The sequence below is a fragment of the Artemia franciscana genome, chromosome 8 (genome assembly GCF_032884065.1).
Source record: "Artemia franciscana chromosome 8, ASM3288406v1, whole genome shotgun sequence".
Lineage (NCBI taxonomy): Eukaryota > Metazoa > Arthropoda > Branchiopoda > Anostraca > Artemiidae > Artemia > Artemia franciscana.
The window spans coordinates 40,418,785-40,707,142 of record NC_088870.1 but is presented as its reverse complement, the minus strand read 5'-3'; the positions used below and the strand labels follow the sequence as shown (position 1 = coordinate 40,707,142).

General features: G+C 35.7%; 6 protein-coding genes across 18 annotated transcripts in view; 5 read left to right on the top strand and 1 right to left on the bottom strand.

The window, feature by feature from the left end:
• LOC136030431 (protein Aster-B-like) overlaps nt 1-27,458 on the top strand; it is a 169,362-nt gene extending 141,904 nt beyond the window's left edge. For all 5 annotated transcript variants that reach the window (XM_065709410.1, XM_065709408.1, XM_065709411.1 and 2 more), the window contains 9 exons: nt 2,362-2,518; nt 4,459-4,617; nt 8,093-8,208; nt 10,725-10,917; nt 12,023-12,145; nt 14,119-14,289; nt 18,582-18,792; nt 24,270-24,396; nt 27,269-27,458. In XM_065709410.1, the coding sequence (XP_065565482.1) occupies nt 2,362-2,518; nt 4,459-4,617; nt 8,093-8,208; nt 10,725-10,917; nt 12,023-12,145; nt 14,119-14,289; nt 18,582-18,792; nt 24,270-24,396; nt 27,269-27,370 (1,359 nt within the window). In that variant the 3' untranslated portion in view covers nt 27,371-27,458. The remainder of the gene's footprint in view (nt 1-2,361; nt 2,519-4,458; nt 4,618-8,092; nt 8,209-10,724; nt 10,918-12,022; nt 12,146-14,118; nt 14,290-18,581; nt 18,793-24,269; nt 24,397-27,268) is intronic.
• A 47,282-nt stretch (nt 27,459-74,740) lies between these two features.
• Nucleotides 74,741-130,038, top strand: LOC136030426 (uncharacterized). Of its 2 annotated transcripts, none has more exons than XM_065709395.1 (5): nt 74,741-74,852; nt 94,012-94,824; nt 107,985-109,248; nt 110,664-112,856; nt 126,316-130,038. In XM_065709395.1, exons 2-5 carry the CDS (start codon nt 94,031-94,033, stop codon nt 129,769-129,771), a joined length of 7,707 nt encoding a protein of 2,568 aa, XP_065565467.1. In that variant the 5' UTR covers nt 74,741-74,852; nt 94,012-94,030; the 3' UTR covers nt 129,772-130,038. The 2 variants fall into 2 exon arrangements, with proteins under 2 accessions (XP_065565467.1, XP_065565468.1); XM_065709396.1 differs by having other exon boundaries at nt 74,801-74,821.
• Nucleotides 130,039-141,967: 11,929 nt separating this feature from the next.
• Nucleotides 141,968-165,490, top strand: LOC136030427 (uncharacterized). Its single transcript, XM_065709397.1, has 2 exons — nt 141,968-142,059; nt 163,296-165,490. Exon 2 carries the CDS (start codon nt 163,374-163,376, stop codon nt 164,778-164,780), a length of 1,407 nt encoding a protein of 468 aa, XP_065565469.1. The 5' UTR covers nt 141,968-142,059; nt 163,296-163,373; the 3' UTR covers nt 164,781-165,490.
• A 222-nt stretch (nt 165,491-165,712) lies between these two features.
• Nucleotides 165,713-171,315, top strand: LOC136030425 (uncharacterized). Its single transcript, XM_065709394.1, has 2 exons — nt 165,713-166,369; nt 167,802-171,315. Exon 2 carries the CDS (start codon nt 168,316-168,318, stop codon nt 170,194-170,196), a length of 1,881 nt encoding a protein of 626 aa, XP_065565466.1. The 5' UTR covers nt 165,713-166,369; nt 167,802-168,315; the 3' UTR covers nt 170,197-171,315.
• A 7,970-nt stretch (nt 171,316-179,285) lies between these two features.
• LOC136030428 (differentially expressed in FDCP 8 homolog A-like) lies at nt 179,286-272,265 on the bottom strand. Of its 7 annotated transcripts, none has more exons than XM_065709405.1 (7): nt 272,158-272,265; nt 265,586-265,916; nt 253,657-253,954; nt 248,326-248,490; nt 246,941-247,182; nt 241,363-241,584; nt 179,286-179,321 (listed from the first exon to the last, which is right to left on the bottom strand). In XM_065709405.1, exons 2-7 carry the CDS (start codon nt 265,910-265,912, stop codon nt 179,301-179,303), a joined length of 1,275 nt encoding a protein of 424 aa, XP_065565477.1. In that variant the 5' UTR covers nt 265,913-265,916; nt 272,158-272,265; the 3' UTR covers nt 179,286-179,300. The 7 variants fall into 7 exon arrangements, with proteins under 7 accessions (XP_065565477.1, XP_065565475.1, XP_065565471.1 ...); XM_065709403.1 differs by lacking the exon at nt 179,286-179,321 and adding an exon at nt 234,919-235,124; XM_065709399.1 differs by lacking the exon at nt 179,286-179,321 and adding an exon at nt 234,919-235,167 and having other exon boundaries at nt 272,158-272,263.
• Nucleotides 189,252-233,837, top strand: LOC136030429 (peroxisomal biogenesis factor 19-like). 2 transcript variants are annotated; one of them, XM_065709406.1, is made up of 7 exons: nt 189,252-189,337; nt 206,004-206,121; nt 213,660-213,806; nt 220,615-220,700; nt 225,302-225,406; nt 228,191-228,382; nt 233,435-233,837. In XM_065709406.1, exons 2-7 carry the CDS (start codon nt 206,043-206,045, stop codon nt 233,735-233,737), a joined length of 912 nt encoding a protein of 303 aa, XP_065565478.1. In that variant the 5' UTR covers nt 189,252-189,337; nt 206,004-206,042; the 3' UTR covers nt 233,738-233,837. The 2 variants fall into 2 exon arrangements, with proteins under 2 accessions (XP_065565478.1, XP_065565479.1); XM_065709407.1 differs by having other exon boundaries at nt 189,309-189,413.
• Nucleotides 272,266-288,358: the final 16,093 nt, after the last annotated feature.

The following is a 288,358-nucleotide window of genomic DNA, read 5'->3' as shown; positions in this document are numbered from 1 at the left end:
TTTAAGCAATCAGACTCGTGTTCCAGGTGTTTATACTTCTCACCCGAAGCTAACTTTGGTGGTACCAGTTCAGCTTGGGATATTAGTGAGATAAAACAAAAGCTTGGGACAGATGTCAGCCATTTAATGTTTCTCTGTCACGCCATGCTAGGTTGTGATACAACCTCTCGCCTCTATGGAATTGGAAAGGGCAGGTCCGTTCAACTGCTACTTATCGACAAGAGTTTCAGGGACAGTGCTGCTATATTTGGTAACAAGTTGGCATCCCTTGACGATATTAAATAAAAAAAATAAGTTTTTTGAAATGAAAGTAAGGAGCGACATTAAAACTGAAAACGAACAGAAATTACTTCGTATATGAAAGGGGCTTTTCCTCCTCGACACCCCGCTCCTTACGCTAAAGTTTTTTATTGTTTTAAAAAGTAGAGTTCCGAGAAAGATTCAAACTTTAGCGCAAGGAGCGGGGTGTAGAGGAGGGAAAGCCCCTTTCATACACGGAGTAATTTCTGTTCGTTTTCAGTTTTAATGTCGCCCCTTACTTTCATTTCAAAAAACTTGTTTTTTTTTATTTAATTTCTGAAAGTTTTTGATTTTGGGCCTAGGTGCCCTCCAATTTTTTTGGTCATTTAAAAAGGGCACTAGAACTTTTCATTTCCGTTAGAATAAGCCCTCTTGCAACACTCTAGGACCACTTGGTCGATACGATGACCCCTGGAAAAAAACAACAAAAACAAACAAACAAATAAACACGTACCCGTGATTTGTCTTCTGGCAAAAAATACGAAATTCCACATTTTTGTAGATTGGACCTTGAAATTGTTTCTGTAGGGTTCTTTGATATGCTGAATGCGATGGTGTAGTTTTCGTTAAGATCCTATGACTTTTAGGGGGTGTTACCCCCTATTTTCCAAAATGAGGCAAATTTTCTAAGGCTCGTAACTTTTGATGACAAAGACTAAATTTGATGAAACTTATATATTTAAAATCAGCATAAAAATCCGATTCTTTTGATATATCTCTTAGTATCGAAATTCCGTTTTTTAGAGTTTCGTTTACTATTGAGCCGGGTCGCTTCACCATCAAACAGTTCGTTACCACGAACTGTTTGATTGTGGCAGCAGGGGATCGGGTGTTGTTGTTACTGTACGGTTGCCCTGATATTTCAAATCTTGACACTGCCAGAAAGCCAATCATTCACTGGAAAGTGAGCACTGCCACCGCTTTCTTGCATCCACATGAGCTGCCGCTGACTCAGGCAAAACAGTTAACAGACTTTATTAACTTCTTTGTCAGTTAACAGACGGCCCCGTCCTCCCGGAGCCTTTTTTCATTGTTTCTATTGTCAAACCATTGGTAGTAAAAAAAATATCAGAGAATTTGTCATTTTCTGCTGCAATGACAACTTTCGGCGAAATTTTCATGAGTACTATAATAATTATAAATGCTTTCGTTTAAGGTAACGAATGACTTTAAACTACAGATAAAATGCTACTACACCGAAGAACATATGTGAGCCCATTGAATCCCTCTTGGCTCAAGACCTAAAATAAGTGAACCGGACAGGAATTTTTTTGCTGAACTGAAAAACCTAGTAAGAAAATATTTTCACAGGTCAAGTTTCTTAGGAATCACTTTGTACATGCAAAGGGTATAATAAAATTTGATTGCCAATTTGACTTTAGTTTGCCAAACTTGCATGAGGAGTGTTTTAATCAGTAAAGATAGATTGGTTTTATTATAGACCACTAGAATTTTGCAAATATGCAGACTGAAATGAAAACATTTTGTAAAAAACATTTCAAATTACATTGGGACTACAGACAAACTTTTAAACCAACAACTTGTGTCTTTCCATTGTTACCAATTAGTTTAAGGTTTTAGCTCTAATTCTATTTAAATTCCACAAGTGGGAAAGTGTTACAGTTTCTTCTTTTCATTGTTAAGATGAACGTAAATTCTAGACGAAGTTCGACTCAAGAAACTGTTTCTGCAGAATCTGATTCTTAGGTATCCACACAGTTTATAAAATAAAATGCTAACCAATTAAATTTTGAAAAAAAAATTACTCAAAACAATATAATATGTTTGAATTTATTTCTAATGGCAACACACGGTCTGTACTCCCACCCCGCCTCCTCTAATGGGGGCTCATATGCACCACACTTTTTCTTATTAAACCTAAGAACTCAAAATAAACTGGTTACCCGAAATAAAACTTTGCTCTCAGTCTAGGTTGCTGTCTTTTTTTTCTTTTTTTTTTTGAAAAAAGTATTTTTATTTTGGGTGGATAAAGTGACTAACAAATTACATCTTCCTTTAAATCAATTAATTCAAATTAATAAGTCTTCTTCCTCGTTCTAGAGCACTGCCACTCTTCAAGTAAATAAAGAAAGCACAAGCAGTCCAACTAGTCGCTTGTCCCTTGGTCTAAAAGAGAGCCTAGACAGTGATGAATCAGAATTAGGCGATTCTAGTGATAACGAACTACGCCTCCACGCCATCCCTCTTGAGTCAAAAAGTGAGTATAATCATTTCAGTTAATCGTGGCTGTACCAGGAGAGGGATTGGGGTTTCGTTTATAAAAGTGTTATTTTCGTTTACATAAGTGCTTTTGAACATATGAAGATACCTTTTCTATACTTGACGTAATTGAATGAGTTTTAGCAGACGTAATTGAATGAGTTTTTGGCTGAAGATTCCAGGCAGTCATTAATAGCCAAATTAAATTTTCTACTCGCAAAGCCGTATCCGGGGGGCGTAGGGGCTTTGAAATGACAGAAGTTGATTGCTAATAATTCGTCGACTTTGATGCAATTTTCTTCAGTGAATAAGGAGGGAGAAATAAGCCTTTTTCTATTGTGGCTTATCTGAGCAAAAATGACATTCGTGTTTTATTGTTGGCTGTGCGAGATTTTGGCTTTTTTAAACATAAAAGCCAAATTTCACTAAAAAGCCAGAAAATCAACTAATTTCATTTTATACCTTATCTTACCTGTTGAATTCCACAAAAATTTAGGCCCGGTAGACCTTATAATCTTAAATTCATGTAGCCAAAACTTCTTAGGCAGCCAAAAAATGAGCCAAAGTCCAATAACAATGTTTCTTTTGAAATACGATCTTTTTTAATATTTCCATATTTTTTGCTACAAGTAACAGTGATTTATCGTCAGGCTGATAACCTTGAGTTCCAAATAATATTTTAAACGAAATGTGTACTTCAAATATAGTTGGTAAAATTAAGAAATTGCACGAAAAGTAAGAAAGACATTTGACTAAAACTGATTGGTATCACATCATTAATTAGAATCATGGAGTTGATTACTTCGTTTTCACTTTGTGTTAATAGTCTATTTCAGCTTGACGCTCGTGTTGGTTTTGCCGTCCTCAACTATGGTCGTTCAGTTCCTGCCTAGCCTAAGCATTCTGAATAGGCAGGAAGTTATCACAGCCATATCTTTGGCGTGAGCATCTTGGTGTTTTGCAACCTGACATGCACTTGTTGACGCAAAGCAACCACTGTGGTACAGGTTTTGCAACCCTACTCCAAGTGGTAGGGTCCAAACAAGAACTAATTTCATTCCAATCAGCTATCGAAAGTAGACTTGATAGAAGTAGTATTGAGCAGCTGAGGATGTGAATGGAAGTCTTTCAGGGCTGGACGTTGACATGTATGGTGAAGAAAAGCTGGTGTCGCCGGGAAAGGATCATTTCATACTTTTTAGCTTAGCGATGCCTGTTCTCCAGCTTTAATCAGTTCGTGTTTCGGCACTGTGTCTTGGTGAACACTGAAGCAGCTTGAAGGCTTGGTGTGTTTCGCAAGCGTGCAGTCTTGATATAATGTTACAACTAAGTTAGGTATACAAGAATAGAATGTCAGTTATGGCGTCGCTGAGACTACTTTATTTTTATGATACTGAAATACTTCACACTAGGCTTGCTTTAAACTTCTTAGAAAAGACGGTTGGTGCTTTTTTCTAGTGCTGGACCAGAAGAACAAACAAATTTTTATAATTACTGACGCTTCTTTCGTAATCACAATACAAACTTCTGTCTTAACAATAAGAAAGTCAGGATCGCCTGTGGCATGAGGAACCTTAATTCCGTTCTCCTATCGTGAACTCGAGCTTATTTGCCAACTAAAATTTTGCATATCTTCTACAGTGGAGTTCTTTTTATATATTATTAGAAAAACACAATAACATGAAATTGATTTTAACTTCTGAAGTCTAAAGTCTAAGCGTTTTCTCCAGACAAAGGTTAATGAATCTACGACGCTTATTTGTAAGAGAAGAATAATATAGATTATTTTGTTTATACGAAACTTATTTGTCATTTTCTGTTTTGTTTGTCCAGTGTCAAAAATGAGTTAAACTTGTCAGATTTGTGTAACCGTCATTCTTCCTTTATGGAATATTTTTACATATATACACTAACGTTTATATGCTTACATTTTTTCAGTCAATGTTCCTGAAATAGAGCCACCTCCGTGTCCTGTATCACACACTGGTCGTATGATGATTGAAATTACGCTTCCTTTCAATGTTGATGAACTGTTTAATATGATGTTTACTGCTTCCAATTTTTACCTCAGCTTCCAAGCTGAACGTAAAACAACCGGTAATTCATTCGTATTATTATTATTGTCTGTTACAGTAAAATATAGAAGCAAGGACATTTCCAGGATTTTTGTAATTTCCTGGTGAGTAAAAAAGTATCAAAATGTTGTTTATAGGCATTTTTGTTATATTTTACGAGTTGTACAAAAATTCTAGGGCGGGGTTTCAAACTCGCTAACCTTCCCGCCATCCCCCCACGCACAGCTCTTGATATGGCTTTGCATAGTTGCGCCGGTTTTTCCTCCCTTTTCTTAAATTTTACTCATTATCCTATTGCAAGTCTATCAACGACTATTATTGCCAATTAGCAACATACACAGGTAAATCCTGGGATTGTTTATTGGAAAATAGGAAATTGGAGATAGCTAATAGTAAATAAAAAGTTTAAAATAGTAAATAGTAGAATCAGTAATTTTTTTTGTGATAAGCCATTAAGACAAACACCAATTAAATATTAGCTTAACTTGCTACTCATTTTTGACAATCTCTAAGATCCTCTTGTCGTAAAATCGTGATTAAATAGTAAGTATATTGTAAAAATAGTAATTTTTTTTTTTGGGGGGGGGGGGGGGGTTGGGGATAATCCAAAAGGGCCAAACCCAGCTAACTAGCGAAACTTTTTTCTTCATTTACGATATTTTCAACAACTCCCCACTTTACAAATAACAAATAAATAGCTTGAAAAATTTAATAGTACAGATAGCAAATTGTTTTGGCGACAAGCCAAAATGTAAAAACAGCTAACTAGTAGCTAAACTTTCCTCCTTATTTTTTGCAACTTCTAAGCACTCCCCCCCCCCATCTTATTTCAAAATAGTGAATAAACCAAAAGGTCTTCTAAAAGTCCTCTGATAAATCCAGTTCAGCCCCATAGAAGATCAGCCCCAAGTTGTATTTGACTAAAGGCTAAAGCTCATCAAGAATTTTCTAATCTTTGTTCCCTCTGGAATAAGGACTTTGCGACAAGCTTGCAGCTGTACCTTGCATCGAAAGAACAAGAAACTTATATCGTCAAATTTAGAGACGGATTAAAACTTGCTTAAACACGAAAATGGTAAAACAGAAAAAGGTTTTTTTAATCAGAAAAACCCTCTGTATCGAACTTCAAAAAATATAGTTCGATAGATGGACAGAATTGAATCACAGCTATGGAATGATAGATCATTCTTGGTCTTTCTTTAATATTTTAAAGACGTAAGAGAGCAATAAAACAACATACCTAAACTTGCAGAGGGAATACAAAACCCTAAGATTTGCTACTCAATTGTTACTGAGGTTGGAATATAAATTTCCTTATATCGTACCTATCACATCTAGATGCTAAACAAGAATAAATTTCATTGGTTGGCTTGTGGTCGCCCTATATTTTACTTTTGACCAATAAACTATGCTGAGTGAAATCTATAGAAGTTGATAAAAGTTTTTTTTTTTAAAATGATTCTATGGTGGAATAAATTGGATACACCGATCTAGAAATAAACGTTAGGGTTTGTTACATGTAATTTTGACAAATTATGAATTCAGTTTCGGCTTATCGCTTTTTTTTTCTTTTTTTTCCTTTTTTACGCAATACCATAAATTGGTATTTCTTTCCAAGACCAAACTGCCTTTCTATGACGAATAAATAAACGTTCAAATTGGGATAAGTCCATTTATTAGAGAGGGAAAACAGATGCAAAAGTATGGATATTTTAAAACACCTAATGTATGGTATTACGTCGAAAATACGTCGTATATATGGCGAGATGTAACCAATGAAGTGTATAACTATAAATTCAACAACATTTCTTTTGCAACTAGAAGACGAAGAAGATTTTGCTACCTTCATTAGAAATTCGCCTTATATTTAGGCAATATTAAAGAAGAAAAACTTACAACTTAAAACTTTGAATGAGCCCAGCTACTGAACTCTCTCAGACAATTCTAGTGAATGAACCGAAAGTAATTATTTTCTTCTGTATAATATATTAGTTTTAATTTGTATAATATGTTGTAATTTGTTGTAATTTGTATAATATGTTAGTTTTAATTTTAATGCTTCAGTATATCTGCTGATGAAGATCGCTGTATATGTCGTCAAAATGTCAAGACTTTTGTATCTGTTTTCACTGTATAGTAAATGGACTTGTCCCAAAACTTTTATTTATTCGTTTTACTCTATTTTTGTCTGGAGTCATAAAAAAAAGTGAATAGTTCATCAAAAATCAAGCTTCGCCTAAACGACCAATAGCAGTACCACATCCTGTTACACATTGTCATTGAACAAAATTAGTTCAGGCCGTTTCTTTTGAATTGCCGGATTTACTTTGTTTGTGAGTAGAACTGTCATATTGGCTGTTGATTGTTCGCTGATCTTCAAGATAGTCACAGTAGATGGATCCCTGTGAATCCCAGATTACTGTAAGCATGACTTACGACTTGTCATTCGAACAAAACGTCTTATTCTACGTTGCTTCATGAGAATATGCGGCAATGCTAACTCAAGAAGCGGTTCAAAAAATGAGGCCCTTCCATATTCCATATTCACACCTGAAATCGTCCAGTCAGTCCTATATAGTTTTGAAATCGTCCCGTCAAACCTTCACTTGTTTAGATCCCTTAATGAGACTACGCGGGAATATTTTCAATCCAAGGAAGAAGTTAAAATCAGTTGCAAAAGTGGCTTCCAGGCCAACTCAACGAATGATATGTCAGAGGCATACACAAATTGGAACAACGTTTATAAGAGCATAAATTTTGTTGTGTAAAATGTTGAAAAGAAGTGAAATTTTTGTATTGATTAAATACGTCCTTTCTGAGGTATACCGATTTTTCTCGTTCGTTACTTATTGAATGGCCCTTATAGCATCTCGATGTCATATCATGCCCTAAACAGTTACGAAAGGCATTTCTTTGAAATGGGGTGGAAGATCTAGTTGCTAGATTCGCAGAAGTTTGGACCAAGAAACGATTGGGAAACGCAACTTTAAATGAATTATTTTGCTAAGAATATCCACTGAATCGTCTCATGAATTTCGAATCTAGTAACAATGCTTTTAATTTTTATTTACTTTCTGCAATGTCTTTTCTATTAGGCTCATTGTAAAAATGTTTGCTGATTTAAGTGCTACTAAGTTTAGATTACTATTTAAGTTACTAAATAGTAAGTGTTGCTAAATTTAGGTTAGTTCTTCTCGCCTAATTTAAAGATGTTTGGACTAAGAAATGATTGGCACACCCAACCTTAAATGAATAATGTCGCAAAGAATATTCAGTGAATCATCTCTTGAATTTCTATTTTAGTACCAGTGCTTCATTTTTTCTTTTACTTTCTGCAGTGTCGTTTCAGTTAGTTGTAAAATTTTGTTTCTAGTTTTGACTGTGGTTTCCTTTCTTTTCTTGGTATAATTTATTTGTTTGGCGTATCTATGAATTACGTATTTTTAGAGCTTAGTATATGAGCTAATATATTTAATAATCTACAACTTTTTTTGTAGATCTTCAAGCTGGGTCATGGGTGCCGCAAGAGAATACAACAAAAGTTAGAAAAATAAGCTACACAATCCAGTTGGCTAGTTTTGGAATAAAATCTTGTCGGACAAGTGAAAGTCAGGTAGGTTCGACGTTCTTTCATTTATTAACTATTGTTCTTGGCGAAAAATTTAAGCACACAAGAAATCTTAATTTGAAATGAAAAGAAGGAAATTGAAGTTGGGACATTTTAAAAATTAAAAAAAAAGATTGCTTACCTAATAGAGAGAATTTCAAAACCTAAAAATTTTGTCTGATTCGTAGCGAATAGAATTGGCGACAAAGAAAAAGTCAATGGATCGCAAGATTAAACAGTACTTTGCTTTGTTTTTTCTTCTCTATACTTAAATGAATACTTAAGTTCTTTGAATACTTAAATTCTCTATACTTAAGGTACCTTAAATGAATGGTAGGTCAGACTCAAAACGAACAAAACTCACAGCAAATAAGAGCTTAGCTGCTCTTATCAAATATCGGCAAGTTGATGGTAAATAGGAGTTTTCCAAACGTTTTGGCAAGCGTCTTAGCAAGTTTGGCACTTATATCCCGAGATAGTCAGTGTGGTTGATTTAGTTCAAAACCTCCCTCAGATCACTTGTGCCCCGCGGGTCGCTAATTTGTCAGATTTTCAACTTTGTTCTACAGATTAATAATATTTACATAAATGTAATTCCGGCCAAATTCCAAAATGGAAAAAAGACAATTTTTTAGACTAGATAAATTTGTGACAATTAATTTATTCTATCATGTTCTAAAGCACACTTATTTTCGTTGCTGTTACTTGCTTTTGAGTCCATTTCGCTCAAAAACAGAGAAAACTGATAAATAAATAATTTTTTCCGAACAGAATGGACAATTTTTGAATGAATATGTTTTATCTTCAATGAAACGTAAGCGATAGCCTTTAGGATGGTTGGAATCTTTAGGAGTCTAACTCTTCATTATGGCATTCACTTTCTTTATCAGTCGTTTCATTCTAGTTCATTTAAACGATCTAAGTTTTATTTTTTCGTTTATAACATTTACTGTTTGATTTAAGCTTGACTTATTATATGACTTGATTTCTACTCGTTTTGTGTGTTAATATTCTTTTTTCTTTTATTGTATACATATATATATATATATATATATATATATATATATATATATCATGTCTGGTGTCCCTCAAGAATTCGTGATTGTAATGAATTATGTATTGAGACAGAACGCCGGATGTGGCGCAAAAGTAAGTAGTGAGCAGCTTTCTGACTTAAACTTCGTAGATGACTAGTTTTACTAGGAGAATCTCAACAGACGTCGCATCAGCTGCTCGTTGAAATCGTAGAAAATCTGGAGAACACCGGACTGGCCATTAACGTAGATAAGTCAAAGAGCATTTCCATCAAAAATTCAATGCTTGGTCTCCATTGCAAGAACAAGAACTTAAAGCAGGCCAAGGAGCACTTGTTCCTAGGTAGTTGGATTCATTATGGTGGTGAAACAAGGACCGAAATAAAACACAGAATCGGCTAGTCAACTGGAGCCTTCGATAGATTACAGCTCGTTGAGTAAAATATGTTCTTTATGGTTGACGTTATGTCTTTCTAGGAGTAATGTACTTTCCATAATACTTTACGCTAGTGAAGGCTGAAAAATCAACCAGCAGCTCGAAAAAAGAACTTTTTCATTCGAAAATATGTGCCTAGGAAGAATACTAAGCATAAGTTGGCAACAAAGAGTAAGCAATTCTGAAATTCGTGACAGAATGGGTCAGTCTGTTATTGCTCCTGTTCTTCCTATGCAATATATGTCCTTCCTATGCAATAAAACCGACACCGAAACCCGATTAGACACCAGATGGCCAAAGAAGACGATGTTGTCCAAAAATAACCTTATGGCAAATTCGAGAAAAAATTCGAGGATGGCTGAGACGCATCTAGTACCGGAAGACGTCACCGCTATGTCACATCTTGAAGGTCAGTGGAGACGCTTTGTCGTCGCCATACACGCCATCTGTGGCCCTGTAGGATTTAATGTCTAATGTAAGAATATGTATACATACATATATACGGACACACTTGTAATTGCTATTTACAAGGTGCTTACAAGTGTGTAATCACACACCTGTAAGGATCAGTCGGGGGGCTGGCACGCTGGACTCGCAATCCTATCTCTTTGAATTAGGGTTCGGTACCCAATATCGTCAATCCTTTGTCTTGTGGTGGGGGTCGATGGTGTGACTCTGCAAGCTCAATCGCTGTGGGACCTTATGGATAAACAATTTTCCACGAAACATCTGAATTTCAGATGCCCTGTCAGGTGGAAAAGCCTCATCCATCTGCAATTAAAAGTAAGTACACAGGGGGATTGCTCATAAAAAGGGCTATGTGCCCTTGTATAATGCCCGCAATTTTCTTTTACTTTGCCTGTTCTTTTATTTCTCAAGTATTTTCTATTTTAAGCAAGCCCAGCTACTTTTGAAATTAAATTTTGATTTTACGTATGAAAAAGCTAAGGCCTGTGTATTCAAGTGTCTCAAAATACGCCAAGGTTGAAATTATACCCATTGAGTGTCAAGACAGGAAAAGTACAAATATTTTTTTTTTTTTTTTTTTTTAGGTGCTGCTCTGTCATACCCAGCCTGGGCTAATGTATTCAATTGACTGTGAGATTCAAAATTCTGGAATTCCTTATTCAGACACGTTCTATGTCTTATCACATTTTTGTCTCACTCGTGTATCTTTATACGAAACCAAGTTGAGTGTTACTTCCTCTATCACGTACAATAAGTCTGTTTGGGGAGTTATTAAGAGTAAGTAGCTAATTTTTTTCTCTTTTTAATAATGCGCTACTTCAAAATATATCAATCCTTTTAAACGTTATCGGTGTTCTTTATTTAACGTTCATTTGATATTTAATAGTCACTGTTGGATATTTTCCTGTTTTAAACTTGTCAATGTTTTTAAACTTTTCAACTACTCAAATTTGATACTTAATAACTTCACTTTTTTTACTTTCATTATTTATGTTCTTTCAACATTTCAAACTGTTATCTCTCTCTATCTCTCTCTCTCTCCTCTCTCTCTCTCTCTCTCTCTCTCTCTCTCTCTCTCTCTCTCTCTCTCTTCATCTCTCTCTTCCTCTCTCTCTCTCTTCCTCTCTCTCATCCTCTCCCTGTCTCTCTCACTCACTCACTTGCGCCCCCATTGTCCGTACAAATTACGTAATACTTGAAAATGGACTTTATCCCTCATTGGTGGATCAAGAATTTTTGGATGGAGAAAAGGGGTGGATGGCTAGAATTTTGTTAACTTCTTTTGTTGGGACAGTTTTATGTAAATACAAGTAAAACTGAGCGAAATGAAAAGCAAAGTGAAAATTGAAAATCAAACTCATAATTGTTTCAAAAACTTCAAAAAATATGACAATGCTGGTCATTTTAGCCGGAAAAATAAAGGAGATAAATTGAGAGGAGAGAATGTTGAAAGAGGGCATTCATTGCTAACAATTGTGTCTCTGCTAGCTGAAGGAAGTTGTTATTAAGAACTGTTTGAACGATTCGATCTACATTTTGAACGATTCGAAGTGTATTTTGGGGGTATAATTATTAAAAGGTTTTGAACGCAAAAAAAACAAAAAATTGAGATAAATGAAAAAATTGAAAAATATCTTTGTTTAAGGAATAATTGTGCACGACTGTTGCATTTACTTTTTTGTTTTTTTTGCATTCTTATACTTGTTTTGAAACCTGACAGATAAGTCAATGACTAATGTAAACAAAAAATCGGAAGGTAAAACTATGCCCCGAGATAGAAAAAATCGCTATGTAGGCGCATACAAATAAATAGCTTGATGTGACCACGCAGGTCTATATAAAAAGATATTTTATCTTATTCTATTTTATTTTTCCTTTCTAGATTTCATTGAAAAAAATACCTGGGCTGGTATGGAAGAATACTATAATCATCTAGAGCGATATCTCAGAGCGCTTCCCCCACCGGAGCACCCAATACAAGAACATCGCAATAGCAAAAAAGAAGGTAAGACATTTTTCTGGATAATATTTAATGACAGGTGATATGTTCCACTGTTTTCATAATTAAATAACCACATAGAGTAATTGCCTACTGCTCTTTACATTGCAGAAATTGCTGGTGTAATTTTATTGATATTAATGAGTCTTCCGCGATCGGAGTAGGAAGATTTTACCCAGAAAGATTTAAGGGGAATGGGAATTTCCTGGGAGGGTGTAAATAGGGAGGCTTTGAATAGATAATGGTGGAGGAGGAGTTTGCGTAGCTATATTGGCCTCAGGTGGCTTGGTGTTTCGGTGAGTTGTTATTACTAGTAATTGTAGTGTAGGGCCAGAAAAAGCATATCGTTTTAAACAAAGCGAATGATCATATCTCAAGTCTTCTTATTTTACGAACGAATTAATTAAAGTTTTTCGTGGGAATGATATTTGTATTTAAGGTTTAAGGGATAGATCGTCGTCATTATACTAAGTGTACATGTGCGAATAAGTTGGCTTTCTTTTACAGAAGAGGTGCCGTATTCTTGGCTACGTATTTAAAATTTTCAAATATGGTCTCTCTACGTTTACAGTGTGCTTGGCAACGCCATTAATTAGCATTTTAAGTGAGCTAATATATAACTACCTAAATCTTATATTGAAAATATTCCAAAATATTGAGAATATGTCTTAAACTTAGATGTCAGCCTAAAAACCTTCAAAATGAGCGTTATCTTAGAAAGAAATCTGAGTTCGAACATCGGGGTAAAATATAACCCTATTGAAAAAATACGATCGTTTTTAGCTTGAATAACGCTAAGTTTGTCGAGTGTTTCAGTTAAAGTAAGCCATAAAACTCACAAAGTTTAGCTGAAATTACTGATTCAAAAATAGGTCTGAAATACAATAAGTTGTATTAGGCGGTCTTTGACTAGACTAAATCATTGCTTTGCGGTTTTATTTTATGTCCAATAGCCTATCACGTCTGCTGACTTTTCTCAAAGTAATCTCCCATCTCTTCGTGATTTATTCGTCATAGAATAGTTTCAATGACTGTCCTTGTTACATTGAACCCATTTTAGTTTTCACATTTATAACATATTTTTTTTATATGTCTTTCACTTTTGTTTCTGGAACAGCATTGTTAATTTTTCGCATAATGTGGCTTTAAATATTCATGAAGAATTACCCCCCCCCCCAAAAAAAAAATCTTCTTTTTTTAAACCTGGTATTCAGCTCTCATTGACTTCAGCTTGTCTGTTTATGTGAGTGATAGTAAAGTAGCCGAAATATAGATTTTGAACGGTTCTCTAAAGTCTTTACTAACTACCCACCTCATTAATTGTATTCTTTTCTTACTGGTTTATATTCTGAATACAAAACCCATCATAACTAACCCAAAGAAATTATCATTGAAAATTGGTTTAGAGACAAAAACTTGGCCTACTTTGCTGAAAGTTTGGGATTCAGAGGGGAAGTGGAAGAGTGAAAATCCAAGCAAATTGCACCTTCAATTAAAATCCTGGCTTAAATGTATTAAAATCAAACTGGTTGAAAACTAAAGAGCACTTTGATTTAAAGACTATGGACTAGGACTAAAAAGAATACGGATTGGGACTAAAAATACTATGGACTGGGACTAAAAAGAATACGGACTGGGACTTAAAATACTATGGACTGGGACTTAAAATACTATGGACTGGGACTAAAAAGAATACGGACCGGGACTAATAAGACTACGGACTGGAACCCAAACTTATGGAGTAATGGACATTGTTTTCTACTTTTTTAAAGCATCCGAATCTTTCGCTTGAACAGGTGATCTTTGGTTTTGTCAATATTTTGAATTCACACAATTCAGACCATCCATCCCCCCGAGGGGGATCCTTTAGTCAAGGGGTTTCTTTTAAAAGGAAACCCCTTGACATCTTTTTTAACGTATGGTGAATCCTTATTTTAGTAAAGTATGGTGCAGTATTTTAATATGGCTGTTAATTTTAGGTAAAGCAAGACGTAATGCTGTCCAAAGGCAGAGACGAGTAAGGACTCATTCTAGAGGAGACATGGAATCTTTCACCGCTCCTCCTCCCTCTATTATTTTAGCAGGAGGGAACCCAACGTCAAGTAATGATGGTGATAGCAATAAACCTACTCCTGCCCACAAAAGAAAAGGTAAGGTTTTAAAATCAAAAATAAATTGCGTTTAAAAATTAACAATCTAGGGAGGATAGGTAAAATCATGTGATTTTTCTGGTATGAAAGGACTGCTACTGTGTAAAATGTGTATTTTCAGTCATAAGTGTACGGATTTTTTTTATGTCTCATAGGTTTCTTTCAAAATTTTCTTAGGGGGATCCTTACAAAGATCCACCCCTCTCCTGCCATTCCTATATTCGGAGCTTCGTTCTTTCTATCTTAATATGGTACCGAAAACGCAATTATAAAAAAGAACTATTGATGCTAGATAAATGTGACCTCATTTATGTATTTGTAAATAGATAATGCGTCATCCATTACAAAGGATGGTTTTGCATACGAGAAAGGAATTACCTCCGAGGAAGTGCCAATTTTTTTTTCTTGTACGTTTTCAGATTGACGAATGCTTCCAAGTGCATTTCAAACTGAGATATGAAATTGACTTCTACTACTACTAAAACTCGCCGTAGCGTGACGCATGCTCTGTCCCGCCATCTGAAGGAGCACGAAAAATATGCATTAATTGCAACACTCTGCATTCTTTGGAAGATTTTCTTTCAAACTACGGGGCGTCTGAGATTGGTCGGAAGTGTACCTTCCTCCCTGGAACATGGTGTTAAAAATTTACTTTCGGCTCTGTGACGACCCTTAATAAAATCTTTTTACCATTTTAGACTTACGGTCTTGGTCCAGAAGCAAAAATGTTTAAAACTAGCCAAGATCGTCACAAGAATTTGAACTATCTTGACGTTATTTCCGTCTAGTATTTTTAAATTGAATCTCCTCGTAGTTTAAATCAGTCGTGATGAACTGAAGATTATCAAATCATTTATTGTAGACAAGATACACTTTCATATTCGTGGTCCAAACATATTATCTTTTAGTCAATTAGTTATTAAAAAAAATACAAAGGTAGGCGGGAGGAATTTTTAATTTAATTTTTAATTTTAATCTAAGAGGGACAAAGGGAGGCGGGAGAGTTGAGCCAAATTGCAGGCACAGTTTCTACAATGGACAATAAAGGGGTTAAGCTCAAATGCTCTAAATACAAACTAAGGCAACGGGGAACATGCGTAGATGATTTGTAGCGATATCTTCTGAATCCATTTAATTTTCTCCCTTTCTTCTTTTGTTAGAGTGAAATTCCCAACAGAACATGCATATAGTGCTGGGTAAACAATGGGTAATTGCAAATGTAGTGCAATGGTTATGACGTGACGTTGCTCCAAGTCAAATGATCGGTTTCTTATATTTTCAGTTAAATTTTTGCACAGTTTTAGATAGTTTATTTCCATCCTGATTCTCTAGTGGTTGTTTATGCGAAACTTCAGGTATCTAGTATAGAATGTTTACCTGTTGGCTTAAGCAACAAAAAATCAAATCCGCGTGACTGTAAACTCTTAATAATGGTTAAAAGCTAAGGGTTGGTCAATTGGTATCACTGAAATATTAAGTTGAAGTTCCGTCTATTGACCAGTTTACCAAGAAAAAAATTTGCTTCAAATTTTATGCTTAATCCAAGAGATGAAAAGAATCGTTACTCTTACTGCTACTACTGGCAACTCATCACAGCACCAGGCCGCATGAGACCATCACAGCTACGTATGTTCCTCCTCCGTCCTAGTCTATTCCAAATCTCCCTCCTTACACCCTCTTAGGAAGTTCTAATTTCCCTTAAATATTTCTTTACGACATTCTCTCACTGCAATCACGGACGACCTGCTTTCCGTTCAGCCTTAGACGATTGACCAAAAAGGACAATGTTTGGAAATATGTCATCCGCAGAACGTGCCTTAGCCATTTCAATCTTTCTCTCATTATAGCCCTAGAAAGCGGGATTGGGCCACACTGTTTGAAATACGGTCAATCAGCCGGGTACTCAACAATCCGTCGGCGATTTCTCTCTAAAATATCTAGCAAATCTTTCTCCGTCTTTCAGAGCGCCCATGCTTCTGAATTGCACATTGCAAAATATTTTCTAATCATCCAACTTTTGCAGAAATATCTATGAAATGATGTTTTATCTGATTAAGTTGTTACAGTCTGGGATGGCTTTGTTTGCAAGTTTATTCTTAGAATTTTGTATTTTTTATGTTTAACGTTTTTATATTTACTTTATTGGCATATAATATGCGAAACTATAGTTGACTTTTTGGCAATATTCTAATAAAACATATCTAATTTTTACAATATGTCGCTTCTCAACTTCTGATCTGTTCTAAAGAAGTCATTAAAACAATAAATGATCAGAGTCATTTACTTGTTGAGCATGAATGTTTTTTATTGCGAATATACTCAGTTTTAAATTTAGTTAGTTTTAACGCGATTCTGACATGTTCTCTTGAGTTTGACAATGTAGTTAATGGAAACTAGAAATTCTTTTCTCATGGTTGCCTAATACGTTTCTAAGACCTCATTTTCTTTCCATGATAAATGCAAAAAAAAGTAAAAAAAGATGGTTTGATTACAAAGGGCTCATTATTAAAAATCTTTATATTTTGGAACAGTTTCCTAAATACTCCACCAAACAAATTAACAAAAGAGTGAATCGATAGAATACGTCTCGTTTATATCGTATACCATGTTATATAATTGGATTAATTATGCATCATACGTCAGCAAGTTGATGGATGCATACATTAATTGATGTGTGTAGCAAATTGATGACTGCATACTATTACTTGACCCTTGAGTATTGGATCAAAAGGAAGAAACTCACTTGTGAAGAAGGATCCTAAAAACTAAAAAAAATATCTAAATAGCCCTTAGACAAAGGGAAACCTAGGGACATTCATTTTCTCGTGTTTTGACTGGAATAAAATTTCAGAGCGAGATAGACACCAGAATGACAAATAACTTGATGCTTGGTTTGATCTTCAAGTGACCTTAGGGCTATTTAAATACCAGTATTAGTGGGAATGGGACGCAGGGTTGCCAACTTGCACACTTTTGTGCAAAATGCACTCTTTTTTACCTCAGAGGGGAAGTGGAAGAGTGAAAATCACTTCTTTTTTTTTGCGTGTTAGTTTTCATTTGCTTTGAACGTCAGTAGTTGGTAACTTCGTCAGAAGTGTAATTAACTCAAGGAATAGGGTATCCAACTTGCAAACTTTTCATTTGAAATGCACTCTTTTATGCCCAAGAGAGGATGCGCAAGCTTTGGCAGCCGTGGGCATGTATATTTTTTTACTTGCACTCTTTTTTAGAAAAACCGTTCTTTTCTTACTTTCATTTGCACTTTTTTTGAACACGAGTCATCAGGATGGGACATAGTTATCAATAATAGTGGAATTTGGAATCCTGTAAACAGATCAAGCTAGATATTATGTATGATTTTGAGTAGAGTGAACAATTGGAATAAAGACTTTTTTTTATTGATTAATACACTATGAATTATATACACTTAAATAAAGACATTAATAATACTAATACACGAGAAACAAAGTCGCTCAATAGTTTAAGACTAAACATTGAAATCATATAAATTAAATAACACAAGAAAAGATAAAGATAAAAAATAATAAAAAAACGGGTAGAACAATAAAAATCTCAAATAATAAGGGTAACCCTAATAACCCTAAAAAATAGCCTAAAGTCAAATAACCCTGAAAAATAGGGGTTATTTTGTAACCCTAGAAATAATAAGAAATAATATTGAGCTTTGAAATGCTTCAGATATAAGAAGTAATATCCCCTAAGAGATAGGGGGCTCAACCCACTCCCCAAGAAATATCTTAAAATTGTTACGGTAAGCTGTTCATGACATACTCTAGAATTTATGCCCCAACAGGAAAGATTCTAAGTGACTAGATTAATTAGTTTTTTCATCGTCCTGATTTTCCATACGGTGATGTAATCTTTTATCTTAGATCTCTAAAAGATAAGTCTATGTTCAACGCGAAAGGATACTGCAGGATTTCTTAGGGAGTTTTTTATTTTCTAATTGTGTAAGGAAAGGCTATTCAGTATTTTTCTGGAAAGTTGCTTGAAATTGTGAAAAGTTTAGAGATGCTGGTCATTTCAGTTTCAAGTCCTCGGCAAGAAAAGTAATTTTGAATTTCTATCTCTTACTGTTACCACGCTACTGACTACTGATGTTGAGAAAAAAGGAAGCAGTGGTGTTGCTCCGCAACACAACAGTTGGAGCTATACAATTTACTATTGAAGCATTGCTTGTTTTTTTTTGTTTTTTTTTTTTTTGGCTTCTTAGTTTCTGTTTTTTCCCTTCTTCGTCCTACTCCTACCTTTTACTCCCCTCCCTTTTTTAGTAACGGCTGATGGTCCCATAACAACTTGTTTGGAGAATGTCAAATCACCCAAATCAAAGTCTTCTTGGGAAGAGGTGGCGTATAAGATATTGGCTGTGGTTTTGATCATTTTAGTTTTAATGAATGTCCTCCTTTTCCGAAGGATCGGAAATTTGGAAGTGACCGTCTCTAAGATTGCAGAACAACAGGAGAAGGTCTCATTTAGTTCAAGGTAAGTATATATATATATATATATATATATATATATATATATATATATATATATATATATATATATATATATATATATATATATATATATATATATATATATATATATATATATATATATATATATATATATATATATATATATATATATATCTGAAGTTGCTCTTGTCTACAACATTTTAGTTAAAATAGGCTAGAGTTCCTTCTTTATTATAACTATGACTTTGATCAATCAAAGATCAATCTTGTACTTGAAAAATGCAGTTTTTCGTAAAAAATAGATTACTTTTTCAAAATAATTTTTTTTTAATTACAACAGCTTTTTAACCACATCAATTTCCTTTAAAATGAGCCATTAAACAGCTCTACGATGTTCCAGTGCCAAGCTATCTTAGGAGAAAAAGGCTTGTCACGCGGGTGACGGGGTTCGATTCCCCGTTGAAGGGTATTTTAATATATTGAATTTAATTTTTTTGTATATATTTTATAATAGTGTTTTATTCTTGTTCTCTGTGGTCCATTACAAGCAAAGTTTCTTGGGCCTAGTAACCACTTTACTTTTGTAACAGTTTTTTCTTTTAGTATCAATAAATTGATTGATTGATTGATTGATTGATTGAAATATAATTCTACAAGCCTATACTATAGTTAAGTTGCCTCGTGTTAGTATAGGCAAGAGTCTGTTCTAAATTATAATTTTCTGGTTCGTATTAAAAAAATAAGATTATTGATTAGACACCATTAATATTTTTGCAGTTTGCTGCTAAATAAAATTATTTTATTAGAGTGTTCAGGGATTAATCTAGTTTCAGTAGACAAATCAGATTTTTTGTTAAAACCTCATAAGAATCTCCGTATTTTACGTAAATATATCTACGTGCTTTTTATAATGTTAAAATACTATTTTCATTTTCGTATGCACTAAGATGTTAATAACATTAGCTAACACAGTGATATAGAAAAATGGAGTTTTTGGTAAAAAAAAAAAAAGGGGATTATATTTTAAAGGGGACGGTAAGTCTCATATATGGGGGATTAGGACAAAACTGGTGATTGGTTCAAACCCCTGAGCTGATATCTGAGGTCCATAATCAAGACAAAATGTATCAATTTCTCTAACCTATGGAATTTTTTTTAGTAGTTATGTACCCCAGACTTCAATATTTTTAATTTAAAATTAAGGTGTATTTTCCTACAAAAATCTCTTGTAAGCCATATTGTAATTTGTTTTTGCCATCCTGAAAAACTATGAGATGGAAGATATACCCTTTGGGTCTAAGCACATAGTGTATAACTACCTGAAAATGCTTTCAATGTTGACCCTAGTATTTTTTTTATTTTTTATTCTATTTTCTTAGCACAGAGTTTACTCAAACCTGTTGCCTAATATCATAATGAGAAATATATATGACTTAATGCTGGTCGATAAAATTGACCAGCAAATACTAGAGACTAAGAACTCTTTTGGTTTTATTTATGTACTTATTTGTTTCGACAATCCTCTATATAAGCAAAATTGTGTGTTTTAATTACTACTCAATCGAAGTTTAAGTTATCGGGCTTATCCAATGCGTACTGACATATACACATGTACGAGTACACGTGTACAGACATGTACGCAGTAGTTGGGCATAAGGGTCTATTTCTCCTTAATCTTAGTATTCTAACTAAATGTACAGACAAGTACGCAGTAGTTGGGCATAAGGATCTATCCCCCCTTAACCTTTTTATTCTAACTAAGCTCGTACTATTCATCTGTTTCGAAAAATATTTTCCATTCCCCATACTTCCTAAATAAGTTTATCCACTAACTTGCATGAGTCTATCCTACCTCCAAGCCTAGTGCTTAATATATGCACTTGATTGACTTTAAGACTCATCATAATAAGGAATTCAGGGGCTTACTCTTGACGCCCTTGGGATATTTCTTATAAACAAATGTTTTATTGTTGATCTCGGAGAGAGACTGCGTAACGATACACGGCTAAACTCCAAATTACTTTCTACCAATGTGAATATTTATTCAGAGAAAATACATTCATTTATTTTCATGAGAAAAGATTTGCTTATAGAAAGGAAGACAGCAGATAAATAAATAAATTGCACAGATCCTGCCAAGGGGCCAATGACCTTTACAGGAGGGGGAATATGCTCCTATGGTTTAAATTCTAACACCAAAGAGAGATGAATTTTCATTAAAACTCATCAAATGATCTAAGCCATAAATAATGCAGCTATCAATTCAATCAAACGTGATAATTATTTTAAACTGATCACACAGCCAATATATAAAGCTCCTGTCAAGCCCAAAAAAATTCAGTAGTAGGGGGCGTTTCTAAGTGCAATATGAATAATCTTAAATATAGTAACTTTCGACCTTTCAAATGATTACAAAAAGGGGTAACTAATTACGCTTGAAATATTAATTTTCATTCGCTATAAAAATTCGGGTTTAAAATACACACGAACGTAGTTAAGACCCAAAATTTAATTTATTTTTAAGGGATTTTGCTTAGATTTAGACAAAATATGTCAAGCAAAAAAGACAAACAATGTACTTGAATATTCATTTACAATTACGAAATTTCAACACATGAATTTGTATTTTTGAACACCTATGAACAGTTAAAGATCTTCATACTCTCATTTCTCTCTGAATCACTCAGATTTTTATTTAGGTTTATTTATTTATTTTTTGATACCAAAGATGGTAGGGTTCACAAAGTTTAGACTATCCAGAAAAAAGTTCCAATTGACACTTTTTATACTGTGCTAAATGGTATCCCTGGTCAGTTTTAGTATTCCAGGAACTCAGTCCTTTTTTAAGTGTAAAAAACAAAATGTAACAGCAAATTCAAATAGAAATCGTAAAATTTTTAAGTTTTGAGTTTTTAACTTTATTTTAACTTAATTAAAATTTAACTGAATACTCTGTTATAAAATACACACAAGCTTGATTCGGGTCCAAAATTCTGTTTCTTTTGAAGGGGAGCGCACTTAGATTAAGAATAGTAAGTTGACCCCTTCCCCCTCCAAAAAAAATTATAGTATACAAGAATTACTCAAAAATGCATCTTAGACTATGAAATTTCAAAACGTGATTTCGCAATTTAAGATATCTGTGAAAATCAAGGAGGCACACTCGTGCCTCTATAAAGAGGCGACACACGACAATGTTAAGCGATCTTCGGTTCCAGTGGTCGCAGACGGATGGGGAGGGATGCATTTCGTAGCCCGAGCTCCAACTAAGAAACCTGCAAAATTTCATCCCCCTCCAACTTTTTCTTCATGGGGAAAATCTGGCCGAAAGTTTCGACCTGTCAACCCAAGCCCCCCTTTAACGTTGTCCGATCGGGCTGAAATTCACAAGTTAAGGTCCCCTAGGGCCCAGGAGCTTATCCGCGAAATTTCAGCTTGATCCGATAACTCCTTCCCTGTTTTCCAGAAACCACGCATAGCCACTTAAAATTCATTTACTTTTTTTTTCGCCACGCCTACAGGTCACATCCGACATCGGATCTGGGTGTACGAAGACTCATTCGATGCGGAATTCTCCGAGTAAGTGCCCATGAAAGTTTCGTAGGAAAATCTTAACCCCCCGAAAGTTTCGACCCTCCAAACGCCCCCACCCCTTTTAACGTTGTCCGATCGGGCTGAAATTCACAAGTTAAGGTCCCCTACGGCCCAGGAGCTTATCCGCGAAATTTCAGCTTGATCCGATAACTCCTTCCCTGTTTTCTAGAAACCACCCATTAGCTATTTAAATTAACGGATTTCTCTCCATAAGAGCCCATGTTAATTTGAAATTTTTAAAAGCTATTGAGAAGTTATATTTACACACATGCAAGTTATTAGCTCAGTTGGTAGAGCGTGAGACTTTTAATCTTCGGGTCAAGGGTTCAAGTCCCTTACGGGCGGTTTTTTTTCACAACATCAAAAAAATTTTGATAACACCTGGACAGCTTATCATTTGAGAGATAACAGAATATTAGCTTCTTATGAGCAAAAGAAACATTTCGGTCATTCTATCTATTTTTTTTTTCTATTTTATACAATGATTTAAAAGCGGGGGGGGGGGGGTCCTCTCCTAATTCCTGTACGAGGAGTACATGAATTATTAAATTACATCCACCATGGATTGTAGAAAAACGTACAGAATTAATATGAAAAAAAATTAAACCTGTACAAAAGAGTCTTTAAAAGCGGGGGGTTTGCCTCTCCTAATAGTCTTCTTATAGTCCTAATAGTCTAATAGTCCCATGTTAATTTTTGAAATTCTTAAAAGTTACGAATATCAACATTCAAGTACATCAAAATAATCAGCTCGGCACGGCGAGAATGACTGCAAGCATCATAAAAATCCAGCTCCATTCCAGAAAAATTTTTGATAACACCTGGACAGCTTATCATTTGAGAGATAACAGAATATTAGCTTCTTATGAGCAAAAGAAACATTTCGGTCATTCTATCTATTTTTTTTCTATTTTATACAATGACTTAAAAGCGGGGGGGGGGGGCAGCCACCCAAGTTCCTCTCCTAATTCCTGTACGAGGAGTACAGGAATTATTAAATTACATCCACCATGGATTGTAGAAAAACGTACAGAAATAATATGAAAAAAACTTCGTTTTCTTAAAGAGTTAAAGAGGCTGCGTCCCAAAGTCGAACCTTAAAACGTACAGGAATTAGAAGAGGCAGTTGGGGGGCTGCCGCCCCCCAAACCCCCAGCTTTTAAAGACTCTTTTGTACAGGATTTTTGTTTTTTTGCTAACCCCCAGCTCTTGGCTTCGGAAAGGCCCTCTTTTAATTAACAAAAAATTGAAATGAATGAATAATGGAATAACTTCGAAAAATGTTAAACACAAGAGGACAGGAGAACCATTGCGCCGAAACTAGTAATTAGTAACAATGAAGTCCCCCCCCCCAAAAAAAAACCTGTACAAAAGAGTCTTTAAAAGCTGGGGGTTTGGGGGGCGGCAGCCCCCCAACTGCCTCTTCTAATTCCTGTACGTTTTAAGGTTCGACTTTGGGACGCAGCCTCTTTAACTCTTTAAGAAAACGAAGTTTTTTTCATATTATTTAAAAAAAAATCTATTTCATTTCTAACTGAAACACAAATTTGGTTATTTATTTTTATTTATTTACTTATTAACACCAAACGCGAAAACTTCTCAAAGTCCTGATTGTCAAGAAACTGTTTCAAGATTTTATTTTTCATACCAGAATTACTGAAAATAGTCACAAGTTGTGTTAGATGGCAACCCTGCTCAATTTTATGATCCCAGAAAGCGGCGTAATCTTATTCATATTTCGTGTTTTGAGCCAAAGAAATTTAAAATTTTTGTTATAAAATGCACACGAACCTGCTTTAGAGGCTAAGTTGACTTCTTTTACTATCGTAGTTGCTTATATTATTGTTCATTATTTTTTTATTAATTTTCGAAAGAAAAATTTTTCCAACATTTTTTTTTTTTCAGTTCTGACGAGTTACCAGCTAGTTACGAGGGATGGGTATCGTTGCTTCGTCAGCAGGAAGAGAATCACAGAAAAGAAGTTGATCGGTGGAAACTTGTCATAGAATCTTCTGTTAATACGTTAAAGCAGGTTAGTTTATTGTTTTCTCCTTTCGAAATTTTCCGCTCTCAGGGTTCGTAATTATTATTCAACATTATAATTTCTGTGCCGAGAAATAATCAATAACTGATGCAGTTTGAGTGATTTTTTCTGATAAAAAGATTTCTGAGGGAAATATTGTTTTAATTTTTACTTTGGGGGGGGGGGGGTTCTTGCGTTTCTTCAATAACATGAGAGATGAACTTACTATTTTTTGTCGATTCCATCAGGATTTTCTCTTTTTTACAGGGGGATGGGTAAATTCTAGAATTTTAATGCTTTGTTTTTTTAATGGTTATAAAAAATATTTAGATTTTCAATATTCTTTTTTTGGATGAGTCTTGGAAATTGCTAGAGACTTGAATATTCGCCAACTTGTAGTAATGAAAAGAAAAAATAACTTGAAAAAACAACTCAGAAAGCTTGGTTGTCGCTTTATTTTTTTTTATTTTTATTTTTTTTTTTTTTTTTTATTGTTATTGTTATTATGTCATGCTTGATAGCTGCAGTTTTTTTTTAGCTAATAAGGATCAGGTAGTCACCGCACACTTCCACTGACAAACCACTTCCAAGCAGGACCGTGGCTAGGATTCATTTAATCCATTTTACAAATAGAATTCCAAAATTTGTAATTCACCTTAAAGAATCGAGAAGAACGGAATCAAAAACAAAGACTAGACTAATAACCAAAGGTGCTGAATAGACAGTACTGTCAATGAGTGGTTCACCAATTGACTTTATAAGGGGATGCTTGATATAAGTAGAACTGTAAAGCCATTTGTTTTTTGTTTTTAACAGATATCCCAATAATATTGCTCCTTAGCGAACTTGAACTTGTGTGGAAAAATCGAATAAATCTGGGGTAGGGTTTAATTGCACTAGTGATTGATAGCTATGTACAAATATCTGATACGAGGCCTTTTGTACTGACAAGCTAGTCTCTTGAAGCAAGATTCAGAATTATCAGTGGGAAGTTTATAAAACTAGATCGAATGACGAACTATGGAAGAGGAAGATTCGCAAAACCCGCAATCCAACACCCACGAGCTGGTGGGGCAAATAATCCAAATAATTCATTAATCTAATGGATTTGGATTATTGCTATCTTGAAAAACTGTGAGATAGAAGATATACCCTTTGGATGTAATCACATGGTGTATAACTACCTAAAAATGCTTATAATGTTGACCCTAGTAATTTTTTTATTTTTTTATTCTATTTTCTTATCACTGAGTTTACTCGAACTTATTTCCTAATATCATAATGAGAAGTGTATGTCACTTAATGCTGGTCGATAAAATTGACCAGCGAATGCTAGAGCTCAGCAAGATGCAAGATCAGCGAATGCAAGAACTCTTTTGGTTCTATTTATTTATTTATTTGTTTCGATAATCCTCTATATAAGTAAAATCGTGTATTTTAATCACTACTCAATCGGAATTTTAGTTATCGGGCTTAAGAAGGTGTACTGACACGTTCACATGCACGAGTACACGTGTATTTGTCACTTAATGCTAGTCGATAAAATCGACCAGCGAATGCTAGAGACTGAGAACTCTTTTGGTTTTATTTATATATTTATTTGTTCTGATAATCCTCTATATAAGCAAAATTGTGTGTTTTAATTACTACTCAGTTGAAATTTTAGTTATTGGGCTTATCGAACGTGTACTGACGTGTACACAGTAGTTGGGCATAAGGACCTGTCCCTCCTTAATCTTATTATTCTAACTAAGCTCGCACTGTTCATCTGTTTGCTATGTAAAGGCAATATAATATTTTTTTTTTGAATTGAATTGAATTCACAATCTAGATATTGAGCTCCCGACCCCGGAGTCTCTAGTTATGGTAAGTCTTCAAAACGTCAAAATTTGAAACAAAAAAATATGGGTAACTCGTAAAAGCTTGGACATTTCCGAGGGCTCTGACTAAAGGAATTATATCATAATATTTTATTAGGCGAATTCTAATAAATTGTTGGAAGAAGTAGGTAATATTTTAATTAATATTCCAAATTACTTGTGTGATAACTTATTGCTATAAAACACAAATATGTTTAATTATTGAGCTTCAGAACAAAGTGCTCAGTTCCTAAGAACTACCGAAGATGGAATTCTTTTTTTAATTTTTTGCTTGTTTGACCTGGCAAACCTATCCTTGAATCATCCGAAAATGCGTTTAATGAGAAATATATCGTTGAATCTTAAGAAATGCGTTTAAGCAGTTTAGATCAATTTTTACTTATTTTCCTTTTGTCTTCTTTTGCTCTTTTTTCTGCAAATGTTCCATAATAAAAAGCAAGGAAAGAACAGGAGCAAAATACAGGCCAGACTGATTAAGGATATAGGGAAAAGTCAGAAAAATAAGCGTTACGGTTTAGTTTATTAAAGGCTAAATTATAGAAGATGCAAGACTGAAGTTGGCTCTTTGGCGCGTACCCTGGCTCTTATTGGGTTAAAAAATTACCAACGTCAGACAGAATACCAACAGTAGTAGAAAGAACGCCATCAAATAATAAAGTTGAACAATAGAACTAGCATAAGGTTTTTGGTAAGATAATGATATTTTATTGACGGATATCAAAAATTGCTCATGAATTCCGAAAATTCTCTCTCTCTCTCTCTCTCTCTCCTCTCTCTCTCTCTCTCTCTCTCTCTCTCTCTCTCTCTCTCTCTCTCTCTCTCTCTCTCTCTCTCTCTTTCTCTCTCTCTTTCTCTCTCTCTCCTCTCTCTCTCTCTCCTCATCTCTCTCTCTCTCTCTCTCTCTCTCTCTCTCTCTCTCTCCTCTCTTTCACTCTCTCCTCTCTCTTTCACTCTCTCTCTCTACTAACGTAAATTTCATTTCAGTTTTTCCTTTTTTTTAGACTCAGAGTTCTTTGTCAGCAGTTCTAAAAAGTATGAGTGAAGACAAATTTACAGGATATTTACATAAAGAGTGTGGAGAATCTCAGGATTGTGACCTTTAATTAGTGTCCGTGGACCAACTTACATTCCTAATTTTGCTGTTTATTGCAATTTTTACTATCTCTCAGAATAGAGCTGCCAGACAATGTGTCCTAACTACTTGTGTTACGGATTTTACAATTTAATGAGCGGCCATATTGTTTAGCCTAAGATTTGTCATCGTGCTCTAACATCTGTCTTTATATTTATTTGACATATCTCTAACGAAAGTTTGCAGGAGTTTCTAGTTCCAGGAGGTTTTTTTTTAATTCAAACTAAATCTACATTTATAAGCCATTTCTTCTTTTTACTTATGGTCTTTGACTATCATAATTGTGTGTCCAAAATTGTCAAATTATATAGAAAGTTTAGGAAATGCTTTCGAAATCATATAAACTGCAAGATTGCTGGGGGGGGGGGGGGGGGGTCTGGGCGCCTTGGTTATATTTTTATTCTTTTGAATCGTATTTGTTCAAGTGAATAATTATAATAACGGCAAGATTCTGTTTTGCAATCTGACTGGAGCATGAAAGCGAACAATTTTTCTATTCTGTTGACATCTGACAAAAAACTTTTACGTCCAAGATACCAAATTTGGGTATTTTATACTATGGGCTTTGAAAGCCATCAGAGGGAATAAGGATTCCTCTTTCTATAGCTATTCGAAATTTAAAAAGAAATTAAAAAATCTCTGGTCTGAGAATCCACTGTTTACGTTTCCAACCCAATACAAGCATACCGTTGGTCGTAAAAATTCTCCTAAAAACTAAAAAAGTGCTTCTCTAACTCGTAAAAACGCAGGTGAAAACCTCTCTCCTCATCCAGGACAAAAAATTATTTTGTCAAACCCGCCTCTCCGGACAGAATCATTCGGCAATCTCCTCTTCCTGAACAAAATCATCAATGTAGCCTTGCCCTCTAATTGTTATCGTAGTCCTGTCAGAAAATTCGTACTAATCTGTATTTTATTTTGCTGATGATGTTTATATGACAATGATGTAGAAAAGGGCTTGATCATTGTTACTCGACAGCCCATAACCCTTAATGGTAGAGAGGAAATTTGGATATTGATATTCCAGACAACCTCTAATGTTTGTTCGAGATAATAAACCTTTTGGAGGGTGAGGAGCATTCGGGAATCTTTTGTTCAAAGAATAAAGGTTAAACACTTCAAAAAGAGTATATTTAAGCCGAATTATAAGATTTTTCAATAGTTTGTCTGTTTTAAGACGAGTTTTTGAAGAACATAGGCAGTTCTATGTCATGTATATTTTATTTTGCTGAAGATGCTTTATATACCAGTGGTACTGCGTGGTAATTCGGACATTGCCTTCCAGATACGTTTCAAATATTTTTGTAGGTGGAGGGGTCATTTTATGGGGGGGTGTAAGACTAAAGTTCAATGTTTTGGGTATTTTCATTCTTTTCAGACATATATCCTTATTTACTTTTTTTTTCCATTTTGCTTTAATAAGCCTTCGAATTTTCGCATGTGTTAGCCATCGTTTTGCAAAACTGATTAGCTACTTTGTAGTTTTATTGCTAAAACGCATGATTTATGTTTTGTTTTTCTTTATACTTTGCTGCTAATTTTATAGTGGAGTTTATTTATTAGCAACTGGTAAAGCTTATTTATTATCACAAATACCTTTTTAAGCTGCTCCAAAGAGACCTTTGTATTAAGGAGGATTAAGCATAGAATTCAATGTTGTCTAATGCCTCGTGTAAAATAGTTTAGCCATGAAAGTAAAAATATACCGAAAGTATCATTGTTGATAATTATTTTAAAAATCAATTGATTTGAAAAATGCGCCAAAGTTGATTCGAATGCCACCTACATTTTTTAGAAGTGCTTTTAGATTGAAATTTCCCTATGTCATAGCTCTCGAGTTAAGATTTCAACTTCTTCGTTCTTCCTTTTAAGTTGTTCATCATGAAAGCATTTTGTAAGCCCCCCCCCCCCCCCCCGAAACAAAAAGAGGTGCCCAAATAGCACAAATGCAAACTGATGTAAATTACCATATTCTAGTTAAGTTTCCCATGCAAATTGATATGTATCAGTTTTCTCGCCATCATCAATTTTGAATTAACTTTCTTTACTAAGATGACCAGTTTAATTGTTTGTATATGTGTCTGCAAAATTTTCCTTTCATTGTCTCATTTTAAGGGGATTCAGTACCTTAAATTTTACTTCTTTCTTTTTTGGTCAAACTATTTAGGATAGATTTTGCGGTCTTTTATAACTTGTAGAGCTCCGAATAAAAATAAAGATAGCTATGAGAGATCCGAATAAACAACGAAAACTAAAAGAGGACCTTCTTTTCTGGAAATATTAGAAAAACCGACCTTCTTTTCCGGAAATATTAGAAAAATCGACTTTCTTTTCTGGAAACATTAGAAAAGCCAACCTTCTTTTCCAGAAATATTAGGAAAGCAGACCTTCTTTTCCGGAAATATTAGAAAAGGCGATCTTTTCCGGAAATATTAGAATAATCAACCTTCTTTTCTGGAAATATTAGAAAAGTCAACCTTCTTTTCCAGAAATATTAGGAAAGCAGACCCATTTTTCCGGAAATATTAGAAAAGACGATCTTCTTTTCCGGAAATGTTAGAAAAGGCGATCTTCTTTTCCGGAAATATTAGAAAATGCGATCTCCTTTTCCGGAAATATTAGAAACCCTTTAACTCCTCCGTTCTGTGCTATAGATAGATATTCGGATTTAATGAAGCTTCTTTTATTGTGAATATATATATATATATATATATATATATATATATATATAATATATATATATATATATATATATATATATATATATATATATATATATATATATATATATATATATATATATATATATATATATATATATATATATATATATATATATATATATATATATATATATATATATTAATTTTGTTTTTTGATTGAATGGAGGAACATTTTCTTTTTAAAGTTAAGGAAAGGGTCATCCCTAAAAATATTCTAGCATACCTACTGGAAAATATTAAAAATCAGTGGGAATGTCAATTGAGTAATTTAACAGCTTTAAGGTATTGAATACCCTTAAAAAAAATAAACTGTTGTCACTTTCTGCCCAAAAGTGTAAAAATTTCTTCTCAAAAACTCGTGATAAAGAATTGATGTGAATGAATCCGCAATTGGTAGTGATCATTTCTGGTCAGTGTTTTATTGCCCACACTACTGTTTGTTCCCATGGAAAAATATTAGAAAAACTTCGGACATTCTTGTTGCAGATAATATCTTTCAGGTGATTTAGATCCTGAAAATCCGAGGTATTTTCTCAATTCCCGTTTTTTTTTTTTTTTTGCATAATTGTTTGGTTTCAAAAAGGACAAAATCAAGGCCCATGGGACTTATCCAATTTGCTCTATGTATATTTACTGTTCCTTTTCTCCACCGAGCTAATTTACAAATTGCTTCAAAGAATGAACACATTAAAATCTTAATTAGAGTACCCTCAGGATGAGGCAGTTCTGTGAGAACTCGTAATTTAACTTATTATGTAGCCTGACCATTTTCTTAGTTGATTTACATTGGCTAGACATGCTAGGGTCTCTTGTTAAGAGTGTGGGAATAGGAATAGGAGAACATGGGAAAGGGATAGGATAACATTGTGTTACGTATTGATCTATATGCATTTCCAGGTTAATATTTATACTTGGCACTTATTAGACGATCCATAAAACTGATTAAAGACGTGATTACTTGTGAAAGTTTCCTTGCTTGGCAAGTATAGCTTCGGTAATTCGAAAGGCGTTACATTTTTTTTTTTTTTTTTTTTTTTTTTTTTTTTTTTTTTTTTTTTTTTTTTTTTTTTTGGCAAAAGGGTATTTGGGACAGCGTTGCCAAGTGGTGTGAAGATAAAATTTCACCATATACAGAATATTCAGAACTTGCAGATGAAACATATCTTGGTGTATAGAACTTATGGCACTTTCTGTGATATTGCACCTTCGCCTCTGCTAATTGTTATGTTGTACCTGAACCATGGCTATTACAATGTAATTATAAGCGACAATGGCCTTGGTGCTATTTGGGTATTTATAACCCACCCTTTTGATTAAAGGATTGATTGGAGAATTTCATGTTTCTATATATTATTTGGGTTTTCAGATCATTAAAAGTGTCTATTGTAGGTCAAATGCGTTATACCCCTTTTCTAAATTTATAAGTAGTTGGAATTCTCAGCTCAACCAATTTTTTTCTTCTCTTGAAAAACCCAAAACGCATTCTCCAGTATTTATTCTTTCTTGTAAAATCTGTAATTTTTAATACAGTGCTGCAACTATCAACAACTTGCTGGAGTACCAAGCTTCCTGAGCCAACACAGCTGCGCATTCCATCGCCCCAATCTGTTTAGAGCTTCACTCCTTACTCATTCACGTGAAGTCTTTTACTCCCGTTCGGCAACCGTGTGTGTTTCGCTTGGCCCCTGATAGATAGCCAGGAAGTAAAGTCTAAGGAATCTATTATCCATCGTCTTTCGAATTGCCACAATCTTTACTAAAAAATATAAACAAATATCATAACTGAAACCAAATATCATAGTCTCTTTAGATAAATACTATCAATGTATAACTCGTATAATTCTTATTTAAAGTTTAATTTTAAAATTCGAATGTTTTATGGGTCGGTTAGAATGAGTGTAATGCTTTAAAAGACTGAAGAAAACCAGCATTGTTTTCTTAATCTATGTTTTCTGAAAAAATGGTTGCAGTTTTGTTCTGTGGTAGTGCCATGGATTGATCTCTACTAGGAATGCAGGGCCTTGGGTTCGATTTTAGCTAATGCAAGACTGGGTGACAGGGTCGCTACCTGTCCTTGTAAAAAGACATGGGGACTGTAGTGTTGACCATTGTTGACGCTCTATGCACCACCAATGGCCTTGATGGATTTCTTTTTTCGTGTTGGAAGGTTTGACAGCGCTGTTATGTCTAAAAGTATGTATATGTCATTTCATTGCGGCTAAAGTAATTAGTAAAACTATTTTCTAAGCTATTCTCAAATGGAGGATAAGCAGGATAATGTAGATCAGAAGGATTGGAGCAAATCATGTGGGTAACTTATAAGAGTGGAAACTGGCGCTAGTGTCGACAGAAAAAATCATCAAAGCTATTTATCATTTGGCTTTTTTTTAAGCTTTCTTCGTCGTTTTCCCTTCAGGCTCTGAGATCAGAGACGGATTATTTCACTGAAAAAAAAGCCAAACGCTAGATGGCGTTGAGGATTTTTCTGCCGACAGTAGCACCAGTCTCCACTTTTGTAAGCTACCCATACTCTTTGGATTGGAATGGGACCGAATATACTGATTCTCCTTTTGAATTCAGCATAGAAAACGGTTTTGAGCAATTGTTTCAGAAGTTGACAGGTTCAGATACGGCCTTTTTTAACAACAGTGACGATATATCTTGTCTTTTCTATACTTTGGGCATTTTTAATTATTTCTCGTTTATATTATAACTTGAATAAGAAATTCGTCAAGTAGTAAAAATTCGATTTCATAATAGCTTTTTCTTCTTTTCCTGAAAAGAATGCATAGAATAAGAAAATAATGTTAGCTGTCTGTTGTTTTTCAAGGCTGGAATGTAAAATAATAGTCATTTCCATTTTTGTTTTATGCTTGCGGAATTGCGTGAATGACGGATTCTTAATGCAGGTTGGTGATACGGAGAAGTCTAGTATTAAAGGCCTTCCATTATTTGTTGTTTTGATAAGAGAATAACTTTGTAGTTTTTGTTTTGTTGAATTTCGTGTTATTTTATTTATTTTGCATTTCTTTTGTGTAGATATGGGAGGTATGGAGACAGGATAAGTTGATCTGTGATTTATTTTGAGTTTATTTAGTAGTGATAATAAAGCTGTATAAGTATATATCTGTTGATGTAGCCAAAATTCGGAAACAGATTGGAGAGGAAATTTTTACATAGAGGTTTTTAACGTATTTTTTTAATTTGACGTTTTGGTATTGCGATGTGGGTTTAAGAGAAATTGAAAACTATTGAAGGATATTTTCTTTATTTGGGAAAATTCTGATTTCAGTAAACAGTCCAGGCTTATTTTGACATAACCCGGTATTTTTTATAAAATATGGCAAGATTTTTGGTTAAGCATCATACTCTTACACTGCAGGGAGGGGTAGCAGAATCCTGGGCTTCCCTTATTTTGTTCTTCGTAAAGAAGCTAAATTTGTCTTGCCCTGGAAGAAGAAAAGACAAAATTCAACGTCGTTGAGGGGAAAATGTGAGGACGACTAAGTTATTGCACAACTAAATTCCAAGCCATGAGAGTCTCGAATGATGTGAGTCTAAGTACTATTTATCGATTGATTGATTTATTGAAACTATTTTTGTTGATTATAAAATATTGAAAACTTGTTTAATATGCAGAACGTGCGCTGGGTTTAACAAAATTATGCGCATAAAAATGCCTGTTGGGTTCTTTTGGCAAAAAGGGTTCTTTTCTTTTCAGCTCAATGTAAACCAAAAGTAAAAATATAAAGTAAAAAACGAACACAACTCATTTTCACATAGGTATTTTGTAATTAACTTTGATTTAACTGACAACTTGATTCAGCATGATACTGGCTTTCTTACTTCCCAGATAAACATGAGTTATATTTCTTGTCACTTTCTTATATTCATGGCAGGGTTGCAAAGTCTAGTGATTCATTGCTATTTCTGGTCATTTTTTATTGTGCCTAAACAAAAAAATCATTAAATCAGCACATAAATCACTAGATTACCGAAAAAATCACTAAATCATTCAAAAAATCACTAAAATCTTTTTTTTTTTTCACCGGGTGGCAACCCTGATTATTGTTTTCACTTTAAGCAATGATACTGCTCTATGCCGAATTAAAACAATAATTATAGTTCAAATGAAATTATTTAAGCGGTAATGTACGTCTATTAATATGAAAATCAGTAACTAGATGATGCCAACAACATATAAAACACTAAAATTTACTATATACTTTTTTTTTTTACCCTGAGCAGTTTGATGACGAATTATAACTTCTGCTATCCCTGGGGATACTGAGGGAATTGCTTAATACCAAACAGACCATATGAAATAAGAAATAGTTCTGAGAAATCAAATTTAAATATTTTTGAAAATAGGGAACTGACCTGCGCTGAAATCCAGGAGATATTGTGTATAAATTACAAACTTTGAGTATAGAATGGTCGATGAAGTTTCACGCGAAAAATAGATTTTGATTAGGCAGAAGTCAGGTAAATAGTTGGTATAGTAATGAAAAGGTGCACTCGTAAGAGGAGGAAAAAATAGTCGGAATTAATCTGAATCCTGGCGCAGAATATGGCTGGCTCCTTTATAGTTTCCCCCCTCGTCTTGTAGTGGCGCAGAGGGATTAATAATATGAGACGCGGAGTTTGATCTCAGCTACAGCAACCTACCGTAGGGCCCGTAAAGTGATGAGACTATATGAAACTATCTCCATTACAATCCAAATAAGAAGCTTCTTCTCACTACCATCACCTATGTGTCTTGGGCACGTCCTATGAAATTAGAGTATCCCAATTAAAAATATTTTAGCAAATAGAGAAATAATCCCTGAATTTCATGTAATATATAAATTATAATCTAAAAGTCAGGCTTGATTGGCAATGTTTTACATTTAAGACATATTTTGTTGTATGCTCTGATAGAGAAAGCCGTGTAACTGGTGGTCATGGCGACTAAAAGGGAAACTAGTAAAAGGAAAACAATAATAATAGCAAGAAATAATCAGCATGGTAATGCTGAGCCGTAGAGGGGTCTGCTGGCTTAATAGCCCTCTCCTTTCCAATGTTTTTTTTTTATATCCTCCCTCCCCCCGGCATACTTGCCATGAAGAATCTTACGCCCCACGTAAAAAAAAAACATCCCTGTGCTAGGATGCCAATATGTCTTCAATCTTAGTTTCCTGTTTGCAAAAATAATTTACTTTTAAAATAGCAGGTTATTTTAAAATATTTTTATTCATTAATATTCTTTATTTTATATATTTTATTCACTAATAGCTCTCTCCCCTCCAATGCTTTTTGATATCCTCCCTCCCCCCGGTATATTTTTCCGCCCCGTGGAAAAAAAACAAAAAAACATTCCTCTGCTAGGGTGCCAGTATGTCTTCAAACTTGAGTTTCCTGTTTTCAAAAATAATTTACTTTTAAAATAGCAGGTTATTTTCAAATATTTTTATTCTATCTTTTTTTACTGGTCGTGAGTTAGCTCATTTTCTGTGCTGTCTCGCTTGGTTACACATAGATAGATAGATAACTGTATTTCAAAAGCCTAAGGGCCATATACACACAAAAATATAAATAAATAACACACAAGCAAGAAAATTAAACAACAGTACAAATTACAAGCACGCACAGAAACAGAATACAGCGCGAAAATACCTAATCTAACGACAAAATAAGTTAATCATAAAAACTTTTCTTCTTACTAAAGATTAACGGACTTTTCCCCTTTATTAATAAAATTTTCACTCTTAACAACCTATTCTAAAAATATTGCCAAGGACCCCCACGCTTAATTGGTCGTCCCATAAATCTTCCGCTTTCCCGATTGAAAGAGAGAAAAAAGGAAGAGAAAAAGAAATTCTTGTGTTTTGTATCCTATAACGGGAAAGAGAGAGCACTTCCAATCTTGCTGGGAAAAAGTTGACTCTCAACTAGGATTCAACGGAGGAAATTTAGTGTAATTCTATTCCGGGAACGTGGCGAGAAGAAAGAATTTGCTTAGGAAATTCTCCAGATCTAGGCCTCAAATTGTTTAGACTCGCTGTCTTTGTGACTTATAATAATAATTCATATTGTGTCTTATAATAATAATTAATAATAAATTATTCCAGAAAAAAAAGCCCGTGGGCCATAGGAAAATTACATAATACACAAACAACAAATTAACTACATTAAATTAAAACTATTTAAAGAAAACGCTCCCGATGCACCGCTGCAATCCTGCAGTAGATTCATTAGATTCTTAGTAGATTCATATTCCCATAGAATATTTATTAGTCTCAGAAAAATTTTAATTAGTGATGATTGAGCTTGCAGTTGCTTAAGTATCAAAATTCTTGGTTGAGTCTGTCAAGTCCAGTTTCATGTCATCTTGAACATCCTGTCGTGATCGGCAGAGTGGTTGAAATCCATTTTCGCCAAATTAAGCTGAAGCAAACGACAAGACAACGATTCTTTTTGGAATACATTTTCACACTGTAGACCAATCGTGTAGTTTCTTTAAAATCCTGGGAGTAAGGGTAGGGGTAAAGTTAGAACCGATTATCCCAAGTCAAGTAAAAACGACAATGAAAAATGAGACGTATTATATCATAAAGGCCAACGCACACTAAACAAACTAATTTGTTTCTCTGGCCGCTTGAATTATGTAAGCCTATTTTAATTTTGACAAGATTTTGAAATTTCAGCTGGGGGGATTAGGGTCTTAGGCGGGGCAGTTGTCCAACACCGCCCCTGCTGTAGGCTACGTCGTCAGGAATAACGGCAATATGGAAGGATCAACAAGAACAATGTTTTATTTTCAACCTATTGTATAATACATGTAGATAGTAGATTAAAGCACACAAAAAAGAAAGAACTAAAAAAAGCAATCTGAAAACAAGAACAACTACTAAAAAAAATCCAGTAAGGAAATCGCGCTCTAGCAAAAGCAGTTTTTTATTCTGAGTATTTGGGGAAGTAACGTTGAATTTCAAATTTCAAGGGCTGCGATGTGTTTATTAGTGTTCTCTCTTGATATTCTATAATTTCTGTTTCTAATTCTTCAGTTTTAGTGGAAAGATTGAGCTCAAACATAGGAAAGCTCCCAAGATTTACTCTACGCCTTCATTTTGTAACAGTAATATAAAAGCATAAAGCATTGATATTTGAGGAAATAATGGGAGTTTTTTCCCCTTGCTGTTTTAGATTTAGCTAATCCATGATATCGCATCCATAAGCTACTCTTGACTAATTATCTAGTTAACTCAATTTTTCCTTTCAATTTTAAGAACTGTTTGGTTTCTGTTTCTTAATTCAAAGATTTGGTCAGCAACATTTTCCTTTGATAACCAGCGAACGGAAGAGCTTTGTGATGAGAGTTCATGCTACTAGATAATTCTTTGAACAAACGAGTATTGAAAGCAAGATCTTATGTAATCTATTATTTTCACCAAAGATTTGAGTACTTCTTGCAAAGGTTTCGTGAAACTCATGGTAGCAAGAGTAATTAGAATATAGTAAGGGGCATTCCATTGCTTGCAGTACAAGGTCTTAAAGTTTCTTTTGAAAGAACGACCTCAATCCAACAGTAGTTGCTGCTCCATCAAAACACATTCTGCACAAATTGTTGCATTCTAAGCCATTACTTTCATATATTGGGCATAGCCGTGAGCGTATCCTTGCCGTATCTTTGACGGCTCAACCTTGCGTGTAGTTTTTAGTTCTCTAGAAAGCTGAAACTCTTTTTTGATTTCCTATGTCACGGAAATAAGTAACTATAAATAAGAGCTCACATTGGTGGACTCATCAAGTTAAAAGGAAAAGATGGAAGATTCCTTAATTTCCGGTAAAACTTGTTCCATCACATCATGGGTGTGTATAAAATAAGTCCTTGAAATGTGTTGTTAGCCGAAGATATGTTGTGGATTGTCGCTTTACTCGCTTCTCCAAGAACTAGTTTAGCCTACTATAATAAACAAGGTATGGTAAGTATTTATGCCAATGTATTGGACTTTTTGGGAACTCCTACAATAATTTCAAAGAGAACTGAATTACAGCTAGGTTTTGTTTTGAGACGTCCAGGTTAAATCTAACTTTTATTTTGTCAATTCAGCCACACAATGCTTGAAAAATTCCGGGTTTCTTCCAATATATTCGTATTGCTTTGTTTGTATTTTGTAAATAATGACGCTCGAGCTTTGAAGGTCTTGACAGATTAAAAACTAAGCTAACAGCATTGCATAAAATACATAGGGACCTCTGTATCCTGTTTTTTAACAGTGAAAAACCAGAATTTGAAGTAATCCTTCGAACTTTTCTTCTCGTGACGTTAATATAGAGAAAATGAAATGTTTAATAGCATAGTGCTTAAAAATTTTGAATGAACTACTACCATTGCTAACAACTCATTGCACCACCATGCCACCTGAAGCCACCAGAGCTATGCATGTTCATCCTCCGTTACCATCTACTCAAAGTCTCCCTCTTTACACCCTCTTAGGAACCAACTATTTCCCTTAAATCTTTCCATATGAAATCCATCGAATTTGGAAACGACCTACTTTTCGCTTGGCCCTAGAAGGTTGGCCAACAACGACAATCTTTGGCTATCTGTCATTCTTGATGCGCAGAACCTGTCCCGGTAACCTCAAACTTTCTCTCATTATAGCCCTAGAAAGTGGGATTGAACCATATTTTTCGTACAGCTGACTATGAGATACCATCAGTAAGTCGGATATCCAAATTAACCTGTGGTCAGATTCTCTTGAAAACATCTGGCAAAGTCTCCTCTGTTTTTTTGGAGCGCTCACGCTACAACACCATATTTGACTGCTGTCATTACGGTAACTCATTATTCTAAATTTGGTTTGTTGACGTTTGTTGACTTATCTTACTATTCCTTTAAGCTTTTTTGAATTGTGAAAAAATATCCTGAGGCTTGGCTATTCTGCTTTTAACATTTTCACTGCACCCATCGTCTTTATTGATAATAATACCTAGGTAAATGAAACTGTACATTGAATCGACTTTCTCGTTACCCATCATCACCATTTTACCTGCACTCATTCCTAGTCTTAGCGACTTAGTCATATTAATACTAATTTTCAAACCTATTCTTGCACCCCAAACTGTCAAAGCCTCTAAAACGTTTTGGATGAACATTATTATAAATTGTTTATTTATCAAACACAAGATTTACAGAAAATCCTATGTTTGTGGGTGTCACACCCGTCAAAGAAGAATGGTGGCAGGCTGTCAATAGCTTAGCAAAGATTTTAGGATTAGAATAGACATTAGTTAGCAAGGACCTACTCAGACACAGATGTAAAAAAAGAACACTCCAATGACTTAACTGTAAGAAGTGGTTATTTTCTTAAGAAACTGCAATAATAAATCCCTTTTACTGGCAGGGATTAGAAAGAGAATCGAATTTTGCAAAATCTAAATAAGAACTAATTCTTATGAGCATAGTTGTAACATATGAGATTTCTAAAAACCTTTTCATGAACAATGATAATCAGCACAGTAACGCCAGAAAGTAGAGAGTAAAGCGGCTTCCATGTGGGTTTTTTTTTCTACCAGGCTGTTTCGAATGGAAGGGGTGTTTGTAAAAACTTTGGAGGAGATTCTTTCGATTGGAGGTTGAAAGTTCTAGGGCCCTTTTTGGGAGTTGAAAGGGGCTGGAGAGCAATCATTCCCCTTCTGTGTCCTTTTTTGCTTTCCGCTCGTCCGGCCCCTACGAATAATTCTTATCGAAGTTTTAAAATGGTTATTCTGTTTAAAATAGTCAAAAGTTTCAGAAAATATGCTTCCAGGGATGACATTACCCTCTGTGGCAAAGAAGTGTAAACTAAGCAAGCTGCTAATTTATTTCACATATAATTTTTGTAATGGAAAAGGCGGCTTTGATTGATCCAAAGTATCCTCTAGCTCAAAAATTGTTTCCCTGGCCAAAATAATTCAATCTTGTTTGGGAATGAGAAGGGGGGGCGTTCCTTAGCCTTGAAATAGGTCGTAAGAAAATTTGACCCTGATTAGTTATAGACCCGATTAGTTAAAAGGCTAAACGGGCGTTAGGTCTTCTCTTGTTTATAATAGTTTCTGTTTGTATTTAATCATTCTCACAAGCAGGTTGGAAGTAAAATGAGAAAATTGCAACACCAGAGATGGATTGTCACGAAATACGAAAGCTTCGACTATCATTACAGTTAAATAGAACTTTTCCTGTTGAACCTTTCTCGGTCAAGCCTAATTCCCTAATGGCTGCCAAAAAAGCCGAAGCAATTCCCTTCCACTAGTTGGCAACCACTATATAACATGCTCCAGACATAGAAGCAAAAAGGGATGAGATCTGCATTAGCTAGTGTATATTTATTCCTTTCTTTTTTACAATTCTTTGCCATATAGCGGACTATGTTATTTGTGAAATTTTGGAGAATATAGCCTATATTATCCTTCCACATATGAAAAACACTATAAAAATGACCCAAGTGCTAGTGGTGAAAGATTCCAGTCAGAGATGTGAAATGGATAGCTATTAAAAGCTATCATGAATACACACTGAAAAAGCAGGCTATTTAAAAATTGGCTATGATTCCATTGTCTTAACCTATTATTGTAAATAAAATAGCATTAGCAATTGGGTCTTAGCATGGAATTTGCGAGATAATCAAGATACCGTTCATTTTTTGATGTTATTGAATTCACTAAGAATCAGAGTTAAAGCTATTTTTTCATTCATGGGCATGATATTTTGAATTTAACTGTAAAAACTACTAGCTAGAAACAGCTTCCAATAGTGGCCTAGATTTGGCTTCCAAGTATTGGCATTTATTATCTTCTCATAGAGATCGGCCTGACAGCTTGTCGTGAATATCAGAAGGAAAGGAAAGCCAGCTTGACGAGCCAGTTCGCGAATGACGTCTTTATAATAACGACTCTGGAAGATTTGAACAAATATAAACTAATTCATTAATTTTTTATAGCATAGCAACACTGTCTTAAAAGTCCATTGTTTCCACTTCTACCGATTTATCGGTAGATCTACCGATTTTCGGACTTTTCTACCGAATAAATTTCAAGCCTACCGAAATACCGATTATCTACCGATTTTTTTTCCTTTTTAATTGGACATAATAGGTGTGACTGCGAACAGCGCTATTTAGCGAATTCCCGGAGCCATAACTTAGCGCTTAGGGATTCCAGAATTTGAATATTGCAGGTAATGTTAAAGCAATTCCTTTAATAGGTATGAAATCGTGCTTATCTCAAACGTGCACCATTATTGGAATATCTTTCAATCATCTAAAATTAAAGTGGAGCAAATATCCTGATTATATCAGTTAACAACTACAAGCAACATTTAGTAGTTTATAGCACTTAAAGACCCAAAACTTTTCTCTGGATATCCACTCATGGAAAATACTATTCATGATCATCCACCAAGTATCACTGAAGGTAAACATCACATTGAAACCCTGTACATGCAAGTTCACTCATTTTAAAATAACGGCCTGTTTTATCTGAGACCTGATTAGTTTGGCACTGTTTCTCTTTTTTTCTCATACGTTTCTCTGTTTTGCTTATTGCCATTTTATTTGACCTGGTTCCTTCATTCCCTTTTGCTCTTCAAATAAAATATCATGAATGGGAATTAGAAGAACCAACACTGAATTTCCTCATTTCACTTAAAAATGGTGGAGTTTATCGAATTTTTTCGATAAAAGGTCCCTGACTTGCCACATAATTGCCTTTCTGGATAAGGATCACTTCATTTTAGAAACTGCACCAAGTGATAAAACAAAATCATATAAAACACCATTAGTGCAGTTTCGTTTCGGTTCTCCTGTTTTCAAAAAAGCTGCAAATAAGATAGACCTATTGCACGTCGGACAAGCTATTTTTCAGGTAGAATGATGTCATCATCAGAAGATGGTGGTGATTTTCTGATCAATTTTCTGATCAAGGAAAATCAATAAAGAAAAGAAAATGTGGCAAATCAACTAAAATGAAAGTAAGCAAGAGACTAATCAAATATTCTCAGAAATACTTGAAAGAGTGGGAAACAGAAGAATCTTTCAAAGACTGGCTTATTAAGAGAGAAAGTGATGAATTTGCATTTTGTTCTGTTTGTGAGGTAAAGCTTTCTTATAAAGAAGGTAAGGTTGCGCTAAAAAAACATGCTCAGACGGCTAAACATATAAGCAGGTTGACTGTAGCCAAGGAAGAACCAAGTTCTGTAACCGGCCTTTTTACAACTACCCCTTGAGATATCACTCTGCGCCAGACTGAAGCAAAGCTTGTAACTTTTCTTGTTGAAAATGACATTGCATTGTCAATAGTTGATGATTTGGTTTGGCTTGTGAAAAGCCTGCCCCATAAAAATATGATTGAAAAACTGAGACTTGATAAGCAGAAAGCTACGAATTTGGTGCGACAAGGTCTAGCACCCTATTTCAAGGACAAGCTAGCTGATACTTTGAAAGAAAAACCATTTTCGATCATAATCGACGAGACTACCGATATCGGGACAACGAAGCAATTGTGCTTTTTTTTTCAACAAAAAGCTTGAGATGGAATTTGACTTGCTGGACTTAATTGAGTGCCCCGATGCCACAGCATGCACAGTTTTTTCTAAACTCAAGGAATGTTTGGATGGTCTTGTAAGACATGGAGCTCCTGTTCGCAATTTTAAAGGCTTCTGCAGCGACCCAACTAATTTGATGATGGGGCCCCACAAATCTATTGCAAGGCTTATAAAAGAAGCTTATCCATGGGTCTTCATAGTCAAGCGCGAATGTCATTTGATCCACCTCGTTGTATCATATACATGTAAGAAACTTCCCAAAACTTCTGAGGACTTGATTCGAAATATTCACAGCCACTTCAGTCATAGTGCCAAACGAGTGAATTCATTGAAAGCTTTCCAAGACTTCTTAGAAATTGACAATCACAGGATATTGTCCCCTGGGCAAAGTAGATATTTATTTGTACATAGCTGCATCAGAAGGATTCTTGAGCAATGGGATGCTCTGACATTATACTTTACTGAGGCTGTGTTTGATGATCCTACCCATGGAAACGGTTTAGCTCTTGGTGGCTTGAAAAACTCCTTTCTGAGAATAATGATGATGTTCATGGACTATGTTTTGGGCATGTTGGCTGACTTCAATACTCTTTTCCAATCACAGCCCCCCCCCCTTTCCATAGTTTGAAATTAGAAACAAAAAGACTTGTTGCAACTCTCTCCAAGAACTTTCTTGAGGTAGAATATGTAAATGGTTTTAAGAATCCACCAAATGTTGATGTAAATGATGACAATTATTATGCAGCTATCCAAAATATTTATTTTGGACTGAATGCCCAGCTCGCTATTTCAGAGCTTGTAGAGCCTAACCCTAAGGTGGACCACAATGAACTGATGAAGGCAAAATTCACAGCAAGAGAATTTTAATAGGAAGCAGTTGCACAGATCAAAACCAGGTTCGTATTTGATGATGATTTGTATGAGATGTCCTATCTCATAGAGCCTTCAAATGCTGCTAAGCTCAATCTTTCTAGTCTCGCACCACTTTTACTTAATTATTTTCCTCTTACATGTCCTAGAGCTGTCATTGACTAGGAATGGCGTGAACAAAGCTCTGTTGATGTTCCAAAAGATCTGTATCAGTCACCAGTAGAATATTGGAGATTCGTTTTGTCCATTGTTACCCCAAATGGTCGACCAAGGTTCGCAAATCTCAGGCACGTTATCTACTTTTTCTTTTCATTGCCTTTCTCGAATATTGTTGTAGAACGTCTTTTCAGCACTTTAAAAGAGGTGAAGACTGATAAACGAAATAGATTGTCGACGCTGACTTTATCTGCCATCTTGCGTACCAAATGTGGGACGAAGAGGTTGAATATGCATTCTTCATCGCTGATAGTTGATCATGAACTAGAGAAACGGCTAGAGGAAGTAAGAGCATCTGCGACCGTTGAAGAGTGTATATGAGTGATCAAAGTTAGTCTATAATAGCAAAAGTTTCTGTTTTGTTTTACATTAGATATTTGAAACTGCCACTGTTCCTGAATTGATTTGGAAGACCAAATGTACTTTATTGATTTATTGTTATGAAAAGTACCTAATTCAGCAGATTAAAATTCAATCAACGTATGTATTGATATGATCATAGGCTAAGGCTTCCAAATGTTTGTGATGTATGTCTACGGTGGAGGAGCAAAAGTTTTTGTTTTGATTTGCATTAGATATTTGAAACTGCCGCTGTTCCTGAATCGTTGTTTGAAGACCAAAGTGTGCTTTATTTATTTATTGTGATGAAAAGTACCTAATTAAGTAGATTAGAATTCAATCATCCTATTCTATCGATATGATCCTACGCTTGATTCCTTCGTTTGCAGTTGCGTATCAGTTGCTTTAATCATTTGAATCCTGTATCTGATTAGTTGTTTTAAGTTCAATTTTAAGTACTTTACTATGATGAACAGTACCTGATTAAGAAGAATAGGATTCCATCAATAATAACCGAGGATATTGAAAGAGCATTTTTTTAAGCCCAGTTCTCATGCGTGTCAAGCTAAGCATCTGTGTTTACACGCGTCAGGCAATATATTCCTGTCAAAACATATCTTGTTCCCAGCTCCCACGTAGGCATCAACACCAAATGCCAATTTAATTAATACATAAAAATCGTTCTTTCCTTATGTGAGCATTCGGATTCACAGGTGCTGCATATTTGCAGCAACTACTGCAAATGCCGCGTTTGCAACATTTTAGAATCGCCGCTAGCTCAATAGTATACCATATTAGTATACTAGCGATTTGCAAGAACCACTGCAAACGCTGCATTTGCAACGACATTTGCAACAAGTACTCCAAATTTTTACTTAAGTATCAAGTATTAAGTACTCATTGTTTTTTTACTTAAATATCAAGTAATAAGTACTTTCCAAATTCTTACTTAAGTATCAAATATCAAGTACTTGTCAAAATTGTACTTAAGTATTACTTCAAGTACTACTTCAAGTATTTATTCTATATATATATATATATATATATATATACATATATATATATATATATATATATATATATATATATATATATATATATATATATATATATATATATATATATATATATATATATATATATATATATATCTGATATCGAAAATAGCGACGAAGACCACACTGCCTTTCCATAACAAACAAATACAACGTAGAAACAATAGGGAAAGTTTTTTCAAGACAATGGAAATTATTTATGTAGATATTTCGGCCCTATGTCCAAGGGCCGTCTTCAGCACAATACAATACTATATATATATATAAAAGAACTTACATCAAATTGTGAGAATTAAAACTGAAATACGTTGTATTTGTTTGATATCTGATATCAACTCTATGGTATCTTTTTTTAAAGCCATTCTGAAGGCTTCTTAGCCTCTTCCCTTGCTTATGAAATGTCCCCTGTCACTCCTCTCTTGGAAATCTTAATCAAGAACCAGAATTTCCGTTTTATCGTTTTTAACCGTTTCCCTTGTTCGGCTGTTACACACCCAATGAAGTCCAAGAAAATAATCTTAACCAATTTTCAACAAAACGGATTGAAAGGAAAAGACTATCGAAACTATTAAGTGCAGTCAAAAAAATCTTGATTGGATCAGGCATATCACATGATAGGATGAATGCAGTGCGCGTAGAGTTGAACTTCTGGCGATTAGTGTTCAATCAAATCTGGCACGTTTGAAAAAATACAGGGTTATTCTGAAACATGTGGGAATGATGGAAAAAATATTGAAAGTATTGTTTTCCATTGTTTGGCTGGTGCACACCCAATGATGTCCAAAAAATAATCTGAACCAATTTTCAACACAACGGCTTGAAAGCAAAAGACTTTCAAGCAATTAAGTGCAGTCAAAAACTTCTGATTGGAACAGACAGATCACATGACAAGATTAATACAGTGCACATAGAGTTGAACTTCTGGCGATTGGTGTTCAGTCAAATCTGGCACGTCTGAAAAAATACAGAGCTATTCTGAAACATGTTGGAATGGTGGGAAAATATTGAGAATAGAAAAATAAACTTTGTATTGGATTTAAAATAGATAAAAGGTAATAAAGTAGTTCATTCTCTGATTCAATAAGTAAAAACATTAGCAACAAAGAAAAAATCAAATTTAAAAGTAAGAAGCCAAGTTAGTTAGTTGCAGACTTTTTTAATAAGAGAAATTAAAGCTCAATAATCAAAAGTCAGCCTGTCAGCCTGTCAATGGCATCTGGGTTGTCCTTATACACTGTCCCCTTCAAATATCTCCAGTGAAAGTAGTCTAGTGGACTTAGATCAGGGGAGTAGGGTGGCCATGGTTTGTTGATCCTCCTTGAGGGTTTATCAGTCATCTGGGAAGTATTGTATTTTTTTGTGCTTGCTTATCTTATGGCCAAACGTGTAGCGTTTGGTTTGGTTTACTCAAGTTTGTACTTGTAATGCTGTCTGAAGGACTTGCAGACTAATTGTTCTGAAAAGTCCCTGACATCTAGAATACAATTGGACATCCTTACTGTGAACTTTGGGCCACAACAGCCTTTGATATAGTTAACCATGCTTCCAGTGTCCCTAAACTTTTCTACCTAATGTGTGCTTGTGGGGATTTTCTTCTCAGGATATCTGTGTTGAAACTACCTTTGAACAAGAGTAGGTGGCTTTGTTGCAAATTAAAGTTCCACAACCTTTATCCTATATTCCATCAAAATTGCTTGTAGTTCTAATCTTGGTATCAGGTAAAAAACACAAGTCTTTACTGTAACTCACCTAAAAAGAAAATGGAATTGCTTTTTCTCCAGAAAACAGGGGTCTTCACTTTTGTTGCTCTTGTTATGCCCAACCCTTGCTATCCTTTGAGCAATTATGCAGGGAAAAGGCCAAAAATGTTTGTTTTAATGAATTTTTAAAATTAGCAATAAGTAAAGAAATCAACATTCAGGAAGTATTGCCTGGAAGCATCAAACCAATTTTTTCTTAAAAAAAAATATAAAGCTATTTTTAAAATTTCCTTCAAAAAAGAGAAAATAAAATAAATTTCCGACAGATAATTTTATCAGGAGTAAATAATCAAAGTGTGGATTTTATGAAAATATTGCTTTTATTTAGTTTTCTTAGGCGGAAAACCCAAATTGATGCTATACGTGTTGAGTTGTTGTTTTGAACTATTCTACCTCCTTTCCTGTAGAAAATAGAAAAGTAGATCTGCAATTGTTTTAGGTATTATTTCTTCATTTCTTTCCTTAAATTTTTTTTTTCAGAGAAAGCAGTTATAGAAACTATTCCTTTATTTCCAGACAATGCCTAGTAAAGAAGTTGACCCTATCAGTGAAGGAAGCAGCAGCGAAAATCAGGATGACTTAAACAGTTTACTTGACAGTAAGAAATTTTAGCTACCCTATACTAGACCCATGGTTGCCTGAGTGGGGACAAAAAAAGATTTGGAACCACTGATTCGGTCCAATTTGCTACTTAAATCTCATCTAATGTTTTGATTAATTTTGTAATTTTTTTATTACCTTGGTGAATATGTTTCGGGTCTGTATGTTGCTGCTGTTATGCCTAAAGATCATATCTGACATTTTAAAACTTCTGTGATAATTGCCCGAAACTGTTTGCCAAGCTGTTCTCAAATGGAGATTCTGGAAGGCAATGCATGTTGAATCACACTTTGATGCTTCTGATCTGCATTGCCCTGTTGATCCTCCCTTTGAAAACAACCTAGCAATTAGCTTTGGCAATCATCTCAGAAGTATGGAAATGTTACAGCCTTCAGGCATGACTATGATGATATGGTGGCAAACTATAAATAATGAAAGTTTATTTTCCTGAGGTGTGGTTTCTGCTCAATGGTTCCTTAGACATTCGCCTCGAGAATATTTTCCGTGTAGTCAGTTGTGGCTCAGTGTCATGTACTATAGTATTTTACTTATGAAGCTTACTATATGCATATATTTATGTGCATTTGAATTTTAGGGAAGTAAAAGCATTTCAGGGAATGATCATAATTTAGGTTTGTTTATTGCATTTTTAGTATTGCATTTTGTCACATCAAACTGTTCATACAGTTTGGAATAACGCATATAACTTCTCAGACCACACTGCTTTTCCATTTACGAAAAATTAAGCAAGAAAAAACGGGTTTTAATTTAAATAAAGCAGCAAACAAAAAATAAAAACAAAACAACACTGTAAATAAAAAATATTCCGAAAGAAGCTGGAAAAAGTCAACGGACTGCAGCGAAACTAGCAAAAAAAAAAATCCATTTATGAGATTTAGTTAGGGGTGATGGACCTGGGGTTTGGTGACCTTTTTTGTTTGTTCAAGTAAAAATAGTCTTCACTTTTAATAGATTCCCCTTTATATATTGAATGTTGAGAAGAGAGTGGTTTCCCTATAGACATTCGCTTTGGTTTTATTCTTATGTTGTAACATCTGTGCTGGAAGTTCGTTTATAATGTGAGCTGTTCTTTTTTTTTTCTTTTCCTTCTTTTCGTTTTCTTTCCGTCTAAGAAGGCTCCTAGACGTGAGGCCGAAATATTCGGAATATTTTTTAATTAAAGTGTTGTTTTATTTTTATTTTCTGTCACTGCTTTGTTGAAATTAAAACCCGTTTTTTCTTGCATAATTTTTTTGAATAACATTTTTGGTGCTTTGATATTACAATATTAGGTTAACAAATGAGGTCATTATTAAGACAGTGCTGCCCATTGAGAAACATTTTTGCCTAAATGCTTAATAAGTTGTTTTTGATCCGTCATAAATTTAAGGTATGGGATTATGGGGCGATGCTGCCATAATCTTCTTCTTATAAGTTATCTTTCTAGTTTAGTTATATTTTCTCTTGTTATTTATGTATTATGTAGGATAAGTATTTCGTTTCTTCTTTTTTTTGTCGTTTTGTTAATTTTTTTTGCTTTTTCTTTTCTCCGTAGGATTATCTTTGTGGGCTATTAATAAATGATGAATGCGAAAGATGAGCGTCTATACTGTGTTTGTAAATATTTCTAGTTATCAATGTAGCTTTACTTCGTCTGTTCTACTGATCAATTAGTCTATTTTATTATACTGTTTTTATTTGTTATATTAGCTTTATTGTGCTTGCCATTGTTGAGTTACGTGTATTTTTGTTTTTGCTTTCTTTATTAATTTTTTCTCTGTACTCCACTGTTTATACTTTTGTATATTTGTGGGTAATAAATATTATGATTATTATAATTATTATTAATAAATGGAGCATATACTAGCATCTTATATGATAAGACTAAAAATCCCTCCACAGATTTTTTGAGACTGGAAAATACTGATGTATTCAAATTGGCTATTTCAGTCTTGTTTAATGTTTTAGATTTAGTTCAAATTACTAAATTTATTCACGGTTTATTTATTTTTGTCTTGTTTTTTGGGATCCACTAATTTTTTTTCATTATTGAGTTTGTTTAAATAGCTTTAACTTGAATACTTTGTTAATTTAAACTTTTTGTTCTTAATTCTTTGTCTGTTTCATCACAAGGCATATTTTGCGTTAAAAACGTTTTAGTAGGAATCAGCTAATGGTTGACGAATGCAGTATTGCCATGTGAACTGGTAATTTTACTGCTAACCTCTAAATTTTACAGCCTTTTTGTAGAGCTAAATTCAAAGTAGTAGAACAAATGCCAACAGCTTTGAACAAACACATTAATGACAAAATCTGTGACAACAAATTGGTTTGAATTTCTATCCAAACTTAAATTCCTGTAGTTCTGAACTAAAAATATTTTGATTGTATCAACTTAAACTGCATAGAGCTCAAAATGAATTAAGTATATATAGATATAAACAGATTTTTCTAATGCTGATTAATAATACAATCCCTGATTAAGAGATTAGATTGAGTTGAAGAACTATGTATAGAACAACTATGAGCCATTTTAATGACCAGATACTATATTGCATATTACTGTATTACTATGCACAATTCTACTGATCTATTAGATTGCTATTCTCTATCCCGACACCAAAATAGCTTAGTGTGTGATATCATGCATTCCTCTCAGTATCAACCAGAATACTTAATTCCCATTATTAATAAAATTGAACCTCTTAAGCTTGTTTCGAATTAAGCTGGGTAATGCCCCACTCCTAGCTCTACAGTAATTATGGCCAGTAGTTTTTAATTAATTATTGTACCCATGAAAGCGCCACAAATCCCGAACTTTTCTGTTCCCTATTACTTTGATCTGCTTTTTAATCGACATTCTAATTGTATTTTCCTTCGTAAAAAAAAACTCGTTATTGCTATGACGTTTGCTCGTTGCAATAACGACGACGTACGTCGTCGTTATTGCTGGTATGATTATTATTGAAAAACTCAGATTTGCCCATTTGAAAATATGCTGTGAAACAAAATCAAGTAGTTAAGACCCACATGTAGGATTTGAGTAACCAGAAGATTAGTAGTTCAACTTTAGTTTTAGTTTATTACGAAGAAAAAATAATTCTATTATTGGATAGAGAGAAAAAAATATTTTTAGCTGGACTTCTTCTAATGGAATGTCAAGATTCACTATAACTAAATATCGTGACTAACAATACAACATACAACAGTGTGGAGCACGATGTGAATCACAACTGCGGCCTCTATTGCAAATAATAGAAAGGTGGGGAATGATAAATATTTGTACGAATTAAAAAAAATATCCGGGAATTATTATATATAATCTACAGGAGATATATTGCTCTTTACGAAGTCAACACCAACAGAAGGCTATGATGAATTGAGAAGTTTGTTTCTGTTTTAATGCTTCATTTTTATACAGTTGACTCTGGCTGACTCGAAGTTCACGGAACCACGATTTTTTTCGAGTTACGTATGGTTCAATTTATGCATAGTTCAAGCTATAGAAGTCATTCTACACAAAATTCGACTCATAAAGGTAACGAATTATAGAGGGAAGCCAAATAAAAATTCGAGTTACAGGGGGTACAAAATCGCTGAATTTACCCCTACAAAGTTAAGAATAACTTTTTTAGTATATTATGGCCTCGACATATTAAGACTTGACTTTCAAATGTCGAAGACTTCACTTTCAAATATCTATTATAAATTTAGTTTGCTAGAAAATAGACACCTGAAAATCGGCCGAATCTGATACAAAATATGTTAAACAAAATTAATACATATCAAAGGCTATGCGTTGCAACCTGCATATCGGGGTTTCGATTAACAGGGGTCCGTTGGAAAAAAAAATTCGAGATGCAGAGGTAAACTTTCACTTGTGGTGGTAAAGTGAAAATTAAATGATGAATCATCTAAACGAATTTCAAGCTATAGAGGTAATTATCTGGTCACTTGGACTTCCAGAGGTAAAATATAGCTGCAAAATTATTTCTAGTTAAGCATGGTTTTTTCTTTAACTTAGACAGGTTTTTCCAAGAGGAAAAAATGGCCATCTCAAAATTTTAATTTAATGTGTCTGAGGAAATGGTGGCCGTGGGAGGGGGTCAGTCGCCCTCCAATAACTTATACTATTAAAAAGAGCACTAGCCCTTTCAATTTCCAATTGAATGAACTCTTTTCGAAGTTCTTCGAAAAGTTGTTTCCGAGTTCTTACTTTCATTCTTGATCTTAATTACATAAAAAAACTAGTTTTTTTAACTGATAGTAAGGAGCGACATTAAAACTTAAAACGAACAGAAATTACTCCGTATATGAAATGGATTGTCCCCTCCGCAATCCCTCGCTCTTTACGCTAAAGCTTTTAATTGTTTTAAAAAGCAAAATTGTGGCAAAGAGTCAAACTTTAGCGTAAAGAGCGAGGGATTGCAGAGGGGACAATCCATTTCATATACGGAGTAATTCTGTTCGTTTTAAGTTTTAATGTCGCTCCTTACTTTCAGTTAAAAAAACTAGTTTTTCTTATGTAATTTCTGAACGTTTTTGAATTAATGCATGTTTGATTTTGACTCTCCACACGTAAACTATTCAAATGAAATTTGCATATTAATTCCTTTTTTGGCTAAATGGCTTTCTCTTAGTTTTGATCATACGATTTTGAGAAATATGGGATGGGGAAGGAGGCCTAGTTGCCATGCAATTTTTCGGTTACACAAAAAGGCAACTATTAATTTTAATTTTAACGAATTTTTTTATTAGCAAAAAATATACGTAACTTTAGAATTAACTTACGTAACAAACTTTTATATTCTTTAATTTTTATTATGTATATGAGGTGGTTTGTACCCTCGTTAATACCTCCTTCTTTACACTAAATCGTAAGTTTTGTCCCAATTCTTTAAGAAAGACTCCTGAATCAGAAAGGCCGTAGAACAAATAGTTGAAATTACTAAAAATACTTTAGCATAAAGAGCAAGGTATTTATCTCCTCCTAAATACCTCGCCCTTTATGCTAAAGTATTTTTAGAACCCCTCATATGCGTAATAATCTCTGTTCGTTTTAAGTTTCAATGCTACTTCTTCCTTTCATTTGAAAAAACGTTTTCATGTTTATTTTTCATTGTTTCGCCCTTTTCATTGAATTTTTCTTCCCCCGTGACAGATTTCTCCAAGGAAATATCCTCCAACATAGCCCCCTCTCCTCAGCCCCACCCCCAAACAAAATAAAATCCCCCTGAAAACGTCTGTACACTTCCCAATAACCATTAGTATATGTAAACACTGGTCAAAGTTTGTAACTTGCAGCCCCTCCCCCAGGGATTTTGGGGGAGTAAGTCATCCCCAAAGACATAATTATTATGGTTTTCGACTATGTTGAACAAAATGGCTATCTCAAAATTTTGATCCGTTGACTTTGGGAAAAAAATGAGCGTGGGAGGGGGCCTAGATGCCCTCCAATTTTTTTGGTCACTTAAAAAGGGCACTAGAACTTTTCATTTCCGTTATAATGAGCCCTCTTGCGATATTCTAGGACCACTTGGTCGATACGATGACCCCTGGGGGAAAAAAAAAACAAACAAACAAATAAACACACACCCTTGATTTGTCTTCTGGCAAAAAAATATAAATTCCACATTTTTGTAGATAGGAGCTTGAAACTTCTATAGTAGGGTTCTCTGATACGCTGAATCTGATGGTGTTATTTTCGCTAAGATCCTATGACTTTTAGGGGGTGTTTCCCCCTGTTTTCCTAAATAAGGCAAATTTTCTCAGGCTCGTAACTTTTGATGGGTAAGACTAAACTTGATGAAACTTATATATTTAAAATCAGCATGAAAATGCGATTCTTTTGATGTAGCCATTGATATCAAAATTCAATTTTTTAGAGTTTTGGTTACTATTGAGCCGGATCGCTCCTTACTACAGTTCCTTACCACGAACTGTTTGATTTGGACGCTCATGTGTTTTGATGTACAAGACATGCACCGCTGGCCTATGTAAGAGTGGAGCTTGAGATCTGCTTAAAGACTGGTTTCCGAGTTCTTACTTTCATTCTTGATCTTAATTTGGACGCTCATGTGTTTTGATGTACAGGACATGCAACGCTGGCTTATGTAAGAGTGGAGCTTGAGCTCTGCTTAAAGACTGGTTTCAGAGTTCTTACTTTCATTCTTGTTCTTAATTTGGACACTCATGTGTTTTGATGTGCTTTCATTTTGCTAACAATTTCGCTCGTGGAGACGTAAGTGCTGAAAATCGCCCAGAAGATTGACAAAACGAAGACAATTGTGAAGAAGAAAAATGTAGATATTTCTAGCCAGTGAAAAAAAGAAGGATAAATATTTGGGAAATATGCGTATTATTAATAATAAGAATCTGGCGTGGTTTATTTGTGCGGGTATAATTCGTCGTGAGGGGTGTTATGTGATGACTTTGTTTGTTTATATTAGTGTTTTGAATGGTTTTCCTTGCTTCAATCGTTTTGATTAAAAGTTTAAATTCAAAAGTAATTTTTATAATAATTGTGTGCGTACGTTGTTCTCTTTTTTTGTCGCCATGGCTCTGCGGGTTTTTTATGTCAAATATACTACTGCCCGACTGTCCTTAGTGCACAAAGAGTACAAAATATGCAGATAAAAGGACAAAATAAAAACAAAAATCAAACCTAAAAAAACACTAAAAAAGAATTATTCACTGTTCACCTGTTCACCGTTGCCCTCTCTAAGCAGCGTTGAACAGGGTAACTAAATAAAAACCGTCAAACACTGAATGGCTATTTAAACTTGGGAAATAATTTTGTGTAAAGCTTTTTTAAACGCTAGCCGCATACCAGGTATATTATTTTCAGAAATTGTTTGCGAAATAGTAGCTTGCGAATCAAAATCATTTAAAAGAGCGGAATTTTGGGCTATAGCCAGTGTGGTCTTTTAATTTATTTACCCAAAAGCTTGGATATTTTTGATTTGCCAAAAATTTAAGAAATACATACATTAAGGTGGCATAAAATAGCATCTTACTTTTATAAAACGCAAAATGTCTTGTATGAGCATATAAAAAAAAATGTGAAGCACAGTGCAAATGCGTCTTAAATATTGTGTAGTTGCAAGTTTGCTGCTTCACTTATGTGAAGCTAGTAATTCTACTCTCTAATTATAATACAGAAGTTGTTGTGATATGTTTAAGTTGTTGTGACATGTTTGAGTTGTTGTGAGAAGTTGTTGCGATATGTTTTAGCTGTTGTGATATGTTTGAGTTGTTATGAGAAGTTGCTGTGATATGTGATTGTTTATTTTTAGGTGCTTTAGAAGCCATGTCTGCCCCATAACCAGTCGAAGAGCCAGTCCCTAGCATTCAATCTAAAGGGCCTGAATGGACAGAAGACTTTATCAAACATGCTACAACTCAGTTTGAAGAAATGCTCCGTTCGTATGCTAGTAATGCAGGTGGGAAATTACTTAATGAAGAAATAAATTTCTTATCCTTTTTTCCAATTTTCATGAGTTTTTTTTTAGTTTTTACTAGTGTTTAAGGCTGCTTGTAATACCTAAAATACTCTGAAAAAATATTTTTAAAAGCTTGCTGTTCAATGTCTTTAAAGTCTTCATATTTCTAAAAAAGATCGCTTTTATAGAATGGACAAATTTGGCATATGCATGATTTTGAGCATTAGAATGTACTAAATACCACACCTTTGTTTTAAGTTATGGACTGCCAAGGTTTATATCTAGCGGGATAATTTTACATTGAAGGGTCGTGCAATAATCTGCACAATAGAATAGGACAGAAATACTTTTTTCTCTAATTTTTATCTTATGTTTAAAGTTGAGATAATTATATTTTATGTTAGGAAGCTTTCTCAACATAAAAATTGTTTTTGAGAAGCTGAATTTGCTAAGAATTTTAATAAATGGCATTATGCATATACACAAAAAGCAGGGGCTTGTGGCCCTACATGCTCGTGCCCCTATATTTTCAAGATCCTTGAAATGTGGTTAAGCAACTTAACTTCTATTATCGAATTTATGCTTGGAAGGAATTCATCCCCCATATGCGATTTTTATGGGGGGGGGGTGTTGTTTACTTTGAATGCCGCTGCATCGAGAGGCTCAATTTTATTGTCACTCTCCGAAAAGTTTAAGTCTGAAACATCCAAGATATACGCAAAAACTGCGGCGCATCTTCCTGTATTTTAGCCTGTCAATATTTAATATAACATGGTTGTTGGCATCATATGGGCTCAACAATAGACATGCCCAAAAGGATGTTAACGCCAGTTTTGCCTGTCTGCTTCGACTGTGCGTCAATTTTGCTTGTAAGTTTATTATCAGCTAATGGTGGCTGTTGGTCTAGTAGGTGCAAGTCTTCGGTACGAGGGCAAGCCGTTAGAGTAAATAAGTAACACTAGGCTACTTACTTTCAATCTTGGACCATTAAAAATAACTGCTGGCTCCACTTTTGAAGTTGTATAGCAAATCACTAGTAGGCTTGCTACTATCCAAATGAGATTAGTCGTAGGCTATCATTATAGCTAACCTGTAGCCTGTAGTCTAAAGTCCCGAGAAAAATCTTGGAATTTTGATTCTTACCAATAGTTAATACCACGTCTAGATAAGTCCCTGGAACACACCCTATAGCGTCCCTCTCTGCTGTAGTATTCTATTTCTTTTATTTTCGATTGCTGTACAATTAAATCAGTGTTGCCGTCCTGGCATAAAAGAATTTACTAAATCTTTGAGAAAAAATTTACTAAATCAAATCTGTTTTTACTAAATGCTCCCAAAACTTTTTTGTTCATGTGGCTACCATCGCACAAGCACCATCAACTATCAACTTTTATTTTAAAAGGACAATCAATACGATTTTTGCAATCTTTTTTCCTTTTTCTTCTGATTTTCTCTGTCTGTTTCTCTTTCCTTTTGTTTTCCTTGAAATAAACTTACTGCTGTCGATTATCATTCGAATTTCATTTTTTCATTAAAACTACAGATGTCACTATATAGGCAGAGAACATTAATTTGTTTGAACTACGGGTTGTGGAATAGTTCTTTTGCCTACAAAGGGTGGAATTGATGATGATTAGTAAAGGGTAGGAACGGGTTTGCTTCTACTTGTGAAAATGGGGAAGACTATTTGAAAATATACCTGGCAAGTGATGCATTGACTTCGATATTGTGGATAAAACAAAGATAAAATCTATCAAGAATTTGGAATGGTTTTAAGGTATTATTTTTCAACTGTTCATCTGGTGATGGATTTAATTCTTAAAATTAGTAAAAAAAAAAAGGCCAAAACAGAATATTGTTTTACATCACATTCTTTTCAAATGGATGCTAACAAACAGTTTCAAGGTCATCATGTAGAGAGCACTCTACTTCGACCCATATTTGAATATACATCTTGACACTTTCGTCATTTAACGTTAACAAGCAATAACGACGGTTGAAAATTTTTTAAAACTTATTTAGATTCAGCCTTCGTTAAAATCTGCGAGAGCATGTGCAAAAGGATTTGTTGTGACGTTGTAACTGCCCCAAAAGAATGTACTTGAATCATTGCCAATCCAAACTTCAAATCTTTCACCATCACCGACTTCATTATTGTCCTTTTACAGAGAAAAGGCTTAAGTTTATTACGGGGCTACTGACTCACTTTTGCTAAACGCTAAAACGGACAATTTGTTAGATTATTTGAAAAACGTTTGCACGTTAGCTCTCAAAATAACTTTACCAATTGGGATGAGTCCCTTTTCTGGAGCTAGGGAAGGGCCAGGTCTCATGTAATTTTTTTTTAAATCCAAGACGGGGAGTGGCCTGATTTCCAATGATTTGCTTCCAGATCTGAAGGTGTATATTTTTTTCTCAAATATAGGAAGTTACTATTCATTCAGTGGATAAATTCAATCTACATAATATTTATGTAGATAAATATTTATTTTATCTTTGGGAGAGCAGTTTGTATTAATTCAAAACCCCATTAAGATCATTTTATTGTGGACCATCAATGCTTGGAAAACGGCGCTTTTAACCAAAATAATTCAAAATTGAAATAATAAGGTCTTACAAAATCCAAAAACATCTACTAATGCAATAGTGTCTGGCAACAGTCTTTTGATCAAATAAAGATTACTGCGACAAACACCTTGGAATTAACGTGTTTAACATAATTGAACCAACCTCATGGTCAATTGTTGATGATTTAGCTGAATCCATTGAAGAATGGTCTCAGGAAATGTTATAATTATTCATCGTCCGATCTCATCATGAACAGATTTAGATAAGTATAGTTCTTTACAATCTCTTTCGTCAGAGCAAATGTATGAGGACACTTGCTTTGAATTGTGCTTCATATACCACCTACAGTGTTGTTCATGATTCAAATTCCTTCTTAACTTTACACAAATAAATATATCCTGGTGAATCGAATTTTCTACAATCGGCCTACAATCGGAGTATAAATAAACCCTATGCTTATATTCAACTGAATCTGAATTAGAATACACCCAAGGATGTACATATAGTCACTGATATTTTTAACAATGGATTCCCGTGTATCTTCCAGTGAACACTAAAAAAGGTTGTTAGTTCCCATCATTACAATAAGGAAACTACACGAAAACAGACAATTAGTCTCATTCCTGGGTATATCAGAACTCTAAATAAGGTAGGCCATACTCAAACATGGTATTGACAATCAATTCAGTAAACTCATATCAGAGCTTTGCTTGAATATAAGTAAGGACAATGCTCAACTGCCTCAAGCAGTTAAACAACAGACAAAGCACCATTTTTCACTTGTGCGTGTCCTAGTAGCAACGGCCAAAAACGCAGGGAGCGATTTTAAAAGAAAACATCTTCTTCAAACGGGTGGTATCTTCCTTACACTTTTACTGCCAATAATTCCAGGACATGTAAACAGTTATCTCTAGAAAAATGGCAAAATCCTACAAATTGACACCAATAGAACTCTCCCTTTAAGCCAAGGAGTATTTCAAGGAAAATCTGAGTAAATTTATTAACAATTAGTCAATTGCCAAAGACGAAAAAGTAATTTTGGTTCAAATCTACTTTTACGAATGGACAGCTATAAACCTTGCAGCGAAAGACCGCTCAATTTGAATGTTATTGATCATAAAAAGGAAACAATTCAAAATTCTGAAAGTTCAACACCACCACCACCGAAAGACTAAGATTCATTATTGCCTAAAATGTTTAAAGTGTTGCAGACCTAGTGGCTCAATCTTACCGCAACGTAAACAACGTAAAAGACTCTTGACTTATCACACCGGAAGTTAACATGTCAAAATTGACGGTACTGGGAATCAAGATATAATCCACGGCAATACCAACATCCTTCTTGATTTGATATCAAATATGATGACAAAAAGTACAACATATGTGTCATTTGACAGTTAAACTCATCAAATTTCCCAAACAGTCTTTTTGGCAATAAGGATATTTTAAAACATTTAATAGAATATATAAAAGTCAAATATCAAAAGATGATTTTAAACATTTTTTGGGAAATACTGGCATACCAAGTGGCAATAATCATTTGACGAGAGTGATGGGACACAAGCAATAGCGTCCCCTTGATATTACTGCATCACTCTCACCATGCTAGTATCTAAAAGGGCAGTGGAAACTTTACCACGTTTTTACGTTCAAAACTGTTGAGTTCCAGTTGAGGTACGTTCAAAGTGGGAAGTTTACCAACCACACTTATTTATGTCACTAGACTTAGAAAGAAACTACCGACAGAAAGGTAACAGACTGGATCAAGATACACTATACATCGTAATCATTGAGATTTCGGTAGTGAGTGAACGAAAAACTAAAGCCTTTTCCCCATTGTATATATTACAAGCAGACATTCTAACTCTGGTTGAGATTCAACAGGGTCACAATAGAACATACAAGTACATTCTTATTGTAATCAGTGTTTTCAGTCGCTATGCATATGCCGTTCCATTGCAGTCAAAGAGAGGTGATGGAGTTGCTAAAGCTCTTGAATCAATCCTTGAATAAGATTGCTATAGGAAGATTTAAATGGATTTGGGTAGTAAATTTTTTAATCCAAATACGATAAGGGTATTATTGAAATATAGTACAATGTTTTATCTATTCACAGTCCAATAAAGACAGAATTGGCTGAACGATTCTTAAGAGCTATTCCACAATTTCAAGTTAATTTCAAGATATTATAAATTGAAAAATACCACTGCTTTAATTCATGATTTGAACAAATCATGTTGATCTATTATCAACGTTCTCATCGATCCCTTCCCCGATCCCTTCGTCGGGAAGTGCATTGACGAGATGACAACGCAGGAAAGTACAAAGTTGCTCTTATTCATTGTGTTCTCAAAAATACATATTATAGTTTGTGAAAAGACCGTAAATGCAAGACAAAAATTAGACTACATAATTCACTTGGTTTTTCCTTGGACAGTTGTATCTTTACGCTTCATTCTCTGAAACATCGAGAGTTGGTAATACCAATGTTCCCTTCAAACGTGTTCTTGAACGAAAGACCAATCAAGATCACATTTAACATTACAGCATAAAGTATCTTTGCCAGTTAAAATTAAGGACTGAATTAGGTGATCCTTTAACAATAACACAATCACGGTTTGGTCGTGATTACAAGTCATTTTCAAGCCTGTTCAGTAGCAAAATGTCTAATATAAAATGGCTGTCATTTATCCTGATATTGATTGCTATGATGCTACTCTTGGTCCTAGACAAATGGGTCATGGAGTGGCCTATTACAAAGATCGTTCATCAATGTCAGGCTATGGTCTTGGCAGTTGGTTTGCTAAGTTGTTTCGCTCTGCACTACCCTTGGCTAAGAAATATATTGTCCCGGTCGCCACAGATTTCGCGTCCTTTACACTACATGATTAGGGTACTGGCAAAGATTGAAATGTTTCTTAAAATATCAGGTCTGGTGCACGAACCCATAGCAAGCGAATGAAATCTTGACAAAATGGAAAGGGTTTAAAAAGGTCAAAAACACTGCATCGCTCATCAGTCTCTACTCAGGTCAAAAGCAAAAGACCTCATTCTTGTCAAAGAAGGAGAAGAAACCAAAGAAGAAAATTTTTAGATCAAAAAGGATATCTTTTCGTAGGCTGAAATGGAATATCTATCACACAAGGATTCCCATCCATTAATCCCTTCATCTTTAAATCAATTCAATACATAAAAAGTCGATGCGAGTGTAAAACATGGATGCTCTGAATAATTCTACCCAAAAAAACCGCTCTCTGAAAACATTCATCTTCGAATTTATTCCGTTGTTATTTTGATTATTTTGTGGATATGTCTTCCACATATATAGATTTACATTTGGTAGACAAGAAATCTTACAATGAAATGCCAAGTTTTACTGATGGAATATCCTATGAAAATTATGGATTGCATAATTTATTTCGACAAATCAGTATCTACATAAATGTAACATTGATGAGCACTAGCAACAATCTCTCAAATTGTGTGAGAGACATACAGTCTTTATTGATGACACCAAAGTCATATAAGGAAATGACAGGTTCACTGCAGATGCATTTAAATTTGAGACAACTAGAAAATTATATTTAGTTGGGAAAACAAATCACAAGATATTTAATTACCCCAATAGCTACCTCCGATTATTAAGGTGGATATAAAATTTACGTTCCCCCATCGAATTCCACTTTACGAAAGGTATATCCTACATCACCCGGTGTAACAGTCTCTCCACCTATCAAAAATACTTCGTGTACGAAAGCAACAGGTTGTGAGTTCTGTTGCTTTGGTCCTCAACTTTTCTGGCACTCAAAGACATGTGTATTGTATGAACGCAATGTGTACGATTAGAGTGCACCATTGTCGAAAAATTAGCTGAGAGTATTGTATTAACCTCATTAAATCAATTTGAATCTTACTGAGAAATCATTCCCGAGGGCAGCTTTCTGCTAGACCTCGCACCATGAACATAAATCAAATAATCAGCCTATTTAATATGGATCCGTACATGTCCAAATAAAAATCCTATTGTATACCATCAGATTTCATTCAAAAACTCAAAGTGTTATAAATACCCTTATCATTATTAATAGCAGTCCATCAAACTTAAAGACAGGTCATGGGGTATGCATCTTTCAAAACAGTGAAGGATATAGAATTTCTGAATCCTCTTGGTCTACCATACACATTCTACACTACCCACATTAACAGCTTTACTGAAAGCAGTGGGAAAACTATTATTCAAAACCAGAGGAGAGTTAAGGATTTAACGACTTAATTTGTAATTTTCATGCACTACAATATTTCGAATTCGGATGAATTTCTCAATATTATGTTCTAAAAATGTTTGTGAATTTGTTTACTAATAAAGTAAATATATATATACATGTAAATGAATTTTTTCTCCTCTTTGTATTTCTTCTTCTACGTATAGGTAAATGTCGAGAACAACTAATCGCAGCATATCATCTGAATTCACTGTATGCTGATTTTGATTTGCAAAGTCAGGATTGCATTTTCCACAGTACAATGTAAATTCACTCTTATTGTATCTCTTTCTGAAGTCAATGATGTTATTTTCATTCATATTGTAAAATTCACGTGTTTCAATCTGCTTATTGGAAGCAATATCACATAGAGTGGATTCGAATGGAGAATCACTTCTGTAACATCCAAATATAAATCAGTAGGTTTATAATCATAGTAGCTATTGTCTTCATAGCGATGATATAGATACCAAATTATCTTGTTATTCCAGCTGTTGAAGCGTAAATCTGATTCTTCCTCCCAAAACAATTTAAAACCACCACGATATCAGTCTAAGAAAGAAACTAAAATCTCATTTAGGGTTCTTTCCAATCATACCGAGATATGTATTCTCCCACTGATCACATTTATCATAGAGACAGTTGGAAAATAGGAATCCTCTTCTGTAAAAGGCACAAATCTCTTCAAGATATGAATTACAGTCTTTAATTTGTACTATATATCCTCTACGCGATTTACACGGATTGCATAATCCATACTTTTCATCATACTCGTCAACTACTGTACAATTCTCACATAATGACCAGGTGCCCAGTGTATACATACATAGTAGACATGTATAAAGCATTTTTCCAGTTTTGACTCTCTCATCGGCGAAATGAAACTGACTTGCGATCGATAAAGAGAGTGTTCTTTTCTGTATTGATGGAGAGGAACAATCGAGTGGCATCACAAAAACTGTTTGGACAGGATCTTCTAAATCGTCGATTTATTTATTATTTTCATGAAAAAAAATCATTTGGATAGAGTCTTAAATCATCATTCTTTTTAAGTTAGTGTTCAAAAGCTAATCCACAGTATCTTTTTGTTTCATTTCAAGTAATATGCCAATAATATGTGCAAATGCGTATGGACCACGACCTACAAGTTTCATACAGTAGTCCAAAGACGGAGAATCATTTATCGTTATATTTTTAAGCATTCGTTGAGAAAATATTTTCCTTTGAATAGATAACTCTAGAAAATCATCTTCTAGAATCAAATATTTTTCCGAAATCACAAAATTCTCCACAATATTTTCTTTCTCAACTCCAGCTATTTTTAAATCCTAACACTCTCACAGCTGAGTACAGACTAACTAAAATTCTTTCTTCTTCAAGAAAATTCCTAGAGGAATATTACCCTACTAAAAAATATCTACCAAGAAAAACATTTTCGACCTAGAAACATTTTTATTACATAATCAGAACAATATATTACTATGTTTTAACTCAGTTATTCTACTTATTGTCCTTAATACATTTCACTATTGCATTTAAAGCATATTAAACTCTATTTATATGCATTGTATTAAGTTTTGCTTCAAAAATAACACCTCCTCTAATTTAAATTCGCTCAATGATATCACATATATTGCACACATGTCATCCAATTCAAGGCCTAGTCAAAATCCTGTGATAGTTAATCTAGTATAAGATTGAAATTTAAATATGGATAAACATAATTTTTTGGCTAGGTTCGTTGGGTTCAGTTAGTGTGAGGCTCTCACTAATAAAACTCAACTTCAAAATGTTTTGCTGCTTGAAATAAGATGAGGAAATATGCGACGGTGTTGATAAAAATGTATTGATTCTTGAACTAGTATTGAAATAAACGAATTTGTTATTCAAAATATTTTCGAAATATTTTCTAGAAAATGTTTCGCTGCTTGAAATGGAATGAGGAAAGTATGACAGTGTTGATCAGAATGTATTCTTACTGGAAATAAGATTAGAGATAATTAAATGGAATATTCAAAATACCAAACATTTTTGTTTGCTTGAAATATTTTTGCTGCTTGAAATAAGATGAGGAAATAAGCGATGTGCGAGGATGTTGTTCAAAATGTATTTTTTGTTGAAATAAGATTGAAATTTAAATATGGAAAAACATATTTTTTTGGCTAGGTTCGTCGGGTTCAGTTAGTATGAGGCTCTCGCTAATTGAACCCAGTTTAACCAAGCTTAAAAGTGCTTCTGCTGCAAGTAGTAAAGAAAATTCGTTGGGTTCAGTTAGTATGAGGTTCTCACTAATTGAACTTAGTTTAGCCAATCTTAAAAGTGCTTCTGCTGCAAGTAGTAAGGAAAACCCAACCTAGCTTAAAATTCAATTATGCTGCCATTTTTAACCATAGTGAAATAGTTGGCATCATAAATTCTCGAGAAAAGACGTCTTTAAACGACTTATTTGTATATTTTCATAGTGTTTCCGGGGTGAAACACAAATTAAATAACATATTTCCATATTTCCATCTAATTTTCGAGAAAAAATACATATATAAGATCACATTTGTACATTTTTCATCCTCTTTCTTATAGTAACACATATTTTATCAGTGTCTTCGTTTATTCTCTCTTATTTTGAAAAGAAAAAATATTTGGACAAGAATATTTGGATATTTTCATCGTCTTTGGTTAAACTTGTATTAACAAGTTTTGAAGTTCACTTTTGTTTCTTATTAAAGTATTTTGAGCAGTAATATTTTGAACAACACATATGGATGGTATATTTGCTAATTTTCATCTTATTTCAAGAAACATTTGATTTTGAGGCGCAGCATTGCATTTTTCTCATGTTATTCTAAGTGAAAAAATAATTTAAGAAATGTGTGGAATTTTGGATAATATATTTTGCTTATTTCCCTCTTATTTCAAGGAATATACATTTTGAGATACACCAAGACATATTTCCTCATCTTGTTTTAAGCCGTTTTGCTGAAATATTAGCTATTTTGAATAGCATGTTTGCTTTTTTCAATCTTCTTTGAAGAAACAGTACATTTTGAGCCCCACTTTCGCATATTTCCCTCATTTTATTTCAAGTAACAACATATTTTGAAGAAATTATTGATATTTAGAAAAACACATATGCTTAATTCCATGTTATTTCAAGAAATGATGGAATTTGAGGAATATCATCACACATTTCCTCATCTTATCTCAAACAGCAAAACATTTTGACGAAAGTATTTGGCATTTTGAATAACGCATTTTATTATTTCTATCTTGTTTTCAGAAACAGTAGATTCTAAGCAACATCATCGAATACTTACACATCTTATTTCAAGATTAAATAAAAAAAACTAATTTTTTAGCTGAAAGTAAGGAGCGACATTAAAACTTAAAACGAACAGAAATTACTCCGTATATAAAATGGGTTGTCTCCTCCGCAATCCCTCGCTCTTTACGCTAAAGCTTTTAATTGTTTTAAAAAGTAGAATTGTGGCAAAGAGTCAAACTTTAGCGTAAAGAGCGAGGGATTGTGGAGGAGACAACCCATTTTATATACGGAGTAATTTCTGTTCGTTTTAAGTTTTAATGTTGCTCCTTACTTTCAGCTAAAAAAATTAGTTTTTTTTATTTAATTTCTGAACGTTTTTGAATTATAGTCAGGGAGCCACTCAACGAAAATGTGTCGGGTAGGTGATCAGTGAGCAGCAGAAGGTTTGACAACGGAATATGGGGTAATCGATAGCGCTGATCACGAAAATGGGCGTTATATACTCGGCCGGGGGGTGATTGACCCCGAAAATTGAAAATTTCGCGTTTTTTTACTATTAAATTACGTTTCGGAAGAATTTCCACAATGATCGCCAAATCTTTCGTAACTGATGCCAGAAGTGACGAGTACAGTAGGGACCATCGCGAATGACCTTGAAACTTGCAATTTTAATTTTTTTTTTATTCGCGCTGGAAAACACGCCTAGATTCAGCTGGTAGCGGATAGTTTTATTATCTCGGACAGGAAGATTGCCACTATACTCAACAATGACCTTGATTACAACTCTCTTTCATTCCTAATCAGAACTATTAGTAAACTTGACAAGATTATTTTTCAATAAGCTTGAATAAACAAAAAAAAGATTACTATACTAACACCTGCTACGGATTTCGTGAACGGCACTTGTTGCTACAAAAGTTAAAAAGTAGCTCAGCATATCAATTTAGCCATCAAGCATATCAAACTCGTCCATAAAACACTTCCCACCACAGCCACAAAGTAAATCGCAAGGTCTATTTCCAGCACATGAACATTTTTTTGTACAGCGCTTGCACGAGCAGTACTAGGGGACCACACCTTCTGGAAATGCCTGAAGGGTAGACACAACTGGCCTAACCCCACCGTCTTGAAACATCCAGCCAAATTGCAGGGGATCCAGAAACTGTGGCTTTGCTCGATTTGCTTGCAAAAAAGTGTCCAACTGCAGGTACACGTGCTTAGCATGACACTCAAAGGCAGCGTCAGATGGCGGCAAATACTTAAGCTCCCGCTTTCGAGGGTACAAATGCACTCTTAATTCATTAAGAGAGGTAAAGTGGTCTGGGTCTTTTCCGTATGAGGCAACAACGACCTTTTTGCAAATCACACTGAATTTTTCTAGAACCGCAGGGTCGAGCTTTGACTTCTGTATCTCTTGGACAAGCAAAGCAATCGGTTTCTCCAATCCCCATTTCTCGACAGCCTTGGCCACCCCTCGTTTTCCTTTAGAAAACATGAAGCCCACGGTATCACACCCTGAAAGCGTATGAAGAAGGCAGATGGAGTGAACAAAATCGTTCGGTAAATTGCTGCAAAGCCGATGTATAGGCACTAAATAGCTGTGGAACCTGACATAAACTTTCCGCTTTTCACAATTTGGGTGGTTCCCAAGGAATAACTTGTAGTGATATAGCAAGATGACAACTATGTCTGTGTCATTCGCATCGACCAAAACGACATCGAAACCCCTCTCCAAACAGTCCAACATGTGTAACACAACTCTTGTATCGGCCTCTTCATGGGTACAGCTCAAACGCTCTTCAAAGTTTGTATCAACATTTCCACTTCTGTTGAGCATCACCACTCTCATCCGGTCTCGAAAGCCTCCTGAGAGGTACACAGTGAACCCTGCTTGCAGCAGGTGAACTGAGTTTTCAAACTCACCGAATAGAAGCTCAATCAGTCTTGCCTTTGTCTTGGAATTTGAGAGCAACGAGTTCCAGTCATCTAGGTCTGAGTGTCTACCTAGAGCTACCGGAGACCTGTTTGAACATCCTCGCTGCTCATGGCAACCACCGCAATCCTTTAGGCAGATCACCTTGCCTTCTTCGTCGGAATATCCAAAAATCCCATCATATCTATATGCAAGGACGTGCAGCTCCTTAACGTTGCTGTTGAAAGACACAAGCGTAGAAAATGTCCGTTTTCCATAGCTCTCAACGGCTTCCGATGGATTTGGTGGATGGCTTCTGAGGTAGGGCATCAAGTCTACCACCCTTGAGTGAGTCGACTCACTGCTAATCTCGAGGTTAACGGGCCACTCGCTCAAGCTGATTTTTGTTTTCAAATACTCCAGAAGAGCTGACTTTGTTCCTGTCCGAAGCACAACCATTCCAGATATGGCACATCTCTGGAATATAGAAGATGCATATGGAAGAAGCTCATGGGAAAGCAAATTCTTTAGATGGTGAAGTCCTCTTTCGCCTGTAAAGTCAACACTCACCAATACCCTTTTGACAGTTTGAAGTTCAACATTGGTAAGGCTATTTACAGCACTAGAAGTATTGGTTGCTTTTTTCTGTTTCACCTTCTCATTATTCATGACCTTTACTTTGCTAAAGGCACCTTTTTCACCGTCCAAGTAGCGATCAACCGCTCTGATTCCAACATATCGCACACTGAGGAGACTGTCAGCTATCTCACTATCAACTGTCTCAAGCGTATAAATATTCAGCATATCTTCGTCAGTGGATCGAAAGGGATTGAGCCTGGTTTCCAGAACAGACTTCACTTTATCAACAGCCATTTGTTGCCGCAGAACGAAGGAAGGGTGATCTTCGTGGTGAGAGGAGTCAAACTCAGTCCGGGGAACAATGCGTAGCATCTCAGTGAATGTAGACGAGACTGAGGCACAGAACGGAAGAGTTAAAGTCCACTTCACCAGTGTCAACTCATTCATGGTAATACCCGTCATTCCACCTTCCGTTTTTGAATCTAAATTAATGGTAGATTCTACAGCATGGTCTGGGGATATGCAGTTGAATTTTGCCTCTTCACATTGAACAGTCCACTGTGGAATGCCTGATCTACTTCTTGAGGTAAGCCCTGCATCTCAGCCAGGTACTCAATCAAGCAAGTGCCATACTTATAGTGACCACATGCAACTAAATAAGGAAGCATTTTGCTAGCTCCTTCAAGATGGACATCCCAGCCACCAGATCTGTCACTGTACAAAAACTGCCACAGAACCAGTACCATTTCTTTGTACTGCTTCCAGAACTTGTGGGTTTTTGAGCGTGCACGAGAAGTCTCGAACCTTTCTAACCACGGGGACAATGCGGTAAGTTTTTCCTTTAGACAGTTCAAGTTCTCATCACCCTCTCTTGAGATCTTCAGGTTTTGCAGTAAATCTCCCATTTCTTCAAAGATAGTGATGCACGATGAATCGTCTGATTCTGCGCAAAAAGCTTCGAAAGCTTCCCAGTACAGAATGGATATTGCCTCGAGGACTAACGTATGAGCAGCGAGAGCTTTATAGTACGGTTTACCACTCATCACTTTCTTTGCGGTTCCTTCCAACAGAATCCCAGCCTCGTAAATCACTTCTTCTAGACCCGAGCACTTCATTATATGACCGATGGCACCCATGAAGTTCATTAAAATATGAAGACCGCCCATTCTGAGGACAACATCAGAATATGCTTCAGGATTTCTGACTCTCAGAGCATGAACGATTTCATATACGGCCTGGCCACATGTGACGACGGTGTAACTCAGTCCCAGTTCTCTGGCAGTTTTCTGGAAAGACTTAATGACTTCTTCCACGACTGCTGGGTTCGAGGGAGAGTGGGGAACCACTGGCAGGTATCCGATTCTGGTAACAGGAATATCACCCTTACAGCCATACACTGCTGAGAAACACTTGAAACCAAAATATGGTTGAGATTCTGCCGAGTCACTTGATACATTAATGAGCTGCATCGGCAAAGCTCTACAAAGAAGCCAGATCGTGAAAAAGTCTGAAACGGGAACTTTCTGGTCACCTGACAAACCAATGAGATCGCTGCGTTTATCGGTCGCCTCTATTTTTCTCTTGAGGTACATCTTCCCAAACTTTCCAGGCTGAATCAGATTTGAAGACGACAGGGAAGGGTTTCTGTTCCAACTTTTCTTCAAAGAACACGCTTTCTTTAGTGGGCCGTCCGTGTTTGGTTGCATAATGATGCTTGTCGTAAAAATTGGGTCAATCCGCTTTTCTGTCAATAGTTCAAAAACGAGAAGAGTTAGAGAATTTCTGGATCAGTCATTTTGTAGGACAATAAATTTCCTACCGAAGCCATTAAAAAAAAATACACCTCAGTCAGGCAAATTTTCAAGATGGATCAAGATTAATCCAAAAGAGAGATAAATTGTGTTAACTTTTTCGTCGAAATTTTGTGATTACAACTGAACAGCAAAAGATAAAAATATTTTTAAAAGAGAATATAATTCTTTATTTGATTACCTTCGATCTGAGGTATAGCTGAACAATTTTGGAGTAACCTGTATTTTTTTATCGATTTTAATATAATTTTTGCCAGTTAAGATGGATTTTTAGGGAATTTGAAGAAATGTGGATGTCGCACCCATTTGTCGACTATATAACGCCGATTTTCGTTTTCAGCATGGTCGATTGCATTAGATTGCACACTCAAACCTTCTGCTGCTTGCTGATCACCTCAATCCTTAAATATCAACATTTCTCTCGTGTGGCTCCCTGACTATTAATGCTTGTTTGGTTTTGGCTCTCCCCACATAAATCATTAAATGAAATTTTTATATTAATTCTTTTTTTTTGATAAATGGCTTTCTCTTAGTTTTGATCAGACGATTTTGAGAAATAAGGGGTGGAGAAGGAGGCCTAGTTGCCCTTCAATTTTTCGGTTGCTTAAAAAGGCAACTAGAACTTTTAATTTTTAACGAACGTTTTTATTAGTAAAAAATATACGTAACTTATAAATTAGCAACTTACGTAACAAACTTTCATAATCTTATATTTTTATTATGTATACAAGGGGGTTTGTATCCTCGTTAATACCTCGCTCTTTACACTAAATCTTAAGTTTTGTCCCAATTCTTTAAAAATAACCCCTGAATCAGAAAGGCCGTTGAATAAATAGTTGAAATTACTAAAAATACTTTAGCATAAAGAGCGAGGTATTTATCTCCTCCTAAATACCTCGCTCTTTATGCTAAAGTATTTTTAGAACCCCTCATATGCGTAATAATCTCTGTTCGTTTTAAGTTTCAATGTTACTCCTACCTTTCATTTGAAAAAATGTTTTCATGTTTATTTTTCATTGTTTTCTTATAGTAATGCTAGAAAATCATGCACCCTTTTCCTTGAATTTTTCTTCCCCCATGACAGATTCCTCCAAGGAAAGATCCTCCAACATAGCCCCCTCCCCTCAGCCCCACCCCCCAAACAAAATAAAATTCCCCTGAAAACGTCTGTACACTTCCCAATAAACATTACTACATGTAAACACTGGTCAAAGTTTGTAACTTGCAGCCCCTCCCCTAAGGATTGTAGGGGAGTAAATCATCCACAAATACATAGTTATTATGGTTTTCGACTATGTTGAACAAAATGGCTATCTCAAAATTTTGATCCGTTGACTTTGGGAAAAAAATGAGCGTGGGAGGGGGCCTAGATGCCCTCCAATTTTTTTGGTCGCTTAAAAAGGGCACTAGAACTTTTCATTTCCGTTATAATGAGCCCTCTTGCGACATTCTAGGATTACGTGGTCGATACGATGAACCCTGTGAAAAAGAAAAAAAAAAACAAAAAAAAAACCAAACAAACAAATAAACACGCACCCGTGATTTGTCTTGTGGCAAAAAATACAAAATTCCACATTTTTGTAGATAAGAGCTTGAAACTTCTACAGTAGGGTTCTCTGATACGCTGTATCTGATGGTGTGATTTTCGTTAAGATTCTATGACTTTTAGGAGGTGTTTCCCCCTATTTTCTTAAATAAGGCAAATTTTCTCAGGCTCGTAACTTTTGATGGGTAAGACTAAACTTGATGAAACTAATATATTTAAAATCAGCATTAAAATGCAATTCTTTTGATGTAGCTATTGATATCAAAATTCAATTTTTTAGAATTTTGGTTACTATTGAGCCGGGTCGCTCCTTACTACAGTTCGTTACCACGAACTGTTTGAAATATTTAGTATTTTGAACAATGCATTTACTTGTTTCGATCTTATTTAAGAAAATCACATTTTGAGTCACATCATCGTATATTTCCTCATCCTACTCAAAACAGCAAAATATTCTTAAGAAAATATTTGGTAGTTTTTATTAATGTATTTGCTTTATTCGATCCTATATGAAGGAATAACACATTTTGAGCAATACCTTCGTATATTCCTCTTCCTATTTCCAGAAGCAAAATATTTTGATGAAAATATTAGGCATTTTGGATTGTTATTTGCTTATTTCTATCTAATTTGAAAAACCATACATTTTCAATAGCACCCTTTCATATTTGCTCATCTTATTTCAAGAAGCAAAACATTTTGAAGAATCTATCTTGTATATTGAATAATCCATTTGCTTCTTTCCATTTTGTTTCAAGTAGTAAAATATATGAAGAAAATGTTTGGTATTTTTAATAATGTCTTTTCTTTTTTCTATCTTATTTCAAGAAACAACACATTTTGAGCAACACCATTGTATATTTTTTCCTCTTATTTCAAGCTGAAAAACATTTTGACGAAAATATTTGCCATTTTGAACATTGCATTTGCCTAGTTCTATCTTATTTTAAGAAACGATACATTTAGAGCAACATCATTGCATATTTCCTCATTTTATTTCAAGAAGCAAAATATTTTGAAGAAATTATTTAGTATTATTAATAATACATGCTTACTTTTCATCATATTTCAAGAAAAGTAGATTTTTAGCAATACCACCGCATATTCCCCCTTCATTTTCTAGCAATGAAACATTTTGAAGACAAAATTTGATATTTTGAATAACACATTTGCTTGTTTCCGTCTTATTTCAAGAAAAGATACATTTTGAGTACCACCATCGCATATTTCCTCATCTTATTTCAAGCAGCAGATCATTTGATGATTTTTTTTATATTTTGAGTAATGTATTTGCTTATTTCCATCTGATTTCAAGAACCAGTAAATTCTGAGCAACTTCATTGTATATTCCCAATTTTATTTCAATCAACAAAATGCTTTTAAGAAAATTTTTGGTATTTTGAAAAAAATAAATTTCAAAAAATAAAACTTTTAGAACAATACCATCGCAAATCTCATCATCTTGCTTCAAGCAGAAAAATATTTTGAATAAAGTAATTGAATATTTTTGATAATGCATTTGTTCATTTTTATGTTATTTTAACAATAAATACGTATTGAGCAACAGCATCGCATGTTTCCCCATTTTATTTAAGCAACATATTTAGAAGAAAACATTTGATATTTGAATAATGCATTTGCTCATTTTTATCTTATTTCAAGAAACAATATATTTTGAGAAAACACCATCGTATTTTGAATAATCCATTTGCTTATTTCGAAACTTATTTGAAGGAAGAGCACATTTTGATCAACACTATCACATGTTTTCTGATATTATTTCAAGCAGAAAAACATTTTGTGGAAAATATTCAGCATTTAGAATATCTTTCTTTTTTTCCTCTTATTTCAAGAAACAATGCATTTTCAACTACAAGATCGCATATTTACTCCTCTTATTTCAACCAGCAAAACATTTTTAAGAAAATATTTTATATTTTTAATAATGCGTTCGCTTATTTCCTTCTTATTATAAGAAACAATACAATTTTGAACAACACCATCGTATATTTCTTCATGTTATTTCAAGCAGAAAAACATTTCGATCATACTATTTGGCAGTTTTAGTACTGCATTTGCTTATTTCCATCTTATTTAAAAAAAGAATACATTTTGGGCAACACCATCACATGTTTTCTCATCTTATTTCAAGCAGAAAAACATTTTGATGAAAATACTTGATATTTTGAATAGTGCATTTGCTTATTTCTATCTTATTTCAAGAAATACCTGAGCACAAATATTCGTTCACCAGCCACTGGTGAATAGTTTCTTCTATCAATGATTGCAACAAGAGTTGCTTTGGTAGTAGTAGCAGTCATATTCGGAGAGGCAGCAATAGTGGTATTACCCAGGTTACAGCAAATAGGAATTGCTGTCATCAAATGGCTAGATGGAGTAAAATGAAATGATAATCAATTCACAACTCAAGAAGTGGAAAAATATGTCCATCATGGTGAGCGTGTAACTGAAACCCTGTAACTGAACCCCCGTATAACTGAACCCTCATGCAACAAAACCCACTTCCAACTGAACCCCTCTGCAACTAAACCCTATTTAACTGAACCTTACATTCAGATCCTTCTACATTCATTCTACATTCAGTATATTACAAAAACCATTAATTTTGTCACAAACCATTAAATTTGATAAATTTCTTTTGTTTTCAGAAGAATCAGACTTTTCCTGAACATTAAGTAATAAATATTTGTGTTGCGAATCTTTGAACTTCATTGAAATCTTTAAACTTACATAAGAAAATTTCATTGGATTTCTGACAATATTGCACCTAAAAAGAAAATTAGAAGGGAACTAGTTTTACGTAAGCCTTTTTCATCATGCCCTGAAACATGAGTGTTAAAAAAGAAAGTTAAGACGTCCCTAAACATTTACCGAACGATGGAGCGGCTGCTACCATCAGCCCTTTCTCTGGGTATTGGTACGATTTCCTTTTCATAAGAAATAAAAGAAAAAGTATTTTTTATATTGTTTTGCATTCTTCTTGCATTCGACATTTCTCTAGTGTTTCACTTTAATAATTCTCCAGGTTTTTTGGGATATCTAGGATCAAGTTTACCGTCTTTTGTTTAAAAAAAGATTCATATTCTAACAATAGGCAGCTTTTGCTACTTACATCCTTGCACGAAGGGCTGACGGTTGCGACCCTTAGGGGCATAGTTATTAAACTTTGAAATCATTTGAATAAAGTAGTTATCTCTAAATTTTGATAATTTTTTTTGATTTGGGCAAAAAAGGCGTGGGCGTAGAAGCCTTCCGATAACTTTTCACTCTTAAAAATCGCACTGGAACTTTCGGTTTCCAATCGAACGAGACCCCCCCCCATACACCAAAGTTGATACAAAAACCTTTACCATTAAAATCTTATGTGTAAGGAATAAGCAACTGGTTCAATTTGCAGTCGTTGCCCTGGTGCTGCTGGCTGGGTAGTTAAACCTGGATTCATGGTTATTTAACCTGTGGACTATTTTGAACCAAATGACCTTTTCAAAATTTTTATTGGAATACGTTTGGTGAAAATGGTGGTTGAGAGGGGGAAACCGTTTGTCTTCTGATTACCTTCAATTCTTCAAAAGGGAACTAGGAATTCCAATTTTCTATCTAATAAACTCCTTTCAAAGTTTATACGACCATAATTGGGCTTTAATTAATGTTTATGTGTTTGTTGACAGAAGCCAAATCTCACCCTCCTGCAATTTGATATGAGCTCTGCGTGTGAAATTACCTTTGGCTAGAGATTGCATTTTCTGACATAAATTGAATATATATTTGTGACTAGTAGATATCTTTTGTCTATGCCTACACCATCTGTGTTTTATAGACTTTTAAGTTAGGATAAATTTTTAAATCGTTATTTAAAGGAGAAAAGAATTATTTATTTAGTTCAAATTAAACTAAGTTAATATTTGTCTTATGAATTGATACTTTGGTATGCTTGTATTTATCTTTCAAGTTGGGAGGTGTGGGTTCTGGTTGCTGAGCCTTAAAGTGTTTATGAATTTGGGTGCTGTGGGCACTGGGCTTTAATTTATCCTTTCCAAGATGTTGAAAAGTAGGGCCTAGCTTAATTCAAATTTTAGTATGTATTTGCTGAATAGATTTTTTGGTAGATATCTTCAAGTCTATTTATTTGGTAAAATTCTAGTTTATTAACTTATGGCTATATTGGAAAGGGGTTAGGTTATGAAAATGAAACTTTCAGGGATGGGTCTAAAGGCTAAAGTATATCCCTGGAAGGTATTTTGAAGTACCTACCTCCACTCCTTCTCCCTCTAGAGGTTCCGACATTCAGGCTCTGAAGAGCCTGAAAGTGAGGCTCAGAAATCCAATCAAATAACAGAAATTGTATTTTCAGAACTAAAGGCAGAAAAGTAACTAGTAGGCCTAGGCCTAACCAAAAATTTGGGTAAAATGTAATTTTGTCAAAATTTTAATAGGTATAGACCTGTCATATAGGCAAATTTCAGTGCCCTCTACAGGGAGAAGGAGGGGAGATGGGTACTTCAAAATACCTTCCCAGGATATACTTTATGTAGATAACTTTGAAAACCACACTGCCTTTTCATGACAAAAGTAAAACACTTCAAAATAGGGATGAAACCTTTTTATTGACAGTGAAAAGATATAAAATTATTTAACTGGATATTTTGAACACATATACAGTGTTCATCATCAGCAGTAAAACAGCTGATGATGAACACTGTATATGTGTTCAAAATATCCAATTAAATAATTTTATATCTATTCACTGTCAATAAAAAAGTTTCATCCCTATTTTGAACTGTTTTACTTTTGATATATTTTAGCCTGTAGACCCATCCCCAAAAGTTTCATTTTCCTAACCTAACCCCTTTCTGAGATTGCAAGAAGTCATTAAAATAGAATTCTAGTGTTTATGTTAGGCTACTAATTAACTGAGAAGCAGATTTTTTTTGTGATTATTGTTGAACTTTTTTTATGATGACCGGATTCTTAGTTCACTAAAAAATTGACTATAAAACTGTTATTATAGAGTCTTTGTTCTTAGATATCAACAATTAATTTTTGGAAAGAAATTCAAACTTGACAGCTAATATTCTGAAACCAGATCAAATTATGCTGCAGCAATGCGCTAAAGGGCCAATGCAGCAACCTTAGTAGTCAAGAAGCATTGTTAATCTGATTACTTACTTACTTACTTACTTTATAAATGGTATTATGTAATGGTGCAGTGGGTTTGATCTCAGCATGGTAATACAAGACCTAGAGATCAAACCTGGCTATAATAACACACTTCAGGGACAACACAAGACCTTATTAGTCCAGATATGTTGTTTGTCTGATATAATACTTTCAAAGATAGAAATGTAACATTTGGCTAGTAAAACTCCATGGTAAAAGGCTTGCGTCTTGGAAAATATAATGATTCATTTATGGTTTCCCAGATTGAATAATGCAGCTGTTAATTAAAGTTGCTCACTTGGAGACAGTATCCATAACACTGGGGTTTACTTTTCTTCTTGCAAATAGAAACAAGAAGTGTAAAATTTTCACAAAATGGTTGATATCTTATTAGTCCAGATGATTTTGGCCTACTTCATTGTTTTAACTGATTTAGGCCTCACCTTCTGAACTTTCACAGTTCACAATTATGTCAAATAAATTACTAAAAGCAAAAAATAAAAAAAATTCAAGTCTTGTTAAAACAAAGTGCAACTAGTGTTGGACAACAATCTATATTGGTATTGTTATATTAGAGGAAATATCAATTATCAAAACATAAGCTTTGATAATAAAAACAATATTTGAAAGTTTTTGACTATTTTCTGCTTTTTCTTATATTTACTAGATGTATGTCCTGAAGAAAAGATCCAACAAAAAATTATTTTGTAAATGGACAAGAAGAAGAACAAAAATATATTTAATCTATTGACTCATACATCCCAATGCTCAGTACACATATGTGGATCTATAAGCTGGCATAGATTGTTCACAAATTTTAAATGTGTTCAGTGAGGGTGGACTTTCAAATATTGCTAAGGACCTCCAAAGGACTTGGCTGTATAAAGTGCCTTCTAGGCTTAAAGGCCTTGCTTGGATCACACCCATCATGATTGTAACATATCTTGATTTGCATTTTATGCAAACGTATATTTCCATCAACAATTTTTTCCTGAGTACAATAGAGAGACATAGGATTTGGCATTTCTGGCTACTAAATCTTTATCAATATATACAACTGTCATGACAGTTGCTGTGATTTCCCCACTACAGAATTAAACTAGTCAATGGGGAGTATATGGCAAAGTTTCAGTTGTCAATACAAAGCATGCTTTGCCAGCAGCCAAATCTATAAAGGCTCTGCAGATTTTCAATAGGGAGTCTTGGAGAAAACTAATCCATTCAAGTCATTGAAGTCTTGTAATTTGAGTTTCTCAGAAATTTGTATACAAGGTGATAGGAGGTGATCAGCTGAAAAAAATTTGTGAGATTTTCAAGAAAGGGAGGAACATTCCCAGAAAGACAAGGAATTTTAATGAAGAGAACACCACCAGATTCATCATATAATGGAACCCTACTGTAAAGGTTCCAACCTCCTATCTGTAAAAATTTGTAATTTTGTGTTCTTTGTCAGAAGAAAGATCATAGATACATGTTTGTTGTTACATTTTTTTTATTCATACATTTGTTGTTGTTTTTTTCACCAGGAGGATCATGTTTTCACAAGGTGGCTCATTCAAGTAAAAATTAAAAGTACTAGAGTCCCTTCAAAACAACCAAAAATACTGGAGGGCAACTAGCCTCTCTCCCATGCCCTCTACCCCCAAAGTCATCCAATAAAAATTTGAGATATATTTTTGTTCACCATGTCTGAAAGATCAAATAATTATGTTTCTAGTAATGACATGACCCCCCCACAACCTGGGGGAAAGGCTGTAAATTTTGCCTGTTATCTATGTATAGTATTTTTATTTGTAAGTAAACATAAATTTTTTCAGGGAGGGAAAATTGTCTGGGGGGATTTTCTATAGGTAGGATTTTCTATAGGAAGGGAAGTTTCCAGGGATAAACTTACAAAGAGGAATTTACATGGGAGAATTTGCCAGAACTACACAAAAATTTTCCCTCTTTCTCTTTGCTGATGCAATTTTTACATCTAGAAATGTTCCAGTTAAATTGTAATGACCCTCCACAGTACCTTTGGAAAGGGCTATTACATTATGTGATTTGCCTATTTTTTGCATATAGTATTGGTTATTTGGAAGAAAACACATTTTTGTGGAGGGATGATTTTCCAGGAGGAGAATTTTGAATGTACAGGGAAGTTTCCAGGGATGAACTTACAAGGAGAAATTTTTCCAGAATTTATGCACAAGGTTTATCATACTTTCTCTTCTTGATTCAATTTTACATTTTGATGTGTTCCAGGGAGGTTTCCGGGTGAACTTTTCTGAATAGTTAAGATTATCTGTGGTATTTTTCTGTGGAAGAGAGGGATATTCTGTAGGAGAAATTCTTGATGGGAGAATTTTTGGTGAGAAACTTTCCAATGGGAGGATGAAATTTTGAGAAAAAATTTTTCTGCTAAAGAAAGAAACAGCTTCCTCAGTTTGTTATTTTTGAGCCCCAAGAAGTTCCTGCCTGCAATAAAGAGATTGCTGCTTGTGTAGTGTCCACCATCAACAAGATGAATTGCAAATTCAATGGCCTGCTTGACTGTTTGAACCAGAAACCTTTACCATGGCCTGAAGGCAACCCTGTTGCTGCTCAAGCTAATAAGTCTACCCCTTCTCCTCCATCTTACTCAGTAGTCTTGAAAAAGCCTCTCCTACCATTGTTACCGCAGAAGAAAAGACAAACTTCCTGTTGAATATTTGTGGTGATGTTTTGAATGATGACGATTTTGATCTCTGTTGAGGGAAGTATGAATGGCGCCTTGTAACTAAGAACAAATCTAAAGCAGCAGTACTAGCAACATCTATTACCGAAAAATCGTCTTAAACATTGGCAAGCGTTAAAATTCCCACTTTCATTGGTATGATCAAGTTTGTCCCAGCACCTTATATTAATGGTGACGCACTTAAGAGAATTGTACTGAATTGTGAAAAAGCTGATCAATGTGGCAAAACCAGATCCTTTAAATTATACTTCTCATCCCGTAAGCATCTGAACCATGCCATGAAAAACCCTCCTAAAATTGACTTGGAGCAGTACCCCATTAAGGAATTTATCTTTCTTCCAAATCGCTGTTTTAACTGCCAGAATTTTGGTCATATTTCTACTACCTGTCCTAGCCAGCAAATTTGCTCTTGATGCGGAGAAGGAGGTCACGTCTCTAGCCCAACCAGTCTTGTGGAAACCCTATAGCATGCGCCCTCTGCAAACCAAAATGCCGTACTTGCCATTCCTTCAAGTGCCCTGCAATAATAAAAATCGTCAGTGAGCTGAAGCAGCCCAGTGTCTAGTAGCCCAGCCTGTGTCAAAATTATGTCATGGAACATGAAAGGAGGAGTCCCCAACAAACTTGCCATACTTCAAAAATATTGTCCAGACTGTGACATTATGTTTATGCAAGAACATATGCTCTCTCCTCACAATATTTTTCTCCTAAAGTTCTCGCACGTATTTACTTTTTACTTCAAGCTTGCAAAACTTCAATCTTTCAGACGCCCTTTGGGTGGCTTGGCGATTATTTGTCGCCTGTATATTGAAAGTGAGGTGTTATTTATGCATGATCACTTCTTGGCTATATCTTCTGGTAGTATCATATTCTTCAATGTATACCTTCCTACATACTTCCATGATGATAAATCAGAACGAAAGTTTATGAACGCAGTTCGCGAACAAGCAAAGTGCCTGAAATCTGTGACCCAGAAAGATTTGCAATGTGTAGTCATGGGGGACTTCAAATGCAACCTGCTTGACACCATGGATGCCCGTAGTGAGCTTCTAAACGGGGTCTTTGATGACACACTTATCATCCTCCCAAAAGACAGTGATTACTCCTTCATTCACAACTCTAGGTCTGTTTCAAACATTGACCACATGGCCTGCTCTAAGAATATTAACGGAAGTGTAACTGTTCTAAAAGACGTGGTCTTTGCTGATCACTTATCCCTACTAGCATCTCTAAGCATAAAACCAGCTCTGCATTAACCCAAGAACAACAATTGGAAAGTCGTAAGTGAATGGGATAAAATTAATACTACTTTGTATCATCAGGTGCTGAACTCACTTCTTGTAAAATATGAATCCCCTTCCATTTACTCCAAGTGAATTCAAATTTTGATCCCGCAGATGCGAGAGTACTCATCAATATATTCTGTGCTGAGGCTACTCACTTGCTGCTCTTAGCTGAAAAAAAAGCAGTTCCTACTAGAAAGGTTAGAATGAAAACAGAAATGCCCAAATTCTCTCAAAATCCAGCTCTAGTTAAGTGTTTTGCCAACAATGCAACGATGCTAAGTTTTGGTTTAGAATCTGGCAAGATTGTGATAGGCCCAAATCTGGCCCTGTTCACTCTGTCCGTTTATGGATGAAACGACAATTTGACAAGCAACTGAAAACTCACCATATAAAGTTTAAAGAAGAGTACTCCTCCAGAATCGTAAGTGACCCGAAACTAATCTGGAAAGCCCGGTTGAGTGAACCGGCCACTGGAAAACCCCATGATTTCATTAGCAAAAAAGATTGGGAATTGTGCTTTTCCAACGAATTCAGTGCCCCCAACTCAAATACGTCTAATCCCGTAGCAAACCGGCTAGAATTGGTATTATCCAACCAGTGTATTCCTGATTTTGTTGTTACTTATGGAAGCGTACGTAAAGCTATTTTAAAGCTGAAGAAGAAACATTGCTGTGGTATAGACGAACTGTGCCCGCTAAATCTACTACACAGTACCACTATGCTTTAGAGTATATGATGCTGCTGTTCCAGATTATTTTCACCACTGGTATAGTACCTGACTCTTTTTGTATTGGTTTGCTTTTGCCCATCCTTAAAAAAGGGAAACCAACAGATCAATGCTCTTTGTACAGGCCAATCACTGTTGCTCCAGTGCTCTGTAAAGTTCTAGAGCTCTTAGTCACAAAAGACATTCAATATTTGTGCCGAATGCCTGACCACCAGTTCAATTTTCAACTGGGTCTAGGTTGTGCTCACACTCTCTTCAGTCTTGCCACTATTCTAGCAGATTCTGGTGACCTTATAGTGATCAGTGCTTTTGATGTGAGTAGAGCGTTTGATTTGTTGATTCACGCTCAGGCCCTTTTAACTGCTTACCAACAAGGTGTAAACCTCCGTGTCACTAGTGTACTGTACAATGTGTATTGCCGTTTAAAAGTTCGTATAAAGATAAGTAACTGCATCACACCAGTGGTTGTTCCAGTAAAGAAAGGTGTCTGCCAGGGTTTATTATTATCCCCAAGTTTGACAATAACAGCATTTAAATGTCCAGGCATGTGTCAATGTTTCATGTATCTTTAAGAATATAAATGTGTTGCTACTTAGATAGATAGATAAGATTTTATTTTCACCAAAATTTTCATGGCACTCCCAAATTTCTTACATACGTGGACAATCTATTAAATCTAAGTCGATCTATTAGGAGTCTGCAATCGAATTTCTCGATCCTACTAGGTGAATACCGAAAAATCAGCCTCACTTTCTATACTTCTAAATCTGCAGTTCTTTTTTTCAACGATAGTTCTTGTCAGCCTGAACACCTGCTGCTGGATAGCGAGTCAATTACCTTTTCATCTCACGTTGTGTATCTGGGTCTGCCCATGGGCTGTATATCTTAACGAAACTCTTCTACTGCTCGTCAAACACGTCGAGAAAAAACTCCGCCCCCGCTTATGGGTCTATTGTTGCCAGCAGACTCCTTTTCTGTCGAAAGTATCTCGCGAATATGTATAACGCTGTCGCACTGCCGCATATTCTATATATCGTGCCATTTTGGAATTTATTAACTGACACCCAAAAACGCAAGATCCGGTCCCTTTATTTTAGGTTCGTGAAGTTCCTGCTGCAGTGCCCCCTGTGGACAGGAAATGCTTATATGATAGATAAACACAGGATTGCAGACCCCAGTATTGCAGTAAACTGGTTGGTTTCTAATTTTCAGACAAATTGGAACCACCCCTGGCTTAAACATTTCTACAGTTCTTGATTGCGTATTTTTCCATGTTGTGTTTTAAATTTCTCTCCGTATTTCTTCTCTTTTTTCTTTTATTTTTTTCCTTGTACTCCGTTTTGTTCCATGTGAAAAATACGGGTAATAAATATTTTACTTACTTCATAGTATTTGGAAGCTTGAATTCAATGCAGCAAAATGTAAGACCCTGGGAAGAAAAACCCACACACCCAGTACCATATGAATTGTAGTGATGGCTCTTGCAAAGCTATTTCTAGTAGCCATCCATATAGAAATCTTGGTGTCCTGTCATCCTGAGTGGGATGTTCAGTTGACCAAAAATCAAAATGTACCTTTTAATTCTGCTGCTACTACTGTTATTACTAATACTTAGACACTATTACTGCTACTACTGTTCCTATTGTTATCACACTAGCACAATTAAGGCTACACGTATGAAGGTGAAAATTTGACAGAATATTGAGGGGGAACTAGAACTAAGTGAAATTACACTATGTGCATGTAGATTGTCAAAAGAACGTATCTCAAGAATTAATTCGGGTATTAAGTTGAAACTTCTGGAGAATATTTAAAGGGGAATTATCAATTGATAAAAAGGTAATATATTCATGTCACTACTAACACTAATACCACTGCCACTTTTCTTTATGCTACTACTGCTACTAAACTACTCCCAACTACTGCATCAATTGCAACAACTAGTAAGGCTTAGAGTATTAATAAGAAAAGGGTGTAAAAAGCGAAACAAAAGACATTATGTGCATTTATATTGTCAAAATAGCGTATCTTAAGAATTAATTTGTGTATTAAGTTAGAACTCTCAGAAAATACTTAAAGGGGAAGATCAATCGACCAAATGGCAATATGTGCACACTACTATTATTACTACTGCTACTGCATTATTTACTATTTCTACTACTGCTCCAGTTACTACTTCTATCACAACTACTTGTAAGGTTAAAGGCATTAAAATGAAAATTTCAAAAAGTATGTGCATATTTAGGTTATCAAAACAGCAAATCGACAATATCATAGCAATGGCTAATTGTATGAAGCTGAGTAGTTATACTACTACTTAGACTACTGTTACAACTATGCCTAAGGGTATGAAAGTGAAATTTGCAGAGAAAATGTCTCTAAGTTTCTGTTTTACAGATGAAAGCCTGCCATCTGTATGCAGGTTGTCAAAAAGGTATATCAGCAATATCTTATGAACAGTTTCAATTGCGAAATTCAAAATTACAACGCTTGTTATGGGGGATGTTGAACCAACCAAAAGACAATATTTGCATCATAATACTACTGGTTCTACTCCTGTAGCTACTGGTGCTATTGTTATTGTTACTACTATTACTGCTACAAAAGCTAAGACTACCACAATTAAATCTTTTCCTACTTTTACTGCTGTAACTTCTGGTGCTACTAATAATACTAAGAAACCTATGGGTCTCAAGGCGAAAATCTCGGGCAATATTATAACTGTATCGAAATAAATCAAAACACACTATGCCCACATAGATTGCAGGAGGAAGTTCCAGCAAAGCTTTAGCACCGGTTGATGGTGCTAATTTAAAAATTTCATTGTGTACTGAAGGGGATGTTCAAAAAAGGATGCTATGTGCATACTGCTACTAATTTCTAGTATTGCTACTACATAAGCTAAATGTATTAAGGTGAAGCTCTCAAGGAATATTTAGACGGATGCTGAACTAAATCAAAACGAACTACGATCATGTAGATTGTCAGTAGGATGACGAAGTATAGTAAGTTAGACCTTTCAGGGTAAATTGTGACAGATTTTGAACTTGCCAAAAGACACTGTGTATACTTTTGATGTTACTTCCTCGGTTACTGTAACTAATGACACCTAATGGCATTAAGTTGAAATGTTTAGAGGGAGTTTTAATTAAACAAAAACTATACACATGCAAGTATTAAAAGGGCATATAAGCAATATCATAGGTAGCGCTGCTCTATCATATTAAGTAATATCATTGATATTTTAAAGGAGCTATTTTGATTGGAAATTCAAAGTTCTAGTACCCTTTTTAAGAGTCAAATGTGATTGGAGGGCAATCATCCCTCCTTTTAGCTCATAATTTTTTAAACACTTCCAATCAAAATTTAAGGTTGCTATTTTCTTCTGCATAGCTGAATGGGCTTGTAACTGTATCTCTAGGGCTATGGTGTAGGTCAACTCCCTAACAGTTTCGCAATTTGCCTGTGTTAATGCTCATTGCCCACAATGCATCTCAACTGTATCCTGAGAAGAACTGATGGTACTATGTTCAAACTTTTGGGGCTACTTCTATTACTACTTCTGCTGTTAGTATTTGACTAAATCAAAAGAGTGTAAGTGTATCCAGGCTGTCAATGAGCATAGATAGATTTTTTTGCGAATGATATCAAGTTTCCTATTTCAGGTCAACTAGAGGAGGTATAAAACTAAATTAAACACTCATATTTGTATCCAGATTTTTAAACGAGAGTATGTTGTTAGAAATTGTTGAAAATTTTTCTCCAGTATACTAATAGCAGGCCAAACTAAATTCTTGAAGAAAAACCGAAAAGATTTAAACTATTATTTTCTTTTTCCTGAAAAGATTATGTCAGTATAAAACTAAAAGAAATTAATTGCAAAACTTCTTACACAAAATATGTTTTTCCAAGAAAAGTAAAGAACTCCATTAAACCAAAAATGAGAAAAGATAAAATCGAATAATCTATTAAGGGAAAAACTACCACAAGTCAGCATTGATAAATAAATGAAGCCCAAAGCGAACAGAAATTACAATAAATAACCAAATCAAGTCCAAAACGAGCAGAAATTAATATGAGTAGGGCTCAAAACCCCTATGCCTTCCCAAGGCCAGAAAATAATTTGCACTTTACTGAAACCATATTTGCCCCCTTGGAGCAAATATGGCTCTTAAAAAAGGGATGCTGATATAAACTTCAGAGGGGGCTCATTTGATCGGAAACTAAAAGTTCTAGTTCATTTTTGGAGTCAAAAGAGATGTGAGGGTAACTAGCGCCCCCACCCCCTTTTTCCCCAAATGCATCGGATACAAATCTTTAGATATCCATGTTGTTAAAAAGAATTCAAAGATCAGATCACAAAACTCCTATGTCAGCTAAACCTCCAGGGCCTGGGAGTAGGCGTTATAGCTTATACCCTGGGGCATATAAGGTTCTTACGGTAAGGATGATCGTATAAACTTCAGAGAGAGCTCATTTGATTGGAAATCGAGAGTTCTAGTGGCCATTTTAAGAGTCAAAAGTAATCGAAAAGTAACTAGCCCCCTCCCACGTCTTTTTCCCAAATACATCCATAGAAATTTTGAGGTAGCAATTTTTTTTAAAATTAGTCCTTAGATCATATAACAAAAACTCCGGGGTCGACACAACCCGCCAGAGTCCGGGGACTGGTGTTGTAGATTATGCTTTGGGGGCTGTATTTGTATTATACGTTAAAAGGAAACTAATCAAGGGACAAAATATTTGAAAACAATGGGTATTTTGATGGTAAAGGAATTTTCTTCTAGCATCTTCTAGTATCTTTATGTTTTGTTTTTGTTGTTTTTTAGTATTTTTTCTCTATTTATAAGTATGACAGTTGATGCCAGCTTATGTACAGTAGATTTATAAGGAGGTCGAAGAAAGTACATGTATGTAAAAGAAGGTTCCATTGCAATTGAACTCTTGTGTAAAAAAACCCTTGTGCACCTGACCCTATGTGGAACTGAACTCTTTTAAAACTAAAACTCATTTAACTGTGCTCCCGTACAACCCAACCCACGTTTTTTTATACAATAAAACAGCTTTTTTGTATTAATGATCTTGACAGGCATTTATTTCATAACTGTAACAAACAAACAGTTACAACAAGATAGAACATGTAAATATTGCTAGTACTTTATTAAAAACACGTAGCTAATTAAAAAAACAGGATACTTCCCTTGAAAGAAACAAAGTCTATAACTAGCCTGCACTAATTTATAAGCGGCTTTTTAGTTTTTCATCAGCTATAACATTTATAACTTTTACTATACAATTTAAATTCTAAGAAAAAAAAAACTCAGGTTAAATTAATGACATAATGAGCTATTTTTTTTCAGAATTCACTAAATGTAGTGAAATATCATGAATGAGCTTATTTATGCTGGTTTTCGCATAAATTCATTGCATAAACTCTAAAACAGGCCTTCTTAAACTACGGGCCGCGACCCCAAATGCGGCCGTGTAGCAAAATTCTGGGGTCGCGAGGGATTATTATGTTTGGTATATAAATACACGATTTTATAACATCTAGATATGTATTTTTGGAATTACTCTCACGAACCTGCACACAAAAAAAAGGTTGGAATGCGCGCACGTGGGTTCAGCGAGTCAATAATTGAATAACGCTGACTGTAATTTGAACTAGTGTAGTAGTTACTCTCTTCGCAGTGTTGTCATTGCCTTATTTCTCCCCAGAATTAGCTTAGTCTGACGGCAATATGTTTTTTTTTTACTTTATCTATTGGCTTAAATCTTGGCTTATTTGATTGGGATTTAGCTTATTTTTTGGTATGTAATACGTTTTCAGAATTTTTTTTTCTTCAGACATCCATACATCATTTGAATCGAATGATTTTTATGTCACATAACGAAGCTATACTCTCAGTATGCTCAAAAAACAGAGAAGGACGAACTAAAGGCCTTTGTTCGTCAATTCTTCAAACTGGTTGGGGGCTATATTCTTGGAGATTATGTTTGACACTGTAAAAATTGTTTTTCAAGGCTCTGGCATGTTTTTTGTGCCTTCTGGCAATACTGGGTCGTCTAGTGAAGTCAATTACTATTGTTTCACCGTAACAATATTTTTTTTTTATCGTTAATCACTAATTAATCAATTACTATATGCAATATGTTATTTTCTATATTCATTTGATATTGTGATCATAATGATTTTTAGCCATGGATAAAGGGCTCAACTTACACAAGAATGGTGCTGACGCAGACAATAATGCTAAAAACTCTGCCAGTCAGGACAAAGTATTGAAAAAAAACATCTAATGTACAAAAAAGAAATATGATGAGTGATTTCTTCAATTTTGCTCTACATTTCAAAAGTGTAACGGTTATGAACCACCCCTTTGTTTGATCAGCTATAAATTATAGGCTCCGGAGACTATGAAGCCTTCAAAATAATAATAAATCTTGAATCAAAACTTGTTCTTCTATCAATATACTAAAATATTATTTTGAAAGACCATACAAATCTTTAAATAAAGCAAAAAAAACCTTTGAGAATATTATGACCATTAATGAAAAATGTTAGTAAAAAGTAAAAATATTTACTAACGTTATATGAAATTTCATACTGTATTGCTAAAAATAATGATCTTCACCATGGGAGAAGATCTTGTATTGCCTTCTGCTATTTGTAGAAAAATGATAGAAATGCTTGATGAAAGTAAATATGCCCATGATATTCAAAAAATTTCTTTGTCAAACGGCTATGTCTTGAGTAAAATTTCTGATATTATCAAGGACGAAATAGTGCAACTTGTTACAAGAATTAAAGAAAGCCCAAAATTTTCAATCCGTTTGAAGGAAACACTGAAATTTGCTCCATTGTTATTATATGTCAGGTACAATTATAAATATTCGTGGAGGAAGAATTGTTATTTTTGCGTCCTATGAAGACCATACAATAGGAAAAGACATAATTATATTGTAATGTCGAAAATTTTTTAATACTGACTGCTTGGAAGGAAAAAGTTGCTGTTGAAAATGTACAATTGGTGTAAGGGTAAGGACGCACAAAGATATTTGTTTTAAATAATTTTTTCAAGCTGCGCATTATGATCATATAAATTTTACTCATTGCTTTATTGTCCAAGAGGCCCCTGCAGCAAACAAATTAGCACCAGAATTAAACTATGTGCTTCAGAATGCGTTGAGATTAGCATTATAATTAAATTATGTGCTTCAGGATGCGTTTAGATTAGAACCAGAATTATACCTTGAGCTTCAGGATGCGTTGAGATTAGCATCAGAATTAAACTATGTGCTTCAGGATGCGTTGAGGTTAGCACCAAAATTAAACTTTGCAATTCAGGATGCGTTGAAATTAGCACGAGAATTAAACTATGTGCTTCAGGATGCGTTGAGATTAGCACCAGAATTAAACTATGTGCTTCAGGATGCGTTGAGATTAAACATTTTATTAAGAGCCATATCCTTAACAGCCGTTTATTTTCAAATTTCTCTAAGGATGCGGACTCCAACTACAGAGATCGTCAAGGTTGTGAAGTGGTCGAAGTTTAATAATATTATTGTTATTAAAAGACGGAATTGAAATGTTTTTAACCCAACGGAAATAGTCTAAAATGACTTGTGACTATCCAAGTTGTGTTATTTGTCAGATATCTGTGCAAAATTAAATAATATCAACTTCAGGATGCGTTGAGATTAGCACCAGAATTGAACCATGAGCTTCATTGATTATTATTCGCATTTTTGTGATGCGTTGAGATTAGCACCAGAATTAAACTATGTGCTTCAGGATGTGTTGAGATTTGCACCAGAATTTAACTTTGTGCTTCAGGATGCGCTGAGATTAGCATTAGATTCAAACCATGTGCTTCAGAATGTGTTGAAATTAGCATCAGAATTAAACTATGTGCTTCAGGATGCGTTGAGATTTGCACCAGAATTAAACTATTTACTTCAGGATGAGTTGAGATTAGCACCAGAATTAAACTTAGTGTTTCAGGATGCGTTGAGATTAGCACCAGAATTAAACTATGTGTTTCAGGATGTGTTGAGATGATAAGTTTTATTAAGAGCCATACCCTTAGAAGCCGTTTATTTTCAAATTTCTCTAAGGATGTGGACTCCAACTAAATAGGTCGTCAAGGTTGTGAAGTGGTCGAAGTTTAAGAATATTATTATTATTAAAAGACGGAATTCAAATGTTTTAAACCCAACGAAAATGTTCCAAAATGACTTATGACTATCCAAGTTGTGTTATTTGTCAGATATCTGTGCAAAATTAAACAATCTCAACTTCAGGATGCGTTGAGATTAGTACCAGAATTAAACCATGTGCTTCAGGATGCGTTGAGATTAGCACCAGAATTAAACTATGTGTTTCAGGATGCGTTGAGATTATAAGTTTTATTAAGAGCCATACCCTTAACAGCCGTTTATTTTCAAATTTATCTAAGGATGCGCACTCCAACTACAGAGGTCGTCAAGGTTGTGAAGTGGTTGAAATTTAAGAATACTATGTTATTAAAAGAAGGAATTGAAATGTTTTTAACCCAACGAAAGTGTTCCAAAATGATTCATGACTATCCAAGTTGTGTTATTTGTCAGATATCTGTGCAAAATTAAACAATCTCAACTTCAGGCTGCGTTGAGATTAGTACCAGAATTAAACCATGAGCTTCAGGATGCGTTGAGATTAGCACCATAATTAAACTATGTGCTTCAGGATGCGTTGAGATTTGCACCAGAATTAAACTTTGTGCTTCAGGATGCGTTGAGGTTAGCACCAGAATTAAACTTTGCAATTCAAGATGCGTTGAAATTTGCACGAGAATTAAACTATGTGCTTCAGGATCCGTTGAGATTAGCACCAGAATTAAACTATGTGCTTCAGGATGCGTTGAGATTATAAATTTTATTAAGAGCCATACCCTTAACAGCCGTTTATTTTCAAATTTCTCTAAGGATGTGGACTCCAACTAAAGAGGTCGTCAAGGTTGTGAAATGGTCGAAGTTTAAGAATATTATTGTTATTAAATGACGGAATTGAAATGCTTTTAACCCATCGAAAATGTTCCAAAATGACTTATGACTATCCAAGTTGTGTTATTTGTCAGATGTCTGTGCAAAATTAAACAATCTCAACTTCAGGATGCTTTGAGATTAGCACCAGAATTAAATTATGTGCTTCAGGATGCGTTGGGATTAGCACCAGAATTAAACTATGTGCTTCAGGATGCGTTGAGATTTGCACCAGAATTAAACTGTGTGCTTCGCGATGCGTTGAGATTATAAGTTTTATTAAGAGCCATACCCGTAACAGCCGTTTATTTTCAAATTTCTCTAAGGATATGGACTCCAACTACAGAGGTCGTCAAGGTTGTGAAGAGGTAGAAAGTTAAGAATATTATCAAACAGTTCGTGGTAACGAACTGTGGTAAGGAGCGACCCGGCTCAATAGTAACTGAAACTCTAAAAAACCGAATTTTGATACCTATAGTTACATCAAAAGAATCACATTTTAATGCTCATTTTAAATATATAAGTTTCATCAAGTTTAATTTTACCCATCAAAAGTTACGAGCCTGAGAAAATTTGCCTTATTTTAGAAAATAGGGGGAGTGCACCCCTAAAAGTCATATAATCTTAACGAAAATCACACCATCAAATTCAGTGTATCAGAGAACTCTACTCTACAAGTTTCAAGCTCCTATCTACAAAAATGTGGAATTTTGTATTTTTTGCCAGAAGTCAGATCACGGATGCGTGTTTATTTGTTTGTTTGTTTGTTTGTTGTTTTTTTCCCAGGGGTGATCGTATTAATTCAATGGTCCTAGAAGTCGCAAGGGGGCTCATTCTAGCGGAAATCAAAAGTTATAGTGCTTTTTTTAAGTGACCGACAAAATTGGAGGGCACCTTGGCCCCCTCCAACACACGCTTTTATCCCAAAGTCACCGGATCAAAATTTTGAGATAGCGATTCTGTTTAGCATAGTTGAGATTCTAATAACTATGTCTTTGGGGACGACTTAATCCCCCACACATCCCGAGGGAGGGGTTGCAAGTTACGAACTTTGACCATGGGTCAAATATACTAATGGTTATTATGAAGTGTACAGACGTTTTCAGGGGTACTTTTTCGTGTTGGGGTGGGGGAGGGAGTTACGTGGGAGGATCATTCCATGGAGGAATTTATCACGAGGGAAGAGAATTTCCATGAAGAGCACAGGATTTTCTAGCATCATTTAAAAAACACAATGAGAAAACAAATGATATTTTTTTTTCGACTGGAAGTAAAGAGCAGCATTAAAACTTAAAACGAACATAAGATATTACGTATATAAGGGGATTCGTCTCCTCCACAATACCTTGCTCTTTAAGCTAAAGTATGTTTAATAATTTCAACTATTTGTTCAACGGCCTTTGTGATTCAGGGGTCAGTCTTAAAGATTTGGGACACCATTCAAGCTTAAGTGTAAAGAACGATTTATTGACGAGGGGGCGAGCCCCCTCATATACGTAATAAAATTACACAAATATAGAAGTTTGTTACATAAGTTAATCCGTTAGGTACTCACGTTTATTACTAACAAAAACTTTCGTAAAAAAATCTAGTTGCATTTTTAAGTAACCAAAAATTGGAGGGCAGCTAAGTCTTCTCCTCAGCCGTTTTTTATCAAAATCGTCCGATCAAAACTATGATAAAACCATTTAGCGAAAAAAAATATGCAAATTTCGTATTAATTATTCATGTGCGGTGAGCCAAAATCAAAACATCCATTAATTCAAAAACGTTCAGAAATTAAATAAAAAAAGCAAGTTTTTTTTAACTGCAAGTAAGGAGCAACATTAAAACTTAAAACGAACAGAAATTGTTCCGTATATTAAAGGGGTTGTCCCCTCCTCAACACCTCACTCTTTACTATAAAGTTTTTTTTATTGTTTTAAAAAGTAGATTTGTAGCAAAGAGTCAAACTTTAGCTTTAAGAGCGAGGTGTTGAGGAGGCAACCCCTTTAAAATACGGAATAATTTCTGTGTGTTTTAAGTTTTAATGTCGCTCCTTACTTGCAGTTAATAAAAAAGCTTTTTTATTTATTTAATTGTTATTAAAATTTGGAATTGGAACGTTTTTAACCCAACGAAAATGATCCGAAATGACTTCTGACTATCCAAGTTGTGTTATTTGTCAGATATCTTTGCAAAATTAAACAATCTCAAGTTGTCTCTCCAAAAAATGTAGTATATTTAATTCAAATCATAAAATTGAAAGTCTTATAAAAGAAAACATCAATATATGGTGAAGTATGGTAGAAATATTTTTTTTGAAATGTTTTTCACTGTCGACAATTTTATTCCAAAAATTATTGTAGATCACTTAAAAGCGCTAGAAACACAGTTTTGTACATATTTTATATTAAATATGGATTTTAAAAAGGTTGCTTGAATTCAAAAGCTATTTTGGATTGGCTTAAGTGAGACTGGTCACCTGTCACTTAAAGCTGCTGAAGAATCTGCTGATCTTTCGAGTGGCTCAAACTTAAAACTAGAGTTTACAAAACAGCCCTTAACTGAATCCTGGACCAGATCTTGAACTGCCGACAATCGCTGATATGACGTTAAATGTTCTTCTTTCATGAGATACTACATATTTGTGTTACGTTACTTTTTCAGCTTTAACGAATATTAAATCCCTACATAGTTTATTGCAAAAAAATGTTCAAGAGGTCTTACATCAAGCAGCATTAAACATTCCCAAATATTTAATTTATTTTGCAATATAGCGGGTTTGCATTCAAAATGTGTTGGGTACAATTATTCTTCGTATTATGAAGAAAGAATTGTTTTCTGACTTTAAACTGTCCAAATACTTTATCCCCCCTCCTTACGTGTAAATATAAAGCCCAAATTATATACCATGGTTTCAGCGGTAGCTGCAACCTAGTACATAACGAACAACAGCCCATAGTAACCAAAAGCTAAAAAATAAATTTAGAAAAAATTGTCTGGTGAAAAAATTGTATATATTGGTTATATTAAAAGAACCTTGAACTCAAGACTGGTAATAATTATTTTGGTTTGTCCTAAAAGTAAAAGCTTATTGCGAAACGAAATTTATGGTGACTTCGAAAAAATTCCTAAGACCCCTCGAAAAAGGCGTCAGATCAAAATGCAAAGTGTACTATTGGAATCAGCATAGTCAAAGACCTCACATAGGTTTACAGCCCCCCCCTTAATAACAAGGAATTTTTTTTTGCATGGGTAGCACTGATCTGTCTCCCGTTTTTTTCCCCTTTTTTTTCAGGGCTAGCGGTTTACCAGAAAATCATAGAGATGTTTAATGGCTCATTTAAGAGCTATTTTTCATATATACTTTCTTTTTATAAATTGCATCATCTGCAAGTGCCAAATGGCACTAAAAATGGCACTTTTGTGCCATTTCTCAAGGGGTGGGCCTAGCGGGCAACCAAAATATCGTAGACAGATATTCAATAGTTCATATAAAAGCTATTTCTCATGTCTACATTTTCCTATAAGTTCCACCATTTGCAAGTGCCAAATGGCACTTTTGCTGTCATGTCTCAAGTGGAAAAGCTAGGACTAGTGGGCTACCAAAGCTTCTTAGAAAGATTTTATTTTAATACTTACCACTCAGTGCCTGCGTTCGAATATATTCGAGTTAACTTAGATGTTCTCTCCCTTTTATTTATGCTATAGAAAAAAAATTAGAGAGAGAGAGAGAGAGATCTTTTTCTATAGCATAAATAAACGGAAAGAACTCTCTCTCTCTCTCTCTCTCTCTCTCTCTCTCTCATCTCTCTCTCTGTCTCTGTCTCTCTGTCTCTCTGTCTCTCTGTCTCTCTCTCTCTCTCTCTCTCTCTCTCTCTCTCTCTCTCTTCTCTCTCTCTCTCTCTCTCTCTCTCTCTCTCTCGCTCTCTCTTTCTCTTTCTCTCTCTCTCTCTTCTCTCTCTCTCTCTCTCTCTCTCTCTTTCTCTCTCTCTCCCTCTCTCTCTCTTTCTCTCTCTCTCTCTCTCTCTCTCTCTCTCTCTCTCTCTCTCTCTCTCTCTCTCTCTCTCTCTCTCTCTCATCACTCTCACATCATGTAAAATGTCACATGGGATATGAGGCCTGTGATATCTATGGATCTATGCCTTTGTGGTCTGCTAAATAGATATATTGCTCTTTTCCTTTTCAGATTTGGTTCACATTCCAGGATGGAATGTAAAACATGTCAGAAACAGCTATTTGCTGTCACGGATGTTACTTTTTATAAGCAAGAGGAAAACCAGATCCACCTTTCATTGAAACCTGAAATTCGAAGCGCTGTTGAACATCAATCTTTGACCTATAGCAAAGGGAAAAAATTTACTGATGTGAACTGCAAGCACTGTTCTAAAACTATTGGCAAAGAACTCCCCTATGGTCCAAACAATTCACTTTTTGTTACTTTTGGCATCGAAAAAGTCCTTTTGATGCACAGACAAATACCATCAAGGTCAAAATGGCGTACAAGCATGAATTTTTTCCCCGAAATTGAAGTAAGAAATCAGAACCAATTCTTTGGAAACTCTTTTGTCCTTACTCCTGTTTCTAAACAGGAGAGTGTAGCGAAATCTATACAATTTCCAGATCCTAAGAACGTGAACAATTTCAGCTGGTATATGCCCGAGTGTGATAAAGTCCCCAGAGACTATCAAATAGAATGCTACGTTGAATCCTTGCTACGTGACCTAGTAGTTGTTATTCCAACAGGTGCTGGGAAAACTTTAATTGCAGCCATGTTAATGAAAAAAATGAGGCTACTGAATCCTGACCATTTAGTGTTATTTGTTGTCGATCGGGTACCGCTAGTGTTTCAGCAAGGAGAAGCTATTGAAATTGACTCAGGATTAAAAATGTGTCGAATGTGTGGAGAAAACAAGTCACCACGAATCATACGACGGCTCCAAGGTGGAGCTTTTGATGGACTTGTTTGCACAGCCGGAGCTTTGATAAGTCATCTTCAGAGGTAAGTATCACAGACGTTTTTGACTTTTTGATGATTTTTTTTGTATATACTATGTATTTATTTTGATTTGAGCTTGTTAATCACAATAATCCCTGACCTCAGTCACTTTGTATTATATGTGTTTTTTTGCTGCTTATCCTTGATGCTGGTCATTCAGGTAAGGGTTTATCCCCATTCAAATACATGCTTACTGTATTGTTTATAAATAAATAAGTCCTTTCGCTTTTGGTTAATGTGAACTTCTTTTCCTGCCTTTTTTTCCAGTAATGATACTTGCTTTAATTTCGTTGCTGTATAACTTAGAAACAATCAGACATCTTCCATTATACATACTCACTAAAATAGCATAATCGTCGTTTTATTCTTGAGTTTTGATTCATAAGATTGCAAAATAGTTATTTCAGTTGAAATAATTGCCCATTGGTACGAAGTCTCTATGATTATTGTGTAATTTTTTTTCTCTCTCTCTTTTTTTTTTGTTATTCTTTGTTTTAAGACTTAATGCAGCAAACTCAGCAATTTCAGTCTGATTAAGAAATTATGGTGTAAATTCAATTCCTTCTTCGTATTTATCTTTCGTTGAATCACAACTTATAGAATTTGTATTCTCCTGGGAGGTTATTGACAGTCTCTGCATTAATTTCACTTGCTTATTTTTTGAGTGATGCTAAAATGACGTGTTCCATTCCGCTGTAATTTGGTTCCTTTGGGAGAACTTCCTGTTCGATTGATGATGCTCGCTGTCGCACGTCCTCTAACCGCAGATTTTCTTTCGCACAATTTTCGTTTGCGATTTTTCTCGATTTTTTCTGCCATTTGTCTTCTAATCTGAAATTACGTTGTGCATCATTGCTGTTTGTGATTCGTTGTTGTATATATTCTAAGTGTCAATTTTGCTCATCATTGTTTTTGTTTACGATTCGTTGTGATTCTCACTGTCGCTTGTCTTCTAGCTGTAGATTTTGTTGTGTGTCATTTTCGTTTTTTTTCTGATAGAATTCTCGCTGCTGTATGTCTTCTAACCTCAGATATCATTGTGCGTCATTTTCATTTGCAGCTCATTTTTATGCTGGTCACATGTCTTCTAACCCCCGATCTTGTTGTGCTTAATTTTTGCTCATGATTATTTTAGACAGTTTTGCCATGTCATTGATTTAGTTGTTCGGGTTTATTATTTATTACCTTGCGATGGTGTACTGGACAAGGCCGCACCTTCTGAGTGAAGGTTCGCAGGTTCAATCCCACGCGTCGCAAGGAAGGGTCCATGCAAATAGAGCATAATAAATTTATCATCTTGTATAATTTTGGGTGACGTACCAGATACCAAAAACTACTTTTCCAGATTTGCCCCAGTAATCATTTTTGTTTTAATTATGTTGTTACAGAATTTGTAACTACCACTAACCGCGAATTCTGTTGTATATAATTTTTGTTTGCAATTTGTTGTGATGATTGTTGTTACATGGTTTTTAAGCGTAAGTTTAGTTTTATATAATCTCTTTCCATGCGTTATGATTCTTGCTGTTGATCGTCTTCTAACAGTAGATGTAGTTCTGTGTCATTTTTGCTTGTGATTCGGTGTGATTCTCGCTTTTGCTCGTCTTCTAACAGCAGATTTGATCCTGCACCGTTTTCATTTGTGACTTACTGCTTTGATTGTTATGCTTGTTTTGCTTCGTTTTTATTCATTATTACCTCGGACATTTTTTAGGTGCTTTTTGCAAGGGTTGTATGGATTCATTGTATTGTTCTGCTCAACGCTATTAAAGAAAAGAAAATTCCCAATCTTTTTCCAGTTGACAATCCTGTAATACTTCCTTGCATAGCCTATAGATACTCCAAATACGAGCACGTCACATAAGGAGATAGTGGCCGCCTCGTAACAACGCACAGTGTCGTATGGGAGCTTCGCAACATTGCATAGGAACAAAGCGGACTCCTCGCAACACGTAATAGGGACATAAAACGCGACTCGCAACTTATTTTCGTATTTGATTTAGTAACCACTAAGGAGGCTAAGTTATCATGGTTGCTGTGGTAGCTGCAACCTAGTAAAGAACGAACCACAACATATAGTAGGCCTAACCAAAAGTTCAAAAACGCGTCTAGAGGAACACTACCTAGTAGAAAAAAATTATCATCTGACACTGATTCACAAATAGTAAATATTATTTCAGTTTGTGTTAAACAAGAAAGTTTATCGCGAAAAGAAATTTAAGGTAATTTCATAAAAAGCCCGAAACCCCTTGAAAATCACACCATTGAAATCAGCATGGTCGAAAACATTGAATAGGGAAATTACAGTCCCCCTCCTAGAACAACAAGGAAAATAAGTTTTTTTCATGGATAGTACTGAATCTGTCCCTTTTTATGGCAATTGAGATTTACCAAATGACATATAGCGATCGCAAATTCTGTCGGTCTGTCTGTCTGTCTGTCTCGGTTTTGCTAGTTTAGGCACTTCCAGATAAGCTATGACGATGAAATTTGGTAGGCGTATGGGGGACCAGACCAGATTAAATTAGAAATAGTCGTTTCCCCGATTCTATCATCTGGGGGTGGGGGGTGGGACGGTTAATTCGGAAAAATTAGAAAAAATGAGGTATTTTTAACTTACGAGCGAGTGATCGGATCTTGATGAAATTTCATATTTAGAAGGACCTCGTAACTCAGATATCTTATTTTAATTCCCGACCGGATCCAGTGTCATTGGGGGGAGTTGAGGTGGGAGAGCCAGAAAACTTGGAAAACGCTTAGAGTGGAGAGATCAGGATGACACTTGGTGGGAAGAATAAGCACAAGTCCAAGATACGTAACTGAGATAACTGGACCGGATCCGTGCTCTTTGGGGGAGTTTGGGGGGGGGGGTAATTCGGAAAAATGAGGTATTTGTAACTTACGGACGGATGATCAGTTCTTAATGAAATTTGATACTTAGAAGGATCTTGAGCTTCAGCGCTGTTATTACTAATCCCGACCAGATCTGGTGATATTGGGAGGGATTTGGAGGGGGGAAACGAGAAATCTTGGAAAACTGAGAAAAATTGAGGTATCTTTATCTTACGAATGGGTGATCAGATCTTAATGAAACTTGATATATAGAAAGATCTTATGTCTCAGATGCCCCATTTTCAATCGGATCCGAATCGGAATTGAATCGGATCCGGGGACATGGGGGGTTGGAGGGGGGAAACAGAAATCTTGGAAACCGAAAATCTTGGAAAACGCTTTGAGTGGAGAGATCGGGATGAAACCTGATGGGAAAAATAAGGACAAGTTCTAGATATATGACTGACATAATGGGAATCGATCCGCTCTCTTTGGGGGAGTTGGGGTTTATTTCCAGTGCTTTGGCGGGTTCGGTACTTCTGGACGTGCTAGGACGATGAAAATGGGTAGGCGTGTCAGGGACCTGCACAAATTGACTTGATAAAGTCGTTTTCCCCGATTTGACATCTGTTGGGCTGAAGGGAGAGGAAATATTAGAAAAAAATCAGGTATTTTAAACTTACGAGTGGGTGATCGGATCTTAATGAATTTTGATATTTAGAAGTACCTGTAGAGCTCTTATTGTAAATCTCACCGGCATTAAGCCTCTGATTTACATTTTAAATCAATCCATTGATTTTTAGAATTTTGCTAGAGCTCATACCATATGAGCTCTTGGCTCTCGGCTCTTCCGACCTCGTCATAAGCGCCATATGAGCTCTTAGATCTTGTTTTTTGTTTAGCAGGGCTAGGGATGACCAGAACATCATAGAGAGATGTGTAATAGCTCATTCGAACAGAAATTAAATTTACTATTGGCTTTTTTATGTGACCAAAAAGATAGGAGGGCAAATAGTCTCCCTCCCCCCAAAGTCATCCAATAAAAATTTTGAAATAGTTATTTTGTTCAACATAGTTAAAAGATCCAATATCTGTGGTTTTTGTGATGATACGACCCTTCATAGTCCCTGGGGAAAGAGCTGTACGTTGTATTGGTATCGGAAGTATCGATATCACGCATATCAGTGTGGCCGTATTGTTATTGGGCCTATTGGTATTGGAAGGTATCGGATCGGGCATATCAATACTGGTTTTTTTTTCAATCATGGTTTTCCAATATTTCCAACGTTTTCTACGATTTCCGAATGTTTGAAAACAAATTTGTCCAAGACCCCTTGAGAAATGGCATCAGATCAAGTCAAAAGTGCACCATTGGAATTAGCATGTTCGGAAATCATGTATAAGAGAATCCAGGGGACCCGGGGTTCCCCCAAGATTTTCTTTTTTTCTTTTTTAAATAAACTTGTCAATTTTGTCATTTATTGGTGCCTTTGTCGCATTGCCCCCTCCCCCCTCAACACTTTGATCCTTCTTTGTAGAGAAGAATTACTGTCTTTCATCCTGAACAATGAAAATGTCTTTGGCTTTCACAGCTTAGCGGTCCAAGGGTGTTATTCCCTTGTCTATTTTTCAAATTTTATTTTTGAGATTACTCTGGGCCTACTTTCGTAGAGCAAAAGTTGGCACTTGTGTAATATACCGACCACACTGTTGCTCTTCTTCGGTTTAAAACCGGTTTCTCTGCGCGCAGTAGTTAGCCCTAGTGAAATAAACGACTATGCAGGTATATATCGATTAAATATTTAATATATATGGTTGGTTAGGTTAGGTATTTAATATAATGCGTTCTAGGAGGCCCGCTTTTCATAATTTTCAGTTGTAGTTTCCATTATTTGCTAATACAGCATTATATTTTCATAGTATTTTGCTATATTCATTATGATTAACCAAAATTCAATTCCTGAGTGTGGTTGGTATAATAAACAAAGACCTGAAACTTAAAGTACATTTTCTCTTTTCCAGCTCTGGAAGATAATTCCTAATGTTAAGTTTAGTGCCATTTCCAATATTATATCATACAAAAAAAAATCTACGAATCTCAATCTAAAAAACATCCAACCAGGCATCAGTCTGGGACCTTGTTTTATCGGTGTCTGGCGTTTACTCCTCCCCCCTGGCGATTCCCCCGGTAAATACTTCCTGCGGAATATGCCCCCTGGAAAATCCCCCCCTGGAGGCTTTCTAAATTTCAGAATTTTATTTTAGTTTTGTTTTCTTAATTTCCTTGGGGGGGAAGGAATTTTGGTACTTGTGTATTATGCGCCATTCACTCAAGTTTAATCGAGAAATTTCGGCTATAGATTTGCGCATTAGGGGGGGGGGGTGAAATATAGCGGGTTTGCATTCAAAATGTGTTAGGTACAATTAATCTGCATATTATGAAGAAAGAATTGTTTTCTGACTTTAAACTGTCCAAATACTTTATCCCCACTCCTTATGTGCAAATATATAGCCCAAGTTATATATCATGGTTTCAGCGGTAGCTGCAACCTAGTAAATAGCGAAAAGCAGCCCATTGTAACCAAAAGTTAAAAAATAAATTTAGAAGATAATTGTCTGGTGAAAAAAATTGCCATCTGACACTGACTTAAGAATGGTAACAATTATTTTAGTTTGTCTTAAAAGTAAAAGCTTATTGCGAAAAGAAATTTATGGTGACTTCGAAAAAATTCCTAAAATCCCTCGAAAAAGGCGTCAAATCAAAATGCAAAGTGTACTATTGGAATCAGCATTTGCAAAAACCTCATATAGGGCAATTAAAGCTCCCCCCTTAATAACAAGGAAATGTTTTTTGCATGGGTAGCACTGATCTGTCTCCCGTTTTTTTTTTCTTTTCTTTTTCAGGGCTAGCGGTTTACCAGAAAATCATAGAGATGTTTAATGGCTCATTTAAGAGCCATTAACATTAAATAGCACTGATCTGTCTCCTGTTTTTTGCTTTTTCTTTCAGGGCTAGCAATTTACCAGAAAATCATAGAGATGTTCAATGGCTCATTTAAGAGCTATTTCTCATATCTACGTTCTTTTTATAAATTGTATCATCAGGAAGTGCCAAATGACACTAAAAATTGAGCTTCTGTGCCAATTCTCAAGGGGTGGGGCTAGCGGGCAACCAAAATATCGTAGACAGATGTTTAATAGTTAATATTAAAGCTATTTCTCATGTCTACATTCTCCTATAAATTCCACCATTTGCAAGTGCCAAATGGCACTTTTGCTGTCATGTCTCAAGTGGAAAAGCTAGGACTGGTAAGCTACCAAAGCCTCTTAGAGAGATTTTCAATGGCTTATTTGAAAGCTATTGCTCATATCTACGTACTTTCTATCAGTTCTACCATCCGCAAGTGCCAGTAGCACTAGAAACGGTACTTTTGGTGCCATTTCTTAATTCGAAAAGCTTGGAAGTATAAAACGGTACTATTATAAAAATTATGGTCCAAAACTCTTAACTGGAGATTTACAAGAGCCCCTCCTCTATACTTCCCCTGCCACCCTCTTAGTAAGTCTCATTAGACCGTTGGGAGAATTAACTATGAACTATTTGACACGGTCAGCCAACGTTGAGGCTCGCAAAACGATTTTTAAGATTTCGAATTTTCTCAAGAGGAAAACATTCATAGAATAACAAATAATTGAATCTTGAAATTTCAAATGACTATTCCTTGACGTACCTCCTCCCCTTCTATTTGGAAAATTCAGCTTTACCAAATATAGTTTATTGCTCTCACTCTTTATAATAGAAACTTGAACTAACTCAATGCTTTATAATAACCATTTACAAATGTATTTTCTTAATATGGTCCAATAACTATGCTTTTGGTGATGACAGAACTCTCCATAGTCAATCAATCAATCAATCTATTTATTCAACTAATAAATGTACAACAATAACACTTCAACATAGACTCCCCCGCAAGGCTCTATGGTCAGGAAAAAAACAGGGAAGAAACAAAAATGAAACAAAAAAGAAGAAAAAAAAGAAGAATATTTTCAACGAAATGCTTCAACAAAAAAAAGGAGAAAAATCCTCTGGATTAGAGAAAACAAGTAGAAATATTGAACGCAAGTCAAAAACACCCATTATTGTAAACATTTGTGACCCAGGTTAGAATCACCCATACCCCCCCCCCCCAAATAAAAATAAAATATAAACACAAAATATCAGGACATTAGAAAAATTTCAAAATTTCTTTTGAAATTACCGAACGAGTGACATTTTTAAGCTGAATCAGGTAGGCTGTTGCAAACGATATGACAAGCAGTTAATGGAATAAAGTCAGACCTCACCGATGAAGTATCCTTAAATTGCGAAGCTGATGCGTAGACCTATCAGTGACGGAAGAAGGAGTAGTTTGTAGGGCTGTGGGAACATCACCATGAAATTGATGAAAAGTGAATGACGCGCAAGAAAGAATGTAGAGTGACCACAAATCAAGTAAAGGGCTAGTTAGGTTAGTTGTAGAACTAAACTAACAGTTTCGTGTATAAGCCATCTTGCTTTATCATACGACTTAGATAGTGGTTTCAGAAAAGAAGAAAAAGTTGACATCTATATAGTGGGGCAATAAGAGACGTAGGACTGAACTAAGCAATGGAACAGAATTTTTAAAACTGATCCAGGAAATATATGTTTGAGCTTCCTCAAAATTCCAAGACTCCTTGAAATCTTCACATTAATTAGTCCAATATGATATTTGAACGAAAGGTTTTCATCCAGAAGAATACCAAGGAATCGGACATATCGATCCTTAGGTCTACTGAGAGAACCCCTTGAAAGGTGAATATCAGTTAACTGAAGGCACGCCAGAGAAATGTGGGAAAAAATTTGAAAACTTGACTTAGCAACATCTAGGGCAATTAGCATCAAACCAAAGAACAACTCTCTCGAAAAGGTTCACTAATTTTGGAAGCATCTCAGACTCAGTTTCTACTGCAGTACAAATAGTGCTGTCATCAGCGAAGGCAATGAGAGCGTCCTCATCCTGCGAAAGTGAAGGATTTTTTTTCGCATTGAAAGATTCAGGATGACATAGGCGACAGCAAACTGAAGGTTTCTGCTTCTTAACCACAACTATAAGGTCATTAACATAAATCAAAAACAGAAACGGTTCAGGAACAGAAGCTTGAGGAACACCAAATTCAAGTTCAGACGAAAAGTAGGAAAAGGAATCGACGGAGATAGTTCTACCGGACAAATAGGAATCAAACTTAGTGTGAGCCTGTCCTCTTAACACCAATGTGTGATAGCTTATAGGGGAGACTTGGAGTACTTGGGACGTTTTTTTTTAAAACGTCACTGATCGCAAATGGTTTCAGCTGCAAGGGTAAATCCTGCTTGGTAATATAGGCAACGACAAGGAGAACGTCTGGCCCAAAACTCAGCGTTCTAAGCCATTTTGAAATTGACCAAAAAAGCTATTCAGCAGAAGTCCTCAAATGTCCCAAGTCTAAAACTAGTTTTATGCTCGGGACTAGGTCGTTTTGTACTTGAGACATAGTTTAATACTTGGGACGCCAGGGTTCCCATCTTTTTTAAAGTCAATTATAGTCATATAATATTGCAAAAAGATCAAAAGGTTAAATGTTAGAATGTTTACAATACATTATATACAGACATGTCAATCAGAAAAATGAATTGTCCGGCTTGGCGTTCAGTTTGGCCAGTTGGTTCTGGGTGTGGTAGCTTCGTTGCAACTTGCCACTTCTCAAACTGGTACGAAGCTTTTGTAGCTACATATTTCTGAAAAGGAGCAACCTTTGTAAAGTAACGGGCTTCAACCTCGCTCTCACCGACTTTGTTAACTTCTCCTACACTGTAAAATTTCTTTCCACGTTTTTCATCTTCCATGACAAGGACAAATTCCCCACTCTGTATCTCCATTCCTTCAATCTGATTCTCCGTGGTTTCATGAGATGTTGATGGGTGTTTGCTTTCAGCTTCACTGCCAGCTCTTACACAGTTTTTTTATTCTGAAGATGTATCAAATAAAGAAATGGCGGAATATTTCAGTTTTCTGCCAAACTTCTTTGCTGACACCATTTGGCAGGCTTTTTCACCTTTCATGCAGTTTGATTTTTCTTGTTAATCCGTCCAACTGCCTTTTCGTCAGTTTTCTTTTTCTTGGGCGTGTCTGTCAACACTTGGCAAGACCCACGAGCTCTACCTCCACCTCTAGATTTTCTTGGCCCAGCTTTGAGGAATGGTCTAATGTCACCTGGCAATACAGAACTGGAAGGATCCGTTGTTTGCCCTCCTTTGGGAGTTTGAGAGGTGATCGAAATCCGTATAGGCTTTATGATTGAGACAATGCTACCAACTTCTGCATCGGAGTCCGAGGGTGGCTCTACTGTTCCACTGCCAGACGTAGCTTCAGGTTCTGGCCTATGTATAATTAAAGATGGTTCATATTAATCATCAGTGAACATGTCGTTGTTAAATGGGGAAATCCCAGAAACAAGGAATCCTGACACAATGTTACTCGGAGTAAAACTCAGTGGGTAGGCTCTCCCAGGGAACTGAGGGATCTCATACATTGAAACTGGGATGCTCGGGTTATTCACCATCCGGTTCGAAATTGCTCTGTTGTAATGAAGCTTGAATGGGAACAACACAGTCTTGTCCAGTGGCTGCAGTTTGTGTGAGGTTTGTGGTGGAAGGGTTTGCATGACGATTTGATTGCCTTTTGCCAGCTGTATTGCATCAGTTTACAGATGGGATTCATAATTGTCAAGGATCAGAAGACAGGGATTCTCTACTTGTGGGCGTGCATAGGATATGAAGTGTTTCATCCACTCTACAAAGATTAAAGAGTTGGTCCATCCACTTTTACCTCCTCCAAAAGCCAGAGTTCCAGTGGGTGTTCCCGTGGTCATTCTGGGGGTCACTTTTTTTCTTGGGAAAACCAGGACTGGGGGAGTTGTGTTTCCAAGAGCTGACACAGTTGCAAGAATTGTAACAGTTTGGCCCCTCTCTGCGGAAGTGCTCCTTCCAACTTGTCTAACCCCTGACTTGGCAACAACCTTGTGTGGCTTCTGTACGGGGATCAGGCCACGTTCATCTATATTCTAAATATTCTTGGACTGAAATCTAAATTTTTCCATGACGCCCTTCAGTTTGTCGAAGAACGTGGAAACTGTATGTCGATTGAAACTTGTAGCCCTTGCGAGGCTGGTTTGTTCTGGTGTCCTTAAGCTAAGTGACGGATTTCTAGCCATAAAGCTGTAATACCAAGCTGTCCCTGCCTGTTGTTTGGTATCACATCCTGCAGAGTAAGATATACCATTTCTGTTGGCATATTCGTAGACTAGCGTTTAAAATTCAAAAATACCAAGCCTATGATGTAGCTTAGATGCCTCAATCAGGTAAGTTTTCAGTTCAGTTTCTTGTTCAGTAGTCAAAATCTTGTTGTGGGTCATTTTTGCTTGATATATAAAAGGGGTACTGACTGCATCTCTGCTAGAGTTCGTCATGTGGGAAGTGAGGTGCCTCTGTAGAGAAGTTTTGGACAGGCCATACATTTTAGCAGCTTCCTATACAGATGACTTTTTTGACAAAATATCTGCTATGGCTCGCCTCAAGGCTCCTTCATTGACTGGTGGGTTTTTCTTCCCCATGTCAATGAAAACTAGAAAAAAAGACTGTTCATAGAACTTAGAGGTTGAGTTTGCCTAGTCAGGGTGTGAACAGAATTAATCTTGAAAAGTACAAAGAGATCTAGTCGGGACAGAATTCAAGATTTGGTTATAGATTCTATATTCTTAGTACTCGGGATATGTCCCAAGTACTACTACTTGAGACTGTGCCAAGTATAAATTAAGGTGTGTATTGATACAAACAAATATAGCTTAGTGTTCACGGTAGATAACGCAGATACTCCTGGCTACACATCATTTCAATGTTCATTGCCAGTACATAGTTCTATTTTTCTGTAAATACCTGCAATGGCACACTCGCAACTAACGACACAGATTTCGGAAATCTTTGAAAATATACTTACAAATTCTTTGTTCACCTCTCTCTTGACAACCACATGGGTTACTGAAATAAAAATTTATGCAGACGCCACCTAGGAGTGAAGTTATTTAGAGGGCAAAATACCATTGCGAATGCTAGATGGCATCTTGTAGATGAAGGTGCTGTCCCAAGTACTCCAAGTCTCCCAAGAAGAATCCCATAAGTTGAGGAGTCAAAAGCCTTACGGACATCCAGGAATATTGCAGCACGGATAAAACCAGAGTCAAGCGCAGTGTGGAGAAAATTAAAAGAGTTACACGTGCATGTTCCCTAGAATGTTTAGCTCGGAAGCCAAACTGAAAATCATGAAAAAAACTTTTAGCCTCTAGAAAAGCTAGTAGTCGGGAAACCATGGTCTTTTCAAGAATTTTGCTAAAATCAGACAGCAAAGATATAGGTCGATAATTGGCTGGATCTTTTTGAAGTCCACCTTTATATAGAACAATTACTTTAGCTCGCTTAAGAGAAATGGGGAAAATCCCATTTTCAAAAGAAAGATTTATAAGCTTTGTCAGTCTATAAATAATTGAAGGAAGAAGAAACTTAACTACCATAGTTGGAACCCAGTCCCTATCTGTACCTATATTAGGTATATAAATTTACCCAAGTATCATTGAAATATAATGCTTTAGAAACAAATTTGGGCCATATATTGTAAATTAGGGGGATGGGGGTAAAGTATAGCGGGTCTACATGCAAAGTGTGTTAGGTAGTATTATTCTTCATATTATGAAGCAAGAATTGTTTTCTAAATTCACCCTGTCCAAATAATTTAGTCTCACCATCTCTAATGTGCAAATATATAGCCCAAATTATATGTTTCCCATCAATTCTGTCACTTGTTGCTATCTCTTCCCTCGCTAAGCTGAAAGAAACTAACGAAAGAAACCAGTTTCAAAGTGCGTCAATGGATGAAGAACTTGAGTGTTGGCGGTATAATGCATAAGTATCGTTACACAATTATGATCCTATAATAACCAACAGATTGTAATTCGATCATCGACCGTCGTGGTTCAGTTACTAGCGCGTTAAACTTTGAATCCAAATTACAAGGGATCAAATCCTTAATCGGGTATTTTTGTTGTCCTATTACGGTTTTGTTCTCTATATCCGATTATTTTCCTGCTAATTCACTATTCTTATGATTTTTTTTTGTGAATTGTGGAATGTTCCATACACTTTTTTAAACAAAATACGCCCCAGACCCCAGCCCCTTCCCCCTTAGGGGTTGGAGAACTCTAGGCATATGGTTCTGGAACCATTCAAAGTTGTATCTTCGAAGAAGAATTACTTATTATTATATGTATTTATTCATATAATTTACTTTTTATGGCACTTGGTAGATACCAAGTGCAAATTCTCTCGGTCTGTCGGTCCCGGTTTTGCTAGTTTAGGCACTCCCAGATAAGCTAGGACGATGAAATTTGGCAGTTATATCTGGGACCAGACCAGATTAATTAGAAATGCTCGTTTCCCCAATTCGACCATCTGAGGGGGGGGATTGGCGGGGGAACTGCAAATCTTGTAAAACGCTTAGAGTGGAGAGATCAGGATGAAATTTCGTGGTAAGAATAAGGACAAGCCCTAGATACCTAATTTACATAACCGGACTGAATCAGCTCTCTTTGGGGGAGTTGAGGGGGTGTTAATTCGGAAAAATTAGAAAAATTGAGGTATTTTTAACTTACAAACGGGTGATCGAACTTTAACGAATTTTGATATTTAGAAGGACCTCGTGTCTCAGAGCTCTTATTTTAGATCCCGACCGGCACTAAGCCATTGATTTTCTTTTTAAATTAATCTATTGATTCTTATAATTTTTCCGGAGCTCATGCCAAATGAGCTCTTGGCTCTTCCGACCTCGTCACAAGTGCCATATGAGCTCTTAGCTCTTGTTATGCTATTTAATAGACATAATAAAACTGTCCGTAATGTATAGAGAGAGATCAGAGCACTAAAAACCTATTTGCATTTTTTTTCTCTGACATTTTTCTATATCCCTTTTTGGATTATAATATAGTTTTCGCTCTAAAATGAACGGTTAGTTTTAATTTTCGTTTAATGTACGCCTATCATCATTACTACTGCTACAACCATTGCCTACTGATGCTACCAATTCTACTATTGATACTACTTCTCTCATAACCACTTTAAGCTGACAAAATATAAGACTGTCAGTATGTTTTATTTCTGCCTCGTTTGCTTGTCCAGAGCAACCCTGCTCTATTCCATGCTTGAAACATCTTCTTTTTTTCAGGCAAACGTTGAGTATGTCACAATTTTCGTGCATAGTCGTAGATGAGTGTCATCATGCATTTGGGAATCATGTCTATGTAGATATTTTGAAAAAGGTCAAAAGCTGTGCAGAGCAATCAAGACCAAGGATTCTCGGCCTTACTGCCTCACCTTTTCCAATAAAGTCTGATGGAAGTCACAATCTTCGTTTGTCCAAATTCTTTGAACATTTAGAACCAGCAGTGATTTTTCGTCCTTGTCTTTCATATAACCGTGAGCAAAAGGAGAGTTTTGTTACTCTTAAGATACCGAATGAAATTCGAGCATACATTCAAGATGCCCAAAACCAATTTAACGCGTTCATACAACCCATTCAAGTATATAGAAAAGAATTTCAAATACTAACTAACTCGAACACGCACATAGTGAAAGGCCAGTTACGGGCTGTGAAAGACAATATTTTTAATGACAGCTATGCTACTTATGGTTTCAAACGTGAAGAGATTGAAGGGCTTTTCGGTTTATTAGGATCAATTGAACTGTGCCGAGACATCGGGATTCAAGAAGCAGTTGCTATGTTATCAACTACTTATGTTTCTGTTGTACCTGGCGTTCAGGATCTCATTTTACGGTATAAAAATTATCAGACTATTTCTTCAAAGATGATGGAACTTTATAAACGTATCAGAAACCGCAATGGGTCTAAAGTTCTTGTTTTTGTTAGCACCAGAGAAGTATGTAGGAAGCTGTGGAGGCACTTATCAAATGAATTTCCTGAATTAAATCCTTTGGTTGTTGTTGGTCATAGCGGTCACGATGGTATGGGCTGGGAAGAACAGCAGAAAAATATATCTGAAGAATTTAGCAGAGGAGATAGTCATCTGATAATTTCGACGTCTGTGCTTGAAGAAGGGATTGACGTTGCTGATTGTGGGTTGGTGATTCGATATTCAAGTGTGTTATCAATAATACAGAACATACAAAGCAGAGGGAGAGCTAGACAAGCCAATAGCGAATATGTGGTCTTTACTTATGAAGAAGAAACATGCAGACTTGAAGAACTACAGAAGAATGAAAAGAAGTTAGATGAACTCCTGCAAGAATTATCTTCCCAGAATCGCTTACCTTCATTAACGGCTTGCCACATCATTCAGGAGTTAAAAAAGATTGATCAATCTTTATTTGAAACTACTATGACAAAAAAGCATAAAAAAGAAGAAGACCTAACGTGCCTAGTTAGACTGATCATACACTGCAATCAAGACGTAAACCTGCAAAATCTTGAGGTGAATATTGCCTTTTTTTCGATAATATTTATAATTTTCATACAAATAAAAAACGAAATTGATTCCAAGTTTTTTGGAATCCTTATGTTTTGGTTTTCTGGAAAACTTCACGTTCTTTGACGTGTGTTTAGTATTCAAATCCGTCGTTAAACATGGGTCATGTAATAGTCCGTCTAATTTAATCATTGATAATATATCAATCAATTTTAGGATAAATGAGCAAGTTCGTTGTGTTAGATGTAAATTTTGTATAATTGCTTACTAGCTCTTTTATAGTAAATCAAATTACATGTTAAATGGAGGCACTCCCCAGAAAGATTTTGTGTGTGGGAATCCATCCCCTCCTCCCTTCCCTTGGTATGTTTAGATATCACGGCTTGAAAAGTCGTTTTCTCCATTTATGCTTTCGCTTTAGTTTTTTATTCATTCTTTATATGAATACTCCTTATACAAATGCTCCTTGGCCTGTAAAGGAGGGGGAAGACACACAAGTCAATTAAATACTAACTTCAAGATAACTCAGCCAAAAAAGGTAAGTAAATAAGTAGACAAAACGCTGAATAGACTCCAATGCCTAGAGCCTAGACAATAAAAGAAGGATTTTTAAAAGAAGCTGGGAAATTTTTTTTACACATTTTTGTAAAAGCTAAATGACTGTCGCCTTTGGAAAAGATATTCTTATGGCACTAATGTTGAACTGTTTTATGATTTTTTCTCGTTGTTGCCGTTAATGTCGCTCTTTAGTGACATAGTAATGTCGCAGAAGGGAGTATTCCGTGAATTTCCTTTCTTTTGAGACCGTAGCAATGCAATGATCTGTTAGCTTTCTGATAATTTATGGATTGTTATTTTACTTTGAATTTCGAGGTTGAAAGGGAAAGGCTATTTACAGTAATACAGATTGAAAATGTGCACGATATCTGGTCTTCTATGGAGCTGAAATCACCCCTCCCCCCATTCTGTTGGCAACTTTTCAATATTGCGGTGTCTTAACCCTACACTTAATTAAATAAACTCTTTCATGCTTTGTTTTATTGTGGCTGTTAGCGTGTCTGAAACTGCGTGTCTAAAATTGTCTTTAATACTTTGTGTTGGAAATGTGTGTGTAAATTTTTTATAAAAAAATTATGTTCTGTTGTCTTTATACGAAATTATGCATTTATGGGTTTGTGACTACTGGTTTGGCTAGAAATTCCTGGCTACATACCTGAGTGGCCGCCAAGAGTGACCGCCTAGCCCCAAGAGTTGGTTCTCTTGGGGCTAGTATGCGACGTCCTTGATGTCATTACACAAACATTTACTTTTAAATATGGTCATTGATCAAAGAAACGAATGGAAAATATGTGTATGCTAAACATGAATTCTTAAATATCCTGGTCACTTTATTATTAATTTTTATATATTTTTTTTTTTAGGAGAGAGTTATCAGCACTCTGGAGTCTCATCAGCTCCTGTTAGTCGATGAAGTATCGGATGAAGAAATAGAATGTTCCTTGTTTTCGAAAACCATCCCAATTACATTTCGTGCTAGTTCTTTTACAAGGGGTAAATCAGCCGCTGATGCATATGCGGAACTTTGCCGGTTGTGGAATTTTAGTATCGAAAATAACCCAAACTTTAGGATTTGGTCATGTTTTCAAATGCCAAGTAGGACAAACAGATCAAGTTGGAAGCTTGCTGGTTTGTCGTTCGGTAGTTTTGTTAATGAGCAGACGTTTGAAGAATCGGTTGTACTTCAGTATCCTGAAGTCGAAAAGATGTTGCACTTAAATAACAATCGAACCTTGGAAATTGGGATCTATGGAAGCGGATATAACCGAAAAATCATAATCAGCTATTCAGGCATTCTTGACTTTGCATTGCTGGATTCTACTAAAAAAGGTGTTATTAAACTGTATCTACCGTATACACATATGCCAGTTTTGATGTCGTGTGATGAAGAAACTCAGTATTTGAATTTAAATTTTAGATCTGGATTGGAACCACGTGATCAAGAAATGCTCACTGCTTTTGTGGATAACGCAGTTTTAGTTCTATCGTTAGAAGAAAGCAATTCCAGACAAGATGGATGTCGTTTGCTAAGAGCCATTTTGAATAATCCTGACAACTTTCCGATTAAATTATATGATTCCTGTGTTGCAGTCGTGTCTTGTGACCAAGAAGATGCTTATGATTCTGACGATGATTTTGAAGATCAAGATTGTTTATGGGATTCATTTTTGACGGCATCTACCAAGACCAAGGAATTCTTTTCCCTTGCTTGGAGTTTATCTGTCATCAAAAGTCAAAAAACCGTTGCATTGTCCAAAATGGCTCTGAGAAAAATATTGGCAACTTTAGATAGTACAAACTATTTAGTGGAAACTCAAATGGCGTTGAATTTGTATCTCTTTGCTGAAATGCATATGAGCTATTGGTTTGACTATGACTCCATACTAAAGATCGGTTTTGATAGTGTTCTGTGTCGTAGTGCAAGAGACACTGTGAATGCCGATAATTTTCTTGTTGGCAGTGTTACTGTAACTCCAACAACAGTAGTATACTATCCAATGATGACTGTGAAGATGAATAGACTGTTTAGGAAATTTTCTAATAACAGTTTTGTTATTGTTACCTTCCGGGATGAAAATCTGGAGAAACTTCAAGGTAAAAACTCTTTTGAGTTTGTGAACTTTGTGTTAAATAATGGACTTGAACTAAACGGAAAAGTATATTATTTTTTGTGTGCCAGCGCCAGTGAGCAAAGAAGTCACAAGGCTCTATTTATAGATTGCAACGGCATAGAAGAAGCTAATAAATTGAGAAGTCAGATAATTCTAAACCAGTATGAGTTTGATTCCGTTGCTCAGTATTTATCGAGACTTAGTCTTTTTTGCACTGCAGATACTCCCACCTTTGACGTACTCCCTGAAAGATGGGCTTTTGTTGAGGATGTATTTGCAGGAAACGGTGATTGTCTTACAGATGGTGCTGGATTAATCAGATTTTCTGTTGCGAGCCGAATCGCGAATATACTGAAATGTAGTGACATTCCATCGGCGTATCAGATTCGAATAAGTGGTGTGAAAGGTGTCGTTTTAGCTGTAGATGATGAGTTTTTTAATGAAGTGGCAGGATTTGATAAGGATATTTTGATAAGAAAGTCTATGAAAAAATTTGAAAGCGATGATTATAACTTAGGTATCGTTTCCTATTCCAGATTCATTCCAGCTAAACTCAATCGTGAAATTATAACTCTTCTGGAATCGATTCATTCCGATGTGGTTGAAGAATTGCATGTCCTACAAGAGAAAGCCCTATCTGGAAATGTTGAAATGCTAATTGATCCGAGATTTGCGGCTAGAAAACTAAAAAAATTGCCAATCGATTGGAAAGTTGAACAAATTCAGCAATATTTTGACCTGCTCAATGAACCATTTTGGTTGCAGGTTCTGAAAAAGTTTTTTGAAGTTGATACAATTGACATTGCCAAAAAGGCAAAAATACCAGTAAAGGAAGCAGGTCTGTTCCTTGGCGTTGCTGATCCATTCCACATCCTTAGCCAAGAAGAAATTTTTCTACAAATCCAAAGAAATTCTGATGAAAAAGTAGCTGTTGTAGAAGGAATGGTAGTACTTATGGTTATTCTAAATCTTATTTCTACTCTTGTCTTTTCCCAAAATTGTTCTGTCCTTCGTCTTTTCACCTCCTTCTCTGGCCCCTCTCCTTGTCTCTGTCTGTATGATCTTTTACTGCTTCATCTACTATTTATTATCTATCTGTCCTTCTTACGGAAGAGTGTATTTCGCTATTTAACGAAATGAACCTTTACGATTGTGTTGATAAAAATAATGTTTAAAATCTTATAAAATAAGGTTAGTAACTTTGGTCTAGGCTATGAAAAAATGCCACCAAGGCAAGCGATTCTATTTTTTTTCCTTCCATCTCTCTCTTGTTCGATCGTTCTGCTATGCTTCTAGTACTGCAACCGTGAAGCAGGCTATTTGCCTGAAAAAGAACTAGTGCTATTGTTGGTATTGTCCTATTCATGTGTGCCACTTAAAATTTGAGAAATCTAAGTATGTAATAGGAATAATAATAATTTATTATCACCCTCTTGATTAGTTTTACACCCAAATGACTGAGAATTGACTTGAAAACACCAACTGACTTGAACTTCAAGTGCTTAAATCATTATCAAACATTTCACTATTTCACTATCACTGATTTATTCCACCATATATGTTAGATAGGTAAGGGAAAAATTTGAGATTTTCTTGCACTGGTCTTCAGATTAACCCCACATTTCTTCCATCTTCTCATGTTTGTCGAACACATGATAATTATTACTAATTGAATTTTTTTTTTAAATTGGACTAGTACAAGCAGGTACGATGCAAACACTGAGCTGTAAGCAGTGCCTAATGTTTACTCTTTAAATTACCTTTAACTTTTATTAAAATATATTGTTTTTCACATAGTTTCTCTTTTAACTCACAGTACGTATTGGTCTTATCAATCATCACTCTTTTGTTTTAGACAGAGTCAAAAGTTATTGTATGGCAAGTAGCCCCGCCTCTTATGCCCCCTATTCTGAATGACATCCGATAAAAATTTTAAAATAGACATTTTGTTCAGCATAGTTTAAAGGTTCAATAAATACACATCTGGGGATGCCCCTCCCCCCCACACCTGAAATATGTTGTATATGATCCGTCCATTGTTTACATATAGTATTTGTTATTGTGATTGGGGGATACTTTTGACCCTTGGTGTCCAAAAAGGCTAAGGGCATTAACGTGATTCTTTTAGGAAATGTTCAGGGGAGTGTAGATCAAAACACACTTTATGCATGTATGATGTCAAAAAGGTGTAACAAGGTTGCAAAAAGGTGTATGTGGTAGGGTATCAAGTTTGCACTTCCAGGAAATGGTAAAAGGTATGGTCAATTGACCAAAAGGCAGTATTTGCACAATGCTGCCTCTACTGCAACTGATACTTCCACTGTGTGCCAACCCACTATGTGCATGAATGTTGCCAAAAGGGTTTGTCAGTAATTATCTCAGTAACGGCTTAGAATATTAAGTTGAGGCTTCCAGGACGTGTTGGCGATGGATGTCTAAACAAAATAGATTATGTTCATGCTACTAGTTTCAGTGCTACTCTACTACTTCTACCAAGGGCAAGAATATTAAGAAGGAATTTTATGCATGTTGACGAAGATGTTGAAAAATCAAAATGCAATATCCATACAGGTGGTCAAAAGAAGCATCAGCAATATCTCGAAAACAGTTAAGAATATTAAATAGACACTATTAGGGTATATTGAGGGGGATTTTGAATTAACCAAATGGTACTATGTGCATACTAACACCGTTTCTTCTACTACTACCACTCCTACGATTTCCACTAGGCTACTACTGAGACTAAGAGCTGAATTATTGCTTCCATTAAGTGGAAGCATTATGTTCAGAAAATCTAGTGGGATGTTGATCAGTAATTTCTTAGGTATAGCTTAGAGTATTAGGTTGGAACTTTCACGGCATGTTGAGCTAATCAAAAGGCACTGTGTGTATGCTGCTACGACTACTAAAACTTTTGATGCTAAGGCTATTTAAAGTGAAACTTTCAAGAAATATTTAGGGAATATCGAACTAGATAAAAAGAAACTATGTACATCTAGGTTGTCAAAAAGGTGTATTAGTAATATCCTAAGAACAGCTTAAGGTATTAAGTTGAAGCTTTTGGGACATGTTAAGGGGGATGTTGAACTACCCAAAAGACACTTGCTGCATACTACTACTAGTACTACTGCTACTACTACTAGTACTACTGCTACTACTACTACTACTGCAGCTGCTAATTCTACTACTAATTAAGTTAATCATATTAAGACAAAACTTTCAAGGAATGTTCAGGAGGAAGTTAAACTAAATTAAAATGCACTATGTGGATGCAGGTTAGCAAAAAAGAGCGTAGCAGCTTTGTCCCAGGAATAGCTCAGAACATTAAGTTGAAACTTTCAGTTTGCGGGGGGATTTTGTACCAACCAAAAATTACTATATTCCTTCTACTCCTGCTACGTCTAATGCTTCTATTATTGTTGCTACTAAGGCTAAAGGTAATTATGTTGAAATTTTCTTATAGTAAAATTCAAACTTTTAGGGCACGTAATATGTTGAATAAAATCAAACTGCACTATGTGCTTTCAAGCTGTCATAAGGGCATATCAGCAATATCTCATTAACAGATGAGAGTATTAAATTGAACTATCGTCGCAACTACCACTTATTGTGGTTATGCTACTCCTACTACTCCTATTGCCATTGTTTACGACTGTGACTACTTGTTCTACGGCTCCAAACACTTATAACTGCGACTCTGACTTTTTAAAACTACGATGGCTATATAACAACTTATATGCGACGACAACTACTTGTAACCTGTTTTTGCGAATACGTGACGACAATGACTATGACTGCTTGTATCTGCAGCCATAACTACTTGCAACTGTTACTAATACTACCACTATTGAAATAAACCAAAGAACTTTAAGTACATCCAGGCTTTTAAAATGACATTGATGTAACATTTCAGTTATGAAATAGGGTATTAAATTAACTTTTAGGGAAAATTGAGGAGGATGTAAAAATAGATCAAAATAAACTGGGTGTATCCAAATTGTCGAAAAGGTGACCGTGCAGTATCCCAGGAAAAACGCAGAGTAATATTTTCGATCGTCAGGATATGTTTTTGGGTTTGTTAAACTAAATCAAAAGACACACTCGGTAGATCCAGTCCTGTCCAAACGGTGTTTCTGCGATATTTCATCAACGGCTAAAAGTGCTGAGTTAAAATTGTCGGAACATGTTGAGTGGGAAATTGAACGAAATCAAAATTCACTAACACGGTATTTCAGGAAAGATTACGGAAATTAAGTTGAAACTTTTTGGAAATGTGGAGAGGGTAACTGATTAATATTTGTCTATATTCAGGGATTTAACATAATGGAGGCTAAAATTCTGCCAGCCCTATTGAATCCCAAAGATTATGCAGATTTTCAACCCACGTATGTACTTCTCTGTACCCACCAATCCAAGTAGAACATTTGTTAGAAACTGATGCAAAATTTTGTCTAATATATATTAAGTTAAAATCGGGATTTTTATAGAGAAAAACAAAAATTGTTAAATTTTCTTTTCTTAGCCAATGAAAAACACTATATTTATCAAAAAAGAAGAGGAAACTATTAAAAAAAACAACTTTCCATAAAAGAAGGTGTCTCAAAGTTAAGCGCTACAGTAAACCAATGATGAGCGGAAATAAAGTCAAATAGTATTTCAAGTGTAAAATTATAAAAAACAACTATCAATAAACAAATGAAACCAAATAAACAGAAAATACAATAAATAACCAAGTCAAATTCAAAACACGCAATAACTACCACAAAGCGGAGTAGAGCTAACGATTCCTGTACTTTCTAAAGATCAGAACATTATTCGCACTTTTCTGAAAAAAATTTATTTAGATCGTTTTTATGGCACTTGCAATTTACCAAGTCACATATAGCGATCGCAATTTCTGTCGGTCCCGGTTTTGCTAGTTTGGGCACTCCCAGATAAGCTAGGACGATGAAATTGGGCAGGCGTATCTGGGACCAGACCAGATTAAATTAGAAATAGTCATTCCCCCATTTCAACCATCTGGGGGGGGGAATGGGGGACGGTGAATTTGGAAAAATCAGAAAAATGAGGTGTTTTTAACTTACGAACGGGACATATAGCGATTGCAATGTCTGTCGGTCCCGGTTTTGCTTGTTTGAGCACTTCCAGATAAGCTAAGACGATGGAATTTGGCAGGCATATCAAGAGACCAGACCAGATTAAATTAGAAATAGTCGTTTCCCGTTTCTACCGTCAGGGGGGAGGGGATTGGTAGGACGGTTAATTCGGAAAAACTAGACAAAATTAAGCGTCTTTAACTCTCGAACAGGTGATCCGACCTTAATGAAATTTGATATTGAGAAGGATATTCTGTCTTAGAGGTCTTATTTTAAATCTCGACAAGATCCGGTGACATTGAGGGGAGTTGCGGGGGGAAACCTGAAATCCTGGAAAACGCTTGAAGTGGAGAGATTGGGATGAAATTTGGTGGGAAAAACAAGCACAAGTCCTAGGTACATGATTGACATAACCAGAACGGACCTGCTCTCTTTGGGGGAGTGGGGGGGGACCTGATTCGGTAATTGGGAAAAAAATGAAGTGTTTTTAACTTACGAACGGGTGATTGGATCTTAATGAAATGAACAAGATAGTTGAGAAGAATTTTATTTGCCCATAAAACAAAGGATTGTTCTTCTTAAGTATGGCTTGTGGTCTAGGGGTATGATTCTCGCTTCGGGTGTGAGAGGTCTCAGGTTTGAATCTCGGACCGCCACAATTTTTACATGAAGAAGATCCGAAACTAGATACGTGATCAATATAGCGACCGCTGAGAGTTGGCTGGCGTATCAGGGACCCGACCAGATCAAATTAGAAATATTCGCTTCCCTGATCTGATCATCTGGGGGCGAGTGGAAGGACGGTTAATTCGGAAAAATTAGAAAAAAATGAGGTATTTTTATTTTACAAACGGGTTATTGGATCTTAATGAAATTTGATATTTAGAAGGACCTCATGTCTCAGAGCTCTTATTTTAAATCTCGACCGGATCTGATGACTTTGGGGGGAGTTGGAGGGACAAACCGGAAATCTTGGAAAACGCTTTAAGTGGAGAGATCGTAATGAAACTTGGTGGGAAAAAGCTCTTGGTACTTGGCTCTTCCAACCTCGTCAAAAGTGCCATATGAGCTCTTAGCTCTTGTTTCCTTTTTCATAGGAAGCCCAATGGCGCTGTCTAAGTAACAGCAATGTGGACACAATTTATTCTATCGTTATTTTTTGGTTTCTTTAGACTAGGGATTTTGTATAAAAAGAGTTGTCATAGAAACTGCAGAAGGAGTTCATTCGATTTTTAATTGAGAGGGCTAATGCTCTTTTTAATAGTTGAAAGTGATTGAAGGGTAATCAGTTCCCCACCCCCATCATCTACCGAAACACATCTAATCGAAATTTTGAGATAGCCATTTTGTTCAGCGTAGTTGAAAGTTCCAGGAATTATGTTTTTGATGATGACATCCCCTACAACCCTGAAGACAAGGGTTGTTAGTTATACCCCAGGGGCGTAACTTTCATGTGAGAATCTTTTTTCCAAGAGGCATGGGTTTGATCCTAGTTGTGACGAGTTATTTGGTTTGAGTGGAGGATCAGTGGCGTGACTGTGAGCTCAGCCAGAATCAACCCAGCTCTAAATTGGTGCCTGGGGAAATCTGGGTAAGGTAAGCAGGAAAGGTGTGTGAAAGGACAAGTTGGTCGGCCCCAGCCCCCTATTGCATTTCCTGGCTTAAGGGCCATGAAACGGAGATCAGCACCGCCGGTTTGGACCTTAAGGGTCTAGTGCCATCTTACTTACTTACTTATGTCTTGGGGGCATATAAGATTTTCGTAGAAGGGGTGTTCATATAAGTCAAAAGTGATTGGAGGGAACCTACGCCCATCATTTCCCCAAATACATACAATGAAAATCACACAGTTCGGGGCAACAAACTGTAGTAAGGAGCGACACGGCTCAATAGTAACCGAAACTCTAAAAAACAGAATTGTGATACCAATATATACATCAAAAGGATCGCATTTTATTCTGATTTTACATATATAAATTTCATCAAGTTTAGTCTTACCCATCAAAAGTTAAGAGCCTGAGAGAATTTGCCTTATTTTCGAAAAAGGGGTAAACACCTCCTAAAATTCGCAGAATCTTAATGAAAATTACACGATCACATTCAGCGTATCAGATAATCATACTGTAGAGGTTTCAAGCTCTGCAAAAATGTGGAATTTTGTATTTTTCGCCGTAAGAAAGATCACGGATGCGTTTTTTTTTATGGGTGATTGTATTGACCATCACCTCTAGAATGTCGTGAGAGGGCTCATTCTAACGGAAATTAAAAGTTCTAGTGTCCTTTTAAAGTGACCAAAAAGTTGGTGGGCGACTAGACCCCCTCCTACGCTCGTTTTTTCCCAAAGTCACAGGATCAAAATTTTTAATAGCCATGTTGTTGAGCATAGTCAAAAACCAAATAAATATGTCTTTGAAAACAACTTAATCCCCAACAGTCTCCGGGGGGAAGGGCTGCAAGTTATGAACTTTGCCCAATGTTTACATATAGTATTGGTTATTGCCAATGTTTAATGACGTTTTCAGTGATTATATTTTCATGGCGGTTGGGGGGGGGGGGGTCGGGGTTTACGTAGAAGGATCTTTCCATATAGAAATTTATTATGGGGAAGAGAATTTCCATGAAGGGGTTCCATGACAACATATTTTTCGTTATGAGTGCACGGACCAAGGGGAGACCTTGTCCCTGGAGGTCTATAATAGAAACTGGGGCATCCTAGACCGGGGCTGTAAATACAGGTTGAGGAGGAAGAAGTCCCCTCAAATGCACACTCAACAGGGTCCACTGGCGTGTTCACACGTCCTTTGAGTTACACATCTTCTCCCAGTAAGGGGTTAAATTATGTGGTGGCGCTGAACACCATCTTGGGAGGATCCACTATAGGAGGACACCTGTGACAGGGCATAAGACCCAGATCTATGGACAAAGGCCTCTAAAAAGGGCTGCCTTGACCCTTTTGGGATACCTGCAAAACTGGGGACTTTCCGTTCAACTCTATTCCCACTTGAGGCGTGGCACACCTCGAGGAAATTATAGCCTAGTAAACGATATAGTATTCGCACCGGATTCTGATTAATGGATAATTCTTCTAGGCATGGTCTGTTTTGACGGGCGTTTCGGGGCTGAAAAACCTCTTTCTAGCTAATTTATCTAATAGGGGTGGCCTCCCAATAGCAGCATAATATTTGTAAGCATGAATATATAATGAATCGGCGGCAATAGGCTTGGGACTAACTGTGCAGGATTTTGACTCTTGTTGATAGAAGAGCATCGCCAAGTGCTGGAAACCATGTTGTGACCAAGCTGGGCTCAGGATGGCGCAAAGTCTACATTCATACTGGAGATCCTAGGGACTTTTTGCTGTCCGGTTCTAAGCCGGGTTAAGTGCTACGGTGTAGACTTGAGAAGATATGATGATCCCCGTCCTGGACTGGTATCTGGGATCATTGCTTTTGCTGAGGCCAAAATAAATTCAATGATTTAAAGAACAAAAAAATTGAAACTTGGAATGTTACGACGTTAAAAAACGGCTATCTTATTGATATTTTGACTGACGAATTCAGACGATTCGAACTGGACTTGTTAGGAGTTTCAGAAACTCATATGCCAGGAGTAGGAAGCATGAATTTAGGTGTTATAGAATTTGTTTACTCAGGCGGGAAGGATGGAGTACATAGACAGGGAGTAGGGATCATGATAAATAAGGAAGCTGTTAAGTCTTGTTGAGGCTGGGAAGAAATTGATAATAGAATACCAATTATGCATTTTATGACTAAACAGTTCAGTTTAGAGTCGTATTCAGTTATAGTCGTATATGCCCCTGTTCAATCGACTGACGGAGATACTAGTGACTCAGATGAATTTTACTTGCAGTTGCAGGAGAAAATAGACAGGGTTTTAGGTAGAAATATGGTGATTTTACTAGGAAATTTTAACATCCAGGTCAGTAGAAACAGGGATAGATGGTATCATAGCCTAGGTAAATTTGGTGTTGGAAAAGAAAACAGGAATGGCAACAGACTTTTGGAATTTTGTAGGTATAAAAATCTAGTTATAACCAATAGGGTTTTTTTTTGTCATAAAATGGCCCCTAAGTTGACTTGGTATTCACGTGATAGTAAGACAGCAAAAATTATTGATTATGTTATAGTAAACCGAAGACTGGCTGGATTAATACAAGATACTAGGGTATATAGGAGTGTTTTTATTGATGTTAAAAGTAAAGATAACCATCTAGTAGTGTCTAGGGTTAATTTAAAGCTGAAGTTTCGGAACGGTAACTACCTCCCGGGAAGTCATGATGTGAGATCTCGATGTCGTTAGACTTCAGGATGAGAATTTATGAGAAATTTTTCAGGAACAGTTGAACACTAAACCTGAGAATTTAAAATTTGACAATGTAGAAGATGGTTGGAGTAACTTTAGAAAAACAATTTGTGCAGTTGTTGATGGTGTCTTAGGGATGGAAGTTAAGACTGCAGCGAGGAATATTAGTGAAAAAGCTTTATGTTTAATATAGAGGAGAAGGGGTTTGTACAAGAATTATCTGAGTGATAGATCATCTGAAAACAGAAGAAATGTAAAGAAAATGGAGAAAGCATTAAAATATGAGCTTAGGAGGTGCGAAGTGGAGGCCTTGGATAAAAGTGCCGAGGATCTGGAAAATGCAGATAGACTGTATAATAGTAAAATATTGTACTGCCATGTTAATAAATTGAGAGGGAACAGTCAATCCGGACTCGTCCCAGTTAAAGATAGGAAAGGGGCCACAATTAGTGACAAGAGAGATGGCTGGAGCATTTTGAGAATGTGCTAAACCGAGATACAGTTGCAGCAAAGATATAGAGGAAAATGAAAAAGTTTGTGATACCTTGGATGTGAAAAAGATTAGTTGTGTGAGGGAGAATTAGTGACAGTACTAAAAGGATTAAAAATAATAAGGTTCCAGGTGCTGATTCTATGGTAAATGAGTTCCTTAATCATGGTGGCTCTGACTTTAGAAATAAGTTACTGAGGATTACGAATATGATTTTTGAAAAAGGGGAAGTACCAAACGAATTTAGGAAAACCTTAATTAAACCACAGTATAAGAAAGGTGATAAGAGTGAGCGTCGTTATTATCGAGGCATTAGTCTAGTTTGTGTAGGTAGCAGATTACATAGTAACATGATGCTTTTAGACTGAGAGATGCTGTAGAAATAGTTATAAGAGAAGAACAGTGGGGTTTTAGAAAAGGTAGAGGATTTATCGACCAAATTTTTACTCTTAGGTCAATAATTGAGTGCCTTAATTGTCAAACACCGTTGGTCCTCAATTTTATAGATTATGAGCATGCGTTCGATTCTGTTGATAGAAGAGCTTTAGCAAAGGTCTTATCCTTATATGATATACCAGACAAATACATTAAAGTGATTTGTGCTAAGTGCGAGAATAGTACTGCTGCGGTTAAGGTAGGAAATGAGGATAGCAGCTGGTTTTGCATTAAATCAGGAGTTAAGTAGGGTTTTGTTCTATCCCCCATTATATGGATCATTTTGACGGACTTTGTCTTAAGGAGCACAGGAAAGGCAATGGGAGACCTCGGAATCAAAGGGGGAGGAAAAACTCTCCTGGACTTTGATTATGCTGATGATTTAAGCATCCTAGATGAAAGTGTGAGCAAAATGAATTAGCTTTTGAAAATTTGTGTTAAGAAGACTAAGTCACTATGACTAGGAATAAGTGAAGATGAAAAGGTGACGTTGGTAACGAAAAAATTGATCAGGTGGGCAGCTTCACTTACCTTGGTAGTACTATTAGTAAAGACGGTGGGAGCAGTGAAGATGTTAAAAGTAGACTAGGCAAGACTAGCCAAGGCTGTTTTTTCACAGGTAAAAAAGTTTTGACGAATAGGAAGATAAATCTGCAAACCAAGATTAGATTATTGGAAGGTACAGTGATGAGTGGTCAAATATGGCTCTAATGCATGGGCGCTCCGAAAAGCGGACGAACATTTACTAGATGTTCGAAAAATTTGGCTGTACGAAAAATTTGGTTCAATCCCGCTTTCTAGTGTGATTAAATAAAAAAAACAATTTTTTTAAATGAGAGTAAGGAGTGACATTAAAACTTAAAACAAACAGAAATTACTCCGCATATGAAAGGGGCTTTTCCTTCTCAACGCCCCGCTCTTTACGCTAAAGTTTGACTCTTTCTCTTAACTCTACATTTTAAAACAGTAAAAAACTTTAGCGTAAAGAGCGGGGCATTGATGAGGAAGCAGCCCCTTTCATATACGGAGTAATTTCTGTTGGTTTTAAGTTTTAATGTCGCTCCTTACTTTCATTTAAAAAACTTGTTATTTTTTATTTAATTTCTGAACATTTTTGAATCAATGCATGTTTTGATTTTGGCTCTCCGCAGAGGAATAATTAAAACGAAATTTGTATATTTATTTTTTTTTGGCTAAATGGCTTTCTCATAATTTTGATCGAATGATTTTGAGAAAAAAAGAGCGGGGGAGGAAGCCTAGTTGCCCTCCGATTTTCGGTTAATTAAAAAGGCAAGTAGAAATTTTAATTTTTTACGAATCTTTATAAGTAAAAGATATACGTAACTTATAAATTAGCTTACGTACAGAACTTTTGTATTCTCATGTTTTTATTACATATATGAGGGGGTTCGCCCCCTCGTCAGTACCTCGCTCTTTACACTAAAGCTTAAATTTTGTCCCAATTCATCAAGAATGACCCCTGGATCACAAAAGCCGCAGAATAAATAGTTGAAATTACTAAAAATACTTTAGCGTAAAGAGCGAGGTATTAGGAGGAGGTGAGCCCCTCATATGGGAGATAATTTCTGTTCGTTTAAAGTTTTAATGCTGCTGCTTACTTCCAGCTGAAAAAAAAACTTTTTCATATTAATTTTTTTCATTGTTTTTTTTAAGTAATGCTAGTAAATCCTGCGCTCCCTTCATGGAAATTTTCTTACCCCCATGACAAATTCCTCGATGGAAAGTTCCCCCAGCATATCCCCCTCTTCTCAACCCCTGCCTCCAACCAAAAAATCATCCTGAAAACGCCTGTACACTTCCCAATAACCATTACTATATGTAAGCAATGGTCAAAGTTTTGAACTTGTAACCCCTCCCACGGGGAACGTGGGGGAGTAAGTCGTCCCCAAAGACATAGTTATAAGGTTTTTCGACTACGCTGAATAAAATGGCTATCTCAGAATTTTGATTCGTTGACTTTGGGAAAATAAGTAGCGTGGGAGGAGGCCTAGGTGCCCTCCAATTTTTTTGGTCACTTAAAAAGGGCACTAGAACTTTTCATTTCCGTTAGAATGAGCCCTCTCGCAACATTCTAGGACAACTGGGTTGATACGATCACCCCTGGAAAAAAAACAACAAACACGTATCCGTGATCTGCCTTCTGGCAAAAATATAAAATTTCACATTTTTGTAGATAGGAGCTTGAAACCTCTACAGCAGGGTTCTCTGATACGCTGAATCTGATGGTGTGATTTTCGTTAAGATTCTATGACTTTTAGGGGGTGTTTCCCCCTATATTCTAAAATAACGCAAATTTTCTCAGGCTCGTAACTTTGATGGGTAAGAAAATATATGCACACTACTACTAATACTTTAATATTTGTTACAGTCAAATTCACTGCTTCTGCTGCTACTTCTATCGGAGCTACTTGTAAAGGCAATACGTTAATACTGCTGCTGATTTTAGCTCTACCGCTGTTACTATTAATTCTACGACTAGTAATACAAGATACAATTTTAAGGATTTTTTTTTGGAGGAGGGGTGAACGAAGTCCCGTAAGCCGTCTGTATGTAGGGTGTAAAAAGAGTGTAACTGCAATATCTTAGGAACAGTTTGGTATGTGACGTTGAAACTAACAGGGCTTGTTGTGTGGGGGGGTGCTGAACTAATCAAAAGAAAATATCCAATTGCTACTGCTTCTGCTTATACGACTACTGCTACTATTATTCCTAACTACTGTTACTAAAGCTTAGGCTACTTCTATTAATTCTGCTGCTACTAAAACTGAGGGTATTAAGGCAAAAAAATTGGAAAATATTCAAAATGTATGGAACTAAATCGAAACACACCATGCACACACTGATTGTTATGAGAACGTATCAGAGATGCTTTAGAAACGGTTCATGGTATCAAGCCTAAGCTTGCACTGTGTGTTGAACGGAATCTAGAAGAACCCAAAGGTTCTATCTGCACACCGCTACTAATGGTCTTACAACTATTGCTACTACGCAAGCTAATAGTACTAAGGGGAAGCTTTCAAGGAATATTTGGACGAATCCTGAATTAAATGAAAAACTTCTAGTGCTATTATCAAAACTCAAAAGAGACTGGAGAACAAGCAGCCTTCCTCCCAAGCCCATTCATCTTCCAAACACGTCCTGTCAAAAAATTTAAATAGTCATTTTGTTTAGCATAGTAGAACGACCAGTAACTATGTCTCTATGGATATTGGGTATGTCAGCCCCCCCCCCCGTCCCTCCCGTAATTATATGATTGGCCTATTGAGCTTTAAAACTAAATCAAAAGGCACTGTGTATACGGTTGCCAATAGGAAACCTCAACAATATGTCGAGAGTGACTAGGGGTATTAGGTTAAACTTTTGGGACTACTACTATTACTACTTCTACTTTTAGAATTTAAATATTGAAAAGAGTGTAATTGTATCCAAGTTGTCGAACAGCATAGAAAGAACTTCTTAGAAATTATATTTCATTATTCAGTTCAACTGAAAGGATATGAAAGTTAATTGAATAATATTATTCGTGTCAGGATTAGACATAGGTGAAAAAGTTTTTTGCATCCATTGAAACACACTAAAACACTGAAATGTATTTTTAAGAATAGTTGGTTCTTTTCATTACAGTGTTTACAAACTCGAAACCAACAAACTTTAATAATTTGCAGTACTTTAGCTATCTGTGTATATGTATTGTTCAGTGTAGTTGCAGATATGTAGCGCGGATATTTGTTGTTTTTTTTATCGCATATCTAGATCTCACTTCGTGTTTAAACTTTTGAGGGGTTGATAGCACATTTTGATGGGTTAAGTAGAGAAAATACTGTTTATTTTTCCAAATAAATTGGAGCATCAGCTTTTGAACTGGATAAGGAAGAAATTGAGTCTCTTTTATGTTTAAGATAATGAAAATTGTTTTTTTTTTCCTTTTTTTTATCTTTATTTTATGTTTAGAATAACACAAAAAATGTTTTTGTATCTTTTATATGTAGGCAGAATAATTTGTATTGCTTTTTGACATTTCTAATGCTTTTTTTTTTAGGTGATAATATATCGCAACCCATGTCTTCATCCCGGTGATGTGCGTAGTGTTAGGGCTGTTAACAAGCCCGAGTTTAGAAACTACAAAAATGTGTTAATATTTCCTGCTAGTTCTAGTTGCAACTACTCTCTTTCGACTGCTTGCAGTGGCGGAGACTTGGACGGAGACCTCTTTTCGGTGGTGTGGAATCCCAAATTGGTTCCACCTCAATTATCTCTTTTCCCTCCTCTTGATTATTCGGGACTGAAGCACGGTATGCCAAAACACCCTAACCCTTGCAAGCATGAAGCTCTTTCTAAATTTTATGTAGAATCTATAATTAATGATGTACTTGGACGAGTTGCTCATCTACATGTTGCATTATGTGACCGTATGGAAAAAGGAGCTTGTGATCCGCTTGCAATGAAACTTGCTGAATCGCAAGCTGTTGCTGTTGATTTTCCAAAAACAGGTATACCACCAACAGTACCTGAAGAGGCTGTCGCTTTAGTGGGAGTAAATGGTTATCCCGATTTTATGGAAAAGAATGAAAACTTATCATATGCTTCAAGGAAAGTTCTTGGCGAGCTGTATCGCGATGCGTCCTCATTATGTACCGAAGTTTCGTTTTCAAATCGAAATTTTGCTGACCCTGAGCTGATGGTTATTGGCTATGAGAAGTTTATTCCAGCAGCTAAAAGAGATTATCTAATTTATTCCATGTATATGAAACAGATAATGTATCAATATGGACTTCAAGACGAATGCGAAATTATTCTTGGACGTTCGTCATGTTCGAAATTTACGATTTCACACCCACAGAACTCATCGAGTTTAGTTGAGAATTCGTTTTTTAAGCTCAAAAAGTTTATGACTTCCAAGTTTTTTCAAGATTCTGATAAAAGTGACCAAAAAGCAAAAGCGTCCGCTTGGTACTACGTAGCGTACAATCAATCTGTGCCCGATTCTGTAACTTTTCGTAGTTTTGCCTGGATTGTCTCAGACATTTTGTGTGAAATTAAACCTTCAAAGGCTTCTGATGTACAGCGTGTTCGTGAAAATGCGGTTTTTTTGGAAATTGGAAAGGAAGTAACAAACTATTTCTTGGAAACTGCGGACGTTTTAAGTGGTACTATTGCTCGAAGAATCCTTATTGGAGACCGACTCACAGCTGCGATTCGTGATTATGCCACAAAAGTTTATAAAGACCAAATTGAAATTAGACCATTTGGGTCAGTGACTATATTTACATGTAATTCTTACTCTGATTTAGATTTGTCACTGGTTTTGAATGATTCAAATGATAAGCAATTCTTGCCATCGCATTATCTTCGTACGATTGTTATTCCATCCTTAAATAATGAAGTTGAATCAGTCGTGGATGTTACGAATTCTGAGGTACCCCACATCAAATGTTCAGTATTAGATAATGAAGGAATTGTTAACGTTGATTTGTCAGTTAACTCCGTTGGTTTGCTGAAAACTGCTTTAATTCAGTCTGTATTTATTGAGCAACCGAATATACTTCTAGTATTTTGGTTTCTTGCTAAGTGGGCGAAAATCGCTGGTATCGTGAAAGACAATCGAATTCCAACGGATTTGGCACTAATGGCTTCAGGTGATTTCTATGGATTAGCTATGTCGTTGCTTGGAATCCGTTTTCCAAAGAGAAAAACGGAAATACCTTTGACAGAGCTGTACAGTTATCTTGTGGATTCCGTCACCTGCATGACTTGTACGGATTATGAAATCATTGGGCAGTATATTGTGTCTTTCTTCAAGAAACTTTCGAAGATAAACAAATCCTTCACAATTGTTTGGAAGGATCAGGAAATTCCAAGGAATACAATTGACGCAGATATAATGACACAAGTTGCCCGAATAAGTCTTAATGCCTACTACAGACTGATTCCTTCAAGAAGCTGCTCCTTTCTGATTAAAACGATTGGAAGTCAATCTAGCATTACGATTCCATGTTGTATCAAACTTCCATTCAGTCTAAGTAGGTCTTTGAATGGTTCTCTATCATTCCATTCGAAATGGCTTTCAGACAAAACAGGTGCGGAAGTGACACTACATAAGACTGAAGGTCAAGTTCAGCTTATGCTGAATGCACTGGGTACGCGGGCAGAATTATTTAGGGTATATGAAGAAATACAAAATCTAAATCATACCTTGAGGAATAACCGTCTTCGTTATCGAGTGAAACGAAACAAGTACCATATGATAAACTCAGATATATTCATCGTTCGCAATGCTGACCCTTCTATTTTGCAACTAGAATTTGTAGATTCTACTGGTCCGTTTCTGTTAACTCATTCTGCTAATGCCAGATCTACACTTAAACTTACTTGTGATACGTTTTTAGCTGATTGGAAGCAAGTAGCCTTAGAAAACTTCGTTTCTCACCTACTATGTCAACTCGCCTCGTTTCCTGTTTCAAATCGAAGGCTTGTTGACTCCCTCAAAATTACGACTCGCCTAGGCAACTTTTATATTTTAAATGCATCGACTACTCTCCCAGAAACAAGAAACTCCCTATCACTGCCAGAACTGGAATGTGCTTTGGCATTGAGAAAACATAGAAAGGATTACTTTTTTGAAGAAAACGAGGAAAGGGTAGATCAGGATCCTCTGGAAAAGGAAATGAAGCTTGTTACGCTAAATCCTAGCATTAATCATCCATTAATGAGAGACCAGTTGAAACCTAGTGTGAAACACAAGAAGAAGAAGAAAAGAGGACTGGGCTCTTCATTCTGTATTGGAATGAACACTGAGAACAATAAGGATAAAGATGCCTTAGCAGCAATTGAACTAATTTATTGCGAAGCTTTGAAAAAACTTGGCTATGTTGTTGACCCAGGCTATCAGCCTACATATGCATACCTAATATCGGCGATTATGTCAAAACGTGTTGAAGGAACATTTTTATTTGATAGGGACATGAATTTGATTGAAGCCCGGGAAAGAGACTTAAGATGGGCTAACTGCTACATTTTGCACGGACGGGGACCATCAGCTAAACTGAAAGTAATGGAAAATGTTGACGGTCGTATTTCATGTGTCACCAGCGATCCCATTAGTGATTCCTATGTAAAAGAGTTTGTCCTTGATGGCCGTTCTCCTCTTGAATTGAAAGAAACAGGGTTGAAATCGAAGAAGCTTGTAATAAGTGATCGTTTGGAAGATCATATTAAGAAGAAAATTTGCTTTATTATTCAAAAGCTTTCAAGTGTATCCTTTGTAAAGGAGAATTGTTCGGGGACTGTATCTTCTGGAACTACCTACGAGGGGAGCAACACTTTACAGTCACAGCCATTGTGCAAGCTAACTTTGCATTTTAACGATAAAACACTTAGAGAAGCTGTTGTTACAAAACAATTTTCTGGGCTTCGGAAGTTTGCTTGCCATGTATTTTTCTCTTCCTTGGAATTATGTGAAGCTATATCTGATGTTGCACCACGAATTATAAAATAAAAATAGTACTCTGTAATTGAAAACAAGGTTTGAAACATCTTCATGTTTGGGAATCAAGCATCTGTTCTGAATAAGTCAAGTGCTGGTCCTTCTCACCTTTTACAAAGGAACAAAGTAATTCAAAAGATATTTTCTGAGACTTGTTTGGAAAAATTGTGTTTGTATTCATTCCTTTTTAAAGAAGGCTGCTCCCTCAATTTGTTTGATTTTATTTAAGTTGTCACTTTTAGTGCCCAATATATTTGGAAATATATTCTTTTTAGAGAAGATATTACGTTTTTTTTCAGAAGTATAAATATACTTGAGTTTTCATTATGGCACTTGGTATTTACCAAGTGACATGTAGCGATCACAATTTCTGTCCGTCGGTCTGTCTGTCTGTCTATCTGTCGGTCTGTCTTTCGCAGTTTTGCTAGTTCGGGCACTGCCAGATAAGCTGGGACGATGAAAATTGGCAGGCGCATCAGGAACCAGACTAGATTAAATTTGAAATAGTCACTTCCCCGATTCGACTATCTGGGGGAGCAAGCGAACAAGATAGTTGAGAAGAATTTTATTTGCCGATAAAACAAATAATCATTGTTCTTAAGTGTGGCTTGCTGATCTAGTGGAATGATTCTCGCTTTGGGTGGGCGAGGTCTCGGGTCCGAATCCCGAACCACTCCAATTCTTACCTTAGGAAGATCCGAAACTACATACGTGGTCAATATAGTGATCTCTGAAGGTTGGCAGGCGTATCAGAGACGGGACCAGATTCAATTAGAAACAGTCGCTTCCCCGATTCGTCTGGGGGGAGTGGAAAGATGGTTAATTCGGAAAAATAAGAAAAAAAATAATGCTTTTAACTTACAAACGGGTGATCGGATCTCAATGAAATTTGATATTTAGAAGGACCTTGTGTCTCAGAGCTCAGAAATCCCGACCAGATCCAGTGACAATGGGGGGAGTTGGAGGGGGAAACCGGAAATCTTGGAAAACGCTTAGATGGAGAGATTGGGATGAAACTCTGTGGGACAAACAAGCACAAGTCCTAGATACGTGATTGACATAACCGGGCCGTATCCGCTCTCTTTGACGGAGGTGGGGAGATTTTCAGTGCTGTGGTGAGTTCGGTACTTCTGGACGTTCTAGGACGATGAAAATTGGTAGACGTGTCAGGGACCTGTACAAATTGACTTGATAACAGTCCTTTTTCCGATTCGACCATCTGGGGGGGAGGCTGGAGGGAGGGAAATTGTGAAAATTGAGGTATGTTTATCTCACGAATGGGTTATCGGATCTTAATGAAACTTTATATATAGAAAGATATCATGTCTCAGATGCTCTATTTTAAATTTGGATGGGATCTGGGGACATTGGGGGATGGAGTGGGAAACGGAAATCTTGAAAAATGCTTAGAGTGGAGAGATCGGGATGAAACTTGATGGGAAGAACAAGTACAACCTCTAGATGCGTGATTGACGTAACCAGACCGGACCCTATATCTCGTCAGAAGTGCTAAAAGAGCTCTTAGCTCTTGTTATCCAAAAGGTTTTTGTCTTATCTAGGTCATTTTAGTCAGTTTTGACTAGTCTTTAAAAAATTTTATATCTAGAGAAATCTTCCTAAAAAGACATAAAAAATTATAGTAAATTCGTTCTTCAAGTTTTTTAGCCTTTCCTCTATAATTTCAGTAATTTTTCAACCATTCAATTATCTTTTGGCAACCCCCTCCCTTTCATCCATCGAATGGATTATTTAATGTACCTTGAGTACATTTCAAATAAGTATATCTGAAATAGAAAAGGATAAAGCTATAAGAACCCATATTTCCCAAACCAAAAATTAACGGTAAAACTGCTACACACGAGATTTATTTACTCTATTTTGATAATCACTACGTTTTAACTAAAATCTAAGCAGATGACTGAGACCTCAAATTATTAAATATAAACCGAAAATTTATCTTTGTATCTACTGTGGAAGGCATTGGGGGATGGAGGGGGAAACGGAAATCTTGAAAAATGCTTAGAGTGGAGAGATCGGGATGAAACTTGATGGGAAGAACAAGTACAACCTCTGGATGCGTGATTGACGTAACCAGACCGGACCCTGTATCTCGTCAGAAGTGCTAAAAGAGCTCTTGTTATCGAAAAGGTTTTTGTCTTATCTAGGTCATTTTAGTCAGTTTTGACTAGTCTTTAAAAAATTTTATATCTAGAGAAATCTTCCTAAAAAGACATAAAAAATTATAGTGAATTCGTTCTTCAAGTTTTTTAGCCTTTCCTCTATAATTTCAGTAATTTTTCAACCATTCAATTATCTTTTGGCAACCCCCTCCCTTTCATCCATCGAATGGATTATTTAATGTACCTTGAGTACATTTCAAATAAGTATATCTGAAATAGAAAAGGATAAAGCTATAAGAACCCATATTTCCCAAACCAAAAATTAACGGTAAAACTGCTACACACGAGATTTATTTACTCTATTTTGATAATCACTACGTTTTAACTAAAATCTAAGCAGATGACTGAGACCTCAAATTATTAAATATAAACCGAAAATTTATCTTTGTATCTACTGTGGAAGGCATTTAACAGAAGAGAATACTTTGAAAAACATCTAAAAAAGATAACTTTGAAGATCCTGGTGTCATCCTGTCAAAACCAGGACTTTAAATTGACTTTAAAATAAATGTCGCTAAACAAATAAAAATTACTTATTGCATCAATGCTGATTTTGAGTCGTATGATGAAGAATTAAATCAAAAGAGTCGTAAAAAACAATTAAACTAGCAGAACGAAAACCGTTTACTTTTGGATTACAAGTATGTTGTTCAGTTGATACAGAACAAAATATATATCACGAATATTTCGGTGAAAATGCAGCTAAACATTTTGCGAAAATAGCAACAGAAGTGAGTGCAAAAGTAGCTTATAAACATGAAAATATACAAAGATATCATGAATTCACACCATAACAAGTAAGAGAAAAATGGAGAAACGAAAAAAAAAGTATTTGTGAGAAAGAAATAATGAATAATAATGTTCATCTTAATCATATGACGGGTGTTGTCAGTGGATTTACACATGCTGAATGTAATCAAAATTTAGAATTTCAAAACATATTCCAATTGTAATGCATAACATTTCGAAATACGAATCGCATTATTTTCTTGAGATCTCGTACCTGATAACTGTATTTTGATTCAGCTGAGAATTTTATATCATTTTCAAAAACCATAAAAATAATCAAGATAAAGAAATTTAAAATGAAATGCGTTTTACAGATTTATTTCGATTCATGGCTTCATCTCTGGATAAACTGTATGAAAATATATCCAAATCTGAATGCAAATCAAATGGTGATTCTTTAAAGAAAAATTTTGCCTATACATCAGCTTCTTTTTAAAATAACGAGGAGGTCAAAAAAAGGTATGTCCTTATGAATATGTCGATGGATATGATAAAATGAATGTTAGAAAATTACCTTCCATTGATAAATTTTACTCAAGATTGTCTGAGAAAAATATTTCAGAAGAAGATTGCAAGAGAGCATATGCTATTTTGAAATGATTAAACAATGAAACACTCTTAGACCTCAAATTCCCTTATTTTCAGAAGAAAATATGTTTACGCTTAATGAAAAATGAATAAGAGGAGTATCTCAGTGTATGACTACATAAATATTTATCTCTAGCTCCCGGGCAATATGAGTACAAATTATGTAAAACACTAAATAATTGCACGAATAAAGTCGTTCACTATAACAATTTTGAATTTTATCTAAAGCATGGTTTAGAAAAAAATAGATAAAATACTTGCATTCAGAGAAGCAGATAATGTAAATGGTTATATCAATCATAATACTAAATTATCTCAAAGAGAAACAAATGATCTTAAAAAAGATCTCTTTAAATTATGAATAATGCATGTTTTGGAAAGACTATGAAAAATATAAGAAAAAGAGCAAATATCGAAACAAGTACTAGCAATGGGCAAAGACAAAAAATCGGGAAAAACTCAACTTTACATCTGAAATCATATTTAGCGATACATTTTCACTAGCTAGAATGGCTAAATCAAAAATGAAATTTTGATAAACCTATTTACAAGTTACTTATGTAGGAATTTCTGTATGAATACATGAAACCTAAATATGTCGACGCAATAGATTTATGCTACATTGACACTGACAGTTTTATCTATGATATAAGAAACGAAGACTTTTATCAAGATATAAAACCTGATTTAAATGGTAGATTCGATATATTAGATTATAAGAATGATAACTACTATAAATTTCCTCGATTAAATAAGAAAGTCATTGGACTACTTAAGGATCAAATTTTGGCAAAATATTATCTGAGTTTGTTGGTTTAAGATCTAAAATACATGCCTATCTGAAAGATGGCGAGGACGACAACCAAGCAAAGAAGACACTAAAAGTTATCAAAACTAATATCATAAAGGATTCAATGACATTGCAAAACTATTAGGATATATTTTCCAGAAAGTTTGAAATCTCATCGGAAATCTGGTATAATTTAAGAGGAAACAAGCATAGAATGACTTACTTGACTTAATACTCCTGCCGAAAGGCTTCCGGCGTCGAGAGTGATGCTACATGGTGCCTCCATTTGGACTGGTCTCTTGCAAGGATGTGGACGTCCTCCTGAATATTTGCCATGACTAAGAAGGCACCACCTATCGTGTCCTTCCATCTGGTTGGGGGACGACCTCTGGGGCGTTTCCCGTCGTGCAGCACGGGATCAAAGTCAAAAATCGTTCGTACGGGAGTGTCGGGGGGCATGCGAAGGAGATGTCCATACTAGTATAGTGCTTGTTGGGCGAGTTAGACTGAGAAGGGCATTTGAGCAGTTAACGCCAGGAGGTTCTCGCTGCTAACTAAATCGTGCCAGCGTAGTCCTTCAATGCGGCGAAGATGTTTTGTTTGGGCTATATTTACGGTGCTAAGCACAGACTGAGAGGCTGGCCATGTTTCGGCTCCGAAAAGAAGCACGGGTCCCACCGAAGCATTGTATATGCGCATCTTGGTCCTACGGCTGATAGAAGGTTTCCTCCAAAGGGTACTTTGTCTTCCCACTACTGCTGAGGCTTTAGCGATTCGGTGCATTAGATCTTTGAGGACTGATCCGTCATTTGAGAGGATAGAGCCAAGGTATGTAAATTCCTCAACAATCTCAGCTGGTTTGTCACCGACCATTAGGACTGGCGGGGGACGCGGTATTTACGGGGTTTAACAAACATCACTTTTGTCTTCTGCCAATTAGTCGACAGCCCTATCTTTAAGGCTTCATCAGCAAGGATCTGTAGGGCTTCTGTGAGCTTCGACGGTGAATCAGAGACAAGAGCAAGGTCATCGGCATAGTCAGCGTCTGAAAGTACTCTATCGCTGTAATGCAACCCAAACTGGAGGCGATTTATGGTCCGAGTCACAATTTAGTCGATGACACAATTAAATAGCTCTGGAGCAGCAGCACAGCCCTGACGGACTCCAGTATTCATTTCAAAAGATGAGCTGGATCTGCCATTGACTTACACGCAGCTCTCAGTCCCTTCTTGGAGCCGCTCGAAAAGATTGCAGTACTTTGCTGGTAGTCCCTTTGTTTTCAGTGTGAGCCAGAGTGATTGCCGGTAGACAAAATCGAAAGCAGCGTTGAAATCCACAAAGGCAACATATGGTTCTTGTTGAAATTCTCGAGTCTTTTCTATCAGCTGCCGCATTGTGAATATTTGCTCCACGGTGGACCTTCTTGGTATGAAGCCAACCTGTTGTATTCTTCGTTGGCTTCTGAGGAAAGTGGTACAGCGGTCCAGGAGGGTCATAATGATGAGCTTCCTGGGCACAGAGAGGAGTGTGACGCCACGATAGTTGGAGCAGACTCTGCGACTGCCTTTCTGTTTCCAGAGAGGCAAAATGATGCCCGCTCGCCAGTCTTTTGGAATCCATTCTGTACGAAATACTATGGAAAACAGTACTTGGAGCCAGAAAAGGGTCACTGTCCCACTATATTTCAGTAGTTCTGCAGGGATACCACAGACTCCTAGGGCTCGGTTGTTTTTCATCCGTTTCAGAGATTTCAAGATTTCTGTAGAGGTGAAAGGGTGGTGCACACTTTCAAACGGGGCCTCAGGGGTGCTGGATGCAACTTGAAGAAGGTCAGTGTCGGGCTGGCTAACATAGTCAGCCTAACAGGTTTAGAAGTGAAAAGAAGTGATCCTTCCAGGCAGACAGTTCAGTGCTCTCGTCAGTGAGAATATTTCCATCATTAGATGTGATAATGCCTTGGGAGGATGGCTTTCAATCTGTAAGATCCCGAAGGTGTTTGTATAGAGCATATGTGTCACCCTTTCTGGCGGCCTCCTCGAGATCAGTGGCCTTTTTCTTGGTGAACAGCTTTCTGTCTCTGTGGAGGAATTTATTTCTTACGCCGTTTAGACGTCTGTAGGTAACCATGTCCTTCTCTAGGCGTGCTTTGCGACGTTGTTCAATAACATCTAGAGTTTCCTGCGATATCCAGGACTTTTTTCTGGGCTTCAGACGACCGATAGTACTTTCGGGCGAAAGCAATACGCCGTCCTTGAATATTTGCCATGCTTCTTCAGATTCTGAAATTTGACCAAGACAGTCGAAACGATTTGAGATGGAGACAGCATAGACCTAGCACGTGTTGGATTTTGCGAGATTGTTCAGGTCTTATTTGGGGGGACGGTGATCACTTTTCTGGGCTCTCAGGCGTAGTCTAAGGTTAGAGACGACAAGCCTGTGGTCAGTGTTTTCCATTTCTAAACTTCTGTGAGTTCGACAATTAGTTATAGAGGAACGCCCGCGTCGGGACACGATTATGTAGTCTAATATCTTTCTTTTTCGTCCGTCATTGCAATACCAGGTATATTTTTGAGCTTCTTTCCTTTGAAAAACAGTGTTGGTGATCACTAGATTGGGGCTGTTGCACAGATGAAGGAGCCTTAGCCCATTGTTGTTCGAGCAGTCGGATGTTACAGGTCCTAGAACATTGTTCCAAACGCCGGCTGTATCTCTGACAGTGCCGTTGAAGTCGCCAAGAAGGGTTAAAACATCATGAGGGTAGACAGCTGGGCGAAAAAACGATCTTTCATCTCATCTGAGGCTGGGTTTGTTGGGGCGTAGCAGACAATGATGGTCCACTTTCCATGTTTGTGCTGGATTTGCGCTGTTAGTATTCTTTCTGATATTTGCTCTTAAGAAAGGAGGCACCTCCTGGTCCGAGGGTCTAGCACAAGTGTGACTCCATTAGTTTTGGTTCTCTGATCACCAGATTAGATGATAGCCTTCACCAATGTTCTCAGAGTCATTTCCTATAAGGTGAGCTTCAGTTACGCCTGCTACAGTCACACCAAAATGCTTGAGTTCTAGCGCAAGCATTGACTTCGCTCCAGGGAAGTTAAGGGTCAGAACGTTCTAGGTGGCCCAGGCGAAGACCACCTTGGTCAATAAGGTTCAAACGATAGTCAAATTTCTGCCCGGGGATATGCTGAGGTCTTGAAGGGTAAAAAGAAGATTGATCATCCGAGGCAATAACATAACTATTTGTTGCAATTAGGTTCGGGTAGAGGGTCGCAAGCTCAACCGACCCTAGGCCTGGGACCTGATTAGCTAGAAGAGTCCAACTATTGAGTGTCCCAGGGGTGGGCTCCAACTATCTTGTGAGGTCAAGGCCACCTTTTACGTGGAGCGTTTAGTTAGGGGATTCCCCCCATATCCAGCGGCATGTGGTCAGCAGACCAAGGTCTGCTTCATTCCGGACGAGCTCCAAGCATAGAATGTTCCTAGTCAAATAGAATAAAAACTACTATATATGAATGACACGAAAAGAAAAGTACAATAAGTTGTAAAGAAACCAGTAGTATAGAAAATGCATGTTCTGGACCACCTAACTCATCCATTCAATTTACATCATTTTCAGTCCATTTTACATCATTTCTATATCAAATATTGCACATTTTTCGTCCCAATATTCAAAACGAAAACACGTCCTTGGAAATCAAATTTGGTCTCATTTTCATTCTTTTCAAACAGTTCGTGGTAACGAACTATAGTAAGGGCGACCCGGCTCAAAAGAAACCGAAACGGTAAAAAATAGAATTTTGATACCAATAGTTACATCAAAAGAATTGCATTTTAATGCTGATTTTAAATATACAAGTTTCACCAAGTTTAATCTTACCTATCAAACGTTACGAGCCTGAGAAAATTTGCCTTATTTTAGAAATGGGGGGAAAACCCCCTAAAAGTCATAAAATCTTAGCGAAAATCACACCATCGTGTTCAGCGTGTTGGAGAACCTCACTGTACAAGTTTCAAGCTCTTATCTACAAAAATGTGGATATTCGTATTTTTGGCCAGAAGACCGATCACAGGTGTGTGTTTATTGTTTGTTTTTTTTTTCCAGAGGCGATCGTATCGACCCAGTGGTCCTAGAATGTTGAAAGAGGACTCATTCTAATGGGGATTAAAAGTTCTAGAGCCATTTTTAAATGACCAAAAAAATTGGAGGCCAACTAGGCCCCCTCCCACGCTCATTTTTCCCCAAAGTAGCCGTATCAAAATTCTGAAATGGCCACTTTATTCACATTAGTCGGAAAACCTAATAACTATCTCTTTGGGGACGACTTACTCCCCCACAGTTCCCGTGCTAGGGGCTACACGGTACAAACTTTGACCAGTGTTTACATATACTAATGGTTATTGGGAAGCGTACAGATGTTTTCAGGGGGATTTTTGGTTTTGGGGGGGGGGGGTTAAGTTGGAGGATCTTTCCGTGGGGGAAGAGAATTTTCATGAATGAGAATCTTGCATTATTTAAAAGAACAATGAAAAAATAAATATGAATAGTTTTTTCAACTGCAAGTAAGGAGCAGCATTAAAACTTAAAACGAACAGAAATTTTTACGCATATGGGGGTTCACCCCCTCCCAATACCTCGTTTTGTACTCTAAAGTATTTTTAGTAATTTCAACTATTTATTCTACGACCTTTGTGATTCAGGGGTCATTCTTAAGGAATTGGGGCAAAATTTAAGCTTTAGTGGAAAGAGTGATGTATTGACGAGGGGGTGAACCCCCTCATATGCATAATAAAAACATACGAATATAGAAGCTCGTTACGCAAGTTAATTCATAAGTTACGTATATCTTTTACTAATTAAAACGGTCGTAAAAAATTAAAAGTTCTAGTTGCCTGTTTGAGTAATCAAAAAAATTGGAGGGCAACTAGGCCTCCTCTCCGCTGCTTTTTTCTCAACATCTTCCGATTAAAGCTATGTGAAAGCCATTTAACCAAGCAAAATTAATATGAAAATTTCGTTTTAATTATTTATGTGCGGAGAGCCAAAATCTTAGTTAATTTTTTTTTAATTACTGTTTTAAAAAGTAGAGAAGAGAAAGAGTCAAACTTTAGCGTAAAGAGCGAGGTGTTGAGGACGGAACAACCCCTTTTATATACGGAGTAATTTCTGTTCGTTTTTAATTTTAATGTCGCTCCTTACTTTCAGTTAAAGAAACTTGTTTTTTTTATTATTTAATCACAATGCAAGCACGGGTTTTAGACCCAGCCTAGATCACACTATCAATTTACCCCATTTTTAATAGAATTCACTCCATGTTAAATAAAGATTTCCAAAATTTTTAAAATTTCCCATACTGGGCTTTAAGATCTTGACAGGTCTTATGACATAAGGATGTGATTAATTTGTGAAATAAGAGTTTAATGATGTTCCATTTTTCCTATACTACTAATAACATGTAATAATTTAATATTTAGTGGATAGTTCAGTATTAGTATCTAAATAATTTATTTTATCTTTAATTTTTCTGTCAATAACTTTGAAAATTATACCTTTATCTAATTTTTTTAATTTCTTTTCAAGATTGGTTGGTTTAAAATCGAAATGCTTAGGTGCAAATAGATCAACCATTTCACCTTTAAAATCGATAGTAATAACGTGTTTATTTCCATATTAACACATTCCATTCCTGTATTCGGTGATTCCATTCCAATGTCTAAATTTTGTTTCCTAATAATTCGATTATATTTATTTACCATTTCCATTTCGCTTAAAAGTTCCTCCATTTATTATAAAATAATTTTATTAAACAAATTTCAAATCGAAAATAACTTGTATATTAAAATATAATTTGCTGTCAATGACTTCCATAATCGCTTTTCTTTCTGAAAATATAACACAGTAAATGATATATGGATCAGCTGTACTTGATTTGATAAAAGTTTGATTTCTATGTCAGCAGTTCGATAAACATTCGATTCATGCTTTGAAACATCAAAACAAAATCAAGGATATACTGTTCTAAAATCATTGTAACTTACAGTTGTTCCACTATCAACATTGTTGTTTATATCCTAACCGTTTTAGAATAATCTTCATTAGCATTACTGAAATCACAATTCAAATCCTCTTGTGGATATTTATACCCATTTACTCTCACTTCAATTCTATTAGTGTTCATATGGTCAAATACCATATTGTTCCTATAACTGTTATATTTTTCAGGTTTCTGTAACACAAAAACAATTTTAGTCGTATTATAGCGTTCACTGACTCCCCTCCAGGTTAATTCTTTATCCGTTTTATTATCACTTTTATAGGTATTACAAGCTTCCCATCTTAGTTCAAGTGAGCTGCACTTTCCTATCCCATCTTTTAATTGTTCCACCTTCGTTGCTAACCCAGCTGTTAATTGAGTCCCTAAGGTTAGACTGGTATGGTAACCCATGGTATCACCAATGCATTACATCTACTTTAAATTTTCGAGCTCCAGATTTTATTATCATATTGGAAAAATCGTTTCTTTTAAATATAATTTGATGTGTAACGCTTCTAAAAACACGATTAATATCTGGACAAAACCCAAATAACAATATACCAAAAGCGTTATTTCGTTTTATCGTGATGATTCCACTACCTGCTACAGCATGTGTGAAAGTGGTTTCAAACTCATTTTCTGCTTTAAAGGAATCAACCCATTGGGTTTTGTCTTCATACCAAAACATTAGTAGCTGCACTTCGACTATAGTCATCTGAGAATTCTAACAAATTTGTAATAGTAATCGTTATACCAACACAATAAAAACTTTCAACACATTTTCCATTCAAAATATACTCAGCATTTCTAAATAAATTTACTTTACTGTTTGTTAAAGTACCTTTGTCATTATTTCGCATATTTGTTCCTTCCAATGGTGTTATTTTCACTTTTGTATAAAAGTAACTATCCATTGGAAGAATCCAAGTTTCCACATTTTTTAAAATGAATATATAATTTAGTTGTTAAGATTAATTGTAAGATGACTATAGTCACCTGAGAATTTTAACAAATTTTTAATAGTAGTCGTTATACCAACACAATCAAAACTTTCAACACATTTTCCATTTAAAATATATTCAGCATTTCTAAATAAATTTAATTTACTGTTTATTAGAGTACTTTCATCATTATTTCGCATATTTGTTCCTTCCAATCGTGTTATTTTCACTTTTGTATAAAGATATTCCAGTCGAGGTTTAATCATAGAGTTTATAGATGGAACCAGCTTCATCTTTTATATTTTTTATGGACGTCTTGAATAATTGAGTATTGACGATATATTTTAAGAAACTCCAATCCCGCTACCATACTTTCTTGTATAAAATAATTGCTTTTTATTGATCGACATTCAGATTTGTTTCATTTTGTCAACTGTTCAGTTTCAGTTAATAATACTTTGTAAATTAATGAATGTTTTACTCGACCATCAGAAGCCGGAGATGAGCGTTAACAAAAAAGAGTACCTGCTTGCCATTTATCTTGAGTGTAGTCTAAAACAAGAATAAATAAAATCGTTTATAGATGAAAGAATACAAAGTTACAAAGAATCTCAAAAATATTTACCGATAGTCGTCCTTGGGATAGAGCAAGCAATCCGGGAAAACATTGTATGAAATGAAAAAAACGTAGTAGATTTAGTATTCTAATAGTAATTTGAGCATTATTTGGTTGAAAAGTGACATTTTTGATAACAAAATGTTATTTGTCTAATTATATCATTACATATTCTCCATAGTAATGTTTCTTTTGGGTATAAGGTATGTATAGTCGACAAGCTTGGTCCATATTTCTTTAAATATTTCAAATATTCAAATAGTCTACGAAACCGGACCAGCATGGTAAAATTGAAAAACTGAAAAAAAGTTTTTGCTCAGGTCTACTTTTAGATCTATTGATATTCTACTTTTTTTTATTTTTGGTAAGAGCATTTAGAATACTTGAATTAGGATTCATTAATGAATTCCAACCCTTTAATAGGGGGTTCCCCGCGGGGAAAGTATTACAGTGGTTACTAGCCATTCACAACAGACAAACCATATAACTGAAACTGAGTCAACACCAGCATGAATAGGATTCTCATCTCCACAACTTCAATCTCACCAGTCAATGTTGGTATTACCTGAACAATTGTTTTGGGTCATGAAACTATTGTTAATAGATGCATTTTGGCTTATTGAACATCTTTTCTCTCTTGCAAAACTACTGCAAACTCACCATTATAGAGTTATTCCGGCCCAAATATTCTTGTATTTATACATAGGATAGAATTGCAATCATTTCCATTTTTTGTTGATCAGATATTTGAAATAATGAATCTGTAATAGTTTAGAAACAAATTTGGGCTATATATTTGCACATTAAGGGGGAGGGGGTAAAGCATAGTATATACTAAACATGTAACTTTACCATTGCTGTATTTAATATATGCTATGCTTTACCCCCTCCCCCCTAATGTGCAAATATATAATAGACTAACTCCATAATGGTGAGTTTGTGGTAGTTTTGCAAGAGAGAAAAGATGTTCAAAAAGTCAAAGTGCATCTATTAACAATAGTTTCATGACCCAAAACGATTGTTCAGGTATTACCAACATTGACCATCTGACCTCCACATATAGCTTACTCACCACCTCACACCCAGTCATTTCCAGTATACTCTGGACAGCCCCATCACCCACCTAAAAATTTTCACCTACAATATCCTCAGTCATTGTATCAGGAAACACAAGAGCCCCCCCCCCACTTTACTGTGCATCTCTGCCACACACAAGTCATCAAGGTTGTTTATGTCATGCCCCCTCAATTCAGAATGTACAATTTTACCTTCAGTAAGTGTCCATAATAGATTTTCAGGGTTATCAGTTGATTTTCCTCCCCTCCCCCAGGAAGTAGAAGAGGACATCACAAATGCCATAAATCCTTTGGAGGCTGAACAGATTAGTGGTGTACTAAAAAGAGATGCTAAGAGAAGTGGCTCACCTCTTGAGAAAGAAACCTCTAAAACTAAAACCTATAGCCTTGTAGAAAGATATTTTAGAGAAATTCAGGGTAAAATTCTATTTCATTGACTTTTGGTTATCTTGGAAAGGGGTTAGGTTAGGAAAATGAAACTTTCAGGGATGGGTCTAAAGACTAAAGTATATACCAAGAAGGTATTTTGAAGTACCTACCTCTACTCCTTCTCCCTCTAGAGGGTCCTGACCTTTAACAATATGTGTGTTATAAAAATGAAACAGTGCAAAGTAGATCTTCTGCTTGAATGTAGAACAGCAAAATTGTTTTCTGCTTCACAACTTTGCTCAATCCCAATTTAAAAGGTTTTTAAAAATATAGGCTACAAATACATTTCCTAAATTTTGAAAAAAAGCCTTGATATGGCTCAGAATTCTACTCAAATAACAAGAATTGCATTTTGAGAACTAATGGCAGAGAAAAAGCAATTGGTAAATGAAAATTTAGGTAAAATGTTGTTTTGTCAAAATTTCAATAGGTAATAGACCTGTCAAGTAGGTGAATTTCAGGGCCCTCTAGAGGGAGAAGGAGTAGAAGTGGGTACTTTAAAATACCTTCACAAGACATACTTTAGCCCTTAGACCCATCCCTGAAAGTTTCATTTTCTTAACCTAACCCCTTTCCAAGATAGCCAAAAGTCACTAAACTAGAATTGTGCCAAATTCAGTACAAGGAATGATAGAATAGAGGCAACTAGTGATTTTATAAGCAGTGAATCAGTGGCCAATCTAACAGTGGTTTTCATCTCACAGGTAAAATTTCCATCAGACAGAGCAAACACTCTAGAACTAAAGAACATAAATGTATGCTTTTGTTCCAATTGCTCTAAAGTATGTATTACTGCATATAGTGATTACATATTGTTTCTTTGTCATTATTAGAGAAGCATGTTCATTTTTTAGGTTTATAAAATCCCCCTCCAATGAGACTAAACATGCATAAAGTGGGCTTGCTTCCAGATAACATTACCTATAGAGCAAATCATATTAGTCCATGAGGCTGTGGGCTATAGGGCAAGGTCTGTATTCTATATTTATTCAACAAAGTGTGATAAAACTATATATATATATATATATATATATATATATATATATATATATATATATATATATATATATATATATATATATATATATATATATATATATAGGATACAGACCTTGCCCGGCTGCCTGCAGGGCTCATGGACTAATATGCTTTGCTCTATAGGTAATCTTGCCTGTAAGCAAGTCCACTTTACACACTTTTACTATGCCCAATGGAGGAGGATCAACCAGAAATGGATGTGCTTCTCTAATAATGACAAAGAAACAATATGCAATCATCAGAATATTGTTATATGCAGTAATATGCACTTTAGAGCAGTTAGAAGAAAAGTAAACATTTACCCTAAAGAAAATTCTTCAAATTGAAAAGTTATACTTTTACTCAAACTATGATAGGAATAGATTATCTGTATATGTTCAGTAACAAACTGTATTGGATACTTTAATGAAAATGAAGAACTTTGACAATGTTGATGTAGCACCTGAAGAGAAAAGACAGGCCAGCTGTGGTGTAATCAAGCAAATAGCACTTGATTAGACAAAGGAAGAATTGCTGACAGACCTCAGGACAGAAACTAATATTGAAATTAAGGAATTAAAGAGGTTGAAAAGATACAATCAAAGGACCAAAAAATTAAAACATAGCCTGTTTATTTGTGTTGCATTTGAGAGTAACTCTCTTCCCCAGAGTATTTGCCTTTATGGAAGAAAAAGGAATATTGAGAGGTACAACCAACCAATGATACAAAGCTCAAGTGTCAAAAGTATGGCCATACTCAAGAAAAATGTAGGTCACCACATGCTGTATGCTTGAGGTGTGTAAACAAACATGCTTCTAAAGAATGTCCCTTAAAACTAGAAACAAAAGAGTGTGAAAAATACAAAAAGTATGTCTGTGCTAACTGTGGAAAAAACCATTCAACAACATCTGGTAGCAGCTCAGCCTGCCAATAAAACAATGAAATCACAAAAATTTCAGTTGCCCAAAATTTACCAATGAAAAGAGAGCTAAGGCATACCAGAGTTATGCAGATACACTGAATAAGTAGGCTGTGAAAGAGCAATCCTTCCTTGAACCTAAAAAGATCCTTCAACAGCTAGTGTTATTTATATCTAAAGTGCCAGAATTGATAGAAATCAAAGAATTAGAAATGAAAGATAGGATTAGTAAGTTATGTCATCTTATGCACTCACTTTTTGAAGTTGAAATTAATGTTGAAGAAGTTTGGAACCTAGCAAATAGGCTAAATCAGAATAAAGGCGCTGTCTTTTAACATCTCATCTATTTTGAAAGGCATAAGGGGTTTATTAGATTGCTATTTAGAAAAAGACAAAATTGATGTTGGATGCTTTCAAGAAACATGGCTACGACCCCAGTATTTATGTAGGCTTAGAAATTATGAAGTAATAAGAAAAGATAGAGCAGAACAGTCAAGAGGAGGAATATTGATTCCTTCCCTTCCTCACTAAGGAAGTTAAGAAGCTGATTAACCAGAAATCTAGAACTTGGAAATGGCATATGAAGAAGAGGAACCAGAAGCCCCTGTCAATTTACAAGGCAGCACAGAATCATGTAACAAATTCTTTCAAAAAATTGAAATCTGCTTACAAGGGAAAACTAGCTTCTGACATTATGTTAAACCCAAAATCTTTCTGGAGACATGTCTGCTAAATACCCAAATCATACTATTCCTGACCTTGTTGACCACAGTGTTCTACACTCATCTCCAATGGATAAAGCTGACCTTCTGAATGCACAATTTGCTTCTGCCTTCACCCAAAACTCAGGTACCTCCTCACCAGATCCCCCATTATATGAAGTGCTTTTACCCATGTCTGATCTGTCAGTAAGTGAAGTAATCGTTTTCAATAGCCTTGGGAAGTTTATTGTAAATAAGTCAAAGGGACCGGACGTTGTTCATCCATGTCTTCTTAAGGAGTGTTGAAAAGCTCTCAGTTACCCCCTGTGGATGTTGCTCCAGTTATCTCTTCAAAATGGAGAACTACCACATGATTTGAAAACATCTTATATAACCCCAATCCATAAAAAGGAACAAAGAAACTCTGCAGAAAATTACCATCCTATAAGCATCACTTCTGCAATTGTTAAGGTGCTTTAGAGATTTGTTAACAATGCTCTAATTAAACATCTTGAGGTCAATAACATCCTCTCCACATGATAACATGGAATCAGATCTGGTAGACCTGTGGACACTAACCTCATTCAAACATATGAATTAGTAACTACACTGCTTGATAAGGGTCTTCCTGTTGACATGATTTTTCTTGATCTTTCCAAAGCATATGACAAGGTTTGTCATGAAATCCTCATAATCAAACTGAAGGCTGCAGATGTCAATGAAGATGTTTTACAGTGGATTAGGGGCTTCCTCTCTGAAAGATCACAGAGTGCCAGAGTTTTTGATTCACAAGGAACTCCTCATTTTTCTTCTCCCACAACTGCATTAAGTGGCATGCCCCAGGGCACTATTCTTGGACCAAAACTTTTCAACTTCTATATCAACAATCCACCCACCCTTCTTTCAAATCTTATTACCCTTTATGCTGATGAGTAAAAACTAATTGGAAAAGTAACTACTCCATGTGACCAGCAATCAATTCAAACAGATCTTGACAGTCTAGGAAGATGGGCTAACATGTGGCTCCTTGCCTTTAGTGTTGAAAAATGTCATGTCATCCATTTTGGCAAACACAACAAGCATGATAAGTATTTCCTTCAAGACAATTTCCTTTTTGCTGTTTCCAATGAAAGAGATCTTGGGGGGATTGTTGATCACCAATTAATGTTTAGCAGCCATGCTAAGTCTGTTTCATCTTCTGCAAATAAATCTCTTGGAATAATAAAAAGAACCATCTCCAGTCAACACCCAAGAGTTTTTATCAAGTTATATAAGGTCCTTGTACAACCATGTCTTGAGGTCAGGATGTCATTGGCAGCCCCTTTTTTCAAAAAACATAAGAAGTTGTTTGAGGATGTCCAGTGTTGTGCCACTAAGATGGTTAGCAGCATAAATCAACTTCCATACAAAGAAAGACTATGTTGTTTGAAGCTGCCAACACTGACATGCTGAAGGAAAAGGGGTGATATGATTTTAACCAAAAAAATCCTTACAGAAAACACCCTTCCAAGTCTCTTTGCTCAGCCCTTGCATTCTGGTACTAGAGGATATTCAATGAAATTCCCCATGCAGAATTGAACGAGTAGACATAGAAGTCATTTCTTCAGCCAGAGTCATCAATCTGTGCAATCAAATGTCTGAAGAAACAGTTTCTGTAAATTCAACTGACACATTAAAGTCTCACCTTGATAAGGAATGGCTCTGCCTGGAAGTATGGTCCCTGGTATTAGTAATTATATTGATGACTTAAATGATAATATCACTAAAAGCATCATTGATGCTTCAAACATTTTTTTCAAAATCCAGACACAATTAGTAAAAAATAGAAAAGAAAATATTAATTTTTGGAATAATAGATTAGAATCAATAAAACAAAATAAGTGTAATACCAGAAAAATCTGGTTTCAGATAGAAGGAACCTTTAAAAAAAAATTGAAGTGAGAAAGACTAAAGCTATTTTTAAAAAACGTGTCCAAGCTGAAAGAAAAGTAGCGTGGGAAGACATTTGTGAAAATCAATATGAACAGTCAACTTCATTCAACTCCTACTAAAACCTTCTGGAAAAATATCAAAAATTGTCAGGATAATGGCAGTAAAAATAACAGACTGGTATAGATAACAGTCTGTTTAAGGGATTAAGTCTAATGATAGTTCACTTAAGTTCAAGCCATACAAGGTGGCAGAGATGTTGAATAGTCATTGTGCAGGCTAATCTTTAAATAATTGAACCTATAATACCTCCCTGTATATGGAAGCTCAGTTTCCCCGAGGATCTGTCCCCTAATCTTGTCAAAGATTTTGATATGTATGAGTTAACCTCTACAATACAGTCTCTAAATGACTCAGCAATGGGTGAAGATTTGGTCCACAAAAAATCCTTAGAGCTCTTCCAAAAAAAAGGAGATTGTTATAATCCTTCATCATATTGTCCAATTACCTTAACCTTATGCATATCTAAACTACTATGAGAAAATGATTAAGCTCAGGTTTGAATCACATATTCATAATATACTTATTGCTGCACAAGCAGGTTTTTCAAAAGTTAGATCCACTCTTGATAACCTAATTCAACTTGAGTATGATATAAAGAAAGCTTTTACAAGAAAGTGAGTTGTATCAGCAGTTTTCTTTGACATAAAGAAAGTTTATGATAGTTTGGACCCCTTTGCAATTGTTAGGTAGGTTCACAAATTTAATGTTGGAAAAAAAATGTTGAATTGGTGCAGGGCAGTGCTTTTAATAGATCTGTTAAAAGTAGAGTTGGATCAGGAAGTTTCTTTATGCTAAAGTTTGACTCTTTCTCTTAAATCTACATTTTAAGACAGTAAAAAACTTTAGCGTAAAGAGCGGGGCGTTGAGAAGGAAAAGCCTCTTTCATATACGGAGTAATTTCTGTTCGTTGTAAGTTTTAATGTCGCTCCTTACTTTCATTTAAAAAACTTGTATTCTTTTATTTAATTTCTGAACGTTTTTGAATCAATGCATGTTTTGATTTTGGCTCTACGCAGAGGAATAATTAAAACGAAATTTTTATATTTTTTTTTGGCTAAATGGCTTTCTCATAATTTTAGTCGAATGATTTTAAGAAAAAAAAAAAGAGCGGGGGAAGAAGCCTAGTTGCCCTCCGATTTTTGGTTAATTAAAAAGGCAACTAGAACTTTTAATTTTTTACGAATCTTTTTATAAGTAAAAGATATACTTAACTTATAAATTAGCTTACGTAAAGAACTTATGTATTCTCATGTTTTTATTACATATATGAGGGAATTCGCCCCCTCATCAGTACCTTGCTCTTTACACTAAAGCTTAAATTTTGTCTCAATTCATTAAGAATGACCCCTGAATCACAAAAACCGCAGAATAAATAGTTGAAATTACTAAAAATATTTAGCGTAAAGAGCGAGGTAGTAGGAGGAGGTGAGCCCCTCATATGGGAAATAATTTATGTTCGTTTTGATTTTTAATGCTGCTGCTTACTTGCAGCTGAAAAAAACCTTTTTCATATTTATTTTTCCATCGTTTTTTTTTTAAGTAATGCTAGTAAATCCTGCGCTCCCTTCAGGGAAATTTTCTTGCCGCATGACAAATTCCTCGATGGAAAGTTCCCCCAGCATATCCTCCTCTTCTCTACCCTTGCCTCCAACCAAAAACTCCTCCTGAAAAAGCCTGTACACTTCCCAATAACCATTACTATATGCAAACATTGGTCAAAGTTTTGAACTTGTAACCCCTCCCACGGGGACTGTGGGGGAGTAAATCTTCCCCAAAGACATAGTTATAAGGTTTTTCGACTAGGCTCAATAAAATGGCTATCTCAGAATTTTGATCCGTTGACTTTGGGAAAATAATCAGCGTGGGAGGGGGCCTAGGTGCCCTCCAATTTTTTTGGTCACTTAAAAATGGCACTAGAACTTTTCATTTCCGTTAGAATGAGCCCTCTTGCAACATTCTAGGACAATTGGGTCGATACGATCACCCCTGGGAAAAAAAAAACAAACAAAAAACAAATAAACACGCACCCGTGATCTGCCTTCTGGCAAAAAAATATAAAATTCCACATTTTTGTAGATAGGAGCTTGAAACTTCTACAGTAGGGTTATCTGATAAGCTGAATCTGATGGTGTGATTTTCGTTAAGATTCTATGACTTTTAGGGGGTGTTTCCCCCTATTTTCTAAAATAATGCAACTTTTCTCAGGCTCGTAACTTTTGATGGGTAAGACTAAACATGGATGAAACTTATATATTCAAAATTAGCATTAAAATGCAATTCTTTTGATGTAGCTATTGGTACCAAAATCCCATTTTTTAGAGTTTTGGTTACTAATGAGCCGGGTCGCTCCTTACTACAGTTCGTTACCACGAACTGTTTGATAATTTTATTTTCTTGCAACAAACTAAGTTTTAAACCTTTTATGGGCCCTTAAAAAGAATAGTTTCTTTTTATGTTTTTTGGTGTAAAAAGGGTTAAAAGATTGGTTTCAAACTTACTATTTCCTTATAAAATCCATTTTGTTAAATTTAAACTACTAATTGTTTTCTAATTGTTACTAATAGTCTCACCTTGATAAGGAATGGCTCTGCCTGGAGTTCCTTTACAATTGGGAAGCTGCAGAGTCCTCCACAAGAGTCAAGATCAACAACCACAACCTACACCAAACGAATTTTTTTCATCACTGGAGCATCACAAGAATGGAATATCCTTATATTGCTCCAAGCTTTGATTTAAGGTAATTTAAGGTAGAAGAAATTGCAAGTTCTAAAATTGAGATGGTAGCTTGCTGAGTATTCCTGGGTAAGAAGGATACAATATTTATTGTTAATGTATATAACCCCGATGGAAATTAACCACAAACAGAGGACATATTTAATAAAGTGATTAAAGACAAAGAGCCTTTTGCAATTACTGTTTACTTTAATGCAAGAAATTTAATGGCATATATATATATATATATATATATATATATATATATATATATATATATATATATATATATATATATATATATATATATATATATATATTTATATATATATATATATATATATCCTCTGAGTTTTTCATTTTTATTCACATATTAACAGAAAGCTGATTTTTCTCTGAATCTAAAAGTGTAACTAATTAGCTTACTTGATATTGTTTCTACAAATCACAAATATTGCATATATTTTTTTTTTCAATTGCTTGTCAAAACAGAAATCATATTTCGATTTATGCTGACAAATTATTTGTTATTTGTGAAAATTTGACCAAGAAGGTGTGGTTCTTGTTGCTGGCCTGAAATTGCACCATGCTGTTGTGAAATAGGGTTGGTTCAAAAACCCATTGCTATTTTTCAGGAATGCCTAAGAAAAGTGGTCTTTCCCCAAAAAAGGTCTTTTACCCTAGGCCTACTCTGGGGAGGTATAGCCAAACTTCCATCTTAACCCTTTTCTCATTTCTAAATCTTAGAAATCTGCCTACTTGACAGGTGTACACCTATAGAAAACTTGACAAAACAGTATTTTACCTCAGCTTTCAGTTATCAGTTTCTTTTTCTCTGACTTCAGTTCTGTGAGTAGAATTCCTGTCATTTGAGCAGAATTTTAAGTAATATCAATGGGTTTTTTCTTCTTCTAAATTTAGGAGATGTATTTGTAGATCTTTGAATCCTCATAAATGGGAATTGAGTTAAGCTGTGAAGCTAAAAGCAGTTTACTTGTAGGCTACTTCATTTAAACATAAAATCCGTTTTGTAACCTGTTTATGTTTCACTTTCACAACACAAGGATTTATTAAGGTCATTGAAGGTCACTGCCCTCTAGAGAGTGAAGGGATGAAGGTAGGCACTTCAAAACACCTCCCTGGGTTATACATTAGTCTCTAAACCCATGACAAAAAGTTATATTTCCTACCCTAGCCCCTTTCCAAGGCAGTAAGAAGTAGCTAAACTGGAATTTTACCATTCTATATTTTGAATAAAAGAGATGTGATGTAATGGGTTGGAACTCTGGTTGCTGGGAAGAATGTGAGTTCATCAATTGATGCATTTTTTAAGGTATTTCCTAGTTTAGTAGGCCTAATTGCTTTGAAGGCACATTCCAATTTCTAGTTGCTTTGGAAAAAAATTAATTAATGGTGAATATTAAGCAGTTCATATTATTGACCTGCAAATAAAGCAAATACACCACTAGATGCCATTTTTTATGCTCTTTCTGAATACCATCTATACTCTTTTACATACGTAATCAAATAAAACATTTATATATTCCACCACAAATCATTCTATTTCTGAGATTGACTTGGAATCAATTGACTCTGTCCTAATCTGAAATTCACCTTCAAAACCAACACCAGAAATAAAAAAGAAACCTTTCCTCAACCAAAAATCAATTCTTCAAAAGCAATGCATGTACACTTTTACCTATTTCAAAACAAACAGTAACTAAATAGAAATGGAAAAAACCCTTAGTTTCTAAGACAGTTAAGAGTTTGGAATGAAAAATGTTCAGTTTAACACAGCATTGATCATCCGGTTGAGTTGAGAAGGTTTTTGGATGTTGAATCCCTAGAAATTGTTTGCATCCAAGAATCTCATTTGTCCTCAGGTCAAAAATTTAATGTTAAAAATTATACAACACATAGAGAAGATAGGATCCCTATCTTTTGTTTCAAAAAGGTGGAGGCCTTTTCACACTTATGAGAAATAATTTGATTAGTTCTGTGGTTAATATTGATGTCCAGTCATCTGTGGAAGTATTAGCTGTGAAGTTAAGATGGATAATCAGCATCATCTGTCAGTTGTTAATACATATAAACAAACCCTCTTCTTTCAATAATTTTACCTTAAAGAAACTTTTAGACCTTTTCTCAAACCAACTAATGCTCAGCAATTTTAATCTTCACCATCCTCTGTGGGATTCAACCCACCCTAAAGACCCTCAATCATCGTTGCTATTGGATTCAATCTCTATCAGTCAGCATTTTCACATGCTCATTACACCTAAGGATTTGGGAATTTATGTGAATTTCTTCAATGGTAAAAATCCAACCACTGACCTTGATTTTTTTTTTTTTTGGTTCAAACTGTCTTTCTGTAGTAAGGTGTCCAGGCTTACTGATAACCTGGGCAGTCAGAACTATCCAATTATTGCAGAACTTTCTAAAAAACCAGTTCTTTTTAAATTAAATATTTCTCCTAGATAAATTTTCAATGAGGATAATTGGAAGCCATGGCAGTTAAACTGGGAAGTATGGTCCCTGATATTAGTAATGATATTGATAGACTTAAATGATAATATCACTAAAAGCATCATTGATGCTTCAAACATTTTTTTCAAAATCCAAACACAATTAGTAAAAAATAGAAAAGCAAATATTAATTTTTGGAATAATAGATTAGAATCAATAAAACAAAATAAGTGTAATACCAGAAAAATCTGGTTTCAGATAAAAGGAACCTTTAAAAAAAAAATTGAAGTGAGAAAGACTAAAGCTATTTTTAAAAAAACGTGTCCTAGCTGAAAGAAAAGTAGCGTGGGAAGACATTTGTGAAAATCAATATGAACAGTCAGCTTCATTCAACTCCTACTAAAACCTTCTGGAAAAATATCAAAAATTGTCAGGATAATGGCAGTAAAAATAACAGACTGGTATAGATAACAGTCTGTTTAAGGGATTAAGTCTAATGATAGTTCACTTAAGTTCAAGCCATACAAGGTGGCAGAGATGTTGAATAGTCATTGTGCAGGCAAATCTTTAAATAATTGAACCTATAATACCTCCCTGTATATGGAAGCTCAGTTTTCCCGAGGATCTGTCCCCTAATCTTGTCAAAGATTTTGATATGTATGAGTTAACCTCTACAATACAGTCTCTAAATGACTCAGCAATGGGTGAAGATTTGGTCCACAAAAAATCCTTAGAGCTCTTCCAAAAAAAAAGGAGATTGTTATAATCCTTCATCATATTGTCCAATTGCCTTAACCTTATGCATAGCTAAACTACTATGAGAAAATGATTAAGCTCAGGTTTGAATCACATATTCATAATATACTTATTGCTGCACAAGCAGGTTTTTCAAAAGTTAGATCCACTCTTGATAACCTAATTCAACTTGAGTATGATATAAAGAAAGCTTTTACAAGAAAGTGAGTTGTATCAGCAGTTTTCTTTGACATAAAGAAAGTTTATGATAGTTTGGACCCCTTTGCATTTGTTAGGTAGGTTCACAAATTTAATGTTGGAAAAAAAAATGTTGAATTGGTGCAGGGCAGTGCTTTTAATAGATCTGTTAAAAGTATTGTTGGATCAGGAAGTTTCTTTACGCTAAAGTTTGACTCTTTCTCTTAACTCTACATTTTAAGACAGTAAAAAACTTTAGCGTAAAGAGCGGGGCGTTGAGAAGGAAAAGCCTCTTTCATATACGGAGTAATTTCTGTTCGTTGTAAGTTTTAATGTCGCTCCTTACTTTCATTTAAAAAACTTGTTTTCTTTTATTTAATTTCTGAACGTTTTTGAATCAATGCATGTTTTGATTTTGGCTCTCCGCAGAGGAATAATTAAAACGAAATTTTTATATTTTTTTTTGGCTAAATGGCTTTCTCATAATTTTGGTCGAATGATTTTAAGAAAAAAAAAAAGAGCGGGGGAAGAAGCCTAGTTGCCCTCCGATTTTTGGTTAATTAAAAACGCAACTAGAACTTTTAATTTTTTACGAATCTTTTTATAAGTAAAAGATATACTTAACTTATAAATTAGCTTACGTAAAGAACTTATGTATTATCATGTTTTTATTACATATATGAGGGAATTCGCCCCCTCATCAGTACCTCGCTCTTTACATTAAAGCTTAAATTTTGTCTCAATTCATTAAGAATGACCCCTGAATCACAAAAACCGCAGAATAAATAGTTGAAATTACTAAAAATATTTAGCGTAAAGAGCGAGGTAGTAGGAGGAGGTGAGCCCCTCATATGGGAAATAATTTATGTTCGTTTTGATTTTTAATGCTGCTGCTTACTTGCAGCTGAAAAAAAACTTTTTCATATTTATTTTTCCATTGTTTTTTTTTTAAGTAATGCTAGTAAATCCTGCGCTCCCTTCAGGGAAATTTTCTTCCCGCATGACAAATTCCTCGATGGAAAGTTCCCCCAGCATATCCCCCTCTTCTCTACCCTTGCCTCCAACCAAAAACTCCTCCTGAAAAAGCCTGTACACTTCCCAATAACCATTACTATATGCAAACATTGGTCAAAGTTTTGAACTTGTAACCCCTCCCACGGGGACTGTGGGGGAGTAAATCTTCCCCAAAGACATAGTTATAAGGTTTTTCGACTAGGCTCAATAAAATGGCTATCTCAGAATTTTGATCCGTTGACTTTGGGAAAATAATCAGCGTGGGAGGGGGCCTAGGTGCCCTCCAATTTTTTTGGTCACTTAAAAAGGGCACTAGAACTTTTCATTTCCGTTAGAATGAGCCCTCTTGCAACATTCTAGGACAATTGGGTCGATACGATCACCCCTGGAAAAAAAAAAAAACAAACAAAAAAACATATAAACACGCATCCGTGATCTGCCTTCTGGCAAAAAAATATAAAATTCCACATTTTTGTAGATAGGAGCTTGAAACTTCTACAGTAGGGTTATCTGATAAGCTGAATCTGATGGTGTGATTTTCGTTAAGATTCTGTGACTTTTAGGGGGTGTTTCCCCCTATTTTCTAAAATAATGCAACTTTTCTCAGGCTCGTAACTTTTGATGGGTAAGACTAAACATGGATGAAACTCATATATTCAAAATTAGCATTAAAATGCAATTCTTTTGATGTAGCTATTGGTACCAAAATTCCATTTTTTACAGTTTTGGTTACTATTGAGCCGGGTCGCTCCTTACCACGTTACCGCGAACTGTTTCCACGGTTTCCTGTTTCCACTGTTTCCATGAACTGTTTCGGTTACCACGAACTGTTTGATAATTTTATTTTCTTGCAACAAACTCAGTTTTAAACCTTTTATGGGCCCTTAAAAAGAATAGTTTCTTTTTATGTTTTTTGGTGTAAAAAGGGTTAAAAGATTGGTTTCAAACTTACTATTTCCTTATAAAATCCATTTTGTTAAATTTAAACTACTAATGGTTTTCATAACATATTTCCATCTCAATATCCTCCAATCTAACCCCTTTTAATTTTCAGTTAAGTAATAAGTAGATTAGCTGTTTTTTTCTAATTCTCGGTTAACTTCGGACATTTTTTTGCTGAATGGATTCTTAGTCCATTAAATAAAAAAAAACAAGTTTTTTTTAACTGAAAGTAAGGAGCGACATTAAAACTTAAAACGCACAGAAATAACTTCGTATATGAAAGAGGCTGCTTCCTCATCAACGCCCCGTTCTTTACGCTAAAGTTTGACTCTTTCTCTCAATTCTTCTTTTTAAAACAGTAAAAAACTTTAGCGTAAAGAGCGGGGCGTTGATGAGGAAGCAGCCTCTTTCATATACGAAGTAATTTCTGTGCGTTTTAAGTTTTAATGTCGCTCCTTACTTTCAGTTAAAAAAACTTGTTTTTTTTATTTAATTTCTGAACGTTTTTGAATCAATGCATGTTTTGATTTTGGCTCTCCGCAGAGGAATAATCAAAACGAAATTTGCATATTATTTTTTTTTTTGGCTAAATGGCTTTCTCATAATTTTGATCGAATGATTTCGAGAAAAAAAGAGCGGGGGACGAAGCCTAGTTACCCTCCGATTTTTTGGTTAATTAAAAAGGCAACTAGAACTTTTTTATTTTTTACGAATCTTTTTATTGGTAAAAGATTTACGTAACTTATAAATTAGCTTACGTAAAGAACTTTTGTGTTCTCATGTTTTTATTACATATATGAGGGGAAAAGCCCCTTCGTCAGTACCTCGCTTTTTACACTAAAGGTTAAATTTTATCCCAATTTATTAAGAATGACCCCTGAATCACAAAAGCCGTAGAATAAATAGTTGAAATTACTAAAAATACTTTAGCGTAAAGAGCGAGGTATTAGAAGGAGATGAGGCCCTCATATGGGTAATAATTTCTGTTTGTTTTAAGTTTTATTGCTGTTCCTTACTTCCAGCTTAAAAAGCTTTTTCACATTTATTTTTTAATTGTTTTTTTTTAAATAATGCTAGTAAATCCTGCTCTCCCTTCATAGAAATTTTCTTCTCCCATGACAAATTCTCGATGGAAAGTTCCCCCAGCATATCCCCCTCTTCTCAACCCCTCCCCCCAACCAAAAAAATCCTCCTGAAAACGCCTGTATACTTTCCAATAACCATTACTATATGTAAGCACAGGTCAAAGTTTGTAACTTGTTGCCCCTCCCACGGGGACTGTGGGGGAGTAAGTCGTCCCCAAAGACATGGTTATAAGGTTTTTCGACTACGCTGAATAAAATGGCTATCTCAGAATTTTGATCCGTTGACTTTGGGAAAATAATTAGCGTGGGAGGGGGCCTAGGTGCCCTCCAATTTTTTTGGTCACTTAAAAAGGACACTAGAACTTTTCATTTCCGTTAGAATGAGCCCTCTTGCAACATTCTAGGACAACTGGGTCGATACGCTCACCCCTGGGAAAAAACAAAACAAAAAAAAAACAAATAAACACGCATCCGTGATCTGCCTTCTGGCAAAAAATGCAAAATTCCACATTTTTGTAGATAGGAGCTCGAAACTTCTACAGTAGGGTTCTCTGATACGCTGAATCTGATGGTGTGATTTTTCGTTAAGATTCTATGACTTTTAGGGGGTGTTCCCCCTATTTTCCAAAATAACGCAAATTTTCTCAGGCTCGTAAGTTTTGATGGGTAAGACTAAACTTGATGAAACTTATATATTTAAAACCAGCATTAAAATGCGATTCTTATGATGTAGCTATTGGTATCAAAATTCCATTTTTTAGAGTTTTGGTTACTATTGAGCCGGGTCGGTCCTTACTACAGTTTGTTACCACGAACTGTTTGATTATAAGGTTGACTAAAAAACCATGATTCAGAATTTTTTGTTCTTAGATTTCTGGCAAGAAGTTCAAACTTGATAGATACCCCATGCTTTGACTTAATGTATAGCCAATATATAGATTGGATAGCAGAGCTGCATGCAAAATGTGTTAGCTATAATTGTTTTGCATATTAAAAAGTATTAATTGTTTTCGTATGACATTTCCATCTCAATATCCCCTAATCTAGGCCCTTTCAATTTACTCTACTAGTTAACAAGCAAGTAGATTAGCCTTTTTTTTTTATTCTCAGTTAACTTTGACATTTTTTTTTTTATTAATAAATTCTTAATTCACTATAAAGTTGACTACAAAAATACCATTCTTAATTCTTTGTTCTTAGATATCTACAAAGTATTTCTGGCAGGAACTCCAAACTTTGACAGCTCATAATTTGACTTCAAAGGTGGGGTACCCTGTAGTGGTGTAGTGGTTTGACCTTAGATTGGTAATATGGGATCTACAGATCAAACTTTGCTGTGGCAACATGCTGCAGGAAGGATGCAGGGACCTTAGTAGCCAAGAATGGTCATTTATCTGATTACTTACTGCTTCAAAGATGAAGATGCAACATTTTGGCTAGATTTGGCTAGATTAACATTTTGGCTAGATTTTTTTCTTGTAAAGGAAACATGAGGTGTAAAATCTTCACAAAATGGTTCATTTCGTATTAGTCTAGATAGTTTTTGCCTACTTCATTGTTTTGACTGTTTCAGGTCTCACCTTCTTGAACCTACTGGTCTATTCCTAAGTGCTTATATGGCTTACATTATAGCAACTGCAAATTTATTGCCAAATGTTGTTCTATTTGTAAAAGCCTGGTGAACTTTCTCAGTTGACTTTCTTGTTAATAACATGCTAAAAGCAAAAAAAAAGTTGACTTGTTAGTCAACTATGTTTTTTCAAACTCAATGGTGAGATAGCTAAGAAAAAAAAGACAAATATTTTTAAGCAGGATTTCATTCTGAATCCAAATATAACCTTCATTTTTGCTGGAAATTCTTTTGATCAAGCTAGGAAAAATTCTTTTAATTTCATTGTTTTATTTTGTCTAACTGCAATTTTGTTGTTTTTGCTGTGAAAGAGAAAGCCCCTAAAGTCATATCAACATACGGCTATTTTGATGTGGTTGTTGTGAAACTGAAATCTACTAAATACACATCAGTAAATTGATGTAGTCTAGGTCATCCCTCCCACAACCCCATATAATACTTCCAAATCTAGTTAAGATCAAACCTGTTTCAGAACATTTGAACTGATTAGAAGTATATATGTATATATATATATATATATATATATATATATATATATATATATATATATATATATATATATATATATATATATATATATATATATATATATATATATATATATATATATATATATATATATTCAACAAATAACAACACATTAACACAATCAGAGATCCCAAAAAAGCTCCATGGCCTGTAAATTAGGAGGATCACAAAATAAACTGTTCACATATTAAACTTTTAATCAATTAAGTACACACAATTCAAAAATATCTATTGGCAAAAATAAGAAGTGACAGAAGAAAAAAAAGTGTTCGCCACGTCAATTCGGATTTGAGCGCCGCACTGGTTGGGCCGATGCATTGACGTCTGTTGTGAGTGTGCTACTCGATGCGGATTTTTCTGGAGAGAGCATAGCCTTAGCTAGTCATGACATCAGCCGTGCATTCGATTCACTCATACACGCTGCAATGTTATTAAAAGCTTCACAACGAGGTCTGAATCCCTGCATAGTTCGATCCCTACGTGATATGTACTCGAGGCTGTCCATTCGCCTAAAGCTTCCTCCCGACAAAAATTTGCCTCCCCGGCCTCATGAAAAATTGATCCCCGTTTTGAAAGGTGCCCGCTAGGGAGCCGTCTCCTCCCCTCATTTGTTCAATAATTATGTTCTTCAAGCACAAGATAAATGCCCAACCTCATGCATTCTTTCCTCTATAGACACCTCCTTAGTATGCTACGCCGACGACGTCTTGAACTTAAGTAGAACATTGCAAAAAGATTCTGACATTTTTGAAACGCTTAAAACCGAATATCTATAACTTGGCCTCAGTTTTAACACTGAGAAAACCGATATAGTTCTCTTCAATTGGAAAAAAACACCACACGTGCCTTCACTGCTCTTTGGTGAAAATCTCGTGAATACTGCTGACCACATAAATTACCTCGGAGTCCCTATTGGCTCGTCTCTTAGGCATACACGTCTTCTACTGATCAAACACCTCAATCGACGAATCTCCGGCTCGTATGCTTCCATAGTCTCTGCTAAATTCCGTTTTAGCCGCCCCCTCCTTGCCAGCCTATACAACGTTACTGTTTTACCTCATATTCTGTACCTGACACCATTTTGGAAACTATTCTCTAAGGCTGAACTATCTAAAATCCGTGCACTTTTCTTCCGTTTCCTTTTTTTCCGTTTTGCTAAATACCTCCTACGTTTTCCTCCCTGGTACAGAAACTCAACCCTCATTAAAAAGTATCACATAACCGACCCTCATATTGCAGTTGAAAATTTAATCAAAAGACAAAATATTAAAATAGTAGATCACGATTGGTATAATCTCCTATTACAATAGATCTGTTTTCGTTTTATTCATTTTAGTGCTATTTTGTTTGTCCTTTTATTAGCTGAGTCTCTTTCTGGTTATGTCTCTTCTGATATGTTCTTATATATTTTCTTATATTTATATGTTCGTGCTCCGTCTTTTTCATTTCGTATGATTGACGGGTTTTCATATATATATATATATATATATATATATATATATATATATATATATATATATATATATATATATATATATATATATATATATATATATATATATATATATATATATATATATATATATATATATATATATATATATAAATATATATACATATATATATATATATATATATAAATATATATACATATATATATATATATATATATATATATATATATATACATATATATATATATATATATATATATATATATATATATATATATATATATATATATATATATATATATATATATATATATATATATATATGTATAAGTTGCCTGAGTTCAGGTAAGGATTTTGAATTTATCAAATGTGGGGCATTAAGTTGTCCCCAAAGACATAGTTATTAGATTTTTCGACTACGCTGACACAGAATGGCTATCTCAAAATTTGATCCGGTGACTATGGTGGAAAATGTGCGTGGGAGGGGGTCTAGATGCCTTCCAATTTTTTTGGTCGCTGAAAAACGGTACTATAACTTTTAATTACTGTTAGAATGAGCTCTCTCGTGAGATTTTAGGACCACTGGGTCGATACAATCACTCCTGAGGAAAAAAACGAACAAATAAACACACATCCGTTATTTGTCCTCCGGCAAAAAATACGAAATTCCATATATTTAAAATCAGCATTAAAATCCGATTCTTTTGATGTAACTATTGGTATCAAAATTCTGTTTTTTAGAGTTTCGGTTTCTATTGAGCCGGGTCGCTCCTTACTAAAGTTCGTTACCACGAACTGTTTAAAAACTGAAAGTTCTAATTACCTTTTTAAGTGTCATCAAAAGTGATCAGATGGCATATATCCCCCCCACTCACACAGACGACTTCCCCCCTTACTTTTCCCTAAATGTATTCGATCCAAACTTGGAGATAGCCATTTTGTTTGAAACAGTCCAACGGTCGTATGACAAAAGCTTTGAGGTTAATTTAGCCCCCCCCAAAGCTCAGGGAAGGGTTGTAACTTATTCCCTGGGGTCACACACGGTTTTTATGGAAGACGTGGTCGTATAAACTTTTTAGGGGACTCAAATGATTAGAAATAGAAAGTTCTACTTCGCTTTTTTCAGTCAAAAGCAATCTTAGGGCAACTAGTCTTCTCTCACCAAGCCTAAGGCCATAAGGCTCCAATGTCGTTTTTTTTTTTCCAGAGCCACTCCATATAGAAAGGATGGTCGCATAAACTTTCAAGGTGGCTCATTCTATTGAAAATCAGAAGTTGCAGTGTCCTTTTTATGAGTCAAAAGTGATCAGAGGACATTTACCCCCCCCCCCCACACACCCTTTTTTCCCCAAATGCACCCGATCAAAGTTTTGGGATAGCCATTTTGTTTGAAATATTCTGACAGTCAGATGACAAAAACTTCGAGGTCAACATAACTCCCCTAGAACCCTGGGGAAGGGTTGTAACTTATGCCCTAATTAATTTGTATTATACAAGACTGTTGAAAACACATATAGTTTTTACTAAGCTTCAATGACGCCGTAGGTTTTAGACTTACAGTGAGAGGAGGCACAAACCAAACTGTTGTTTATAGTGATTTCTGTTCGTTTCAAGCTTGCATATTTGTATTTTCAATTTAAGTTTTACTCGTTTCAAGATTTCTTTGTTCATCAATAGTACTATCTATTGTATATTGATTTGTTATGATTATTTATTTTTAATTTCTGTTCGTTTCGGGTTTTATTTATACTTCAATAACAAAATACTTGTGTTCGTTTCAAGCTTGATTTGTATATTATTATTCATTTATATTAGTACATATTGTATGTTTTTTGCTACGATTGTTTCTTTAATCTCTGGTCGTTTTAAGTTCGAGATGTTGCAGATTTCTATTTCCTCTGACTTTAAGTTTGATATGATCTTTACTTTTCTTTAAAAAACTTCTTTTTCGGAAAGTTTTCTAGTTAATACAATGAATTATCAAGGAGTTGTTGATGAAAGAAAGCAGATTTTGAAAATAACTGAATTGTTATCCAAGTATTATCAAATGTTAAAGTTTATTAAACGTTATTTTAAAAACAGTTAAAGCCAATGTAATTGACAAAAACAAAAAAATTTTTAAGTTTTTTTTAATATGTAAAGAGTGTCTCTAGCATATATTCTATTACACCTCAAGCGAAAGTCTGGCCTGTGGTCACTAGGACTACTAGGGGAGTTGATTTAACGGGGAAGTAGCATGGTGGTGTCTGTATTGTTCTTATTTGTCCCGCACACAGTTTGTAAAAATTTTATCATTTGTAATCAGACGTTAAGGCTAATATAAATTTACAGACTTTAAGATAACAACAGGAGTTGTGTTTTTAAAAGACGATGAAATTTTGGACATTCCTCTTCAAGGCAAATACTTTATAAACACCCCTTCCGTGACTGTCTCGAGGCTGATTTTCCTGCCTGGCTTTTGGGGAGTAGTAAAGTACCTCTACCCCTCCCGAATTCAAAATTCGAGGTCTATTTGAGCCCCTCACTGAATATTCAACAAAAGTTGCATATCCTTCTTAAGCCCAACCCTCGGATAAAGTGCGATAAGACAGTATTTGTTGGCTTAAAAACATGTTCATTCGCCAAAGTAGCGAATATGTGTACCGTTAACATGAATTGTGAAGATCCTTGACTCTTTTTAACCTAACATTTCTCTTTTTAGGAGAGAGTTATAAACACTCTAGAGTCTCACCAGTTGCTGGTAGTCGATGAAGTATCGAGTGTTGAAGAAAACTGTCCTATGTTTTTGAAAACCATCCCGATTACATTTCGCACAAGTTCTTATACAAGTGGTAAATCAGTCACTGATGCATATGCGGAACTTTGTGAATTATGGGATTTTACTGTCGAAAATGACCCAAACCTCAGGATTTGGTCGCGTCTTCAACTACCTAGAAGGACTGAAAGATCAAGTTGGAAACTTATTGGTTTGTCGTTTGGTAGTTTTGTGAATGAGCAGACTTCTGAAGAAGCGGTTATTCTTCAGTATCCTGAGCTTGAAATGATGTTGTGCCTAGATAATAATCGAACCTTGGAAATCAAGATCGATGGAAGCGGATATAACCGAAAAATCATAATCAGCTCATCAGGTATTCTCGACTTTGCGTTGATAGATTCGACTAAAAAAGGGATTAGTAAGCTGTATCTACCATATACACAAGTACCAGCTTTGATGTCGAATGGTAAAAAAATTGAGTATTTGAATTTAGATTTCAGATCCGGATTAGAACCACGTGATGAAAAGACTCTCCGTGCTTTTGTGGATAACGCAGTTTTAGCCCTTTCGTTAGAAGAGAACAATTCTAAAAAAGATAGGAGTTCCTCACTAAGAGCCATTTTGAATAATCCTAACAACTTTCCATTTAGAGTGTACGATTCTTGTGTTAGAGTAGTGTCTTGTGACCATGATGATGCGTACGACTATGACAATAATCTAGAAGATCAAGATTATTTATGGGATTCATTTTTGACAGTCTCTGCAAAGACCAAAGATGTATTTTCGCTTGCTTGGAATTTTTCTGTCATCATAAGTCAAAAAACTGTTGCTCTTTCAAAAACAGCTCTGAGAAAAATATTGGTAAGTTTGGCTAGTAAAAACTATTCAGAAGAAACTCAACTGGCATTGAATTTTCATCTGTTCACTGAAATGCATTTATGTTATTGGTTTGACTACGATTCCATACTAAAAACAAGCGGTGATATTGTTTTAGATAGTAGCGCAAGAGACATTCTGAACGCCAATAATTTTCTCGTTGGCAGTGTTGCTGTAACTCCAACAAGAGTAGTGTATTATCCAGTGATGCCTGTTAAGATGAATAGACTGTTTAGAAAATTTTCCGATTACGAATTTGTTATTGTTAACTTTCGTGATGAAAATCTAAGGAAGCTTCAAGGTGAAAAATCATTTGACTTCGTGAACATTGTGTTAAATAATGGACTTGAACTAAATGGAAAAGTATATTATTTTTTTTGTGCTAGTACCAGTGAGCAAAGAAGTCACAGGGCTCTATTTATAGATTGCAACAGCATAGAAGAAGCTACTAAATTGAGGAGTCAGATAATTCTGAACCAACATGAGTTTGATTCCGTTCCCCAGTATTTATCTAGACTTAGCCTTTTTTTGCTCTGCAGATACTCCCACCTTTGATATACTTCCTGAAAAATGGGCTTTTGTTGAAGATGTATATGCAGAAAACGGTGATTGTCTTACAGAGGGTGCTGGATTGATCAGATTTTCTCTCGCGTGCCGAATCGCTGATCTACTTCAATGTAGTGACATTCCCTCTGCATATCAGATTCGAATTAGTAGCGTGAAAGGTGTTCTTTTAGCTGTGGATGATGCGTTTTTTAACAAAGTGGCAGGAATCGATAAGGATATTTTGGTGAGAAAATCTATGAAAAGATTTGAAAGTGATGATTAAACTTGATATAAATTAACTATGATAAAATTAACCCTTGACTGGGCTGCCCACTTAATTCAACAATCTGTCTTGGCTTTTTTCTACAATTGGCCATGACCTCCACTTTTCCCACAACTATTCCCTCTTTTGTTAAATTCAAAAATCAACCCGTAGTCAACCTGCGTGTGTTCCCCAGCGAGAACCTCCAACAGGTACGACTCTAGTTTGGCATTTGTGAAGGGGCACACATGCACGGAAAGGTGTAGCATAAATGGCAGACAGTAACAACGGCAATCAAACGGATAAAATTAACCCTTGACTGGGCTGCCCACTTAATTCAACAATCTGTCTTGGCTTTTTTCTACAATTGGCCATGACTACAATTGGCAATCAACGGATTGAAAAAATCCGTTGATTTTTGAATTTAACAAAAGAGGGAATAGTTGTGGGAAAAGTGGAGGTCATGGCCAATTGTAGAAAAAAGCCAAGACAGATTGTTGAATTAAGTGGGCAGCCCAGTCAAGGGTTAATTCTATCCGTTTGATTGCCGTTGTTACTGTCTGCCATTTATGCTACACCTTTCCGTGCATGTGTGTCCCTTCACAAATGCCAAACTAGAGTCGTACCTGTTGGAGGTTCTCGCTGGGGAAATCACGCAAGTTGACTACGGGTTAAATTACTTGAAAATTTTCCCTCTTCTGGCTATCACTCGACAACGCTGAACTAGAGTCAACCCTCTCATGCTAATTCACGGTGGGTTGGGTTCAACCTGTTGGAGGTTCTCTCTCAGGTTAATTCACGATCGCAGAAAGGGGGAAGCAGGAGGTTGACAAATTTGGCAATCTATTTACAACTGATTACCCCGCCAAAAAAATGAATATGAATAGAAATAACGAAGTCCAACTTAGGTGTCGTTTCTTATTCCAGATTCCTTCCAGCTACACTTAATCGTGTAATTATAACTCTTCTGGAATCGATTCAATCTGATGTTGTTGGGGAATTGCATGTTTTGCATGAGAGAGTACTTTCTAGAAATATTGAAATGCTAATAGATCCAAGATTAGCTGCTAGAAAACTAGAAACGCGGCAAATTTCCTGGAAGGTTAAACAAGTTCAGCAATATTTTGATCTGCTCAATGAACCATTTTGGCTGCGGGTTTTGAAAAAGCTTTTTGAAGTTGATACAACTGACATTGTCAAAAAGACCAAGATACCCTTAAAGGATGCAGCTCTGGTCCTTGGCGTTTCTGATCCATTTCACATTCTTGGCCAAGAAGAAGTTTTTCTTCAAATTCAAAGAGATGAGGATGAAAATTCAAGTGTTGTAGATGGATTGGTAAGTCTTGTTGTTATTCCAACTCTTTGTATAGCTAGTGCTAGCTAGTGCTCTTTGCTAGTGTCCAATTTTGTTTATGCATATTACATCATCAAAACGTCACACAACCTAATATGACCTTCTAATAACGTCCCAATTTTTAAGAGGACTGGATTCTGCGATCCTGATTCATGGCCTCTAATATGATAATAAAATGGAAAATGCGACCAGAAGCTCATTTTTACCCTTTTAAGGCCTTTGTGTGGTATCATGATCTTGTCACCTAATTTGTTGCCTCTTTTTATGGCCCTTTATATTTACCAAGTGACAAATAGCGATCGCAAATTCTGTCGGTCCTGGTTTTCCTAGTTTAGGCATTTCCAGGTAAGCTAGGACGATGTAATTTGGCAGGGGTATCAGGGACCAGACCATATTAAATTAGAAATAGTTGTTTCCCCGATTCGATCATCTGAGGGGGAGTGGGGGGACGATTAATTCGGAAAAACTAGAAAAAATGTGGCATTTTTATGGGTGATTGGATCTTATTGAAATTTGATATTTAGAAGGATATCGTGTCTCAGAGTTCGTATTTTAAATCCCGACAATATCCAGTGACATTAAGGGGAAAACTAAAATCTTGGAAAACGCTTAGAGTGGAGGGGTCGGGATGAAACTTGGTGGGAAAATAAGCACAAGTCCCAGATACGTGATTGACATAACTGGAACAGATCCGTCCTCTTTGGGGGAGCTGGGGAGGTAATTCTGAAAAATTTGAAATGTGTGTGTGCCAACTGAAGTACAAAACTTACCCTGGGCTTTTTAGTCTATTTTGTTTCCTGTATTAGTCCCCCGTAGCCTACATTTTTCAGAGTCTAGCTAATTTGCAAAATCTTTCAACCTGTGTCATATTCAGTTAACCTAGAGAAAAATAATATCAGGACAAAAAGATATTTAATAATAGGTAGAACTGGTGTTGACATATCAAAATTAAAGAAGAAAGAAAGTAAGTTTACAAAAAGGGTATTTATTTGATTTTTAGGGCCAGGGGCCGTAACACAAAGATATTTATTTTTTAAAGAATAGTTAGTACTTTTCATTGCAATGTTTACAATCTAGAAACCCACTAACTTTAATAATTTGCTGTACTCTAGCCATCTCTGAACATGTATTGCTCAGTGTAGTGGCGGATATGTAGCGTGAATATTATTTTTTCGCTTACCTAGATCTCTCTTCGTGTTTAAACTTTTGGGGGGTTGATAACGCATTTCTATGGCTTTGCAAGTAGGGAAAATAATGTTTTAGAATTGTTCGAAGTTTTAGAATTGGGTAAGAAAGACATCGGTTCTCTTTTATGTTTAAGAAAATGAATTTTTTTTTTTACTTTTTTTTTACTTTTTCATCGTTATTTTATGTTTAGAAATGCATTCCTAATGCATTTGTTTTTTTCTTTTAGGTGATAATATATCGCAACCCATGTCTTCATCCTGGTGATGTGCGTAGTGTTAGGGCCGTTAACAAGCCCGAGTTTAGAAACTACAAAAATGTGTTAATATTTCCTGCTAGTTCTGGTTGCAAGTACTCTCTTTCGACTGCTTGCAGTGGCGGAGACTTGGACGGAGACCTCTTTTCGGTAGTGTGGAATCCCAAGTTGGTTCCACCTCAATTATCTCTTTTCCCTCCTCTTGATTATTCAGGACTGAAGCACGGTATGCCAAAACACCCTAACCCTTGCAAACATGAGGCTCTTTCTAACTTTTATGCAGAATCTCTAAGTAGTGATGTACTTGGACAAGTTGCTCATCTACATGTTGCATTATGTGACCGTGGAAAAATGAGCTTGTGATCCACTTGCAATAAAACTTGCTGAATCACAAGCTGTCGCTGTTGATTTTCCAAAAACAGGCATACCACCAAATGTACCAAAAGATGCTTTTGCTATAGTGGCACCTTCTGGATATCCTGACTTTATGGAAAAGAACGAAAGACTATCATATGCTTCAAGGAAAGTTCTTGGAAAGCTGTATCGTAATGCATCATCTTTAGATAGTGAAGTCTTGCTTTCAAACCGAATTTTTGCTGACCCAGAGCTGATTGTTAGTGGCTATGAGAAGTTTATTCCAGCAGCTAAAAGAGATTATCTAATTTATTCCATGTATATGAAACAGATAATGTATCAATATGGACTTCAAGACGAATGCGAAATTATTCTTGGACGTTCGTCATGTTCGAAATTTACGATTTCACACCCACAGAACTCATCTAGTTTAATTGAGGATTCGTTCTTTAAGCTCAAAAAGCTTATGACTTCCAAGTTTTTCCAAGATTTTGATAAAAGTGACCAAAAAGCTTGGTACTACGTTGCGTACAATCAATCTGTGCCTGATTCTGTAACTTTTCGTAGTTTTGCCTGGATTCTCTCAGACATTTTGTGTGAAATTAAACTGTCAAAGGCTTCTGATGTTCACCGTGTTCGTGAAAATGCGGTTTTCTTGGAAATTGGTGAGGATGTAACAAACTATTTCTTGGAAACTGCTGACATTTTAAGCGCTTCTATTGCTCGAAGAATCCTTATTGGAAACCGACTCACAGCTGTGATTCGTGATTACGCCGCAAAAGTTTATAAAGAGCAAATCGAAATTAGACCATTTGGGTCAGTGACTATATTGACGTGTAATTTTTACTCTGATTTAGATTTGTCATTGATTGTGAATGATTCAAATGATAAGCAATTCTTGCCATCGCACTATCTTCGTACAATTGTTATGCCATCCTTAAGAAATGAAGCTGAATCAGTCGTAGACCTTACGAATTCTCAGGTACCACACATCAAATGTTCAGTATTAGACAATGAAGGAATTGTGAACGGGGACTTATCAGTTAACTCTGTTGGCTTGCTGAAAACTTCCTTAATTCAATCTATCTTTATTGAGCAACCGAACATACTGCCAGTATTTTGGTTCCTCACTAAGTGGGCAAAAATCACTGGTATTTTGAAAGACAATCGAATTCAAGCGGATTTGGCTCTAATGGCTACAGGAGATTTTTATGGGTTAGTTATCTCTTTGCTTCAAATCGGTTTTCCAAAGAAACAAACGGAAATACCTTTAATAGAGTTGTACAGTGATCTTGTGGACTCCATCAGCCACATGACTTCCACGGATTATGGAATCATTGGACAGTATGTTGTAGGTTTCTTCAAGAAACTTTCTAAGATCAACGAATCTTTCACAATTATTTGGAAGGACCAAGAGATTCCAAGTAATACAATTAATGCAGATATAATGAAACAAGTTGCCTGGATAAGTTTTCAAGCATACTACAGACTAATTTCTTCAAGAAGCTGCTCATTGCTGATTAAAACACTTGGAAGTCAATCAAGCATTATGATCCCATCCTGCATCACACTGCCGTTCAGTCTAAGCAGGGTTTTGCATGATTCTTTATCATTTCATTCCAAATGGCTTAAAGACCAAACAGGTGCAGAAGTGATTCTACATAAGACTGATAGCCAAGTTCAGCTGACACTGAATGCCCTCGGAACGCGTTCACAAATATTTAGGGTATATGAAGAAATACAAAATCTAAATCATACCATGAGGAATAACTGTCATTTTAATCCAGTGAAACGGAACAAGTACCATATGAAAAACTCGGATATTTTCATCGTTCGTAATACAGACCCTTCAAGCTTGCAAATAAAGTTTGTAAATTCTAATGGTCTGTTTGAGCTAACTCATTCTCTTAATGCCAGATCTACACTTAAACTTACTTGTGATACGTTCTTAGCTGATTGGAAGCAAGTAGCCTTAGAAAACTTCGTTTCTCACCTACTATGTCAACTCGCCTAGGCAACTTTTACATTTTAAATGCATCAACTGCTCTGCCCGAAACAAGAACTTCACTATCGCTGCCTGAGCTGGAATATGCCTTGGCATTGAGAAAAAAGAGAAATGATTATTGTTTTGAAGAAAATGACGAAAGGATAGATCAAAATCCTCAGGAAAAAGAAATGGAGCTTGTTACGCTCAATCCTAATATTCATCATCCATTAACGAGAGAACATTTCAAACCTTGTTTGGGAAACAAGAAGAAGAAAACAAGGTTGACCTCTTCATTTTGTGCTGGAATGAACACAGAGAATAATAAAGATAAAGATGCCTTAGAAGTAATTGAACTAATTTATTTCGAAGCTTTGAAAAAACTGGGCTACGTCATTGAACCAAACTACCAGCCTACATATGCGTACCTGATATCGGCGATTTTGTCAAAAAGTGTTGAAGGTTCAGTTTCATTTGATAGAGATATGAATGTTATTGGAGCCAGCGAAAGAGACTTAAGATGGGCTAACTGTTACATTTTGCTTGGACGTGGGCCGTCAACTAAATTAAATTAATGGAAAATGTTGATGGTCGTATTTCATGTGTCACAAGCGATCCCCTTAGTGACTCGAATATAAAACAGTTGATTCCTGACGGCCGTTGTCCTCTTGAATTCAAGGACTTAGGGTTAAACGCTAAGAGGCTGGTGATAAGTGATCGTTTGGAAGACCATGTTAAGAATAAAATTTGTTTTATTATTCAAAAGGGGTCAAGTGTATCTTTTGTAAAGGAAAATTGCTGGGCGACTGTATCTTCAGGAACTACATACCAGGGAAGAAACACATTACTATCAAATCCATTGTGCAAGTTAACTTTGCATTTTAATGATAAAAACTTAGAGAAGTTGTTATTGCAAAAAATAGTTCTGGCCTTCGGAAGTTTGCCATGTTTTTTTCTCTTCCTTAGAATTATGTGAAGCTATCTCTGATGCCGTGCCACGCTTTGTAAAGTAAAAATGGCCATGTCAATTTTGTAAAAAAAAAAGAAGAAACTTCTTCATGTTCGGGAATGAAACTTATGCTCGGCACTTGTCAAATGCTTGCCTTTCCTACCATTTATGAAGGAAATACATCTTGACCGCAACTCAAAGTTGTTTTTGAATTTTTTTAGAACAAAAGTTTTTATTCCACGATTGTTAAAAAGGGTAACTCCATTGATTTTCTTAGTGTTATTTTGGTTGCCATATTTAGTGTTTAATATATTTGAATATATCTTCTTTCTTTAGAAGATGTTATATAGATGTTGCTTTTTTCAAAAATAGAAAGATATTGGAGCTTTTCTGTTAAAATAATTTTTTTCAGATATATGAAGGCTAAAAACAATTCTCCCTAAAAATAAATTGAAAATGCTAGTAAATTCACTAATCCCCAGATTCTAGCCTTTTTTCTGTATTTTACGGAATTTGTCATCCATTCTATGTTTTTTCTTGTCACCCCACCAACTGAAAGAGTTAGTAACATGTGCTTTGTGTTCTGTCTTGTGTAGTTTTTCAGAAAAAGTTGTGATAGTAAGTTCGAATCCTAATTTCAGGAATATTCATATCAAACATATTCTAAAAATAACCCAATATTTTACCGTTTCAAAAACAACAGAAATGTATTTTTTGGTCATAAAAATAGTTTTTTTTCTGAAACCTTAGAAATACAGTGAAAGATTTTCAATATCTATCAACCAAAAGTGGTGAAAAATCGGGTGATGGCTTTGATCTTAATTATTATTTAATTATTTATTTAGATATAGAACAGGACCACATCTATTTTTGCATTAGGTTGGATGAGCCCTCAGGTTTTAAATGATGAATATTAATTGCATAATTTTTAGAATTAGATTTAAATTTAATCAGTTAATAATGAAAGTTATATGAATAGCTATATTGGTGAGGAGCAAAGGGAAAAAATAATATTTTACCGTTTCAAAAACAACAGAAATGTATTTTTTGGTCATAAAAATAGTTTTTTTTTCTTCTGAAACCTTAGAAATACAGTGAAAGATTTTCAATATCTATCAACCAAAAGTGGTGAAAAATTGGGTGATGGCTTTGATCTTAGTTAGTATTTAATTATTTATTTTGATATAGAACAGGACCACATCTATTTTAGCATTAGGTTGGATGAGCCCTCAGGTTTTAAATGATGAATATTAATTGCATAATTTTTAGAATTAGATTTAAATTTAATCAGTTAATAATAAAAGTTATATGAATAGCTATATTGGTGAGGAGCAAAGGGAAAAAACAATATTTTACCATTTCAAAAACAACGGAAATGTATTTTTTGGTCATAAAAAGAGTTTTTTTTTCTTCTGAAACCTTAGAAATACAGTGAAAGCTTTTCAATATCTATCAACCGAAAGTGCTGAAAAATTGGGTGATGGCTTTAATCTTAATTATTATTTAATTATTTATTTTGATATAGAACAGGACCACATCTATTTTTGTATTAGGTTGGCTGAGCCCTCAGGTTTTAAATGATTAATATTAATTACATAATTTTTAGAATTAGACTTAAATTTAATTAGTTAATAATAAAAGTTATATGAATAGTTATATTGGTGAGGAGTAAAGGGACTTACGTGTTACATAGTTGTAAATCAAGTTGTAAATAATTATAAATTGTAAATTATACTTTACATAATTGTAAGTTGTAAATTTTTTCTCAGTAGATTTTAAATAAACCAATGAAGCTGATAAAACTTCTCGCCGTTTCATTGGTTGATTCGCTTTCCAGTTTTTTTCGTAAAAGGCCTAATGGAATGATGCCCAAAGGAAGAATTTCAAATAGAGTTTACTTTCTTACCACTTGACTTTTATGTGTATATGACTATTAAAGAGCTTGTACTTCGTTTGAATCCCAAAGTTCCTTATTGATCTTCGAAGTATGTAGTTCATTCATTAATTAAAGTATGTTTAGTTAAGTTCCAGCAGAAGATGGAAAGTCTTGTCGAGTGTAAGAAACCAAAACGTTTCACTGTATTAATTTGGGTGACACATTTCACGTTTTGACATCGTTTTCCTTTTGTTTCCTTTTTTTCTTTTTTTTTAGAGAATGCATAAGTATATTTCTCCAGACTGCTTTAAAAGAAAAACTTCATCGAAAGGCTTGCTAAACAAGGCTACGATTTGATTTAAGGGTAAGGTTGAGATTGTAAGTTATATTCCCCCTATACCCAACCTACCCAATTATTCAGTGAGTTGTAGGAAATCTTTAAAATGATCCCTTTAGCGGCAAAGAATAGAAAGGTTTCAAATCATGTTGTACGTACTCCGTAAAAATGTGCCACCGGGTTTCGTGAAACGGAAATATTCATAAAATCACTCTCTGATTGAAAGAGCAATTCGTTGGTTCGGAAATCTTTCGGAAGAAAATTACATATATAAAGGAACACTAATTGTCAGTCATGTATACATGGCCTTTTTAATAGGGGAGGGGGGGTGTAATAAAAAAATATTATTTGATTAAGAAATGACTAAAAAAAATGGGAAAAATTAAGATTTTGCAGTAAGACTTGGCTCGAACCTCCCCCCCCCCTTTTTATGTACTTGTCTCCTTACAGGACATTTTTAAATTGTTTTAAACTAGGAGCCGTCATGTATTAAAAAAAAACTATGGTACTGGACGGAAAATAGATTTTTGATTCGGGTCTGAATTTAGAAGCCAGCTGAATATTTGCTTTTAAGACATTATTTTAATTGGACGTCTTTAAATCTAGCTGCTGTAGCTAAGTTTGCCCACCAGTCTATGTCTAGATTTACTGTATTTCATTATCTTTTAGGTATACTGAAATTACTATATTTGTAGTAGTTTACTATGCAATTTTTCAAATTATACTTTGTCAGTGTTTCTGTTTTATCTTTTGATTTTGCTTTATTGTTACTTTTTAATGTTTTATTTTACTGGTTGTATTTGAAGAGTGTTTAAGCCAAGTTCAAATTGTCCTAGTTTTTGCTCACATAAGGAGAATACATTGTCAGGGCTTTAGTTGCATAGTTTATAAAGACCTGGCTAACCCTTTCTTTTTATTTTTCTTTCTTTCTGGCAAAGATAATTTCTGCAAAAGCCATAATGTCAAAAGGGGTTCACAGGAAATTAAAAGATCTTTTTTATGTATATTTGCTGATAATGAGGCGTTCTAGGAACCGATGACTGGTATAACTTCCAAAAGTATATTCTCTGAGGCCAACCTGACTCTCATACATAGTAATGATGGATAGTAATAAGCTTATCTAAGCTATGGATTTCATGTGATTGATTTTTCGAACAATAATTTCGACAGGACCTGCGCCTGTCATCAAGTTTATATTCAAATTTCTTGGCAGAAAGTAAAATCACTAAATGAATAAAACTAAAAACTGAACAACACTAATAATGAGCCAAACCTAGGATTATTGTTGTGCCATGGCCCGAATTTTGGTAGAGGCATTGATGGCCGCTATCCTGGTAGATCTTAAAGAGGATGGGCCTGTAGGAGAGGGGTAGAGTTTTTTGTGAGTTTTCAGTCTGTGGGTGATGGGCTCCCAAATTTCGCTAATGTGGAACTCACCATTGTCTTTATTGATGGCTTGTTTATTTTTAGCAATTTCTAGAGCTGATTTTTTGCTTTAAGGGCTGTGGGACAATAGCAATAAGTTGGGCCGGTTCAAACTTAATGGAGTAAGAATGGTTTTCAAAAATTTGTTGGGCCAATGCAGAAAAATTATCTTCCTCCTTTAGCTTTGTCTTTTTAAGGCAGGCATCAATTGAATCAGCATGTTCTTTTAATTGGTGATGTAGAGGTCTCATGGTACGGCCTATATAGGTATCACCACAGCTGCAAGGAATCTCATATATCCCTTAGGTAAGCTTATTGCCATCCATCATTACAACTTCCAAAAGATTCCTAAGCAGATGCATCAAAATGGAGGCCCGCTTATTCTAAGCGTGAAATGTTAATATATACAATCCTAATTTTCGTTTTGCTTTTTAAAATGCCAAAATATGATAAGTTGTAATGTGTTTTAAAACCAAAATATGTCATATGCAATTCAAAAACATTCGCAAGATAATGCCATGCATATTTTTGACTTTTCATTTAAAAATGAAGGCAATTACATTAAAAGATGAATCCAAAAGCGAGTACAGTTTTTTACGGAATTATTCCCGAAGTTTATACTCTGATTATACTGATTCAACTAGAAAATAAAAATAATGTCAACCATGTTTATTTGAAATGGACATTTGAAAAGATTTTTCCAAGCGAAAATTGTATTTCCTGAGATTTTGCGCCAAATTTTTTTATTTTGAATGATTGCTCCCTCCCCGCAACAGAAAAAAAAACTTTGTACAAAATTAGATTAACCAGGACATCATGATTCATCCAAACAAATTTACCAAGAGACAATATAAAGCCAATGAGGCTATAGAAAACTTCTCATCCTGGAAACTTTCCCCTCTGGAAAATTTTCTATCTTGAAAGCTTTGAAAAATGACAGGAAGTAATTATACTATTTTAACATTGATATAATAGCATTATTATACATAATTGATTATTTACTTAACTGGTAATTTAACTGACAGGTAATTCCTGACCGAATGTCAACGTAGGCTCCATCTGGGAAAATTATTCGTAGAGTTTTTTAAGCCAGAAATGGATTTTGGCAATTTGAACTTGACTGTCGATTTGTGCCCAAAAGTTGTTTTTATATACATGACATATGCTGATATTCTATTTCTTCTCATTTTTACAAGAAAATACCTGATTTTGTACTTTTTGATTAAAATACTGTTCTAAGCCTTATGTTTAGCTAAAAAATTATTGTTTTCAACTTTAAGGCAGTAATTACTAGACCATTTGTGGCTAGGGCCCAGTGACAGGCTGTTAAAACTTGAATTATAATTTTGGCTAATACCTGTCGGTAAAATCAAACAGTCTACGGTCAGAAAAGTTCTAGCAGTGAACTTTTACCAAATTTAATGGGGCTCCAATAGACCATTCTTATGACTGAAGGCGACGGGAATGTGGTTGTCAAACAGTTCGTGGTAACGAACTGTAGTAAGGAGCGACCCAGCTCAATAGTAACCGAAACTCAAAAAAATGTAATTTTGATACCAATAGTTACATCAAAAGAATCGTATTTTAATGCTGATTTTAAATATACAAGTTTCATCAAGATGAGATATACCCATTAAAAGTTACGAGCCTGAGAAAATTTGCATCATTTTAGAAAATAGGGGGAAACATCCCCTAAAAGCCATACAATCTTAACGAAAATCACACCATCAGATTCAGCGTATCAGAGAACCTTTTTGTAGAAGTTTCAAGCTCCTATCTACAAAAATGTGGAATTTCGCAATTTTTGCCAGAAGACGGATCACGGATGCGTGTTTATTTGTTTTCTTGTTTTTTTTTTTGTTTTTTTTTCTCAGGGGTGATCGTATCGACTGAGTGGTCCTAGAATTTTGCGAGAGGGCTCATTCTAACGGAAATTTAAAGTTCTAGTGCCCTTTTTAAGTGACCAACAAAATTGGAGGTCACCTAGGCCCCCTCCCACGCTCATTTTTTCCCCAAAGTCACCAGGTCAAAATTCTGAGATAGCCATTTTATTCACCATAGTCGAAAAACCTAATAACTATGTCTTTAGGGACGACTTAATCCCCCGCAGTCCCCGTGGGAGTGGCTGCAAGTTGAAAACTTTGACCTGTGTTTACATACAGTAATGGTTACTGGGAAGTATACAGACGTTTTCAGGGGGATTTTTGGGGTTTAGTGGGGAGAGTTGAGGGGGGGGGGTTACATGGGAGGATATTTCCATGGAGAGACTTCTCATGGTAAAAGAGAATTTCAATGAAGGGGGCGCAGGATTTTCTAGCATTATTTAAAAAAAAACAATGAAAAAGTAAATATGAAAAGTTTTTTCTACTGAAAGTAAGGAGCAGCATTAAAACTTAAACGAACAAAAAATTATTACACATATGAGGGGTTTACCTCCTCGTTATACCTCACTTTTTCCGCTAAAGTATTTTTAGTAATTTCAACTATTCATTCTACGGCCTTTGTGATTCAGAGGTCATTCTTAAGGAGTTGGCACACAATCTAAGCTTTAGTGTAAAGAGCGAGTTATCGACGAGGGTTAAACCCCCTCATATACGCAATAAAAATATACGAATATAGAAGTTCGTTACGTAAGTTAATTCGTAAGTTACGTATATTTTTTACCAATGAAAACGCTTGTAAAAAAATAAGAGTTCTAGTTGCTTTTTTAAGTAATCAAAAACTTGGAGGGCAACTAGGCCTCCTCCTTCGCTTCTTTTTTCTCAAAATCTTTCGATTATTATGCAAATTCCGTTTTAATCATTTATGTGCGGAGAGCCAAGACCAAAACACGCATTAATTCAAAAACGTCCAGAAATTAAATAAAAAAAAGCAAGTTTTTGTAACGGTAAGTAAGGAGCGACATTAAAACTTAAAACGAACAAAAATTACTCCGTATATGAAAGGGGCTTTTTCTCCTCAACGCCCCGCTCTTTACGCTAAAGTTTGACCCTTTCTCTTAACTCTACTTTTCAAAACAGTAAGAAACCTTAGCGTAAAGAGCGGGCTTTGAGGAGGAAAAGCCCCTTCACCCCCCCCCCTCATGGAAATTTGATCAGAATTTGGTCGTAAAAGACAATAAAGAGGCTAGTTCTCGTGCACCCCAGGGAAAACTGTGGGGCACCTCTCCTCTGCTGCCAAATAGGTCAAACCATCCCACACTCTGGTAGAACATGAAAATCCTTCTCTGACAGCTGTTCTTATTTGATACTAGCTTTTGGGGTGGCGCTTCGCCCCACCCCAACCCCTAGTTGGTGGGGCGCTTCGCCCCCCCCCCCGCGCGCGTAAGTCGTTTCGTGCCATATTAGTTACGCGCCATTGCACCTGTGAATATATATATATATATATATATATATATATATATATATATATATATATATATATATATATTTAACTATGTAAAACTTGCGAATATACAACATTCTTGGCTGTCCCTTTGTCTGTGCATATAAATAGATTGTCAGGTTTACCGACTATTGAACATGCAACATATAATTATCCATGGGAAAAACAATCTGTATTCAGATCTATACCTCATTATTCTAATGATTGCCCTTGAGCTTTGTTGATGGTGATTGCTAATCGAACATTCTCTGTGTCCCCGTCGTCATTTATATATCCCCCTGTGCCCTCCGGCGTCCCCGTTGTTGTTGTTTCCCTGTGTCCTGGTCGTCATTTGTGTCCCGGTGTCCCAGTCTGTAATTTCTCTTTGAGTGTCGCGGTCGTCATTTATATTCCCTGTGTCCCGGTCGTCATTTGTGTTCCGGTGTCCTGGTCTGTAATTTCTCTTTGAGTGTCCTGGTCGTTATTTATATTCCCTGTGTCCCGGGGCTTTGTTGATGGTGATTGCTAATCAAACATTCCTTGTGTCCCGTTCGCTTTCTCTGTGAGTGTTCCGGTCGTCATTTATATTCCATATATCCCGGTCGTCATTTGTGTCCCGATGTCTCGGTCTGTAATTTCGACAGTCGACACACAAACATGACGTCACTCGACAGACAAACAGACAACTTACTTTTATATATATATAGATAATTTATATATATAGATTTTATCCCTTCTACTACTGCCCAAAGAGGTGGGAAAAGATTTAGACCCCAAAAAGCACAATTAGGATGCTTAATGTTAGTTCCGACCAGTTTGATGAACATGAGGTAACCTATCTTGGCAAAGATTAATGGTGACGAGAATAGAATGGTCCATTACTAAGATTAGAAGTGGACCCCTAAAAGACAAAATATCAGATAGAAATATGATAGTTAAGAATCAATTACTGCATGGCGTACTATACTAGTATATTAAAATATATACAAACTTAACACCCAAGGGTATCAAATTGAAACCCTAGGAAAGTTTTAATTAACCAAACAAAAGTATGTGCATCCATGTTCTTGATACGGCCATACTGCAATATATCAGTAACAACTTAGGGTAATAATTTGTCAGTTTCTGTGCTGATGAACTAAATTAAAAGACATTGTGGGCATCCAGGTTGTCAGAAAGGTGCATCAACAATTCCTCAGGAACGGCTAAAAGTATTAAGTTTACAATTAACTGAGGATTAGGTTCAAAGTTATTAAGCTGGAACTTTTGGGAAACGTTGAAAGAGTCGTGAAATAAATCTAACGATATTGCGAGTACCTGGGATGTCAAATGGTTTATCTGCAATATCTCAGGAAATGGTAAGGGTATTAAGTTCAAATTTTTGGAGGGTGTTGAACTAATCAGATATGACGAAAATTGTCTAGGTTATCAAATGAGGGGCATCTTGTGTCAAATCAAGAGACATAATGAACATCTAAAATGTCCAAAGAGCGTATAAACTAGCACAAAGGTTAACCCCAAATCAAATGACACAAAAGGTGTCACTTCCAACGACAAAATATTTTAATCTGAGTAACTCCCGAGCTCGTCGACTACAGTTGAGAGTCCTGTCCGCCAAGAGTACCGTAGAACTATCTACAACACTGGCTATTTTGTAGTTTCTTAACCTGGCTTAGCTAGTAATGCATCTTCCAGGTGCATACTGCAATCAGGTCTACCCTACTGCAGGTCTACCCTATTAAAGAATGTTGATTTATCATAATTGGTCTTGTTCAGGCCCGATTCTCCCTAACCATTCAAGGACAAATGCACATAATATTTTTGTTTTGTCACATTTGAAGTTGTTCAGAAAAGTTTTAGTTCAACATATAAAAGTATCTCGTGGAGGCCACACCTTCTCTGATATCTTTTATCTACTAGCTTGGATTTTTAGATAGCTTGTATCTTTCTTTAATTCGTGATACTAAGAACCCTGTCATATTTAGCCAGATACCTCCTCCAACCAAAAATGCTAACTTTGTCATTTAATTTTATGTTTAGATACTACCTGCAATAATGTGATATTGGAAAGGATTGTTGACTAGCATTTGATTTGGATGAGATGTTTGGTAGGTATTATATCTTTGAGTAACTTTAATGTGGAAGAACAATATTGTTGCAGGGGCCTAAAAATTCCCTTATGCTGTTCTATCCTTCATAATCCTTTTTTAGTTGTTCCTCTGAGCCTCCTTTGGTTCCATTCAATATAATTGCTTGTCTTCAGCTTTCTCTCATCTTTACAGACTATTTTTATTTCTTTCCTCCGTCCCATAGGATAATCTAAGGCTCATAATCCTTTTTTGACGTTCTCCCGCTGCCTTAAGTCCTCTTCTACTTCCCTCTTGGCTTCCAAGTTCCTTTAGTCTGTTCTGACATTTTTTTTAATTTCGATAGGGCTATTCTGCCTTTCAGAGTCCTTTTCTGACATTCTCAGCCTCCTCTTCTCTCCTTCTATTACTACTACCGATACTAACAACTCAGCACAGCACAAATCCACTCTAGGCCAACACGGTACCCTTGTGGCATATGGTTTTCTGAAACTCCTAATAAGTCCAGTTCGAATCGTCTGTATTCGTTAGTCAAAATGTCGATACAATAATTATTTTTTAACGTGGTAGCATACCAAGTTCCAATGTTCATGTTCTTTAAAACATTTAAGTTATTTTGGCCTCGAGAAAAGCAATGATCTCGGATACCAGTGCAGGACGGGTATCACATTTCTTCTCAAATCTATGTCGAAGTACTTAAGCCTGCTTAAAAACCAGAAAGCAAGAAGCCTCTGGGACCTCCAGTATGAAGAATGGGGTCTTGCGCGAACCTAGGCCCCCTTTGGTCACAACATTGTTTTCAGCACTTGGCGATGCTCTTCTATCAACAAGAGTTGAAATCTTGAACAGACAGTCTCAAGCCTATTATCTCTGACTCATTATGTTTTCATGCCTACAAATATTATGCGACTACGGGGAGGCAGCCTATAGTAGATAAATTAGCTAAGAAGAGGATTTTCAGCCTGAAAATGCCCGTCTAAACAGACCCAGCCCAGAAGAATTACCCATTAATCGCAATCCTGTGTCGTTTTCCTCCCTTTTCGAATCCCCGCTCTCCTTCAGTTTCACCTAATTTGCTTTTCTTTCTTTTTGCATCCTTTACTGCCTTCCATTATAGTCCAGTTCTTTTCGACTGTTTTTTGTCTCCTCTATTACCCAGCATTTCCACAATCCATCCCATCTAAACACTGAAGCATGCACTGAAAATTTGAAGCGATGAAAGTTTCGATCACCTTTCAAACCCTATTTTCCAACTTGGAACTGATTCCATGCTCTGAGAAGTGAATTCGAGATTGTAAATGGGGTATTGTAATATTTGGGCCAGGTGCGAAATATGAAATTCAATATATGACTACCTTTTTTGGCACATTGACAACTGGCTTAAGGAACAAAGAAGGGCTTAGCCGTTTGGGATTCAAATCGGTAAAGTCAACCCGTATTATTGTACCAGAATTAAAATACAAGGATCATGCATTGTCTGTGCATTGTTGTAAGTAAAAATTACGTGCAAGTACACTCACAAGTTACTAGGTCTCGATGATAATTGGCAAAGCGTAGATATTAGCAAACAATCAAAACCGTGTTTAATTTGTATATTATTAAAATTAAGAACTCTGCTTTTTATTCATAATACACAAATGATACTAATACTATAACCATGCATTGCTGTAATACTATCAGGCATAAGTATTGGATGGAAACAGGTAGTATAATTGCCAAGTACAACTAACTCCTCAGCCACAGACAACAATTCACAGATACAAGAAATTTTTTACTTTTATAGCAAAATTCGATCTTGCCATTTTATTTTTAAGTGACTGGACATTTGACAATAATATTTTTGGATATTGATAGAGATTCACAAAATACTTTACACAGCAATTTCCTGTTTTTCATCTCATCAACGTTGATACAATTGCTGGGTGTCAAGTGGAAACAAAAAGGTGACAGATGGGAAATACATAATATGGGCAATATAATAAGGGGGAGGGAGGGGGTGTTTGCTCATACACAAAAATTTGGCGTGGCGCTAATATCGGTAAAAGTCTAGTTTATTGACTTCTTGCTATTTCAGAAAGGGGTTAGGTTAGGAAAATAAACTTTCAGGGATTGGTCTACAGGCTAAAGTATGTCTCGGTAACATATTTTGAAGTATCTACCTCCACTCCTTCTCCCTCTACAGGGCCCTGACCTGTGATGACCTTCAAAATATGTGAGTTATACAAGTGAAACCTTGCGAAATAGATCTTCTGCTTGAATGAATTACAACAAAATTGTTTTCAGATTCACAACTTCGCTCCAATTTATAAGATTTTAAAGATATGCAAATCCATTTCTTAAATTTGGAAGAAAAAAAACTTGAGGGAAGAAAAATTTGGAAGAAAAACTACTCAAATTATAGCTATTGCATTTTCAGAACCAAAGGCAACAAAAAAGCACCTGGTAAGCGAAAATTAAGGTAAAATGTTGTTTTGTCAAAATTTCAGCCTGTCATTAGGCAAATTTCAGGGCTCTCTAGAGGGAGAAGGAGTGGATACTTTAAAATACCTTCCCGAGATATACTTTAGCCTGTAGACCCATCCCTGAAAGTTTCATTTTCCTAACCTAACCCCTTTCTGAGATAGCTATAAGTCACTCAACTAGAATTTTACCCTAATTTCCTTTAACAATCTCTACTAGACTATCTTTGGATTTTCGAACAGACGTGGACTTTCTAGAAGCCTGATAATGCCTAAATTAATAAGGGCGAGAATTTTAGTTTTTAATATATTTGAGTTAACAACTAAATATTAGGCATAAATAATACTTTATTAATTGATTAGTTTCATAGATACAGAAATGTATAGTAAACCATTAATTTCTCAGCTAATTTGTCGTTTAGTGATTATTGGAAGAGGACAGTTATTTATTTTCACCTGAACTTCTGAAGAAGAAAAGGAAGATACAACATTAAAGTTCCTACTGTGGACGCTAGATCCAACTAGTTGGGTACACAATAAGTCTTTTCTTCCATACTAACTTGACGTTGACGTTGATATTAACTCCTCTCTTGCTGTTTAGCCTAGAGGACATTGTATGGCAAATCGATTCTCACTTCTTAATAAATACTAGGAGGAAATCTTCTTTCCTGAAACTGTAATTTAAATGTCCTTTAATCTTGTGTTTCTTGTCAGAAACTATATGACAAGACTGACTATCATACAATTTTCTTCTTCACTATCAAATCCTCCTAATAGCATATATAGGCTCGGCTGCACTTTCTTCTGTCTGAAAAATTCGTTTATTTCACGTCTCTCTTGTTTGCTTTCGCGGCACATTATCATCAAGTGTTCTATAGTTTCTGATGTACCACACTTAGGACGTTCCTCACTCTGTCCCAAAAATTTTGCTTTGTATCAACCAACTCCTGCATGGTGTGATCAGAGTCGAAACAGTTTTTTTGCTTCATATCTAGTGACTTCTTTTTACACCTTCGTTTCTATATTTCTCTGCTTTTTCATTGTCACAGAAAGATTCCCAGTCAAATCTCTATTCGTTTTAAAACCCTGATTATCAATCTCTTTAATCACTTTATCAAATGAAATCGTAAGGAGTGTCCATGTTGGTTACAAGTGTTCCTGACTCAACGGCGGATTTGGCCTTCACATCTGCTATTTCATTTCCAGAGATCCCAATGTGGGCGGGAATCCACTGAATAACTACTTTCTTCTTTTTTAATATGTCTTGTAGTTTAATATAACATATTAGGACATCTCTATTTGGTTTTTCCATAGTACTAGCATTTACAACTGCTTGAATAGCACTTTTTGAATCAGAGTAGATGATCACCTTATCCTCTTTAACAGATTCCTCACTGAACTCCAGCACCTTCTTAATGGCGTAAACTTCTGCCAGGAATACACTGCTCTCTGGAGGTAATTTAATTTTTTGGACACATTTTTGCAAGGGCACCAAAATGCTGCTCCTACATGCTTTATTTCATTTGCTTTCGATTTGTCAGTGAATAATGGAAGGTATCCCTTGTACTCTTTGTCCATCATCATGCAGAATGCCAAGTCCACTGGACTATCTTGGTCCATATTAAATTCTAATCTTGAACTGATCCTGTTTTTCTCCCATGGTGGAGGGACACTTATTTCACCCACTCTTAACATATTTGAAAGTACTATATTAATTCCATAACTTCTACATATTTCTAATGCTGCTTTAAGGCAATTGGATTGATTTCTTGATTTAGCTACGTTGGCAGTTGCTTGGCGACCAGGTTTGATGATTTTTGACTTAACTGGGTGGTTATTTTCTAAAGACCAAATCCTCTGTACATATTTAAAAAATCTGATCTTTCTTCGTGTTTCCAGGTCTGCTAGACCACTTTCTGATAGAAGGATACTAACATTGCTCCAAATGCAAGTCTTATGGCTGATTTTTGGATTACATCTAATCTTGCAATGGTAGAAAGACAAACTGTGCCATAAATTCTTGAGCAATAATCCATTTTAGGCAATATATATTTGATATAATACTGGATCAAAAGTTCTGCTGGTGATCTTCTAGCCATATAGGCCAAACTCTTCATAACATTCAGTCTTTTCAAACATGTTGATTTGTGATACATCACATGGGGATCCCAGGTAAGTTTATTGTCAACCACTACACCTAGTATTTTTGCTTCGCTAACATATTCAACTGGGTGGCCACTTAAGTACAGATCTGGAAGGGTTCCGATTCTTTTCCTTGTGACAGCAATTGCTTTCATCTTAGTTGCATAAAAACTTTAATTCAGCTTCTTTGGACCATTTTCCTTATTTTGCAACGACCTGGGTTATTAGGGTCTTTATATAGTAGGTATCACATGCCATCACCCATGCAGTATTGTCATCTGCAAAAATAGCTCCTCCATCATCCTTCATGTTGATAGGAATATCGTATGATCCTATGTTGTACATGTCAGGCCCCAATGCTGATGCTTGAGGGATTCCTCTTTCAGGAAACACTGTTATGCAAGTAGGTCTTCTTTTTCACTTATTTACAGAGCTTCAAAACTTTGGAATAAACTGAGTATAGATATTAAGGAAATAGTTTTTCCACTGAAAGAATAATAGCCGTTGCCTGATATTTACTAATTAACCTTCGGTTCCAAAATGATCGTGGTAAATAAAGTAAAAACTTTAAATACCGATAGTAATCCGTCTTGACCCTCTTTACGTCACCTTTGTTCGAAAGCATAAAAAAATCAGCACAAAATAACACAGAATGGTCGCAGAAACTCGAGTAGAGCTTTGTAAGTGCTTGTCGCCAGAAATGTCCACGATTTCCAACAATTTTAAAATAGCCCAGTTTAAGCTTAAATTGAATATCCCGAGTCATCTGAAAACGAAAAGAACTAAAAGAATTGCAAACAGAAATCCCAAGCCATCGAAAAGAAGTAACTTGTGGTACGAAAAAAGAAATGCAATCCAAAGGATGCGACGAACTAACCCCATTAAATATAAGAAATTCACATTTATCTACATTTAGCAATAATCCAATTCTTGCAAATGCATCAGCAACGGATCGGACAGAACACGCTAAACCGACCTCAGTTCGGCTAATAAAAGCTGATAAAATCTACCCATTTTGCAAAGAATATAATACTTCCTGTTTGAGGCACATAAGACTGTCTTCTGCACTTCTATTTTTTCTGAAACCACACTGAATGTCTTTCAGAATTTTCTTCTGTTGTATCACAGCTTCCAGTCTCTTCTTAACTGAACCTAAAACTTGGAAAACACTTAGAGTGGAGGGATCGGGATGAAACTTGGTGAAAAAAAAATCACGAGTCCTAGATACATGATTGACATAACCAGAACGGATCCACTCTCTTTGGGGTAGTTGGGGGGGGGGGGTTAATTCTGAAAAATTAGAAAAAATGAGGTATTTTTAACTTACGAACAGGTGATTGGATCTCCACGAAATTAGATATTTAGAAGGATATCGTGTCTCAAAGCTCTTATTTTAAATCCTGACCGGATCTGGTGACATTGGGGGAAGTTTGGGGTGGGGAAACCTAAAATGATGGAAAACGCTTAGATTGGAGGGATTGGGATGAAACTTGGTTGGAAAAATAAGCAGAAGTCTTGCATACGTGATTTACATAATTGGAACGGATCCGCTCAATTGGGGGGGGGGGGGGGTGATTCTGAAAAATAAGAAAAAATGACGTATTTTTAACTTACGAAGGAGTGATCGGATCTTCATGAAACTTCATATTTAGAAGGACCTCGTAACTCAGATGTCTTATTTTAAATCTCAACCGGATCAAGCGTAATTGGGGGGGGGGCAGTTGGGGGGACCGGAAATCTTAGAAAACACTTAAAGCGGTGAGATCAGGATGAAACTGGATGGGAAGAATAGAAACCTGTCTAAGATACGTGACTGACATAACTGGACTAGATCTGCTCTCTTTGGTGAAATTGGGGGGGGAGGTAATATTGAAAATTGAGGTATTTGTAACTTACGAAAGGGTGACCAGATCTTAATGAAATTTGATATTTAGAAGGATCTTGTGCTTTAAAGTTCTAAATTTCAAATTCCGACCAGATCCTGTGACATTCGGGGGAGCTGGAGGGGGAAACCAGAATTCTTGGAAAACACGAAAATTGGGGTATTTTTATCTTACGAATAGATGATCAGATCGTAATGAAATTTGATTTTTTGAAGGAATTCATGTCTCAGAGCTCTTATTTCAAATCCCGACCAGATCTTTCGACATTGGGGGGAGTTGGAGGAGGTATCTTGGAAAAACACTTGGAGTGGAGGAATCGGGATGAAGCTTGGTGGATAGAATAAACAAATGTCCTTGATACGTGATTGACAGAATCGTACTGGATTCGCTCTCTTTGGTGGAGTTGGGGGGAGGAGTTCAGTGATTTGGCGAGTTCGGTGCTTCTGGACGTGCTAGGACGATGGAAATTGGTAAGCGTGTCAAGGAGCCGCACAATTTGACTTGATAAAGTCGTTTTCCCAGATTCGACCATCTGGGGGGCAAAAAGGAGAGGAAAACTTAGAAAAAATTAGGTATTTATAACTTACGAGTGGGTGATCGGATCTTAATGAATTTTGATATTTAGAAGGACTTTGTGACTCAGAGCTCTTATTTTAAATCTTGACCGGCATTAAGCCTCTTATTTTCCTTTTAAAATCAATCTATTGATTCATAGAATTTTGTCAGAGCTCAAACCATATGATCTCTTGGCTCTTAGCTCTTCTCACCTCGTCACAAGTGCCATATGAGCTCTTAGCTCTCTTTATGGCACTTGGTATTGACCAAGTGACATATGGCAATCGCCAATTATGTCGGTCTTTCTGTCTGTCGGTCCCGGTTTTGCTACTTTAAGCACTTCCAGGTAAGCTAGGACGATGAAATTTGGCAAGCGTATCAGGGACCGGACCAGATTAAATTAGAAATAGTCGTTTTATCGATTTGACTATCTGGGGGGGGGGAGTGGGGGCCGGTTAATTCGCAATAAAATAGAAAAAATGAAGTATTTTTAACTTATGAGCGGGTGATTGGATCTTAATGAAATTTGAGGTTTGGAATGATATTGTGTCTCAGAGCTCTTATTTTAAATCCCAACCGGATCTGATGACATTGGGGGGAGTTGGACGGGGGAAACCTAAAGTCCCGGGTTTGCTATTTTAGCAGATCCGGTCCGGTTATGTCAGTCACGTATCTTAGACAGGTTTTTATTCTTCCCATCCAGTTTCATCCTGATCTCTCCGCTTTAAGTATTTTCTAAGATTCCCCCCCCCAATGACGCTGGATCTGGTTGAGATTCAAAATAAGAGATCTTAGTTACGAGGTCCTTCTAAATATGAAGTTTTATGAAGATCCGATCACTCCTTCGTAAGTTAAAAATACCTCATTTTTTCCAATTTTTCAGAATTCCCCCCCCCAATAGAGCAGATCTGTTCTAATTATGTAAATCACGTATCTAAGACTTCTGTTTATTTTTCCCACCGAGTTTCATCCCGATCCCTAAATCTGAGCGTTTTCCATGAATTTAGGTTCCCCCACCCCAAACTCCCCCAATGTCACCATATCCGGTCGGGATTTAAAATAAAAGCTTTGAGACACGATATCCTTCTAAATATCAAATTTCATTGAGATCCGATCGCCCGTTTGTAAGTTAAAAATACCTAATTTTTTTCTAAACGGGCGTTAGGTCTTCTCTTGTTTATAATAGTTTCTGTTTGTATTTAATCATTCTCACAAGCAGGTTGGAGGTAAAATGAGAAAATTGCAACACCAGAGATGATGGTCACGAAATACGAAAGCTTCGACTATCATTACAGTTAAATAGAACTTTTCCTGACGAACCCTTCTCGGTCAAGCCTAATTCCCTAGCGACTGCCAAAAAAGCCGAAGCAATTCCGTTCCACTAGTTGGCAACCTTTATATTACATGCTCCAGACTTAGAAGCAAAAAGGGATGAGATCTTCATTAGCTAGTGTATATTCATTCCTTTCTATTTTACAATTCTTTGCTAAATAGCGGACTCTGTGTTATTTGTGAAATTTTGGAGAATATAGCCTATATTATCCTTCCACATATGAAAAACATTATAGAAATGACCTAAGTGCTAGTGGTGAAAAATTCCAGTCAGAGATCTGAAATGGATAGCTATTAAAAGCTATCATGAATCCACACTGATAAAGCAGACTATTTAAAAATTGGCTATGATTCCATTGTCTTAACCTATTATTGTAAATAAAATAGCATTAGTAATTGGGTCTCAGCATGGAATTTGCGAGATAATCAAGATACCGTTCATTTTTTGATGTTATTGAATTCACTAACAATCAGAGTTAAAGCTATTTTTTCATTCATGGGCGTGATATTTTGAATTTAACTGTAAAAACTACTAGCTAGAAACAGCTTCCAATAGTGGCTCAGATTTGGCTTCCAAGAATTGGCATTTATTATCTTCTCATAGAGATCAGCCTGACAGCTTGTCGTGAATATCAGAAGGAAAGCAAAGCCAGCTCGACGAGCCAGTTCGCGAATGACGTCTTTATAATTACGTCTTAATTTTTTATAGCATAGCAACACTGTCTTAAAAGTCCCAAATATCTTAAAAATCTACGTTTACAGTGTAGGGTTTTCAGAATATTTTTTTTTTCACCTGACATTGAAACCGGATCATTGCAGAATTTTACTGAAACTTACTTGTAATTGGCGTTCTATGGAAATTTCAGGCCACGATGTACCTGAAATAATAGGATAGGCTAGACCTACACTAGAATACTGATGTCATTCAGAGGGAGGTACCCCTCTATAGCTCAGGGATTTGAAAAGTGATGCCAGATACCTGTATAAATTTTCTATTAAAACAATAAGAATGCTGAAAAATAGACTTAGGCCTATCTTTAGAATCAGGATTTCATCCTTGATTCAAATATACCATTTATTTGTGTTGGAAATGAGCTTTTTTCCCTCCATCTAATGTGCAAGCACTAAAATTCTGGTTTATCAATTTTTGTCTTCTTGGAAAGGTATTAGGCCTAGGATAGGAAAATTAAACTTTCTGGGATGGGTCCACAGACTAAAGAATGTCCTGGTAGGCCTAAGGTATTTTGGATTACCTATATCTACTCCTTCTCTCCCTAAATGGTCTTTTGAAATTTGACCTTGAAAACTGTTCCAAGTTGAGACAGCACATACTGAGAAGAATTTTGTCCTCTCTCTGTGTCTGGAGTGCTCCTGCTACAGCTTCATTGAGTTGCCTTGTGTCATAATGGCAAGGGAGGGAGTGAAAATAGAGTTAGCCATGTTGTTTTGGTGCATTTTCTTGACAAAAATGACATCTCCTCTGTGTGGCCAGTAACCCAATTAAGGTATCTTCAGGCAATGCAGACATTCAGGGTAGGGAAGCTGTTGGCGTGATGTGAGAGAAGCTGTTAGAAATGACTGAGGTGAGACTAATAGGCCAGTAATTTTCAGGGTTATTTTTATCTCCCTTCTTGAAAATCTTCTGCTTAAATAAAGTACAAAAAACTATTTCCAGCTTCACAACTCTGCTCAGTCCCAACAGTCCCAAATAACAGAATAGCATATTCAGAGCCAAAACCAGGGTATAAATGTATAATAATTCCACTACATAAGGAGACATGTTAAGAAAACATTTCTTAGGCTAGTTCATAATATGTAATAAAATCCTATTTAACACATTGGTAAAATTATAGCAGTTCATATAACTGGCTTACCAATAAAGTGAAAATACCATTTGATGCCTTTTTTTATGCTCTTTATGAATATAGTAATCACTTCTACCTTAAATTCAGCGCTTTTTAACCTAATCTAAACTAACCTTATTATAAATAATTTTAGCACTGAGAAAATGTAGCATTATTTTTTCAAAAAAGATGGCCCTGAGAAAATGTAGTATTATTTTGTGGAAAACAAGCAATAAGTCATATTTTAATTAAAATTTATAATTTTTAAGAGCTCAAAAAGTGCTTAAATTTGAATTTGTGGTAGAAGCAATTATTATATTTGTAAAGAGCATAACAAAAGGCATCAAGTGGTATGTTTGCTTTTTTGGTAAGTCAGTTATATGAACTGTCATAATTTTTTGAAAATTTGTCATTTTTAAGAGCTCAAACTGTGCTTAAATCTCAATTTAAGGTAGGGAAGCCAATTATATGAACTGCTATAATTTTATCAACACATTTTCCAGTGGGAGAACCTTTAGCTTCACTTCTTTCACTGTATTTCCAGTTTTTCAGTTATATTTTTAAATATTTATGTCTATTCTCCAAGTCTTGCATGTGACAAGTGGGTATGCTTTCAATTGTACAATCAGAGACTTAAAAACATCTCCCTGACAGGTGTAGAGTTCCTATGTCTCAAGTTGATTTAGCTCTTTATTAAGACCCAAGCACCTGTAAATATAACAACATAAGCACATAACAAAAACGACACTAAGCTGATAAGCAAGCAATCTCAGCAGGATGCTACAATAATATAAGCACATAATAAAGCAACACTAAACTAATAAGCAAGCATGCCCAGCAGGATGCTATATCTTCCTTCTTCTGAGTGTGCTATTGTCTCTATAAGTTTAACCTGGTGGGTTTGATTATTGTTCTACCCGATCTTGTTTGCGTCACTCCGCCTCTGTCCGGGACTGGTTTTGTTTGTTGCTGTGTTACAGCGCTAGTAGGGACATTGACAATATTTCCATTGTGTTTGGGGGGGGGGGGGCTGCCAGGCTGGGTGAGGCTGGACGCTCAACCGGGCTGACTTTGGGTACCAACTCGGACGGTTGGTTAAATTCTACATTTTGGTAGTCTTGTTTTGAGTGGATTGCTTTGTCTGAATTCCTATGGGAGAGTCTGACCCTGTTGTGTCAGAGCGTTGATCCATTGTCAGTAGCAATTGTGTAGGATCGCGGCTGCGGGCACACTTTGACAATGGTTCCTCTCTTCCAAGGACTGCTGGGTGTCATTTGGACACTCACTCTTGACCCTACCTGAATTTTGGGTAAGGATTTAGCAGTCCTGTTGTAGTACTCTTTCTGTCGCACTCTTGATTTCTCTCTGTGTTTCTAAAAGCTTGCTTTGGACACAATGTTCTTCTCTAGGTGCTTCTGCATGACAGGGAGGACTGATTGCAGCTGTTGGCTCATGAGCAGCTGGGCTGGTGCTGCCATACCGTCTACGGGAGTGTTCCGGTATTCTAGGATACTGATGTATGGGTCCTGTCCACTGATCTTGGACTTGTTCAAGATTCTCTTACAGGTTTGCACGCATTTCTCGACGAGCCCGTTTGCTGTGGGGTGATAAGGGCTAGATGTTTGATGTTCAATGCCCCAGTTTTCTGTGAATAGCCTGAATTCGCTGGAACTGAACTGTGGCCCGTTATCAGAAGTGAGAATTGCTGGTATTCCATGGCGAGCAAAGTGTCCTTTGAGTTTTGTGACCACATGAGAAGTGGTGGTGGAGGTTAGGTTGTCCACCTCAAAATAGCGGCTGTAATAGTTGACTGTTATTGCATACTGCTTCCCATTCCATTCAAACAAATCACATCCCACATGCTGCCATGGTAGTGACGGGATCGGCGTGGGAATCATTGGCTCTTTTTGATTGTTCAACATTGTGTGAGTGCAGGCATCACATCTTTGGATAAACCATTCAATGTCTTTTCTGATACCTGGCCAGTAAATGATCATTCGGGCTCTTTGCTTGGTTTTTTCAGTGCCCAAATGAGCGGAATGTAGTCCCTTTAAGACATTGTCTTGTAGACTGGTAGGAATGACAATTCTTGAACCTTTGAAGATCAGGTCATCATGCGTTGAGAGATCTTGGTGAATACTCCAGTATTGGACTATGGTGTTTGGGCATTGTCTTGTTGTCAGGCCATCCCTCCAAGATGACCCTCTTCAGTGCTTGGAGTTCGTGATCTGTTAAGGTCTCCTGTTTGATCTCCTCCAGTCTGCTGCCCGTGGCGGGTATGGATTTTACAAACAAATGTACAAAGATTTCGATCTCTTTGTGTAATTCTTCATCAATGTCAGGAAGATGTAGTCTTGAGAGTGCATCTGCAACAGGGATTTCCGTACCGGCTCGGTACTTGAAAGTCAAGTCATACGGCTGTATGTACATCATCAGGCGTTGAATCCTTGGTGGTGCTGTATGGAGGGGTTTGATTAGTATAGATTCGAGTGGTTGATGATCCGTGATGACTTGTACTTTCCTTCCATATAGATAATGGTGGTAATGCCAGCAACCATAGACTATGGCAAAGAGTTCCTTTTCTAGCTGTGAGTAGTTCTGTTCGGATTTACTCAGTGATCTTGATGCGTAAGCAAAGATTTTGCCATTCGCGGATATTTGTGCCCCTAGTCCATGTTTTGAGGCGTCAACTTCGAGCTCAAGGGTTGGGCTGGAGCTGTCAAAGAAAGCCAGGTTAGTTACTATGGACTCTTTGAGCTGGTTGAGACATGTAGTGTGGAGCTCTTTCCATTCGAACTCGTTAGCTTTAATCAGATCCCTTAATGGTTGGTTCTGTGTTGCCAGGTTTGGGATGTACCTTGAGAGAAAGTTTAGCATTCCAAGGAGAGTCTGGAGTTCCTCCTTCGATTTTGGAGTAGGCATCTCGTTGATGGCATGGAGTTTCTTGGGGTCTGGTTTGATGCCAGCATTGCTGATGATGTGGCCGAAGTAGCAGACTGACTGGACTGCAATCTGGCACTTTGATCTATTAAATTTTACCCCCTTCTGTCTTGCTCTTTCGAGCACTTCCGCAAGTCTTCTGTTGTGCTCTTCTCGTGTGGCTCCATAGATAAGTAGGTCATTGACAAGTATTTTAAGACCTTGAAATATCTCTTCCATCTTCCGCTGGAACTCATCCTGGGCAGATATCAGCCCAAAGGGATATCTCCTCCAACGGTATCTGCCATAAATTGTATTAAAGGTTGTGAGGTCTGAAGCTGATTTTGAGAGCACAAGCGACCAGTACCCTGAGGTGGCATCAAGCTTTGAGAAATATTTTGCACTGCTCAAATCAGAAATGGCATCTTCAAAAGTCGGGATTGGGTAATGAGGGTGCTTGATGGCTTTGTTCAGGTCTACTGGATCAATACAAAGTCTCACACCGCCATCCTTCTTTTCAACTAGCACCATCGAGTTGACCCATTCCGTAGGCTCTTCCACCTTTTCTATTATCCTCAAGCTTTCCAATCTGTTCAGCTCTTGTTTCAATTTCTCACGCATTGCAATAGGCACTTTTCTGGCAGGATATGCTGTCGGCACAGCTCCTTCCTTGAGGTGAATCTCGCGCTTGCCTTGTATTTTCCCAATGCCAGAGAACAGCTCTTTGTACTGTTCAAGGAGTGGCTCCAAATCTGGCGTTGATTTGCTGTCGTCTAAGGCATCTATATTCAGCCTGAGCACCAGTATCAATTTTGAAGCTTACAGTAGTCTGATTGTTGATCTTCAGTGGAACAAACGCCTCATCCTTACTCCCTTCTTGCTGTACAGCATATAGCAGTATTTGATCTTCTTCAGCAGTTTCTGCTATTCGGCTCTGTTCGTCATTTTCGATAGCATTCACGACTTTGCTGCAGCATACTTTTGCAAAGTGGTTTAATTTTCTGCACTTTGAGCATGTTTTCCCTTTGGCAGGACAGCTGTGTCCAGGGCCATAGATTCCTCCACAGAAGTAGCACTCTGTGCCTTTTGTTCTTGATCTTGCGTCTGCTGGTTTTGGTTGTTTCCGGTATACTACATCCACTTCCTGTTTGATTGGGGGATGGTGGGAATTGTTGTCAAATGATTTCAGCTGTGCTTGGGTCGTCTCATAGATCCTACAAACTTCTACTGCTCTTTCAAGTGTTAGGCTGTTGCCGTCAGCTAGAAGTTTCTCTCGTATTCTTGGATTTCTGATTCCACAGACGATTTTGTCTCTGGTCATCTCTTTTGGATCATGGTATTTGCATGGCTTGACTAGCAACTTCAGCTCTGTGATGTATTTCTCAAGTGTCTCTCCATCACGCTGGTCACGTTTCTGGAAGATATATCTGGCAAATACTTTGTTCTTCTTTGGAGCAGCATACTCACGAAATTTCAGAAGGTAAGGCTCGATTTTATTTGAATCGTCTGCTTCAATGTCAAAAGTTTTAAAGATGTCTCTTCCTTTTTCGCCAATCCATATAAGTAGATAGGCACACTGAATCTTCTCCAATTTACCAGAGAGAGGGCCTAGAAACATAAGTCTTGCATGTTCTTCAAACTTTGACCATTCTTCATCAAGATTTTCAGATTCCCAGTTGATTGCTGGAGGGGCAACTCCATCCATCTTTGCTGTTCAAAATCCCACTTCTGACACCATGTAGAGTTCCTATGTCTCAAGTTGATTTAGCTCTTTATTAAGACCCAAGCACCTGTAAATATAACAACATAAGCACATAAAAAAAACGACACTAAGCTGATAAGCAAGCAATCTCAGCAGGATGCTACAATAATATAAGCACATAATAAAGCAACACTAAACTAATAAGCAAGCATGCCCAGCAGGATGCTACAACAGGGAACTCCAAGTCCTGAAAATCATTTATAATTTATAAACTCATTTATAAAATCATTATCTCCAGGAATGTCTTATTACCATTATGCTATGGCAACTTATAAAATCATTTTATAAAACAAATACCCAAGAGCCATATAGCCAGTCTAACCTAACTTAACCTAATTTATCAATATTTGCCTATTAGGCCTAATATCTTTTTGGTAGATGGCAGTGCTGGTGTTTAACTTTCATATATAGACTATTTGAAAATGGACAAATGCAGTGAAATCTATGTTTATTTTACAAAATTTTCTAAAAAGAAATTTACAACAGTGAAAGAGGTGATGATAAAGGTTCTTGTGCTGGAAAAATATTAAACCAAGATTGTTTTGCATATTATGAAGTAAGAATTGTTCTCTTAACAATAATCCATATGTAGCAGAATGGTAATACATTTACACCAAAGAAAAAAAAAATCATAACTAAAAATTAAGGTAAAATGTTGTTTTGTCAAAAATTTCAAAAAAAACATGTCAAGTAGGCAAATTTCTAAGACTTAGAAATCAGATGAGGGTTAGTATGGAAGCTTGGCAATGTATTTCCAGGGTATGTTTTTGGCTCTGGATTCATTACTGAAAGTTTCATATTCCTAACGTAACGCCTTTCCAAGATGGGAAAAAGTAGCTAAACTAAAGTTTTACCCTTCCATTATTTTTTCAGACTGTTAAGTCAATTTGAAGAAAAGAGTGACTTACAGTGCATATAGAGGCTATGCAGCTCAGGGTAGGGGTGAGTGGTAAATGCAGGGACGGATTTTGGAAAAGCTCCAAAATGCATGGTTAATATTGGAGTAAAAAATCGTTTATGGCTTAAATGGAAGCCCTAGAACTGCTGCGTAAATTTTGATTTTTCCGGATTTGGACACAAGGTATACTCTGGGACATGGTAAAAAGATTCATGTATTGGTAGAAAACTTTGAATATTCATTGTATTAAAACTACATTAAAAATTTGACTTTAGAAGTAAAAAACATCTTGGCACAAGACTAGACTACCAGTCAGAAAACACAAAGAATGATGCTACTCTGGAAGCTGTACCTGGTGCTGGGGTAGGAGGCAACAACTTTTTCAAAATGTCTTCCCTTGGATAAAATATTGAGTCTTCTTAATCTAGCCACTTCCACTTTCTTAGACCTGTCATACACATGACACTGTTCTCGTTTTTCACTTGGACAGACCCATGAAATTACTCTCCTTCATAAACAACTTTAACAAAATCTCCTGTAGAGACACTGTCAAAAATCTCTTCCTCTCTCTCACTTTCATCTTCCAATTCACCTAGTTTCATCAAGTTATCACTATCATCATCAAGAATCATTTTTCCATCATACTTCCTTCTGAATTCACTAATAGCTTTTTTGTTGTGTAGTCTTTTTTTGCTTTTCCAGCTCTTCCAACAGCCCAAACTCTTCCCCTAGCCCTGCCACCCCATGTTTTCTTAGTTTTTCTTTTGGCTTCTTGTTCTTCAATCTGTCTTTTCACAGGAGTGTCAGTAAGAATTTTTGTATAGCCTTTTTTCCTGCCTCTGCCACTCAGTACACGTGGCTTGGCTTTAGGGTATGGTCAAACTTGTTCTGGATTCACTGAAATGGGAATAGAGGATTGTTCAGGCCCACTTGTACTTGGGCTTTTGGCCAGGTTGTTTCCAGGTTCAACTGGATCTATAGCATCAGGTACAGGTCTTTTAGTTGCAGCAGAGGTTAGAAAATCCTTTTAGGTAAATATATCTGGCTTGTAAGGCTGTATTCCTGTCTTTTCAAAGCCCTTCATTATGTTGTTTGGTGTGAAAGATATTGGGAGGCTTTTGCCAACATGAGATACAATCTTGTATATTGTCAGGGTGTTTTGTGGATTGTACAGCATCCAGTTGTCCATAGCCTTTTTGTATTGGCAATTGAAGGGAAAATACACACAAATGTCTATCCCACTACATACCACTTGTTCTTGTCCCAGTATATACCATGCAACCTCTACTTGCAAGTTATGCCCAATTTCTTTTACTTTTGCATATTTTTCCACCAGATGGCCACACAACATGGCCTCATGTTTTAGCTTTCATTTGCTATCTTACACACACAATTTCTGCAAACCATTGCAAAATAAAGCATAAAAGACTATTGCCCAAATATTTTTTTGGGGGGTATAGCCAAAACTTTCAAGTTGATTTTCTCAAAAACAAAAATAGCAAATTGCCAAAATGATAGAACTGTCATGTCCGCCATTGAATGTACTATACTAGGTGGCTTTATTTGATTTTTTTAATAGAACACTAGATGGCAGATAAGTACCATGTTCCACCTTATACCCCGTCCCTACATATACCACTTACCCCTATATATCTGAACGTTAAGGGATGGGGGGATAGATTCAATAAAAGCATAAAAACAAAATTGCCAAGTTGTGTAAGTAGAACTGTCTGGTGTGCAGTGTTTTTCTGTAGCTGAAAAAAGCTTGGAAGAATAGGATCATAACTATTAAATTTAATAATATCTGTAGGATTTTGGAAGCTAAAATAATGACAGTGGTTAAGTATGGCTCTGAATTATGGGTGCTTCAATAAGTTGAGAATGATATTTTTTTTTAAATAGATATGGTAATATTTGGATATGCACCCTCAAAGCCATCATTTGGGCCTTTTTTCTTAATGGTGGTGATGTAGCACAGCTTCCATTGTAATCAAAACTTGCCTGATCCAGCAAAAATCATAAGGCAGCACAATAGTGCTGCCTAAGTAAATAGCAATGTGGGCACAATATAGTATTTATTTTTTTTTGTTTAGACCATGGCACTTCATAACAAAGGTTTTGTTGTAGAAACTTCAAAAAGGGCGAAATTGATTGGAAATTCAAAGAGCTAGTGCCCTTTTTAATATTCAAAAGCTTTGGAGGCAACTAACCCCCCTCCCATGCCCACCTTTTCCCCAAACACATTCAATGAATTTTGAGATGGCCAATTGTGTCTTTGAAGATTAAAACTCCCCAGAGCTCTCAGGGCAATGGTTGTAAGTTTTGCCCTGGGGGTACATAAGGCATCATAGACAGTGTAATAGCACTGCCTAAGTAAAGAGCAATTTGGGCACAATATAGTATTTATTTATTTAATTTTTATATAGAAAGGTTAATCATATAAACTTCAGAGGAAGCTCATTAGATTAGTAATGAAAAGTTCTAGTGCTCTTTTTAAGATTCAAAATGATCAAAGGGTGGGTATGTCATATGTATGAAGGGGGGAGTCCTCATCCTTGCACTCCAGTTACAGAGTGAGTGTCTGGTACCCTTTTTAAGAGTAACAAGAGATTGAAGGGCAAGCAGCCCTTCTCTCAAGCCCATTCATTTTCCAATTGCATCCAGTCAAAATTTTGAGATAGCCATTTTGTTCAGTATAGTAGAATGGTCCAGCAACTATGTCTTTAGAGATATTAGGCATGTCAATCCCCCACAATCATGCAATTGGCTCATTATGCTTTAAAACAAAATTTTGCTTTAAAAATAAATCAAAGGGTATTTTGTTAAATTTTGTCAATAAGACACCTCAGCAATATTATCAAGAATGGCTAGGAGTTGAAACTTTTGGGATACTACTATTACTACGTCTGTTCTTACAATTTAAATAAATCAAAAGAGTGTAAATGTATCCAGGTTGTCAAAGGACATAGATAGAATCTTTTAGGAATGGTATTAAGTTTTATTTTTCAGTTCAACTTCAGAAGCTATAAAATTAAATAAAAAAATACTGTTTGTGTCAGGATCTAGGATAGAATATATGCTAGGATAGGATGGGTATGAGATAGGATACAGGGCTAGGATAGATGCAATGTAAGCCCACTTGGTAACAATGACCACAGATAGGTATGATCAATTGGACCATTCTTCTGTAGTTTAGAGTAGACATCATTGCACAACATCAATTATTGATAGAGTATGTGACCTGGTTTGGTACTTCAAACAGCATCAGCATCCTAGCCCAACTCTTTAATATACGCATACATATTAATCGCTATTTAGATGATGGGCAGCTCTGCTTGTATCTTGAAGGCTTGGCTTGCCATTCTTTGTTGAGTCTCCTTTTAAAAACGTTAGCCAATGTTGAACACACTGCCTCCTCACTTAAACAGTTCCAATCATTGATGACCCTTTGGCTAAAAGTCTTGTCTATTTCTATAGTTAACTCTATGTCTAGAAAGATTTCAGTGGGACATCACCTAAATATTATGAGATTTTGGATATTTGGCTTAACATTAAAGTCTATTATTGGGGGGGGGGGGCATGTAAAAATGGAATAGGAACCAAAGCCCTCTAAAGCTGCTCATTAGCTAGAATTCCCCACAGGCTTCTAGCTGCAAGCAATATTGTTGTACTTATCTTTGGGACAGCCAGTAAATAAACTAATAAAAAGAGAGTAAATACTATGGATCCATTACTTACTTTAGCAAAATTCTGTTGAAGAATATTCTATGTTCTTTAGTGTGTGATTAAGAAATTTTTTAAGGCTAATTTGGCCAATAAGAAAAATTCAAAAAAAATAAATAATAATAAGATAAGGCTACTAATAGCAAAATAAAATGAGAGATTTTGGACAAATGCTCAATGTCTGCCTTGGTGGCAGCAAAAGAAAGGGAAAAAAGAACTCAAAACTGTAGACAAAAAAGTAGAAAAAAGATAGAGACTAAAAACCATGAAAATATACATTTTTTTGGCATTTTTAAAGCTTTTAGAGAATGAACACTGTTACAGATTATATACTATTTCTGTTTCCTTTATCTTGGTCATTCCAGTTTTTATTTTATCTAAACATCTTGTATTTCCCTTGTTAATGTTAATTTTTTTTATGGCATTTGGTATTAACGAAGTGACATATAGCAATTGCAAATTCTGCCAGTCTGTCTGTCTGTCTGTTGGTCTGTCAGTCCTGGTTTTGCTACTTTAGGCACTTCCAGGTAAGCTAGGACGACGAAATTTGGCAGGCGTATCAGGGACCGGACCAGATTAAATTAGAAATAGTCGTTTCCCCGATTTGACTATCTGGGGGGAGTGGGAGGCCGGTTAATTCAGAAAAAATAGAAAAAATGAAGTATTTTTAACTTACAAATGGTTAATCAGATCTTAATGAAATTTGATGTTTGGAAGGATATAGTTTCTCAGAGATCTTATTTTAAATCCCAACTGGATCTGGTGACATTGGGGTGGGGGAGTTGGGAGGGGGAAACCTAAAATATTGGAAAACACTTAGAGTGGAGGGATTGGGATGAAACTTGGTGAGAAAAATAAGCACAAGTCCTAGATACATGATTGACATAACCGGAACCGATCCGCTCTCTTTGGGGTAGTTGGGGGAGGGCTAATTCTGAAAAATTAGAAAAAATCCCGACCGGATCTGGTGACATTGGGGGGGGGGGACCTAAAATCATGGAAAACACTTAGAGTGGAGGGATTGGGATGAAACTTGTTGGGAAAAACAAGCAAAAGTCTTAGATACATGATTGGCATAATTGGAACGGATCTGCTCTATTTGGGGGAATTGGGGGGGGGGGGTGTTAATTCTGAAAAATTAGAAAAAATGACGTGTTTTTAACTTACGAAAGAGTGATCGGATCTTCATTAAACTTCATATTTAGAAGGACCTCGTTACTCAGATCTCTTATTTTAAATCTCAACCGGATCCAGCGTCATTGGGGGGGGGCAGTTGGGGGGGGGGACCAGAAGTCTTATAAAATACTTAAAGAAGAGATATCAGGATGAAACTGGATGGGAAGAATAAAAACAAGTCTAAGATACATGACTGACGTAACCGGACCGGATCCGCTCTTTTTGGTGGAGTTGGGGGGGGGGTAATTCGGAAAAATGATGTATTAGTAACTTACGAACGGGTGATCAGATCTTAATGAAATTTGCTATTTAGAAGGATCTTGTGCTTTAAAGCTCTAATTTTAAATTCTGAGCAGATCCTGTGACATTTGGGGGAGCTGGAGGGGAAACCGGAATTCTTGGAAAACGTGAAAACTGGGGTATTTTTATCTTACGAATAGGTTGAAAATCTGGTCAAATCTGGTTTCAGGGTTAGTTTTCACCATGCAAAATGAGGGACTGTTGTCTGCAATATTTCCATTTTCATTTTATGAAATCTGATTGTTTAGGAGTTTTTGTAGTCTCAAATCTGGTTTCAGGGTTAGTTTTCACCATGCAGGATGAGGGACTGTTGTCTGCAGCATTTCCATTTTCATTATATGAAATCTGATTGTTTAGGAGTTTTTGTAGTCTCAAATCTGGTTTCAGGGTTAGTTTTCACCATGTAGGATGAGGGACTGTTGTCTGCAGCATTTCCATTTTCATTTCATGAAATCTGATTGTTTAGGAGTTTTTTAGTCTCAAATCTGGTTTCAGTTCAGTTCAGTTTATTAACATCAAAATAAATGGACAACAATAACTTTCTACCCTTACAAGGCTCCATGGCCTGTTAGATAGGGGTTAAAACAAAGATAAATACCAAATAAAGAGTCCCTTCTTAAAATAAAACAAGAAATCCAATTAAATAATTTTGTGTTAATTTTACTCACCACTTCGTCCTCGAAATTCAAATCCAATTCCACACCATCTCCCACCATCACAAAATCACAAAAATTAAAATTAAATAAATAAACGTGCTCAAGCCTAGCATCTAGGGATGTCGCCCTACCATCCTTATTCATCATATTATTAAACATATAACAATATTAATTCAAACCAATTCAAAAATAAATTTTTTCTCAAATTTATTCCCCATTATATTTATTAACCAAAAGTATTTTTAGTTGGGTATTAAAGGCATCAAACGAAAGAATGCTACGGACATTATCGGAGAGACTGTTCCATACTTTATTACATGCTATTCGGGGACTAAAATCTGATCTGACAGTCTTAGTTTGAGGTAATAGTAGGTGGTCTTTATTGCGTAGATTATGAAAGCTCCTTGAATTAACTAAATCGGGAAAGAAAGAATTGAAACAGCAAGGCAGTTCACCATGAAGATACTTGAAAATCATTGAAGAGCAGGAGACGACATAGAGTGCATGAGTATTCAAAAGCACTTTTTGATGTCCTTTATTAAATTCGTTAACTAACTGGCGAGCCTTTTGATGAATTACTTTAATCGGACGGAGCAGAGACTGGAAAGTATAAATCCAAATCGAGTTGCAGTAAGTTAAATATGGCTGAAAGAATGAAAAATACAGGGTCCAAAGAATAGATCCAGGAAAAATGTGTTTAAGTTTCCGAATAATCCCAAGATTACGTGATATTTTTGCTGGACCATCTTGATGTGGTTTCTAAAAGAAAGATTCTCATCCAACAAAATTCCAAGGAAACGCACGTATCTTATGTTAGGTCGAGACAAAGGTCCTTTCGAGGTAGATATAGTTGATAAAGACGGGCATACCTTGCCAGTTCTAGAAAATATGAGAAAGTGTGATTTAGCGATATTTAAAGCAAGCCGGTTAGTGTCAAACCAGTGATAAAACCGCTCCATAAGCATGTGAAGTTTAACCTCCGAAGCTTGTTCGATGTCTTCAGCACATAGGATGTTGCTGTCGTCAGCGAAGGCAATTAAATCTTCATGAGGGGATGGCAGAATATCAGAAGATGCTATCGTATTTTCCTTTTCGTGACATAGAGTACAACACGCAGAAGGAATCGCGTTCTGTACAGCTCTAAATAAATCGTTGATGTATATGAAAAACAGAGTAGGACCAAGATTCGATCCTTGTGGTACTCCATAGTCTACACCAATGGAGTTCAAGGAGTCAGGTTCCATGGAAATCGTTCTATCTGGTAAATAAGAATGGAACCATGATAGGGCTGAACCTCGTATTCCTGTATGAGACAGTTTATCAAGAATGATCTTATGAGTAAGACTATCAAAAGCTTTCTGCACATCAAGGAAAATAGCGGCTGGTATTTTCCAGAATCTAAAGCAGTATGAAGAAAACTGATGAGTGTAGTGCACGCTTGCTCCGTAGTATGTTTTGATCGAAATCCAAACTGATGATTGTGCAAAAACTCCTTAGATTGTAAAAAACTTGTGAGCCTTTTTTGCATTGGCTTTTCAAATATTTTTAAAAACACTGGAAGAAGGAAAATTGGTCGGTAATTTGACGGGTCACTTCTGTTCCAATGCTTAAATAGAGCTATCACTCTCGCAGTTTTTAGGGACCTAGGAAACTTTCCTTTTTCAAACGACATATTAATAAGCTTTGTTAAAGGGCCCAGAATTGAAAGGAATATAGTTTGCACTGGGCCAGATGATGATGCACCTTTTAAACCTTGAATGTGTCTTGCCACCTCTGATTCCAATACAAGCTCTATAACAATAGATTTAAGGCAAGGGGGTCCCATGAACTGGAGATGTTGATCCTCTGTGAGGGAAATCGCGCTTCCACCAAGTCCCTTGACAGTCTTTTCGCCAACTGAAGCAAAATATGATGCAAGGGAGTTCTAAATCTCACAAGGGCCCTCGATCAGTACCCCGTCAACATCAACCTTCGTTGGAATGTCAGAACTATGAGATGATGGTCCGATGAGAGAATTGATGACTTTCCAAGTTTTTCTCATGTCCGTTTTGCACTCCAGAAGCTTTGTAGGAGAACTTTTGAATCTTTTCCACAAGTAGAGTTTGCGGCTTGAGGTTGTCAGAAGTCCTTCTGTCATCCAAGGGTAAATTTTCACCATGAAGGATGAGGGACTGTTGTCTGCAGCATTTTCATTTTCATTTTATGAAATCTGATTGTTTAGGAGTTTTTGTAGTCTCAAATCTGGTTTCAGGGTAAGTTTCCACCATGAAAGATGAGGGACTGTTGTTTGCAGTATTTCCATTTTCATTTTATGAAATCTGATTGATTAGGAGTTTTTGTAGTCTTAAATCTGGTTTCAGGGTAAGTTTCCACCATGAAGGATGAGGGACTATTGTCGGCAGTATTTCCATTTTCATTTTATGAAATCTGATTGTTTAGTAGTTTTTGTAGTCTCAAATCTGGTTTCAGGGTAAGTTTTCACCATGCGGGATGAGGGACTGTTGTCTGTAGCATTTTCATGCTAATTTATGCTACTGAGATACAGGACCCTTGGTGGAATGGGCCACAGTGCAGTTTTACAGGTTGCACATGCCTAATGCTGCCATTTGTCTTACTTACTTGTGGAAAAAAGGTTGAATAGGAAACAATTATTTGCTCGGTATATATCTTTCGTATTATTAGCCTTGTATGATTGACTTTTAATTGACTGCTATTATGATCATTTATGGGTATTTTAATCTGCAGTTGTGGTAATTTTGGAGATTTACTTACATGCAAAAACAGAATAATATGGTAGTTTCCATGTAATCTAGATATCTCACTATCTTCACTTCTCATGAAGATGATTCAACAAAAATATTTATTTATAGAGGATACAGTGTGGGATACAAAAGGATGGACAACAGTAAAGACTCATATTTAAGAGTTTTATCATCCAAAAGCATTTCTAAGCTCATGAATATTTAGTCATTGCATCAATAATTGATGACAGTTTTAATTCAGGCACCCTGCTGCCGAATAATGTTCACCATTCTGATATTGAAATTGTTCATAACACTTTCCAACATATAATTTGGAACATCCTGACTTCTCTCTAAATATTTTTTTTTGTCAGCCTGTCAATGGCATCTGGGTTGTCCTTATGCACTGTCCCCTTCAAATATCTCCAGTGAAAGTAGTCTAGTGGACTTAGATCAGGGGAGTAGGGTGGCCATGGTTTGTTGATCCTCCTTGAGGTTTTATCAGTCATCTGGGAAGTATTGTATTTTTTTTTGTGTTTGCTTATCTTATGGCCAAACGTGTAGCATTTGGTTTGGTTTACTCGAGTTTGTACTTGTATTGCTGTCTGAAGGACTTGCAGACTAATTGTTCTGAAAAGTCCCTGACATCTAGAATACAAGTGGACATCCTTGCTGTGCACTTTGGGCCACAGCAGCCTTTGATATAGTTAACCATGCTTCCAGTGTTCCTAAACTTTTCTACCTAATGTGTGCTTGTGGAGATTTTCTTCTCAGGATATCTGTGTTGAAACTACCTCTGAACAAGAGTAGGTGGCTTTGTTGCAAATTGAAGTTCCACAACCTTTATCCTATATTCCATCAAAAATTGCTTGTAGTTTTAATCTTGGTATCAGGTAAAAAATACAGGTCTTTACTGTAACTCACCTAAAAGAAAATGGTATTGCTTTTTCTCCAGAAAATAGGGGTCTTTACTTTTGTTGCTCTTGTTATGCCCAACCCTTGCTATCCTTTGAGCAATTATGCAGGGAAAAGGCCAAAAATGTTTGTTTTAATGAATTTTGAAAATTAGCAATAAATAAAGAAATCAACATTCAGGAAGTATTGCCTGGAAGCATCAAATCAATTTTTTCTTGAAAAAAAATATAAAGCTAAAATAAAAAAAAGAGAATAATAAATTTCCGACAGATAATTTTATCAGGAGTAAATAATCAAAGTGTGGATTTTATGAAAATATTGCTTTTATTTAGTTTTCTTAGGCGGAGAACCCAAATTGATGCTAAACGTGGTAGTTTAGTGTTGAGTTGTTGTTTTGAACTATTTTACCTCCTTTCCTGTAGAAAATAGAAAAGTAGATCTGCAATTGTTTTAGGTATTATTTCTTCATTTTTTTCCTTAAATTTTTATTTTTAGAGAAAGCAAATATAGAAACTATTCCTGAATCTCCAGACAATGCCTAGTAAAGAAGTTAACCCTATCAGTGAAGGAAGCAGCAGCGAGAGTCAGGATGACTTAAACAGTTTACTTGACAGTAAGAAATTTTAGCTACCCTATACTAGACCCATGGTTGCCTGAGTGGGGACAAAAAAAGGTTTGGAACCACTGATTTGGTCTAATTTGCTACTTAAATCTCATCTAATGTTTTGATTACTTTTGTAATTTTTTTTATTACCTTGGTGAATATGTTTCGGGTCTGTATGTTCCTGCTGTTATGCCTAAAGATCATATCTGACATTTTAAAACTTCTGTGATAATTGCCCAAAACTGTTTGCCAAGCTGTTCTCAAATGGAGATTCTGGAAGGCAATGCATGTTGAATCACACTTTGATGCTTCTGATCTGCATTGCCCTGTTGATCCTCCCTTTGAAAACAACTTGGCAAGTAGCTTTGGCAATCATCTCAGAGGTATGGAAATGTTACAGCCTTCAGGCATGACTATGATGATATGGTGGTAGACTATAAATAATGAAAGTTTATTTTCCTGAGGTGTGGTTTCTGCTCAATGGTTCTTTAGACATTCGCCTCGAGAATATTTTCCGTGTAGTCAGTTGTGGCTCAGTGTCATGTACTATAGTATTTTACTTATGAAGATTACTATATGCATATATTTATGTGCATTTGAATTTTAGGGAAGTTAAAGCATTTCAGGGAATGATAATAATTTAGGTTTGTTTATTGCATTTTGTCACATCAAACTGTTCATACAGTTTGGAATAACGCATATAACTTCTCAGACCACACTGCTTTTCCATTTACGAAAAATTAAGCAAGAAAAAACGGGTTTTAATTTCAATAAAGAGCAGACAAAAAATAAAAACAAAACAACACTGTAAATAAAAAATATTCCGAATAAAGCTGGAAAAAGTCAACGGACTGCAGCGAAACTAGCAAAAAAAAAATAAAAAAATCCATTTATGAGATTTATTTAGGGGGTAATGGACCTGGGGTTTGGTGACCTTTTTTGTTTGTTCAAGTAAAAATAGTCTTCACTTTTAATAGATTCCCATTTATATATTGAATGTTGAGAAGAGAGTGGTTTCACTATAGACATTCGCTTTGGTTTTGTTCTTATGTTGTAACATCTGTGCTGGAAGTTCGTTTATAATGTGAGCTGTTCTTCTTTTTTTTTCTCTTCTTCTTGGTGTGCTTCGTTGTCGTTTTTTTTGTGTTATTTTTTTAAAGCATTTTTTTTTGTTTTCTTTTCGTTTTCTTTCCGTCAAAGAAGGCTCCTAGACATGAGACCGAAATATTCGGAATATTTTTTAATTAAAGTGTTGTTTTGTTTTTATTTTCTGTCACTGCTTTGTTGAAATTAAAACCCGTTTTTTCTTGCATTATTTTTCGTGAATAACACACATTTTTGGTGGTTTGATATTACAATATTAGGTTAACAAATGTGGTCATTATTAAGACAGTGCTGCCCATTGAGGAAATTTTTTGCCTAAATGCTTAATAAGTTGTTTTTGATTCGTCATAAATTTAAGGTTTGGGATTATGGGGCGATGCTGTCATAATCTTCTTCTTCTTATAAGTTATCTTTCTAGTTTAGTTATATTTTCTCTTGTTATTTATGTATTATGTAGGATAAGTATTTAGTTTCTTCTTTTTTTTGTCGTTTTGTTAATTTCGTTTGCTTTTTCTTTTCTCCATAGGGTTATCTTTGTGGGCTATTAATAAATGATGAATGCGAAAGATGAGCGGCGGTCTATACTGTGTTTGTAAATACTTCTAGTTATCAATGTAGCTTTACTTCGTCTGTTCTACTGATCTATTAGTCTATTTTATTATACTGTTTGTCTTTGTTATATTAGCTTTATTGTGCTTGCCATTGTTGAGTTACGTGTATTTTTGTTTTTGCTTTGTTTATTAATTTTTTCTCTGTACTCCACTGTTTATACTTTTGTATATTTGTGGGTAATAAATAATATTATTATTATAATTATTATTTATAAATGGAGCATATACTAGCATCTTATATGATAATACTAACAATCCCTTCACAGATTTTTTGAGACTGGAAAATACTGATGTATTCAAATTGGCTATTGTAGTCTTGTTTACTGTTTTAGATTTAGTTCAAATTACTGAATTTATTCACGGTTTATTTATATTTGTCTTGTTTTTTGGGATCCACTAATTTTTTTTTCTTTATTGAGTTTGTGTAAGTAGCTGTAACTTGGATACTTTGTTAATTTAAACTTTTTGTTCTTAATTCTTTGTCTGTTTCATCACAAGGCATATTTTGCATTGAAAGTGTTTTAGTAGGAATCAGCTAATGGTTGACGAATGCAGCATTGCCATGTGAACTGGCAATTTTACTGCTAACCAGTGCTGCAACAAGTACTCTAGATTTTTACTTAAGTATCAAGTATTAAGTACTCATTGTTTTTTTTACTTAAATATCAAGTAATAAGTACTTTCCAAATTCTTACTTAAGTATCAAATATCAAGTACTTGCCAAAATTGTACTTAAGTATTACTTCAAGTATTTATTCTATATATATATATATATGTATATATATATATATATATATATATATATATATATATATATATATATATATATATATACATATATATATATATATATATATATATATATATATATATATATATATATATATATATATATATATATATATATATATATATGAATATATATATATGTATATATATATATATATATATATATATATATATATATATATATATATATATATATATATATATATATATATATATATATATATATATATATATATATATATATATATATATATATATATATATATATATATACATATATATATATATATATATATATATATATATATATATATATATATATATATATATATATATATGAATATATATATATGTATATATATATATATATATATATATATATATATATATATATATATATATATATATATATATATATATATATATATATATATATATATATGGCATGAGCTCTAGCAAAATTATAAGAATCAATAGATTAATTTAAAAGAAAAATCAGAGGCTTAATGCTGGTCGGCATTTAAAGTAAGAGCTCTGAGACACAAGGTCCTTTTAAATATCAAAATTCATTAAGATCCAATCACCCACTCGCAAGTTAAAAATACCTCGTTTTTCCAATTTTTCCTCTCCCTTCAATCCCCCCCAGATGGTTGAATCGGGGAAATCAACTTTATCAAGTCAATTTGTGTAGGTCCCTGACACCCCTACCAATTTTATTGTCCTAGCACATCCAGAAGTACCGAACTCGCCAAAGAACTGGACCCCCTAACTACCCCAAAGAGAGTGGATCCAGTCCGGTTTCGTCAATCACGTATCTACGACATTTGCTTATTCTACCCACCAAGCTTCATCCTGATCTCTCCACTCAAAGCGTTTTCCAAGATTTCCGGTTTCCCCCTCCAACTCTCCCCCAATGTCACCAGAACTGGTCGGGGTTTAAAATAAGAGATCTGAGACATGAGTTCCTTCTTAATATCAAATTCAAGAATACCTCACGAACGGTCACCCGCTCTTAAGTTAAAAATTCCTCAATTTCTTTAATGTTTCCGAATTAACACCCCCTCCAACTCCCCCAAAGAGAGCGAATCCATTTCGGTTATGTCAATCACGTATCTAGGACTTGTGCTTATTCATTCCACCAAGTTTCATCCTGATCACTCCACTCTAAGCGTTTTCCAAGATTTCCGCCCCCCCCCCAATCCTCCCAATGACACTGGGCCCGGTCGGGATTTAAAACATGAGATCTGAGTTACGAGGTCCTTCTAATATGAAATTTCATCCGATGAAATTCAAGATCCGATTACTCCTTCGTAAGTTAAAAGTACCTCATTTTTTCTAATTTTTCAGGATTAACCCTCCCCCCAACTCCCCAAAAGAGAGTGAATTCGTTCTGTTTATGTCAATCACGTATCTAGGACTTGTGCTTATTTTTCCCACTAAGTTACATCCCAATCCCTCCACTCTAAGCATTTTTCAAGATTTTAGGTTTCCCCCTCCAATGTCACCTGATCCGGTCGGAATTTAAAGTAAGAGCTCTGAGACATGATATCCATCTAAATATCAAATTTAATTAAGATCCGATCTAATTTTTTCAAATTAACCGTCCTCCCACTCCCTGCAGATGGTCGAATCGGGGAAACAACTATTTCAAATTTAATCTGGTCTGGTCCCTGATACGCCTGCCAAATTTCATCGTCCTAGCTTATCTGGAAGTGCCTAAACTAGCAAGACCGGAACTGACAGACCGACAGACCTACAGAATTTGCGATCACTGTATGTCACTTGGTAAATACCAAGTGCCATACAAAGTAATTTTTCTCTGGGGACGAAATATTTGGTTGAAGATTGGCTTCAGTATGACTTATTTTGGAAAAGGGTTATTTCCAGGCTTTGGACAAGCCATGGGTGGAAGTAGTTATAGGCCCTACTAAACTGAAGGAAAACTCGACCTTCTTAAAACTTGAAACCCCCTCCCCCTCACCCTATTTTAGATATGGCTTGTGATATCAGAGCTCGATATGAGCCCTGATCCTAGTCATCTTTGGTCTAGCTTTCATTTGGATCCGTTGCTCCATTCGCAAGTTATACTAAATTAAACCAAAAGCTTGACTTTTTTCAGCACTTAAACCCTCTCTCCCTCGTTCTATTTGAGCTAGGGTTTTCATCTCAAATTTGATGCCTGTCACGGTCTTAGGCACCTTTGGTTCATTATTCACTGAGATCCATCAATCTCTCGCAAGCTACAACTGAATTAAGTGAAAAACTCAACTTTTGATTAAGCTTGGGTCTCCATCCCAGAACTCAATGCATATCATACTCTTAGGCATCTTTATTCAATTTTCATCGAAATTCATCTCCATATGTAAGTTACAGTGAATTAAATAAAAACTCGAATTTTTTTAACACTTAAAGCCCCATCGCCCTAATTAAGCTCAATTTTAATCCAAATATTTCAGTTTCAATACAAATCCGCTATACTCGATTGCACAGACGGACGGACAGACAGATAGATCTCAAAAACCTATCTTGATGGATATTTTCCACTGTCCAAATAGGTGATGATACCTGCATGATGATATGCCATTGTTTTCCTTGTTTTGGATCCAATTAGCCAACATGGCTACCTAAGACGTTGTAAAATCCGTCCGTCCGTCTGTCTGTCTGTCCGTCCGTCTGGGTAATCACGCATAGGGGAAGAAACGTTGGTTGGATTTTGATGAAAATTTTGATGGCAAGATTTTGTGCCAAGGATCATGAGACACATCAAGTTGAAAGATGAAGACCCTGGCTCAAATAAAACAGGGGGAGAGGGCTTTACCTGCTAAAAACAGTTTTTCGTTTAATTCAGAGGAACTTGCGAATGGAGTGATGGATCTGAATGAAAATTGAACCAAAGAGGCCTAAGACCCTGACACATATCAAGTTTTGAGATAAAGACCCTAATTTTAATTTTTAATTTAGTATAACTTGCAAATGGAGTAACGGATCCGAATCTAAACTAGACCAAAGATGCCTAAGATCAGGGCTCATATCAAGTTCCGGTAACACAAACCCTATCTCAAATAGGGCGAGAGGGAGAGGGTTTCAAGTCTTAAGAAAGTTGAGTTTTCCTTTAATTTAGTAGAGCCTATAACTTACGAATGGAGTGACAAATCTGATGTCAGATTCGGCTGAATACCTTAATTTGCTGACACGAATTTGACAAAATACCACTGCATTGGATCCAGAGGAAAAAATGGCCACCTCAAAATTTTAATTGGATGTGTTTGAGAAAATGGTTGGCATGACAGGGGGTTAGTCACCCTCCAATAACTTCTACTATTAAAAAGAGCACTAGCCCTTTCAATTTCCAATTGAATGAGCTCTTTTCGAATTTCTTCGAGAAGTTGTTTCCGAGTTCTTACTTACATTCTTGACCTTAATTTGGACGCTCATGTGTTTTGATGTGCAAGACATGCAACGCTGGCCTATGTAAGAGTGGAGCTTGAGCTCTGCTTAAAGACTGGTTTCAGAGTTCGTACTTTCATTCTTGTTCTTAATTTGGACGCTCATGTGTTTTGATGTACAAGACATGCAACGCTGGCGTATGTAAGAGTGGAGCCTGAGCTCTGCTTAAAGACTGGTTTCAGAGTTCTTACTTTCATTCTTGTTCTTAATTTGGACGCTCACGTGTTTTGATGTACAAGACATGCAACGCTGGCCTATGTAAGAGTGGAGCTTGAGCTCTGCTTAAAGACTGGTTTCAGAGTTCTTACTTTCATTCTTGTTCTTAATTTGGACGCTCCTGTGTTTTGATGTATAAGACATGCAACGCTGGCCTATGTAAGAGTGGAGCTTGAGCTCTGCTTAAAGACTGGTTTCAGAGTTCTTACTTTCATTCTTGTTCTTAATTTGGACGCTCATGTATTTTGATGTGCAAAACATGCAACGCTGGCGTATGTAAGAGTGGAGATCGAGCCCTGCTTAAAGGCTGGTTTCCGAGTTCTTACTTTCATTTTGCTAACAATTTCACTCGTGGAGACGAAGTGCTGAAAATCGCCCAGAAGATTGACAAAACGAAGACAATTATGAAGAAGAAAAATGTAGATATTTCTAGCCAGTGAAAAAAAGGAGGATAAATATTTGAGAAATATGCGTATTATTAATAATAAGAATCTGGCGTGGTTTATCTGTGCGGATATAGTTCGTCGTGAGGGGTGTTATGTGATGACTTTGTTTGTTTGTATTATAGTTTTTTGAATGGTTTTCCTTGCTTAAATCGTTTTGATTAAAAGTTTAAATTCAAAAATAATTTTTATAATAATTGTATGCGTACCTTGTTCTCTTTTTTTTTGTCGCCATGGCTCTGCGGGGTTTTTATGTCAAATATACTACTGCCCGACTGTCCTTAGTGCACAAAGAGTACAAAATATGCAGATAAAAGGACAAAATAAAAATCAAACCTAAAAAAACACTAAAAAAGAATTATTCGCTGTTCACCTGTTCACCGTTGCCCTCTCTAAGCAGCATTGAACAGGGTAAATAAATAAAAACCGTCAAACACTGAATGGCTATTTAAACTTTGGAAATAATTTTGTGTAATTGTTTTGTTTTGTGTAAATTGTTTGTGAAATAGTAGCTTGCGAATCAAAATCATATAAAAGAGCGGAATTTATAAGTTCATTATAAATGGGCTATAGCCAGTGTGGTCTTGGAATTTATTTACCCAAAAGCCTGGTTATTTTGTAATTTGCCAAAAATTTAAGAAATACATACATTAAGGTGGCATAAAATAGCATTTTACTTTTATAAAATGCAAAATGTCTTATATGAGCATTAGTAAAAAAAAAAAAAAAAAAAAATATGAAGCACAGTACATATGCGTCTTAAATATTGTGTATTTGCAAGTTTGCTGCTTCACTTATGTGAAGCTAGTAATTCTACTCTCTAATTACAATACAGAAGTTGTTGTGATATGTTTAAGTTGTTGTGATATGTTTGAGCTGTTGTGATATGTTTGAGGTGTTATGAGAAGTTGTTGTGATATGTGATTGTTTATTTTAGGTGCTTTAGAAGCCATGTCTGCCCCAAAACCAGTCGAAGAGCCAGTCCCTAGCGTTCAATCTAAAGGGCCTGAATGGACAGAAGACTTTATCAAAAATGCTACAACGCAGTTTGAAGAAATGCTCCGTTCGTACGCCAGTAACGCAGGTAAGAAATTACTTTATGAAGAAATAAATTTCTTGTCCTTTTGTTCAATTTTAAGAGTTTTTTTTTAGTTATTACTTGTGTTTAACTGAGGATGGGTGCTTGTAATACCTAATATACACAGGAAAAATATTTTTAAAAGCTTGCTGTTCAATGTCTTTAAAGTCTTCATATTTCTAAAAAATATCGTTTTTATATAATGCATATGGCATGATTTTGAGCATTCGAATATACTAGATACCACACCTTTATTTTAAGCTGTAGACTGCCAAGGTTTATATCTAGCGGGATAATTTTACATTTAAGGGTCGTGCAATAGTCAGTACAATAGAATGGGACAGAAATACTTTTTCTCTAATTTTATCTTATGTTTAAAGTTGAGATAATTATGTTTTATGTTGACCTTGTGCTTGAGAAGCTGATTTTTTTAAGAATTTTAATAAATGACATTTGGCATGTACACAAAAAGCAGGGACTTACGGCCATACATACTCGTGCCCCTATATTTTCAAGATCCTTGAAATGTGGTTAAGGAACTTAACTTCTATTATCAAATTTGTGCCTGGAAGAAATTCATCCCTCATGTGCGATTTTTATGGGGGGCGGGGGTTGTCGTTTACTTTGACTGCCGCTAGATCTAGAGGCTCAATTTTATTGTCACTCTCCGAAAAAATTTAAATCTGAAACATCCAAGATATATACGCAAAAACTGCGGCACTTCTTCCTGTATTTTGACCTGTCTATATTTAATATAACATGGTTGTTGGTATCATATGGGCTCAACAATAGACATGCCCAAAAGGATGTTAACGCCAGTTTTGCCTGCCTGCTTCGACTGTGCGTCAATTTTGCTTGTAAGTTTATTATCAGCTAACGGCAGCTGTTGGTCTGGTAGGTGCAAGTCTCCGGTAAGAGGGCAAGCCGTTAGAGTAAATAAGTAACACTTGGTTACTTACTTTCAATCTTGGACCATTAAAAATAACTGCTGGCTCCACTGTTGAAGTAGTATAGCAAATCACTAGTAGGCTTGCTACTATCCAAATGAGAGTAGCTGTAGGCTATAATTATAGCTAACCTGTAGCCTGTAGCCTAAAATTCCGAGAAAAATCTTGGAATTGGGATTCTTACCAATAGTTAATCCCACGTCTAGATACAACTTAAAAACTGCTCCTAGCTACCACGCTTGGTCGTTGAGTGGAAGTACGAGTGTTCGTCCGTGAGTAAAATCGAGTGGAAATTAAAATTTGAGGTGAGACCCCTCAAAACTCCGATATGGTAGTCCTTTGTTACCCTTCCCACCGAAAAATACCAAAACTAAAACTGGGAATTCATTTTCCTGTATTAAACCAGTTGTACCCTTACAGTATTTACCCCCCCCCCTGGTCAGGAAATATGGTAAAAAGTATATTGTGAATATCAAAGGAAAGATTTACTTCTATTCAGCGTACGATTTGTTATCGAGCTAACTAAAAATACTCCTTCTGTTTTTTCAATTAAGCGCCTGTAGCGGGAGACATATCCAGTAAGAATGGTAATTGGAGGTGTCATCAGTAACTCGAAAAGTTAAACTTTTAGTTATCTTGGTGAGCCACCTGGGAGGGGTGACTCATCGTCTTGAAATCAGGAATATTGAAACTTATTAACGTAGTCAAACCCAGCTGTGAAAAGCTTCGCAAATAAGGATAATATAAGAAATTTACAAATGGAAAAAGAAAAGGCATCTGACAAATAACTGGATGTCCTAAAACACCTAAGATCGAACTTCCGTATTGAATTGCTAAGTTTAATTTCAGTCAATTTTGTTAGTATAGATTTTCTACTCACTTCCCACTATCCCATTAATTCCTGATCTTGCACAGAATCTACCATTAGCTGATGATAGATCTTTAAGGAAATATTACCATATAATCCAAAGTAAAAAGGCCAAACTGGCATTCATAACCTTTGAGGCATGCACTCTTTTTCAGTTATATCGATTTCACGGTTCTTCAATCTCATAGATATAAAAAAGGAAAGTTTTCTTAGCTTTAATTTGGAAAAAAGTCATCAAGACTGATTAGATATATTATCATTGGCAGCGCAATAGCGCTGCCTCAGTAAAGAGCGATGTGGGCACAATGTATTATTTATTTATTTTTCGCTTTTTTTATGGCACTTGGTATTAACCAAGTGACATATAGGAATCGCAAATTCTGTCGGTCTGTCGGTCTGTCTGTCAGTCCCGGTTTTGCTACTTTAGGCACTTCCAGGTAAGCTAGGACGATGAAATTTGGCAAGCGTATCAGGAACCGGACCAGATTAAATTAGTAATAGCCGTTTAATTCGGAAAAAATAGAAAAAATGAAGTATTTTTAACTTACGAACTGGTGATCGGATCTCAATTAAATTTGATATTTAGAAGGATATCGTGTCTCAGAGCTCTTATTTTAAATCCCGACCGGATCTGGTGACATTGGGGGGTTGGGAGGGGGAACCTAAAACTTGGAAAACACTTAGATTGGAGGGATCGGGATTAAATTTGGTGGGAAAGATAAGCACAAGTCCTAGATACATGATTGACATAACCGGAACGGATCCGCTCTCTTTGGGGTAGTTGGGGGAGGGGTTAATTCTGAAAAATTAGAAAAAATGAGGTATTTTTAACTTACGAACGGGTGATCGGATCTCAATGAAATTTGATGTTTAGAAGGATATCGTATCTTGAGCTCTTATTTTAAATCCCGACCGGATCTGGTGACATTGGGGGGGGGGGATTTGGGAGGGGGAAACCTAAAACTTGGAAAACACTTAGAGTGGAGGGATCGGGATGAAACTTGGTGGGAAAAATAAACACAAGTCCTAGATACATGATTGACATAAACGGAACGGATCCGCTCTCTTTGGGGTAGTTTGGGGGGGGGGGGGTTATTTATGAAAAATTAGAAAAAATGAGGTATTTTTAACTTACGAGCGGGTGATCGGATCTCAATTAAATTTGATATTTAGAAGGATATCGTGTCTCAGAGCTCTTATTTTAAATCCCGACCGGATCTGGTGACATTGGGGGGTTGGGAGGGGGAACCTAAAACTTGGAAAACACTTAGATTGGAGGGATCGGGATTAAACTTGGTGGGAAAGATAAGCACAAGTCCTAGATACATGATTGACATAACCGGAGCGGATCCGCTCTCTTTGGGGTAGTTGGGGGAGGGGTTAATTCTGAAAAATTAGAAAAAATGAGGTATTTTTAACTTACGAACGGGTGATCGGATCTCAATGAAATTTGATATTTAGAAGGATATCGTGTCTCAAAGCTCTTATTTTAAATCCTAACCGGATCTGGTGACATTGGGGGAAGTTTGGGTGGGGGAACTAAAATCATGGAAAACGCTTAGATTGGAGGGATCGGGATGAAACTTGTTGGGAAAAATAAGCAGAAGTCTTACATACGTGATTTAAATAATTGAAATGGATCCGCTTTATTGGGGGAAACAGTTTGAGTTGGAGGGGGAAACAGGAATTCTTGGAAAACGTGAAAATTGGGGTATTTTTATCTTATGAATAGATGATCGGATCTTAATGAAATTTGATTTTTAGAAGGAATCCATGTCTCAGAGCTCTTATTTCAAATCCCGACCAGATCTTTTGACATTGGGGGGAGTTGGAGGGGGAAATCTTGGAAAAACACTTAGAGTGGAGGAATCGGGATGAAGCTTGGTGGATAGAATAAACAAATGTCCTTGATACGTGATTGACAGAATCGTACTGGATTCGCTCTCTTTGGAGGAGTTGGGGGGAGGGGTTCAGTGATTTGGCGAGTTTGGTGCTTCTGGACGTGCTAGGACGATGAAAATTCGTAGGTATGTCAGGGAGCTGCACAATTTGACTTAATAAAGTCGTTTTCCCAGATTCGACCATCTGGGGGGCTAAAGGGAGAGGAAAAATTAGAAAAAATTAGGTATATATAACTTACGAGTGGGTGATCGGATCTTAATGAATTTTGATATTTAGAAGGATATCGTGACTCAGAGGTCTTATTTTAAATCCTGACCGGCATTAAGCCTCTTATTTTCCTTTTTAAATCAATCTATTGATTCATAGAATTTTGTTAGAGCTCATACCATATGATCTCTTGGCTCTTAGCTCTTCTCGCCTCGTCGAAAGTGCCATATGAGCTCTTAGCTCGTGTTACTTAAACCAGGGCACTTCGTATCGAAGGAGTTGTCGTAGAAACTTCGAAAAGGGCTTATTCGATTGGAAATTGAAAGGACTAGTGTCCATTTTTAAAGTCGAAAGTGACTTTAGGGCAACTAACCTCCCTCTCACGCCCGCCATTTCTCCAAACACATTCACTCAAAATTTTGAGATAGCCATTTTGTTCAATGTAGTTGAAAGATCAGGAAATCATGTCATTGAGGATGGCAACCCCCAGAGCCCTCAGGGCAAGGGTTGTGAGCTATGCCCTGGGGGCATTTAAGGTTTAAATAGAAAGGGTGACCGTATAAGCATCGGAGGGGGATCATTGGATTGCTAATCAGAAGTTTTAGTGCCCTTTTTGAGGTTCAGAGTGATCGGAGGGTGGATACCCCCTCCCCCCAGACATACACCTCGTATTTTCCCGAAATCCATATGAGAGAAATTTTGAGATGGCCATTTGTTGTCGACGAAACTTTAAAAAAAGCTCATTCGATTGATTGCTAGTGCCCTTTTCAAAATAGTCAAAAGTGATTGGAGGACACTAACCCCCTCCTACGCCCACCATATAAAAATTTTGAGATAGCCGTTTTGTTCAACGCAATTGAAAGGTCCGGAAATTATGTCTCTGATAATGGCAACCCTCCACAGCCCTCAGGGCAAGAGTTGGATGTTATGCCGCGGGGGCATATAAGGTATATGTAGAAAGGGTGATAGTGAAAACTTCGGAATGGGTTCATTTGATTGGAAATCAGATGTTCTAGTGCTCTTTTGAAATTTCATAGTGATCAAAGGGTGGATACCCCCCCCCCCCCCACACACGTCGTGTTTTCCAAAAATACATCTGATAGAAATTTTGAGATGGCCATTTATTGTCGTAAGAATTTCAAAAAGAGCTCATTCGGTTGGAAATTGAAAGGGCTAGTGCTCTTTTTAATAGTCGAAAGTGATTGGAGGGCAACTAACCCCCCTCCCACGCCCACCATTTCCTCAAGCACTTCCAATTAAAATTTTTAGATAGCCATTTTGTTCAACGTAGTTGAAAGGTCCAGAAATTAAGTCTGAGGTTGACAACTCCCCTACAGCCCTCAGGGCAGGGGTTGCAAGTTATGCCCTGGGGGCATATAGGGTATATATAGAATGGGTGATCGTATGAACTTCGGAGGGTGATCATTGGACTTGGGGATCATAATTTTGAGTGCCCTTTTCAAGATTCAGAGTGATTGGAGGGTAGATATCCCCCCGCCTCATATTTTCTCGAAATGCATCTGATGAAAATTCAACAGGACTCTATTAATATCAAGAGCTCAAGGGAATCTCAACTAATTAAAACCTCAAAAATTGCTTTTTTTTCAGCCGTTTGGCTGTTCATTACTACGAACAGTTTTAACAAATCTGCAATTGCTTATAACTACAGCCCCAATGATGTATCCCGCTCATAATTTCGTATGTGAGCAAGCGAAGATCAGAGAATCCCCTCCCCCTCCAAGTCCTTTCACATTCTGTAAATAATGTCTATTTTTGTGTTATTGTCGAATTTCTGCCCCAAACAAATTTATTCTCCCGAAGCAAAATCTCGCATACTTTCTGAAGCAAGTATGCTTGCTGAAGCATCCTTGCTCCCTTCTTTTGCTTTACGTTAGATGTTTCTTAGGTCCAAATCCAATGAAATTACTTTGCAGTTGGGGGCAGCGCAGTAATCTTATATTAAATCGATTTATTCCACCAGGGTACTAATACGTTTCTCTGGATTTTGCGTAGAAACGGCACACTTTCTATGGGCCATAAGTTGTTTGCTGTTGGCCATCCTTCGCATACCCGGAATTTTAGACCTCCGTTGAGAGTGGTGTCTTTACTAGGTAGCTTTTGTTCATTGTGATAAGTTGGTCCCTGCCCAGGATTTTGATTAAGGGGGGAGGGGGTTAGGTGTTCATCAATGGAAAATATATTTTTAATTTTTTTTTTACCTTACAATATTAAAAGATCTTCTCTTCCCTTGGAAACCTTTTGATTTGGGCTATCGGGTAGGTCTAATTATTCTCTCTTCTGAACTTTTTTTTTCTGATGTATTTTTTCTTTTAAGTCTTCTTAAGCGATGATACCGATGAAAAATTGACATATTCTGTTAAGGACCTGTCGTGGAAAGTTGTCAAAATTTCTGGAATTTTAATGAATTAGAAACAAAGTTGGACAGTAGGAATATCTTCAGCTTGAGATTTTTCTTTGGGAAAATCTTGCGGCTGAAGTATTCGAATCTCAAGTTTTAGTTCTCTTTAAAAGACTTGCGAGACTTATTTAGTTATTTTTGGAACATAGCTTCTACTGTCTTCTTAAGTGATGATACTGATGAAAAGGGGTATCATACTCTATTAAGGGCCTTGTCCAGAAAGTTTCAAAGTTTCTAGAATTTTATGACCTAGAAAAAGAGTGTGATGGTTGAAATACTTCCAGCTTGAGAGTAAGCTTTTAATAAGTCTTCACGGTGCATTCGATTTAGTCAGTAAGAGTGATAATAAAAATAGTTCTTACGAATATTTTTAATGGTTCTGTTATGTTATGTAACGTGGTCCATATGATATAGTCAACGCTGGCATGGCTCTACTGGGACTCTGTCCTGTATTTGATATTATATTTTCAGATCCTGCCAGTGGAGGTTCTAGTAATTCTCAACCGAATATGACCGATTTTGCCAACATTGCCATGCGACTCGGCGAAGCTTGTGCGGTAAGCATTCTCCCTGTGCATAAATACGTTTTTTAATGAGTAATTTAAAAGTCTTTGTAATTCATTCGAATTACTTCTAATTAATTTTTCGGGTGCTCTTCGATTTTCATGGTCTCTTCGATTTTGTTTTGTCAAAGGGGCAAAAATTTGCTCTTTTGACCCATTTTAATTGACCCATTCATACTTTAGAACCGCGATTTTCTAAGATTTTTCTTTTGGTTATTTAAAAATTATGAAATTTTTAGAGTACTATCACAAATTCGCCAGCGTTGCTAAATTGAACCGTGAAAATAACTAAGCCAAACTAATTAGTTAAATTTGAATACAGTTTCCGTCCGTAAAAATTCAAACATTAGTAATCTAGTTATTCCCAAAGACATCTACGCTTTCAAAGGGAACGCCTTCTTAAGCATTTTTGCCGAATTTTTTATCGTTTTTTTTTTTTTTTTTTTTTTTTTTTTTTTTTTTTTTTTACTTGGTGCCCCGTGCTACCAAAAGCTGCAGATCTGCAAATGAAGTTCTTTTCAATTCACGATTTTGCCAAATTTTTTAAGATGTATGTATGGTAGTGTAACTTTCCACTTAACCTATTTAAAAGACCAGATATTATTCTCAATGTCCTTGATATTTTAAAAATGTATATAGTTTATTGTGTATTTTGGGCCCTTCATTGCGATAGATTTCTTTAAAATATCTAATAACTTCATGTAAATTTTACTATTTTCAGTCTTTTGAGTTAGAAACTCATTGTACTTCGAAGACCGTGAGAAGTGAAAGTAACTTCTAAGAGAAGTTCTGTTTATGGATTTTTCTGAATTGATCTAGTACTAACTTTCAATTAAAGTGACATACACCGAACTGCAAAATGCCGGTCAATGATCCATCGAAGATGGGTTGAAAATGACCTCCCACTCAAAATGGGGAAACCACTTAAAAATAGACAGTTGTCAGTTATGTAGCAACTAAAAAGGCCTATTCACAGAGCTGAAACCCACTATGCTAAATCCAAATCCTGGGTAGGATCTCATCATCTATTTCATAGTTTTCCACACTGCGTGGAAATTAAAAAACGACTCGCTTCTACCAGTAAAAAAAAAAAAAAAAAAAAAAAAAAAAAAAATAGAAATAGAAGGAAATTAATAATTTTTATCAGCAGTAGGATACGCACTTATCGGTTGTGCAATAACTTAAAAAGACCTTTTCTCACGATTGAAACCCACTCTCCTCCACTTAATCCCAACCCTGGATTTGGCCCTGTCATCTGTTACAGAGTTTTCCATGTTTCGTGGAAATTAGAAACTGCTTGCATGTAACAGTTAAATAAAAAATGAAATAGTTGGAAATTAATAATTTTTATCAGCATGAAGAATATAAACTTTGACTTAAGACGAGGCACAGACTATTCAGCCCGACTCGGCACCAAGAAGTTGCTGGATCAGGTTGTGCCAAAACGATCTGCCCTCTATCTGCGGTCGAATGAGGTGAAGCCACGATTTGTCCTACTTCTAGCCGTATTTCTAGAAACTGCCTAGTGGCTTGTATTCCTTCTTGACGACGGTTCTGGCATGACTTGATCTGGCCTCTTCGTTTTTCTTCCAAAAGGAGGGGTATTGTGGTAAAGACCTGGCGTTTTAGGGTCTTCTCTGGGCATCGCCATCTGATGGCCAAGCCACTTGAAGCTTTACGCACTACCAGCTATTTAGTAATTAAAAAAGACCTTTTTTCATTATTGGAACCCGCTCCCCTCCATTTAATTCAAACCATGGGTGTGGTCCTGTCTCCTATAATTTTTCTTTGCCTCATGGAGCATCAGAAATGATTCGCATATGGGAGTAAAAATAAAATTTGCTGTACCAGTAATAATCAGCTTAAATTAATGGTAGCCAAATCTCAGTATTAGTAAAATTATTGTGACATTGAATACAGCAGCAAGTGAAGGTTATGAAGTTGTTCTAAGCTAAGATAGATAGGATTTTTACAAAGTCATATAAAGACCCGAAAAGTTTCGACGAATCTTTTTAGACGCTTAAGCGTTTAAAACCTGGCTGTCTAATATCATTAACTATTCCAAACCATTTAGCACTCTTATATTTGATGTTTGTATTTAGCGGATCTTCAGTATTGTAAACAAGGGTGATTCTGCCATACAACAGTTAAATGCACATACGGAAAATTACTCAGTGTTAAGAAGTTTCAATTTATATTAGGCTGTTTCTTCTTTAAAAAACACTTAGCTTTTGAAAAACTTCAAGGTTTTTGTTTATTACTTTCAGGAACTTTGCTTTCAACTCGAAAAACCTCCAAAAGAAAAATCATTTTGTCCTTCAAGGTAAATCTTTAAGCATTTTGGCATAGTGACCAAATCCTTAAACGATTTGTCAAAATCCCATACGTATGAACATATGGGATTTTGATACGCATGCGTATGCGTATCAAAATCCCAATGGTAGCCTATATCTGGAAAGTTTCCTTTTTCTGGATATAAGTCGACTTCGGTAAGGAATTTTCCGGTGTTGCTCAGATACGAAGAATTAACATGAATATGTGTAATTAATTAGTATAGTTACATGTAATTATGGAAATATTATTATGGATATATTAAACGTATCCGCATTGGGACTCTTGGTGGCTTTTCGTTATTTTAAAACGTCTTGTCAAAATACGGGTTGAACCAAACTGTAAGTAAAGAGCGCCCGCTGCCATCATAACCAAAAATTAAGGAAAGAAGTTTTGACAAAAAAAATATTAATGAAGTGAATCTGCTTTTCATGGTAAAGAATGTTAAAATTCATTAAGTTCAAAAAACCCATCAAAACTTATTAGCATCAGAAAGTGTGCATATTTTTATTAAAAGAGGAACAGTTTCGAACACTAAAAAGGGAGGAGAAGCGATCTCGACGAAAATATTACCCTCAAATTCAGCTTATCTCGGAATTCTAAAGCAGAGATTTCCAGTCTCTGTCTACAAAAGTAGGGAATTGCATTTTATTCAACTAAAATATATGTGTTTTTGCATGTTTTTTACTAGCCGTGATCATATTGATCCAATGGTCATAGATTATTGGATGAGGGCTTATTCATACGAAATCATAATGTTCTAGTGCTCGTTTTAAATAGCAAAAGATATCGCTCCAAAGAAAAGTGCCGATTGACCCTTTTGTTCCGTAAAGCATGAATTTTGGCCCGAATTGGACTAAAACACTTGTGCACCTAGTTGTTGGGGTGGAGGTCAGTGGATCTTTTAGTGACACAGAGGAAGGGTACCTTGGGCCGCAAAACGTGCATTTTTAGGCTCAAGTATTCAAACTTTCAGATTTAGCCAAACTTTACTACTAGCTTAACTTCGGCGTAAAGAGTGGTAGGTTTGAAGGAGGGGGGTGATTTACCCTCTCGTACTCTATTTTCATCTTAATTTTATGTTGCCCATTACTTTCGTTTCGAAAAAAAATTCTCCTCTATTGCAACTGTAAGCTAATATTTGTCTTTGTTCGCTGCTATCTGTTTACATGATCCCTTAGTCTTAGTATTTATTATGGATCCTGCACAACTACAAAAGTTTATGGACTTAATTTTAGTGTGTTGTCTTCAAGAGAATAGGTTTGGAAAGTTACTTTTTCTCTGGACTTGATCCTCTAACCTCTGCTTTTTGTGTGGATATGCGGGATTTAAGATAGGAATATTCTTGAAAAAACGCATCGCTATGCTACTTAATATTAATCTCAGGAACATCCAACACCTGCTAGACAACTCTGTCGCGAGTAGGGATTACGGTAACGTAATTATAAGCGATTGGACCTTGTATGTGGAGGTGAAACTCTGTTAAATTCCGACATGGTAACCTTTGGAATTCTCCTTGACGAAGAATAGATAGATAGATAGATAAGTGTATTTCAAAAACCCGTGGGCCATATACACAAAAATATAAATAAATAACAAACAAGCAAGGAAATTAACAACAGTACGAACACGCACAAAAAAACAGAATTCAACGCGAAAGTACCTAATCTAACTACAAAAGAAATTAATCAATAAAACTTGACGAAGAATATGAAACTTGGGATCTAACTTTCGTACCTACAAGCCAACTATAATCTTACAAGATATATCTATCTAGCCGGAAAAGGGGTAAAAGATACTCATTATGTATAAAGGGCTTGCATAAAATCAGTACAAAATCTAGAACAAAACTGGGTAACTTCACCATGTATGTCCTCATTTGTTCGTGCTAGACGTGTGGTCATTGCAAAGAGGCAAGGAAACAAAAGATGTGATGGGGGGAAGCGTGTGACTACTGCACAATTAAATAATAGCCCGGCAACACCAGTCAATATATCGATTATGGAAGAAACGTCAACAACTATAAGAAACTTTTAACTTAAAAAGGGAGCAATTAGCTGATAATTAATTGGGTGTTATTAAATACCCAACTAATATATTACCAATGTATTTTATAAATACGAATCGTGGCTGCTGGCGTAATTTTCACAAGACTGATGTAAGGTTGAGGAAGATTCACAAACTTATTTTTTTTTTCTTCTAAAAAGTAACTATTGTTCTAGCTGAAAAGTAAAGAGATTAAAGAAAAGCTTTCGATATTTTAGACAGGAGTTCCAGCTGCCGCTCCAAAGACACAAAGCTCCCCTGTTGACGCCAATCCTATGGCTGATACTATGAGGCAATTAAATGAAGGTGCACAAGCTTTGAAAGTAAGTATTTCTTTTTTGCTTTGTTCTTTTTTAACATCTCCGTTTGAGCACGATTGTTTGGGCGTAATTTTAGACCTATAGCTATTTTTTACAAAAATAGCTAAATATTGTTATTTACAAATTAGTCTAAATATTATTTTTTACAATCAACCCAGTTGAATCCCGCTCAGTATGTAGATTGTTTTCCTAAGCCGCAGGGGTATTCCCAGGATGAACAACGCCCATTTCTCTAGAATAAAATTACGGAATTGCTCGTAAGGAGTAAAAGAAAAACTGGCAGCCTAAGACTAGACAAGGGTAATGTTGTAGGAAATGAATTTAGATCTTGGCGATTGGGGATGGGGCAAAGTAGAAGCTTCTAACAATCTGGGGTGGAAGAGAAGTAATGATGAATGTGATGGCTCAACGCTTCTGTAAGTTCTCAGCGACAATAATAGTAGAAGTTAGAACTAAAACCCCAGTGGAATGATGAAAGCTAACTCGATTATGTTAGCTTGCAACTAGATCTCCTTTTCATGAGAGCTGGTCAGCGAAGAAATGTCTAATAATAGTGAAATGGGAAGACAAATGGATACATAGATTATTGAAATGAATTGCTTATTACAAAGTTGGAACTACAAATAATGAATATTTCGTTTCATATTAAGTATGTATTATTTTTTACTGAATTTTTAATATCGTCCTGGTATTTTTTATGTCATGAGAACGATGATTTATTCCATTTCATTGTCAGTATCTCTCAGATAAAACGCTTAAAACAACAGGACGCAGAGTTCCTTTCGGTTCACAAGAGAGCGAGAAAAAGCAGCTTGACGTTTATAACAAGAACACGCCTTAGGTTTGTTCTGCTTCTTTTGTTGAACTTCTCTTAGTATAACCAGGGTTGCCACCTGAACATTATGCCAATCAAAAGGAAACTTCTAGGCAAGCCTGGTTTCGTGTTACCCTATTTGGCACTTTCTAACATGTACTTTCCTGTATATGCTAGTACACGGGTTCGCGGTATTCGATCAATATGAATACCTTTCCCCCCTTAGTCAAATGTATATTTTTTTACGAATATGAATAAAGTAGCTGATATGTGGATATATAGGTATACTTTATTTATACCCCCTCCTCTATTGAAAAAAATTCTTGATATCAGTTGTCATCTGAGTCAAATTTCTCTCTTATTGCAGTATAAAAGAACCAGAGAAAATAAATCAATACCTTAATGGATAGCTAGGGGTATTTGGCATATTTAAAACCCTAGATTGAAGCTTTATTATCTCTGTGATTAAAATGTAAGTAAAGAAGTCGACGAAGCCTCCAAAATCAACGGGCAAGCACATTTTACCATGCTGGCGTCAATTGTGACGAGACATCAGAAAAACGCTATTGGGAATTTCCCTTTAAGTTTAAACGAACGATTCTTGTATAAATGGATATTTTTGCCATAAAACGCCTGAAAAATGTCTTATGTGTGATAATGCACGCCAGAGGGTGCCGTGTGACATCCATTGAGTGTCACAGGATAGAACTTGCCTTGGACTAACACGTTCAAAAATTTATCTTTTATGGCACAAAATTGCAGTAAACACCCCTCCGCGGCATTCTGTCTAGATAGGGTGGGTTAAAGCGTCCTGTTTTAAAGCTTTACACTATAAGAAAAATGTTTCTCTGTTATTTTGATCCTGTTTGGGCCAATATTGATCTTTCATGGCACAGAATGGCAGTAAACACCCCTCTGCGGTGGTCTCTCAAGATAGGGTAGGTTAAAAGCTCCTGTTTTAAAGCTTTAGACTATGAAAAATCGATGTCTCTGATATTTTGATCCTGTTAGGGAAAAAAAATTGGTCGTTCATGACACAAACTGCCAGTAAAGGCACTTTGTGGTGTTCTGTCGAGATAGGGTGGCTTAAAACCTACTGTTATAAAGTTTTAGACTATGAAAAATTGATTTCCCTGATATTTTGATCCTGTTTGAGCAAAAATTGATCTTTTATGGCACAAGATGACAGTAAATGCCCTTCCGTTTTCGGAGGGGGAGTGAAATCTAACACCTAATAAGCTTCGTAAATAAATAACTTCCACAAAACAGCTGAAAGTTAAAGTGGGAGTGTTAAAGGAATTTTTCCGGCGGAGGGAACTGAAATCTAACACCCAATAAGCTATCGTAAATAAATAAATTCCATAAAAGAGTTCAAAGTTAAGATGAGATGTGTTAATGGAATTTTTTCGGTGGATGGGGGACTGAAATCTAACAGCCAATAATCCATCATAAATAAATATTTTCCATAAAAGAGCTTAAAGCTAAGGTATATTTTGCTTTAAGTTTTAAAGCAAAATATACATATACAGACTCTACTTTTAAAGGTGATTCCAAACTTGCAAAATGATTAAATTTTACTTATCAAAAGTTATTAGCAAAATCTGTATAATATTAGAGGATGAAAATTAAAATGTCGAACACGGTATATAAATTCAAGCCCTGGGGGGGGGGGGGAAACATTTTTAAATTCTGGGAAGAGGGAGGGGGAAAATAATCCTTCCTGCAAACGTGTCTATATGAGAAAACTTTAATTTATGCTGATGTTACTAATCCTTCTTTGTCATGATGTTCCTTTTCCTAAATTCGATTCCAGTTTTAACCAAGGTAAAACAAAACTGTTTAATTTTTTTTTTGAATCGAAAACGATTTTCTAATTTTTTCTCCATTTTTTTTTCTTATTGAACTCACTGATGTTTTATTCTCGAATATTTCTTAATATTCAAGCAAATCGAAATAAAGTATTTTTCTTTTAGGATATGAGCGAAGAAGAAATGCTTGCCAAAATGCTCGAAGATCTTGGGTTTCCCCCAAACGCTGATCCCTCCCAAAACTCAGCAGGACTACTAGGTGGATTAGAAAGCATGGTTCCCATGATGGAGACCTTTATGAAAGGCTTAGTCTCCAAAGATGTCCTGTACCCATCGATGAAAGAAATTAGTGGGAAGGTTGGTTAAAAAATAAAATGCATTGGAACTACACTTCGTATTTTAAAGTATTTAATAATAATAAATGAATGTTTTTCAGCTGAAAGTAAGGAGCGATATTAAAACTTAAAATGGACATAAATTATTCCGATAGTGAGGAGAGCTGCCCCATCCTCAACTCCTCCCTCTTTACTAGTGACGTAATCTTACCAAAATCCTGTGTGTTGGGGGGGGGGGCAAAGTTGGAGCTGATTTTCTCAGATTAATTAAAAATTGAGCCATATAGTAACAAAACAGGTAGGGATATACTAAAGAAAACTGACCCGTTTTCGTGGGTGCTTGAATTATACAGGCTTATCTTAGTTTTGACGATATTTTTGTAGAAACTATATTTCAGCTGGGGGAGGGCCAAACTGGGGAATGGGAGGGGTCAAACTGAGGTCTGGGGGCAGTTGCCCCCTCCCCCTAGCAAATTTCGCCTCCTACTCTTTACGCTAAAGTTTTTTGTGCTTCAAAAAAACTTTTAATTCCAATTCAATGACCCTTGTTTTCAGCAGTCGTTCGTAAGTAATTGCGACAAACAGTCAAACTTTAGCAGAGTTAGTTTGTTCTATCAATCGGCTAATGAATTTTTTTTTCACAAATCAAACCAGCACCTAGGTTCTCTGTGTCTCTATTTTTTATATAAAAAATCATTTTGATTTGTCTTTCTTAACCGCTATGTAAGACTTCTATCATTGAAAATAACTGTAACCACCCTAAACTAAGCAAGTTAAACAAATGTTTGGCAAGAGAAAAATCGAATGTTAATTTAGTGTTTTACGATTTAAAAACCAACCGTTACAATGTAATATGAAAAGGTTTACTTTTGCTGTTCTAAAGATTTACGAGCCTAAAAAAATTAAATTAAAAATTTGTTTTCTACTACCTGAAAAAAAATTCAATTTTGACAGATTAAAAAAAGAAACTGTCCCGACATGACGTATTTTATAACTGTCAAGGACGGCTTTCTATGTCGCGGCCGCTCCACGCTTTCATTTTTTGTCTCGGATTTGCCTAGGTAGCACAAAAAAAATCTTGTTAGTTTACTTGGAGATTAAGGCTATTTTTGAAAGTTTTGTCTTTAAGTATCCAGAGCTCAATCAGAGCCAGCATACAGGGTAACTTTTGGTAACATTTTTAATGGACCCTCCATTTCTGAGATCTCCTGGGCCTATGGCCCAGGTTTCATGAACTGTCCGATGTCTCTTTTTGATTATTGTCCTTTTTATGCTGTCCCAATTAATGCTTACAATTTTTAGCTCTCAGAAATGAAATTATCGACTAATAAATATTTTTTAGTAAAAATTTGCAGAAACACAATAGGCGAAAAATTTAAAAATGGAACCTTTTAGTTTAAGACTTAAAACAGCATTTCACATGTAAAAAAAAGAATAAAAATGTTATAATGTTAAAATACAACAGGTTTCTCTTTGTCAAATCAAGAGATTTAGGAATTTCCTTTTTACTATTTAATTTTTTTTTAATTTCGCGCTCCAAATCTATCCGACGACCAGCGATAACTTACGTAGAATGCAAAAACAAGAAAATTATATGAAAAATAAAGAAAATGTATAAGAATTTCTTGTACATTTAAATTGGAATTAAAATAGGAATTTTCACAATTCCTAAAAATACTTGAAACAGAAACTGCGTCGTTATTTACATTTCGATAGTTCCACTTGATTTTGTAACGTTTTGAATCTAAATAATAAAATCGAAGGATGTAGATCTCTGACCATTTCTGAATAACACCGGCACCACCTATGGCTGGTATCTTCAGCATCCATGTTGTGGGTTCACAAAGAAATTGTCTTTTTAAGGAAAAAATCGTGCATAATGACTGGACATTGTCCTTCCTGATGCTTTGTTTGCTGGACAAACTTCCTGATGCTTTGTTTGCCAGGGATACCTTAAATTATCGAGTAAACCTATCCCTGTTGAATTGCCCCTGTCTAAGAACCTTTTTTTATGGCACTTGGTATTAACCAAGTGACATATAGCAGTCGCCAATTCTGTCGGTCGGTCCCGGTTTTGCTACTTTAGGCACTTCCAGGTAAGCTAGGACGATGAAATTTGGCAAGCGTATCAGGGACCGGACCAGATTAAGTTAGAAATAGTCGTTTTCCCGATTTGACGATCTGGGGGGGGGGGGGAGTAGGGGCCGGTTAATTCGGAAAAAATAGAAAAAATGAAGTATTTTTAACTTATGAGCGGGTGATTGGATCTTAATGAAATTTGATGTTTGGAATGATATTGTGTCTCAGAGCTCTTATTTTAAATCCCGACTGGGTCTGATGACATTGGGGGGAGTTGGAGGGGGGAAACCTAAAATCTTGGAAAATACTTAGAGTAGAGGGATCGGGATGAAACTTGATGGGAAAAATAAGCGCAAGTCCAAGATACATGATTGACATAATTGGAACTGATTTGCTCTCTTTGGGGTAGTTGGGGGGGGGGGAGTAATTCTTAAAAATTAGAAAAATGAGGTATTTTCAACTTTCGAACGGGTGATCGGATCTCAATGAAATTTGATGTTTAGAAGGATTTCGTGTCTTAGAGCTCCTATTTTAAATCCCGACCGGATCTGGTGATGGGGGCGGGGAGTTGGGAGGGGGAAACCTAAAACTTGGAAAACACTTAGAGTGGAGGGATTAGGATGAAACATGGTGGGAAAAATAAACACAAGTCCTAGATAGATGATTGACATAAACGGAACGGATCCGCTCTCTTTTGGGTAGTTGGGGGGGGGGTATTTCTGAAAAAAAAAAGAGGTATTTTTAACTTGCGAACGGGTGATCGGATCTCAATGAAATTTGATATTTAGAAGGATATCGTGGCTCAGAGCTCTTATTTTAAACCCGACCGGATCTGGTGACATTGGGGGGGGGGGAGTTGGGAGGGACAAACCTAAAAATTGGAAAACACTTAGAGTGGAGGGATCGGGATGAAACTTGGAGAAAAAAAAACACGAGTCCTAGATACATGATTGATATAACCACAACGGATCCGCTCTCTTCGGGGTAGTTGGGGGGGGGGGCGTTAATTCTGAAAATTAGAAAAAATGAGGTATTTTTAACTTACGAACGGGTGATTGGATCTCCATGAAATTTGATTTTTAGAAGGATATCGTGTCTCAAAGCTCTTATTTTAAATCCTGACCGGATCTGGTGACATTGGGGGAAGTTTGGGGTGGGGAGACCTAAAATGATGGGAAACGCTTAGATTGGAGGGATTGGGATGAAACTTGGTTGGAAAAATAAGCAGAAGTCTTTCATACGTGATTTAAATAATTAGAACGGATCCGCTCAATTGCGGGGGGGGGGGGGTAATTCTGAAAAATAAGAAAAATGACGTATTTTTAACTTACGAAGGAGTGATCGGATCTTCATGAAACTTCATATTTAGAAGGACCTCGTAACTCCGATATCTTATTTTAAATCTCAACCGGATCAAGCGTAATTGGGGGGGCAGTTGGGGGGGGGACCGGAAATCTTAGAAAATACTTAAAGCGGTGAGATCAGGATGAAACTGAATGGGAAGAATAGAAACCTGTCTAAGATACGTGACTGACATAACTGGACCGGATCTGCTCTCTTTGGTGGAATTGGGGGGGGGGGGTAATTTTGAAAATTGAGGTATTTGTAACTTACGAAAGGGTGACCAGATCTTAATGAAATTTGATATTTAGAAGGATCTTGTGCTTTAAAGTTCTAATTTCAAATTCCGACCAGATCCTGTGACATTCGGGGGAGTTGGAAGGGGGAACCGGAATTCTTGGAAAACATGAAAATTGGAGTATTTATATCTTACGAACAGATGATCGGATCGTAATGAAATTTGATTTTTAGAAGGAATTCACGTCTCAGAGCTCTTATTTCAAATCCCGACCAGATCTTTTGACATTGTGGGGATTTGGAGGGGGAAATCTTGGAAAAACACTTGGAGTGTAGGAATCGGGATGAAGCTTGGTGGATAGAATAAACATATGTCCTTGATACGTGATTGACAGAATCGTACTGGATTCGCTCTCTTTGGGGGAACTGGGGGGAGGGGTTCAGTGATTTGGCGAGTTCGGTGCTTCTGGACGTGCTAGGGCGATGAAAATTAGTAGGCGTGTCAGGGAGCTGCACAATTTGACTTGATAAAGTCGTTTTCCCAGATTCGACCATCTGGGGGGCAAAAGGGAGAGGAAAAATTAGAAAAAATTAGGTATTTATAACTTACGAGTGGGTGATAGGATCTTAATGAATTTTGATATTTAGAAGGACTTTGTGACTCAGAGCTCATATTTAAATCTTGACCGGTATCAAGCCTCTTATTTTCCTTTTTAAATCAATCTATTGATTTATAGAATTTTGTTAGAGCTCATACCATATGGTCTCTTGGCTCTTAGCTCTTCTCGCCTCGTCACAAGTGCCATATGAGCTCTTAGCTCTTGTTCTTGATCCAAGAGTCTTCTTTTCGTTAGTGACGCTAAAAGTCTGTTAAAAATGCCAAATTACGCGGATAGGAAAGTGAAACTACCATCAAATGACAGTGATTTGCAAAGTCACAGCGAAAAAGAAGAAATGATGGCTCTTGGACAGATATAATGGGTGAAATAATCTCTCCCAGTTTTGATCCAGATAAATCCAGAGAAAAGATAACATTTTCTTAAAATATTCGTATAAGCCTCCCTGCCTGGGGAAACTAATGTCCAAAAATCTTCATTTTGTATATCTTCAATCCACTGTTTTTTTTTTTGTTTTTTTTTTTCAAAAATCCACGAACATCACAACACTGATACCTGACCATAAATATAATTTTTGAAACTGTTGGCTCATAATGACGTTTTCTAATAGGGAAAAGTCCTTAAAACCTGGTCGTTTCAGTAGCGAAAGGAGAAAGACCTCCCCTCCCCTCAGCACGTGTCTGAGCGGTATTACTGTGGCCCTCTTTTTATAAGCCACTCGTTTTCTAAGTTTACTTCAGATTTTTACATTTAACAAAATCCTGATATTTTTTTCTTCTAATTTTGTCTCTCTGTTTTAGTACCCTACCTGGCTTAACAATAATAAAGGATCAATCACTCCTCAAGAATACGAAAATTACGAAAAGCAATCAAAATTAATGGAGCAAGTGTGCAAAGAATTTGAAAGTGAAGTAGAATCTGAAAGCGAAGAAGTAAAAAGCCAACGGTTTGTTCGGATTATGGAAATTATGCAACAGATTCAAGCGTGCGGAACCCCACCAGCGGATTTAGTCGGTGGTGATGAATCTGCTGGTGATGGCGCCTTGCCTCAAATGAATTTTGACGCAAATCAGGCCAATGCGGAACAGTGTAATATTATGTGAAAATATGGTTAGCCTTTGGTTTTTGAGATAAGAAGTTATCTAGTCGAGGTGTTTCTTTTCTTTATAGGTTTTACTTTTCGGATTATACAATGTATTCTAATTCTGGTTGATTGTGTAAATATAATGCAAACTATATTTATCAAAACGTCGAATCTTTGAACAGAGATTATTTCTAACGGGAATAATCCTCTAAGGAGTTAATTTTCCTTTGAATATAAAGCCTTTCAGAAGCTGATCTAACCAGGCCTCCTTTTTATGTTTTTCAGTTTTATGTCAAAATACTTGATTAATCCTGAACATTATACTGTCACTTAAATATTTTCCGAAAATAAGCTATAATACCATGAACTAAGTATAAATAATTCTTTGCACTGTTTGTTTTTGATGGGCTTGATTAAATTGACTTTTAAACGGTTCAATCGGGAATAATAGGAGGCCTGTGTTTTCAAAAGAAACATATTTTTTAAGCCTGAGTTTTGGCAGTTCAGACATATCTTTGAGATTGGAGATCCTCTTCTGCTCACCCAGCTCTTAGTGCAGGGTTGGTGCAACTCACGAAGGCCGTGAGTTTAGAGACCCTTTTACCTATCAGTTACAATTGTCTCATTTATGGGAACAAGGGTGCCAGCAAAGGAGGACAGAGGGGAGTTTTAGCTCCTCACCCTTTTAGAAAGCCTAAATATACAAACACAGGCCTGCAATGTTTAGATCATATATATTTTTCCAGGCTGTATTTCTTTAAAACTCAGCCCCTCCAAAAAAATGCAGGGTTCTCTCCCTCCCCCCATCGCGCTAGGAAAAACCATGAAAATTAAGGCCAAGACGGCTTGGATTGGCACCAAATTAGGTTAATTACTTTGAAAACTGCAAGGATTTAATCAAATTGACTTCTGTAAAAATCATGCAATATTTGGCAAGACGATTAATTTTAATTTGTTGATTGTAATCCGCATCTTTTGGTAATTTACTTCTGAAGATGAAAAGTTAATATTCAAGTGGTTAGACGCTAAGTAGAAGCAAGAAAAAAAGAGACTCGATCGATTTGGGATCTGGAAGGCGCATTGGTCACTTGTAGCCTTGAGCTGTGGCACCTTCGAAAAAAATTGAAAGACTATATATAGCTGTGTGGGCAATTATTCACAAAAGTGGGACACTAATGCCTTTACCATAAAGAAATGAACTAAATACAAAAGCTTTTATTTACACGGGGATCAATATTGTACATGGATTTTGTAAAAATCGCGTCTTCTATAAAGCTAGAGTTATGTGACATCTTCGTTCTTGTCACAAGGGCACTTGACAAATTTCAGTGAACACTCTTTATGCACTAAGGTTTTACAACAATGAAGAACTGAAACTGTCGACTGGTAGCTGAATAATGGAGTTCCTTTAAAGCAAAAATTACACATCAATCCTTTGTTTTGACAATCCTGAAAAGTTTTTTGAATTAATAATTAGGCAGATAAAAATAGAGTTATGAGAGAGTCCGTGGAACAGGGAGGGGGTCAAAAGTTTGTGAAAAATTTCACGCTAATTTTTTGTTTTGACAATCCTGATTTTTCTTTTTTTTTGAATTGATATTTAGTCGGATAAGAACAGTTTTGAGAGGGTTGGTGGGACAGAGGGGGAGGGGCTCAAAGATTTTTCTATGAGCACAGGGAAAAATTTGGTGTTATAAAGTGTATTCTTGCATTCAAATTTTCACCCGTTTTGACGATTTTCTACAAAATTTTTTAAGAGGGGCGAGTCCTCTTTCTTAGGAGACTGAAGATTCGAATTAGTACCATATGCAAATTTCAACAGCTTTGAATCTGAATAAAAAGAAGAAATTCCCCAAAAATGAGCAAAAGTAGGGATGTCCTTCTCTTTTCTTATAAAGGATGATAACGAAAGAGAAGTCAATGCGGCTAGGACACGTTTTACGCATGACAGATGGCCAAAGATAGTGCTTTTTGGCAATCTATCTGGGACCTAGCGAAAAGAAGGTTGTCACCCAATGGGATGGGAACAGGTTATAAGGAAGAATTTAAAAGGTAATTATCTCTAAAGTTTCAAGTGCATATCACCAAGCACTACTCTTACACGCGTTAGTTGGAACATTTCAAAGTAAATATGAGGCATTTTTAGTAGCTACTCAAATTATTCCGAGGCGGCCGGACGGGGAAAAGGGGGCTAAAAGGATTTTTTAACCCTATTGTAGCATGATATTTTGGTCTTTGACAAAAGAAATGCAAAAACAATCCAAAATTTGTTGCTTCAAAATATGACTTTTTGTCATATTATATCTTTTATTGCACTTTTGGCCCCATTAGTTCTGATAGATAACACTCTGTGACTCCTTTATTATCATGTAAAAAAAAAGAAATATCATTTTGTCCGGGTGCTACATTTTGTTTTGGCCGAAATTGGCACTTCTTTATCCCTACCCTGCATTCCCTCGGCTGTTCTATGTATGTTCATAGAACAGCCTATAGAATATAGGCTTTTCATATTATATTATGCATGTTCATGTTATGTATAGTTCATGGAATAGCTATGTATTGTCCTTTTGTCTACTTTTCCTTGGTACAGGAGAGCACAAGGAAATTAGATAAGGGGATAGGACACATCTCAATCTATTCCTCGTTAATAAGCACATTCATAGACCACTAACATAGCTTCAAGAATATGATATAGTTTTAAGAAGACTTTGATTAAAAACTTTTTGGACAGATTTAACGCAACATTTTCAAATCAGAAAAAAAAGTGGAAATTTAACGCTGAATAATCACTTAGTCAGAGAATTAAATATCTCGAATACCAGTATGAATATTAAGTCCATTTCAGTGAATAATATAGTAGCAAGATATTTTCAAAATTTTTCTATGTTATCATTAGTCCTTTCAAAGAACAAAATACTTATATCATTGGTTTAATTAATTTCAGATCTATTCATTTATCAAGCCAGAATTTTGATAATACCAGAACTCTTGAGAAAATGGTCGAAACTCTCTTAAAAGATAGGAAAATTTACTACTTGCTTGATTAAAAAAAAAATCACGTATTTTTAATTTAAAAAACATCAAAGCAAAGCAAAACTATTTCAATTGAAAAATCAACAAAAATCAAATCTGAAAATTATAGAGTTAGAAATTGGACTGTTTTCGATCTGCGCACTAATTTTTTAGCAAATAATGTTTTCTAGCTTAGCTTTACTTAAGGAACAAATGAAATGACAAATTTCGGAAAAACTTCCTAGCTAGTGTATGAGCCAAATTATAAACTATAAGGACAAAGATAGGAAAAATAAATTAAAAGATAGAAAATTTGCAAAAAGTTAAACAAAAATAAACTAAAGGTGTGAAATTTTACTACTTGCACGATTTATAATAAAAAAAATTTGCTTATTTTTAATCTAGAAAAAAAAAATTCCGAACCAAATTCAAAAATAAAATTCAATAGATGGACGAAGCTGGATCTCACCTTTCGAATGATAGAACAATTAAAGCATGTTAAAACTCCAAAACTGTAAAACTACACGCAAATAACAACCGAGAAAGTTGTACAGAGAACATAAAATTTAAAAGAAGGAACATAAAAACAGAGGGAACAACATAGGAAACATAAACCTTGAATTGACATTTAATTTTTAACTGAATATTTTTTTTTTATGTCTGTTTTTCAACAAAAGCCCCACGCATCACAAGCAAACGCTGCAAAACCAATTTTACGTAAAGACAAGAGCTAAGAGCTCATATGGCACTTGTGACGAGGTCGGAAGAGCCAAGAGCTTATATGGCATGAGCTCTAGCAAAATTCTAAGAATCAACAGATTGATTTAAAAGGAAAATCAGAGGCTTAATGCCGGTCGGGATTTAAAACAAAAGTTCTGGTTAAAAATACCTCAGTTTTTCTAATTTTTCCTCTCCTTTCAACCCCTCAGATGATCGAATTGGGGATAACGACTCTACAAAGTCAATTTGTGCAGGTTCCTGACACGCATACCAATTTTCATCGCCCTAGCACGTCTAGACGCACCAAACTCGTCAAAGCACTGACCCCCCTCTAACTCCCCCAAAGAGAGCGGATCCATTCCGGTTACGTCAATCACGTATCTACGACATTTGCTTATTCTACCCACCAAGTTTCATCCTGATCTCTCCACTCTAAGCGTTTTCCAAGATTTCCGGTTTCCCCCTCCAACTCCCCTCAAAGCCACTAAATTTGGTCGGGATTTAAAATAAGAGCTCTGAAATATGAGGTCTTTCTAAACATCAAATTTAATTAAAGTCCGGTCACCCGTTCTTAAGTTAAAAATACCTCAATTTTTATAATTTTTCCGAATTAACACCCACCCCCCTAACTCCCCCAAGGAGAGCGGATCCGTCCCAATTATGTGAATCACGTATTTAGAACTTGTGCTTATTCTTACCATCAAGTTTCATCCCGATCTCTCCACTCTAAGCGTTTTCCAAGATTTCTGTTTCCCCCTCCAACCCCCTATGTCTCCGATTCCGATTTGAATTAAAATGGAGCATCTGAGACATAAGATCTTTCTATATATCAAACTTCATCAAGATCCAATCACCCATTCGTAAGATGAAGATGCCTCAATTTTTACGTTTTCTAAGATTTCCAGTTTTCCCCCTCCAACTCCCCCCAATGTCACCTGATCTGGTCAGGATTAAAAATAAGAGCTCTGAAGCACAAAATCCTTCTAAATATCAAATTTCATTAAGATCTGATCACCCGTTCGTAAGTTACAAATATTTCATTTTTTTCGATTTTCCGAATTACCCCCCACCCCAAATTCCCCTAAAGAGAGTGGATCTGGTCCGGTTATGTTAGTCACGTATCTTGGACTTTTGCTTATTCTTCCCACCTAGTTGTATCCTGATCTCTCCACACTAACCCTTTTCCAAGATTTCCGGTTCCCTTCTCCAACTTCCCCCAATGACACTGGATCCGGTTGGGATTTAAAATAAGAGATCTGAGTTACGAGATCCTTCTAAATATGAAATTTTGTTAAGATCCGATCACTCCTTCGTAAGTTAAAAATACCCAATTTTTTCCAATTTTTCAGAATTAACCCTCCCCCCAACTCCCTCAAAGAGAGCGGATCCATTCCGGTTATGCCAATCACGTATATAGGACGTGTGCTTATTTTTACCACCAAGTTTCATCGCGATTCCTCCACTTTAAGCGTTTTCCAAGATTTTAGGTTTCTCTTCCCCCTCCAACTCCACCCAATGTCACCGGATCCGGTCGGGATTTAAAAATAAGAGCTCTGAGACACGATGTCCTTCTAAATATAAAATTTCCATACGATCCAATAACCCGTTCGTAAGTTAAAAATACCTCATTTTTGCTAATTTTTGCTGAATTAACCGTCCCCCCACTCCCCCCAGATGGTCAAATTGGCAAAACAACTATTTCTAATTTAATCTGGTCTGGTTCCTGACACGCCTACCCAATTTAATCGTCCTAGCTTATCTGGAAGTGACTAAACTAGCAAATCCGGGACCAACAGAATTTGCGATCGCTATATGTCACTTGGTAAATACCAAGTGCCATAAAAACCAAGTCGCAAATGAAAATTAAAACGGATCAAAGCCAAGACTGATTACTACTTTTGGGCATGAGCACACATAAAACAAAGTTTTAAAAAATATTTTGGATGGCGTGAAGTCAGAAAATTGAGAAAATAACAATAAAAAATTACAAGAAAGGAGATCAAATTAATTTGGCACTTCTAAGTGTTGCTGAAGTTCGTACGATTTTATATGTAGAAGATTTTGTCATAGCCAATGCTGCTGTACTGAAATTAATGCATCAACAGTATTCGCTTTTCAATCCCTATTAGCGATATTTTTTCAAAGAAATGTAGCAAAAGCTTGTTTAGGTCGTCGCTTTATTAAAATTTCTTATATTAAAGATAATATTAATAATCACCAAAAACAAGACGAACAATAAGGAATCCTTTTCGCAAGACAGTGCTCTGTCCACGGGCCTTCCTCAACAAGACATAAATATATAAGAAGAAAAACTTACAACAAGATACAATCAACATAACTAAAATGAAAAATTTTTCAAATCAGTCCCGTCATCCTTGCCTCAGCGAAGTTCAACCAGGACTCTAATAAAATAAAAGACATTATTGGTCAACTGCTCCCCATAAGCGAGACGTAAATAGCTAGTCCTGGTTGAACTTTGCTGAGGTAAGGATGCTGGGACTGTTTTGAAAATTTTTTCATTTTAGTTGAATTGATTGTATCTTGTTGTAAGTTTTTCGTCTTCTATATATTTACGTTTTGTTGAAGGCGGCCCTTGGATATAGGGCCGAAATATTCATTCTAATGACTTTCCCACTGTCTTGCGGAATTCCCTACTGTTCTTCTTGTTTTTAGTGTTTGTGATGGAAAGGCAGGGGGGTCTTCGTTGCTATTTAATAATGAATAGAAAAGAAATTTAATTATCCAGGTCAGTGTTTCTCAACGTGTCGTACACTTACTCTCAGGGTTACGGGAAGAGCTTGGTGGAGGAAAACGTTGTAATGGAGTTTGATGTGAATATGCATTTGTAATAAATAGGCTATTGAACGCAAAATCGCGTTTCAGATTGAAATTAACAATCATAAAACCAAATTATGACAACTTGTCAATTCAGCAGAAACAATTAATCCTTCTTATTGATCCAAATAGACATTATTCATAAGATAAATTTTGTTTATATTTTAGCACGAATAACGGTATTTGTCTTTTATTATTATTTTGTGTATGCCCCAACGAGATATGTTTCTAATTTTTTTCAAAATACGGTACTCTTTTTACGAAAGGTACTCAACATTACGAGATTAATAGCAGGGGCACGAATATGTCCGAAATTTGGCTGTAGATCATTAGTGGATAAGTTATTACGTCATGAATTATTGCTGTTGTCCATAAAATCCCAAATTAAAAATGTTATCTTCTTCAGCAATTTTTTTTTTAAATAAAAATTTATAATCCAAGATTTCTGTGTAATTGAGCAAAGGATAACGATCTAGAAGCAGGTCAGGATTCACCAATAGGCCCACTAGACAGGGTCTAGAGGCAAAATAAATTATCACTGAGCGATTTTTATTCTTAATAAAAACTGGACTGATGTGATTTATGGTCAAATTGCTCACACCTCAGAGATTACGAAGCATGCGAGTGAAGTATTGAGTTTTTATCCGACTATCTTGAGCCTATGATTGTAGATGAATGCCTTACATTTGATATCCTTCAAATGTAAATGAAGGATTCATTGAAATTATACAAATCGGTATAAAATACTGATGAAGAAAAAAAAAGCTATACTCTAACTGACGTTAGAAAGGTTTTGCGTCATTTTGATGCAGTTGACATCTATCCAAATATTGACATTGCTTAAGAATGGTTCTTAGTGTGCCTTCACAAACTGCACAGGAGGAAGATCCTTCTCCACCCTTCGTCGGTGAAGAACTACTTAAGATCTTCAATCAGCCACGACAGGTAGACATCCTTATCCCTGCTCATTATTAAGGAAAGGATGACTCAAGAGATGCCGTGCATTGACATCATATACATGAAATCGCGCTTAAAAAAAACAAGCGTTTACTTCCAATAAAAAGTTTAAAAACTTACCTTACAATCTACTTCAATATGTTTTTCAAACTTCCCCACAATATTTTCTATGAACGGGAGCAAAACCCCGCTTTCCAAGTCAATTAAATCCGCCAAAGAGTAAGAAGCAGAGGTTTCAATGAAATGACTCCTATGCTTCAAGACACTCAAAATCCTTTGATTAGCAGCTGTTTCACACGCAATTAGATACTCCTTTGCAGCAAGTATTATCTGTCTTAGTTCCTGAAAGTGAATCATGTATTAAGCTTTATTTAAAACTGGCGTCATAAAGGTTATAAGGTTTATACACTTTAGGAAGCTTATTTGAAATTTGCGGAGAGCATATTTCATACTGTCTTAACTAAGTATAAGACGATGCCCCTCTTTCCTTTATTACTCTCCTTATTAGTAGATAGTAAAGATTAGAAGAGGCCACACCTTGCTCTCTTTTTAAGCAAATAAGAATTTAGAATTTGTGATAAAGTGTTGATTCAATAATAAGAGTAGTGATAAAAATAGAGCGGTGTTCTATTTTACCGTTATTAGTGTTAATAACCTTATTCGCAATGTTGCGCAAAAATGAAGGATCCTTATTACCGCCACACGCCAATTAAGACAAGTCAACCGAATAAATTGAGGCTTTATGTGCGACTCTAGTATTAGCAAGTACTTTTTTGTGTCTCGTGGCTATATATATTAGTAAATCTATGCGACCTTCCGAGACAATCGAAACTCGATATTAACCGTCCATAAAAAAATTAAGGGCTAGGGGATTTAGTTCTAGAAGGGCATTTCCAAGATTTTTGCCAACCTCCCTATATTTGTCTATGTTTAGAAGAATACCCCTTTTTTAGCACTTCCACTGAAGAAATAGAAAAAAATTCGGTTTTTTAGGGGGCAAGTGCCCGCAGTACTCTATGGCCATGCTTAAATGAAATCGTTAGTTAGTCATAATTGATACGTATCTTAATTGATTACGATTACTCTTCATGTTGACTCTTCAGAATATTGAATGCGATTAATAGCCCTGATTGACACTTTCGGTCCAAAAACTGTAGTCAGTTATTGATTTGTATTCTTAAAAAATACAATATCTTTTATTCAAATAAAATTTAAGAAGTTTATGTAGAATCGAATAAGGCGAAAGATTAACAACAAAAAGCAAAATTTACGCAGCAGAAAAAAAATAATGCAGATTAAAACTATTAGACAAAAAACGAAAAAGTATGACATTCCTAGACAAAATAGAAAAAAATAATTAATTTGTTGGACCAAAAAGCCTTGTTAAAATAGTCAAAAAATTGTTCTTTTTTTTATTAACCAACCAGAATTTCCTCTCTTATCAGTTCACAAACTGTCTGCAAGATCTTTTTTCATACAGCTGTACTAAAGACCTTTGACGTATAGTACACCAGTATTAGGGGAAAATGTTAGGATGTCATTTTGTTTATCAAATCATTATGATCAATTTCAATCAAACAATCCCTTTAGCACACTCGTTAAAGCATCATAATAGGCTACAAATATTTTTCTTTACCTAAGAACGTGACCCAAGAACGTCCAAGAAAAACTTAGTAAATTTGATAATATTGTATTGATTGATAGACTCATTTGTTTTGACCACTTCATGAATTTTTGACTCAATGAACTGACATGAAGTGGATCAATCAATCAAATAGTGTCCAATTTACTGATTTTAATTTAACAATAGAAATTACTACCAAAAATAATGAAGAGACAGTGAATTGGCAATTCTTGGGTCGCCTGAACAAATTTAACATATTAATTACCCTCTGAGACACTATGTACTATGTTATGTAGTATTACAGTTTCTTGGCCCTAGTTATCATATAAATGTCCCGCTTCTCCTATATATATATATATATATATATATATATATATATATATATATATATATATATATATATATATATATATATATATATTCAGTTTTAGGGTTTCCGTTGGTTTGATTTGTCGACGTTAACACTGGCTGGAGAAAGAGGCGAGTCGACAATTTTTGTGCATATAAGTTTTTTGTAATAAGTTCATCTTAGACTTAAGAGAAGTTCATCTTGTTGTCTTGTTGGGTTTGACATTCCGGTCAATAAAAGTGAGTGATATTTCCTACAATCGTTGTTGTTTATTCTCCGAACCAGCTAATGTTTCGGGAAGAGAGTTTAAGGTTAATTTCATTAATATATATATATATATTGGAGGGTCCATCCTCAACTAATTATAACAAAACCAAAATTAAAATCATATTTTAAGGCAACTTTAAATGTCTAATACCCATCTGGAGGAACAAGAACTTATTATCAACGTTTAAAGTGAGGCTATTTAACTCGCTTATCACTCATATCACCATTTATTCCTGTGAATCCTGGAATCTAAATACAGACAATCTGTATCGTAATTCTGCCTTCAAAGCAAAATCACAGCGACGTGTTGCCGGTATCGCTTATAATGATAGAATTTCCAATATCAAGCTTCTCCACAATCTCAAGTTCAAACTAACCGTCCTTAACAGAATAAACCTGCGGCAGCTTAGATGGCTAGGGCACATTGTTCCTGACCTAGAGGGGGCCCCCCAAAAAGATGGAAGGACAACTTCTCATCGCTTAGCCTAACCGCACCTTCTCCGCCTCGCAGAATGTATCAATACACACAGGAGTTACATCAGTAGAATGGTGAAAGAAGAGGCCTCAAAACGACCTCCGAGGACAGATAGGACTTAAGTCAAGTTAAGTGTAAATGAACCCAAACCCAACAGTCTTGTTGTCCAAAGAGGATTTAGCAAAGATGGTAATAAAAAGAAACAAAAACAAAAATTAGAGAACAGGCAATGAAGAGAAAATCAACTTTTTTTTTAGGCAAAACAAATTTCAACTCTACATTAAATTATCCCTGACACTTTTCACAAAATGTAATAAAACTAGATATACGTTGCATAGGCAACGTAAGGTGTTGCGGCAACCTTTGTTCGACTTCACAGAGTAAAGTGTTGCGAGAGCAACACTTTGTTTTATTTCCTCCCTTCGATTAAATGCTGAAGTTGTTAATCTGTAAGGATCAACAGAAGTTGTTAATGCTGAAGTTAATCTGTAACATGTCTTACCACTGGAACCAAATTGGTTTTACCATCAAATACACCAGAGACAAAATAATAGGTACACCTACTAGCAAAAGTTACAAACCCCTTATTGCCGAAGATGATTATGAGCTAAGAGCCGACTATTGCTTAAAACTTCCCTATATGTCTCACAATTGATATCGACCTATTCTTGGTTTCAGTGTGTACCTTACTACTGAAGTTTAAACTTTCAACCCCTTTAAACTTTCAAACTGGTATATCTAATGAAAGAATTTTTTTTACCAAAAAAATGGATGACATATATTTTGATCGGCTCATCAAGAGCTATCGACTGCCGTCGAAAAAAAAATATATCTGTCTTAGTTCAAAAGTTGACTTTTTTGCCGTAGGCCAAGTTTCTAACGTCATCACTTAGAAAGGAGCAAAGGATGAACTCTAATTTCTTTAGCAATGAGAGAACTCTTAAAGTTTAAGAGGCATATCTGATACCATTTCTGTATCGGCCTCCTTTTGGTTTCAGTGTATAGCTTACTACTGAAACGGTCAACCCCCTTTAAACTTTAAAACTGGTATGTCTCATGAAGGAATTTTTCCACCAAAAAATGGATGACATATACTTTGATTAGCTCATTAAGAGCTAACGACTTCCGTCGAAAAAGAATCTATCTGTCGTAGTTCAAAAGTAGACTTTTTGCTGTAGGCCAAAATTCTAACGTCATCACTCAGATAAGAGCAAAGGATAAACTCTAATTTCTTTAGAAATGAGAGAACTTTTAAAGTTTAAGAGGCACATCTGACATCATTTCTCTACCGCAATCTTAACTGCGAAAAACCGAATGATAAACTCAGCTGAAATCATGAACAGAAATGGGTAACAATAAATGTCAGCACTTTCGGTCCCCACTTTTTTGTTTCTGTAAATTTTTCAATTTATCCCTCAAAGAAGATATATTGGCTGTGGGACCAGGTAACTGCCGCATATATTTAACACTTACAGATTTTAGTCCGTCTTCAATTTGAGACTGGTGCCTGTCTGCTTGCCTGCTAGAACAGAGCTTTCCACTCGAAAGCAGAAACATGGTTTGATGAAACCATGAAAAGGTCCACACTTTCCGTAAAAATCGCAGAGGTTAGACCCTTACCAATTTCTAGGAATAAGCTGAAATCAGGGTTCTAGGAAAAAAAAAACAGGACAGAACCAAAGTGTTGCTCTTGCAACACAATAAAACAACGTCAAAAATATGTTTCACATGCAAACTGTGTCCGTTAGAATCACTCAAATTATCAGAATATCCAAGATCATAATCCAAGTGGATCTACATGGAATACATTTCTTTCTGAATATTTTTCGCCCCATGGCTGCTTAGTCACTTCATCTGGCCCAGCAAAGGAAACTCTGAGCATTAAATACTAGGTGCAATGTGGAACTGGCCTGGGGAAATTAAAGTCTCCAAAATTACTAAGTTCAGTGTTTTTATTTATCTACTTTTCATAGTTAATATTTTCCTTTTGACTCTGATTTTAAATATATTAAAGTTATTAGGTCTAGATTTGCCACATAGATAAACAGAGCAAATTTTTTAAAACGGTGAAAGTAAAAAGTAAAGAATCTTTTTACTGGTTTAAAATTCCACATAGATAGACCAGTTGGGTGAAATTGAAAATTTGACAATGGCAGGTTTTCAAAAGATGGGGTTATTGTCTTCCATTTATGGTATACGCTATGCTATTCTTATTAATAACTGAGTTAGTTAAGACAAATTATTTTATTCCAAATTCTAAAAAACACATAAATCGACCCATGACATTAACTCCTACAGACGTTCTATAGTCTGTAAAGGATGACCGTACACGTATTGACTAAACACTAGATCAAATTTAACATGAGTGATAGATGAACCAGGATAAAAAAAGAAAGAAAAGTAAGGAAGAAAAACTAAACAGACTGCAACCTATCCTGGACGGATCTACACCAAAGGAAAACAATATGAAATCAAACAGAAGTCAACGAATCTTTAGCAATATTTTTGAAACTCTATACCAGAATTACAGAATTTTCTGTAACCTACAAGTCTGAACTGGCGCTAGTGTCGACAAAAAAAAAAAAAAAAAAAAAAAAAAAAAAAAAAAAAAAAAAAAAAAAAAAAAACAAAAAAACAACATCAACGTCATTTATTGATTGGCGTTTCTTGGCATTTTTTTTGCTGTTTTAAAATTAAGAAAAATAGCTTAATTTGTGTAATTGGTAAAATTAGTGTAGTGATAAGTGTCAGATCTGAATTTCTGAACGATTCACGATTACAAAATTTCAAAAATACCAAGAGACACAAAACATTAGATGGTATTGGTGTTTTTGTCAACACTAGCGCCAGTTTACATTGGCTATAAGTTACTCACACTCTTTGCTGTGAACTTAAAACTTTTTTTCTTCTTTTTTTTTTGTTAAAACTTAGGTATCAAAAATGCGTTATATATCATTTGCCCTTCACCTAGTCAGATATTTACCTTAAGACGGTCCAGTTCTTCAACCAAGCCAAAAATCTTATGATTCAAATCGTCCATATTAATAACAGCCACCTTTTCCATAATTCTCAAATACTGGTAGCTACCATTTGAAACCGGCCTAGGCTTGAAATCCCAATTATGAATGACACGAGCTGGGATAATAGATTTCTTATTCCAATGACAAGTTGGACAAAAATACAGTCCTGTGTAGTCACAAAGTCTTGGTTCGGAGGCCTTGTAGTCTGAAATGAAAAAAAACAACAAAAGATAAAAGAGATGCATATAAATGGAAAACAGGGGGATTATAATATATTTTTTGTTAACTCCCCTCCCTTTTCCCCAAAAGGCACGTTTTTATTGCCAAACTTGTCGTAACTTCGGCTTTTTAGCTAAAAACATTGCCAAGAGCAATGAGTAGATCGTAGTTGCAGCGACAGCTACAACTTGGTAAAGAGCGAACGTGTTTGAGAAAAAAGGGCAAGGGAGAAACGAGGTTGAGGTTGATCCAGGAAAAGTAACTATTATTTAAATGAAAAAAAAAATGCATGGGAGTTTCGAAAAAAGTCTAATATCTCATCAGAGGGGACCCAACAAAACTTGATAGGAAGTAGAAGCTAGTGTCTCAATTGCGCCTTAGTCAGAATTGGTGGCTAGTGTCCTAGTTATGCCTTTTGGGGATGTAATTCCAACCTGGCTTCTGTGAGGGATGGATAGAGAGGGTCTATCTGACTCAAATCAAATGTTATCAAAGCAAAAATCAGCTAAGTTAATCTTTTTATGTTGACCAACCGCTATGTTTTTATCGTTCATCAGCATGCTCTACGTAAAATAAATAAAATAAAATAATGACAAATAATAAATAAAATAAGACGGTTCGTCATTTTATTTCTAGTTATTTGTATCTTTTCTTCAGCTAAGCTAAAAATCTTATGATTCAAATCGAACGTGTTAATAATAGCTATTTTTCCCATAATTTTTAAATATTCATAGTTAGCAGTTACAACCGGCCTTGCAGCCTCAACAAAAGTTACATTCAGTCCAACAGTCAAAGGCTGGCCACCATTAATGAGAAAGTATCAATTACATTCGAGTACAACAACAAAGAATATGACTTATAAAGAAAACGTTTTTCTCTGAATTCTAGATAATCCAAACTTCTTACATTTGATTTCCATAATGAAAAATGCACACATAACAGTCAAGTGAATAGATTCTTAAGCCCCAGCCTCCCACACCAAAAAGGGGTGGAGTTATACTATTTTGACCAGTGGTGCACTTTATATTTTCGAAGCAATAATCAACAAAAACACTTAAATCGGAATATTGTATTTTGTTCGAACTACCAACCCATTGAAGAATTCTTAGTAATAATTCAAACAACTTACTGCGTGAAAGAACAGTTCCGCACTCGACGCAGGCATAGATCTGATTGTGCAAACCTTTTTCAGGACAGATCTTCGTAATCAATGATTTTGATTCCTTAATACGGAAAGCAGCACACACCCTTCGTACTGATTCAGTACACCGTCCATGCACCACATAACCACAACCTGAAATGAACAAACATTCGACTAATCATATGGCTGATGGTGACTCTCCGAGCTATAAAGAGGGAATGCTTACTACTATGAATGAATACTTTGAGTAAAATATTTTTCTATTTCTAACTTCTAATTATGACACTAATATATAAAAACTTATAGTACCACATCGAACACCACAACAGCGAAAAGCAGTACCAGCTTTTCTGGTATATCTACCTCGAGGGCTGCTCAATCGACATTTTGTCTCTTAACGAACAGAAAAAAGTTGGCTGATTTAAAAGAACGTTTCTGGATAAATTCTTTAAGTAACCATACGGTCTTTTACTCTGTAAAAAATGGGATATTGCTAGTTTTGGGTTTATATACAATGCAAATCTTTCGTAAGATTTGTTGCAACCTCCCTTTTTGTCTTCCAAGCTTGATAATCAAAAGACAGATAAACTAGAAAGGAAAGTGATGAGACAGCTTTTTCATTCATCGACCCTGAAGATTGACTTTTTATTTTGAATATGCGGGCCGCATGAAAATTTTGGAAATGTCTACTGTGATCCCCTTTTTGCCTCACAAAATTGAAATGAAAAAACAAACATATCGTATATTTTCTATCTTTCATGAAGCAAACGTAATTCTCTGCAAATACAAACTGTCGAGTGAAGGGATCCACATTCTCCTACCCCAAAATTTCATCATTTCTACGATTTTCGACATTATTTCCTCCAATTTTATGTACTTCAACTTTCTCCCTGTTGAGACAAATTTTCCACCCCTTTCCAGACAAATTTTCCACCCCTTTCCAGATAGATTCCAACGAAATGGTGTATCTGTTGTTAAGTCTTGGAGATAAAATTCTGCTGCTGCAAAAAACATGAGGATCACGCAATTCAAGGGTGTAAATCTTTTTCCTATTCCTTTCCTATGAATTTGTATGCAAAAAAAGGATTATTTTGCATAATATGCAGCTTCTAAACTATTTTACAAGTGTATTTGTGAAAAAGTAAATTCCAAAATCATCAGTCTCGGAGAAGAAATAATACTGAGGAATAATAGAAATAATAATAGAAATATAGAAATAAAGAAATAATACCTTGTTCCAAGAATGGCTGCTTCTCCTTTTATTTAATGGTTGTACTGTTTCCATAAAAATTTCTTTTCTGCCACTACTTTTAGAGGCCATTAAGAAAATTAGATTGGAATAGTTTAACTTTGGCAATTTTGCCACAAAATTTATTTCTGGAACAAATTGAAATATTGCAGAGGGCAGTGTTTCCAAATTTTTTTTTGAAACGAATATAAAAATAGCTTACAAATGTACAGTTTCAAAAATTTTTGAAAATCCTGATTCTTTGTTGTTCTTCCTGAAGACAATAAGAATACTTTAATCTAGATCTAGATCTTCATAGTAAAATGGCTTGCAACTACAGATTCTAGCTTTATTATACTCGTAATAAGCATAAGCTGCTAGCATTCAAGTTCTTTATTTACTTACAATTTAAAGAAATAACCAAAATTGTTTTATCTTTTTGTATTTAGGAACGTAAATAATAACAATAGCCAATTGTCAGTAAGGGTAATTGCCTGCTGGAACACAACCATTATCTGAAGCACTTACTATTGCCTGCTAGAACGCCCCCTTTTAGCAACTGAATAATTAATTACACTTACTAATTATACTTAATTCATGTAAATAATATTAATTAATTAAATCAATTGTACAGATATAATTATAAAATATGATTAAATTATTTAAAAGTGCAAAAGAAAGGATCCAACATAATACAGATCACGCATATTGTACTTGTGGTAGGATAGGACGTTTTCACCTCTCCCCGCGTCAATGATCTTGGAGACCTCCTTAGACCTGCCAGATGCTCTGCAAATGTGAGTCACTGAGTTGACCATCTATGATCAAACTCTCAGAGCCTCCCAATTATTTCAAGACCTGACTTGTTTTCACCAGTTCTTACTCTGCCCTCCCTCCCTCCTTTGTGTCTCTTCCAGGAGCCAACAGGGTCGACTAAAAGTATTTGGCGAGGCAGGTACTCTGGCAGTTCTTTTAATATATGGCCTAACAATTTTTAACGGTGATCTTTAATACTGAACACAAAATCGCTCTGAATGTCACACTTTTGCGAAACTTTGACACTTTGTCACACTTTTGAAAAAAAATCTAAGAGATTTTAAACTTTTTCTAAAAGATGTGAAATCAGCACAGATACACAAACACACACACAAACTCCCAACACAAGCAGTTCAATATACAATGAATGTCCTGGTTAACCAGTTTTTTTTTTTTGTTTTTTTCTTACCAATTAATGACAAAAACATTTACTTAAGCTCCATAAAGCATGATCCTATAAGCTTAGCTTGCTCTAGCTCGGAGCATAAGTTAATTCGATCCTAGCACATGCAAACTAAAAAGAAAAAAAGACAAAAAAATCCGACTATATATAACAAACAGAAATAAAATAAAAAGATATAAATAAAAGATTATTGTGGTTCTGAATTATCACTGCAGCTGTACCAAGACTATAGATAAATCCATTAAAACAATTAAAAGATATAAACATAAGATTAGCAGAGTTTGCACTTACAAGTTCATCTTTCTGGGCGTGGGACAACCCATTGCCTGCAGGCCGCATGCGGCCCTTAATGGTATTGGACGCGGGCACCACATTCGGCCCGCTGTAATAAGTAAAATTATATTATTTATTAAATAAGCAATTCTATTTTGAATAAATTAATATTGAAAAAACACAACTTTTTCTGTTTCCAACACATCGTGTTTGAGAAATTTCACCCTGCTTATCCTCTTGCATGTTGTAACTCTGTCTATTTAACACAGCATTCGTTTTCGGAAATACCCAACGAAGATTTTTTTTTGTATTTATGGGCCTACTACCGTCCATCGCTATGAAGTCTTATATTTTGTAAGACTTCAGATTCGACCCCCCCCCCCCAGATGGTCGAATCTGGGAAAACGACTTTATCAAGTCAAATTGTGCAGCTCCGGACTGGACCAGATTAAATTAGAAATAGTCGTTTTCCCGATTTGACCATCTGAGGGAGAGTGGGGGGGGGGCGTTAATTCGAAAAAAATAGAAAAAATGAAGTGTTTTTAACTTACGAACGGTTGATCACATCTTAATGAAATTTGATGTTGGGAACGATATCGTGTCTCAGAGCTGTTATTTTAAATCCCGACCGGATCTGGTGACATTGGGGGGAGTTGGGAGGGGAAAACCTAAAATCGTGGAAAACACTTAGAGTGGAGAGATCAGGATGAAACTTGGTGGGAAAAATATGTATCCTACATACTTGATTGACATAATTTTAACGGATCTGCTCAATTGGAGGGGGGGGGGGGGGTAACTCCGAAAAATTAGAAAAAATGACGTATTTTTAACTTACGAAGTAGTGACCGGATCTCCATGAAACTTCATATTTAGAAGGACCTGGTAACTCAGATCTCTTATTTTAAATCTCAACCGGATCCAGCGTCATTGGGAGGGCAGTTGGGAAAGGGGACCGGAAATCTTAGAAAATACTTAAAGCGGAGAGATCAGGATGAAACTGGATGGGAAGAATAAAAACCTGTCTAAAATACGTGACTGATATAACCGGACCGGATCCGCTCTCTTACGAAAGGGTGACCAGATCTTAATGAAATTTGATATTTAGAAGGATCTTGTGCTTTAAAGCTCTAATTTTAAATTCCGACCAGATCCTGTGACATTGGGGGGAGTTGGAGGGGGAAACCGGAATTCTTGGAAAACGTGAAAATTGGGGTATTTTTATTTTACGAATAGGTGATCGGATCATAATGAAATTTGATATTTAGAAGGAATCCATGTCTCAGAGCTCTTCTTTCAAATCCTGACCAGATCTTTTGACGTTGGGGTGAGTTGGAGGGGGAAATCTTGGAAAAAACTTGGAGTGGAGGAATCGGGATGAAGCTTGGTGAATAGAATAAGCAAATGTTCTTGATACGTGATTGACGTAACCGTACCGGATTCGCTCTCTTTGGGGGAGTTGGGGAGAGGGGTTCAGTGATTTGGCAAGTTTGGTGCTTCTGGACGTGCTAGGACGATGAAAATTGGTGGGCGTGTCAGGAAGCTGCACAAATTGACTTGATAAAGTCGTTTTCCCAGATTCGACCATCTGGGGGGCTAAAGGGAGAGGAAAAATTAGAAAAAATTAGGTATTTATTACTTACGGGAGGGTGATCGGATCTTAATGAATTCTGATATTTAGAAGGACATCGTGACTCAGAGCTCTTATTTTAAATCTTGACCAGCATTAAGCCTCTGATTTTCCTTTTAAATCAATCTATTGATTCTTAGAATTTTGTTAGAGCTCATACCATATGAGCTCTTGGCTCTTAGGTTTTCTAACCTCGTCACAAGTGCCATATGAGCTCTTGTTTTCAGTTTGCAGTTGGTCACCCACTAGTACTCATTCAGTGCTGCCAAAATTTGATGTAATACTGAAATTTGTCCCCAGTGACAGGTGAAAAATACCTATATTAGCTATTTTATACACAAATTAATTGGGCTATATTAGACCCTATTTAATGCATGCAAAATTTGAATCATGTGACCAATTCATCCTAATGACAATGGCCTTTTCCCCAAAAAGGTTGCACATGCCTGATCTATACTATGACTGTCTGCTGCTTAAAATTTTAAGTGATAAAAACAGAAAAATTAAAGTTAGTTTTAACTTACCATGTCTTTGGACATACTCAATACTACTAGAACTACTAGCAACTCACTACAGCACCAACTCGCCCCAGGCCAACACAGCTACGCACGCTTCTCCTTCATCCCAATCTATTCAAAGCCTCCTCCTTTAAACCTACCAAGACGTTCTCATTTCCCTTCAGTATTTTCTTACGACATCCTCCCACCCCAACCACGGGCGACCTGCTACCCGTTTAGCCCTAGACGGTCAGCCAAAAAGGGTAATCTTTGGCAATCTGTCATCTTTCATCCACAGAACGTGCCCTTGCCATCTCAACCTTTCTCTCGTTATAGCCCTAGAAAGAAAGATTGAACCACACTTTTTATATAGCCTACAGTTTGAAATACAGTCAGTCAATCAAAAATTCACATATTCAATAAATAAAAATAATAAAAAATATAAAAATAAACGACCAATATAGTTCTAACCTACCAATACATCTATACCATGACTGTAGATAAATCCAGACAAGTCCACTACATGCTTCACAGAAAACTCGACCTTTTTTCAATTTCATTGGAGAAATAGACTCAAACTTGTGTTCTTTTACTACAATGGATGTTACCCTTTCTTCTTTCTTCTCTTTGAGCTCTTGTAATTGCAGCCGTAACTCAATCAGTTTTGAAACTAGAGTTCTTCTCTCTTCTAAATTATCGAACTTATTCATGATTTCATCCTTAGTGAATTCGATCATTTTAATCAAATCTTCTTCACATTTTAGCAGCCCCGCCTACAAATTTATAATAATATTATTTAATTTAGCTACTGATACTATCTGCTCTACATGACGATAGATAAACGTGGCGAAGAATGCATATCTCTACTACTGACAAGTACTGACAATCCATCACAGAACCACCGGATGCTCACACTGCTGTTGATGCTGCTCCTAAATCCCACCCTGTTAAGAGTTTTACCCTTTACGCCCTTTCATGTCACTCCCCTTTTTTAAGACCACTTGCTTGTTGTCCTACTTTCTATTTCGCCCAAAATGAACTGCTATTACACAAGATTCTTGGCAGCCCATCATCCTTCACCCATCAAACGTGACCCTTCAGCAACCTCAAATACAACCTCAGCCAGCTGAGGCTTTCGCTCATTATAGCCCAAGAGCGTGGGATTGAACCAGATATGTCAGACACCTTTTTTTTACATATGGTCTTCAAAGAAGTACCTAAAATTATATTTAGAAAACGTCTCAGTGGTAAAAATTAGCATATCTCAACCACAACCATCCAAAATCATTATGTTTCAGGACCAAGCTCGACCATTGTCCTTATTGTCGCTTTCAATTTCTTAATTTTGGCTTCACCCATCTTCCGATTTTTTAACTGTATAAAGAGTAAAAAAACAAGAGCTAAGAGCTCATATGGCACTTGTGACGAGGCGAGAAGAGCTAGGAGCCAAGAGATCATATGGTATGAGCTCTAACAAAATTCTAGGAATCAATAGATTGATTTAAAAAGGAAAATAAGAGGCTTAATGCCGGTCAAGATTTAAAATAAGAGCTCTGAGTCACAAAGTCCTTCTAAATATCAAAATTCATTAAGATCCGATCACCCACTCGTAAGTTATAAATACCTAATTTTTTCTAATTTTTCCTCTCCCTTTTGCCCCCCCCCCCAAGATGGTCGAATCTGGGAAAACGACTTTATCAAGTCAAATTGTGCAGCTCCCTGACACGCCTACCAATTTTCATCGCCCTAGCACGTCCAGAAGCACCGAACTCGCCAAATCACTGAACCCCTCCCCCCAACTCCCCCAAGGAGAGCGAATCCAGTACGATTCTGTCAATCATGTATCAAGGACATTTGTGTATTTTTCCAAGATTTCCCCCTCCAAATCCCCACAATGTCAAAAGATCTGGTCGGGATTTGAAATAAGAGCTCTGAGACATGAATTCCTTCTAAAAATCAAATTTCATTACGATCCGATCATCTATTCGTAAGATATAAATACTCCAATTTTCAAGTTTTCCAAGAATTCCGGTTCCCCCCTCCAACTCCCCCGAATGTCACAGGATCTGGTCGGAATTTGAAATTAGAACTTTAAAGCACAAGATCCTTCTAAATATCAAATTTCATTAAGATCTGGTCACCCTTTCGTAAGTTACAAATACCTCAATTTTCAAAATTACCCCCCCCCCCAATTCCACCAAAGAGAGCAGATCCGGTCCAGTTATGTCAGTCACGTATCTTAGACAGGTTTCTATTCTTCCCATCCAGTTTCATCCTGATCTCACCGCTTTAAGTATTTTCTAAGATTTCCGGTCCCCCCCCCCAATCCGATCACTCCTTCGTAAGTTAAAAATACGTCATTTTTCTTATTTTTCAGAATTACCCCCCCCCCCCCGCAATTGAGCGGATCCGTTCCAATTATGTAAATCACGTATGCAAGACTTCTGCTTATTTTTCCAACCAAGTTTCATCCCAATCCCTCCAATCTAAGCGTTTCCCATCATTTTAGGTCTCCTCACCCCAAACTTCCCCCAATGTCACCAGATCCGGTCAGGATTTAAAATAAGAGCTTTGAGACACGATATCCTTCTAAAAATAAAATTTCATGGAGATCCAATCACCCGTTCGTAAGTTAAAAATACCTCATTTGTTCTAATTTTTCAGAATTAACCCCCCCAACTACCCCAAAGAGAGCAGATCCGTTCTGGTTATGTTAATCATGTATCTAGGACTCGTGCTTTTTTCCACCAAGTTTCATCCCGATCCCTTTACTCTAAGTGTTTTCCAATTTTTAGGTTTCTCTCTCCCACCCCCCCCCCCCCCAATGTCACCAGATCCGGTCGGGTTTAAAATAAGAGCTCTGAGCCAAGATATCCTTCTAAATATCAAATTTCATTGAGATCCGATCACCCGTTCGTAAGTTAAAAATACCTCATTTTTTTATTTTTCAGAAATACCTCCCCCCCCCAACTACCCAAAAGAGAGCGGATCCGTTCCGTTTATGTCAATCATCTATCTAGGACTCGTGTTTATTTTTCCCACCATGTTTCATCCCGATCCCTCCACTCTAAGTGTTTTCCAAGTTTTAGGTTTCCCCCTCCCAACTCCCCGCCCCCATCACCAGATCCGGTCGGGATTTAAAATAAGAGCTCTAAGACACGATATCCTTCTAAACATCATATTTAATTTAGGTTTCCCCCCTCCAACCCCCCTCCCAATGTCATCAGACCCAGTCGGGATTTAAAATAAGAGCTCCGAGACACAATATCATTCCAAAAATCAAATTTCATTAAGATCCAATCACCCGCTCATAAGTTAAAAATACTTCATTTTTTCTATTTTTTCCGAATTAACCGGCCCCTACTCCCCCCCCAGATGGTCAAATTGGGAAAACGACTATTTCTAATTTAATCTGGTCCGGTCCCTGATACGCTTGCCAAATTTCATCGTCCTAGCTTACCTGGAAGTGCCTAAAGTAGCAAAACCGGGACCGACAGACAGACCGACAGAATTGGCGACTGCTATATGTCACTTGGTTAATACCAAGTGCCATAAAAAGAAATAACCAGCGCCATACAATTTAATATAATTCCATAACATTAATATTTGGGCCGCATATAAATGTCTGAATACGGCTGTAATTAACCTTAATTTAACATTAATATTAACTTGCAACTTTGAAAATAATTTACCAACAAATCAACGCGCTAATGCTAGTACATAATTATACTGAACGATTATAACATTTGCTGTTGCTGATTTTAAAATCAAGCAGAACAACCCTTCATATACGTGCGATCAATTGTTTTAATTGTTTTCAACTAAAATACAAAGAGTATTTTTCAATCCAAATACCAAAAAAAGTGTGTTTTAAGTCTGTTGGGCAGAAGAAGGGGAAGGATGGCAAATCAATTAGGTGGTCCGATAGCCCATTCCTCATTCCTGTCCCTATTCCCAATTAACATTTATCATTTGGGCTTTATACAAAATCACGCCAATCTGAAATCACATTAATAAAATTGACAGGTCTTGTCACTTTATTTTGTCATAGGAGTTAGACAAAGGCATTACACTGAGTGCTCTTGCGTTTGTTTCTTCCTTGCTTAATTCACTTATATTGGTCTGTATGTGAAAAAACTATCCATCTATCGAGATGTCACAATTTTAGAAAATTTAGAATTAGAAAATTTAAATAAAGAAGAGAAGAATAATAGACTACGTAAACAGGAGGATTTCTGGATCCATACTCTTGGTACAGCTTATCCTTTTGGGCTAAATGATCGTGTAGCAAAATATGGTGACGTGTCTCATGTTGTTGTTAAATGTATTGATGGTTTTATGGACCATCCTTCTTTTACTTGTCCTACTAAACGTAAAAAACGATCGAGAGGACATAGGAAAAATAATAGAAAAAATGAATTAGATGTACATATGCTTTCTATAGATCTATGCCAGCTACTTGAATCTAGGGGTATGATTTCTGTAATAAAATGTCTAAATAATTTATCCAAGAGGAATTTAATCAAACTTTTCTGGATTGTTAAGAATAATACAGCTCTTGATTATAATATTAAAGTAATATGTGATACAATTTGCATTCTAACTAAAACGAAATTTATTTCAAAAAAGAAAAAGTTCGATAAGATTAGTAATAAGGATAACAGATTATATTTACCTATTAATTTTACTTGTAAGCAGATTGAACATATTAATTTACCAGAAATTTTAAATCAGCGGCATGTGAAACAGGCCCTTCCTATTAATTTGGATTATAATGATAGTCCAGTTTTAACTTAAAAATTTTCAAAAACTATTGGGCAAATTATTTTTAATTATAATTTAATACTAAAAAGACTAGATAGTGATATAAATTGGACACCGGTTTGTAATTGTAAGCAACTTGGCCCATTTGTAAATCCTACTTACAAACATGTTATAACAGGGGACTTTTCATTTTTTCAACATACGTAGCTATTACCATCGAAAACTAAAACTTTTGAAATAGGAAAAGAGCCTTTAATCACATTCTGTCAATAATAAAGCAAGATGATCTTCAAATTATAATGAATAAAGGGGCTAATTTCCGTCTTTCTCATCATCCGAAACCATCGAGTGTTCTTGATGGCTTGAAAAATGATTTTGATTTATTTATTGATAAGTGGTGTAAGAAAGAGAATAAAAATAAAGAGAGTTTTCAAAGTTGGAAGAATTTAATTATTAGTAGAATAAGAAATAAAATATATTCTAACTTAAAAAATAGTAACACTAAATCATTATTTTATAATGCGAAGATTAAACAAGCAATTGCTAATCTAAAGAATGAATTTGTAATTGTGCCAGTGGATAAAGCTAATAATAATTTTGCCATAATTTGTCAGAAGCTGTATTGTAATATCTTAAAAAGGGAGTTATGCACAACTAATGTTTACGAAAAGGTAAATATAGAGGATGAGAATTTAATTGAAAAGACTGAAGAAATACTTTTTCAAAATTTTAATATTAAAATAAATGACAATGATAAAAAGTTCCCTTTCCTATATTGGACTGTAAAATTTCATAAGAATCCCCCTAAACCACGGTTTATTGCTGGAGCAGCTAAATGTCCAACCCGCATTGCTGCTACTGACCTTTCTTTAATTTTAAAGGAAATTGTAAATAAACTTAAAACCTATTGTTCTGGTATTAAAAATTTTTTGAATTTTAATCCATATTGGAGTGTTAATAATTCACTGCATGTGATAGATTCTTAAACAATGGTTTCAGCTAAAAGAATTGAGTCTTTCGATTTTGCGACAATGTATACTAATTTATCACTTAATGTAGTATTTGATAATTTAAAAACTGTTATCAAGAAATCTTTCCTCTTATCTAGTAAAAGGTTCTTAAAAATAGACATTTATAATAAAAAAGCTATATGGACAAATTGCTTTAATACTACAGTTAACTTGAGATGTTACAGCTTGGATATGATTTTTGAGTTATTGGAATTTGTTTTATACAATACTTATATAAGATTTGGGGGTGATTTGTACAAGCAAATTTTGGGAATTCCCATGGGGGGGGGGGAATGCCAGCCCATTTATAGCTGACTTGTTTTAAGTCAACTAGAATATAAATATATGATGGATAAGAATAATCCAATTAATTTAAAACATGCTTTGTCAAATAATAAAAGATATTTAGATGATATTTTGGTCTTAAATTGTAAGGATTTCATTGATATTTCAAAAAATATATATCCATCAGAGCTTATTCTTGAGCCTAGTCATGGCGCTGGTCATGAAGATCATTTCTTAGATTTAAATATTAATATTTGTGATAATAACAAATTAAGTTTTAAAATGTATAATAAAACGGATGATTTTGATTTTGAAGTGATTAGTTTCCCATTCCCTGAAAATAATATACACTCAAATATCACATATTCAGCGTTTTTCTCACAGTTACTTCGTTATGCAAGGATTTGTAGTAATTATATTGATTTTAAAAATAGATGTAAAATCTTAATCCAAAAATTGACATCAAGAGGTTTTTCTGCAAATAAATTAACTTGGCAATTTAAAAAATTTAGTTTTCATTATAACGAACTTTTAAATAAATATCAAAAGAATTATCTAGAAATTTTCAACTAATTTCGGAGGTTCGAGAAATGTTGTCGCAGCGCCATTTATTTTGAATTGTGTTTCTAATTGAGCGGATTTTCTTAAAACTTAGCCACATGGTAAAGATGAATTCTATAATTGTTTAGTTGATTCAGGTTTTTTGCAATGTGTTAATATTTGTGATTTGGTAAAATTTATAATATTTAGTTTACCTATTGTTGCTAAAGGGAGGGACATATTAACAGGATAAGCATGTTTTGGTTTTACTTGGTTGTTTTACATTTGGTGTTTTTTTTTCTTTCATAGGCATATATTTTGGGGGTGATACCTGACGCGGGGATGCCATGGATATTCTGTAGCAGCCACAACACTGTGCTGGGTAGAGAATTTAGAGTGGCGAAACCCTATATAGGCCAGTGTATTCTCCTGATGAGCCCTTATGTTGGGTGTTGCCTCTGAATTATTTGTCTATATTATTTTTTCTATTGTTTGGTAAATGACGACTTATACTTATTGACGACATGACTGCCTGTCCATGGATTATTCTTTATGGTTGATTTTGTGTGGCTATGCTGTTTGACCTATGTGATTGTATGGATGAGTAGGGTTAAGGCCTCATTCAAGTGCTGGTCTATATTAATCACTAATTTAGGAAAACAGTCTTCCTTTTCTCCTTCTGTCTCTCTTTTCTTTTCTTTTTTTTGTGTTTGTGCTGTTGCATTGGTGATTTCTCTTTTCATGATAAAATAGAACTTAATAAAAATTTAAAATATACAAGATAAATGCATCAAAATAGATAATAGAATTCACAGAAAATAGCTCAAAATAATAAAATATCATACAACTCTGTGATTTTTTTTTAACAGCGAGTAGACACGGGATTTTAACAAACCCACTTACAGGAATTTGCTTGCAGTACAACCTCACTCGTACAACGTTAAAGTCATTTAATTTCTTAAAATATGGCTATGTGCATTGGAATTTCCAAATTATCATTCTCTATTAATACTTGAAAGCAAAATTCAGACTCCCCAGCTTTTCCTGCTCTATTCAGAGATATGAGAAAATTGCTGTCAAACACGTTTTAATTTATTTTCCACCCGAAGAAAACTCTTCTGATACACCCCCTCTCCCTGTCCTTTCTTCAAATCCTAGCTATAGGCAAACATGATAATTCAAGTCAATTTAATTCTGATTTTAGTCCTTATAGTCTATATAAACAAAGAGAAGATTTTAAGTTCTATTCTTCACTTTTTCAAACAGTTCGTGGTAACGAACTGTAGTAAGGAGCGACCTGGCTCAATAGTAACCTAAACTCTAAAAATGGAATTTTTACGCCAATAGTTAAATCAAAAGAATCGCATTTTAATGTTGATTTTAAATATATAAGTTTCATCAACATTAGCCTTACTCGTCAAAAGTTACGAGCCTGAGAAGATTTGCCTCATTTTAGAAAATAGGGGAAAATACCCCATAAAAGTCATACGATCTTAAGGAAAATCACACCATCAGATTCAGCGTATCAGAGAGGCTTACTGTAGAAGTTTCAAGCCCCTATCTACAAAAATGTGGAATTTAGCATTTTTTGCCAGAAGACAAATCACGGATGCGTGTTTATTTATTTTTTTGTATTATTTTTTTTCCCCAGGGGTGATCGTATCGACTCAGTGGTCCTAGAATGTCGCAAAAGGGCTCATTCTAATGAAAACTAAAAGTTCTAGCGCCCTTTTTAAGTGACCAAAAAAAATGGAGGGCACCTAGGCCCCCTCCCACGCTCATTTTTTCCCCAAAGTCACCGAATCAAAATTCTCAGATAGCCATTTTACCCTATTCACCATAGTCGAATAGCCTAATAACTATGTCTTTGGGGACGACTTACTCCCCCGCAGTCCCCGTGGGAGGGGCTGCAAGTTACAGACTTTGACCTGTGTTTACATATAGTAATGGTTACTGGGAAGTGTAAAGACGTTTCCAGGGGGATTTTTTTGGTTTAGGGGGAGAGTTGAAGGGGGGGGGGGGGGGTTACGTGGGAGGATCTTTCAATGGAGGAACGTTTTATTGGGGAAGAGACTTTCAATGGAGGGGGCGCAGGATTTTCTAGCATTATTTAAAAAAACAATGAAAAAATAAATATGGAAAGTTTTTTCTACTGAAAGTGAGGAGCAGCATTAAAACTTAATACGAAAAGAAATTATTACGCATATGAGGGGTTTACCTACTCGTAACACCTCGCTCTTTACGCTAAAGTATTTTTAGTAATTTCAACTATTTATTCTACGGCCTGTGTGATTCAGGGGTCATTCTTAAGAAATTGGGAAAAAATTTGAACTTTAGTATAAAGAGCGAGGTATCGACGAGGGGTGAGCCCCCTCGTGGTTACTGGGAAGTGTAAAGACGTTTCCAGGGGGATTTTTTTGGTTTATGGGGAGAATTGAAGGGGGGAGGTTACGGGGGAGGATCTTTCAATGGAGGAACGTTTTATTGGGGAAGAGACTTTCAATGGAGGGGGCGCAGGATTTTCTAGCATTATTTAAAAAAACAATGAAAAAATAAATATGGAAAGTTTTTTCTACTGAAAGTGGGGGGCAGCATTAAAACTTAAAACGAAAAGAAATTATTACGCATATGAGGGGTTTACCTACTCGTAACACCTCGCTCTTTACGCTAAAGTATTTTTAGTAATTTCAACTATTTATTCTACGGCCTTTGTGATTCAGGGGTCATTCTTAAGAAATTGGGAAAAAATTTAAACTTTAGTATAAAGAGCGAGGTATCGACGAGGGGTGAGCCCCCTCATATACGCAATAAAAGCATACGAATATAGAAGTTCGCTACGTAAGTTAATTCGTACGTTACGTATATTTTTTACTTATGAAAACATTCGTAAAAAATTAAAAGTTATAGTTGCCTTTTTAAGTAATCAAAAAATTGGAGGGCAACTAGGCCTTTTCTCTCGCTCCTTTTTTTCAAAATCTTCCGATTAAAACTATGAAAAAGCCATTTAGCCCCCCCAAAAAAATTACTATGCGAATTTCGTTTTAATTATTTATGCGTGGAGAGCCAAGATAAAAAAAAATGTATTAATTAAAAAACGTCCAGAAATTAAACAAAAAAAAACAAGTTTTTTTCAAATGAAAGTAAGGAGCGACATTAAAACTTAAAACGAATAAAAATTACTCCGTATATGAAAGGGGCTTTTCCTATACAACTCTGTGATTTTTTTTTTTAACAGCGAGTAGACACGGGATTTTAACAAACCCACTTACAGGAATTACCTTGCAGTAGAACCTCACTCGTACAACGTTTAAGTAATTTAATTTCTTAAAATATGGCTATGTGCATTGGAATTTCCAAATTATCATTCTCTATTAATACTTGAAAGAAAAATTAAAATTTAAAAAGAACAAAAATTACTCCGTATATGAAAGGGGACTTTAAGAAAAAGAGTTAAACTTTAGCGTAAAGAGCGGGGCGTTGAGGAGGAAAAGCCCCTTTCATATACGGAGTAATTTTTGTTCGTTTTAAGTTTTAATGTCGCTCCTTACTTTCATTTAAAAAAACTTGTTTTTTTGTTTAATTCACACTGAAAGCCAATAAAGGGGTGAGAGTCCCATATACCCTTAAGACCTTTCTCCTTAAAGAGATTTTTCAACCAATTCTAATGAGAAAAAATGCAATTTTTCTAAACACTCAGTTTTGAAGTTTCGGACTAAGCAGTTGAGGTTCATCAATAATTATATTAAGGCTAAAAAACCATTTGGCTAAAAACCTTGGCTGTGTTCATATTACACCTATACAATATATTTTTTTTTCATAAAATTGCCCTCTCTCTCTCTCACATTAAAGTTTTTTTGAACCGGTTTTCCTACTGTCCAAAACAGAATATCTTGGTCTTCCTTACTATCAATACAATAAAATAAAAACAAGTTTTTTTAGCTGCTAGTAAAGAGCGACATTAAAACTTAAAAAGAACAGGAATTATTCCGTATATGAAAGGGGTTTTCCCCTCCTCAACGCCTCGCTCTTTACACTAAAGTTTGACTCTTTGTCACAACTCTTTTTAAAACAATAAAAAACTTTAGCGTAAAGAGCGAGGGGTTGAGGGGAGGGACAACCCCTTTCATATACGGAATAAATTCTGTTCGTTTTAAGTTTTAATGTCGCTCCTTACTTGCAGTTGAAAAACTTTTTTTATATTTAATTTCTGAACATTTTTTTTAATTAATGCATGTTTTGATTTCGGCTCACTGCACATGAACAATTAAAGCGAAATTTGCATATTAATTTTGTTTTGGCTAAATAGCTTTCTCATAGTTTTGATCGGACGATTTTGATAAAAAAAGGGTGGGGAGGAGGCCTAGATGTACTCCAATTTTTGCTTACTTAAAAAGGTAACTAAACCTTTTATTTTTTTACGAACGTTTTAATTAGTAATAGATATACGTAACTTACGAATTAACTTGAGTAACGAAATTCGATATTTCTATATTTTTATTACGTATATGAGGGGGTTCTCCCCCTCATCAATACCTCACTCTTTACACTAAAGTTTCATTTGGTCCCGTTCTTTAAAAATGACCCCTGACACAAAGGCCGTTGAATAAATAGTTGAAATTACTAAAAATTCTTTAGCGTAAAGAGAGAGGTATTATGGAGGAGACGAACCCCCTTATATACATAATAGTTTTTGTTCGTTTTAGGTTCTAATGCTGCTCCTTACTCCCACCTGAAAAAACTATTTTTTTATTTATTTTCTCATTGTTTTTTCTAAATAATACTAGAAAATCCTGCAGCCCTTCATAGAAATTTTTTCCCTCATGATAAATTCCTCCATGGAAAGATCCTCCCACATAACCCCCCCCCCCACCCCCTTTTAACGTGAAAAAGTCCCCCTGAAAATGTCTGTAAACGACCCAATAACCATTACTATATGAAAACAATGGTCAAAGTTTGTAACTTGCAGCCCCTCCCCCAGGGACTACGGCGGATTAAGTTGTCCTGAAAGACATAATTATTAGGTTTTTCGACCACACTGAAAAACATGGATATCTCAAAATTTTGATCAAGTGACTTTGGGAAAAAATGAGCGTGGGAGGGGCCTAGATGCCCTCTAATTTTTTTGGTCGCTTTTAAAGGGCACTAAAACTTTTAATTTAGAATGAGCCCTCTCCGTGACATTCTAGGACCACTGGGTCGACAAAAACACCCCTGGGAAAAAAAAACATGCATCACTGATCTGTTTTCTGGGAAAAAATACAAAATTCCCAATTTTTGTAGATAGGAGCTTGAAACTTCTATAGTAGGGTTCTCTGATATGCTGCATCTGATGGTGTGATTTTCGCTAAGATTCTTTTACTTTTAGGGGGTGTTAAGCCCTATTTTCTAAATAAGGCAAATTTTCTCAGGTTCATAATTTTTGATGGGTAAAATTAAACTTGATGGAACTTATATATTTAGAATCAGCCTAAAAATGCGATTTTTTTGATGTAACTATTGGTCTCAAAATTCCTTTTTTTAGAGTCTGGGTCACTATTGAGCCAGGTCGCTCCTTACTACAATTCGTTACCACGAATTGTTTGATTTCAGGAAGATAGCGGCAAACAAGTACTACTATTAGGAAGAGGTATCAGGAGTATTTTTTTTTTAGATAGGGGAGTGTCAAAACAAAGTAAGTACATCCTTAGCAAGTAATCTTTCGTTTTTCTATTGGAAGACTGTTTGAACCAATTCTGTGGAGAATTCTCCTCACCCTTGTCGGCAGGCAAGGTCATAGTACAAGCAATAGTTACATAAGGGGTTTACCTCAGGTGCAGCAAAATGATTCTCATCCAAATCCAAACTTAGAGAATCTTCTTCATGATCACTTCCTGTCCAATCTGAGCCAAAAGGGAGGTTTGGAATTCTTGTCTTAATCATTTCACATGTGACATTCATAGCATTAGTTGCTCCTGAATAAAGGATCCCTGGCCCTTGTCCAAAAGCCCCAGGAAGACTCATGACCATGTTCATTCCAGCACCAAGACCAGTTCGAGGAGCAGACAATAAACTGCTTAACAATGATGGTGCTGAACTTCGAGGAGCTGCAAATTCAGTCTTGGCAACTTGTTCACCTTTACTAGGTGATTCCATTTTTCTAAAATGTTAAGGTAAATGAAAGGATATTTCAAGTTACAAAAGTGTATATTAGTAACAAGTAAATTAGAACTAAGAGGCCTTGAGACTGGCTTTAAGAAAAGTATACTCTGTAATGTTGGTCTGAAGAGTTATTAGAATGTATTCTTTTGATTTACTATTCTTTATTGTCTTAATTTACCCTATAATATATTCTAGTTCTAAAGTCTTTACTTGATTTCAACTATCTAAGGGCAACACCAACAGATAAAGTACATAAGCAAAATGCCAAAACATAAAAACAAAGGCAAAGCAAACGAATGAGGCAACATGATTCATTTTTCGGTACGTGACAGTTATCACGACCCCACTCAAGGAGTTTGATCTGTTTAAACCAGTTTCTCTGTCTGCATTCGAAGATAATTAGCTTAGTCTCAGTGAGATAAACTACTGTACAGGTATATTTTAATTAAATATTTAATATATAGAGCTGGTTAGGTTATGTTTTGCGTTTAATATAATGCATTATGGGCAACCTGCTTTCCGTATTCTCTGTTGTAGTTTCCATAGTTTTGTTTCTAAAGCATTATATTTTCATCATATGTCGGTATATTATATTTATATTTTCATCATATGTCGGAATATAAATGACGACCGGGACCCTCAAACAGAAATTACAGACTGGGATACCTGACACAAATGACGACCAGGACACAGGGAATATAAATGAGGACCAGGACACAGGGACAGAACTACAACGGGGACGCCGCGGGCAAAGGGGGATATATAAATGACGACAGGGACACAGGGAATGTTCCATTAGCATTAACCATCAACAAAGCTAAAGGGCAATCATAAGAAAAATGTGGTATAGATCTGAATAGGGATTGTTTTCCGATAGACAATTATTATGTTGCATGTTCAAGAGTTGGTAAAACTGACAATCTATTTATATGGACAGAAAATGGGACAGCAAAGAATCTATATATATATAAAAAATAAGTTGTCTGTGTGTGTGTGTGTGTGTGTCGAGTGACGTCATGTTTGTGTGTCGACTGACGTTATGTTTGTTGATTGACGAAATTACGCACCAGGACATCGCGACACAAATGACGACCGGGACACCGGGACACAGGGAATATAAATGACGACCGGGACAATCAAAGAGAAAGCGACCGGGACACAAGGAATGTTCGATTAGCAATCACCATCAACAAAGCACCGGGACACAAATGCTAAGAAGCAGAACATCATCAGCATATGCAACGTGACTAATGCCTAAATTATCATTGTAAAAAATTGACGGTTGAAGACACGAAGCTAAAACACATTTAAAAATGCTCGGGGATAACACGGCACCTTGCCTAATGCCTTTTTTATCAGGAATATACTCCCCTACCGTACCATTCCACTTCACCCTAACTGAAGAATTAGCATACCAATACTTAAGCACGGAAACAATAAAAAGGTTAACACCCGAGGTTGCTAGAGAAAACAAAGTATTTGAATGAATTACATTATCAAAAGCACTAGATATGTCAACAGTCAAACCATACAGGGGACTTTTTTGAGCAACAGCTTGTTTCATTAGCCGACCCACAATATGGTGAGCTTGAAAACAGCCCATACCTTTTCTAAAACCAAGCTGGAAGGGTGTAAAATTGCACTTGGAGTTAGTGGCCGGTAGCAGTACATATTCAAATAGCTTACTAACAAAACAAGACACAGTAATAGGACGATAATTAGAGCAAGCACTGGGGTCCTTACCCCTCTTAACTATGGGAGATATACAACCGGACAAAAAACTATCTGGCACAACGGACTGTGCCAAACACATCTGAAACAATAACTGCAAATGCTTCAGCAGTTCAGGGCAATCATAAGCAAAAACCCTGAAGCAAAGACCATCACTATCGAGAGACTCAGACTTATTCACTTGCATAAGAACTCAGAGTATAACACCAGATTCCACTGACAACACTTGAGATAGGTTGATACGAATTGGGAGGATTCAGTTGACAAGCTTTGTAAAATGATTTTGGGGATTAATATTAAACGAAAGCAAAATATTTTTATAATGTGAAACGAAGTCACATAGCCGAAGAGACGAATTAACTGGAGGTGAACACTTAACACTGTTTATAACACGATCCCAGGATTTCTTGTCACAAGGACCATCCCGGGCATTCAGTCTCACTCTATGCAGGGAATATTTGTACTCTCGCCTGGTTTTCTGTTTTATTTGATGTATTGAACCAGAAGAAGGACGATTACAGGCTATCCACATACAGAGCAGAACTTAGCTTTTTGTTTAGCTTTTTGTTTATGAGTTTCTAAAACTCCTTAAAGGGCCAGTTCGAAGCGTCTGTTGTCAGTCAAAATGTCGAAAATACTGTTATTTTCTGGGGGGGTGGTATTTTCTGCAGGGGGTGGGTATTTTCCAGGGAGGTTAACACCGGCCACGAAAAAAGGAAAAGCTAAGATAAAAAACATAATTTTTTAAAATAAAAAATAAGCATCAAACAAGGCATGTTCAATGCTCATAAAAACCGGAAAAGAACAGAAACGCCTAACAATAAGAAAAAAGGGATTGTAGCTAATCAAGTGAAGGAGAGAAGGTGAAAATTAGAGTTGTTTGTCATTAAAACTAAAAGTAATTAAAATTTAACCTGTATTAGGCTGGACTCCTATTAGCTGGATTTGGGTTCGGAAATTGGGGTTGATTGTTTTTGGTTTTCCTTAAAAAAAAAAAAAATATTTCCAGTTTTGTATCTATTCTTGCATTCAACTCAACTCAACTTTTTCTTTATTCAACTCAAAAAATACACAAACAATATTATGCCCCAACAGAGAGCAGAGCTCGTAAGGCTGGGACGTGCAAAAACATAAGAAAAAACATCAACATCTCATTGTAATAATGATTTCAAAATATAATACGGTAATAGACACGGGCAGGAGGGGCGTGGGAGGCCATCCCAGACACAGGGACACAAAAACAAACACACAAATAAGAAGATCAAATAATTTAATTTTCTATCATCAATGGTGAATAGTCAAAATTTTAGCAAACAATCTTTAATATTTGCTTTTTTAAATTTAGCTGAGATTTTTGGAATGGATCAAACAGAATTTTATCATTCAGCTTATAATTGTTATCAATGAAGGGCATTTGGTATCTAATCGAAAACCTTGACCTTTCAGAACTTAAAAAAGGAATTCAATACATCCTAGACCTCCGACAATCCGAACAAGGAAGTAAAATTAACAGAGATTTGTCATAGAAATAATTTTTAGAATTTTGGATTTGAAAATGCCATATGGAAGTATTTAATATTCGTATATCATTTAAATCCAACAAATTTAAGAAGAGGAATAATGTTTTAGTTTCCGAAACATTTTCAGGTTTTGAAGGTTGATGTAAGAACTTTCCAAGTATTCTTATTGCCCTATTTTGTAGTACCTGTAAGGGTTTTATATGCTTCCAAAATGTATTAAGATATACAACTGAGCAATAATTCAAATAAGAAGTAATTAGAGAGTGGTAAATTATTTTTAAAATGGTAAAAGGAAAAATATTCTTCACAGAGTACATTGACCCAATATTTTGACCAAGTTTTAATCTTAAATACTCAATATGATTATGAAATGACAAAAGGGGATCAAGAAAAACTCCTAAATAACAATATGATTTGACCCTACAAATTTTTTGATCACCAGCCTGTAGCTCCTCACAAGAAATGTCTCAAGTGGAACGTTCTGAACAACCAAAAACCATAAAATTAGTTTTCTTAAAATTCGGTACTAGATTATTAGAAACAAACCATTGATTAAGCATTAGCATTATTCTTATTGTTCCATTCTTCTGGTTTTGTATTGTTTTTTTTTGTTTTTTTAATTCTTTTGTTGTATTACCAAAAATGAATAAATAAATTTTAAAACCAGTACAGCTTAAACTGAATCTGCAAATCAAGCTTAAAACAAACACAAACTAAATAAACAATCATAGCAACCAACATATAACATGTCCTAATATAAATGAATAAAAAAACCCTTAAAACGAATAAAGTTTAAATTAAATATATGAATCGACTGAAATGAACAAACATCAATTCAAAGAAGAGTATGGATAATCCCTCCTTCCCTAACTGTATGAGTTTGAAACCTGCTGCATCATTGGCACTTTACTGAAAATGGTGCTTTATTGCAAACATTTTTTTACACATTTAGTACAACATTGAAAGCGAATTATAATACAAATATTCTATTTTCCACACCTTTGAAATGAAAATACATATTATGTTATTCAAATTTTACTTATTCCATTTTTTTTATTATAAAAAGAATTTTACTTTTTCAATTTTATTTGTTCAATTAGAATTAAACCTTTAGCCTCCTTTTGGTAAATTAAATGCTAAATGCATATTAAATGCGTTCAATACCTTGCATCAATTAAATGTTTCTCCTTGTGTTAGAAAAATATTGCATTCAGATGGCTACTGGTACAGAAATTTTACTCCAATATGCCACTTGTGGGCTGTTCTGACAGACAACAAGCTTAATGTAATCAATGAAGTCTGATTCCTATCTGGGTTTTTATCCTGTTGATGAAATAGGTTTTGACCATAACTAATATTAAAAAAAACCATGGATTAATTAAAACAAAATTATCTGCTGTAAGTAAATAGTAAGTTGAAACTTCAAACAAGCAACAGTTTTAAGGCTATTCAATAAATTATATTTTTCCACATTATGGGGGGGGGGGTCACTGGAGGTTTTTTATCCTGTCTCTGAAAATAGTCACAGAGCATTCAAATTGGTTTCTGGCAAACATGCAATATCAATATTATTAGGCCTAATAATTAAAAAACAAAAAGACTGAATTTTCTTTGCAATTAAAAGAATTCATATTCCATTGAAATATTGCAACCTTCTCTTTTTCATTGTTTATATTGAGGATGGTGGGCATGTTGGTTATCTAGAAATGAAGCTGTATGCCTACTGAAATAAATTTTTCATTTATTTTTCTGGTTAATGCTATGTCTATTGTCAGAAGTCTGTTGAGGATTGGGATGTCAAAATCAAGATAATGAATTTTGACTGCAGGAGTTTGAAATGTTTCAATGCTGCTGAGCATATTGCTGGTGCAAAAAGGGAAGAGATTGCTTCTTTTTTCATTTGTGACTTTATAGGACTAGTCAAATCACTGCTGTTCACTGACTCAATCCCAATTATTCTAGTCATTATCTTTTCTAGTTTATTGTTTGCTTTATATAACAAATTTTAAATATTTGCTTTCACAAGTACTGTTAGTTTTTAGGATTGCCTGTGATACTCAAGGTAAAGTGTCGGGTCTTTGGGTTCCTGAAAGAGTTAGAGGTGTCAAATCTGTTGATGTTGTTTTTTTGCCATTGATTGATGCTCAATGATTCCATGAAGTATTAAGGGATTTAACTAGATGGGTTGAGATTGGTCTAGTTATTTGACTTTTTCCTATATTTTCACTTAGGCTAGGCAAATCCTTCCTAGATTGCAACTCAGGAAAAGATTTTTTAGTTTCAATTATCTCAATTTGCTTTCCATGAGTTGTGCTAATGCAAGACAAACTGGAACTTTTTCAGCATCTGACATTTCCAGTGCTTTCCTCTTTACATTATATTCTGCCAACTCTGCAATAATCTCTATTTTGTCATTTTGAAGACCAATATCCTTGTCTGGACAATATACCTTAAATTGCAGCTTGGAGTGATATAAGGATTATCCATATATTTCAAATATTAAGCTGTGCAAAATATATGGTTCAATCCCAACTTCTGTGACTATAACAAGAAAAGGGTTGACATGGCTAGGACACATTCTGTGAATGACAATTGTCCAAAGATCCTCATTTTTAGCCAACCATCTAGGGCTAAACAAACAGCAGGTCATCCGCAAATGGGGCAGGAAACAGTTATAAGGAAGGATCTAAAGGAAATTGGGACTTTTTGGGAGGGTATCAAGAGGTCAAATTTTAACATATTGGGATGGAGAAGGAGCTTGTGCAGCCTAGTTGGCCTAAAGTGGCTTGATGGTGTAGTGAATTGTTAGCATCATTAGTAGTTTAGACATGGTCAATCAACTGACCTTAGCAAATACAGATAGCCTACCCTTTAGACAACAAAGGGTAAATATTTAGGTGCATTTCTCCATAAGGTAATCCTAACTAATTCTGGTAACTATGTTATAAAATGCTAACTCATATCATTCCTAAGAGTACGTTACTTTACCCATGTCCCTCTAAAACCTAATTATGGGTGTGTTCCAGGGACTTACTGTAGTAACCGAATGGTTACTATTTCCGTTCCTAGCGGGAAAATGGTTACTGCCCAACCCACTGGGAACGAGAATAGTTACTGCCGGCAGTAACCGCAGTAAGTGATTTTCTTACCGTGCTCAAAAGAATGGTTAGCGCAGTAAGTACATAATTCACCTTCTTCAACAAAAATCTCATTCAACAAAAAATAAATATGGACAAGAATGAAGTAATGGAATATGAAGTTATTTGCTTGGAAGAAGGTGGGACAGTGATTTTGCAAAAGAAAGAGGGATGTGAGCCAGGTTAGTAAATCACCATATTTTGGGATCAACATTAAAGGACACCCTGAGTAGTAGGCTATCTATTAGCAAGTAGGTTAAATCAATGAAAAACTTATTATTTAATTTAAAGATTTCCATGTTTTCTGGCATATCCAGGCATAATTATTACCTTAAATTGCCATTTGGAATCATTCTAAGGATTGACTTCTTCCAGGTAACATTGAGGCTCCATTAAATTGCCACATTGGTAGCATTTTAAGCATTAACTCCTTTTAGGCTCTGTAAACAGGCCTAGGTGAAGTACTACAGATAAGTTGAGGATTTATGGGCTGCCAAATCATTATTCTGAGACTGTCTTTAATCCTATTGAAGAAGTAGGCTAGGGTAGACTATTCAGAGTCTATTCCAAAGGATGGTAATTTTGTCCAGTAAAATTCTAGTTGATTGACTTCTTGCTATCATTGAAATGGGTTAGGTTAGGAAAATGAAACTTTCAGGGATGGGTCTACAGGCTAAAGTATGTCCTGGGAAGGTATTTCAAAGTACATATCTCTACTCATTCTTGCTCTAGAGGGCATTGACCTTTGATGACCTCCAAAAATATTTATAGCTGAAGTTACATGTTTCCCATTGATTCTGTCAATCTATCCCTCAACCTTTAACTCCCTGTTAATTGAAGCAACTGTAAACAAAGCAAGAATGGGGGAAAAGGTAACAGGTGACAGAATACATTGGAACTACATAATTTTGGCTATATATTTGCACATTAGGCAGGTTGGAGGTAAATTATAGTATAGAGATGCATGCTTTTCCCTTGTGTATGTAGGCTAAGTAGAAGGTCACTTGTACCTGATTCTGTCTGTGTTGTTTTTAGTTGGGTGGGAAATATCCAAAGAAAGTTTCCTTTGAAAAGGAAAGGTGAGAATGCCCAAAAGTGAGATTGAATTTGTCAAAGCTTGGAGGTTTGCCCCTTCAGTCTGTTTAAAGGAAAATGGATTCATAATTGAAGCTTTGTTCATTTCAATCTTAAAGGTGACCTATATTTGTGACAATTCATTAAATGTTTGTAAAGGGGTTACTTTTGTTTATTCATTTGTCTTCTAATAATTTTTTTACTCTTTAAATTGATATCCATTTCTTACAAATTTTTATTGATACCAGAGGCTCATTTGCAAGTTTTCACCTACTTTGTAATCCCTGGTCTCACAATTACATTTAAATTTACTGAAGCTAGGAAACATAGAGCTACTATCTATTTAAAGAAAATCAATGGATATAAGTAGGTTTTATTGTATTTAAGCCCTAGGGCCATGGCAATGAAAGACAAATTAAAGAAGATTAACTTTAAAATACTGGAGATTAAATAAGCATGATAGTCACAAAGAAAAACAAATAACAAAATTATACTTCTGTGTTCAGTTGCCAACCTGAGCAACAGTCATAAATTTTTTAAATCTTGCAGAACATTCACCCCAATTACATTCACAAGCTATCTCTCATGACCCACACTCTTGTCCATACATCCACATTTCAGGGAAATAGAAGGACCATGATACTGGTATTCTTCATTTTACTTATATTTAATGGGTTTGAAAGAAAGTTTCTATGGCTAAGTCAGTAGGCCAGTAAAGGACCTGGTGGTCCTTTAGCCAGGTAGTGCAATAGGAAGCTAGGGACCAGTCAGCCTATGCTCTTGCATACCCTTCCTTCTTACTGTCCCTAGATTTCCATCTGTACTCATTTAAAGTTAGGCCAATTCTAGCTGAGGTTAGTCATATCACCAACCCCTATCCAAAACAAAATAAACTGACAATGCCAGGAATTAAACCTGTACCCCTTGGACAAAGCATTCCAGTCAAGAGTGCCTACCACTTAGCAAGGAACACAAATTTGACCAGAGAATAATAATTATTTAAAAAAAAGTAGAATATTGAAAAAAAACTTGCTATAGTTGTCCCACTACTATCCTGTAAATGCTATAGGCCCATTTTATGGGCCTATACATATAGGCCACACACACACACACACACACACAGACACACAGACACACAGACAACTTATTTATATATATATATAGATAGATAGATTGATAGATAGATAGATAGATAGATAGATATATATATAGATGGATAGATAAGTTGTTTGTTTGTGTGTCTGTCTGTCTGTCGACTGATGTCATTATAAGGACTGAGCTGTATGTCGTCATGAAGTTAGTTGTCGTCATGTTTGTTATGACGATGCTTAGTATATGATGTCATTATAAGTATTTGAGAAAATGTTCAAAGACAAATTTTTAATTGTAAGAAGATCGTTGAAAGAGAAACTTTTAATTGTAAAATGACTGAAGAACCTACAATGGCAACAGCCGAGGAAGCTGCTCAAAGAGTCTATGCGAAAAGACTTGCAGATGATGGAGAAAGTAAGATAAGAAAGCGTCCGGAGGAATCACAAGAACAGCATGAAAACAGGCTTGCGGCTAAAGAACGCAAAACCGCGCAGTTAGATGAAAATTCATCTCGACAGCGAGAGTCAAAACCTATTTTTTGACTACTAACCAAGATGACTAGTTACCAAGCTAGCTCCACCACACTGACTTGAACTCGAATCCTTCGAATTTGAAAGAGAGCATCAAAGCCAATGTGCTACTCGGTAACTACTTATATGGATTGTATTATCGAATAAATGATTAATATAGAGTGATAGAGAAAGTGTAATTTATCTTCTATCTATCTATCTTATTCTATTCTATCTTCTATATATATAAAAATAAGTTGTCTGTCTGCTATGTCTGTTACACTATGTCTATTACGCCAGACATATGACGTCTGAAAAATAAAGAAGAAAAAGAAAACTGAAACTTAAAATGTAAAAACTGGGAATTACATAAATATTTTGAAATATTTTGACAATAGAAAATGGTAAAAAAAACTAAAAAACTAAAAAGAAAAAACTAAAAAAAAACTAAAAAATAAAAAAAATTAAAAAAAGAAAAAACGGAAAAAAATAAAAAAGGTAAAAAACTAAAAAGGAAAAAAACTAAAAAAAGCTAAAAAACTAAAAAAAGAAAAAACTAATAAAACTGGGAATTGCACAAATTTTTCAATATATTTTGACAATAGATTAAAGTAATTCGAAAACACTAAAACAGATACCCAAATTTTTGCGGTTTATTATAAATTGTTGGAGCTTTAGCATGCTTGGCACGTAAAGATTTTTCGAAGTGTCAATGTTAGAATGAACATTGACAAATTGAAGAAAACAAATCAATAAAAAGAAGAAACTAATAAAAAGAAAAACAAAAAAAGAAAAAAAAGTAAGAAAAAAAAACTAAAAAAGAAAAAAAACTAAAAACGAAAAAAAACTAAAAAAGAAACTGTATCTATATATATATAAAAATAAGTTGTATATCTGCATGTTTGTTTGTTTGTGGGTTTTCATTTGACGTCATTATGAGTATATAAGGCTTTGTATATGACGTCATTATAAGATGACACTACAGACCAGGACACCGGGACACAAATGACGACCGGGACACAGGGAATATAAATGACGACCGGGACACTCAAAGAGAAATTGCAGACCGGAGCACCGGGACACACATGACGACCGGGACACCGGGAATATAAATGACGACCGGGACCCTCAAACAGAAATTACAGACTGGGATACCTGACACAAATGACGACCAGGACACAGGGAATATAAATGAGGACCAGGACACAGGGACAGAACTACAACGGGGACGCCGCGGGCAAAGGGGGATATATAAATGACGACAGGGACACAGGGAATGTTCCATTAGCATTAACCATCAACAAAGCTAAAGGGCAATCATAAGAAAAATGCGGTATAGATCTAAATAGGGATTGTTTTCCGATAGACAATTATTATGTTGCATGTTCAAGAGTTGGTAAACCTGACAATCTATTTATATGGACAGAAAATGGGACAGCAAAGAATCTATATATATATAAAAAATAAGTTGTCTGTGTGTGTGTGTGTGTGTCGAGTGACGTCATGTTTGTGTGTCGACTGACGTTATGTTTGTTGATTGACGAAATTACGCACCAGGACATCGCGACACAAATGACGACCGGGACACCGGGACACAGGGAATATAAATGACGACCGGGACAATCAAAGAGAAAGCGACCGGGACACAAGGAATGTTCGATTAGCAATCACCATCAACAAAGCACCGGGACACAAATGCTAAGAAGCAGAACATCATCAGCATATGCAACGTGACTAATGCCTAAATTATCATTGTAAAAAATTGACGGTTGAAGACACGAAGCTAAAACACATTTAAAAATGCTCGGGGATAACACGGCACCTTGCCTAATGCCTTTTTTATCAGGAATATACTCCCCTACCGTACCATTCCACTTCACCCTAACTGAAGAATTAGCATACCAATACTTAAGCACGGAAACAATAAAAAGGTTAACACCCGAGGTTGCTAGAGAAAACAAAGTATTTGAATGAATTACATTATCAAAAGCACTAGATATGTCAACAGTCAAACCATACAGGGGACTTTTTTGAGCAACAGCTTGTTTCATTAGCCGACCCACAATATGGTGAGCTTGAAAACAGCCCATACCTTTTCTAAAACCAAGCTGGAAGGGTGTAAAATTGCACTTGGAGTTAGTGGCCGGTAGCAGTACATATTCAAATAGCTTACTAACAAAACAAGACACAGTAATAGGACGATAATTAGAGCAAGCACTGGGGTCCTTACCCCTCTTAACTATGGGAGATATACAACCGGACAAAAAACTATCTGGCACAACGGACTGTGCCAAACACATCTGAAACAATAACTGCAAATGCTTCAGCAGTTCAGGGCAATCATAAGCAAAAACCCTGAAGCAAAGACCATCACTATCGAGAGACTCAGACTTATTCACTTGCATAAGAACTCAGAGTATAACACCAGATTCCACTGACAACACTTGAGATAGGTTGATACGAATTGGGAGGATTCAGTTGACAAGCTTTGTAAAATGATTTTGGGGATTAATATTAAACGAAAGCAAAATATTTTTATAATGTGAAACGAAGTCACATAGCCGAAGAGACGAATTAACTGGAGGTGAACACTTAACACTGTTTATAACACGATCCCAGGATTTCTTGTCACAAGGACCATCCCGGGCATTCAGTCTCACTCTATGCAGGGAATATTTGTACTCTCGCCTGGTTTTCTGTTTTATTTGATGTATTGAACCAGAAGAAGGACGATTACAGGCTATCCACATACAGAGCAGAACTTAGCTTTTTGTTTATGAGTTTCTAAAACTCCTTAAAGGGCCAGTTCGAAGCGTCTGTTGTCAGTCAAAATGTCGAAAATACTGTTATTTTCTGGGGGGGTGGTATTTTCTGCAGGGGGTGGGTATTTTCCAGGGAGGTTAACACCGGCCACGAAAAAAGGAAAAGCTAAGATAAAAAACATAATTTTTAAAATAAAAAATAAGCATCAAACAAGGCATGTTCAATGCTCATAAAAACTGGAAAAGAACAGAAACGCCTAACAATAAGAAAAAAGGGATTGTAGCTAATCAAGTGAAGGAGAGAAGGTGAAAATTAGAGTTGTTTGTCATTAAAACTAAAAGTAATTAAAATTTAACCTGTATTAGGCTGGACTCCTATTAGCTGGATTTGGGTTCGGAAATTGGGGTCGATTGTTTTTGGTTTTCCTTAAAAAAAAAAAAAATTATTTCCAGTTTTGTATCTATTCTTGCATTCAACTCAACTCAACTTTTTCTTTATTCAACTCAAAAAATACACAAACAATATTATGCCCCAACAGAGAGCAGAGCTCGTAAGGCTGGGACGTGCAAAAACATAAGAAAAAACATCAACATCTCATTGTAATAATGATTTCAAAATATAATACGGTAATAGACACGGGCAGGAGGGGCGTGGGAGGCCATCCCAGACACAGGGACACAAAAACAAACACACAAATAAGAAGATCAAATAATTTAATTTTCTATCATCAATGGTGAATAGTCAAAATTTTAGCAAACAATCTTTAATATTTGCTTTTTTAAATTTAGCTGAGATTTTTGGAATGGATCAAACAGAATTTTATCATTCAGCTTATAATTGTTATCAATGAAGGGCATTTGGTATCTAATCGAAAACCTTGACCTTTCAGAACTTAAAAAAGGAATTCAATACATCCTAGACCTCCGACAATCCGAACAAGGAAGTAAAATTAACAGAGATTTGTCATAGAAATAATTTTTAGAATTTTGGATTTGAAAATGCCATATGGAAGTATTTAATATTCGTATATCATTTAAATCCAACAAATTTAAGAAGAGGAATAATGTTTTAGTTTCCGAAACATTTTCAGGTTTTGAAGGTTGATGTAAGAACTTTCCAAGTATTCTTATTGCCCTATTTTGTAGTACCTGTAAGGGTTTTATATGCTTCCAAAATGTATTAAGATATACAACTGAGCAATAATTCAAATAAGAAGTAATTAGAGAGTGGTAAATTATATTTAAAATGGTAAAAGGAAAAATATTCTTCACAGAGTACATTGACCCAATATTTTGACCAAGTTTTAATCTTAAATACTCAATATGATTATGAAATGACAAAAGGGGATCAAGAAAAACTCCTAAATAACAATATGATTTGACCCTACAAATTTTTTGATCACCAGCCTGTAGCTCCTCACAAGAAATGTCTCAAGTGGAACGTTCTGAACAACCAAAAACCATAAAATTAGTTTTCTTAAAATTCGGTACTAGATTATTAGAAACAAACCATTGATTAAGCATTAGCATTATTCTTATTGTTCCATTCTTCTGGTTTTGTATTGTTTTTTTTTGTTTTTTTAATTCTTTTGTTGTATTACCAAAAATGAATAAATAAATTTTAAAACCAGTACAGCTTAAACTGAATCTGCAAATCAAGCTTAAACAAACACAAACTAAATAAACAATCATAGCAACCAACATATAACATGTCCTAATATAAATGAATAAAAAAACCCTTAAAACGAATAAAGTTTAAATTAAATATATGAATCGACTGAAATGAACAAACATCAATTCAAAGAAGAGTATGGATAATCCCTCCTTCCCTAACTGTAAAAGTTTGAAACCTGCTGCATCATTGGCACTTTACTGAAAATGGTGCTTTATTACAAACATTTTTTTACACATTTAGTACAACATTGAAAGCGAATTATATTACAAATATTCTATTTTCCACACCTTTGAAATGAAAATACATATTATGTTATTCAAATTTTACTTATTCCATTTTTTTTATTATAAAAAGAATTTTACTTTTTCAATTTTATTTGTTCAATTAGAATTAAACCTTTAGCCTCCTTTTGGTAAATTAAATGCTAAATGCATATTAAATGCGTTCAATACCTTGCATCAATTAAAAGTTTCTCCTTGTGTTAGAAAAATATTGCATTCAGATGGCTACTGGTACAGAAATTTTACTCCAATATGCCACTTGTGGGCTGTTCTGACAGACAACAAGCTTAATGTAATCAATGAAGTCTGATTCCTATCTGGGTTTTTATCCTGTTGATGAAATAGGTTTTGACCATAACTAATATTAAAAAAAACCATGGATTAATTAAAACAAAATTATCTGCTGTAAGTAAATAGTAAGTTGAAACTTCAAACAAGCAACAGTTTTAAGGCTATTCAATAAATTATATTTTTCCACATTATGGGGGGGGGGGGGTCACTGGAGGTTTTTTATCCTGTCTCTGAAAATAGTCACAGAGCATTCAAATTGGTTTCTGGCAAACATGCAATATCAATATTATTAGGCCTAATAATTAAAAAACAAAAAGACTGAATTTTCTTTGCAATTAAAAGAATTCATATTCCATTGAAATATTGCAACCTTCTCTTTTTCATTGTTTATATTGAGGATGGTGGGCATGTTGGTTATCTAGAAATGAAGCTGTATGCCTACTGAAATAAATTTTTCATTTATTTTTCTGGTTAATGCTATGTCTATTGTCAGAAGTCTGTTGAGGATTGGGATGTCAAAATCAAGATAATGAATTTTGACTGCAGGAGTTTGAAATGTTTCAATGCTGCTGAGCATATTGCTGGTGCAAAAAGGGAAGAGATTGCTTCTTTTTTCATTTGTGACTTTATAGGACTAGTCAAATCACTGCTGTTCACTGACTCAATCCCAATTATTCTAGTCATTATCTTTTCTAGTTTATTGTTTGCTTTATATAACAAATTTTAAATATTTGCTTTCACAAGTACTGTTAGTTTTTAGGATTGCCTGTGATACTCAAGGTAAAGTGTCGGGTCTTTGGGTTCCTGAAAGAGTTAGAGGTGTCAAATCTGTTGATGTTGTTTTTTTGCCATTGATTGATGCTCAATGATTCCATGAAGTATTAAGGGATTTAACTAGATGGGTTGAGATTGGTCTAGTTATTTGACTTTTTCCTATATTTTCACTTAGGCTAGGCAAATCCTTCCTAGATTGCAACTCAGGAAAAGATTTTTTAGTTTCAATTATCTCAATTTGCTTTCCATGAGTTGTGCTAATGCAAGACAAACTGGAACTTTTTCAGCATCTGACATTTCCAGTGCTTTCCTCTTTACATTATATTCTGCCAACTCTGCAATAATCTCTATTTTGTCATTTTGAAGACCAATATCCTTGTCTGGACAATATACCTTAAATTGCAGCTTGGAGTGATATAAGGATTATCCATATATTTCAAATATTAAGCTGTGCAAAATATATGGTTCAATCCCAACTTCTGTGACTATAACAAGAAAAGGGTTGACATGGCTAGGACACATTCTGTGAATGACAATTGTCCAAAGATCCTCATTTTTAGCCAACCATCTAGGGCTAAACAAACAGCAGGTCATCCGCAAATGGGGCAGGAAACAGTTATAAGGAAGGATCTAAAGGAAATTGGGACTTTTTGGGAGGGTATCAAGAGGTCAAATTTTAACATATTGGGATGGAGAAGGAGCTTGTGCAGCCTAGTTGGCCTAAAGTGGCTTGATGGTGTAGTGAATTGTTAGCATCATTAGTAGTTTAGACATGGTCAATCAACTGACCTTAGCAAATACAGATAGCCTACCCTTTAGACAACAAAGGGTAAATATTTAGGTGCATTTCTCCATAAGGTAATCCTAACTAATTCTGGTAACTATGTTATAAAATGCTAACTCATATCATTCCTAAGAGTACGTTACTTTACCCATGTCCCTCTAAAACCTAATTATGGGTGTGTTCCAGGGACTTACTGTAGTAACCGAATGGTTACTATTTCCGTTCCTAGCGGGAAAATGGTTACTGCCCAACCCACTGGGAACGAGAATAGTTACTGCCGGCAGTAACCGCAGTAAGTGATTTTCTTACCGTGCTCAAAAGAATGGTTAGCGCAGTAAGTACATAATTCACCTTCTTCAACAAAAATCTCATTCAACAAAAAATAAATATGGACAAGAATGAAGTAATGGAATATGAAGTTATTTGCTTGGAAGAAGGTGGGACAGTGATTTTGCAAAAGAAAGAGGGATGTGAGCCAGGTTAGTAAATCACCATATTTTGGGATCAACATTAAAGGACACCCTGAGTAGTAGGCTATCTATTAGCAAGTAGGTTAAATCAATGAAAAACTTATTATTTAATTTAAAGATTTCCATGTTTTCTGGCATATCCAGGCATAATTATTACCTTAAATTGCCATTTGGAATCATTCTAAGGATTGACTTCTTCCAGGTAACATTGAGGCTCCATTAAATTGCCACATTGGTAGCATTTTAAGCATTAACTCCTTTTAGGCTCTGTAAACAGGCCTAGGTGAAGTACTACAGATAAGTTGAGGATTTATGGGCTGCCAAATCATTATTCTGAGACTGTCTTTAATCCTATTGAAGAAGTAGGCTAGGGTAGACTATTCAGAGTCTATTCCAAAGGATGGTAATTTTGTCCAGTAAAATTCTAGTTGATTGACTTCTTGCTATCATTGAAATGGGTTAGGTTAGGAAAATGAAACTTTCAGGGATGGGTCTACAGGCTAAAGTATGTCCTGGGAAGGTATTTCAAAGTACACATCTCTACTCATTCTTGCTCTAGAGGGCATTGACCTTTGATGACCTCCAAAAATATTTATAGCTGAAGTTACATGTTTCCCATTGATTCTGCCAATCTATCTCTCAACCTTTAACTCCCTGTTAATTGAAGCAACTGTAAACAAAGCAAGAATGGGGGAAAAGGTAACAGGTGACAGAATACATTGGAACTACATAATTTTGGCTATATATTTGCACATTAGGCAGGTTGGAGGTAAATTATAGTATAGAGATGCATGCTTTTCCCTTGTGTATGTAGGCTAAGTAGAAGGTCACTTGTACCTGATTCTGTCCGTGTTGTTTTTAGTTGGGTGGGAAACATCCAAAGAAAGTTTCCTTTGAAAAGGAAAGGTGAGAATGCCCAAAAGTGAGATTGAATTTGTCAAAGCTTGGAGGTTTGCCCCTTCAGTCTGTTTAAAGGAAAATGGATTCATAATTGAAGCTTTGTTCATTTCAATCTTAAAGGTGACCTATATTTGTGACAATTCATTAAATGTTTGTAAAGGGGTTACTTTTGTTTATTCATTTGTCTTCTAATAATTTTTTTACTCTTTAAATTGATATCCATTTCTTACAAATTTTTATTGATACCAGAGGCTCATTTGCAAGTTTTCACCTACTTTGTAATCCCTGGTCTCACAATTACATTTAAATTTACTGAAGCTAGGAAACATAGAGCTACTATCTATTTAAAGAAAATCAATGGATATAAGTAGGTTTTATTGTATTTAAGCCCTAGGGCCATGGCAATGAAAGACAAATTAAAGAAGATTAACTTTAAAATACTGGAGATTAAATAAGCATGATAGTCACAAAGAAAAACAAATAACAAAATTATACTTCTGTGTTCAGTTGCCAACCTGAGCAACAGTCATAAATTTTTTAAATCTTGCAGAACATTCACCCCAATTACATTCACAAGCTATCTCTCATGACCCACACTCTTGTCCATACATCCACATTTCAGGGAAATAGAAGGACCATCATACTGGTATTCTTCATTTTACTTATATTTAATGGGTTTGAAAGAAAGTTTCTATGGCTAAGTCAGTAGGCCAGTAAAGGACCTGGTGGTCCTTTAGCCAGGTAGTGCAATAGGAAGCTAGGGACCAGTCAGCCTATGCTCTTGCATACCCTTCCTTCTTACTGTCCCTAGATTTCCATCTGTACTCATTTAAAGTTAGGCCAATTCTAGCTGAGGTTAGTCATATCACCAACCCCTATCCAAAACAAAATAAACTGACAATGCCAGGAATTAAACCTGTACCCCTTGGACAAAGCATTCCAGTCCAGAGTGCCTACCACTTAGCAAGGAACACAAATTTGACCAGAGAATAATAATTATTTAAAAAAAAGTAGAATATTGAAAAAAAACTTGCTATAGTTGTCCCACTACTATCCTGTAAATGCTATAGGCCCATTTTATGGGCCTATACATATAGGCCACACACACACACACACACACACAGACACACAGACAACTTATTTATATATATATATAGATAGATAGATTGATAGATAGATAGATAGATAGATAGATATATATATAGATGGATAGATAAGTTGTTTGTTTGTGTGTCTGTCTGTCTGTCGACTGATGTCATTATAAGGACTGAGCTGTATGTCGTCATGAAGTTAGTTGTCGTCATGTTTGTTATGACGATGCTTAGTATATGATGTCATTATAAGTATTTGAGAAAATGTTCAAAGACAAATTTTTAATTGTAAGAAGATCGTTGAAAGAGAAACTTTTAATTGTAAAATGACTGAAGAACCTACAATGGCAACAGCCGAGGAAGCTGCTCAAAGAGTCTATGCGAAAAGACTTGCAGATGATGGAGAAAGTAAGATAAGAAAGCGTCCGGAGGAATCACAAGAACAGCATGAAAACAGGCTTGCGGCTAAAGAACGCAAAACCGCGCAGTTAGATGAAAATTCATCTCGACAGCGAGAGTCAAAACATATTTTTTGACTACTAACCAAGATGACTAGTTACCAAGCTAGCTACACCACACTGACTTGAACTCGAATCCTTCGAATTTGAAAGAGAGCATCAAAGCCAATGTGCTACTCGGTAACTACTTATATGGATTGTATTATCGAATAAATGATTAATATAGAGTGATAGAGAAAATGTAATTTATCTTCTATCCATCTATCTTATTCTATTCTATCTTCTATATATATAAAAATAAGTTGTCTGTCTGCTATGTCTGTTACACTATGTCTATTCCGCCAGACATATGACGTCTGAAAAATAAAGAAGAAAAAGAAAACTGAAACTTAAAAAGTAAAAACTGGGAATTGCATAAATATTTTGAAATATTTTGACAATAGAAAATGGTAAAAAAAACTAAAAAACTAAAAAGAAAAAACTAAAAAAAACTAAAAAATAAAAAAAATTAAAAAAAGAAAAAACGGAAAAAAATAAAAAAGGTAAAAAACTAAAAAGGAAAAAAACTGAAAAAAGCTAAAAAACTAAAAAAAGAAAAAACTAATAAAACTGGGAATTGCACAAATTTTTCAATATATTTTGACAATAGATTAAAGTAATTCGAAAACACTAAAACAGATACCCAAATTTTTGCGGTTTATTATAAATTGTTGGAGCTTTAGCATGCTTGGCACGTAAAGATTTTTCGAAGTGTCAATGTTAGAATGAACATTGACAAATTGAAGAAAACAAATCAATAAAAAGAAGAAACTAATAAAAAGAAAAACAAAAAAAGAAAAAAAAGTAAGAAAAAAAAACTAAAAAAGAAAAAAAAACTAAAAACGAAAAAAAACTAAAAAAGAAACTGTATCTATATATATATATAAAAATAAGTTGTATATCTGCATGTTTGTTTGTTTGTGGGTTTTCATTTGACGTCATTATGAGTATATAAGACTTTGTATATGACGTCATTATAAGATGACACTACAGACCAGGACACCGGGACACAAATGACGACCGGGACACAGGGAATATAAATGACGACCGGGACACTCAAAGAGAAATTGCAGACCGGAGCACCGGGACACACATGACGACCGGGACACCGGGAATATAAATGACGACCGGGACCCTCAAACAGAAATTACAGACTGGGATACCTGACACAAATGACGACCAGGACACAGGGAATATAAATGAGGACCAGGACACAGGGACAGAACTACAACGGGGACGCCGCGGGCAAAGGGGGATATATAAATGACGACAGGGACACAGGGAATGTTCCATTAGCATTAACCATCAACAAAGCTAAAGGGCAATCATAAGAAAAATGCGGTATAGATCTAAATAGGGATTGTTTTCCGATAGACAATTATTATGTTGCATGTTCAAGAGTTGGTAAACCTGACAATCTATTTATATGGACAGAAAATGGGACAGCAAAGAATCTATATATATATAAAAAATAAGTTGTCTGTGTGTGTGTGTGTGTGTCGAGTGACGTCATGTTTGTGTGTCGACTGACGTTATGTTTGTTGATTGACGAAATTACGCACCAGGACATCGCGACACAAATGACGACCGGGACACCGGGACACAGGGAATATAAATGACGACCGGGACAATCAAAGAGAAAGCGACCGGGACACAAGGAATGTTCGATTAGCAATCACCATCAACAAAGCACCGGGACACAAATGCTAAGAAGCAGAACATCATCAGCATATGCAACGTGACTAATGCCTAAATTATCATTGTAAAAAATTGACGGTTGAAGACACGAAGCTAAAACACATTTAAAAATGCTCGGGGATAACACGGCACCTTGCCTAATGCCTTTTTTATCAGGAATATACTCCCCTACCGTACCATTCCACTTCACCCTAACTGAAGAATTAGCATACCAATACTTAAGCACGGAAACAATAAAAAGGTTAACACCCGAGGTTGCTAGAGAAAACAAAGTATTTGAATGAATTACATTATCAAAAGCACTAGATATGTCAACAGTCAAACCATACAGGGGACTTTTTTGAGCAACAGCTTGTTTCATTAGCCGACCCACAATATGGTGAGCTTGAAAACAGCCCATACCTTTTCTAAAACCAAGCTGGAAGGGTGTAAAATTGCACTTGGAGTTAGTGGCCGGTAGCAGTACATATTCAAATAGCTTACTAACAAAACAAGACACAGTAATAGGACGATAATTAGAGCAAGCACTGGGGTCCTTACCCCTCTTAACTATGGGAGATATACAACCGGACAAAAAACTATCTGGCACAACGGACTGTGCCAAACACATCTGAAACAATAACTGCAAATGCTTCAGCAGTTCAGGGCAATCATAAGCAAAAACCCTGAAGCAAAGACCACCACTATCGAGAGACTCAGACTTATTCACTTGCATAAGAACTCAGAGTATAACACCAGATTCCACTGACAACACTTGAGATAGGTTGATACGAATTGGGAGGATTCAGTTGACAAGCTTTGTAAAATGATTTTGGGGATTAATATTAAACGAAAGCAAAATATTTTTATAATGTGAAACGAAGTCACATAGCCGAAGAGACGAATTAACTGGAGGTGAACACTTAACACTGTTTATAACACGATCCCAGGATTTCTTGTCACAAGGACCATCCCGGGCATTCAGTCTCACTCTATGCAGGGAATATTTGTACTCTCGCCTGGTTTTCTGTTTTATTTGATGTATTGAACCAGAAGAAGGACGATTACAGGCTATCCACATACAGAGCAGAACTTAGCTTTTTGTTTAGCTTTTTGTTTATGAGTTTCTAAAACTCCTTAAAGGGCCAGTTCGAAGCGTCTGTTGTCAGTCAAAATGTCGAAAATACTGTTATTTTCTGGGGGGGTGGTATTTTCTGCAGGGGGTGGGTATTTTCCAGGGAGGTTAACACCGGCCACGAAAAAAGGAAAAGCTAAGATAAAAAACATAATTTTTTAAAATAAAAAATAAGCATCAAACAAGGCATGTTCAATGCTCATAAAAACCGGAAAAGAACAGAAACGCCTAACAATAAGAAAAAAGGGATTGTAGCTAATCAAGTGAAGGAGAGAAGGTGAAAATTAGAGTTGTTTGTCATTAAAACTAAAAGTAATTAAAATTTAACCTGTATTAGGCTGGACTCCTATTAGCTGGATTTGGGTTCGGAAATTGGGGTCGATTGTTTTTGGTTTTCCTTAAAAAAAAAAAAAATTATTTCCAGTTTTGTATCTATTCTTGCATTCAACTCAACTCAACTTTTTCTTTATTCAACTCAAAAAATACACAAACAATATTATGCCCCAACAGAGAGCAGAGCTCGTAAGGCTGGGACGTGCAAAAACATAAGAAAAAACATCAACATCTCATTGTAATAATGATTTCAAAATATAATACGGTAATAGACACGGGCAGGAGGGGCGTGGGAGGCCATCCCAGACACAGGGACACAAAAACAAACACACAAATAAGAAGATCAAATAATTTAATTTTCTATCATCAATGGTGAATAGTCAAAATTTTAGCAAACAATCTTTAATATTTGCTTTTTTAAATTTAGCTGAGATTTTTGGAATGGATCAAACAGAATTTTATCATTCAGCTTATAATTGTTATCAATGAAGGGCATTTGGTATCTAATCGAAAACCTTGACCTTTCAGAACTTAAAAAAGGAATTCAATACATCCTAGACCTCCGACAATCCGAACAAGGAAGTAAAATTAACAGAGATTTGTCATAGAAATAATTTTTAGAATTTTGGATTTGAAAATGCCATATGGAAGTATTTAATATTCGTATATCATTTAAATCCAACAAATTTAAGAAGAGGAATAATGTT

What these genes read in the sequence shown, in the direction of transcription:
- LOC136030426 (XM_065709395.1), top strand. Translation starts at nt 94,031, where the DNA reads ATGGAATGTAAAACATGTCAGAAACAGCTATTTGCTGTCACGGATGTT. An exon ending in TTGATAAGTCATCTTCAGAG is followed by an intron (nt 94,825 to 107,984) that starts GTAAGTATCACA and finishes TCTTTTTTTCAG; the next exon opens with GCAAACGTTGAGTATGTCAC. An exon ending in TAGCTGTTGTAGAAGGAATG is followed by an intron (nt 112,857 to 126,315) that starts GTAGTACTTATG and finishes TTTTTTTTTTAG; the next exon opens with GTGATAATATATCGCAACCC.
- LOC136030427 (XM_065709397.1), top strand. Translation starts at nt 163,374, where the DNA reads ATGTTTTTGAAAACCATCCCGATTACATTTCGCACAAGTTCTTATACA.
- LOC136030425 (XM_065709394.1), top strand. Translation starts at nt 168,316, where the DNA reads ATGGAAAAGAACGAAAGACTATCATATGCTTCAAGGAAAGTTCTTGGA.
- LOC136030429 (XM_065709406.1), top strand. Translation starts at nt 206,043, where the DNA reads ATGCCTAGTAAAGAAGTTAACCCTATCAGTGAAGGAAGCAGCAGCGAG. An exon ending in CTTAAACAGTTTACTTGACA is followed by an intron (nt 206,122 to 213,659) that starts GTAAGAAATTTT and finishes TGTTTATTTTAG; the next exon opens with GTGCTTTAGAAGCCATGTCT. An exon ending in AAGGTGCACAAGCTTTGAAA is followed by an intron (nt 225,407 to 228,190) that starts GTAAGTATTTCT and finishes TTTTTCTTTTAG; the next exon opens with GATATGAGCGAAGAAGAAAT.
- LOC136030428 (XM_065709399.1), bottom strand. Translation starts at nt 265,912, where the DNA reads ATGGAATCACCTAGTAAAGGTGAACAAGTTGCCAAGACTGAATTTGCA. An exon ending in GTCATGGTATAGATGTATTG is followed by an intron (nt 248,491 to 253,656) that starts GTAGGTTAGAAC and finishes TGTTCATTTCAG; the next exon opens with GTTGTGGTTATGTGGTGCAT. An exon ending in AAGAACTGGACCGTCTTAAG is followed by an intron (nt 241,585 to 246,940) that starts GTAAATATCTGA and finishes ATTCACTTTCAG; the next exon opens with GAACTAAGACAGATAATACT.